Source organism: Cryptomeria japonica, chromosome 10 (genome assembly GCF_030272615.1).
Source record: "Cryptomeria japonica chromosome 10, Sugi_1.0, whole genome shotgun sequence".
NCBI classification, from domain to species: Eukaryota; Viridiplantae; Streptophyta; class Pinopsida; order Cupressales; family Cupressaceae; genus Cryptomeria; species Cryptomeria japonica.
Window position 1 is genome coordinate 347,531,463 of NC_081414.1, and position 288,358 is coordinate 347,819,820.

The following is a 288,358-nucleotide window of genomic DNA, read 5'->3' on the forward strand; positions in this document are numbered from 1 at the left end:
AAATTGAGCTTGTGATTTATATAATTTGGATTAATTATTTCAAATCCGAGAATTCATTCAATTTGCAAATTCAAATTTTCATCTACAAGTCAAATTTCATAATTATTTTTTAAAATTAAGTGGTTAATTTCAAAAAAACCCTAATTATTAATTTAAAAAAACTAAGCTTGTGGGTTGTTTAAGTTTTGAATTTCCCTCTTCAAATTTTGGTGCTAATTTAAAATTCAAATTCAAAATTGCAACCTTGGATCAAATTTCAATTTTAAAATTAAGTGGTTAATTAAACAAACCCTAATTTCTAAATTTAAATTAATCTTGTGCATTTTCCAATTTCAAATTCCAATCTTAGATCGATTTTCAAATTTAAATTTTAAATTAAGTGGTTCTTTTTAGAAGACCCTAATTTTACATTTAATTCTCTTGTGGACAATTTCAAATTTAAATTTTAAAAAATTAAGAGGTTAATTTAAAGAGCCCTAATTTTTAAAATTAAATTAATTCTTTCAATTCTCAAATTTCAACATTTCAAATTTTTCAAATTAAGAGGTTATCTTACAAAGCCCTAATTTTAAAATTAAATTTTCATTGGACAAATTCAAATCTTCTAGTGGGTAATTTTAATTTTAAATTAAGAGGTTATTTTCAAGGCCCTAATTATAAATTTAAATTTCCTAGGAGGTTGCATAATTTTTCAAAAATTTTGAATTATTCAAATTCCAATTTCCAAATTTTTCAAAATAAATAAATAAATAAATAAATTTGAATCTCATCAATTTAAATAAATTAAGTGGTTTTTAAAATCCTAATTTATTTTCAAATAATTTTCTTGAACTTATATTTCAATATTAATCATGACAATTAATGGACTTGATCTATTTTCTATTTCACATATGATTACATTACTTTTTACATACATTTATTATATCGTGTGTTATATAATGTGTAATGGCCCGCCACGAACCCTAAAGAAAAACCACACAAACTAACCAACTAAGGGTGAAACAATTTTTTTTTTAAAGTTTAATTCACATAAAGTGATTTAATTACTACATTGCATGTTTATTACACAAGCAAAAGTATAACACAAAGAATTCCTAAAGGGTTACCAATGAAGAATTATTCGAAAGATTAAATTTCATTATTAAGGTTAATCCAATTATCCATCCTAGGATACTCAAAAAACATACAATTACCATAATTACCTATTGAACACAATTAAACCATATTCATACAACAGATTTCATCATTGGAAGATGAAAGTATCACAATATATATATGTTTCTTTTCATGAAAGCATTTGCACATTGAATAAAGATAACTGATATAATAAACATCCAAATAAACCAAGATTACATTAATCAACTATGAAATTACATCTTTACCAAATACCAAGGTAACATAATCCACTGATATAAATGCCCACGTAGGTCTCAAAGGTGCAAAAATATCCAACATGAGATGATCCAAGAATCATGAACCACAAAAATATCTACGAAGACAATCCTCACATGAAGGCACAAACATAAACATTCGACGGGAAGTGACACTACCACCCAACCATGTGATTCCAAAATGGAACCACCCCACCGTGCTAGGAGATAGCAGGATACCCTTAAGCAAGAACAAGCAAAACATTGTCGACAATACAAGTTTGACTCCACAATACTCCAAGTGAACTCACAATACACTAGTGACCCCTAAAGAGAGAGTGTCATCACATATCTTGTGATGGTTACCCTAGGTAGACCTCCATAGGTCCCGACCCCCAACCTGGGTTATCCTGGTAACCTTTCTCGAACCCCTGGTTTTATCCAAGACTCATGCGGACCCTACCAACCCATCGTGAAGACAAGGTGGTCTATTTGCCATTCCAGGCCTTCCCACTACATCTTGAGTCTATACGAGAACTCAACCATGCGTGGGGTACAATATCTTACTTAATGTTTAGAACTACCCACCCCCTAATCAATTATTAGGTTATCACTTATTAACTCACTTTTGAGGGGTTATCCAACCATCCACTTTGGGCGTGACCCTCACTCGAAAGCCACTCTCCCATAGGACACTATACAATCATGGTCTCACTACGAGAACCCTATGACGATACTGATAACCATATAACCATGACAAAACCCAGGTGATGAAAACACAATCTTACTAACCCTTGGTTAACCGTATGGAACATAACACAACATGGTTTACATCAACAAGATTATAAGGAAAAGACCTGATCAAGAGGGTACAACAATAACTACCACATGACAACTAAACATTTACAAGAATTGTAATGAAATCAATCTCTTTGCTAAGAAATACCAAATTCAGTAAATATCATAATTCAAACAATCTTTTGAAAATAATTAAATAATTACATACTTGCAATTCAATATTAAAGATTTAAGAAAACACAAGCACTCTTTTTTAAAGAAATTTGAAGTAGTCATTAATCTAATAAGACTAGAATTTAAACTAACCTCAAATAACCAATTGCCCCCTTTTATTTTTGAACAAGCATAAATCATAATAACTTAACAAATAAAACATCCCATATTGAATAATACATCTTTCACAAAAGCATCATTTTATTTAAAACCCCAAACAATATAATTTCTAAAAATAATAAAAATCACATTAAATATATATAATAATATAAATATATGTATATAATTATATATTCATCGAATATATACTTATATACACATATCATATTATCTATATATACCATATCTATATATCATATTTTTTTATCACTGTGAAAAGGAAACATCGAAATAATTAACAAGCGGGATCATATAAAACCGTGGACTGTTGTTTATTTTTGGTAGCACTGCTACCACATGGTAGCGCTGCTACCATATGGTAGTAGCGACTACCAATGGTAGCACTACTACCATATGGTAGTAGTTCCTAACATATGGTAACACACTGCTACCATCCTACGTGGTGGGAGGAGATGGGTCCCCTGCCACGTGGGTTATATTTTTTTATTTTTTTTATAAAATTCTTTCTGCACAAAAATATAACTATGGTAAAACAAAGTATACACATAATTTATTTATTTATTCTTGAATGAAAATTCTTGATTAAATTTTTTGTATACTAACAGTTACATAAAAGGCCCAAATCAAATGATTTTGGGCAAAAACCATGAAAAATTTAAACAAAATAGAGGAGATTTAATTCAAATTTCCATTGTTCTTACATAAATGAAAAATCATGAACACACACAGGGAGATCAAATTGTAAAAATTTGGCCAGCATAACCCTTGTTTTTAAACAATCTGAAAATCTACATACAAACAAAAAATAAATCTTTTACTCCCAAACTAGAAATGAAAGATTTACAAGAAATTACTCAACTTGAAAAATACCCACAGAGAACTAAATTTCTTGTTCTAAAATTCAATTTCTTCAACTTTACCAAATCTAATTTGGGAAGAGATTAACTCAAATATAAATCACTCCATTCCCACAACTAAAACTAAATTTAAAGCTTCCAATAAAAAATTCATGAATTCCAAACACACCCAAGAAGTTTTCAAACCAATTAATTTTTTTTTTTTAACAAAAAGAAAGATAAAATCTATCCAACCTGTAAATGCACTCCTGGAAGAAAATTTGGGATGAGCCTCAACTTCCACACCAAAATCTTCAATCCAAAATCCAATCTCCAATTTTTGTTTCAAAACTTGGCTTAAAAAAATTCCTCTCTTCTCTTCCGGTGAACTCTTAGGTAAATATATGAAAAATTTAACCTAAAAACTTTTAGGTTAAAGTTTCATTCAACCAATAGAAAATTTTCCAAAAAGTAAAAATCTAATCTCCTCTAAAAAGTCAATGGAGATATTTTATTTTTCTTTTCCTTATATTGAAAATAACTCAACATAAAATATAAAAATTCCAATAGCATATAATTTAACTTTATTTTCTTTTTTCAATTAAATACAATTACTTTTAAATATAACATGCACTTTATTAATTTAAATTCAATAACTCAATTTATTTAATTAAATCAATAATCAGAAAGGCATATTAATTTAATTTAAATACACCAACATGAAATAACAAAGGCATATTAATTTAATTCAAATACACCAACATGAAATAATACTATTAATTCAAACTAACTTTTCTAACTAATTGGAAGCACACAAAATGAGAAATAACCACAAGATGACTCACAAAATGAAAATGCCAAAGAACCATGACTCGCATATAGGTCAAACGAGAAATGACGATTGACTAATGACACTCACATGAGTGTAACTGGGGATCAATTTTAGGATCTACCAACTATCTCCACCACTCCCATCAAACAAATAAGGTACGCTTAGACCTGTGAAACTAGGTGGAGTTGATAGCTCGTACCTACCTGATACTTGTACCTGCAATGCCCTACATCAAAGAACCACACATACATGTAGACATATATAAAAGACATGACACACACACTGATGAAGGAGAATCGTGACGTTCCCTGTCTTACTGGAGTGAGTGAAGGAAAATCATCCCCTCCACCTCATACACTTACAAACATGAAACATGAATATAATGCATTGCACGTATAAAGTAAATGTGTCAATCCATGTCAATAATCCAATAGAAATCTCATTTAACATCAATAAGGAAATACTGCATGAAAAACATATACTACAAATCAAATTAAACCATATCACCATACGACATAATGTTTAAGTAAAATATCACAATAATGAATCCACTGAAAAAGTCAACAGAAGTCAACCATGAGTCGAAAAGTCTAATCAAGAAAGGGGTACTACATTCTCCCCCCCAAAATGAGGCTTACTCGTGGAAACCTAAAACAAATAAGAATAAAGCTCTCTCATCTTTGTTGCATCCTCCCATGACGTCGAGGTCTCATCATTTACCCTTACCTGGTCGATGGTATGACCCCTGAGGGTCAAATCCCGATGCTGAAGAATGTGCACGGGCTCTATGGAAAATTGTCCATCCTCAACCTGCAAAGCATTCCAATCAAGAACATGGGTCACATCAGGATGATAAGGCCTAAGAACATAAACATGAAAAACATCATGGAAGCGGGATAGGCTCGACGGCAAGGCAAAACGGTAGGCAACAGGTCCTATCTTCTCAAGGATCTCAAAAGGGCCAAAAAAATGAGGCACCAACTTAGAACCCTTTCCATAACGGATCAGACTCTTCCATAGACACACTCTCAAGAACACACAGTTGCCAACATAAAACTGACGATCCACTCTATGAGCATCGACATACTTCTTCTGCCTATCCTGAGCAGCTACCAAATGCCCACGAATTTGCTCAACCTGTTGCTCCATCTCTTGAAGCATATTCAGTCCTAAATGCACCCTATCATCTAACCAATCCCAACTCAAAGGAGTATGGAAAGGATGCCCATAAAATGCCTAGAAGGGAGACATGCCTATGGAACTATGATATCCATTGTTATAAGCAAACTCCACAAGGCATAGATATTCCTCCCAATGCAACTACTAGTCCAAAAGATACATGTGAAGTATGTCCTCCAAGACCTGATTCACATGCTCGGTCTGATCGTCGGTCTCTGGGTGATAAGTTGAACTGAATTTCAACTTGTTGGCATATGCACACTCTAATGAGACATTGTATGTGATTGAAGGTTTTGTCATTGATGGCAACCTTGCAATCCTATGGCACCGACAAAGACATTATATCGGCATTAGCCGATCACACTCTACACTGGCACTCAAGACACCAGCACTGGCACAGAAGAAAGGAAGTATACCGGCACAGAGGCCAACAAGATTTTTGTTATATAATATTTTGTTTATTATTGTAAGCCGACTTGGCAAATTGTAAAATGACTCTTATATATAAAAGAGATCATTGTAGACATTTTGTAAGGAGAAGAATGTGAAGTAGAAGCATTAAGAAAAATATTAGGTAGACCTAATGTGCAAAATATAGGTCAAAGGGTATATGTAAAGAATAGAGCAGGAACCGGTACTGAATCAAGCATTGAAGATGCTATTGTAAAATAGTACAAGATATTGGATTTGTATAATCCTTATTGCAAGTCAGTGAGACTTCCCATTGAGCAATGAGCTCTAGGCAGTTGGCCTTCCTGCATGTGCAGGCCCCTATTGTAAGTAATATTCTCTTATTGGCCAGTGAGTGAATATTGTGGGTAACAAATCCCACCAAGGTTTTTCCCACACCGGGTTTCCTCATTAACATCTTGTGTTGTGGTGTACTTTTCATGTGGATGTACTTGATTCTATTTATTGCATTATTTTTTGCATACTGGTACACTGTTATATTATGTTCTGCATGTTTTAAGTTAAGAAATTCTAATCACCCGTCAGATATTGATTCACCCCCCCTCTCAGTATCTGTGGGACCCCTAACAATTGGTATCAAAGCCTGGTCCTCTATCTTCAAAAGCCTAACAACTTGAGGAAGATCTTGACACCGGTAAAGATGGAAAATTTGATGAAGCAACCTGAAGGAGCTCTTACAGACTATGATGTAGAGAAATTGAAAAATATCAAACTAGAAGATGATTTAAGGGCAGCTTAGGATATCATTCAGGCACTTCAAGAAAATTTTATTGTTGCAATAAATAAGAGAAGAGAACTTTGTGAAAAATTGCAAAATGAGAATGATGAAAAGGAATCACTTAATGATATGATAAGCAAGTTGAAAGAAGAAATCATGACAACAAAAAATGAAATGCAGGATATGACTATGAGATTTTGCAAAGAGATTGAGGATAGGAAGAAGAATGAAGAAGAATTGACCAGAAGACTAAGTGATGCAGCAAATGAGAATTCAAGACTTGGCTATGAAAATGACATGTTGAAGACAGATTTGATGCATAGTCAGAATTACTCAAATGAACTGGTGAGACAAAAAGAAATCTTGGAAAGAGAACTGGAAACTACAAATCAACACAAAGAAAAATTCAAGAAAAGCTCAAAGGAACTTGGCACCTTGCTAAAGAATCAAAAACCTAAAGGTGACACTTCTGGAATTTGCTTTGAAGTTGGTGAAAGCTTTGGTACTGCAAATACTCAGGATCACAGCAAACCGGTAAGACAACCTAATGCTTATAAATTCAATGGAAAATGCTTTAACTGCAATAAATATGGTCATAGAGCAAATGAATGTAGATCTAGAAATTATCAGAATATCAACATACCCACTAGTCAATGTTCTAAATGCAACAAAGTAGGTCACAACTCTAAAAACTGTAGAATGAATGTGAGATGTTATGTTTGTGGAAGATTTGGACATTTATCTAATCAATGCAGAACACAAACCAGCATAGGTTATGGGAAAGCTATTCAGAAGAATAATGTAACTTGTTATGCATGTAACAAGATTAGGCATATTGCTAAATTTTGTAGAAGTAAAGGAACACTAGTAGACAACAAAAGTTCTAGCTTGAAAGGTAAAGAAAAAGTTGAAGAGGTTAAGCAAGAATTCTCAAAACAATGGATTAGGAAAGCTGATCTAAATATTGCGAATACTCCTCCACCAGTAGAACCAACCAATGCTTCACTGGTAGGATAGAGTGATGCTTCACTGAAAGGACAGAGTAGTGCTCCACTGGTAGGAAGTTCTTCATCTAATTGAAGAAAATTTCCTTGAGGGTTTAGCAATCTAATGACACATGTGCTATTATTCCCTCAGTTAAGATAAGAAGTTGAAAAATTACTTATTACCGGAAAACAATGTTAAGAGAATACTTAACTGGCATGCAATTAATGTGGTAGATGGTGAAGAGACATTATAAAGTTAAGGGTTTGGCTCCATTTCATTTCACCGTGATTTCAAATTTTTGAAGAGTGTGAAGACTCTGAGCTAAGGCATTTCGAGCAAGAAGCAAGCACACTCCAAGCAATCATCCATCCAAGGCAATAAAAGGTATTTAATCATGGCATCCACCTCTGCAATTGAATACATAGCAAACCCTACTGTTGTTGAAGTAATAAAAAGACCGAGGCCCGTATTTCAGTTAGTTCCCGAGATAGCAAATAAGGATGATACCTTAGGTGCTTTTTCTCAAATTCCCAAGGGAGTTGTATATGTTGAAGACCCTAGAATGTACATCCACTGCAACATTGAAGAGTTAGGAAATGAGGAAATTAAAACCATGTATAAAACCATGATATGTGATAATACAGGCAATGTTAAAGATGAACACAAAATCATTGAGACCCTAGGATTTACCGAGATCCTTAGCATTCCTGAATTTCCAAAGGATGTGATTAGGATAGTTTTAAGTAGGGTACATGGAGAATTTTTTTGGTTAGATGCAATCCACAAGATGGAGAATTTTTCTACTTAGATGCAATCCACAAGATCACCAAGGAAGCTGTGAAAGTTGTCATAGAGTTACCAACCACCAGTAAAAGGCCAGATAAAACCAAGAAGGTTTCCAATGACCTAGTTATAGACCTAACTAGTGCAACATTTGACAAGAGGTCTCTAAGGGTTAATGATGTAAAAAATATCAATGTGAGATTCATCAGTATGATATTAGGGTATAAAGAAACTCATGCTAATAGACTAAATTCAGTTTCAAGCTTATGCATTACGAGTGCTTATGATATGGTAACAGATAACGCAAAAATTGACATATGTGAATGGTTAAAGGATGAATTAATTGACAATCTTGGAAAGATCAAGAAGGCCAAGAAAGGAACTTTCATATTTGGAAATTTGTTGGTATGCCTAATGCTACACATAACAAAATAGGTTCCTGGTATAGGTTACAAAGAACTTGGATATGACATACCGGTAGGCAAACAATTGACTGAACTATTCAATAACATGGGTGAGAACAAGGAAAACAATATTAATGACTTCTTTCAGGCATTAAAAGCCAAAATGAAGAAAAGAGTAAGGTTATCACAGAAGATTGTAGACAAATACAAATATGATATATGCTTTGTCATCAAGAAAGATGAAATCTGGATGGAAGCGGTCATCCCAAGGACAGTTTGGGTAACCAAGATGGGCTATGAAACAGATGATCACATAGTTGAAACATATGCTAAAGCACTTCTGGAAGCCCCTAGAGAACCAAAAGAAGAAATATTTGGTAGTGTTGAAACCATAGAAAGCCAAATTCAATCAAAGAAAAGGGTGAAAAAGGTTGAGGCAGTTTTAAGGAAAGGGTCCAAACAAGCAAAAGCCATCAAGGAAGATGTATTGAAGAAAACCGGCATAACAGAGGATGAGTTAGCAGCTCCATAGCCTGAAACTCACCTATCACCGGTAGGTACTTCTTTAGCAAGTGACATGCCTGCAACTTTTAAAAGAGTTGTAAGAAAAAGAGATCCCTCACCGGCAACCACACCTTCACCTAGGAGGACAAGGCAAAAGCAACAAGCAGTGAGATCTTCGGTTAGAAAGGCCACACCAAAGAAGAAACTGACACCCAAGAAGAAGAAAAGGACAAACAAAAACTTGGCCCCTCTTGATATACTATTGAATGAAATCACAAAGGAAGGTAAACTGAAAAATATAGAGAAAATTTATGACACTCTAACAGCTGATGAGAAAGAACAAGTTGAAAACAGTGTTATATTGCACATGGATGTGTACAAGAAATTTTTGATGGAAGTAGTCAATGAAATTCCTGATGAATTATTCAAAAGACTAGAGGCAAGAAGATAGGAAGTGATAGAATTGGATAAGAAAATAAAAAATGAGAAGTTACTTGTTGTATATCCGGTAAACTCTCCACAAGATATTGATGATCTGATTGCAAAGGCCAACCGGTCAGTATTCTCTACTGCACACCGACATATTTCACTAATGGTAGGAAGAGTTAATGAAGTGACAGAGGAAATAGAAGATGGATGGGATATATTCCTGGTTGAGAAATAAAAGCAAGAAGAGTACAGGAACCCCAAACCTATAAAGGTATATCAGAAAGATAGAGACAAGGGGAAAGGTAAAGTTGGTGGACACCAAGTATCAAGGTTAGAGACAACTTACCCCCACCTTCTTTAAATACTCCGCCGATAAAAATAACAACTACTGAAGATCAACCGGTAGCTGAGAGTATGGATATAGAGGATAATAATCCTAATCCTAAAGTCCTATATACTGTGAATGTTGATACTTAGAAGATCAACTTAGTAGTAGACAAAGATACAACTGTTAAGTCAGATATGGCTAGTGAGCCTCCGGTAGCAGGGGAAATAGATAAACTGACAGAAGATAAAGAGAAAAAGGTAGAAATTGAGACACAAACTGAGTCAATGAAACATACAAAGAAACAAACAGAGCTAAAGGCTTTGGAACAACAACAACCGGAATAGGTACATAAGGAAACAATGCCATCAACAACTAGTGAAGTAGGAAAACCAGTGCTTAAAGAAGTGCAGACACAAACAGACCTACCAGAGGTCAATACAAGCTTGGTTACTTCCACTAGTACTCAGATTGTTGGATCATCATCAGGATATAAATCAACAAATGTGACTAAGGTGTTATTAGATTATGTCAAGAAAATAACTGACTGCAGCTCACAAGCTTACAAAGCAATTGATGATTCCATACCAATTTTGAAGGTAATAGCTCCCAACTGTATTATAGATAACAAAGATTCTTTAGGACAATTGGATACATTATGTAAATATATCTCAGAAAACATTTAGAAAATAAAGGAAGATTCAGTAAAGGATAAAGTAGAAATTGAAAAACAGAAATTCTTTCATGAGCAAATAAAGAAGTGTAATAGAGATTTTGACACACTTCTACCGGAACTATGTAATTTGTTGAAAGAATACAAAAATCTGTATAAAGATACCTGTAAAACAAACTTTTTGACTGTAGATATTGACAAGAAAATGAGAAAGGTACAGGATGAGATAAATAAACTTGCAAACAGCTTTGTCAACTCACCTGATACACTATCTATTTTTGAGGAGAAGATAACAAATTTTGAGGAAGAACTACTCAAATTGGAAAGAGAGAAAGAAAGAATAATAAATAAGGCAAAACATTTGAGATCTAAACTAAGTCCAAGATTGGACTATCTAGCATCTCTGCGGAAGGAAATTTCTGAGGCATTAATACAGGGAAGCAAAACACCGACAGAGCATTTGCAGCATCTCACCGGTATAGTAAAGAGAATAGAGATAGCAATAAAAGATAGCAAGAAGTTTATGGATAGTATAAACTTGATTTTGGGAGATCTTTTTCACATTATAACGACCCAGCTACAAGGTTGAAACCACAAACTCTGCTAACATCTTGACAACCTTTGTCATTGATGCCAAAGGGGGAGTAGTGGGATGAGAAAATTCAAATCACAGGATTCATATGCTCAGGGGGAGCACACACATTTTTGGTAACATTTTTGGAATACACATTTTTGGATACTTCTTGAAATTTCTCATGAGTGTTGCCATCAATGCCAAAGAGGGAGATTGTTGGCATATGCACACTCCAATGAGACATTGTATGTGATTGAAGGTTTTGTCATTGATGGCAACGTTGTAATCCTATGGCATCGACAAAGACATTATACCGGCATCAGGAGATCACACTCTACACTGGCACTCAGGACACTGGCACTGACACAGAAGAAAGGAAGTATACCGATACAGAGGTTGGTAGGATTTTTTTTATATAATATTTTGTTTATTATTGTAAGTCGACTTGGCAAATTGTAAAATGACTCTTATATATAAAAGAGATCATTGTAGACATTTTGTAAGGAGAAGAATGTGAAGTAGAAGCATTAAGGAAAATATTGGGCAGACCTAATGTGCGAAATATAGGTCAAAGGGTATATGTAAAGAACAAAGAAGGAACCGGTATTGAATCAGGCATTGAAGATGCTATTGTAAAACAATACAAGATATTGGATTTGTATAATCCTTATTGTCAGTCAGTGAGACTTCCCATTGAGTAGTGAGCTCTTGGCAGTTGGCCTTCCTGCATGTGCAGGCCCCTATTGTAAGTAATATTCTCTTATTGGCCAGTGAGTGAATATTGTGGGTTACAAATCCCACCGAGGTTTTTCCCACACCAAGTTTCCTTGTTAACATCTTGTGTTATGGTGTAATTTTCATGTGGATGTACTTGATTTTGTTTATTGCATTATTTCTTGCATATTGATACACTGTTATATTATGTTCTGCATGTTTTAAGTTAAGAAATTCTAATCACCAGTTAGATACTGATTCACCCCCCCCTCTCAGTATCTATGGGACCCCTAACACAACTAGGTCCCCAAAGCATGCTGAAGTGAGGTCCACAATGCTGAAGTAAAGACAAGATGTATATCTAAAATGATCTGCCTAGGAATCCCATGCAACCTCACCACATCTTCCAGTAAAACTCGTGCCACCATTGTTGCTATATAGGAAGATTGAATAGGGAAAAAATGAGAAAATTTGGTCAATCTATCAACAACGACCATGATGGCATCATGATGATGGGAAGAAACAAGCAACCCCACTATGAAATCCATGGAAATGATATCCCATTTCCAATCCGATACCAAATTAGGTTGTAAAAGCCCTGTAGGGTGTTGATGCTCTGCCTTTACCCATTAACATTCTAAATACTTCGACACAAAATTAGAAATGTTATGTTTCATACCATCCCAATGATATATCTATCTAAGATCTATGTGCATATTCTTGACACCAGGGTGTGCCGAATAAGGTGCACGATGGGCCTCAGTCATGATCAAAATATGAAGTTCATCCAAAGGAGGTACATCGATCCATCCAAGATGTTGAAGAAGACCATCTGCCTCAAGGTTAAATCTAGAATATCTACCCTCTAATGGCCTTCCGGTCCCCATCACAGCTCTAGCATCTTGATACTAGATGTCTTGAGGGAGAATCCCAAGAATTCTCTCTCTCAAGTCCACCCCAAGGGACAATGTTGCAACCTCATATTGCCTATGAATCAAAGCATCTGCCACTACATTCTCTTTCCCCTGAATATATCAAACCTGAAAGTCATACTCATAGAGGAATTCCATCCATCTTTGTCGTCAAGCATTCAAGTTCAGTTGTGTGAAAATATACTGCAAACTACAGTGATCACTATGCAACTCAAATCGACACCCCAACAGAAAATGTTGCCACCTAACTAAATCATGAACTACAGCTACCAAATCCAAGTCATGAACTAGATATTTCAGCTCGTGGTCCTTGATTTTACAATACTCATAGGCTACCACATGACCATCTTGCATAAGCCATGCCCCTATACCTTCTAAAGAGGCATCTGTGCAAACCATAAAATATTTGGATGGATTAGAAACTGTCAAAATCAGAGCACTAACAAGGAGTTCCTTCAAGGTACAAAAAGATGACTCGCACTGCTTTGACCAAACAAACTTCTTCCCTTTCCTCTGAAGAGAAGTGATCGGGTGACCTATCTGGGAAAAACTCTAAACAAATCGATAGTAATATCCGACCAAACCCATAAAACTCCAAACCTTAGAAACATTGGTCAGTGCTGGCCAATCTACAATGGCTTGGATCTTAGAAGGATCCATGAATACAACTTCTATCAAAACTACATGACCAAGATAGTTCACCTTTGATTGGAAGAAATGACACTTCGCCAAGTTGGCATAAAGTTGATTCTCCCTCAAGCACTGCAATACTTGTCGCAAGTGGCTTTCATGCTCTTTCATAGATCTAGAATAAATCAAAATGTCATCCAAGAACACAAGGAAAAAATGATCAACGTAGGTGCAAAAAACCCCATTCATGAGGCTCATGAAAACTAAAGGTGTGTTTGTCAACCCAAATGGCACCACTGTGAACTCATAGTGACCATAACGGGTACGAAAATCCATTCTATGAATGTCTGCATCATGAATGCGCAATTTATGGTACCCAGATTTCAGATCAATCTTAGAGAACACCTTGGCTCCCTTTACTTGATCAAAGAGATCATCTATTCAAGGTGATGGATATCGATTCCTGATAGTTACCTTATTCAACTGTCGATAATCAATGCATAACCGAAGAGAATTGTCCTTCTTCTTAACGAAGATAATAGGCACACCCCAAGGAGAAACACTAGGATGACTGAATCCTTTGGCCATCAATTCCTCCACATACAGCTTCAACTTACTCAACTCTGACTAGTCATCCAATATGGTGCCCTCAAAATAGGTTTTGCACTAGGAACCAAGTCAATGCGAAAGTCTATGTCCTGCTTCGAGGCTATACCAAGAATGTCCATAGGAAACACATAAGCATACTCTCAAAGAATAGGGTGACCATCAAGAGAGATTTATCGACTCTCTTCCTCATCCACATCCTCAAGAGAAAATGCAAAAAGTTGACACCCTCGATGCATACACCGCTTAAGTTTCATAGAGAAAATCATACGTAAGGATATCGATCTCTGAACCCCAACGATCCCCACTTTCCTATCATGATCATCTAAACACTCCACCATTTTCTGACGATAGTCTACATGAGCATTGTGAGATGATAACCAATCCATCCCCAACACAACTCCATAAGACCCCAAAGGAATGACTTGAAGGTCAACTGAAGTAACAAAGGGTCCTAGGTCCAACTCATAATTGGGAATGAGGGAATCTACAAACACACACAAATCGGTAGCCAACTCTACTTGCCACCTATCCACTAGACATGAGCCCACATCATTCCATAATGGAGGAAGAAATGAAAGAATCAGAAGCACTAGAGTCAAAAAGTATAGAGATAGGAATACCACCCAACACACCTACAATCTCGATAACTATACCTTGGTGCTTATCTTGGCGGTCATCAACCACCGCAAACACTCTATGGGATCTACCTGCATCCCCACTATTGGCTCTGACGGTATTGGTCTCTAATTACTCATCTGATGAGAATTTTGAGGATACTGAGCGACTATGTGGCCAAACTAATCATAGGAGAAACAAGCTCCCCTACTAGGTCCTCTACCTCCAGATGACCCACTGGACTGCTATAAACTTCCCCTACTAGGGGCCTGAGATGCACCCTGAGAGAAATGCCCTGGGAAACTCTGCCTACTCCTTTGCCAATTCCTATTCTTCTTAGTCTAAGAATTGCCACCCTGCTAGCCCTAAAACTGCTTCAAGCTTGACTGAAAACTCTGCTACTATTGCCCACCCTTAGCGGGTGCTTGAAAAATTCCTAAAAGGTGCAGCAGTTTCGGACTGATTCCCTCTAACTCTAGAACCATTGTAAGGCACACTCCCAATCTGTACTCCAGACTAATAGCCATGAGCACAACCAAGATTTTGCTCTACCAGCCTGGCTTTCACCACGACTATCTCTCCTAAAACATGCTCAAACACTCTCACTCCTCCACTGATGCGATCATTTAGACCTATCAAGAAGTGGTGGACTAACATCACCTCATCATTACCAATACCAGCATACTGCTTGAGCTCATAAAGCCTATGCTCAAACTGATCCACAAACATCATAATGCTTAAAACTCATCTTCTTTAGACTCTCTCCACTGAGGTGAGAGAAAGAGTGCCCTAAATCTCTCCTGGAAAATCTCCCAAGACATGATGTTAACATTTAAACCGATCCTCTCTTCCTCCAACCTCCACCAAATAGAAGAAAACCTCTCAAGATGCATGATGGTGCATCTCAACTTAGTGTTATTGCCATACAAATGCATGCCAAAACACCCATCCAAACTAATCAACCAAGTCTCTTCCTCAAGAGTGGTTCCCAAACCGTCAAAGGAAGGAGGATGAGATCTCATCAAATCTCTCATGTGCCTGAAAGTAACTAAATCCTGGTCCACTAGAACCTGTCTCTTCCTAGGAGACCTCTCTCTCTCCCTCTCCTCAAGATTCTACTGGTGCGACTCTTCCACCTGAGCATGGATAGTTTTTTCGGCCTCAGGTCTAGGGCCTAGCCTAGCTAACACCTCCCGGAACATCTTCCTCATCTCTTCCCTTTCGGGAACCTGCTCTGCTGCATGATTCTCATTCTAATGCACAGACTGATCCTACTCTACACTAACATGAGTGGGTTGTGGTGAAGGACTATGATAGCTTGAACCTCGGCCACGTCCCCCACCTCTACCTCGATTGTGGCCACCAATACAAGCTCCACCTTTGGCTTTCCTAGCAATGATCCTATCACTGCACAAGAGAAAAAGGTTTAGATCTACATCAAGGATACTAACAAGGTAAACACAAACACTAAGACTTAATCAAAAGGTCAAGTTGAATGGGCTCAATTTAAAACCAGAGTACCAAGTGTTGAAACATGGGATCTAATACCAAATGTAATGCCCTGCTAGGAACCCTAAAGAAAAACCACACAAACTAACCAACTAAGGGTGAAACAATTTTAAAAAAAAAATTTTAATTCACATAAAGTGCTTTAATTAGTACATTGCACGTTTATTACACAAGCGAAATTCTAACACAAAGAATTCCTAAAGGGTTACCAATGAAGAATTATTTGAAAGATTAAATTTTGTTATTAAGGTTAATCCCATTATCCATCCTAGGATACTCAAAAACCATACAATTACCATCATTACCTATTGAAAACAATTAAACCATATTCAGACAATAGATTTCATCATTGGAAAATTGAAAGTATTACAATATATAATTCTTTTCATGAAAGCATTTGCACATTAAATAAAGATAACTAATATAATAAACATCCAAATAAACCAAGAATACATTAATCAACTATTACATGGCTTTCAATAATACATATGAAATTACATCTTTACCAAATACCAAGGTAACATAATCCATTGATACAAATGACCACGTAGGTCTCAAAGGTACAAAAATATCCAACATGAGATGATCCAAGAATCACGAACCACGGAAATATCAGTGAAGCCAATCCTCTCATGAAGGCATGGACATAAACATTCGATGGGAAATGGCCCTACCACCCAACCATGTGATCCCAAAATGAAACCACCCCACCATGATAGGAGATAGAAGAAGACCCTCAAGCAAGAACAAGCAAAACATGGTCAACAATACAAGTGTGACTCCACAATACTCCAGGTGAACTCAACATCACAATACACTAGTGACCCTAAAGAGAGATTGTCATTGCATAGCTTGTGATGGTTACCCTAGGTAGGCCTCCATAGGTCCTGACCCCCAACCTGGGTTATCCTAGTAACCTTTCCCGAACCCCCAGTTCCATCTAAGACTCATGCGGACCCTACCAACCCTTCGTGAAGACAAGGTGGTCGGTTTGCCATTCCAGGCCTTCCTACTACATCTTGAGTCTATATGAGCACTCAACCATGCACAGGGTACAATATCTTACTTAATGTTTAGAACTACCCACCCCCTAATCAATTATTAGGTTATCACTTATTAACTCACTTTCGAGGGGTTATCTAGCCATCCACTTCAGGCATGACCCCCACTGGAAAGCCGCTCTCCCATTAGACACTATACAATCATGGTCTCACTACAAGAACTCTACGGCGATACTAACAGCCATATAACCACGACAAAACATAGGTGATGAAAACACAATCTTACTAACCCTTGATTAACCATATGGAACATAACACAACATGGTTTACATCAACAAGGATATAAGGACAACACCTGATCAAGAGGGTACAACAATAACCACCACATGACAACTAAACATTTACAAAATTTTTAACAAAATCAAGCTCTTTGCTAAGAAATACCAAATTCAGTAAAGATCATAATTCAAACATTCTTTTGAAAATAATTAAATCATTACACACTTGCAATTCAATATTAAAGATTTAAGAAAACACAAGCACTCATTTTTAAGGAAATTCGAAGCCGTCATTAATCTAATAAGACTAGAATTTAAACTAACCTCAAATTACCAATTGCCCCCTTTTATTTTTGAACAAGCAAAAATCATAATGACTTAACGAATAAAACATCCTATATTAAATAATACATCTTTCACAAAAGCATCATTTTATTTAATACCCCAAAGAATACAATTTCTAAATTAAAAATTAAAAAAATCATAATGACTTAACGAATAAAACATCCCATATTAAATAATATATCTTTCACAAAAGCATCATTTTAAAAAATACCCCAAAGAATATAATTTTTGAAAAAATAAATTACATTGAATATATATTATTTTATATATTTAATGTAATTTTTATTATTTTTCAGAAATTGTATCCTTTGGGGTATTAAAGAAAATGATGCTTTTGTGAAAGATGTATTATTTAATATGGGATGTTTTATTCGTTAAGTCATTATGATTTTTGCTTGTTCAAAAATAAAAGCGGGCAATTGGTTATTTGAGGTTAGTTTAAATTCTAGTCTTTTTAGATTAATGATGGCTTCGAGTTTCCTTAAAAATGAGTGCTTGTGTTTTCTTAAATCTTTAATATTGAATTGCAAGTGTGTAATGATTTAATTATTTTCAAAAGAATGTTTGAATTATGATCTTTACTGAATTTGGTATTTCTTAGCAAAGAGCTTGATTTCATTAAAAATTTTGTAAATGTTTGGTCATCATGTGGTAGTTATTGTTGTACCCTCTTGATCAGGTGTTGTCCTTATAACCTTGTTGATGTAAACCATGTTGTGTTATGTTCCATATGGTTAATGAAGGGTTAGTAAGATTGTGTTTTCATCACCTGTGTTTTGTCGTGGTTATATGGTTGTTAGTATCGTTGTAGAGTTCTTGTAGTGAGACCATGATTGTATAGTGTCCTATGGGAGAGTGGCTTTTGAGTGGGGGTCGCACCCGAAGTGGATGGCTGCATAACCCCTAGAAAGTGAGTTAATAAGTGATAACCTAATAATTGATTAGGGGGTGGGTAGTTCTAAACAATAAGTAAGATATTGTACCCCACGCATGGTTGAGTGCTCATATAGACTCAAGATGTAGTAGGAAGGCCTGGAATGGCAAACCGACCACCTTGTCTTCACAAAGGTTTGGTAGGGTCCGCATGAGTCTTAGATGGAACCGGGGGTTCGGGAAAGGTTACCAAGATAACCCAAGTTGGGGCTCAGGACCTATGGAGGCCTACCTAGGGTACCCATCACAAGCTATGCAATGACACTCTCTCTTTAGGGTCACTAGTGTATTGTGATGTTGAGTTCACCTGGAGTATTGTGGAGTCACACTTGTATTTGAAAAGCGAAGAAAATGGAGCGCAAAGAGGAGAAAGTTCGCCGCGAGGAGCAAGACCACAAGGAAAGGCTGGTTCACGAAAAGCAGGAACATGAAGATAAGTTGGTTCGCGAGGTTCAGGCCCGGAAGAAAAATCAGGTGCGTGGAAATGGCACTATGGAAGTTGATAAATCGGTGCATGAGTCTAGTCGGGTGAACATGTACATGCCGGCTTTCAATGATAAAGAATTTCTGCAGAAAGCCTTTAGCAAACAGAATGTCAAAAAATGGAAAGTGTGCGATGTGAATTGGGAGGATAATGTTATCTCTGAACATGAGGAGACCGTGGAAGACATCTCCCACAGAGACCAAAACTTAGGTCAGGCAACCAATTTTAGTCTCTGCAACCCTAAGTTGTGCGAAGTAGATTTATCAAAGGAAGTATTTGAGGATTGTGCCATTTTTGAAAACCACGCTATCATTGGGAGAGTTGTTGGCCCTAAACTTCCCCGAAGTTTAATCAAGATGTGGGTGGATGAGAATTGGGGCAAAAATGTTGTCATTAAGTTTCTTCTGAAAAGCTTCTTCATTGCAGTCTTCGCAGAGGCTGAGGAGAGGGATAGGATACTTTTCTCTCAAAACTGGTTCTTGGAAAACCATCCTTTTTGCCTACAGCCCTGGTATCCCAATTTTGACCCTACTAAGTTGGCGATATATGATAAACCTCTGTGGGTTCATCTTTACAATCTTCCATCCGAATATTGGAGTAACCCTTGCTTAGAATGAATTGGTCAAACATTGGGCACTCTGTTGGAAATTGATGAAGCAATCATTGATGCGGACGTATATATCTATGCTAGAATGAAAATTGCGACGGTCAAAGAAATCCCATCTTCCATTTCCATTATAACAAAAGAAGGGTGTTGGGTTCAACAAGTGGAGATCAAAACAGATGTTGTGTCTTTCTCTAGATGTGGTGGTAGGTGACACCCTGTCGAGAGATGCAGTGTGTTCACCAGGAGAGCATTCAAAAAGCCTTTTAATAAATCTGATAAAGTTGGGAACCATTTGCCTCCTGTGATATCAGATTTACCCCCTCTGAATGGACCGCTGGATGGCAATATTAATCTGCTTCCAAAGGACTCATCCCATGATATCAGTGCACCTGATGAGGCTCCCACCATTAACATCACCCCAATTTTAGACTCGATATCCCTCCCTCCTCTGCATAGCCAAAATGACAATAAGGATGACAAGCTCTCTGAAGAAGAATCTGAATCTTCCTGGCTGGATGATGAACCAAAAAATTTGGATGATTTGGATATTGTGGATCCTAGATGCATTAGTCAATCCGTGAACGCTCTCCTTCGCAGAGTCAAGGGTTCAAAGGGGCGCAAGAGTCACAAAGTTATCAGAGAACAAAGAGCTCATGAAAAAGGAATTGTCAGTGTTATGGATTTTCTTAAAGTATCCAAGGGAGGGAAACCCTCCCTTGGAGAACGATGAAGATTTCATCCTGGAATGTCAGGGGTCTAGCAGCCCCTGACAAGAGACGCTTGGTCAAAAGAACCATGACCAAGCTGGCATCTGACATTTTTGTGTTACAAGAAACCAAGTTAAATCCAGAGAAAGCGCTAGAATTTAAAAAAATTTGCTACTTTTGGGATGGTATTTTTTAGGAGGCTCGTGGCTCAGCTGGGGGGCTTGGGATCTTATGGAACCCCTCTCACATCAAGATAAGTTGCTTCGCTTCCTCTGATTTTTGGATGGCATGTTCTGTCAAATGTAAAAAGTCAAATATATGTTTTTCATTGTTTAATATCTATGGTCCAGTTAAAACTCAAGATAAGCGTAAGGTGTGGTCATAGGTGTCAGAATTGGCCCTTAGTCTAGATCTTGGAAAAGTTGTCATGGCTGGGGATTTCAATGCAATCTTGTGTGCAAAAGATAAACAGGGTGGCTTAAAGCTACCTACGAAGGTGGTGGAAGACTTCAAAGATTTTGTTACTATTTGTAAAGTGGTTGATATCATCCCTAAGAATGGTACTTTTACTTGGAATAACAAAAGACGTGACTTTGCAAATATTGCTAAAAGATTGGATAGGTTCTTCATTGGGGAATGGTGGATGTTAAGTCACCATTCAATTGATTCTGTTATTGAACCCCAAAGTGGTTCAGATCATTACCCTATATCTCTTAACATTGGGTAAGATTTGGAGAGGCATAAAAGTTACTTTAAGTTTCTTAGTATGTGGTGTTTGGACCCAACACTTCTTAGTCACATCAAAAATTGGTGGTGCGAAAGTAATGTTTTCTCAAGTTCCCCTAGCTTCAAATTTACCAAAAGACTACAATTCATCAAAAGAAGATTAAAGGAGTGGAATAGCTCCTCCTTCAAAAATGTTTTCACTAAAAAAGCTCCGATAGAAGGTGAATTAGAAGCAGTTAACTCAATCATAATGGCCCATGGCATGACAAATGTGGAGTTTGAGGCTGAAAAGTTCCTCAAGGCTCAGTATTCTGATATTCTACAGAGAGAAGAACAGTATTGGAGAGACAAGGCCAGGGAGAATTGGGTTGTTGAGGGCGATATGAACACCAAATTCTTTCACGCCTCTACAAAGGCTAGAAAATGTGCTAACAGAATCAGTTCGATCCAAGATAGGAATGATTCCTGGGTCCATACTCCTAAAGAAATAGAACAAGTGGCTCTTGACTACTTCAGGTGGCTATTGGGTGATAGTAAGAAGGAATATCCATCCTCCTTCCCTGCATTAGACAACATTATTCACCTGATGTTGTCAGACGTGGATGGTAAGTTTTTAATGGCTCCTTTCACCTTAGAAGAAGAAAAGGCAGCCACCTTCGCGCTACACCCAAATAAATCGCCTGGCCCAGATGGCTTAAGTGCTGAGTTTTTCCAAAAATGTTGGTATTTCATGGGGGTTGACTTATGGAGAGTAATTGAAAATTTTAGGAAGAGTGGCAAATTTGTTAAAGAAATCAACCATACTCTGATATGTCTTATTCCTAAAAAAGCAGAGTGCACTACCATGAAGGATTTTTGACCGATTTCTCTCTGTAACACCCTGTACAAGATTATCTCCAAAGCAATGGCAGAAAGGCTCAAAGTTTTATTACCAAAGTTGATCTCAGAACACCAAAATGGCTTCACCCTGGGCAGGGAGATAGCCGACAACATCATCCTAGTCTCTGAAGTCATTCATACCTTGCATAAAGATAAGATAGGAGGAATGGTAGTTAAATTAGACGTGGAAAAAGCTTATGATAAAGTGGTATGGGAGTTCTTGGTCTATGTACTGGAGAAATTTGGCTTCCCTCCCCATTGGATAGCTTGTATCAAGTTCTGTTTATCTTTGGTCAATTTTTCCCTACTAATAAATTGGGGGATTTGTGGCTTTTTTCCTGCCACGAATGGTCTTAGGCAAGGTGATCCCCTTTCCCCATCGATTTTCATCATTATGGCAGAAGTTTTAGGAAATTTAATCCAGAAAAAACATTTACAAGGGTCATGGAAGGGCGTTTGCATCCATGATCAGCTTCCTTCCATCACACATTCACAATTTGCAGATGATACGGTGGTCTTTGGGCAGGCCTCGGTGGCTGAAGCTAGATGCATATTAGAAACATTGAATCAATATTCAGAAATCTTGGGCCAAGAAATGAATAGGGATAAGTCACAACTCTTTTTCTTTAACTCTAGTAGACAAATGCAGACTCCTATTTCGGGTATTCTGGGGATCAAGATAGAGGCACTTCCCCTGAAGTATTTGGGTATTAAAATTGATATGGGTTGTCATCAAACACATATATGGGAGGATGTGAAACAATCTTGTGTGGCTAAAACAACACAATGTAAGAACAGATGGTTATCTCAGGCTGGGAGACTCACTATGATCCAATCAGTTCTACTAGCTATCCCAATCTACAACATGTCTTGCTTTAGATTGCCACAGGCGGTTGGAAAGAATTTAGATAATATGTTGAGAAAATTTATATGGGATGGGGCTAAAGATACTAATAGAATTCCCCTTATCAATTGGGATACTATGTGTTATAATAAATAATCTGGGGGGGCTGGCTTAAGGAAGATGGATCTACAAAACATTGCCCTTGGAGCAAAACTCTCTGGGAAGATGTATCGAGAACCCCAAAAAATATGGTGTAAAATCTTTCAAAAGAAGTATCTTGACTCGGTCCAGCCAGACAGAATCCTTACCGTGGCTAACTTTGTCAGAGGCTCTACAACTTGGAACTTTCTATGGGAGTGTAGATCAGTAATTACAGACCATATATCTTGGCATATTGGCTGTGGAAACAGAGAAAAATTCTGGGAGGATTCTTGGGAGGGTGAACCATCGCTAACTAAATTGATTTTGGAACAAGATTGGATTTACTTAATAAAAGATAGATACGGTTCCTTCATTCAGGACTATTTTGATCCAACTCAAGCAAATAGTAACATTCGAAAGTGGAAACGGGTGGAATCCGGTTGCCCTGCTCTGTGTGAACAGCTAAGACTCATTCTTAGCAGAAGAAATATTCTTGTATCCAATGCAGAGGATAGCATTTTCTAGTGCAATTCGAAGACTAGGGAGTATTGTGTGAAGCTGGGATATAAGGTCCAAAGGGCAATTAACCCCTTCACTGATTGGCCATCAAAACACTGTTGGCACGATAGGCTCCTCCCCAAAGTCGGTGCCTTTTTATGGATTTCTCTTCATAACCGAATTCTTACTGGGGATAGGCTTAAATTGATTGGCATCTCGGGTCCAAGAATATGTGTCTTATGTTTGAATGCAGAAGAATCAGTTGATCACCTACTCTACACTTGCCCATTGGTTGCATCTTGTTGGAACTGGTTTTTAGATAAAATTAGCTTCTCCATAGTTGGGAATTTGAAATTGAAGGATTTCCTAATTTCGTGGCCTGTGGATAGATCCTCTATGTGGAGTGATATTTGGATCATAGGCCCTTCATTGATAGCATGGCATTTATGGAAGGAAAGGAATAGGAGGATTTTTAAAGATAAATGCCTCCCAGTGGACAGTCTCATTGATCTTATCAAAGTGTCCATAGAGGAACTGATCAATGGGAAGCAAAGAAAGCAGTCTCAACATCTTACTGATTGGGATAGGAAAATGATGGAAAACTAGTCCCTGGTTACTCCCGCCCTACTGCCAATGCTCTCAAAAAAGAAAGGTATCAAAAAACATATCAGGTGGAAGGATCCCCGCAAGGGGTGGCTGAAACTAAATTTTGAGAGTTCATGTAGGGGGAATCTTGGGGTTTCTGGCTTTGTGGTTGTTATTCATAACGGTGCTGGTGAGTTAGTATTGGGAAGTTATGGGTCATTGGGCATGGCCACTAATAACGAAGTAGAAATTCGGGCCCTCTTGGAAGGCCTTAACTTATGTGTCTCCAATTATTTGTCAAAGATCATCATTGAAGGGGACTCTTTAGTTATTATCCATGAGATTATCAAAAAGGGATTTAGGAGTAGGAACTTAAACAAATGGGTCCCATGTATATCTTGGCTCCTTAATGATATCAGCCATTATGAAATTATTCATACTTATAGAGAAGCCAATCGAGTGGCAGATTGTGTTGCCAATTTGGGGGCAGACATCCCTCAAGGTACTATCACTTTTGACTTACATTCGGTCCCCAGACCTATCTGAGATCTAATTCAATCTAACTTCGGTCATTAAAACCTTCCAAAGGTTTCACGGTTTGGCAGTGTGCCAGGACACTTTTGATAAGTGGGTTCTATTTTTTGATCAGTGCACCCTTATGGCTGCGGTTGCTACAGACAAGAGGACCAATAATGCAGTGGATTTGAAATCTTCACTGACAGTTTCCGATCCTTTGGATCACGCTAGATTCTACAAATCTCTCTGTGGTTCATGCCGGAAGCTCCTAGAACAGGATGCCCACATCTATTTATGTGTCTGCTCTTTGAAAACTTCTATACCTAAAGCTTATCCTAAGCTGCGACTGTGGTTAATGGCCTTCTTTGGTGATGTCTTGTGTGTTAATTGTGCAGAGGATCTGAGAGGGCAATTGCAGGACCTATTTTTTACAGTGGACGTGACCAATGATGCCATGGAAGGTTTGGTTGGTGTGGCCCTCAACCACCATAGGCACTGGTGTGACTCTAAGGTCCTGGAAGCTACACTTATCCCAGTGGTGGATGTCTTGGAGTCACGGGAAAAGATGGTTGAGCTTCTCAGTGGGTTTGTCAAACCTCTCCTAGTGGATGCAGTGGCTAACTTTGCCTTAAGTCTGCCATCTGACCAGAGACTGAGCATATTAAAAGTTTATTTCCAGATGGAGAATTACTTGTCGTCTGATAGCTTAGATGATGGGTCATCTACGGAAGAGGAGGACTCGGACAATGAAAGGCACAATCGTGCGATGGAGAAATATCTGGCAAAGATGGAAGAACGGGATAAGATGCGAGTCTTCTGTGAGAATGCTTGGGAAGTATTTCGTTGTGCTGTTCTGAATGGCAATATGGATCCCTTCAGACGCGTTACTCAAGCTAAGGATTGGTGGCTGTCAGAACAATCAACTAGCAATGTCATCCATGTTGGTGAATGCACATATGCTATTCTGCAAGCCCTGCGTGGCAGTTAATAGTGGTTTAGTTAATTTGGAATGGTCTATGGTTTTTAAGTCAAAACTTTTGTAATCTTTTGAAATATCAATATAGGGCGCTATCCCCATACTTGATAGCACTTACCCAAAAAAAAAAAAAAAAGTCAACAGAAGTCAAACATGAGTCTAAAAGTATGATCCAGAAAGGGGTACTACACAATGGCTTCTTTCACTTCATGTTACTTCTATTCATTCATAGCAGTTGGACATATTGCATTTTTCAAATTTCCAAGTTGATTCCTTTTCGTAGATTAGATCTCAAAGCTTCATTTTTCATATATGTTGTGTTATGGTAATATTTTTTAGCAAATTCATTTCATACATAGATCACCTAAAAGCTTTTGTAGATCCTAATCCTAGAGATGACAATGAGAAACCTAATACTTGTACCTCTCCTCGGGTATCTAATGTGAACGAAGAAAGAACTAATACTCCTATTAATGATCTCTCTAATGGAGAGAAATCATTTAAGAGCAACATGGCCCAGTGTTCTTCTCATACACATACCCTTGTGCAAGGGGGGAAAGGTCAGAATATTGATGTTCCCATCTCTCTAGATCCTCCTTATTCTCCTAGAGCCTATCTTAAATATCAAAACATTTTTAGAGAAGATGATGTCATGCATTTCATTCATGATCTCTCTCCCTAAATAACATTAAGCATAGATCAGGTAGATGAAAATGATCTTCCTTCCCAATCTACCAAAGAGGATATACATGATGAAAGAAAGGAAAATACTCCTCTATGAGATATTCCTTCTTCATCTACTAATCCTTTTATTCCTTCTAAACATCCTTACACTACAAACTTCAAAGAAATTTATTATAATATTCCCCTGCCTTCTCAATTAAAATATTTTTATAGGAGTGGCTTTAATATAATATCAAAACAAGGTTTTAGAGGACAAGGACTTGGAAAATTTGAACAAGGAATTCGAGTCCCTATAAACCCTCCTACACAAATAACCACAAAAGGCCTAGGAAATGATAATCTATCTCCTATGGATGAACTCCTTAGGATTCAAGACTTCAAAAATCATCTTGCAAGACAACAAGCAATTAGTGCTCGAAAAAGAGCTTCTTCTTCAAAAATTCCTTTTTTTCATTTCATCAAACCTATGATCACCATGCCGATGATTGTCCCGATTTTCAAAATTCAAAAAATAACTTATCGATAGTGGTAAAGTTAAATCATGGATGACAATCCTTCCTCTTCTAATAACAACTCTTGTCCTCCATCTCCAAATAATAAACCTACATCTATTAATGATCAAGAAATATTGGCAACTAGAATCTTTTGGAAATTGACGTATGATAAGAATGTTGTCTTTCTTTTTGTGAAGTTTAGCAATAAACATAAGGAAGGAAACAAATATTGTCTTTTTCATCATGGTGGTTCTCATTCTCTTGGAAAGTGTAAATAATTTAAGGAATTTGTTCAAGAACAATATGATCATGCTCATATATGTCTTTCAACAAATATTTCTCTCTTTCTAGGTGAAAAGATGGTGCCTTAGCACTCCTTTCACCCTCATTTTCATCCTCACCCTATGAAACAAGTAGTTAACCTAATTGGGGGCTCTTTGTCATTAGAGGTGGTGTTTCTTCAAAATTAAATATCTTGGGGTAGCAACATGATTTCCCCTCTCTCTGTTCTCTTCCGGCTAAGGTTTCACTATGTTCTTTGAGATTGCATTATTCATAACTTGATACACTTTTCTTGCATGGAATTATCCTTCATGCGAGTACATGTTTGTTCCTTTATTGGAACCTATTTCTTGCTTGAGATGGTGCATCTTCTATGAATAATCTCTCCCTATATAAATTTTCTAAACCTTCCCTCTTCCTCAAGAACCTCTCTACTTCTAAATCATACTTGCAATGGAGTCTCCTTTGCATCTATCAAATGCTGATAAAAACCAATTTTACATTAGCTTTTGGGGGGTCAAATTAATTCATTTAAAAGTTTTCTTTTTAAGTATTTAGTCCTTATTATAAGCTTTCCAGATACTATAACTTTTAATATATTTAATTTCATTAATATATTTTTATTTTATTTCTTATGAATGTAGGTTTTTCACCGAACATGAACTTCTTTGTTCGATGCATTGGGGAAAATAGTAAACTAATTCAAAAAAATTCTGAAAAATATCTATGCACTAGGTATTGGAGTTTTTTTTCTAACAAAAAAAAGAAAATTGAATTTTGATATATATAGAACAAGTTATGTGTTCAAACGTACACCTATATCCAAATTATAATTAGTCGAACTTCAAAACTTAATAAAATAAAAAATAATTCAACATATCACTATCAAACCAAGTGCATGCCCTGGGTATTGATGTTACAAACCAAAATTCAAAAGAATTAAGTTTTTATCATTTATAGAAAAAAAAATTATGCATTTCGGGATACACATCACTTTTAAAAAATGTTGTTTGCTGTAAACAACTACTTTTTGAGGGAGATGGAAAAACCAATAAAATTTTATTCAAACAAATTTGCAAAAAATATATTTAGAATCTACAAACAAGATTTTAAAAATCACTAGTTTATATCATCTTCAAATTCTTAATGGTTTAAAAGTTATAGGTGTTAGAAAGTGAAGGTTTTTTTCAAAATATTCATCTAAGTGTCAAAGTTGGTCAAAAAGTGGGAACCAGTATTGTGAGTTCACCCAGAAAGGATGGCTTTTTCACCCTCTCTCTTTCTATCTAATGTATCACTATTCCCTTTAGGGGTTGCATTTTTCATGTGTTGATATTCTTTCTTTAATTGGCATGTCTCTAATGATTAATCCCTCCTTAATGGAATATGTGATCTTTCTTTCTTTATCTCTCTCTTTAAAGGTTACCACTTCTTTTGAGATGCATTTTACATAAACTAATGTCTTTTCTTATATTGGACATTCGATCATGTGATTTTATTGTGCATTTCCTTATGCTTAATATCTCCTTCAAAGATTGCGTATTTTTTCTCATTGTCCTTACACTTGGGGGACATTGATTGATTTTTCCTCTTCTCTCTTTCCTCTCTAAGGATATGATTTCCCTTTGCGGAGTGGTGTTTGTTCATGATTGGGTGTTATTCCTTGTGTGAATTTATTGTTTTCTCAAGGATTATCTCTTATAGAAGAGGTGTAAGTCCTTGGCCACAACCTCTTCTTCACTTGGAAATGTATATCTATCATAAACTTACCCTTCACATCAGCTCAAAAGTGTGTCATCCTTCATCAAGAATCCATTTCACTTAGCAATAGGAGGAACGTATGAATTATTGTTCTCCTTCCTTTATTTTGGTATAAGATGTTATGTTTGTTCAAGATAGGTTCTCTTGGAGGTAGATGTCTTTTGAGAAAAGATCTCTTCTCCTCCAAGGAACCCCTTTACACTTGTTGCAAGATATCTCTTTTTCAACTATCTTATCCTTGCTTGAAGAGTATTCCCTCTCTAGCTTGGATTTATGACATTGTTTCCTAAAGGATATCTCCTTGGTGCTGAAGGTAAGGTATCCTTGCCTCTAGCTTCCTTAAGATATCAACATAAAACTATGTTGACATCTTAAGGGGGGGCACCCACATCGCTCCCTTTGTACCATATTGTACTATGCTCTTGCATATAATTTTTACATGTCTTAAACATGGTGTTCATTCTCAAAACCAGAGTAAAAACTCTTAGAGAGAGATTCTTCACACTCGAAACTAGACACAACATCTGATATATGTCTTAGACGTGGTTAAGACACCACCAAAAACAAAAAAGTCTTAAAAAGGATGGCCTCGAAACCAAGCATGTATCTGCCACTTGGCATTTACACATTTGCACACACACAATCACCCCTTGGAATTTTCATTTACATTACATGTCTTAAATAGGTTGAAGCATACTCAAAAATAGAGCAAAGACTCTTACACAGGGTGTTGTACACTTGAAACCAGACATCACTTGCACACACGCACAAGGATGGGCGGAACTATCTAAAAACAACTAGACTATTCTTACTCTCCTCCCCACATGGATCACCTAGATAAAAAAATCTAGGGGCGAGTAGTCCATGTCCTTTTCTCACCATGGATCACCTAGATAAAAAAATCTAGGGGTGAGTAGTCCATGCTCTCTCTCATCATTCTTCTCATGGATCACCTAGATAAACACATCTAGTGTGCATTCCTGCTCTCTCTTCTTCCTCTCATGAACTCATAGTTTGTCTCTTGATAGTTCATGGATGATGCTTGCTTTTCTCTTTTATGTAATCATTTGTGTTTGTGAGATGACATTTTCAATAATAATATTAGTTGTTGAGATATTTTGATGTCAAGGTCTCTTTGGCTAGTTGACTTGAGGTCTTGTGTGCCTTTGTGTCTTTTCCTTTGTTTGTCTTTTTGTCTTGTTTTGTGTGCCCTTACATATTTTTGAGTGAGTTAAGATCCTAAGATTGGGGGCTTAGTTCCTTGAAATTAGTGATATCTTATACTCTTTGTGATTTTGCTCCACATTTCTCATCTTCATCTCCCTTTCTTCTACTTTACCATGAGTATTTGTGTAAGCTCATACTACCGCTAAAGTGGGGGCTAAGTGTAGCATCCTAAAATTGCACCATTTGCAATGTTGATCATATTTTGGGCCCTCACCTTATCGTTCTCATCCTTATGCTTGATTGGGACCTGATTTTGTCTCTGCTATGCAACAAAGCTTCTCTTTTCCACTTTCCACCTTGCATGGCCACCTTGATCCTACCCCAAAATAGGGTAGGACCAGGGTGTGGCACCCTAAGATCCCCTAAAAGGGACCTATCTTGGCCCCTCTCCCTTAGATTTATCTCAAATGTGAGTGGGAAATACACCCCTATGTCGACCTTTTTCAAAAAATTAAACAATTAACGATGGGCAAGTATATAACAAGGTCTTCCCCTCTCATTTGGCATAACACAAGATGATCATAAATTCATGAAGGTGGAATTGGATCTCAAGCTTCAAGCATTCATCATCAAGCATTCTTCAAGATCTGTAATTAATCTTTCTTCCCAATAAGTTTCATTCACAGGAACAACAAACACATATCTGTAATCAGAGATAGCATGCACGCAATGAAGCAGACATACAACCAGGCCTTAGAGGTTGTGGGCTACCAGGCCAACACCTCGAGAAGTCACCATCCATGTTGGTAATCTTTGTCTCCAAAATTAAGTGGTTAATTAAAATAACCCTAATTTTTAAATTTAAATTAACCTTGTGCATTTCCCAATTCTAGATTCATCATTTCAATTTCAACCTTAGATCTATTTTTAAATTTAAAATTAAGAGGTTATTTTTACAAGGCCCTAATTTTAAATTTAAATTTCTTGTGGACAAATTCAAATTTTAAATTTTAAAATTAAGTGGTTAATTAAAATAGCCCTAATTTGTAAATTTAAATTAACCTTGTGCATTTTCCAATTTTTGATTCATCATTTCAATTTTAGGCCCTAATTTTAAATTTAAATTTCTTGTGGACAATTTCAAATTTCAAATTTTAAAATTAAGTGGTTAATTAAAATAACCCTAATTTGTAAATTTAAATTAATCTTGTGCATTTTCCAATTTTTGATTCATCATTTCAATTTTAACCTTAGATCTATTTTTAAATTTAAAATTAAGAGGTTATTTTTACAAGGCCCTAATTTTAAATTTAAATTTCTTGTGGACAATTTCAAATTTAATTTTTAAAATTAAGTGGTTAATTAAAAGAGCCCTAGCTTTTAGATTTAAATTGATTATTTCAATTCTCAAATTTCAACATCACATTTTAAATTTAAATTTTAAGAGTTTCTTTTTACAAGGCCCCAATTTTAAATTTAAATTTCCTTTAAAACATTTTAAATTTTAAATTTTTAAAAATTAAGAGGTTATTTTTAGCCCTAATTTTAATTTTAACTTTCTATCTCCTTGTGGGTAATTTTAAATTTAAATTAAGAGGCTATTTTAGCAAAGCCCTAATTTTAAATTTCAATTTTCTAGGAGATTGCATAATTTTTCACAATTATCTTTTATCTTTTCAATCAATTTTCTTATTTAATTGAGTAATCATTTTTGTAAAATTTTGCATTATTCAATTACTTTGCAAATTTCAAATTTCAAATTTCCCTCCCTTAGTGCATGAGTTTTACTACTATTAGTCCAACCTATAATATTCTCGTGAGAAGAAGTTGTAGAATTAAGGCTTCCCATAGTTCAATTACCGAGCCTGATTTGGATAACGTATTTCAAGAGGATGTTGGTACTTCTTCCAATCCTACAAATGTCCTAATTTATCCTCATTCTTTTTCATAATTTTCATGATGTGGAGGAATCGCTAACTAGGGTTTTCATTGACCAATTGGAGAAGATTCATAATCAATTTGAAAATCTTCAACAATGGATGAGTCAACAATACCTGAAAAGTGAAGCTCTCCCATTGATTCAAGGATTGAAAAGAATGGTTCAAAATGATTAACTTGGTGTTGATGTCTTGCATGGTGTAGTGTCATAAAATTGTGACCCTAGCAATTTTTGACCATATTAGGGTCCTCACACATGCGAGATCGAATCCCATAGCCTGATCGGAGACCGGAGGCTACTCAACCCTCATAATGTGCTTCTTCTTGGCCTCTGCACCACCCTGTCTACACTCTTCCTTAGAGAAAGGGGTAGGAGAGGGGTGTGGCGCCCCTGCCCCTACCCTATTTTGGGGCATGATCTTTCCTTAGAATGCATTGTAGGTTATGTAGTGAGCGGGAAAATTCCTCGATGTTGGCCTATGACGAAAATCAATTTCATTTACCCTAATTGACATGTTTTTAAGTTGCATTTTCCCTCTCATTTTGGTAAGTTGGATAAATCAGATGGGTGGGAAGTTTACATGAGATCAAGCATTCAAGAGAATTCAAGCATTCCTTTCGAGCATTGAGCATTCTCAAGTCTCCCTTCAAGGCTAGGTGTTGCATTCAAGTCAAGGATTCAACCATTGAAGAGGAGATTGATTCCAACATTCAATTATACACAAGCATTTCTATCAAAATTTCTATCACAAAATCCCTTGAGGTGATTTACATTTCAATTTTTCATTTACATCTACTTGCAAGTACTTTCTTTCATTACTTGGTTAATTCTAAAACTGGGGTTTGACTTGAAGGCAAACCCCCAATCCCAACCCATTTTCCTCTCTTTTATGTGTGTAGGTTGCAGGTGTGTAGCTGTACTTTTGGATTCGAGCTCCATTTGCAGAGGTGAAAAAACCCTTTTCATTTCATGGATTTTTCAAAGGACCGTGTACATTACCGCCATGGTTCGGGTAACTTTTCCTCAAATTCGTAGGGCAGCTTCATCTCGACATATTACTGCTAGATCCAAGTGCACAACTTCATCCCATACTCCAATCTCAAGTTATAATCAATTCTTTGTCACTTTTGCACTACATAATTCAATCAATTCCTTTCCATTTCAAATAGGAAGAGGGGATTAGCTTATCATTCCCATTTCACTTAGAATTCTATCTTCTTCTTTGGAGATTGAATCTAGTGAATTCTCCTCTCCTCTTCCAATGTAATTAGGTGAAAAGTGTTTGAAGGGAAATCCGTAGAGAAACTCTCGTCTCTCATTGGAGCCAAAGGGTAGTTTCTCTTTTGATCTCTCATTCACACATTTTTCACCCACCAATACACTTTGGTCACATTACATTTTGGTGAACCTGATGTCTTGCATGCTTTCCTTTGAACAAAATTGCATATTTTTCATTTTCAAGTTTCAGATTTCTACAAACTTAGTGGTTAAATCATTAAAAACTCTAGTTTTTAAAATTAGAATTGAACTAGTGATTTGTAAAAATTGCTTGTGGTTATCTTAGATATGAAAATTGTTTTGTTTGTCAAATTCAATTTCCTCATTGTCTTGTTCAAACTGTAATTCAAATTTACAAAATTAAGAGGTTACTTGTTAAAACCCTGATTTTAAAAAATCATCTTGAACTTATGCAAAAATTGGATTTCCATTTAATATTCAGATTTTTGATCGTTCTCAGAGTTGTTTTCATTCCCACGATTCAAATTTTTAATTTCCCTCCTTTTTCCCAAAATTTAAATTTCAAAATTAAGTGGTTAGGTCATAAAATCCTAATTTTCAAATTTAATTGGATTTTGTGTGAATTTCAATCAATTTCATTCAAATTCAGATTTCTAAACATTTTCCAAGGTGTCCCTATCCATTAGGTTTGACCTTTTTCAAATTTGCTACTCAATTCCTCTTTTTCTTCAAAACCCTAATAGAGTCCTATTTTTACATTTGAACCTTCATTTCGACCATCTAGAAATCGTAAAATTCGTCAATTTTTTGGGGTTAGCTTTAAAATCATCGTAATATTCATCCCTGAAATTTTCAAAAAATGTTGGTTGGACCATTCTCGTTCCGATTTTTTTCCCAAAATTTCAAGAGGCCTTTATGACCATATTAAATAGCCTAAATCCAGAAGAATGGTTGATTTTGTCGATTTTTGATCCGTCTAGAATCAGAAATACCTCCAAAATTCAACATTTCAAATTTCAAGAATTTTTTTTAAAATTAAGAGGTTAATTATAATCTGCCCCAATTTTAAAAATTTTGATTTTAAAATTAAGTGGTATTCCCTTGGCCATAATTTTAAAATTCCAATTTCCTTTGATTTTTGGAAATTGTGTCATCTTCTTCTTCCAACAAAGTTCAAATTTTTTAATCAGTATTTTTTTAAATTTTGCATTAATCAATTTTGTAAGCTTTGTTCCACAATTCAAAATTCAAATATTCCCTCTAGTGCATGAGTTTCACCACTATTAGTCCTACCTATACTATCCCTATTAGACAAAGCCTTAGAATTAAGGCCTCCAAAGGTTTAATTACTGAGGAGATGGAGCTTGATTTGGGTGACTTCTTTAATAAGGATCATGCTCATTCTTCTCATCTTAATCATGTGTCTATTCACCCCATTGATGAATCCCATGATGAAGAAGAAAGCTTTAACTAGAGTCTCTAAAGATCAACTTTCTACATTGGACAATCAATTTGATAACTTTTATTAATGGATGTCCCAAGAATACCCTAATAGTGAAGCTCTTCCATTAATTGAAGGCCTTAAGCACATGATTCAAAGCGATAAGAATGGAATTGATATATTGTGTGGCATTGCACATATTATTGATTCTAATGTCATGCCTATCAAGAATTGTTCTGAAACCCTAGGTTATTCACAACCTTCAACACAAGTCAATCCTTCAATTCCTTTGAATACTCTTATGACTAGTATTCCTACTTTTATCTCCAACATCATGGCTACTTCAACTCAAAATGTCATTCCTACAAACTTTGGTCATGGGGGAAATCCCTCTTCTTCATTTAATCCTCCATCTTTACCTATGTCTTCCATAAGTATTCCTATTATCCCTCAACCAATCAACGTGACACAAGGGGGAAATTCCTTCAACAACTTCGTTCCTCCTTTAAGTGTCCCTTTTCCTACCCAATCATCACCTATGCCTACTTATCATAATGTCCCACCACCTTATTCTCACTCCATGCCTTCTTTCAATAACATCACACCACCTTCTCAATCAACTATGTCTAATATCAATTCTTCTACCAAAGTGACAATTAAGAATCTTGCTCAAACCGTGTCTCCCTTACAACAACAAATTGCTTCTATGAGTCAATCCAAGTTTAGTGTACCCATGTTTGATGTTGTGAACCCACTTTCACTCGATATCGTTAAATTCATGCCACCTAAACATGTTGAGATTCCTCAATTATAACTCTATAGTGGAAAAGGTGATCCTCTTACCCATTTCAAAACATTTCAAACCTTGTGTACCGATTTTGCTTATGGTCAAAGATTGCTTGCAAAATTGTTTACAAGAACACTAAGAGATAAGGATTTACAATGGTATTGTTCTTTGCCTTCTTATTCTATCACTTCCTTTCAACAAGTGGCAAATGCTTTCATCCAGCAATTCAAAACAACATTGGTCCTAAAATCACTTTGACTAATTTAATGCATTGTAAACAAGGTGTTAAAGAAAAAGTGATTGATTTCATTGGTGGATATAAGCATTTGTGTGCTCAAATTTATTTTCATGTACCTAATAATGATATTCAAAGAATTTTCATTTCTAATTTACAAAAAGATATTAGGGAAAAGCTTCTTTTGTTTGAGTTTACTTCCTTTCCGCAATTATGTGCAACACTCCACAATTATCAACTAGTTGTGAATCAAATGGAGAAATCCACTCATATGGCTTCGAGTGATAGGGAGGGAGTGTTCAACAACCATTTTCAATGTTCAAACCAACAAAAAGTTTCATCAAGTTAAATGATACAATCAACAACCACAATATGAATTCTACAATAGGCGTGCCTTCTATTTCTAAATATTTCCAAAGAGAAAAACAATTTACTTCTTTGAATGAATCTTTACATAGTATTATGTCTCAGTTGTTGCACATAAATCTTATCAAACTTCCTCCTATAAAACTAGTTGATTCTTCTAAACTTGCATCCCCTTATTTTGATAACAATTCATTTTGCCAATTTCATCGTCAGCCTGGTCATGATACAAAGAAATGTTTTGCATTAAAAAATAAGATTCAAGATTTGATTGATAATAATACTATATCTATGGCAGGTGTGAATGATAAAGGGAATAAATCAGTAGCTCTGCCTAATCAAAATCTTAAGATTTTCACTGATCCCTTGCCTTCTCATACCTCTAACATTATTGATATTGTACCTAATTCTTTCTCTTCTGAGGAATTCACCTCTATGGCTACGAACTTGGTAAATATGGTAGAAAAACAAGATATGCCTAAGGATCCATGTATTATATTTGACCCTAGGGAGACCATTAGAGCACCCGATGGCCCTTTATACATAGATGCAAAGGATAAGGATATACCTTGTCGTGATGCCCTTATTGATCCCTCTTGCATGGTTAATATCATCACTGAGGAGTATCTTTTCACTTTAGGATTGCATAAACCAATATATGATGCTTCTAATGGGGTTGTAAACTTATTTGATGGATTCTCTTGTCCTACCATTGGCTCTATCACCCTTCCTATTGAAGTTCAAACTAAATCCATGCATGTTGACTTTGTTATCATTCCCTCTTTTGAGCAATTTCATGTGAAGTTGGGTTATCCTTGGCTATCTTCCATGAAGGCTATTGCTTCTCCAATTCACAAGTGTCTAAAATTTCATCACAATGGAGAAATCATAACTATGAACCATAGCTTATTTCGTCCATCCGACAAAAGCCCCGATGTTCCTATTGATTTCATTTGGCCTAAACAATTTCAATCTCTTCCATCAAGGAGCGATGCTCTTTTTCAATCTTATAAAAAATGGAAGAGATATATGATCTTATCCTTAAGTCAACCTAGATCCCCAACACTTGACATTCCTAATATTTTTCAAAATGAGGTTCTTCCCCTCACGGATAGAACTAATCTCCCTCCTAAGGAAGATCATCAACCTATTCCTATGGATGTGACTATACCTTCTCCTAAGATGAACAACAATATTATTCCTAAGGTTAGACCTATACCTCTCCTCATGATGAACCCGGTCTCCTTCCTACACCTAATATTCCTCCTTTGTATAGTGCAATTCCACATCCTTCTTCTTAACGACAGAAGAGGCTCGCTTCTCCTCTTGTTCAACCAAAAAGACCTCAACCTAAACATTCAACTATCAAGGAGAGAAACATTCCTTAGTTTTCAAGTGTTCCCCCTCCTTCTCAACCTTCCACTAAGACTCGACAGAATCATTGTGTAAGAGAACGTCGACGATGACGTCGTGTTCGAGCTCGTGAAGCTATCCCTCAAAATACTCAATCTCCTTACCCTCCGACATTTGACATGATTCCATTTTCTCGCAAACAAGATGTTCAACCTACATCTCCAAATCATAAGTTGCACAAAAGATGTGATGGTTTTACTCCTATTCATTTTCTTGCTCCTCTTTCTCTAAACTTTGATGAAGAAATGGGTGAAAATGCTATTCATGATGGCAATACAACTCTTAATGCTTCTAATAGTGAGTATGAATATGTTGATGTGGATAAGCATTTATCAACTAAATTTTCACAAACCCTAATCCTAGCTCCTAGAATCAAACAAAGTGACTTACAACATGAGCATAGTCCTTGTTTGGATCTTGTGATAGCTCTATTTGTTGTGCTTGATGTCACTCCTCTGACATGTTGCTTGCCTTCTTGAAATAGTGATCAACAAGATCGGGAGGCGGATGTCATGCTAGATTAGCAATATTAGCACTGTAGATCTTCTCTCTCTCTCTCTCTCTCCTTTCTTTCTCTTTCGTGACCATTCTTCTATGTGTGTCCCTGTTCTTCTATTGTTCGCTTAATGTATACTTGGGGATGATGCAAAGCATTGAGATCTTTTCTTGGTCTCTTTCATGTTGACTCAAAAGACATCCTCTCTTCCCTTTCTTCTAAGGTAGTGTCCTTCTTGGGGGAATGACATTTATTATATGCATATGCATACATGATATACATGAGTTATCATACATCATACTGACCCCCAAGAAAATAAAACTACCTCATACCTCATGTTTTGTGTTCATTATCCTTGTGTTTATTCCTCGATTGGGGGATAAGTCCTTGTGATAACGTGTTTCCTCTCTTCTCTCTCTCTTTGGGTGTATCCTACATTAAATCAATTGCTCCCAATAAGGTGTGTGCGATCACTTTAACATGGGGGCATACACTATGCTTATATTTTCCTTCTTGATACTTAAAATTACTTAGTGAACTTTTTTTTGCTTTGTAATATTTAGTATCCTTTCTTTCATGACTCATAGTGAGGGGAACTTTGCCACTTGCAATCATGGTTCTCCCCTTCTTGATCTTCCTTTTTACTTTGTCCATCAAAGTCATAAGATCCTAAGTCGACTGTGGGCTTGGCGCATCTTTTCTCCTTGATGTGGTAAAATTCTTTCAATCTTGTTTCCTTTTACTTTACCGACAATATTGGCATACACTCATACTCCCGCTAAAGTGGGGGCTAAATGTAGTGTCATAAAATTGTGACCCTAGAAATTTCAACTGCATTAGGGTCCTCATGCACGCAAGCTCGAATCCCCTAGCCTGATCATAGACCAGAGATTGCTCAACCCTTTGAATCTGCTTCTTCCTTGACCTTTGCACCACCCTGTCTACACTCTACCCTAGAGAAAGGTGTAGGACAGGGGTGTGGCACCCCTATCCTTGCCCTATTTTGGGGTGGGACCTAATCTAATCATGTATTGTAGGTTGTGCAGTGAGTGGGAAACTTCCTCGATGTCGTCCTATTACTAAAATCAGTTTCATTAACCCTAATTGACATGTATTTAAGTTACATTTTCCCTCTCATTTTGGTAAGTTGGATAAATTGGATGGGTGGGAAGTTTACATGAGATCAAGCATTCAAGAGCATTCAAACATTCCTTTCTAGCATTGAGCATTCTCAAGTCTCTCTTCAAGGCAAGGTTGTGCATTCAAGTCAAGGATTCAACCATTGAAGAGGAGATTGACTCCAACATTCAATTACACACAAGCATTTTTATCAACATTGCTATCACAACCTCCCTTGAGGTGATTTACATTTCAGTCTTTCATTTACATCTACTCGCAAGTACTTTCTTTCATTACTTGGTTAATTCCAAAACTGGGTTTGACCTGAAGGAAAACCCCTAATCCCAACCCATTTTCCTCTATTTTTTGTGTGTAGGTTGCAAGTGCACAGCTATACTTTTGGATTTGGGTTCCATTTGCAAAGATAAAAAAACCCTTTTCATTTCGTAGATATTTCAGAGGATAGTGTACATTCTCACCACGGTCCTAGTAAATTTTCCTCAAATGCACAAGGTGACTTCATCTCGACATATTACTTCTAGATCCAGCTGCACAACTTCATCCCATACTCTAATCTCAAGTTATAATCAGTTCTTTGTTAGTTTTGCACTACTTAATTCAAAGAGGGGATTAGCTTATCATTCCCATTTCACTCAGAATTCTATCTTCTTCTTTGGAGATTGAATCTAGTGAATTCTCCTCTCCTCTTCCAATGTAATTAGGTGAAAATTGTTTGAAGGGAAATCCGTAGTGAAACTCTCATCTCTCCTTGGAGGGAAAGGGTATTTTTCCTCTTGACCTCTCATTCACACATTTTTCACCCACCAATACACTTTGGTCACATTATAGATGGTATTGCTCATATTGTTGATACTAATATCATTTTTATCAAGGGTTGTGCTGAAATATTTGGTTATACACAACCTCCTAGCTAGGTTAATCATTCCATTCCTTTGACTACCCCTATGGCTAGTATTCCCACCTTTACATCAAACATCATGGCTACCTCTACACAAAATGTCATACCTACAAGTTTTAGTCAATGGGGAAACTCCTCTAATGATAATTATTTCATACCTCCTCAAGTGAGTGTTCCATTTGTTACCCAATCATCTCCCATACCTACCTATCATAGTGTGCCACCTCCTTATCACAATATCCCTCCTCATTTTCAATCTCCTTCATCCTTCAGCAATGTTACTCATCCTTCATTCAACAATGTTACTCATCCTTCTCAATCCAACATGTCTAATTTCAATCCTTCTATCGAAGCTACCATCAATAGTCTAGCTCAAACAGTGTCTTCTTCCAACTAAAAATCACTTCCATGAACCAATCTAAGTATAATGTGCCCACATTTGATGTGGTGAGCCCATTATCCAATGACATTGTCTGAGCTATCCCTCCTAAACATGTGGAAGTCCCTCAATTGGAACTTTGTAATGGAAAAGGTGATCCCTTAACGCATGTGAAATCATTTGAAACTTTGTATAGTGACTTTACTCATGACCAAAGATTGTTGGCTAAATTTTTTACTAGAACATTAAGGGATAAATCTTTGCAGTGGTATTGTTATTTGCCTCCTTATTCTATTACTTCATTTCAACAATTGGCTAATTCTTTTATTCAATAATTTCACAATAATATTGGTCCTAAGATTACTTTGACTGATTTGTTGCATTGTAAACAAGGCGTTAAAGAAAAAAGGACTGATTTTATTGGTATATATAAGCATTTGTATTCTCAAATTTCTTTTCCTATACATGATCAAGATATTCAAATAATTTTTATTTCTAATTTGTAAAAATATATTAGGGATAGACTTCTCTAAACTAATTTTACTTCCTTTATGTAGTTGTGTGCAGTACTTCACAATTATCAGCTTACTATGAGTCAATTGGAAAAATCCTCTTCAATGGCTCTGAGTGATAAAAGTGAAAGTGATCAACAACCTTTTACGAAGCTCAGACCGAATAAGGGACTCATCAAATTCAATGACAACAACAACACTCAAGTAGTAGCCACAACAATAGGTGTTCCTCCTTAGTCTAAATACTTTAGAAAGGAATCCACTCCTCTTAATGAATCTTTGCATAGTATTATGTCATAATTGTTACAAAGGAATGTGTTGAAACTTCCTCCTATTAAACCAATTGATACAATTAAGCATTTTCCACCTTCTTATGATGACAAAGCCTTTTGCTAATACCATCATTAACCTAGTTATGACACTGAAAAATGTTATTCCTTGAGAAGTAAGATTCAGGACTTGATTGATAACAATACCATATCTATAGCTGGTGTGAATGATAAAGGAAATAAATCCATAGCTCCTCCTAATCAAAACCTTCAAATTTTCACTAATCCTTTACCTTCCCATTCCACTTATGTGATTGAGACTGATCGTCTTGCCTTCTCTCCTAATAATGTTGGCCTCAATTCTAATAATGTGGTGAACCTTATTGATAAAAATAAACCTCTTAAGTATTTATGCATGTTGCATTTGATCCTAGTGATGCTATTGAAGCACCTGATGGCCCACTTTATATAACTATGAAAATCAAAGGTATACCCTCACAAGGGGTGCTCATTGATCCATCTTGCATGGTTAATGTGATAACTGAAGAATTTCTTTATACTTTGCAATTGCATCAAGTGACATGATGAAACTGATGTGATAGTTATAATTTTTTATCTCTTCTCTTGTCCTGATATTGGTTCTATCACACTTCCTATTGATGTTGGCACTAAATTCTTAGATGTTGTCTTTGCTATCATTCCTACATCTGATCAATTTCATGTGAAGTTGGGACATCCTTGGCTCTCTTCCATGAAAGTGATTGCTTCTAATGTTCATGCATGTATTTTAATTTCCTCATGGTGATAAAATTGTAACTGTTAATCATGACATATATCAACCTATGGTGAGGCATGAAGATTTTTGTCTTCATTTTTTTTGGTCCGAAAAATTCCAACCTCTTTAACCGAGAAGTGATACTCTCTTTAAATCATATCAAAAATGGAAAAATGAGATGATTTTATACTTGAGTAAGCCTAGAAAGCCAACACTCAATCTTCCTCCTGATGATCGTGTGCCTCTTCTTAAAGATAAGTCTATCCTTCCTCCCAAGGAAATCGATATTATTTCTCCTAAGGATGAGTCTATTCCTTCTCCTAAGGATGAGTCTATTCTTCCTTCCAAGGATAGAAAAGCTCCTCCTCCTAAGCATCAATTTATTCCTCCTAGGTGAACTCACATTACTAGTTCCCACTTTTTGGTACATCCTATTTTTTGTTGAAATCATACATTTTTTAGAAAATATAATGATTTAAGCTTTAAGAGGTCCCATTTGAAGTAATTAATTGAAGAGAGTTAGGTCAAAGGCTCTTAGATCAAAATTTCTTGGATAAAACCTCACTACTTCTAAATTATACTTGCAATGGAGTCTTCTTTGCATCTATCAAATGTTGATAAAAAACCAATTTTAACTTAGCTTCTGGGGGGTCAAATGAATTCATTTAGAAGTTTTATTTTTTTAAGTATTTAGTCTTATTATAAGCTTTCCAAATAGTATAATTTTTAATATATTTAATTTTATTTTTTTTTAATTTTTTTTTAGGCATAAGTGGCAAGCCACTAAAATATATATATTAATAAAATAACTGATTCAGGAGCTCAATAGGGAAAGAACTAGGAAGAAAACCCTATATCCTTGCTCAGATACAATGAACAAAGAGAAATCAGAGTTATAAGAAGAAACCCCCCAAAGATCCAAAGATAGAGATGAATTATGCCCATAGTACATTCCTCATAGAGGCCAAAATTGAGTCTAGAGGATCTAGATAAAATCCTTATGCACTCATAAAAAACTGCCACCACTACCAATTATCACTAAACTTAAGTACCAGAATGCCAATCGGTATGTCGGTTCACTATAGAGATGCCACAACCAATTACCAGTGATTAGATGTGTATATCAATCCACTAAAGAAAAATCCATTGTTACCAGTTGTGTTATACCAGAACTTGAATACTGATATGTTGTCCTATTAACCAGTTCACAAGAAATCCTCTATTACTGGTACTACAATGCTGGTTTACAAAATGTCTCCACTATCGGTTCTGTTATACCATCATTACTGGTTATGTTATACTGTAACTTGAATACCAGTATGTTGTCCTATTAACCTATTCATAAGAAATCCTCTATTACCGGTACTATAATACTGGTTTACAAAATGTCTCCACTACTAGTTTTTCTATACCAGTTGGATTAAAACTGAAGAATCTAAAACCTGTTAGATAGAACCGGTTGGCCCCAAAACCTGTATGAACATCAAAAGTTACTCCTCCATAGGCTGCGAGCCCGACAAAAATCTATCTCCAACATTGAGTGCAACAAAGGAAGATATCAAAAAATCAAAGTGTCTAAAACTTGTTAGGCTAAATCGGTTTGCCCCAAAACCTATATGAACATCAAAAGTTACTCCTCCATAAGCTACGAGCCTAACAAAAATCCATCTCCAACATTGAGTGCAAAAATGCAAGATTCAGGTTTTCAATCGGCGAACAATGGATTTCATTAACTTGGTCAAACGAGAGCAAATGAGGAGGAGAAATTTTATTAACCTGCATAGAAGCTTCATGACCCACTAGCACTGGCGGAGAGATAGAAGATGGCTCTATTTTCCCATGATCGTGGCCTAAAATTGCTAGGATGACATGCAATTTAGAGAAGATTCAACTTTTTATGTCTGAATTTAAACCTCTCTCAGCATTGCGAGTAGCTATTTGGAAGGGTCTTACATTCTGCAAGGAGAGTGACCGCTTTATGCTATCAAAGATTTGGGGAAATTTTTCATGGGTGAGCAAAAGGTGCTTAGGAAATAGACCACCAACTTTTTCTTGACCATTCCACAAATTGTTAGGGTTTCTAGCAGATCCGAAGCAAATATGAACTAACAATTATATGAAGATTTAAATACAAAAGATAAAGAAATAAAACAAGACACAGATAACATAGAGATTTAAGATGGTTCACCCAGAATGGGTTACGTCCACCATACACAGTCGTCCAATCTTTCTTATTATCCAATAAAAACAATACATCAACCTTACAATGCCTTAAGCATCCCAGCTGCTTATAACATGCATTTTTAGGGCAACAAACAAAGTCAGCCTTTTTAGGGTTTTATTACAATGTCAGTTTTCATCAACAAAAAATGGCAAAAAAATTTTTCAAGGGCTGCCACCCCCGAACCCCCACAACAGGCTTCGCCCACTTTCCCAAGGCCCAGCACGGCCCCGAACCCCAGTGAGGATATGTGCTAAGTGTACAATACTTTATTGATCAGTCGCCACATATCAACACAAATCATACTGTCGGATGACTTCCAAAAGTTGGTTGTCATTCAAAAAATCTACCCAAATCATTTTATGAATGATGTTCTTTAAGGGAACCCAAGACTGTAGCATGTCTACTACATTGGAAAGAAAAATAGAAACCAATTGCGAAGGAAAAAGAAACCTTTTCTACTCTGGATAGAGTATTTATTCACCGATAATCCTTTGGATACTTCATTTGCAATGTTGACAGGAGGTGTTGAAGATGAGACCCAACTGGTCTTCGATGATGTGGTCCTCAAACAACATCTCCCAAGTAGCAACTATCATGGGCACTCTATATTTTCACTGAGAGTAATCCATAATGCATTAAAACAGGGCAGGCTACAGAGGTAAGAACAAGCAAGTTATGAATCGACACCTGATAAAAACAATGGCTATCTTGATAATCACATTCCCTACCAAAATCCTTTTGAATCTGCATCTATTGTGAAATTATTAGCAAGTCTAAGCAACATGCTTGATACTGGTTTTTAATTATTTTTCAGAGTAGCAAAGGATGTCGCATGTGTGAGATCAAACAAAGAGATATATTTGATCTCACGAGACTCATAGGGTAGGTCGCCATCGTACTGCCAACATGGAAGGTGAATGAGAAATTGACAGACACCATTTGGACCGCCATCAAATTGCAGCAAAGATGAGGATGGACAATCAATCATCTCAAAATAATGAAGTCAAACATGCCAAGCTTTAAATCAACTTGATGTGAGTGTAGAAATATCATTAACTGCTCACTTTACCAAAACCAGAGTTAATACATTCTGAAAAAATATTGAATAATAGGGTGAATATGTCAATCATTTAAATATTTTTCCTTTCATCATTGATAATGCTTGCTAGATGAGGAAAATTTTCCACCTTGAAATTTGGAGATGCAAAGTCCACTTCCAGCTTATCACAGCCCAAATTTTCTAATACATCTGCTACTCTATTACTTTCCTTGAATATGTGAGAAATGCAACATTCCTCAAACGAATCTAGTAACAACCATGTTCGCTTTAAAATGTAAGAAATTTTCCAGTTAAATGAACATCTGGAAATGCAAGCTTTCACTATAAGAGAAGAATCTCCTTCAACATGTAACCTAGGGAACCTTAGTTTTTTTGCCAATGTTAGTCCATATAATAAGGCAAGAGCTTCCACTAAATTATTTGTGCTAGGAGGAATAGAAGAAGATTTAGCTTCCAAGAGAGAACCTAAATGATCTCTAATACAAACTCGAATTCCTAAATCACCGGGATTTACTCTAGATGAACCATCAAAATTTAATTTGATAAATCCAATCGGAGGAGGTTGCCATTTAATTAGGTTTATGTTCATTGATTAAATTTCTCAGCCAAATGTAGCACAAAAAGAAGGGATAGCAAGACCTTTCCAAATCTTGATAATGCAGCCATCCCAAGTTGAAAAATTAAAATTGCTACTTATGTTCTTGATATAAGAATTAACCTATTCTGAAGCATATTTATCAATTCCTTCTAGTACCCAATGAGTTGGAGATTCAATCTATCTAAAAAATCTTTTATTTCTTTCCTACCAGATTGAACAAATGATAGTTGTCAGAATACATTTCCAAATGCTATCAAATAAAGAGTTTGTGAAAAGAGTAGGCCAGGATTGGAAAAGTTCCCATAAAGTATAGGGAAATGAAATAGTTAAATTCAATTTCTCCATAACATGGAACCAACATTGCTGAGCAAAGGGACACCTAAGGAGTAAATGGTCTACAGTTTCAGTTTCAACTTTCCATAATACACAAGCAAAAGAGTTAGCAATGTGTAATCTTTCCAATTTATCACTTGTTAATATCCTTTTTTCTCAAAGCTAACTAGGCAAAGCAACTTGCTTTAGGAATCACAACGCTATTCCAACAAAATGAAAAAGCTCAATTTTTGGCTTGCTGATTTTCCATATGTAGGGCAACCACATAACCATCTATGACTAAATATTTTCCATCATGAGCTGGAGCCCATAACAATTTGTCTTCTTGATTTGAAATATACACTCTTATACTAGACAAAATTTCCTGAAAACAAGACCTTTGACCATCTCTAATCGGTAGATCAAGAGGATCTTTCCAAATGGCTTTCCCTGAAAAAAATTTCACACCACTAACATAGTCTCAAAAGTGAACCCCAATAGTTTTTAATAGTTGGAATGGAATCCAAAAGAAGTTCTAAAAACTTTAAAGAAGGAAGGCCATTCCATGAGTCCTCCCAAAAATAAATGCTCTCACCATTTTGGACCTCCCATACATATCTTATAATAATCTTCCTACAAGACATCATGAAGTTCCAAATAGCTGACCCTTTTGGAGGATCAAGGGTTGTTATGACTCCGGAAGGGTTTAAAGAGTCCAAGTATTTTTCCTGCATGATTCTGCACCTCTTGGTGTCTGGTTTGGAGACCATTTACCACACAAGTTTACCCCCAAAGGCAATTTTTCTTTTAGATAAGTCATGTAGACCGACACCCCCTCCCCCCTTATCATGTGCCATTTCCTGAATTGAAATAAGTGGGGTCTTCTTTTCTTCTGACAGATTGTCCCTCCATAAGAAACCTCTAATAAGTTTTTCAATCTGATGAATGACTCCAGCAGGGGCTTTGAGGACTGCCATGGAATAATTGGGAATGGTAGACAAAACAATTTTTATTAGAAGTAACCTCCCTAATAAGGACAACCAATGAGCCTTCCATGTGGAAATGACAATCTTAATTTTGTCTATAATAGCTTTCCAATAAGCTGACTTATTGACACCTACAAAAAAAGGAATGCCAAGATATGTGGTGGGAAGATGCTCTTGAGAGAAACCCAAATTATCAACAATTTTCCTAGTGACGACATCATTTGTATTAAAAACATATATCTTTGATTTCTGAGCATTAATTTTTTGACCCGAGACTTCCATGTAAAGATCCAAAGTTTGTTTGATCTGCTTTTCCTCCTAAACATTTGATTTACCAAACAACAGTGTATCATCAGTAAATAAAGAGTGTGTAACTAACACAAATGTACCTTCAATATGAGCACCCATCTAAAGCCCTTGACCATGTTTAGACTTAATGATTCTACTAAAAGCTTCTACCATAATTCTAAACACAGGCAGGGATAGGGGGTCTCCTTGTCTCACACCTTGCGAATATACCAATAGGAACACCACTAGGAACACCACTTCTCAACAAATCCATATTTGCTCAAGACTTTAAACATAAAAGACTAGTTAAGTTTGTCATATGCTTTCATCATATCCATTTTGACTACAAAAGAAGATGCATTGTTGGAGTGGATGGAGTGCAACACTTCATGGGCAACTAAGGCACCTTCCATGGTTTCTCTTCCTGGAACGAAACTGCCTTGTTCTAGGGATATGATTTTCATAATAAGTTTCTACAATCTCAAATAAATGGCTTTGGTAATAATCTTGTATATTGTATTTCATAACGAAATGGGCCTAAAATCTGCAAAATTTGTTGGCTCTTTGATTTTTGGAATAATAGCAATATTTGTAGTATTGAAACTTTGAAGAATGGATGAGATCTTTCTTGACTCCTCCATTATTGCCAACAATTCAGAGCCCAAAACATCCCAACATTTTTGGAAGAAAAGAGTTGTAAAACCATCCAAACCCGAAGCCTTTTCCGGTGGGAGAGAAAAGACTACTTTACAGATCTCTTCAATTTTAAAAGGGGCCACTAATTGTTGATTGTCTAAGGGACACACAATATGAGGAATAGCATCCTTAATCTCTTGTTCTTGCACATCAGGTGGAGGGTCTAAAGAGGTGGGAGAAATTAAGTTCTTAAAGTAATTAACTCCTTCATCTAGAATTTCTTGAGCATCTCGAAGGGTTTTACTTGAGGAGGCATCCTTAATGGAAAATATAGTAGTGGCTGCCCTCTTCTTCTTAGCTAACATCTAAAAGAATTTGGTATTTTTATGCCCTTCCCTTAACCATAGCTCGCGATATTTCTATCTCCAGTATTCCTCCTCTCTCTTACAGATTTCTTCCCATTCCACCTGAGCCTTTTTCTATGTAGCAAACAATTCTGAATCAAGCCCATTAGAGATGATCTATTCATTAATCAGATGAAACTGGTTTTCCACAAGTTCTTTTTGGACAAATATATTTTTGAAGACTTCCTTATTCCATGTTTTAATTTGGGTTTTAACATACTAAATTTTTTTATGGAACTTAAACATTGGTGCCTACCACCGGGGGGGAACTTACCCACCACTATCGAATCAAGGCATGAAAGTGAGGATGTCGGAACCACATCCTTTCAAATTTGAAAGAAGTTCTATAGTTATGTTTTGGTAGGGCTACCATTTTTTCAATAATCAAAAGGATAGGGAAATGATTTGAGCCTGCTAAGGGTAAAATTTGAACCTGTAAAGAATAGTTTTGAGCCCTCCATTCTTGAGAGAAAAGAAATTTGTCTAATCTCTCCACAATTCATAAGAAACCAACTCTTCTATTGGTCCAAGTGAAAAAGCCATTTTGCGGAAGACTGTCAAACAAGTCATATATCATTTATAAATTCTTTGAAGTCTTCAATAGTCTTGATAGGGGGACAAATACCACCTTTTTTCTCTTCTAGTGAAGTAATTGCATTAAAATCCCCCCCCCCCCCCCCCCCCACAAAAAAAAAAAAAACATTTTGCCCTACAACTTGTTCAACAATCCGAGTGAGAGAGGACCATAAATTCTTCTTATCCTGGGTAGAGGTTGGACCATAAACATTTATCAAGTTGAAAAACATATCAAAATGCTTTATACTAATATGTTGCCAATTGGTTCATTGCTTTACAAACTAAACAATTATTGACTTTGGATTCCAAAGAACCACGAGATCTCCTAAAGCACCTATACTTTGGCTATGTGCTGATTTCCAATTTGGCCATTTGACTATTGTTTTTTGAAAAACCTCATCTGACATTTTAGTTTCTTGAAGTAAAACTACATCTGCATGAGAAGAGTCAAGTTGTAACTTGATTCTCTTCCTTTTCTCAGAGGCATTTATACCCCTGACATTCCAAGACAAGACTTTCATACCTATTGAGGACAACTATATTTAGTTCTCCTCGTAACTCTCTTAGTAGCTAAGAATTTTTTATCAATGGTGGTTTGAGCACCAGCATCAATTTCTTCTTTTGCTTTAACCTCTTTTGACTTTCTCCCTTTTTTTAGAGGAGTTCTCAAATTTGATTTACTTAAAGTAGGTATTTGGGAGATGGAAAGGATTTGAGAAAAATCAAAGCTTCCCTTAAATAGATCTACTTCCAAGGACGAGTTACAAGGGAAAAAAGTTGATTGCTCTTCCTCTACTAAAACCCCTTCCTGGTCTATTTTTGAAAAATTCCTTGGAAACACATCCGGTGATAATTGGTGATAGATATCAACATCATCTAGACCAGAATTAAATGGACCAAAATACTGCATTTTTTCCATATTGGCATGATCAATTGTCAAATTATGATTAGATGCAATATCTTGATTTTGAACAACTACTTTTTGATTCCCAATCCAATCTTCAAAGTGAGACTGTGAAAGTAACTCAAGGCCCTCAAATTTAGTTAAATGAGACATACATATTGTCAACTTTTCCACTCATACTAGAACCAAGTTTATTATCATGCCCTAGTAGTTGCACACAATTAGCATAATTTCCCAGCATCTCCTCCTGAGCAATTTTATCAACATATTGTGAAGCCACACTTAAAATCAACTCATCTAGCATTCTTTGAAGCTCTTCTTCTGATTTTTTATTATATTTAGCAAAATTCAAGGAAGGAGAACATGACTCTATATGAACTAGACCCATTAAATCCCTTAGGAAGATCAAATTTTGAACAATACTTTCCAATTTGAAATAAGATCAGAGCCCTTCATGTGAAATACTAAAAGAATTATGTGTATGACCCTGAAGATTATGAAGCCAAAGTGTTCCATTCAAAAAGAAAGTAGAATTGATAGTCTTATCAAAAAACCAGCTCCTATCAAAACCTAAGAACTTGTGCTTTCTCAAAATAGATGGGAAAAATGCCTTAAAAAATGCATCTAAAAGTGCTTTACAAACAAGCTTAAGATTTATTTCATTAAGGATTTTCTAATTAGGAGAACCAAGTGAATCGTCTAGATGGGCATTCTTAAATACTAACTCAAAAGAGACATTGAAGGTCATCATGTCCTATATCTTAAGCGATTGTATTGAAAGCTCATCACCCAATCCTTCCTCCTGAAAATGACCTATTTTTACTATCAAATGTAAATAGCATTGAAGAGGATACGAAGTGTGATCTTTACACATGAAAATCCTTTGTTGAGCAGTACCCTGGCACTGTGTGTTATCAGAAATTTTGATGATGATCTACATAGGTAGCATTTTGGATTTCTATTTTTTGATCCCAAGTTCCCCATTTGCTCTAAATAGAGATTGAGTAGGGAAAAGAATTTGAAATATTAAGTAGAAGACACACTCTGACTTGAAAGTGGATAAACTCAAATGGGATCAAGTCATGCTTTATAAAAATTTCAAACTTGTTAGCTAGAGTTTCAATAATATCAAGGTCTCGGTATTCAAGGGGTAGGTCTAGAAATGATATCCAGAAAGGAATGAATTAACATAAATTTGGATCAGGCTTAAAATTTGGCACCCAAGGAAAATGAAAAAGGCTTGAACCCGTGCAAAACCATCCCTTGTGTTTATGGACTTCATCTCTATTGACTTTCAAATCAAATAAAACAATCAGGTATTTTGATTGTGAATCTAAAAATGAAATAGTCTTAACCCCTATCTGATAGTTCTGATACTTAATATAAGTACAGATCCAATAGCCAACAAGATGAGAGTGGGGGGGGGGGGGGTGGTTGAATCATACAAACTTAATCTTCCATAAAAACATCAGATTCAACCTCGGTAACATATACTTCAGTAATATAACCAAAACTGCTAAACATACAAACTCAAAAGCATATAAACATCATAAACCTCATAACACCAGATTTAACATGGAAACCCAAATAGGGAAAAAGCACTGTGGGATTTCGGACCCACTAAGAAATATACTCTTCTAGAGTATTCTTGGTTAAAAGCAAATCCTGTTAAAGATTACAAACACATTGTTAGATGTGACCCAGTTAAGGGATTTCCCTCAGATCTGTTAGGATCTTCACCTTGTTAGAAGTGACCTTGTTAAAGGATTTCAAACACTCAATCAAAATGTCACCTTGCTAGAGGGTTTTACAAATAAGACTGTTAAGTCCACTTGGTTAAGAGATTTTCTATCACTTTCACAAAATAACAGTAATAAAAATCTATCTACAACTTCACATCTAAAATGCTAAAGCAAATTCTTATTTGTTCAATACAATCTAGACATAGAACTAATATTATCCATCTGGTGGGCTCCTATAATCTGTTATTCAAACAAGTCTTCAAGCTTATGTGCTTGGTAATCACTATGTAGCATCCCTGTGCATACACTTGCCCGTATGCATTGTTTATCAATAGTTCCCTATTTATAAACAATTAGCTAACCGCTTAATCTCCTTGATCACATTTCCCATGATCAATCATAGCCATCAGATCTTCATGCTTGACCAGGTTCAATGTATCTTTCGATCTAAAAAACATTTTACCCTGCCTTGGAACTTGCATATATTTCTTGGAACTTGTGCTAGGGTATTGCGGTTCAATCTGAACTATAGATCTTCCTATTGATCTTCCATTGCCATAGATTCTTAACAAACTTTATTTACGACATACCAATCATTTAATTAGTTCCAGCTCGTCAGCTTCCTTCATTAAATAACGCATGTAAACATTTAATGTATTATGTTATAGCTCAGTTACAACTCAGTAAATACTAAACTTCATTCAGTAGACATTCAGCCTTAATTAACCGATAGCGATAACCTTAGGGTTTACCAACTAGGTTCCTTAGGGTTTACCGACTAGGTTCTTTGGGTTTACCAACTAGGTTCTTTGCTTGGTAACATAGTATAGTATTAACCTTACAATTTACAACATATGTATGATGTTAAAAATAATCTAAACATCATGATCTCATCATTGCCTGACTCGGTTATAGTTGCCCTTTGAATACCTTATTCGTCCTCTTATTCATCATAATCTTTCTGTGTCTTTTACCAACATCTCTATACTCTTCAAATCATACTTCTCAAGATATGGCAACATCATACTAAATTAGAAAATTAATTTCTTGACATCAATGACAAAATAATAATATTAAGATAGTAAACATCCTTAATTAGTTATATCCATAATCATCAACAAACTTCTCAATATCCTTATTGAAATGCCAACAATCTTCCATTGTTTGTTATAATGCCAAATGCTAACACTATCCACATTTTATTTGCCCATTCCATAATTTCAGAAAGTTGTCGATTTTGGTCCTTGAATTTACCTATGAGTGTCGAATCCTTTAAAATTTTGATATGAGATGAAATTAACTCATCTGGTAATGTAATGCTATAACTGTTGCTAACAAAACCCCCATCGACATCTTTCTCTACGAGATGATCCTTGGGCCTGTCTTTCCCAGATTGCAGCACCTTCTCCTCAGTCCTATTTTTCACATTTTGCGGCTTCTTTCTCCAAACTCTATTATATTTATTTGGTATGAAGGGAGCACTGCTTGTTCATACTGCCTTGAAAGCTTCCCCTTCTGTAAATCTATTATGAATCAAGATGTTATTTGGACTTGACAGAAATTTAGGGCTTTTAATAAAGACATTGTTTGGCCATGAAATGAAGGATGGGAGATAGAGATAAGTATCTGGACTCCTATCAATTAAACTCAATTTTGAGCATGAACATTGAGCCTCTTCTTTTTCCGTATTCTTTCATCAAAGGTCTTCAAATGATCCCTATTTGGGTGTTGAGGAGAACCATCACAGATGTCAAAGACAACCCTAGGGCCATATTTTTTCCGTCTAGTAATGCTCGATCAAATAGGAGCTTATTGATGACCATATTTGTGACTGTGACCTAGCTAATCTCTACCTGCGAAACCCCGCTGCAACCCTGTCCTTTTTGCATCTCGAGGCTTTACCCGCCCGTTGCCAAATTCAAATTTTGGGAAGTGGCCACTCCCACTCCTCCTCCTCTGCTCCATCATATTGATGTCATTTGTTTAAATGAGTTTATTGTTATTCCTTTAATATATTTAATTTTATTAATATATTGTTGTTTTATTTCTTATGAATGTAGGTTTTTCACCGAACATGAACTTCTTTGTTCAACACATTGGAAAAAATAGTAAACTAATTCTAAAAAATTCTAAAAAATATCTATGCTCTAGGTATTGATGTCTTCTTTGTAACAAAAAAAATAAAATTCAATTTTGATATACATAGAACAAGTTATGTGTTCAAACGTACAGATATATCTATATTATAATTAGTAGGACTTCAAAACTTAATAAAATGAAAAATATTCAACATATCACTATCAAACCAACTGCATGCCTTGGGTATTGGCGTTACAAACTAAAATTCAAAAGAATCAAGTTTTTATGATTTATAGAAAAAAAAAGTTATGCATTTCAGGATGCACAACACTTTTAAAAAATGTTGTTTGCTGTAAAAATTTACTTTTCGAGGGAGATGGAAAAATCAATAAAATTTTATTCAAATTTTTTTATAAAAAAATATATTTACAATCTACAGACAAGATGTTAGAAATCACTAGTTTACATCATCTTCAAATTCCTAATGGTTTAAAAGTTATAGGTCTTGGAAAGTGAAGATTTTTTTCAAAATGTTCATCTAAGTGTCAAAGTTGGTCAAAAAGTGGGAACCGGTATTGTGAGTTCACCCTCCTCATAAGGCTAAACATGATAGACATATTCCTCCTCCTCATGATGTTCCTGGTCTGCTTCCTACACCTCCTATTCCTCCTTTATATTGTGTGGTTCTTCCTCCTACATCTTACAAAGGGAAGTGACCGACCTCTCCTATTGTTCAATCTAAAAGACCTTCTCCTATGAATCCTTCCTTCAAAGAAGAAAAGAAGCCTATAACCAATGAACCTAAACCTTCACAACCTTCAGTTCAAACTAAAAGAAACCATTGTGCAAGAGAACGTTGATATACACGTCGTGCTATAGCTCATGAACTTGCTTCCCAAACCATTTCTCAACCTTCTCTTAAACAAGAGGCTCAACCAAATTCTCCAAGACACAAAATGATTAAGAGAAATGATGGTTCAAGTTCTATTCCTATTAGAGCTCCTATTTTTCTTAATCTCGATGAAGAAATATGTGAGAATATTGTTAATGATGAAAATGTTGATCCTAATATTTATGATGATTAATATGAATACGTTGATGTTCAAAATGGTTTATCTAAATAATTTTCAAAAGAATTAATCCTAGCTCCTAGTGACAGACAAAGTGACTCATTATTAGAGAATGGTCCTTGTTTGGAACTTGTGATAGCTCTTTCTATTGTTCTCGATGTCACTCCTCTTGCGTGTTGTCCACCTTCCCACAATAATGATCAAGAAGATCAGGGGGTGGGTGACGTGATTGATTAGCTTCATTAGCACCATAGATTCTCTTGTTATTCCTTCCATACTCGCCCCCTCCATTCCTTCCTAAGAAATGTTGGGTCCCCCTTTGTTTCTTTCATGTTTCCTATTACTTTCTTGTCTTTTCCCTCTTTCGGTTCTACCCCTCTGAATTTTTAGGTCCCCAAAACCACGGAGTCCTTTGCTCCTTGTGCACACTCCATAACCTTGGGTTTATGGGATTCCAAAGTGTCTCCTTGTCTTTGGTTGCTTTTGTTTTGATTTGGGATGCAAGTTTCTAAAACCCCAAAGTATTCTTTTTGGAAAATCTAGGACCTCGGATCCCCAAAATTCTAAAGTCTCTCCTTGGTTGGCTGGTTTGATTTCAGAACTCCAGAATTTTAGAATCCTAAAATCCTTCTATTTGGTTTGTCTTTTGTCCTGGGATCCTGACTTTTCAAAATCCCATTTCTTTTTCTTGACTTTGTTCTTCTTCGGAGTTCTGAAAATTTGGAGTTATGAAACTCTGGAGTTCCGAAGTCACCTATTTGGTGACCTTGGGATTCTAGAATCCAGAAACCTTGAAGTATGTTTCAATTTTCATGTGGGGGTATAAATAGCCTTGCAATGGGAAATTGAGGTCATTTTCTTGCTTTGTTCTTTCGAGTTCTCATTGTTTCTTGGCGTATTTGGTCTCCTTCTAACACATTGTGCCTCCTTCTTCCTCTTGTCCAGGTTGGTCCCTTTCCTTTCCTTATTTGTTTTCTTGTTCTCTTTTTTCATTTTTGCATGTTAGTGTGTGCGTTTTTTGTAGGATAGGGTTTTGTTTTTTGCAAATGAGTTTATTTCTAAATTAACAATTAAGGTTTTAGTAATTTTCCTTCATTTTAGAACTACGGGTTTTCAAAGTTTTGGAGCCCCATTTTTGACTTGCTTCAAACTCGGGAACCTTGGGTTTCTGGGATCCCAGAGTTTTCCTTTTTCCTTGCCCCCTGACTCTGGAACTCTGGGTTCCCAAAATTTTAAAATCCCTTGCCTTGTTTTACCATTACAAGCTTTGAAACTCCTAGTTCTTGGGGTCCCAGAGTTTGTCTCTATTACCCCTTATGTGCTTTGGGACTCTGAAATCTCAGAATCCCAAAGAACCCCAAAATTCCAGAGTACCCCTTATCTACTGCCTTGTCTATTTTGGGATTCTGGAGTATCGGAATCCTAAAGCTAGTCCTTCTTGCCAAATTCATATTGGAGCTTCGGAACCCCAAAACCCCGAGATGGGTCTCTTTTTGAGTTTTCAAGCTCTAGGACCCCGAGATCCCAAAATCATGTATAATGGGTTTCTTTTGGCCTCAGAACCCCGAAATTCCTGAGTCCCTTGCTTTTAATCAAACTCTTAAAAGTGTTGATCATGTGTATTATTTTGTATAGATTAAGCTAATATTATGAAAACATTAGCCACCCCTAGGAAGAAAAACATAAGCAAAATCAAGCTTGAGAAGAACTCGCCCACAATGAAGTACCAGTATTAGGGTCAGACCATTGTCTCAAACCTTTAGAATGAAGTACAGTGGGTCACTGATACCAAAATTGGTCATATCAAAATAGAAGATATCAGGAAAGAGGCGAGTCAATCAAACCTCAATGCACCATACAAAAGAATCAAAAGGTTCAGGCTTGTGGAAGCTACGATCTTCCATCAGGCAATGCAATCTCCAGAATTGATCCTTGCTATATTAGCTCAACATTATGATAAAGATAATTGAAAGTGCAAGGACACTAAAATAAATGTGGTAGTTGACCTTTCGCTAGATATTCTCGCCATGACCTTTGGCATTCCTCAATACAATAAGGTCCTCCAAACCACTAAAGAGGAGGCAATCATAATATTCAATTAAAAGGTCATAGATAACAAACACCACATAAATGAAGCATGGATGGATGAGCCAAGGATATCAAGGTTAAAGGATTTTGATAATATTTTGAGGGCAGATTTTAGGGACACACCAAAGGATTTGATCATCATGCTCAGTTGTGCCTTTGGGAAGCTGAATTGTAGACACTACCATTTATGGATGTTTCATTACATCCATACAATCTTAATAGGCAAGGAGTACTTTGATTGGGCATAGATCATCTCAAACAACATCCATGAACAACTATGTACAGTATTAGAAACAAGGAAGTTCTTCATAACTTCTTATGTGATCTGAATGGTGGCGAGAAGTGGTAGGTACCCAGGATTAAATACAAGTGGCAAGCTAGGAGAGGAATCTAGATAGAAGAAAGCGTGGGAGCATTACACTCAATTGACCATTCAACAAGAGAAGTTACATTTAAAGAGAATTAATCATGTCTTCATTTATGTAGTGATTTGTAGGTTTACAAGTGTTATAGGGTAGTGCATTTCTCCGGAGGCTATGAAAGTGGTACAAGAATGGGGTACATGGTTCCTCCAAAACCAACGCTCCACTTACATCTGAGTGAGCAGATTTACAGGAAATCCCTTCCTCCTCCCCTGATATTGAAGTAATCAAATCATAATCCTTAAATATGTGAGGTAGATCATAGGACTTCAATCCCTCTTGACCCTCAAACATAAAACCGGGGTCACTTTCCCAACTGTTCTTGAGCATTATACATGCCAAAATATACAAGTAGCCAAATCAATTATGCATGAACTATAGGACCTTAGTTTGAAAGAATTTGATTATGCTAGGGACGGGTATGATTCATTTGGAAAATTAAAGAAAATGATGTCAGTTTCATACCTAGGTCATCTGCCAACCTTGGAAGATTTTTGGGCAGGTATTCAAGACAGTTTTGAAGCTAGAGAAAGGGGGTACTACGGATTGATAGTCCCACAAATTAGGAACTTTAAGGTTGAAACAAACATTCCTAATGATCTCAGTGATGATGGTGAATTACTTGATCCAATTTATAAGAAAATCAAGGTCAACAAGAAGCCTATTTCTCCAATTGGATGGTCAGAGCAGGAGAAAGTTGACATTGATACTATAATTGAGAAAGTGGTCGAAAGGACAATGAAATGGTTGAACCTTAGGATTCACCCCAGTGCCTCCAAGGAGAAGAAGAAAGGAAAAGCTATAGGCAATCCTTAGTCCAAGACTACTAAAGAATATGTAAGAAGGACCAGGTCTGAGTCAAGGAAGAATAGAAGATCCAGATATTGTTGCCCCTACTATTGATAAGGGTGAGTTGATGAAGCAGCTTGACATGGAAATGAAGGAGTCTCAACTCCTTACAACAACAGTCAAACACGAGATAGAAAATGGGCTGCAAGAAGTGCCCCAAGCTTCAATCACCCCCATTATGTCGGCTATCAGAATTATTCTAGCAAAGGGGACATCACAAGTATAAGATGTTGAGCAATAGGCCCCTCATCCCACCCAAACACTAAAACTAGCCTCTACTCCATCTCACAAGCAAGTTACCATTCATAATATTGAGCCTGAATTTGACTAGTCTCCACTCCATCTCACGAGCAAGTTACTATTCATAATATTGAGTCCAACTCTGAGGAAGACAACAAGCTCATTTTGGTGGTTGCATGTAAGAAGAAGGGTGAAACATTGTGAAATAAGTACACTACTAAATAGGATCAAGGAGAAAAAATATCACAAAAGGTGCCCACCATCCCTTAGAGCAAAGAATAGATTGGTGAGCCCAAGGATCAAATAGTAGAACTACCCCAAACACAAATATTTTAAGTTCAAACAGAAACCCTAAAGATTGATGAACAAGATGAGTGGATGGTGCTCACTCCTTAGGACCAAGAGATGCTCCTTAAGAAGTTGGAAGTAGATAAGAAAAAACAACAGGAGGAAACTAAAAAAGAAGTTTTTGAGCAAGAGGTAGGTGAGAAGTTAGAAGAATTCATCAAAAAACAATAATTGACTCATGAACAAGTACTTTTAGGAAACCTCACTCAACAGGTCTCCCAACTTCATCCACGACATGAAGATCCCACATAGTAGCAACCACATGAATAGTTGATGGATGAAGAACAACAAGAAGATGTAGGGTAGGAACAAAAAATGGAATCACACATGCTACTAAAGTGACAACCGAAGGCAAACTTGAAGATGATAGCATGCCACAGTGGTTGACCTTCAACTTCCAAAAGAAGAAGAAAGTTGTCCTCCCAAGCATCACCTTGCAAGATGCTATAACCGAATCACCAAGGAGAGTCAAGAAGAACAAAAATCTCCATAATCTTTTGAGGAGTGATTCAAGTGATGTTAAAGCCAGTGTTGTGACCCCAGTGCAAGAAGAACAAGAGGGTGGTCAAACCTCCCCAAAATACTAGATCTCTCAAGTCAACCTTGGTAAGTAGATCAAATGGAGAGAAAACTTCTCTAGATGCAGCCATCGCTTCCATTAAAACATGGATAGAAAAGGAGCACAAGTCTAAGAAGGAAATCAAGGCACAATTACAACAATCAAACATCTTCTCATTGAAATATCAAAAAAATTGGACTCAAGGTCCAGTAATGCTCTGCCTTCCACTTCCTTGCTCTCACAAGAGGAAGTGAAAGCGCTATATGAAATGAAGAGGATTGTATAAACTATTAAGACTTGGACCAGAGATCAGCTAAGTAAGGTGAGGATGTTCCTCCAAGACACTATGTAAATATATGAATATGCCCACCTCTTTGAGAATGGTCTCATCCTTCGTTTTAAATAGTGGAAGACCCAATCTGATGGATTCTCAAAGGTGATCAAATTGCTGAAAAGGATCAAGAGATTGGGTGAGGATGTGATAAAAGGAGAGGACCTACTAGAAGGCAAGGACTCCTACAACTTCCATAAATATATTTATATCTTGGAGTTGAAGGTGGATATGATAGACTAATGTAGGGAAAAGGAACTTAAAGAGCACCTACCTTTCTTAGATCTCTTGGAGCACTACGAACAATACGTAGTGGAACTACTAGGTAAATATGACACAAACATAATGTAGTCCAAAGAGCTCAGCTATGAGATGGTCCTCAAGAAATGGGAGGCATATACTGCTGAATTCTTCTCTTCAGCCATTGAGTTTGGTGTCACCATCATGGATAGGTACATGCATTATATCCTTTAGTCCTACCAAGCAACACAGATAATTGAAAGTTTGGTTGACAAGGTAGATGAACTAAAAGAAGTACTAAGAGTTGCCAAATTCTGGATTGAGTACATATCAAACCCACCATGTGCTTCCATAGACTGCTTCATAGGAAACTAACACAACTATAGAAAGAACAAGGACCAAAATGGTACTTAGTATGAAGATGCACACTTAAGAAGGTGTCACCTTGATGATCACTGCAATTTGTCAACAACACTTCAATCACACCTATCACGCACCAGTACTATCATCAAGGGACACTACACATGTGGAGGTTACAAAGTCACAACACCTAGAAGATAATCCACCGATGACACTTGTGTAGTAATAGTTAAGTGGTGTTCCAAAGGTAGTTTTAGGGATGTTTTGTTCATAGGAAATAAGAGGCATAGTGCTATAAATATGATGAATCAGGCCATTTGAGGGGTCCGCAAATTGAAGATTGGAGGCCCTAGTTTAGGATTTTACTTGCAATTCTTTCATTTTCAACATTTTAGTTTCAAATTTTGTTAAAATCTTTCAGTGTCAATTCTTGCCGGTACCACTATTTTCATAAATAATCAATCCAAGCTACTATTGTGGATCACATGTTCCATGATTTATGTTAAATTGAGTTATTCTTTTTGTCATCTGATAGCTTCTCTCATTTTGGATAGCATGAATATTCTGAATATCATGTTTCATTGTATACACATCAAGTTGTTTAACTAGCTCCACCTGCATGTGAGATTGTAGACTTCATATGTGGATGGAAATCCCATATATTGCTATTTGACTTGTGATTGATAATATTTGATTATTGGAAGTATTGCCTTTGATTTAATAGGTTTGTATGGTATATTTTTATTCCCTCTTACCCTTGAATTTTATTTTTTTTAAGAAACCCATGTGAGTATCTTTTGTAATTAACAATACCACCTTGATGAATAATTCACATGAACCCTAAGTTACCCAAGCATCGTTGTGACTCAAAAATTAGGACCTTGGGGAGCACAAATTTTGTAATCCTAGCTCTTTTCTAGGAGAGGCTTTGTGAATCATGCAGGTTAGTATAAAAGGCCCATCAACAAAAACTGGCGCTAGAAGGAGGGCCCTCAACAAAAGACTATAAGTATTTGCAAACTGCCACAACATGATATAATATGGTACTTTCAAGAGACGGTCTCATCCCATTCACATAGCCAAACTTGGGATACGAGCAAGAAGAAGTCATCTCATAATTGTACCCCCTTGCTTGGAATAGTAAGAGAAGTTATGTTGATTGGTTGTATATGCATAAGGTGTTAGACAAATAACAACAAAAATGTAGATGCATAGAGACCGGCGCTTAAAGATGACTTATCACATAGAGGAACTAGGCATAGCGACATTAGGCACCTGAGGCACCACTCCGTCAACCCCATCAGAATTGAAAAGACCAAGTTGGAGTGGATTTCTTCCTTCTCATTCGAGAAGTTTCAGAGAGTTTTGAGGAGTTCTACAAGCCCTAAGAATTTTGTTGAGTTAGGACCATCTACTAGGAATCAAAGAGACAAAGGGAAGGAAAATCCCCCAAACACACCTCCTTCGCAGCCTCACACAAACGACGCCCCTAACCAACTTATTCCATGTCCTCAACCAGTTGCAACCCCTTTCGTAAACCAAGATCCACCACCAAAATAATTCCTTAATAAAGCTTGGTCTCCTTTAGGAGTCTTTCCCAATGGAATTCATGAACTTCCTAGGAATCCTGATAAATTTTGTACAAAGTTTGAGTTTGGGGGAGTTAGGATAGCTGAGGAACACATTGAAGCCTTTAAGGACACCTTAGTGTGAAACAATGTCTAGCATGAAGACGTGGCATGTGGTCTCTTCCCTTATTCATTGGGAGATAATGAATATGATTGGTACCTCACCATGGCAAAGAATTCCATAACCGGTTGGAATGCCCTTGAGGAAGCTTTCCTTTTGAAGTGTAGGGTCTACGTAGATCCTGCAACCCTCTATCACCAATTTGTTTCCTTAAGAAAGTTACCCAATGAACCTCTAACTATATTCAATACTAAATTTTAGAGAGCCTATAAGAGACTTTGGGTTCCATATCAAATTACCCAAGATGTGGCCATTGAGGCATACTTTCACACTATTGATCCCTGGATTGTAATGTTCATCAAACAAACCGTAGGACCACAAAATCGTGACACCTTGGCCAAAGTATATGCCCTCTCTCTAAAGATGAATCATAAGATGAACCAAACTCCTGGTGGAATTGGTCATAACCTTCCTTTAAGCCTCACTTATGGGGCATACAATCAACTTCCTGCATCTAACCCATCCACAGCCATTGGAGCCTCGACCATGAATCCAAATCCACTGTATGCACCTCAGCAGTTTGCAACATAGTCACATGTTACTCTCACTTTTCCATGGGTGAACACTGCACATACTCACGTGAATGAACAACCTTATCAGATGTCCTATTGGCAAGGAATCAATAACACTGCTATTTCCAACCAGATATCGGGAACATCCTCCGTTGATCAAACTAATCATCTCTCCGCAAAATTTGAGGCACTCAGGAAGATGATATCCCAGGTCACCATTGAGTTTGGACACATCAAAATTAATCCTCCAATAGTACAAAATCAGTCCCAACTTTATAATAATCAACAAAATTATTAGAACTAAGGTCAGAACGAGAGATATAACCATAACACTTACAACCAACCCTGGAATACTGGCCTGAACAATGGCGGGATACCTCATGATCATCGAGATGCACGTGATAACTCTAATCAAGTGCAAAGCATCAACTTGGTTGACATGAACCTAATGACTAACTAGTGCAGACTCCATGACACTACATCACATTCTAAGGTGAAATATGCTTAGATGGAGAAAGTCATTTGCATAGCCCAAGCTAATGCACAACTCAAAGGCCAAAATGAAGTTATGGAACTAGATAAGATTAACACCTCCATGCTAGTAGATACCTTCCTCTTTTGAGAAGAATCTCCAACTGACCTTGAACCACCAGTGTATGATGCACAAGCATTTCAAACTACGAGGAATCTCTATAACTTGAGGAGTCATGTTAAAGAACTTCTGACTGAACCAACCCTGCCTAAAGATGGGCAGGTCTTGCCAGATCTGGATGCAAGCAATAATCCTCCACCACCTAAGGGTCCTCAAGCTACATATAACAAGATGGAAACAAATAGAGAATCCACTGGTAGACGTCTTTACGACGTAACCAAGGAGATGGAGAAGACTACCACCACTATGTCCCTCATGGATGTGTTGTTGTACTGCCCCAAACAAAAACAAGCCCTCTTAAGAAAGTTGGTAGAATTATAGTCCCATTCCAACAAAGCAGAGATAGCCAAGACAAGATATGTTAAAGCAACTTATCATCCGCATACCGCCGAGAATCCTCCTTTCCTCCTCAGTCTCAAGATCTATGGAAAAAACCTATATAACTATTTGGTGGACTCTGGCACTTCAGGGAATGTCATTACATATTCCATATGTCAAAAGTTGGGACTCAATCCTTCTAATACTAATAGTAAGATAATTCATTTAAAAAAGACAAAGGTTAACATGATTGGAGAATCAAAAGATGTCTACATGCAGTTGTTTGTTGATCCCAGGAATTCTTGATACATAGACATCTAGGTGGTTGATATTGTTGAAGTTTATGGCATGTTGTTGAGAAAATATTGATCAAAGACTCTAGGTGGTTACTTTTACATGTGGTTCAACTACTTGTGGATCCCATGGAAAGGCGTTAGTAATAAGATTAGAATTGACAATGAGCCTAGACTCAAGAAGATGATTACAGATTATGGGGCTACTAATGAAGTAGCTTACCTTGAAGTGAGTCCAAGTGTGTACAAATTGAATAAAATCATGACCCTGACCACCATGCTAATTGTTGATCCACCTAAATAGGAAGAGTCTGAGTAGCATATGAGAATAAGGAAATTCATTGCTAGGAAGTAACAAGGTATGCATATCTTGGGAGATGATCTTCGTCTTGAAGACCTTTTGTTGCCAAAATGGTATAAAATCCACCATGAAGATCAGTCAAGAGTATCTTGCATCCACTGCAGGAATGAAATTATGAAGTTGATGGGATTTGAAACCTCCAGCAACATAGATTATGATATCATCCTAGAGGATTGGGAAACCACAACTGCACCAGATCCAGTAATTCATCCAATGGAATCTCACCCATCCTTAGGTGAGGAAGATAGTTCAAAAGATGAGGTACCCACATCTAGTGATAGAGTGGCTCCCCATGAAGCACCCTAGATGTTGCATTCATCAGACACACTTCCTTTGGCCCAACCACAACAAGAGACTACAACTCATCTTCCTATGTCAGTCAAGCCTAAAGCGAAGAAGAGCAATCCTAAAAATGACCTTTGGTTGTTTAAATTTGATGGCTCTAGGTCAAAGAAAGGTAGCGACATAGGTTTTGAGATTACTAATCCTAAAGGTAGTTCTTTTCTCACCTCATAGCACCTTTAGTTCACCTGCACCAATAACATTGTTGAATACAAAGCCCTGATAAGAGGATTACTACTAGCTCTCAAGAAGGGAGCTAGGGCCATAAGAGTGCAAGGTGACTCCGAGCTCATCATCAAACAGGTGAGGAATCAATATGCATGTCATGATAGGAGACTGGCAACCTACCAAAACTGAGTATGGAGCAATCAAGCATTCAAGAACAATTGAGCATTTTCAGTCTTCCTTCAAGCCTTGGAGCAACAAAAAAAGTTAAGATTCAAGCATTGAGGAGGACAACATTCATCCTACTTTGTTGAAGACTTCATAAACCCTAATTCCATGCAGATGCAAGTATAAATTCACAAGGAGGTATCATCATTCAATTTTCAGTCATAATTCAACATCTCCCTCAAAAGGAGAATCTTTCATTATAATCATTTCAATTATCTTTTCATGGTTAATTCCAAAAGCAGGGTTTGACCTAAGGCAAGCCCCTATTGCCAACCTTTTTCCCCTCTTTTTGTGTGCTAGAAATAGGTACAGAGCTGTGATCTTTAGAATAAGAATTATTAGTAGAGATGAATCAACCCTTTTTGATATGCAAAAAAGTAGGAGGATTAGGGTTCCCACCACCACGATCCTCACATTTTTGGAGCTTTTTTGAGGATCAGATGCATATACTACTCAGATCTAGGTGCACACAAAAATCTCGCGTTTGTAGCTCACTTCTTTTTCAGTTTTACCTTCATTTTTTAGCATTTTACCTTAATTCAACATTTCAACTTACAAAAGAGGAAATCAAAATTAGCCCAAATCCATTCAATATCTAGTCCTTGTTTGATTTGTGATTGAATCTAGTAGATTCCCTTTCCACTTTTGAATGTAATGTTTCTCAAGTGAAAAATTAGGGGTTTTCTCTCTCTTGGGTGGAAACACTAAAAAGATTTCCACACTACAAGCTTGAACAGATAACAAACGTAAGTTATGATCAAAGAAAAAAATTGTTTTATCCATATGACTTGTAGATGCCAAAATCAATTGTATTGTTCATAAATTGATGAACAAAATCTAAAAAATTTTATTTTATGACTTTTTGTATTTTTCAATCATTCAATTGGATTAACAATATCAAAATCTTTATTTTTTAGTTTGATTTAATATGTTGAGTAAGTATATATTTTCCATTAAGCTCTTACAATTGGGGTGATCTATTATGTTAAAATTATTGAAAGATGAAATTTAACCTTTGTTATATCTTTTAAAAAATTGAATCATAATAAACTATTTATTTTTTATATCGACATCTTCATTAATTGAATTAATAATTATTTATATTCTTACAAATAATTCAATATAAACCTTAATTTTTTTAATATATTGATCTCTACAATGTATCAACCTCAAAATATTCATTTATTGAAGGTGGATTATAGAAGTTATACATAATTTTTAATCTTTAGTATTTATTTCTTTATCATAGATAGTTTGGCCCATAAGAAGGCTTTATGCAATGGTCCTCTTAGTGGAGAACTTGTTCTCTTAAAAGAGAGGCCACAAGTTCAAATCCCACAAGGGGTAAGGTATGTATGCCTCATTTGTAGTATAGTTAGGTACCTCCCGCAAGGAGTACGAGGTAGTCCCATATTACTCTAACCCATCTATAGACCCATATACAAATTGTTGGTATCGTGGACTACAAAAGACCCTTTCCTTTCCTTCTTTATCATTCAATTTTACTTGAGTTTGATCAAAGACAAATTGGGATTTGGTTTACTCTATGATTCCATGGAATGACTCTCTCTTCCCATTATTTGTGGTGGTGTCTCCTCCCCTACCAAAAACACTTTCATAGCCTCTCTTCATTACATTCAAAAATCAAGATATGTTGCTCCTACTATGAATTTCATTGGGGAAAACACTTGCCTCTCTCATCTCTACTTCTAGTAATAAAAATGAATGTCTATCAGATGCTACAATACAAAGTAGATATAAATTCTCCTTTCACATTTATTTTTCTCATACATAGAATATGAATCAATAAGCCAAGCATTATTAAACAACAAAAACTTCTAACGAAATGATTCTCATGCACAATATGAAATCAGTTGGAATTACCTTCAATCATGTTAGTTTCAAAGATCAAACATCTAATCATGATTTGTACACCAATTCAACCTCAATGAATATTTAAAAATAAATCTTAGAGAGTTTTCATCATCATCAAAATTCCAAACAAATTCTTCACAAATTGCAAAGATAACACAAATCAACAACCTTAAGAGGAACAAGGCAGATTACTTACAAGGTCTGATTACAATCGAAGAAGCAAAAATACAAGCACTTTAAAAGAGGTTTTTGCAAGAGACATGTATGAAATAGTACATTAATGCATAGGAAGATCAATGTATGATAATTTATACAGGGAATATGTTGGTCAAAGCGAAGACACGAGGATTCTTTATCACATTCCAAAGATTTCTTCATTTCAAGTTCAACCACAAGAAGGAAGCATTTCAAGTATAATGTCTATACAACTTCCATATCAATTATAATTGCCAGCTTTATTTTTAATGTACATGAATCCTTGAGTCTTGTGTTGTGACTATAGAAGATGCCTCTCGGTGTAACAATAATTATTTAAATTATAATTTAAATCTTCCAAATGACTTCATTAATCAAATCATGAAATTACAAACACTTTGAATACATATAAGGTACATTTAAATACTAAATATTAAATTGCCATTAAATTAACATGAAAATTCACTTTCACATTAATACTTGACAATAAATTTCAAATAAGTAAATATGCTTAGACAATCTTTACTGGTCGTTCCCCAAGGGGTGATAAGGTATTTCAGATATTACCAAAGCAGTAATCGAGGGTCTAAAATCATGACACGAGAAGTCATCCCAAATTATGAACAATGGTTAAGTCTAGGCCAATATGCTATCTCCTATTAACCACTATTGGGAAGGGTATGCTTAGACCTATGGATCTAGGTGGAGTTGATACCCAATACTTGCATCATTCAATAAATGTTACAGGTACTTGTGCATGTGATAATAGTCGAAGCACATATAAATATTCCTCAATCAGGTTCAACATAATAAACATAATTAGTACATAATAACATGATGAAATCACCATAAATATAATCAATATATCATCATAAGTCATTGAGTCTACATGTATTAACCACTGCAATGATAAGCACACAATATCCATATAATCAAAAGAATATAACTGTACCAAGGATGCACCACGTGGATGTTGTTGACCATTTTTTGTCAACCTTAGTCATGTACAATCGATCTAAGATATCATCGATGGCTAAAACCCTATATTTCTCCCTAAGGCTTAAGCCTTAAATGCTTAAGCCATTTTTTGGCTTAGTCATTTTTTTTAGCCTTGTTCTTTCTCAGTGTTGACCAATTCAGGCAATCATTTCACTTAAAGGTTACCAGTTGGAGGGTCCCTTCTTCATGGTGGGACTGACCCCTTTTACCCTCTATCAACTGGCAGGAGTTCCTTTTATTGCAGTGTCGCATTGGTTGGGAAATTCCACTTTTGTTCCCTATTTCGATCTTCCTCTTTCGTGTGACATCACGATGAGCGATATGGTTGAGAAGAAATAATTATGCTCGTAGTAGTTCTTTTTTTTTTGTTGTGTCATGCAGTCAGGACATTTCCACTTTTGTTTCTTGTCGCAATTGTTTAATTTTTGAGCAACACCATGATGAGCGATATTGGTGGGATTTTTAACTTTTAAGTTGTTATTGCTTGGAGTTTGCCTATTGCTCTTTCCCTGCAAATAGGAACAATGCTACATATTGTGACTATTTAACTTTCACGTGGCAAGGCAATAGGCGATGTGGCCAACAATATGAAGGGTGAGTTATATCGCTATTTTGTAGTGATCATGAACTGGGTCCCACCCTTGGCTACGATACTAAGATGGGTTGTTTAGCTGGTGGGACCTGTAATGTGTTGAAAAGTGATGAGAGGAGATCAAGTGGAAAGCTTTACTCCCCTCAAAAAAGGAGTGAAAGTTTCACAAAGGGTTCCCTTCAACTTCTCACACACATTACATTTAAAAGAGGGAGTTTAATTCACTAGATCCAATCTCAATGAAAGGAGCTTGAATGCTAAGTGAAATGTAGGGAATTTGTAATAAATTTGGAAAGTACAGTAACCCTCTTTTAAAATAGACAAGTTGAATGAAGTGAATTGAGACTAAGCATGAAGATGACAAAGAAATGACTATAACCTGAGATAGAGATGCAAGATGAAGTTGTGCACCTGGAATCAGCAGTAAAATGTCAAGATGAAGCTCCCTTGCAAATTTGAGCGAAAGTTGCCAAGACCAGGTTGAAAGTGTACTTGGTCCTCCAAAAAATTCGCGCACTGAAAAGGGTTTTTTCGTCTTTGAAAATGAAGCCTAAACCTACAATTACAGTTGTGTACCTGCAACCTACACACAAAAAAGAGAGGAAATATTGTTGGGATTGGGGGTTTACCTTCAGGTCAAACCCCATTTTGGAATTAACCAAATGATGAAAGATACTTGCAAGTAAATGAAAGGAAATGTCTGAAGTAGAATTAACCTCAAGAGAGGATGCAATTGAAATATAGATAGAATTGTTTGGAAGGATATGTGGAATTGAGTGTCTTGAATGTTGGTAGGGATTTCCTCTTCAATGGTTGAATCCTTGACTTGAATGCAACACCTAGCCTTGAAAGGATACTTGAAATGCTCAATGCTTGAATGAATGCTTGAATGCTTGAATTCTTGAATTATTTCACTTGATTTCTCTTGTGATCAACTTTGCTTATCATTGACTCACTTGTTGAACTTATTTTGCTTGATCATAGTTGATTGAAATTATCAAACTTATGCAAATAGGAGGGGAAATGCTCCTTATATACTTGCCAATTAGGGTTTTTAATTGAGTTTGTATCTTAGGCCGACATAGGAAAACTTTTTACTGCTCGCAATTGACAACCCCAATGCAGGAATAGGTCAAGGGAGCCCCAAAATACGGGAGGGACAGGGGCACCACACCCCTATCCTGCCCCAATTCAGGACAGGAAGTGAGAGCAGGCAATGTAGGGTGCAAGAAAATGCAATTTTCTAATGGTATGATCATGTCTCAGGTCTCCAATTAGGCTTAGGGATTCGTCTGCCAATGTGAAGACCCAAATATGGTCAAAAATTGTAGGGTCACAATTTTATGACACTACATTTAGTCCGCACTTTAGCGGGAGTATATGCGTATGCCAATACTGCCGATAAAGTACAAGGAAACAAGATTGAAAGACTTTCACCATGTGAAGGAGGTAAGATACACGAAGCCCCTAGTGGACTAAGGATCTTACAACTTTGATTGACAAAGTAAAAGGGACGATCAAGAGGGAGAGAACCATGTCTACAAGTATTAAGGTTCCCCTCACTATGAGTCATGAAAAGAAAGGATACCAAAAATTACAAAATAAAGCCAAGTTCACTAAGTAACTTTAAGTATCAAGAAGGAAAATATAAGTAGAGTGTATGCCCCCATGTTAAAGAGATTGTGCATGCCTTATTGAGAATGATTTCTTTAAGGTATGATAAACCCAAGGGAGAGAAAGAGAGGGAGCACGTTATCATAAGAATTTAGCTCCCAATAGAGGAATAAACCCAAGGATAATGAACACAAAACACAAAGCACAAGGTGGCTTTGCTTTCCTCAGGGTCAGTATGTTGTATGATAACTCATGTATATCATGTATATATGCATAGAATAGTCCTCATTCCCCAAAGAAAGGAAACCATCTTGGAAGAAAGGGAGCGCATGTGTCTTTTGAGTCAATGTGAAAGAGACCAAAAGAGATCTCAATTCTTTGTATCATCCTCAAGTAGACATCACTAGGGACAAAAAATAGAAGAACGGGGATACACATAGAAGAATGGGCACAAAAGAGCGAGAAAAGAGAGAGGTAGAGGATCTACAGTGCTAATGCAGCTAGTCTAGCTAGAAATCCATCTCCCAATCTTGCTGATCATTATTTTGGGAAGGCGGGAAACATGCTAGAGGAGTGACATTGAGCATAGTAGATGGATCTATCATAAGATCCAAACAAGGACTATGCTCATGTACTTTAAGTCACTTTGTTTGTTTCGAGGAGCTAGGATCAAGGCTTTTGAAAATTCTGTAGATAAATGTTTGTCAACATCAACATATTCATATTCACTATCAGAAGCATTAGGAGTTGTATTTCCATTGTGAATAACATTTTCACCTATTTCTTCATCAAGATTTATAGAAAGAGGAGCTCTAACATGAATAGAAGTAAAATCATCACAAGTTTTTGGCAACATTGTTTGGAGATTTAGGTTCAAGATCTTGCTTAGGAGAAAAGGGAATCATGTCAACTGTGGGTGTTTTAGGAGATTGAATAGTGTGAGAAACAAATTCACGAGCTCTAGCACAACGTTTTCATCAGCAATCTCTTGCACAATGATTTCATTGAGTCTTAGCAGAAAGATGAGAAGAAAGAGGAACATTTGTTGAGGGAGGAATGTTTGTTGAAAGAGGAATGTTTGTTGCAAGAGGAATGTTCTCATCTTTGGTAATTGTAGGTTTAGGTTGACGTCTTTTAGGTTGGACAAGAGGAGAGGCAGGTCTATTCTCTCTATAAGAGCAAGGAGGCGGAACTGCACCATATAAAGGAGTAATGTTTGGTGTAGGAAGGAGATCAGGTCCATCATGAGGAGGAGGTATAGGTCTAGCCTTAGGAGGGATATTATTGTTCTCCTTAGGAGAAGACATAGGTCCATCATGAGGAGGAGGTATATGTCTAACCTTAGGTTGGGAATCTTCCATTAGTTCTATCTATTAGGGGAAGAACTTCATCTTCAAGGGTAATAGGAATATCAAGTGTTGGAGTCTGGGTTGGCTTAAGGATAAGACCATATCTTCCATTTTTGATAAGATTGAAAAAGAGCCTCACTTCTTGTTGGAAGAGATTGAAATTGTTGAGGCCAAAAGTAGTCAATAGGAACACTTGGGCTTCTTTCAGTTGGTCGAAATAAGCTATGGTTAACAGTTATGATTTCTCCATTGTGGGGAAATTTCAAACACTTATGGATTGGAGAGGAAATTGCCTTCATGGAAGATAGCCAAGGGTAATCTAACTTCACACGGAATTGTTCAGATGAAGGAACGATAACAAAGTTGACATCTATAGATTTAGTGTGAACCTCAATAGGGAGTGTGATAGAACCAATGGTAGGACAAGAAAATCCATCAAATAACTTAATGACCACATTAGTTTCATCATAGATTTCTTTATGCAAATGTAAAGTATAAAGATATTCTTCAATGATGACATTAACCATGCAAGAGGGATCAATAAGCACACCACAACAAGGTTTGTCTTGGATTTTTGCCACTATGTATATAGGGCCATTAGGTGCTCTAATGGTCTCACTACGGTCAAATGTGATGCATTGATCCTGAGGTGTTTCTTGTTTCTCTACCATATTCACTAAATTTGGATCCATGGTAGTGAGATCAGAAGGAGAGAAAGAGATATGTTCAGTCTCAATTGTGAGATTTTGTGAGAAGTGAGAATCGAGCCAAGATCTGATGTCGATTGTAGATCGCATGTAACTCCTCACACAACGGATGATCAAAGATCAAAATAGATGAATGAAGATAATTGCAAAATGAGAGAGAAATAGAGACAAAGAGGAGAATTTGGAGAAGACTCTCACTGAGCTATCACTCCACTAACTTAACTAGTGAAGGTGAGAGTATAGTGCTTATTATATAGAAAAATATAAGCATATACATCCAAGGGGTGCATTAACTCCTATTCCCCATAAAAAGTGGGAGGTTTTACCTTCTTGGTAAATGCCAAAACATGTGGCATAACCTCCTTACATGAAGACAAAAAAGGAATTGAGAAAGTTGGCACATAAGGCCAAAAGAGGGTGTGAAACCCAACTACCCCATAACCCACTTAGGAAATGACAAAATAGTGGTTATGAGAGGTGGCACAACAAGCCAAAAGAGGGTGTGTAACTCAACTACCCATGTGAGGTGGAGAGTTACACATGTAGCTGAAGTATTTCACCACGTGTCCTCATATAAACCACTCCTATTAACCTAAGCAAGCTTAAATAATATATGTGTAGGAAAAATAAATACCTCCTAACATAAGAAAAATAAAAAACCTACACTAACACCCCCCCTTAAGCATAGCTTAGGTGGGTGAAAATATGGGTCCCAGCAAATGCAACCATGTTAGGTACCCATGTACATAGATAGACCCCCAAAAGAAGAAGCCCCCCATAAGAGGAATAGCACCCCCCTAAATAAGGAGAGAAAGAAAGGAGGACTAAGAAGTCCCTCCTAAAGTAGACACCTGTCGTATCCCAAGTAGAGATTGCAAATGAAGGAACTTGCTTTCGGTGAAGGGTTTGGTGAAGATGTCTGCAGTTTGCTCCATTGTAGAACAATACTTAAGATCAATGATACCTTCCTGAATGAGCTCCCGAATATAGTGCATATGTATCTCAATGTGTTTCATCCTTTGGTGATGAACTGGATTTCTTGAGATCTGTATAGCACTTTGATTATCACAAAAGATGATAGTAGGCTTCCTAACTAGAATACCAAACTCAGTGAGAATATTCTGAAGCCAAATAGCCTCAGTGGTGGCATTAACTGCCCCTCGATACTCAACCTCTATTGATGAAAGAGCAATTGCAGACTGCTTCTTACTCAACCAACAAACTAGACCAGAACTAAGTGAGAAGCAATACCCTGAAGTGGACTTGCGATCCTGAGAATCACCCACCCAATCTAAATCCGTATATCCCACCAAGTCAATATCCATGCCTGCTGCATACTGAATTCCATAATTGTGAGTACCCTGAATGTACTGGAGAATCTGCTTAGCTGCTTTCCAATGCAACTCATGTGGCTCCTACATGAATCTAGAGACCATGCCCACTGCATATGAAATGTCAGGTCTCGCATGAGTCAAGTAGATGAGGCTCCCAACAATTTGTCGATATAAAGTTCTATCAACCAAGGGTGAAGAGCACTTAGCCTCAAGTTTGACCCCAAACAAAAAAGGACTAGGTGCAGGCTTACAGTCAGCCATGCAAAATCTACAGAGCATATCGAGTGCATACTTGGGTTGTCCAAGAAAGATGCCTAAAGAAGATTGAGTAATCTCAATTCCCAAGAAGTAATGTAGAAGACCCAAGTCTGACATCAGAAATCTATCATGTAGAGTAGTTTTAACTACCTTGATGGTGGATGAGTGACTCCCTGTGATCAACAAGACATCAACATAGAGAACTAGAAATGTGAGAGTATCATCCTAGTGCAAAATGTAGACATTCGGATCAGAATGGCATTGAGTAAAACCAACTATCAGAAGGAAGGAGTCCATCTTGGCATACCAAGCTCGAGGAGCTTGTTTGAGGCCATAGAGAGACTTTCGAAGTCGACACACAAGTGAAGGATCTTGAAAAAACCCTTGAGGCTACTCCATGTAGATTTCCTCCTGAAGGTCACCATGAAGAAATGCACTCTTGACCTCCATCTGATGTACTTCCGAATGATGGGTTGCAGCAATAGCAAGGACAAGCTAGATGGAATTCATCTTAGCAACTGGAGCAAAAGTCTTAGAGTAATAAACCCCTGGAACTTGGGAAAAGCCTTTTGCTACCAAGCGAGCCTTATACTTATCAACCAACCCATTTGCTGCAAATTTTTTTTGATAGATCCACTTGCATCGAACAAGTTTCCTTCCCTTAGGAAGAGGAACTAAATCCCATGTGTGATTCCTTTCCAAGGAATTAAACTCTTCTTGCATTGCAGCATCCCATTCGGGAACACCTGTAGCTTCTTGAAAAGACTGTGGATCAGAAGCTGAAGCAATGAAGAGATGTGGAGCTTGCTGAAATTGTGACCTAGTTCTTCTAGAATCTGATGGATCACCAAGCCAATCTCTTGCTGACTCAAAAGTTTGTCGAGCCCAAAGAGGCACTAAAGCTGGAGAGTCTGGGGGAGAATCATCAACCTCTGAAGGATGACTATGAGAAGAATGTGAATCCTCACCATCATTGTCACCATCTGAAGTGGAGGAAGAAGACTCCTCAATGGGATTAGGAGGATTAAGATCCTCAGAAGAACTGTCATCATCATGCAATGTCTCCAATGTGATAGTGGATGGAGAAGTGGTATGAGAAGAAATAGAAGAACTCTCCTCAAAAGGAAGACTCCTCTCAATGAACAACTCATGTGTAGAGGGATGGAGAAGTCTATACCCTTTGACATCATCTAGATACCCAACAAATATGCAAGGCTTGCTCTGCGGATCCATAGCCTTGCATTTCTCTACTCGAATGTGGGCCCATGCAAGAGAACCAAACACTCTGAAATGCTTAACTATAGGTTTCTGACCGGTCCAAGCTTGAAAAGGAGTTACCTCCTTCAAAGCTTTATGAGGAACTCGGTTCTGGATGTAACATGCACAATTGATGGTCTCTGCCCAATATTGAGGTGCCAAAGACTTGGAGTGAATCATACAATTTGCCATCTCCTTCAAGGACCTATTCTTTCATTCTGCGACACCATTCTACTAAGGATTGTATGGAATTGTGTGCCGCATGTTGATACCTTCTGAAGCACAAAATTGTTCAAAGTGATTATTAACATATTCACCCCCATTATCTGTACGCAGAATCTTTATGAACTTCCCAGATTGTTTCTTTGCAAAAACTTTGAAATTTAGAAAATTCTCAAATACCTCAGACTTTTGTTTGAGAAAGTAAACCCATGTAAATCTGGAAAAGTCATCGATAAATGTTAAGACATATCTAGCCCTGCTGAAAGATGGTTGTGGAAATGGTCCTGCCAAGTCACTATGTACCAACTCCAATAGTTGTGGAGCTCTCCATGCTTTGCCTTTATCATACTTCTCCTCAGGATGCTTACCATGAATACATCCCTCGCAAACTCCATCAAAAAATTGAATAGAAGGCAACCCTGAAACCATGTCCTGTTGACTGAGTTGTTGCAAGTAACGATAGTTCAAGTGGCCAAATCGTTGATTCCACAAACAACTAATCTCATCTGCATGAGTGAGTAAAACTGTCGAAGGAGAGTCAGGAACAAAGTGAGAAAACTGATATAATCTGGATTGATGATCTTCTTTTCTCACAGCAATAGTAGACCCATTATGCATTTCATTGATTACCACTGTATTTGGTATGAACTCAACTCACTTGCTAGAGCCAGTGTGAGTGATCTGATAAATAGATAGGAGATTAGTTGATAAAGATGGAACACAAAGGACATCCTTAAATGTTCCTTCGCCCACATCAACAGACCCTCTCCCATGCACTTCAACATGAGTGTCATCACCCATTAGTATGGAAGGCATAGAACATGGCTCTAAAGAGGTGAAATCATCTTTTGAAGAAGCCATGTGGTGCGAAGCACCTGAGTCAATTATCCAAGAATTAGGTTGTGAAGCAATAGCAACTAGGGCCTTACCCTTTCCTTTCCCTTTACTCTTATCTGTATCTGTAGAAGATCCTTCTGTTGAACTCTGTTTGACTAAATCAGGCACCTTGATATTATTCTTTTCAAGAAGGTTTGAAAGGTGATCAATTTATTTCTTTAAACACTTATGTTCATCATGACCAGGCCTCTTACAATAAGAACACTTGACCTTCTCCTTCTTAGGTTGTTCACCTCTTGATGAAGAGGTCTGATTATCTGCTTTTGAAGTAGCAGATTTCTGATCTTTTTTCTTCTCTCCTTGGTTCTTTTGTTTCTTATCTTGCTTACTAGACCCTTTTTGTTCTTTTGTGCCTTGATTTACAACTAAGGCATGTGACTTGGAGGGTTTTATTGTACCCATTTGAACCAATTTGTCTTGCTCCCTAGTGAGTTCTATAGCAAATTCATCGAGAGAAGGCATTTTGAATGTGGTACCTAGGGCACATTTTGTATCATAGAATGTAGAAACAAACACTGAATAGTTAGGACCAAGCTTAGAAAGAATACTCAAGATCAGTTGCTTATCATCTTTCTTAGTTCCACATCATTCCAGCTGCAATCTTACAGACTTAAGTTTAGTGAAGAAGTCTTGTATAGTATCAAAATTGGTTGGATTCAACCCTATGAGTTCATTCTCTAACTGATGACCTCTTAGCTCATCCTGCTTACCAAAGAGGTTTTCCAAAGTGGTCCACACTGCATTTGGTGTAGTGGCAAATTCAATGTGAAAAAGAAGGTCTGGAGAAACTGACATACATAGAGTACCAAAAGATTCATCACATTTATTAAACCATTTAATCTTTTCTGCAGCATCTTGAGGTTTAGTTTCAAGTCCCATAGTAACACGATGATATCCATGTCTTTTTAGATATATTATTATCTTATAGTTCCATTCAAAATAATTATATGGTGTTAAAAGTGGAACTATAGATGCGTCCATGATAGTAGAAAAGAAGATTGCAAAGAATCAGGAAAAGTGCAAGAAAGAAGGCACAAGAGACACCCCCCCTTTCACTAGTCTCAGAAATCACCCCCCCCCCCCTCCCCCTCCCCCTCCCCCCAAATATTACAAGGTTGGCACTTTATAATTAGTGCATTTACAAGGCTTTTTATCAGATTGCAATTCTTTTAAGAAACCAATAGAGATTTTAAATACAAATAATTTGAGACAAGATCTGAAACAAATTAGCCTGATAACTGCTTAATTTATCTCAATACCTTTCCAACAACTATTAGTTTTGAAAAACAGAGTTGTGAGGAGAAAGATATGACCAGTTGAAGAGAAAAATAAGCAGCTGATACAACCTTTAATATCTAATATAAAAAGAAAAAAAAATTCAATTAGACCTTCAATAATGGAGAGTGCTCATTTCCAGCTTTCTGTCAAGTATTTGTTTGCAAAAATCTGACACTTGAGGCAAAAGTTGTGCAACTTTTAAGAAATGTTGCTGAATTTCCTTGATAAAAAAACGGCTTAGGCCCTATTCAAGCTCAATTTCTGCAAAATTTATTTATTTTCTGGAAATACCATCCAAAACCTAGAAGTTTTTCGATGCTAAAAAGAAAACCCAGAAATTGTTTTTTGTGAAAGTGAATAGAATTTAGAACAATAAAGCCAAAATGAAAATAGCTCCAGTAAAAAAAAATTTACTATGATTTTTTTTACTGTGTCCTCCAAACTCTGATTTTGGTGAAGTAAAAGTCACTTTTGACTTTGTCAAGCCTTATGGACACTCTGGAAATTCTTATTAAGCTTCCAATATTACCACAAAGCTGCAATCACCCAGATCTTACAAGAACACATACATGTAAACCAGATTTAACTAGAAGCTATTTTCCTCTAAACTATTCTGATTCTCTAGATCACACGAGAATGCAGGAGAAGATCATACTTAGTTTTTAAGGAAAATATTAACTATATAAAAGTTTCAAATCCCTCAAATAAAAAAAAACATAACAATGAGCTATACCAGGCAATAAGCTCTGATACCATGTGAGATTCTGCGAGAAGTGAGAATCGAGCCAAGATCTGATGTCGGTCGTAGATCACATGCAACTCCTCACACAACAGATGATCAAAGATCAAAATAGTTGAATGAAGATAATTTCAATATGAGAGAGAAATAGAGATAAAGAGGAGAATTTGGAGAAGACTCTCACCGAGCTATCACTCCACTAACTTAACTAGTGAAGGTGAGAGTATAGTGCTTATTATATAGAAAAATATAAGTATATACATCCAAGGGGTGCATTAACTCCTATTCCCCATAAAAAGTGGGAGGTTTTACCTTCTTGGTAAATGCCAAAACATGTGGCATAACCTCCTTACATGAAGACAAAAAAGGAGTTGAGAAAGTTGGCACATAAGGCCAAAAGAGGGTGTGAAACCCAACTACCCCATAACCCACTTAGGAAATGACAAAATAGTGGTTATAAGAGGTGGCACAACAAGCCAAAAAAGGGTGTGTAACTCAACTACCCATGTGAGGTGGAGAGTTACACATGTAGCTGAAGTATTTCACCACGTGTCCTCATATAAACCACTCCTATTAACCTAAGCAAGCTTAAATAATATATGTGTAGAAAAAATAAATACCTCCTAACATAAGGAAAATAAAAAACCTACACTAACCTCAATCACGTTAGAGGTATGAGAGGGTAAAGGATCAATAAAAATCTTAAGATTTTGATTATAAGGAGCTACTGATTAGTTTCCCTTATCATTCACACCTGCCACATATATAATATTATTATCAACCATGTCTTAAATCTTACTTTTTAATACAAAACATTTCTCAGTATCATGACCAGGTTGACGATGAAACTGACAAAAAGAATTATTATCAAAGTACAGTGAGGCTGCCTTAGAAGGGTCGACTGGATTTATTGGAGGAAGTTTGATAACATTTCTTTGTAACAACTTAGACATGATTCTATGCAAAGATTCATTCAAAGGAGTAAATTTTCTTTCTATTTTGAAAAATTTAGAAATAGGAGGCACACTTGTTGTAGCATTCACATTGTTGTTGTTGATGGTGTCATTGAATTTGATGAAGCCTTTATTTGGTTTAAACTTCACAAATAGTTGTTGATCACTTTCACCCTTATCACTCGAAGCCATAGGAGTAGATTTCTCTAGTTGAATCATAGTCAGTTGATAATTGTGAAGTGTTGCGAACAATTGTAGAAAAGGAGTAAACTCAGAAAGGAGAAGTTTTTCCCTAATGTCTTTTTGCAAATTAGAAATGAAAATTCTTTGAATATTATTATCAGGCACTGGAAAAGAAATTTGAGAACACGAATGCTTATATCTACCAATGAAATCAATCACTTTTTCTTTAACACCTTGTTTACAATGCATTAAATCAGTCAAAGTGATTTTAGGACCTATGTTGTTTTGAAATTGTTGAATAAAAGCATTTGCTAATTGTTGAAAAGAATTAATATAATAGGAAGACAAATAGAAATACCATTGTAAAGCCTTATCTCTTAGTGTTCTAGTAAACAATTTGGCAAGCAATCTTTGATTATAAGTAAAGTCAATACACAAGGTTTGGAATGTTTTTACATGTGTTAAAGGATCACCTTTTCCATTATAGCGTTTCAATTGAGGGACTTCAATGTGTTTAGGAGGGAAAGATCTAACAATATCAAGAGAAAGTGGGCTTGCAACATCAAATGTGGGACACTAAACTTGGATTGACTCATAGAAGCAATTTGTTGTTGCAGTGATGACAGTTTGAGCAAGATTATTAATAGTTGCTTCGGTTGAGGAATTTATGTTAGACATGTTTGATTGAGAATAGGGTGGTGGAACACTATGGTAAGTAGGCATAGCGGATGATTGAGTAGGAAATGAGACACTAAAAGGAAGGATAGAATGATTGGATGAATGGCCCCCTTGTGTCACATTGATTGGTTGAGAGACAATATGAATACTCATTGAAGGCATAGATAAAGATGGAGGATTGAATGGAGAAGAGGGGTTTCCCCTATGAATAATGGTTGTAGGTATGACATTTTGAGTTGATGTAGCCATGATGTTTGAAGTGAAAGTAGGAATGCTAGTCATTGGAGTGGTCAAAGCAATATAATGATTGATTTGTGTAGAAGGTTGTGAATAACCTAAGTTCTTAGCACAACTCTTCATAGGCATAACATTAGAATCCACAATATGAGAAATACCACGCAATATATCAATTCCATTCTTATCACTTTGAATCATGCATTTTAGACCTTCAATTAATAGAAGAGCTTCACTATTAGGATATTCTTGGGACATCCATTATTGGAAATTGTCAAATTGACTGTCCAATTGGAAAGTTCATCTATAGAAACTCTAGTCAAAGCTTCTTCTTCGTCATTGGAATCATCAATTGGGTAGATCAGGTTTCTACTAGGATGGGAAGAATTAGCATTATCCTCATTGAAGAAGTCACCCAAATTAAGCTACATCTCTCCAGGAATTAAACCTTGGGAAGCCTTAAGTCTAATGCTTCGTCTAATGGGGATAGTATAGGTAGGACTAATAGTTGTAAAACTCGTGCACTAGAGGGAAAATTTGAATTTTTAATGTTGGGAACAAAGTTTGCAAAATTGAATAATGCAATATGATGATTAGACAATTGAACTTCGTGGAAAGAAGAAATGACACGCTTTTTAAGAAAAATTATGATAAAAAGAGATTGAAATTTAAAATTAGGGCCAATGGGATAACCACTTAATTTCAAAATTAAAATTGACAAAATTAAGATTTTTAAAATTAGGGCAGATTATGATTAACCACTTAATTTTAAATGTTTTCTTGAAAGTTGGAATATTGAAATTAAGAAGTATTTTTCATTTTAGAGGGATCAAAATTCGACAAAATCAGCCAATTTTCCGGATTTAAGCCATTAAATACAATCATAATAGTCCCCCAAAATTTCGGGAAAAAAGCCGAGGACCAAGTTGAAAGTGTACTTGGTCTGCCCAACTTTTTTGGAAATTTTCAGGGATGAAAGCTACGATGATTTTAGAGCTAACCCCAAAAAATTAGTTCATTTTACAAACTTTAGATAGACAAAAATAAGGTTTGAATGTCAAAATAGGACCCTATTAGAGTTTTGAAAAAGATGAGAAATTAAATTGTAAATTTGAAAAAGGTCAAACCTAATGGATAGGGCCACCTTGAATAATATTTAGAAAATTGAAATTGATTGAATTTTGCACAAAATCCAAGTAAATTTGAAAATCAAGGTTTTAGGGCCTAACCATTGAATTTTGAAATTTTGAATTTTGGAAAGGGAGGGAAATTGAAAATTTAAATTTTTAGGCAAGAGGACAAGTTTGAAATAGTCTTAAATCTGAAAATTAAATGTGAATCTAATTTTTGCACAAATTCAAGTTGATTTTTGAAAATTAGGGTTTTGACAATTAAACACTTAATTTTTTAAATTTGATTTGCAAATTGAACAAGACAATGAAAGAATTGAATTTGACAAGTAAAGTAATTTTCAGATCTAAGAAAATAGATAGATTTTTTTTGCAAAACACAAGTTCAATTTTGACAACTAGGGTTTTGAAATGAATTAACCATTAAGTTTTGTAAGGAAATTAAACTTGTAAAGGAAAAATATGCAATAATTTTTAATGTAAAGCATGTAAGACGTCAGGTTCACCAAAATGTTGTTGGCAAATGCACACTCCAATGAGACATTGTAGGTGATTGAAGGTTTTGTCATTGATGGCAACCTTACAATCCTATGACACGGACACCAGCAAAGTTAGATTCTACACCAGCACACAGACTACCAGCACCGACAGTGAAAGGAAGCATACCGGCACATAAGCCGACAAGAATTTTGTTGTTACTATATTTTGTTTATTATTGTAAAATCATTGTAAGCCAACTTGGCAAGTTGTAAGATGACTCATATATATAAGAGATCATTGTAGAACAAATATGTAATAGATGGAAGAAAATATATAGGTGAAATAAGGTAGACCTATTATGCGAATTATAGGTTAAGGGTTTATGTAAGAAGCAGAGCTATAAACCGGTACTGGATCTGGCATAGTAGATGCTATTTTGAAGCAGTACAAGACATTGGATTTATAGAATCCATTTTGTAAGTCAGTGAGACTTCCCATTTTGTAATTGAGCAGTGAGCTCTAGGCACTTGGCCTTCTTGCATGGGCAGACCCCTCTTGTAGCAGTAATATTCTCTTATTGGCTAGTAAGTGAATATTGTGGGTCACAAATCCCACCGAGGTTTTTCCCACACCGGGTTTCCTCGTTAAAATATTGTGTTATGGTGTGTTTTTCATGTGGTTGCTGTTATCTTTGTTCATTGCATTATTTCTTGTTTATCGGTACATAGTTCTAATTTGTTGTACATGTTTTAAGTTAAGAAAATCTTATTACCACCCCCCCCCCCTCTCAGTATCTGTGGGAATCCTAACAATTGGTATCAGAGCTTGGTCCTCTATTTTCAAAAGCCTAACAACTTGAGGAAGATCTTGACACCGGTAGAGATGAAAAACTTGATGAAGCAACTAGAAGGAGCTCTCTCAGACTATGATGCAGAAAAATTGAAAAATATCAAACTTGAAGATGATCTAAAGGCTGCTCAGGATATTATTCAAGCACTTCAAGAAAATCTTACTATTTCAAGAAACAAGAGAAGAGAACTTTGTGAAAAGATGCAAAATGAGAATGATGAAAAGGAAACTCTTAGTGATCTGATGAATAAGTTGAAACAAGAAAACATGACAACAAAGAATGAGATGCAGGATATGACTATGAGATTTTGTAAAGAAATTGAAGACAGAAAGAAGAATGAAGAAGACTTGACTAGAAGACTGAATGATGCTACAAATGAAAACACAAGACTTAGTTATGAAAATGATATGTTGAAGACAGATCTAATGCATGCACAAAATGACTCAAATGAACTCATGAGATAAAAAGGTATCCTGGAAGGAGAACTGGCTGTTGTAGATCAACATAAAGAAAAATTCAAGAAAAGCTCAGAAGAACTTGGTGACTTATTAAAGAATCAGAAACCTAATGGTGACACTAATGGTCTTGGCTTGAAACTGGTGAAAGCTCTGGTACTACAAACACACAAGATCATGGCAAACCGGTAAGACAACCTACTACTTATAAATTTAATGGCAAATACTTTAACTGTAACAAGTATGGTCATAGAGAAAATCAATATAGATCTAGAAATTATCAGAATACCAGTACACCCACCAGTCAATGTTCAAAATGCAACAAAGTTGGTCATAATTCTGAAAATTGCAGAATGAATGTGAGATGTTATATTTGTGGAAGATTTGGACATTTATCTAATCAATGCAGAACACAAACCGGCATAGGTTATGGGAAAGCTATTCAGAAAAATAATGTGACTTGTTATGCATGTAACAAAATTGGGCATATTGCTAAATTTTGTAGAAGCAAGTCCTCACTGGTAAATAGCAAAGGTCCTAGTTTGAAAGGTAAAGAAAATGTTGAAGAAGTAAAGCAGGAATTCTTAAAACAATGGATCAAGAAATCAGAACTAAATGTTGATAGGAATACTCCTCCATCGGCAGATCAGAATAACACTCCACCGGCAGAAGGAAGTAACACTCCACCGGCAGGAGACTCTTCATGCAACTGAAGAAAATTTCTTTGAGGGTTTGGCAAACAAATGTGAAACATGCTATTATTCCCTCGGTTGATTGTAAAAAGTTAAAATTACTTCTATACCGACAGATATGTTAAGTGATTACTTAACCAGCAAGCATTAAATATGGTGGTTGGCAAAATTAACATTATAAATCAGTGTTTTTGGCTCCATTTTACTTCACCGAGCATTCAAACATTCAAAGAGCATGAAAATTCCGAGCTAAGGCATTTCAAGCAAAGAAGCAAAGCAATTCAGCAATCAATCTTTCCAAAGGCAGAAAAAGGTATTTATAATCATGGCATCCTCTTCTGTACCTGAATTCATAGCAAACCCTACTGTAGTGGAAGTAATCAAGCACCCTAGGCCCATTTTTCAATTAGTTCCCGAAATCGCAAAGAAGGATGATAATATTGGTGCTTTTTCTCAAATCCCCAAAGGAGTAGTTTTTGCAGAAGACCCTAGGATGTATATTCATTGCCATATAGAAGAACTAGGAAATGAAGAAATTAAGAACATGTACAAGACTGTTATTTGTGATGATTCCAGTAATGTGAAACCTGAACACAAAATAATTGAAACCCTAGGATTCACATAAATTCTCCGCATTCCAGAATTCCCTAAGAAAGTGATAAGGATTGTGTTGAGCAGGGTTCATGGTGAAATTTTCTGGCTGGATTCAATTCACAAAATAACTAAAGAGGTAGTAAAAGCTGTAACAGGGTTACCCTCCACTGGTAATAGACCTGACAAGACAAAGAAGGTCTCAAATGACCTAGTAATGAACCTAACAGGTGCAACATCTGACAAAAGGTCTTTAAGGGTGAATGATGTAATTGACATAAATGTGAGATTCATTAGCATGATTCTAGGCTACAAAACAACACATGCAAACAGACTAAATTCAGTTTCCAACTTATGCATAAAGAGTGCTCACGACATGATTAAGGATAATGTGAAAATTGATGTGTGTGAATGGTTGAAAGCTGAATTGATTGACAATTTGGGAAATATCAAGAAGGATAAGAAAGGGACATTTAGATTTGGCAACTTACTTGTTTGCTTAATGATACATATAACCAAATAGGTACCCGGTATAGGTAATAAGAACCTTGGATTTGACATACCGATAGGCAAACAATTATCTGACTTATTGAACAACATGGGTGAAAACAAAGAGAAGAATATTAATGAGTACTTTCAAGCATTGAAAGCCCGGATGAACACTAGAGTAAGATTATCACAAATAATTATAGATAAGTATAAGGATGACATATGTTTTGTGATTAAGAAGGATGAGATATGGATGGTGGCAGTTATCCCAAGAACAATTTGGGTTACTAAAATGGGTTATGAAACAGATGATCACATCATTGAAACATATGCAAAAGCCCTTCTGGAAGCACCCAAGGAACCTAAGGAAGAGGTATTTAGCAATGCTGAAACCATTGAAAATCAAATTCAATTCAAGAAGAGAGTGAAGAAAGTAGAAGCAACAGTGAGGAAAGGTTCAAGGTAGGCTAAGGCTATCAAAGAAGATGTACTTAAACAAACCGGTATCATTGAAGATGAGTTACAAGCACAACAACCAGAAACTCACCTTTCAGCAGTAGAAACTTCTTCAGAAAGTGACATGCCAGCTGCATTTAAAAGAGTTGTAAGGAAAAGGGAACCTTCACCGGTATCCACACCTTTGCCTAGAAGAACCAGACAAAAACAATAGGCAGTAAGGCCCCTGGCTAAGAAGATAACTCCAAAGAAGAAAAAGTTAACACCAAAGAAAAGGACTCAACAAAATATTGCTCCAATTGACAAACTACTAGATGAAATAACAGAGGATGGACAACTGCAAAACATCAACAAACTATATGATACATTATCAGTTGATGACAAGGAGAAAGTTGAAAACAATATAATTCTACACTTGGATATCTATAAGAAATTTTTGATGCAAATTGTAGATGAAGTACCAATAGAACTATTTAAGAGACTTGAAGCTAGAAGGCAAGTGTTATAGAGCTTGACAAGAAAATGAAAATTGAGAAACTACTTGTTGTTTATCTTGTTAACTCACCAAAGGAGATAGATGATATGATCTCAGAGGCTAACCAGACAGTATTCTCAACTGCACACCGACATGTAGCACTTATGGTTGGTAGAGTAAATGAGGTTGCAGGTGAAACTGCTAACGCATGAGATATATTCCTTGTTGAGAAGGAAAAATAGGAAGAATATAGAAACCCCAAACCAATCAAGGTATATCAGAAAGACAAGGATAAGGGAAAAGGAAAGGTTGGTGGACCTCCAAGCATCAAAATAATAGATAATCTACCCCACTGTCTCAAGATACTCCACCGGTAACAATAACTGAAGATCAACCAGCTGATGAGAGTATGGATTTATCACAAGAGGATACAAATCCTAATTCTGAGGTATTATATATAGTAGATGTTGATACTCAGAAGGTCAAAATTGTGGTAGATAAGGACACAACCGGTAAGACAGATATGGTTAGTGAGTCATTGGTAACAGATAACACAGAAGGTAAACCAACAGATGGTAACTCAGAACAACAAACAGAGCAACAAGCAGAGCAATAGGCTCCATCATAGGAACCGGTTAATACAGAATTAGTGCCACCAACAACTGCTGAGCAAAACAAACCATTGCTTAAGGAAATGGAAAAACAGATTGACCTACCAGCGGTCACTGCAAGCAAGGATATTGCTCCCATCGGTGGAATTCAGAGTGTTGGCTCTTCAACTACAGGATTCAAGACAACAAATGTAACTGAAGTTCTTTTAGAATCTATAAAGAAAATAACAGATTGTAGTTCACAGGCATATAAGGCTATAGATGACACAATTCCAATTTTGAAGATGATAGCTCCAAAATGTAATGTAGATAATAAGGATTCTTTGAGTCAACTTGACACTTTGTCTAAGTATATTATTGACAACACAGTGACAGTTGAACAAATAAAGGAGGACGCATTCAAAGAGAGGTTAGAAAAGGAAAAATAAAAATTATTTGAGGAACAAATAAAGAAGTGTACAAGGCAGTTTGACACACTTCTACCAGAATTATGTAGCACATTAAAGGAATTCAAAACTTTGTACAGAGATACTTGTAAGACTAACTTTTTGACAGTTGATATAGATAAGAAGATCAACAAGATATAGGAGGAAATAAATCAACTAGCTGACAATTTTATTATTTCATCTCATTCATTATCAGTTTTTGAGCAAAAGATAACAGGTTTTGAGGAAGAATTACTAAAGCTAGAAAGAGAAAGGGAGAGAATAAAAAGTAAATCTAAGGATCTGAAATTAAGACTAAGTCCAAAACTGGACTACCTAGCATCCTTAAGGAAAGAAATATCTGATGCATTGGTACAAGGACAGAAAATACCAGCAGAGCAAATGCAACACCTCACTGGTACAGTTTAGAGGACAGAGGGCACAATAAAAGATAGTAAAAAGTTCATTGACAACTTGAATCTGGTTTTGGCAGAGCTTTTTCAGATTGTAACCAATCGGTTACAAGGTTGAGAAAGGGAACTACACTCTATTGACACTTTGACAACCTTTGTCATTGATGCCAAAGGGGGAGTAGTGGTATGAGAAAAATCCAATAACTTAGGGATCATCTGCTCAGGGGGAGCACACATTTTTGGTAACAATTTTTGGACTTCAATTTTTGGATACACTTCTGAATTTTTCTCATGAGTGTTGCCATCAATGCCAAAGGGGGAGATTGTTGGAAAATGTACACTCCAATGAGACATTGTAGGTGACTGAAGGTTTTGTCATTGATGACAACCTTACAATCCTATGACACCGGCAAGGCAATCCACCGGCACCAGCAAAGTTAGATTCTATACTGACACACAGACTACCGGCACTGGCAGTGAAAGGAAGCATATCGACACATAAGCTGACAAATTTTTTTTTGTTAATATATTTTGTTTATTATTGTAAAATCATTATAAGCCTGACTTGGCAAGTTGTAAGATGACTCATATATATAAGAGATCAATGTAGAACAAATATGTAATACATGGAAGAAAATATATAGGCGAAATAAGGCAGACCTATTATGCGAATTATAGGTTAAGGGTTTATGTAAGAAGCATAGTTATAAACCTGTATTGGATCTGGCATAGTAGATGCTATTTTGAAGTAGTACAAGACATTGGATTTATAGAACTTATTTTGTAAGTCAGTGAGACTTCCCATTTTGTAATTGAGCAGTGAGCTCTAGGCACCTGGCCTTCCTGCATGTGCAGGGCCCTCTTGTAGCAGTAATATTCTCTTATTGGCCAATAAGTGAATATTGTGGGTCACAAATCCCATCGAGGTTTTTCCCACACTGGGTTTCCTCGTTAAAATATTGTAATATTATGTGTTTTTCATGTGGTTGCTGTTATCTTTGTTCATTGCATTATTTCTTGTTTACTAGTACACAGTTCTAATATGCTGTACATGTTTTAAGTTAAGAAAATCTTATTACTGGTTAGATACTGATTCACCCCCCCCCTGTCTCAGTATCTGTGGGAATCCTAACAAATATAATGTGGTGAAAAGTGATGATGGGAGATCAAGTGGAAAGATTTACTCCCCTCAAGTGAGGGATGAAAGTTTCACAAAGGATTCCCTTCAACTTCTCACATACATTACATTTAAAAGAGGGGGTTGAATTTACTAGATCCAATCTCAATGAAAGGAGCTTGAATGCTAAGTGAATTGTAGGGAATTTGCAATAAATTTGAAAAGTAAAGTAACCCTCTTTTAAAATAGACAAGTTGAATGAAGTGAATTGAGACTAAGCATGAGGATGCCAAAGAAATGACTATAACTTGAGATAGAGATACGAGATGAAGCTATGCACCTGGAATTAGTAGTAAAATGTTGAGACGAAGCTCCTCTGCAAATTTGAATGAAAGTTGCTAGGACTGGGTTGAAAGTGTACTTGGTCCTCCGAAAAATCCGTGCATTGAAAAGGGTTTTTCCATCTCTGAAAATGAAGCATAAACCTGCAATTACATCTGCACACCTGCAACCTACACTGAGAAAAGAGAAGAAATATTGTTGGGATTGGGGGTTTGCCTCCAGGTCAAACCCCATTTTGGAATTAACCAAATGATGAAAGATACTTGCAAGTAAATGAAAGGAAATGTCTAAAGTAAAATTAACCTCAAGAGAGGATGCAATTAAAATGTAGATAGAGTTGTTTGGAAGGATATGTGGAATTGAATGTCTTGAATGTTGGTAGGGATCTCCTGTTTAATGGTTAAATCCTTGACTTGAATGCAACACCTATCCTTGAAAGGAGACTTGAAATGCTCAATGCTTGAATGCTTGCACTTGATTTCGCTTGTGATCAACTTCGCTTATCATTGACTCACTTGTTAAACTTATTTCGCTTGATCATACTTGATTGAACTTATTGAACTTATGCAAATAGGAGGGGAAATGCTCCTTATATACTTGCCAATTAGGATTTTTAACTGATTTTTTGTCTTAGGCCGACATAGGAAAACTTTTTCCCGCTCACAATTGACAAGCCCAATGCAAGAATAGGTCAAGGGAGCCCCAAAATAGGGCAGGAACAGAGGACAAGGGGCATGACGCCCTTGTCCTACCTTAATCTAGGACAGGAAGTGAGAGAAGGCAGTGCGAGGTGCAAGAAAATGCAATTTTTTGATGGTATGAGCATGTCTTGGGTCTCCAGTTAGGCTTAGGGATTCTTCTGCCAATGCGAAGACCCAATTGCAGTAAAAAATTGCAGGGTCGCAATTTTATGATGCTACAGGACCAACTCATTTTCAAGGCGCAATCTCAACCCTTCATCTGCGTGCGATAATGAGGATCTAGTGGCCTAAATTTCAACTGGAGGTGATCATTGAAATTCAAATAGGTGCTCGAGAGTGGTTATCGACTTAATGGGTCAAAAACTCATTTTTGACCCCATCAGTGGTCTAAATCAAACCCGATCCATCTCAATCGCTTTCAGGTGGCTAGGGGTGAGTACCATTACTACGCCATGACTCTGCAAAGGATTTTAATATGTCAAACTTGCCCATTTATTGTAGAATGAAGACTTTTGGGCTGGTAGAGGACAATCAAATGCCTTTCTTGTAGGGATTTTCTTGATTTTCAGGGACTGTTGCTCTTTCCTAGTTCTGGGAGGGATCTTCAGGCACGCATCCATTAGATCAATCGTCTGATCTGATCCTCTCCTTTTTGTAACCTAAACCTAGCTGGTTAGGGTTTCTAAACCTAATGTTCCATCTGAGTTATGCTTGATCTATAAAGACAAAATTTTGTAGCTCTTTCAAGGGGATCTTCTCCCTTTTCTCTTGCCAAATTTCTATGTTTTTTTGCAACTGTAAATCACCTTATCTTTATGTTAATAAAGCATTTGTTCTTACCTTATCTTTGTTGTTGAATGTTTTTCACCTCTTATTTTGTAATCTTTCTTTCTTTTTGTCCCCTGATTTCAATCTACGTTAACTTGCCTGTATGTGTTGTCTATGGGTATTTCTTAATCTCTCTCAACATCTAGCCAGGTTCTAACCTCCTTGCTTTCTTTGGAGATATTTGTTAAGATAGAGATTTGTGTATATCTTTGGGTGGTTTATTGATGTCTTGTGCATTCACAAGCAGGGGAAGAAACATATTTCAACCTAGGTGCATCACCTCTTATCCCTTTCAGCATTCCTTCTCCCCTTTTCCCCTTAGATCATTAGACTAGGTTTTATAAGTGTTGAGTTGGATCAACACTGCACCTTGATTGGAAAGGAAGCCAACCTTCTCCAGAGATTGAACCTCACTTGTGCAAGGTCGCACACTTGGAGGTTGTTTCCATGTTTTACAAGGTTGTTGAGCACTAGTGTTCAAGAAAGGTGCAAACTTTTGTGACAACAGATGCTAATACAAAAGAATGATCATAAGCACAATCCAACAATAACATATATAGTACCCATATCAGATAAAAAATATAATGACATAATGCAAACATAGGAGGCACTATACACACACACACATACAACATTTATTTATAGCTATTATTGATTTATATTTAAATATCCATTTTTAATGATTCTACTATCATTATTCTTCAATGCCTACAATTTGATTAAATTAAATTCTTATCGATGCCTTGTAGACATAATAAAAAATCGAGTGACAACATGACGATTGAATAAATGTCTAGGGTCCTAGGGTTTGACAGTAACTCAATATAAGTCTTGCTAGACTTGCTTATCCACTTGAAGGATTATTAATTATCACAAATTCAATCTGATTTGATTGTAAGAATCAAAGTTTGGACAAAGGTTAACAAAAAAATCTAGACACAAAGGTTGACATAATGACCTACTTGTCTCTCACTAATGGAACCATAAAATTCACTTCGTCTTGCACCCCAAGTACCTTCAACCAATGACAAACCTCACACAAGTCCACCAACCATATTATTAGTTTGGGTTAGTCTAAACAAAATCAATATATTAAATTTACAAACACATGATAAGAATAGTAATTTCATTCAATAGTATTAGCATTAAGGTTCACAATCGACACACACATAGGTCCACATAACAAAATACAAAACTCCACCCCTAGTCTAAATTACATTAGGGTTATGATCTCACAAAAGAATTGATGAATTTTGTAGGAGATATGACATGCATTTCCTAAGAGCATACAATATTTCTTAACATTTATGAACACTTCTTTATATCAACGAAATACCAAATACATCCACCATTTATGAATGCAATTAAAGGCTAAACTAAAATACAATTAGTGGCAGTGGTGAGATAAAAGAGTAAATGTATGTAATTAACCCTCTCAAAATCATTTTACAATAATTTATTTTCTTATATTTTTTGAAAAACAAGTACCGTACACCACTAGCATTTATAGTTTACAAGTCCAGCCATTCATTAATGTGCAATATGGCGCGTGCAATAAATTATTAGATTCTTCATAAAAGTCTTTGTTCTTGTAGCGATGTGGATTTTAATATCTTAAAAAACATTAATTTTTTAATTCTTTCCTCTGATTCCTCGGGTGGTGTCGAACAGACAAACAATTCACTGTCAAATTCCAAAGTACCTAGTGTGACCTGATAAAGCAAAGAGTAAAGGAATTTCCGCCTTTTAGCTCTCCCGTACCAAATTCCGACCCTGCTACGAAGCAATCGAAGAGAAAATGCTTTCTTTTCCCCATTCAATTCACAGATGCAGGAGCCCAACAAAATCTCCACCATTAAATTGGAAGATTTGCCAGTACATCAAATTGATTTCTACATCTAAAGGGATCTGTCCGGAAGAGACGAGCCAAAGCGAGAGGATTTCCTTTTACAAAGTAAATCCAGATATCCATGCCCTTAAGTTGTGCTCTGCCATTGGAGCAGCTTATGAAGGTTGAAGGATCCGTATCGGCCGTAGCAGTGGACGGAGAACGAGCGACGCCGGGAAATCTGCTTTCAGTGAAGTTAAGGGATTTTATTTTCTGCAAATCTGCGTTTCAGTGAAGTTTAGGATTTTATTTTCTATTTTACTGGGGTTTCTAACGTTTTAGCTTTTAGCTTTTATAATAATTTAACTGGCAATTTGCCCCATCATCATGCAATTGCCTATACAAACCCTCCTTTTTCTGGGATCAATGCTGTTTATTTCCTCTGTAAAACACATATCCTCCATTTTCCTTTTATTTTTGCCGTGGGTCGAACCAGCGGGAGAATTTTTACCCTTAAGAAGTAGAGCTGTTTTCGGATGTACTTTGTTCTTCCAGTGAAAGATGACTGTTTGTAGTATATTGCTATCCACATTCATTGGGAATTATAGAAAAAGGTGAAAGAAATCAACACTTATATCTATAAACAGGGTAGCTGGCATTGTTTCAAGACCAAAAAAATCAAGGCATATATCTATCTTTACAGTGGGGAAACACTTATAGTAGGGAAAGTTAGTGTTTTATTATAAGTGAGATTGATTATTATCATTTGATTTTTACCATTTTCAACATAAAGAAATATTATACCATTTTCAAAATCACTAAACAGAGTAGCTTGCATTGTTTCAATACCAGAAAAATAAAGGCAGACAATTATCTTTACAGTGGGGGAAAGTTTTACAGGAGGGGAAAGTTTTACAGGATTCATTATAAATCGATTTGATTATTACTTGATTTTTAAATGAAAATAAATTTGTTGAATTTTATAAAAGATTATTTATTTTTTTAGTTTAAAATTTTATTTTAATAATTAAAAAAGATGGAAAATGAAAATGTCATTTTTTGTGGGTTGGGTTAAGTACAATGATTTATTTTGGAGGATATAAAATTTCTACAGTTCATGATAATAAACATTAATAGTTTCTGGATTTAACTATGTAAGATTTCTGGATTTTTTTTTATTAAATTCATAAAACATGATTATTTAGGTTGTCGCAGTATTTGTAAAGATTATAAAGATTCCGCCTTTAGCATATTTCTTTTATTCAAATTAATAGTTAAAATCACAACTTAATATTTCATTTGAAGTTTCACCACATTTTGAAGTTAAATCTGTATAATAAAAATTTAATATTATTATCAATTGTACTAATCTCTTTGATATAATAATTTATATTTAAAAAAAAAATTATTTTTTTAAAAATTTTAATTAAATAATCTTACATTTAAATACACTCTAGATATTCTCTTTTCATTTCTGTAAAATGTATGCACTTATAATTGTTAGTAATATACAATCTTAAAACAATTAAATATTTTAATAATTAATTTTATTGTAAATTTTTGGGAAATAGGCGGAAGGCAATGACCAAGCAATTATAGAGTTTAATATTTTTTTTGTAATTTGACTCACTTAAAATCTTTTTGTTCATGGACAGGCTTTCAAAGTTTCGTATTTGATAAACTCAGCAGGAATGTATATAGGTGCAAGGAAATCAGGTGAGCAATTGCTTATCATTTTTGTTTCGTTTAGTTGCATTTAAATAAACTTTACTTTTTATGGTTATATAATTTGATATTATGTTAAAAGAAGTTTTTTTATTTAGTTTTGTATTGGAATTAAATCAAATTTATTGTTAATTTTTTTAAAAATTTAATAGGGATAATATTGTTAGTATTATTTTTATGAATGTGTTTTTTAATTTATAGTTAATATTTTATTATGTTTCGAAGTATAATTACAATTATAACAAGTGCCACATAGTGGGGAGTACATGCCTTAATAATTTTTAGTTTAATAATAATATTTGTTATAATTATTAGAAATATTATTTATTGTAACTAATATTAGTCAATCATTTACAAGAAAAATAATTTTTGTAAATTATAAAGTTAAAAAACATGCATCTATATTATAGAAAAAAGTTGAAAAATATAAAACAAAAGAAAATATTTTGTTTTCATTGGTCTAAATAATTTTATTTAATAACCATTTAAACATGACAAATTAATTTTCATTACAATAGTATTGCCTAATGCAAGTTCTAAAAAAGGGAAAAAAGAAATAACATATTAAAAAAACCTCCCTTATTTAAAATGAAAGGTATGACTTTTTCCTTTTGTGAATATATAAGATTTTGATTATTATTAATAATTTATATTATTTTTTTTTTTATCAGTAATTTTTGATATATTAATTTTCAGAAAATTTCAACAATCTACTAGGGCCAAACAGATATCAACATCAGCCCAAAAAACAGTTCAAACCTACTATGTAGAGTTCCAGCTAAACAGAAAATAGAAGTATCACAGTACTGTGCATTTATGCACGACATATTACAGTAATCCACAAAAGTTTTTTTTTTAAAAAAAAAAAAAACCAAACGAAGCAGAAAGCAAAAAACCCCAGAGATTTGCACCATGACCGCTCAATCTGAGTCGCTCTAGTTTGGCTTCTTCATCTCCACGTCATCGATATCCGCCAAAGCTTTCCCTTTGGCCGCTTCCGACTTCATCTTCGGGATGCAGTCCAGGTTCCCAAAGTCTGGGTCACCTTCCACGCTGGCTAGGAACTGAACCGCTCTCCCCTCCTCGAAGCGGTCTCGGAGCTCTCTTCCCACCTCCATGCGCGCCACCGCCTTCAGTGCCTTTAAAACCTCATCTGTTCGTATCAACTTCACACATAGCTTCAAGGCTTCCCAGCCAATTCGAGCACGTTCCCTGCATTGCTCCTTTAAACAACTTTCAGGTCCCCTGACAAACGGTAAAATCTCCTCCTCTGCTTCTCCTTCCCGGATACGGATTCTGGTCTGGGGGATCACCCATTTCAGAATGGAGTCCATATTAATTAAGTAATCCCCATCAATAAGCTTTTTCATTGTTAGTTTGACTTTCTCCACTTCAGGGTCGAATTTGCACAGCCATGCCATTATCAAGGAGTAGACTTCCATATTTGTTCTGTACTGGAAATGGATATGCACCAATTCCTCCCCCAGCATTAATCTAGCCATGCTCCACAGCTTATCTTCCTTGTATTTGAAGAGACCTTGCAGACGTTTGTCCGAAACCGTTCCCAAGAACAAGACCAATTTCTTCTCTGTTCGGAGCGTGAAATTTACCTCCATTGAAAACTACTCGAAACCTATTAAAACCAGAGAACTAAACTACAAAGACACAAACAAGCTTCATTAATCCGATTTTTGGCAAATACAAAGCACAATATTCAAATTGGTTATAAATCCGTCGTCGTTTGCGACGGGATATAAATGCATAATCTGTGAAATAAATGGAAAGATATTCCACAGCAGATTTCCTGCCCTCCGCCATTGTCTTGAACCAATATTTTATGCTTTTGAACTGCCACATTAATTACAAAGCCAGTGATATCAAGTACTCGTCCTTGTGAGCCGTCTAGCGTGCTTGCTGGTTTGGCACTTAACGAACTGCATTAATACCACTTCCAAACACTACCATTACGCTTCCACCATTTGGCCACTTGGTTTGACATATCACATCCAGCATTTGAGAGGAGATCCGCCACTTCGTTAGCACCTCTCCTGACATGGGAGACCCGAAAAGCTTCAAATGAGGTAAGTTTTTCGTGTATTATCTCCACCCAATGAGATAGTTTCTAGGAGGGGGTGTTACCTTTCGCTATTGCATTGATAACTACTTGGGAATCCCCTTCCAAATGTAGTTTTGACACTTTCATGTTAATAGTCAATTCCGTAGCCATTAGTGCCGTCTGTGCTTCCGCTTCGTTGTTTGTCCCATTCTGAAGTCGTTGAGCCCCCTTGAATAGGATAGTCCCCTTATCATCTCTTGCAACTACTCCCACTCCGGAGATACCCGGGTTTCCCCTAGATGCCCCGTCAAAGTTTATTTTAATCCAGTCCTTAGATGGTGGTTCCCATTTAGCCTCGTCTTTTGTTGGTTCGGATAGGAGACTAACCCTCTAGGACCCATTAACGGGTTATTAATAATTTATATTATTAAAATAATATATTGTTTTTATTTTATTTTTTAAGTTGTAAAAATAAACTTTTGAATAATTGATTTGTTTGGAAAATAAAATAAAAATAAACTCATTTAATTTTTTTTTTAATAAATTAATAAATCAAAAAATGTCATTAAATTTTTTATAACTTATATCACATGTGAATAAACTCATAATTTATATTATTATATTATAATGCACTGAATATTTTAGATCAATTTTTTTTATGTTTAGAATTTTTTCACAATGATTTAGTTTCATTATCCTCGTTTTTATGAGATTTAATGTTTTTTTGGTTTTATGATTAAATTAATATGGATATTTATATTTTTTGCCAAAAAAATATTATTGAAATTTATTTTATTTTGATTATAAATTAAAGAATATTTTAAATATAATACATATTTTTAAAATATATATATTTTTTTATCTTGTTCATAGGTTAACTTAAAAGAACTACCTATTATAACAAATAATTGTCGTTTATAAGTTTTTAGAAACTCAAATTAAAGAAGGTAAATAATTTTAAAATGCGTGGTGATTTCGAAAAACCTGAGATTATGCGTTATTCCGAGAAACCCGCCTATAAGAGGCAAAACAATATTAGCCAATCGTTTGCAACAAAAATAATTTTTTTAAATTATAATGTTAACAAATGTGCATCTATACTATAAAATAAATTAAAAAAATTTAAAGAAAGAAAAATAATTGTTTTTCATTGGTCTAAATAATTTTTTTTAATAACCATATAAGCGCAACAAATGAATTTTCATTACAATAGTATTGCCTAATGACAAGTACTATTAAGAGAAATGTAATGAAAAGAATTTAAAAAAAATCTTTTTCTAATATTTTATAACATTCATATAAAAAATTTGAATAGAATTTTGTGATAATAAATTCAAAGTTATATTTTAAAAATATATATGATATGAAATTATCATTCACATTATATTGTATTTGAAATTTAAAATAATAAATATAGAGAGAGGGGGGAGATGGAGTATGACTTTGAGAATCTTAGATTTTGCTTTCATGTACTTGGTCTTATCATACCACTTTCCTTCTTTTGAACAAGATTTTTATAGCCTCCCACATTTATTGCAACTCCTTTTCTAAGTTTTCTCATTCTTGAGTGGTGTAAGCCTATTTAATGGTTTCAAGTCTTGATGACTCAATTATAGATGTTTAGAGCACTAGCTTTGGGGTTTTTGAAAATGACACCACAAAGAAAGAAACCTAGAAAGTTTGTGCCCATGGTAGGGCACGCAAGAGCTCTGTTAATACTATTGATGTGATTTACTCATTCTCAAGTTTGATAGGGCATGCTTGAATGGATTAAGCATTTCACATTAGTAGATTATTTTGTGGGATGGGTTCCATAAAAAAGAATGCTTCATAGTTGGGTTAGCATTTCTTGGGTTCCTTACAATGTTTGTTTACACATTATTCAAAATCTCTTCAAGTTTCTTTTTCTTTGTTTATTTTGCTAAGGCCAACCATGTGGATGCTACCCTTAAGCTTGGGGCTTTATATGTCCATAGTTCTTAGCTCTTTACTTTTCTTTTCCTTGTTGACTTAGAATTTTCATTGATTTGGAGCAACAAAAGATTTAACAGCTAGTGTGGATTGAGTTTTAGGGCTTTTCTTTCGTTGTTGAACTTTCTTCGATCATATCACTTACTCTTTATGAAGAGTTGTTTACATTGAGCCCAACAAATTTTATTGTAGCTGTCCTAAAATATGTTTGTGTTGAGGTATAAATCAATCCAAATACCTTAAGGAGTTATCAATATTCAAAAAGTAATATGAATTATAATCAGAGATGTTTGTATATCAATTTTTCCAACACTTATTTTAGGTGTCCATCCTTTGAACATAAGATAAGGCATTGTCTATGTTGGGACTCAATTTTGTAGTGTCAAATTTTGCTAGAGTTTGTTCCCTTTTGTGTGTCTTGACCTTTTTTGGCTCACCAATCATAATTGATTTGAGAAACCTTTGTGTGGATCCTTAGTTGTTAAAATTGCATAAGTGTTGCCATGTGCTAATAGTTACAAAATTTTTAAAATCTTAAGTGTTGGTCATTTTTTGGTAAATTCTCAAAGTGTGGGTGGTTATTAGAGTTTTGAACTTTCTCACGCAAGTATGGCATTTTGCCTAAGTTTGATTTTTCTTTGTTTCTATCGACTTGTTGGAGTTTCTCTTCCTAGCGTACCTTTTTTACTCATTTTGACCTCTTGGGCCTTTGATACTAAAAAAATGTCCGTCTTTCAAATTGGAGTTTCAGACCATCCCATACCTAAGTACCTTTCCATCTCATCCCCAACTTCCTAATTTGTGGTCCTCTAAACATTTTTTTATGTATAGTTGTTCAACTTTTTGACTTTCCCTTACCTATCATGCCTTCTTCGACTCTCTGACTCTGAAATCTTCTTCTAAGTACTTTTTTGGAGTCAAACTTTCAGTTTTCCCTCTCCTTGGGTACTTGTCATAAGGTATGCTCCACTCATGATCCTTGACATTTCGATACTACTTCGTTTTTCATATCATAATGATAGGAGTTCCTTGTCACCCTAATTCTCAACGACCCAACCAAAGGCATAAAGTATGATGTGTTCTTGTGGGTTTTTAAGGTATATATGTTCATGATTTAGTAGTTTCAATCAAGGAATTATTTTAAGTTTTCCTAAATTTCAAATATTTAGAGAAACATGTTTAGTATATTTGTACCTTATCATTTTGTATGGAACATTAAAATAAATTGGTGTAATGGATTATAAGCCTATTGTCATCTTCATCTACAAATGTAGGAGCAAGGTGTATTATTAGCTATATAGAAGTCATATGGAACTAGCTGGTCTTGGTCTATTGACAACTATAGGGGTCAAGTGTACATTTGGGTATAGTTGCTATTTTTATAGTCATGTTATAATATAATTAATTCAACTACCTATTAAGGTATAACTTTGGAATTACTCTACTAGGTTTAAATTAAGCTTGAAGTCTAGAAGAAATTATCCACTCTTGTTCATAGTCCTTAAACCATCCACAATTTATTGATGAACATTGTTTTACCTTTTGATTAGTATGGAAATGAGATCCTAGCCTATGGATGCAAACTAAGATCTTAGATCTCCATAGGATATCATTAAGAATAATCATAAGGTTTAGTTACAATCCTAATAGGAGAGCTTAATACTTGGGTTTATGTTCCTTTTCGAGATGTAATAGATTTGAGATTGTGAAGTGTGTGTTTAAGATCTAGGTTTAATGATAAGAAAATAATAACTTCCAACAATAGTAGTAAATTACAAAACAAAAAAACCAACACAGTAAGGCAGATCTCAAAAGAGGACATAGAATGGAACCTTTAATTGCTAGTTGATCTTGAAAGTGCCTGATTGGTGTCCTAGGTGCCTTAGCCAGAGGCTGTCCGTGCAAACAAAAAGGTGAAGATTTTCTATCAGGCGGTCTTGCAGGTTTCTCTCTTTGAAATTCAATTGAAAACAATTGGACATGTGTGTTGGGTGTCCTAGTCTAGGGGTTTTTGCCTATTCAAAATTTGGGAATATTTGTTGATGTCTACTCTGCGCTATTGTAACACTCAATTATCAAATATGAACCTGCATACATAGAAAATGAGAAACAAGGATTGTGTTGTATAGGGGCTTGCCTAAGTGAAGCCTCATGTTGGTGTTCCTACCTCTACAACAACAATGATTGATGAAAAAGAGAACTTGTCCTTAGAAGGATAGAGGCTAAAATAATAATGGAAATTCTTGAATTCACAAATATTACCTCATATATGAAACTCTTGGCTTGATGTTGTTAGAGGATGTTAGTGCATGTCTTCATCATGAAGGAACATGTATTATGATTGATAATTCTTTTTGACAAATAGACTTCAATGCTTCTTGCTTCTTGATTATAGATCTATGCTCAATTGACTCAAACATGTTTGATTGAATGCTCATAAGATGATCTCAAGAAGAGAGAGAGAGAGAGAGAGAGAGAGAGAGAGAGAGAGAGAGAGAGAGAGAGAGAGAGAGAGAGAGAGAGAGAGAGAGAGAGTGTTGTATTTATATGCTTATATGCAACTCACACTTTTTCTAATTTAATTTTTGGGGAGGGGCGACATCGGAGGGTACATTCTTGCTACTTGCAAAGCCAACAATGATATTTTGATTTTTAGGGCTAAAATGCTTGGAGAGAGAGAGAGAGTATTTATATGAAACTTACACTTTTTCAAATTTAATTTTTGGGGAGGGCTAATATCGGAGGGCACTTTCTTGCTACTTGCAAAGCCAACATTGATATTTTAAATTTTAGGGCTAAAATGCTTGGATAGTGGTGTGGGGTACCTTGGTCCTAGCATTTTGACCCAGGATTTTGGTCGTGAATATGAACCAAGTTAATGGAAATGGTCTCGAAATTGAGCACAATCAAGCCTAAATTAAGTATACATTAGGCACAACTGCCAAAGTGGGTCCAAACTAAGTGTGAAATTGTAAAGGGATACAATTTACTACACTACATTTAATCCTCACTTTAGTGGGAGTATGAACTTACACTCACACTCTTGGTAAATTATGAAGAAGCGAAAGATACTTTCATCAAGACATCAAAGATACAAGACAACACCGAGCTTGACAAGGAAGTAGGCCCCTAGACTTAGGGTCTTATAAATCTATAATATCAAGATAAAATGCAAGCACAAAGTGAGCAATATGATAAATCATTGGTAACACACATGGAGCATGCAAAAAATAAATGTATGGCATCTAGAACTAGTAAGATCCTTGGATAAGTGGAGCCATATTGAAAACACAAGGCATGACATCTAGGACTAGTAAGATCCTTAGAAACTTACTAGGGTCATGCTACAAACACATATCATGGCCTCTAGGACTAGTAAGATCCTCATATACTTACTAAGAGCCATGTCCACAAAGCTACATAGCTAGCAAGTTGTGTTATGCTAGGTGAGCTTCACACCAACAAAGATTGCAATGCCTAGCTAATTGTATTCTCTGTATGCGAGAAAATTAAACTAGAACTTTTAGCTATAATCTCCTAGGTTTCTAAGATAGGGACAATAAGGGATTTTGGGATCAATATTTATATGGTAACATTAATTAGGCATTCACCATAGACATTATAGAGCCTTTGTGAGCATGAGTTAATGAAGACGTGTTTAAATACTAGCATATATATTTAGGTGAGGGATATATTATTGAAATTTTCTTGAAGCCTTCAAGATTGCATGTTGTTGTCAAACTCATTAACAAAGAGGAATGGTTAAGCTAAAAGATATCTGGTTATGTTTTAGTTTGATCTCAACTAGGATGCTATAGCTGGGATTGTTCCATGAGTTATTCGTGCAAGGCATGATTGATACATTTTTGCATTATGAAAGTGGCATTTCTTGCCAACTATGACTTAACTTGTATTCAGCAGTAAAATGGCTACAAGAAGCCAACTTTATCTCTGGCAATCCTTGTGTATCGAACAAGTTGTCCAATGTATGAAACAATATAATCATTGACTATGACTTCAATTGTGAAGATGCACAAATTCACAACAAGGGATATGTAGTTTGTAGATTCATAATCATGATTAATCATTGATAAATTTTAAGTGTGGTTAGACTAATAGTTTGGTAGGGGTTTGAAGCCAATGCCCCCAGTAAGTTTGAGGGGCAATGCCCTCAGCAAGGTCAGGGTGCAACGCCCTAGGCAAGTTCCTTGGCACTATATAGGATGAGGTCCCCTAAAAAATATTTGTGCATATTAGAAACGTTTCTAAAATTTTTGTAAAATCTAAGAGATGGGGTGTGAATGTTTCCTACCTGTCCTTGCATCCCTCAAATATCCCCTATGAAGATGAGATCATATTTGACAAGAGACATATCCTTGGAGAACAAAGACTATTAACCATTTTGTATGAACATAACAAAGCCAAACAAATTTATAAATTTGCAACACTACAACTGTTTTAACCCTTATATTGTGTATAAGCTATATCTCTCCTATTGGAATAGTTCTTTCTTTCCTATAGCCTTTACCTTGGAGAAAAATGTCACTACCTTAAAAAACAACAATGGTAACTTGGAGACAAAAATGTTGTTTTATTTACTTGTAGCTTGCGGGTCTCCTGGGTCTGTTTCAGGTTCCCTATGGATCCTTCATTCGAGGTGTCTGAGGCTGGTCCTGAGTGAACCTAGAATTGTCCTGCCCCTGCCCCTGCCCCTGCCCTGAATTGGACCTATACAAATAAAGGGATAAATCCAGCAAAATATATATTTTTTAATTTGTTTTTAAAGATAATCCATGAATACACACTGAGATTGCCTCAGCTGATGACATACAAAAGTACTACCTAATTTACGCTTTGAATGGCCAAACAAAGAGTCAGTATATGACTTTCAAATCAAGAAAATCAATCAACTAGAGAGACAAAGAGATGATGCTCTTTATCAAAAGGAAGCAGCCTGCAGGGAAAAGGAAAAGATTGCCAGACAACTAAATGAGGTCTCGAGATTAAAAGAAGAAGCAATTTATGAAATTGTTTATTGGGCTATTGTTGCGGTCTTTGCAAAATTGTTTCTTCAATGTACAGTCGGAAGAAGTAAGCATAAAAGAATAAGTTGTTCTAATAACGAAGACTTCACAAACAATGCAGTTTCTGTTTATTGATCTTATAACTATTAACTTCAGCAACTCGGGTTATTTGCCAATGACATATTCTTAGTTAAAGATCACTGGATTTTTAAGTTTCAGCTTAACTGTAATAGCTTATGTGAAATATATGAGAAATTTACCTAGTAAATTCAGAATTCGGCACCTTTTTATTTGATTCTTGCCCTATAGATTACTCCTTGTATCAGAAAAGTCCTCCTGCCTAATGTGTGTTTGTGTTGAATTTCTTACCTTTCATGCTAATCGATGAGTTGAGCTTGAAGGGGACTGAAAAACAGTTAGGAACAATGAAGCGAGGAGAGGGATAGTTGAAGCGAGGAGAGGGAAAAATATTCTTAGAGCATATGCTCAGCTTATCAGATGCCAGCTGGTCATGGTGGCTAAAAGATCACACCCAATTGTAAGAGAAATTTCAGATCCACAAAGGCTCATAGAGTTACCTGGGACTATCCTGCTACAGGATGGGCATGCCCGCTGCCCAGTAATGAGCCATTAGAGATTATCACTTATTTTCAGATTATAACAAGATCATCTAGACTTAGCAATGTGAATCTATATTTGATACCATTCTTCTTTATTGCTCTAGAGTCTATATAGATCCTCCATTTTGCCCCTTTCTTCATTGCTAAAACTATTAGTATTGCTTATGGACTAAAGTTTCTCATTATTATAGTTTTTTTGAATAATTCTTCTATTTGTCAATTTAAATAGGTACTTTCAATTGAAATCAATCTACGAGCTACCTAGTGATATGTATCAACTAGTATTATTTTCTTAAGACTACCCACTCTCATCTCCTTCTTTCAAGGGTAACAATGCATGTCTTAATCCACTTTTCATTAACCTTTTAGCATTTTCTCTACCATCATGTATAATTTTTCTATCAAATTGTCTTGCTTTATCCAATAAAATCTGACAAATATCTAAAGGCGAGATGTCATAGAGAGCTTCATTTTCATATCCTCCAATCATAAAATTTAAGACATTATTCACTAACTAGAATTTTATTGTCTTTTTGTAACTAAGATACTCTATATGCATTAGGATGCTCTAACCTTTTCAATGATTACCTTACAACATTTACCTCTTGATTTACATATGGTTCTAAACAATATTTTTTTATTCATAGGTCCATATTGCTCTCTTAATAAGTTTCTTGAAATCAATAATGTTTCACTCTGCCACATTCATCTTTTCATGCAGTGATATCTCTTCATCAACTTTTAGTTCTCTTGTAGTTTTCTCAAGTCTTCTTTCTTAACTTGTGTGTTGAAAAGAAGAACGAGATCAATGAGTGGCTATGACAAATGAAAAGAAACCCAAGAAATTTAGTCATGAAGATTAGAAAGAGGTGGATAAAAAGGCATGAGCTACTATCATATTGTGTCTTTAAGATTTTGTTTTCTTAAATGTGTCAAAACAAAAGACTGCATACACTTATTGGAACTAGATTGGTGAGATCCATCAAGCCAAAATTTTGGTAAATGAACTTTACTTGAAATAAAAAGTATTTTCATATATTCTAGAACAAGAAAAGTGAAGAAAATATGGCAAATTCCCAAGATGAAGATACAAAGGTAAAGATAGAGAAGTATATATAATGGTGAACTTGAAGGAAAGGATTATAGGGGAAGTCACTCCAAAAAGGTAATAATAAGGCCTCTTAAAATCACACCTCAAGCCTTGGAGTCTTCAATAGCCTTCATCATCTCCTTACCAATGAAGTTTTAACTTTTTTGAAAGAATGCAATAGGAAACCCATCTAGGATAGAGGCTTTATCAAGATGCAATTGGAAGAATGCTGCCCTAATTTTCTCCTTTGAGAAGTTTGCCTTAACATCATTTTGTTTTGTTCCTCTGTAATTAACTTGGGAATGTTCCCTAGGATGCTCCTTTGAGGAAACAAGTTCGATCCATTCCAATTATTGTGAAATTACTATAGTAGTTTAATTTTATTCTAATAACATCCATATCCTCTAATGTTAACTCATCCTCCATCCTAATTTTGGAAATTCTATTAATAGAGCTATGGGCTTTAGTGCTATTGTGAAAGAATTTTGAGTTTTTATCCTTGTCCTTGAACCAAGCTTCTCTTGATTTATGTTTCCAAAAGGTTTCTTCCAATGCTAAGATTTCCTCATACTCCTCAGTCAAACTTTTTTCTTGTACGAACCGCTCTTGGTCCATAACTTGTACCAAAACTTCCTTACCGAGCTCCTCCAAATTAGCTTCAATGGACTTTTTGGTTTAAAAAATGTTCTTGAAATGAAGCCGATTCTAATCCTTCAAATATTGTTTAATTACTTTCAACTTGGTTACTATCTTGAACATTGTTGATCCATTCACTTGCACACCACTCCAACTTTCAACCATAGCGCAAAAGTCTTGATGATTGAACCACATGTTTTCAAATATAAAGGGGCATTTGATTGGTCATTTATTCCCTGCAATGAATAGCTAAATTGGATAATGATTTTGTCTTGACCAAGGAAGGATCTCGCTTTCCAACCTAAAAGTGAAAGATTCCAAATCTCCCCTCTAGAAAAACCTATCTAATTTTTCTGCAATAGTACCAAAACCACTTCAACCATTCATCCATGCATATATACCACTCTTGAAGCTAATCTCCATCAGTTGATTTCTTTCGAGTAAATATTCAAAGTCTATTTGAGACTATATTTTTTTACTAAGTTAAGTGGAGAAGGGCCCCAACCCATTACACATCAAAACAAAAAACCAACCATCATAAAAAACGAATTAGGGATTGGAGAGAAAGCCCACCAAAAAATGTAGATTTTAATGTTTAGAAAAATCAAACTAAAAATAGCTAAGGTGAAAGACAACAAAAAGAAAATAGTCAGAGGCATTAAGGTATAGCCCCAACTATCCAAGATATCATTCAACTTCTCCTCCCAAGGGAGTAAGTGTTGGCAATATGGATGAATTGATTATGTGTTGCATTGATGTCAACACTAGCTGTTATGGTTGGTTACCGATAGACAGGTTTTGGTTACCAACATAAGATCTTGTGTTATCGGTAAGGGTTTAAGGTTTAATCGACAGAGCTTTTACTAATAAAATTTGACAAGATGCATAAGTGGTGTTGGTGCAGCTTCTAGATGGAATTCAGGATGCAAAAGGTGATCCTTGATCATGGCTCGACTGATTGGAGACATCGCTTTGGTGTGGTGGACCCAGATTAGGTCCGATACCTATCTAGGTTATGGACCAATATCATGTTAACGTGTTCTCTACACGTTACTGGGATGATTTATGGATTGGTTAATGTTGTTTTGGTCTTAAGACGACATGGCATATCATTGTAATATGGATGTATGTAATGATCTTATTATAATATCTTTAGATGGCCGACCTAATTGGTTTAGGCCTTAGGGTTTGTATAAAATGATGTAAGATCTCATTGTAGATCATGTGTCGTGGTCAAGGAATGTAATATCATATGCGAAGGAGATTTGGTCAATCATAGGTGATCGAATTGGGTTTAAGTAAGAGGTCAAAGGCCTCCGGTATTGAGCTTAATCAGGATTGTAATCAGGCGTGGTAGATGCTATCTTTGACAGTTCATTCTTTTGGATTGTTGTCCAATTATCTTGAGGTGGTTATAACCTCTTTGTAGTTAGTGAGACTCTTTTGTAATGAGCAGTATGCTCTAGGCAATGTGCCTTCCTGCATGTGCAGGCCCCTCATTGTATCACATACTTTCTGCAGAAGTATCATCTGACTGTGGGTAGGCTTCCCGCTGTGGTTTTTCCCTTTACTGGTTTTCCACGTACAAATCATGGTGCTATGTGGTATGGTTGCATTGTGTTAATTCTCTGTTTCATTCTTAAGTTTTATTGCTTACTGATATTTGTTTCTTCTATTCCGGTATTCAATGTTTATGTGCTCCGGTTAAAGGTTTTAAAGTGGTTTGATTAATATAATCTGTTGACAACTGATTCACCCCCCCCTCTCAGTTGTCCATCGGTTATCCTAACAGTAAGTTGCTACTCATCTTTACCTTAGTCCATCTGTCATCCATCATAGTAGGGTTTTTTCCTTTCTTCTTCTTCTTCTTCTTCTTCTTCTTGATCTTCTTTGTCATGGTCATGACCTCCATCACACTTTTGTGCATCAAGCCTCTATTGATTTTGATCAGGTTCTCAATGCCACACTCTAGCCATTTGATCCAATCCTTGTTTCTTTTACAACCTAAGCAATTATATGATGTTTCCAAGTTTTGAACCTTGACATTAAGATCCTCAATCTCCTCAGTCATTGTCTGCTAGTTGTGGTGCTCACTCAAGCCTCCTCCAACCTCTTAACCTTCCTTTTCAACATAATCTTTTAGGCTATTTATCCCTTTGAGACCCTCATTAAGTTGGGTTTCCATTATGAGGTAATGAGAAAGTGAATCTTGTTGGGATTATATTCAGAGTTTCATCCTAGGTCCCTTCACTTCTCTCAAAACTAGTGCCATTAAAGGTAGAGTCTTTCAATTAATCTTTAATTTTCTTCTCAAGGGGGGTTTCCCATTGGCCTCCACAATCTTATTAACTATAGTCAATTTGGAAAGCCTAGTAGACCTACACTCCCTAGAGGAATTAGTAACACTATCCTTGGCAAGCTCATTGTCTTATATGTCGATAGAAGGGGAGGAAATAACAAGTAGGATTTTCTTTAAGGACTTGTAGACTACTTTACCTTTGTTGCTAACAGATTTAGGATGACAAATTTTAGGGTTTGTGAAAGGTTGCTTGCCTTTGTCTGGGGTAACTTTTGGCCCAATGTCAATAATTAGGGCGAGTATCACAATCAAGATTAGGTTTTTGCTTCAGGAGAGCAGAGAAGGGTTTTGTGCAAGGAAATAACATGTGAGGAGAATGACATTTCATCCCTAAAGGCAATTCTTGTTTTGGAGTTGCATGGTGATGGAGGGTTTTGATCCAAGACATTTGGGGAATTACAAAGTGGGTAGGGTTAACAACATGCATATTCTCCAAGCACTAGTAAATAGAATAAATTAAGCCCCAATGCAATGGAGGATAAACCCCCTCATCAACACATTTACCCATAGAAGAGAAAAGAAAGAATGGGTAACTTATTTGTTTTTTATGCCTTAAATGATTTAGAGAGGGGAGTGGTAGCCATGAATTGTAGCAAATCTCCCTTACAAAGTGAAATATTTGATAAGATGGTAGCTCACAACTTTCCATAGTGGCAGAAATCTTTTCTGCTAAACCCATTTTGGTGCCTCTTTAGATTTTCTCCTTCCCCCCCAAAAAGTAAAAAATTATATTTATTTAAGATTGTTTTTGGATTGAACAAGGAACCTTCTCACCTTTGCACTTAATCCTAGTAACTTGAATCATAATTTCCTTTGACACCTCCATCCTAACACCCCCAACCACATGTCTGTAATTCTTCCAATTGTTCATAAATCATGAAGAAAAATCTATTGGATGGTTGAATGGACTAGAATACTGAGAGGGGGGGATGGGTAAATCAGTATTCCTACACTAATAAACTTTCCATTGATTTAAACCTTAACAAATAATCTCATCAACATGAACCAACAAATGCAGAATAAATAAATAACATAACCACAAAATGAACACCCGATTTTTATACGTGGTAAACGGAAATGGGAAAAACCACAGAGAGGGTTAACTCTCAAGATAATATAGCTAGTTATATGGTGTTTACAAAAAGGGTGGCTTACTACTGGATGGCTCATTACCTGATTACAAAAATGGCTCACTATCGGAATGCTCACTAGAATAGAAATAAGTGAATTGAAGATAATTGCATCTCCAAATGCACGAGGTCAATTCCAAGATAAGCTCAAATATCAAAACACTAACACAGTAGATCTGGTAAGGGATCTCTTCAACTTGTACTTAACTACTTGTAGTAGAATCGATAAGAGATTATTGCAACATTGTAACTGTGCTTGCACCTTTCACATACACCTTCACTCATACTTCACTATTCACACCACACACTGCTCACATACACTTTGTTCCACTGTATTCTCACTTTACTTGAATACTACTTCTCTATCGCGTGCACACTTCATACTCTGTCATACATACATACTCATCTGTCCTTCTATATATATACATATCAGTAAGCACATACACCAAAATAATATGTCGGCCAAACACAAATGATTTACACAATAATACATTGCTTGGATCAACACGTTACCAAAATATGCCTCAACCAAAAAGGGTAACCAAGTCGGCCTTTAATGAACTTATGCACGCTTCCTTCACATGCTTCAATTACTAGAACAAAATAAGGGTCTATTGGACACATAGATACAAACCTATAAGCACCAATTCCAATCATAACGACTTCCAACTCCAAGATATGAATACCATAGATGTAAAAGTTGTAGAATACAACCTCACAGAACCCAGTGAACACCTGTATGCAAATAACCTGTCACAACAATGGAAGATTCACAAACCATAAAGATTTCTTTGAAAACCTAGAGCAAAAGGATGCAATAATGATAATTAGATTGGTTAAGGATTACAAAGGGATCAATCCTTATAAAAGGAGATCAAAACCTAAAAACCTAAACCCTAAAAGAAATTAATAATTAATAATCAATTAATTATTAATATTCCTAATTTTAGCCTAAGTGAAATAGAGAAAAGGTGACTTAATTATTAAATCAATATGATTTAATTAATTAAGTAAACTAATACCTTTTACTCTAACACCCCCCCTTAAGATGAAGTTAGGGAGAAGCTAAAAAAAACTAAGGACAAGATGCTAAAAAGCTAAAAAATGGGTCCTAGCAACAAGGTCTGATGAGGTACCCAAGTACAATGAAATCTCTGTAAGATGGAGAAAAAGGAGAAAACCTTGTGGGAACAAAACTCCTCTCCAAGAAGAGATGAAATCTCAAGTGAAGGACTAAGAAGCCTCCAAACAAGAATGTTCCAAAAGATAGGAACAAAAGATGAGCATGGAGAATGACTAAAGCATGAAGAACCTGCAAACTTTGTCATAGGATGACTGCGAAGATACTAAAAAAGAACCTCCTCTGAAACAAAAGATGATAAGGATCAAGAAGACATGAATTTGCATGAGTGCCCTTAATGACACTACTAAAATCCAAATTAGATGGCAAACACAGAAAAAAATCTGGAACTCGAAGATACAGATGGCACAAGTACCAATAGTTTGAAGAATTGATCAAATGAAAAAATGGAAGGTTGCCTGCAAAAATAGGAATCCAGGAGTGTCCATATGGTAAGTATTCAATCTCACCGAAATGCATGGGTAACCAGCCATTGCATCCGCCTAGTACATAGGAACAAATACTGAACACATAGCTCACTCCAACACGAAACCAAGGAAACATTAGCACCAATAGTAGAAACCCCCCCATAATGATGACAAGGGAGAGGTATGACAGGTAAACTGAATTGGAAAGCCATAATGTAGCGCATGAAGAAGAACCAAGAACATCTGATCGTGCAGACATGAAAGTACAAGCAAATCCAATGGGTGTGCAAACCAATGCACACTCGCATGAGAAATGTATGAAGACAAACAAAGGAAAACATCAAATCCCCATGGCACTTTATATCATAGTGCGGGTACAATAAGGCAAAAAACTGATGTGCAAGATCCCATAATACATGTGCAATATAGAGGCACTTTATGTCAGTGCGATTACAAAACCATAAGTGCTAAGAATGAAAACTTAGAATGTTAAAAAAAGACATAAGATTGGAAATACATGAAGAACAACAAAAAATGAGTCATCCCACACAAATGAGAAGTTCCCACGAGCTCATATGTCCAAGTAATTCACCAATGTGAAAACACAAAAACCTAAATAAAATGTACCTGGAGTGAAATCTGGAAAAAGTGCATGGATGGTTGTGGAGAGCTTTGAAACACCGTCCCAACGCTGCTAGAATCTCAAAAAATGAAGAAATTGGCAAAAAGTTATGAGCTTGAGACTGAAAACAACACCTCTGAATTCAAATGGTTGTAGAATGCACCAACAACAAAAACATGTGATGAAACCTACAAATATGGAAAGTAGAGGAAACTAGCTTTCTGACGATATCTCGTTTGCCAAAAAATGATATCGTATGCCCAAGTTATGGCCAAAAGAAAAAAAACCCTCTTGTAGGGCACAAAGAGAATCAAATGGGGCCATTGTGCAGTCCGTACTGTTGACGTCAGCAAAATATTCTTAGAATATTGCCTTCGTATTGAACCCCCCCCCTTGTTGGAAAAATCATTGGAAACAAATCCGGTGACTGGAAATATGGTGGAGAGCCGAATTTTTTTGTGGTAGCTGAAAACAGGCTGTGGCAGTGTGGGAAACCGTGGGCGTCAAAGGTGTTTGTGCTAGTGGCTGTCAAGGGAAGGACCACCGATGGTACTTTCCGATACCCCATGGCCTGCGCAGGTACTGATAGCCCTACGTTGTGCGGGTACTATCAGTACCTTGCGTAGGGCCTTAATGACTTTCTTTTTTTTTTTCAAAAGCTTTTTACATTGTTTTTTTTTAAACAATTTTTTTCAGAAAAGAATGAACCAAAAAATAAAAAATACCCAATTTTTTCGAAGTGCGTGCACAGTCTGTACAACTGTACATATATATTTTTTTGCCTCAAAGGTCAACGATGCCCAAAGTAGTTTAATTATATATCAAAATTCGTGGAATCGACCTCTTGAAGCCAATCATGAGGTCCTTTTGGACCCAAATTGCTCCGAAAAATAGGTGCCCCCTTGGATCAGAAAAAAAGTTGAATCTTCAAACCGTCACAGATCTGGCCTGGTGAAGAAAAAATTGTCAAACAAAAGGTCAATCTTGACTATTTCACACGTGTGAGATACAATGGTGAGGTCGAAATCAACCCAAATTGCACAAAAAACCTGCTATAGGTAGAATCTCCAAATTAGAAGAATAGGAAAGCCTCAGGTTTGAAGCTATGATACCATGTTAAAGTTGTAGAATACAACCTCACAAAACCCAGTGAACACCTGTATGCAAATAACCTGTCACAACAATGGAAGATTCACAAAACATAAAGATTGCTTTAAAAACCTAGAGCAAAAGGATGCAATAATGATAATCATATTGGTTAAGGATTACAAAGGGATCAATCCTTATAAAAGGAGATCAAAACCTAAAAACATAATCCCTAAAAAGACTTAATAATTAAGAATTAATATTCCTAAGTTAGCTTCCTAAATTTAGCTTAAGTGAAATAGAGAAAAGGTGACTTAATTATTAAATCAATTTGATTTAATTAATTAAGTAAACTAATACCTTTTACTCTAACAACATATTCTAGAGCATAGAACTCATAAATTATAACACAATACAACATACACAACTAATACCTGAACTTGATACAAACCAAGATAAGCAAAACACAAGATTCTGAGGCAAAAGATTTTCCAAAAAACAACAAATAAATTTAGTAGATCATACAAACTTAGCTGCTCAATATCTATCATTGCTCTATTTAGTACATACATTATCTATTCATTATCATTGCTTTGCTCAATATGCTACATTTGGTCCAACCAGATCACTGAGTTTGATATCAATGACAAGATTCACACAAATCTAATAATCTCCCCCTTTGTCATTGATGACAAAACCTCTCAAAAAGAATAATCTGAAAAACATGTCCTCATGTATATTCGCATATAACTCCCTCTTGCTCATATCACTCATATTTCTCTATTTCTCTATTTTTCTATTTCTCTATTTACTTTTCTCCTTTTCCTTTCTCCCCCTTTGACATCAAGAACAAAGGGTGCCTTCAATAAACAAAAAAGAAAAACGGAATATCAAAATTGTATGTCAACCAAAAAGATTCGTTAAATGCTCTTCTTCTAAAAAATCTGCTTATATTTCTCCTTGAGCTTTGGAAGGAGAACCTTCTAGGAATGCACAACCAATTTGATGCTCACTGATAAAATTTTGTTTTCAATTAATAAATCTATGGCATGAGTTAAATTGTCTAGAATGGACGAATTCTACTCATACTCAACTGCATCATTAATCAATGCTAAGAAGTGTTCCAGTTTAGCCTCAACAATTTCCTTAACTCTCCAAAAACTGCTCACATAATCTTCCTTCTGTGTTTTCAAAGATAATAACTTAGACTGCATGAAATTTACCTTCTTCTTTTGATCACCATCTTTATTGCTAAAAAAATTAAATATCTTACCAATAGAACTGAACTCCTCTTCAACAGATTCAACTTTTGCTTTGAAATTCGTCATAGCTGCCAACCATTGGAGACAATACCTGTACACTTCGTTGGAACTATTGATACAATCCTTGATTTCACTAATGCATTCTGTATACACATAAAATTGGCTATGACCAATTAAATAAATATTTTATATTTATTTAATAATTATTCTTCTATTAAATAGTTAATTTGAAAAGATTAATTTATTTAATTCATTTTCATGTCTTTCTATTAATTAATATTTTATTAATTAATTCATTTATCCTATTCCTCTAATTAATTAAATATCTAATATTTAATTATTCTTCTAACCAAGTTAATTAAATATGTAATATTTAATTATCTTCTCCAAACAATTAAATATCTAATATTTAATAGTTATTCTCCTATCCTATAGTCTCAACTATTAAATAATTTATTAAATAATTTAATCTTTCTTATCCATCTAACCCTTCATCTCCACTTCATCTTTCTTTTGCCAACTCATCCATCATGTGGCTAAGGAAATTAATATTTCTTAAATATTAATTAATCATTTATCTCCAACTTCCAAAATTCAATGAATATTGTGTACGTACACATATTTCATAACTATTTCCTATATTATCTCCAACACCCTCTACATCTTAGGAAGGACTTGAGTCCACTTCTCCTCTCATGCCTAAATCTTCTCCAACCATCCCTAGATTCCCTCAGTCAGCAACCCCATCAAGGTGAGATGAGTGACACTTGTCTTCTCCTTCCCCCTTTCTCTCAACCTTCACTTTTGCTCACAACCATCCAAATCTGTAGATCTGATTAGGACCGTTGATGTGAGCCACATCATCTCATCCTCTCAAAGTCTATAAAATCAAGAGCTTCAGTTGAGAGAGAGTTAGACTTCAAGAAACTTCAAGTGCATTTTGCAAGCTAATCATATGCATTCGTGAGTTTTAGTTTTGAAGCAAATATCAATAACAATTACCATATATCATTTTAGCATAATCATGTAACATTGCATATCATAGTATCAGTTAACTACAAGTTATCAGTCCATTCTTCATATGCCATCTTGGGAGCCATCAGTGCATTGTCTGAGAGCACACCATCTGCAACTAAGAACAGTGGAGTTAGGACACAATGAGACATAAGCCATGAAGGTAATATTAATATTTTATTTCTAATATATTTCATGTAGTTTCATTGGTTGAGTTTGGATTTCTTGTATGCATTTCCATTTGTATTTTGTGAAACTAACTTATTATAGGTAACATTCTGAGGATGAAATTCAAGTCAACACATTTTGGGGCCCACTGTGGGGCCCATAAACCTCACATATACTTTTAAAAATCTCGCAAATAGTTAAATTAACGCATTTGTAATGCAGATTCATGCATGTGTGAATTTTGACAACGCTTTTGTTCTACAGGTTAGCACATTTGCCTTCTAGGTTAGCGCATTTGCACTATAGGTTAGCGCATGAGCATTCTAGGTTAGCACTTTTGTCTTAAAATCTACGCGTTTGCATTACAGGTTCGCACATTTGTGCCCTAGGTTAGCACATATGTCAAAGAAATCGCACTTTTGTATCCATAGAGCAACGCTTTTGTAGTCTAGGTTAGCACTTTTGATCTACAGGTTAGCGCTTTTGAGAAAAAAGATAGCGCATATATTAGATTAGCACTTCTGTTTATAAAACAGACAAATTTTTTTTGCAAGTCCGAATGTCCTAGAAATTAGATTTTTCAGATTACTAACATGCATATGCAGTATGTAATTTAAGGCAAATTTTATGCATTTCATCATCTAGTTAATTAAAAGTCTTCATTTGGGAAGTAATATATCATATCTTGTTCATCTAGTTTAACTAAGAGGATAAATTTATAACATGCAACTTGCATTTTAGTATGTTCTCCAAAATAGTTGCACATAGACTTTTAAAAGGGCTAAAATGAACACCATGCTTGTTGGAGTAACATCTCCAAATAGGACTTAGCCAACAATTGCTTTGAAAAGGTTAGAAAGAACACTTGTATTCCGCCTCTCGAAAGTGGTAGGTATATGCTCTCCCCTTAATTGGGTGACCAAAAAGCCAAACCCACTTTTTTACGCTTTCTTTACTTTCAAGCAATTAAATCTTTTAGAGGGCCTGCATTCCCGAGCTGCCTTGAGGGGGCCAGTGAGAGGAGAACGACCTAAAGTGGAAATGGGCTAATATCGAGTCCTTCCAATCCACTCTAAATAAATTGTTTTTGTGACGAAAGTCCCAAACAACATGTGTTGATAAGTTCATACCGAAACTATGTTTATCCATAAACGCTATGAAGCGTAACCTCTATAGGTTGGGAACCTTTTGTATTTACAAAGTTGAAAGTGTCGCATGTATGGCCACATGACCGGAAGCCTTTACTAAAAACCACTTGTACTAGTTGCCAAAATCCTTCTAGTTGTTGGCACAGGAGGCCGGACCTCTGAAGCGGCTCACATACATACGGTTCTTAGTAGAGATATAAAGTTTGGCATTGGGAGTTTTCATGGAAATTGTTGCTTGGCTTCCTTGAAGAAGTGAGTGCCAAGGGTGGAGCCAGTGGGGTCAAGCATCTAAATATCCGCTTTGAATAGCGTAGCCTCGGGGGAAACCCCATGTGAGATTAAAAAATCATTGTCTCAGCCTTCCATAGGGATTGTACTTGCTTGTGAATTTTATTTATTAGATACTGTGTCTTCCATGTCTGTAACATGTTCCAAATGGTCAAAAATTGAAGAAAATTATCATCTACAAGTGAGAAAAAATCCAACAAATTATTGAAAAAGTTTGATTGAAAAGGGGAATACAAAAACTTTCCAACACTTGAAACGCCAAATCAAAATATCAAAACATCAAATATCAAAATAATTCTTGAAGTAGGTTTTGCCTCTAAACTATCATGTATTTTCAAACTAGCTCAAACAACTAGGTCATTAATCCAACAGGTTATACCCAAAAGGTTCTATAAATATCAACATTCAACAAGCTATTGATTCAAACATCTTAAGTGCAAAAATCAACATCCTTGTCAAGTTTCTCATCAAGATAATCAAATCCTCTATCACGAAGCTTGATCAAACTATACTAGGTTTTTAATCTTGGATATATCTTTCCTATTTTGAACGTAGGTTATATCAAAACCAGAATCGCACCAACATTGGAATCAAATAAACTTGTGAATTTCCAAATGCTTATATGACTTTTCAGTATCACCTTAAGAAAAGAAAACCCAGTTATAAAGCTACTCAGAAAAGGATAAGATTCTTGTATATCAATCGCAAGATCTTATTGAAACATAGGACGTTCCTACACCGTTTTCGTCACTACCTACGTGGCTGTGGTACAAAATTTGACGGTGAAACTCTACAAAGACGTGCCTTTCAACAAATAGATGCTTTATCCCAACAAACAAACAAGAGTGGTAAGATCAACAAAGCATATCTTCCTAAGACAATTGTCACCTATTGACTTTGTCCTTCAAAACTTTCAACAACTTTTGAAATAATCACATGTCAGTTTGGACTAGAGCCCAACATGAGCAACTTCGAAAACAACAACAAATGGAGGAAGAAGATACTCCTGTATTCCACACTTTTGGATTTACCACTATTGATGAAGAAGCAGTCAATAGCACCATTAGAGACCTTGAGCAAGATTTCAAATTTGATAGGCTAATGGAAAAATTGTTAGCAAAACAAAAAGAAAAATATCTCTTGATGTTGGCAAAATCTGGAGCTAAACTACCACAAGTCTTTAACATAGAAAGTTTGAAACAAGATGTCTAGGAAAGTAACACCCAAAACACAGATGATCTAGATAACCAGGACGTAAACAAGGAAAGTCATGAAGAAACAAAGAAAGAAAAATATGACACAAGAAAAGAGCGTAGTGATAAGAGAACTCACGAAGAAACAAGGAGAAACTATGTGGATAATCCATTGTCAAACCTTACTCAACAAATACAAACTCTACAACAACAGATACAAGACATGCAAAATGGGACAAGCTCCAAGAAATATTCATTAGAAGATATATGCCCATATCCTTTTGATAAAAATCTAAATATGATACCATTTCCGCAACATTGCGAGATTCCTAAATATGACAAATACGATGGAAAATCTGATCCTCAAGATCACATTAGGGAGTTTTGTACTGTGTGTATGGAATTTACTCATGATGAAACTTCCCTTATGCATCTTTTTCCTAGGAGTTTAAATGGACAATCAATGGAGTGGTTTTCAAGATTACCATCTAGAATCAAATCCTTTGAAGAACTTATGAATAGGTTTATTTCACAATACTCCTACAATATAAGGAATGAAATAACAATGTTGGATCTTTGCAATGTTAAACAAAAGAATGGTGAATCCTTTATGATTTTCTTACAATGATGGAAATGCATGTTTAATAGGTATCCTCAAGATTTACCTGATCAAGAAAAATGGACATATTCATTGATAATCTTATTAGTGAAATGAGTTATCGACTAAGGATGCAATGTCCTCCCTCTTTTGCCAAAATGATCGAGAATGGTTTGAAAATAGAGAACGCAATGGTAAAGAAAGGAGAACTAAAATTTTACAATAATTCATACAACAACAACAACAACAACAACAACAATGACAATGACAAACCCAAGTTCTAGTCAAAGAATATGAATGTCAGCAATGAAGGGAATGACGATATTAGTACTATAAAACAACAACAACCAATTTTCAATCTATCAAGTCAAATCCCAAGCAATAACAATCCAGAAAATAATAAAGCCAAGTCCTTTTTCTCCAATCCGCGGAGGAAATTCACAAACATTGGAGAATATTTGGAATCAGCTCTAAAAACTTTGCTTGATAACAAATTGATTGTTTTGCCAGAAGCAAGAAGTTATGAACCACCAGTCAAGCCTAATTGGTGGAATGACAATCATTTTTGCAATTACCATCGGAATAAAGGACACCTAACAAATGATTGTCAGAGATTGAAGCACCTTATCCAAGATCTAATTGATAATGGAACCATTACAGTGGATAGCCATAAGACAAATGAATCACACTTGGCTTTCAAAACTCCACTTCCGAATTATGACAAAGGTGAATCATTCCAATTAAAAGATGACAAAGGAAAAACCAAGATGAATTACACTTACACATACGATGATGTGGTAAATGTGATCATTGTTAACAAAAATTCATCTTCAAAACCAATAAATGTTATCACGAGAAGCAAAGCAAAGGTTACCTTTCTAGGTATGGCAAAAGACCCAACACCTAATCCACAACAATATAACATAGTAGAGTAATTACAACGAATACCCGCTCAAATATCAATTTTGAAACTTCTCAAGGTTTCACCTATGCATAGGGAAAATTTGGAGAAAGCTTTAGTGGAAACAACAGTTTCAAAATATTTGGATGTAGATCAGTTCCAAAACATGGTAGGACACCTCATAGCTCCTCATTACTTATCATTTTCTGAAAATGATGACGCGTCCTTACAACATCCTCACAATGCTCCTTTACATGTTGTAGTCTCCATAAATAAAACTCATGTCAAACGTGTGCTCAGATGGAGGAGTTGGCTTAAACATTTGTGCATTCAATTTGATAAAAGCTTTGGGATATTCAGAGAATGCAGTAGACCTGAAAAAGAAAATAACCATCAAGGCTTATGATGAAGTAGAACGTTTTTCTACAGGAACTATTGTGCTACCAATAAGGATATGACTTGTAGAAAAGGATACATTGTGTCAAGTTTTAGATTTGAACCTCTCTTACAACATTCTTCTAGGAAGGCCATGGATTCACAAGATGCAAGCAGTTCCTTCTACATATCATCAATGTGTGAAATTTCCTCATGAAGGAAAATAAATCACTATAATTGCAGATTCCAGTCAATATTGCAATAATTTAAAGCCAACACAAGATACAAGAGTTCCACATAACAGAGAATCAATATATCCTACCAAAGAAATTCATGCAAAGTTATGGGAAACTTTTGAAGAAAAGCTCAAGTTAAATGATGAAGGAATGGGAAAATATTCTTTGCATAATTTTCCACTTTCCCCTAAGTCATATGGAAAGCCTACAGATATTCAATCAAAGCCATCAGAAAGATCAAAACATATGTTTAAAGGAACATTTGTTAGTGCTAGAACTCTTACAAAGGAAAGTGAAGACAAAGACATTCTTGGTTGGTTATACAAGGATGAAGACAAAACTATAGCAACGACAACAGAAGTCAATATTCCCATAAAACAATATGGCAAAGGATATGAAATCATGCAAAAGATGAGATATGAAGGAAACAGACCAATTGGTAAGCAACATCAAGGTATTTCAGAACCTATTTGCCTGCACTCACAATCCACAGAAGATAAATCTGGGCTGGGATATCTAAAGTCTAATCAAAAGCAACATAATCATCAATAACAAAAATGGAGAAAGAAATCAGTTTCTAAAAGAATAAAATTGGCAAGAAAAGCTACATCAAGCGACTAAAACAGTAACCAATAAACAAAAGAAGCAAGAAGAACATGAAAAGAAAGAGGAGGAGATTATCATCCAAGGTGACGAAAAATCTTGTCAACAAGTTCTGAAAATACAAAGGCAAAATCTGAACAAGATATTCTAGAAGTAGTAAAAATAGAGATGACCGAAATCAGAGAACTTTTTGCACCATACAACATTCCAGTATGATATAGTGGAGTAATCTTAGATCAAGATTCAAAGATAGATTCCAATGAATATGAATGGGGTCTAGATGTCTTATCTACTACATCAAGTAAGGAAAACAATGAAGATCAAGCAGCTATCACGAAAGAAGACTTGTCTATTGTAGAACAAAAGATGAAGTTAGAAAGAAGACAAGAGAGTCAGAATTCAAAAAAAAGAGGCGTATGCAAAAAGAAAAGGGAAAGACAAAGACAGAGAAGCAATGCCACAAGAAGCACAAACAAAGATTAGATGTGCAAGAACCATAGAAGAATTAAGAGATAGTCAAATTGGATTGACTATTAGTCCAGAAGAAGTTGAATTTGAAAGAAGACAAAATCTAGCAAAAGAATCCTCTTTATCACATACACAAGTATGTCAACTCCAAAATATAGATGAGTTCAATCAAGAAGGAATTTGCAATGTTAAAGATGTGCGTGTGGACATAATCCATTCATTTAAGGGATAAATGTCAGCTGAAGAACCACTTGAGTGTGAACTACACAATGCTAATATTAATTTTGTTAAGACTAATTCGGAAATGCTTGGGAAAGACAATTCTCAAAAACATTTAAAAAATACCTATTCTATGCCAAACTATGATCACTATGTCATGAATGTTGAAACACCTAATGATGACAGTGATTACGATTTACCCCTTCTTCATCCTGAATTAATTGATTGGGATAATTTAGACAACCTCAAACTGAATGTCTTTTCCAATGATCATGACTTAGTCGTGTACCTTAACACTGTTGAACCCATCCCAACTAAGATATCTTCCATTGCAGAATCAAGTGACGTTTCTCATAGTCAGGAGAATGCCAAATTTTCCAGTCGCAAAAGTGAAATAAAATAAGGAAAGAGACCTATTGTTGAAAACCATTTCATGGCAACATTAGATCAATCAAAAGAGAAAACAAAGGACATATCTGATGGTGAAAACCTCCTTGAGGCGCCAGAAGATGGAAAGTTTGACATTCTTCCTACATATTTTCAAGAGAGATCTGCTATCCTGATAGAACCTGTAATGCCCTGCCAGGAATCCTAAAGGAAAACAACACAACTAGGCAACTAAAGGGTGAAATAATTTTTTTTTTTTAAAGATTAAGTGCACTAACTATAACCATTGCACGTTTATCAACACAACGAAAGTCTATCATAATTTTTCCTAAGGGTAACCAACGAAGATTAATTTCATAGATTATATTAACACCACAGTTAATCCATTTAATTAGATAAATTGAATACTTAAGTTTAAAATTACACACACATCCAAATTTCACAGTAAAGAAATTAAAGTATTCCAATGTATCCAATTTCCATAAACCATTTAAACATAAGATCAAAACAATAACAGTCATTTCGCTGACATAATAATATTACAATATCCATAAATACATGGCTTCCAATAATACCACTGGTTGCAAAGATATAATATCAAAGTTACATAAAAGTCTGATACAATGACCACAAGGTCTCAACTGAACAATGATCTCGAACAAGAGCTGGTACATAAACCACGATCCAAGAAACACCAGCGAAGCCTTTCCTCGCTTGAAGATACAATCCAGAACACCTGATGGGAAGTGGCACTACCACCCGACCATGTGATCCCGAAATGGAACCACCCCACCGTGCTAGGAGATAGTAGAAAACCCTCAAGCAAGCAAAGTAAGACAAGTACAAAAGGACTACAAGACTCTGCAACCATCCATGTAACACAACTCACAAAATACTAGTGACTCTAAGAAGAGAGTGTCATCACATAGCTTGATGGTTACCATGGTACAACCTCCATAGGTCCCGTCCCCCATACTCGGGTTTCTCTTGGTAACCTCTCCCGAGCCTCCAATTCCAACTAAGTCTCATGCGGACCCTACTAATCCTTTCGTGAAGACAAGGTGGTAAGTTTGCCATTCCAGGCCTTCTCGTGACATTATGAACCTTATACAAGCACTCACCTATGCACGAGGTACATTTATCTTAATTAATATTTAATCTACCCACCCCCTAATCAATCATTAGGTTATCACTTTTTAACTAACTCTCGATGGGTTATCCTGTCATCCACTTCAGGGACGACCCCCACTCAAAAGCCACTCTCTCTCCTAGGACACTAAAAGGAAATGTTTCTCTCTACGAGAACTCTATGGCGAAACAGGCAACCATAAACAATCCTGACAAGCACAGGTGAAGTATTCACAAATACCAACCCAAGATTGACCATTTGGACAAAGACACACAATGACCCATATGAAATAGGTTATACAACAACACCTGGTCTAGGAGAAATAATAACATAGGACAAAATGACAATTTAACCAAAATACCAATGAAATTAAGCTTGACTGCAAACACCATTTACACAAGATCCTAATACAGACAATCTTTTCTTAAAACAACTAAAAGCAAAAATAACTTGCAAATAAAGAATTTTTCAGAAAATAAGAAAATACAACTATATTAATACAAGAAATCAATGTTGTCATTTGTCCAATAAAGTTAAATAAAATCACATAAAAATTAACCCCCTAATTATATGTTTATGATTAATTTACAAATAAACCCGATTAGATTTTATAAATAATCTAAATTAAATTCCAAATTCCAAATTATATATAATAATATAATATAATTACATAAATATATATATTCTATGAATATAATATTATATAATTATATCACATTAAAAATATATAATAAAATGAAGATTTAATTTTACAATAACTTTTTATTTCCAAAATAACATAATAAAACCACAATACTATATATATATATATATATATATATATATATATATATATATATATATATATATATATATATATATATATAATTTTATTTTATTTTATTTTTTAATTAATTAATTAAATTTTATTTTTTAATTAATTTTTTTAATAATTATTATTATTTTTTTAATTAATTAATTTTTTTAATTTAATTTTAAAAAAAAATTCCAATAACCTAAAAAACACATTAAATTATTTCCAAAGAATCTAATTAATACGGATTTTCTCCAAAATACTAAAATAAAACAATTTTTCCATAACTTTTAATAACCTAATAAATTTAATTAAAATTAAATTCATTACCATAGTAATTAAATAATTACACAGAGATGTACAAATATTGACAGAACAACCATAGCAAAATATCAAAGCAATATCAAACAAGAGGGAATGATTTATCTGGTAAACCCCATTCTTCTCAAATCTTGTAATTTTCCATGCGCAACAAAAATCTGGACGAAATTTGCCATAATAATTTTTTCTAATTTTCTTAAAATTTAATCTACAAACACTCAGGAAATCACTTCTTTCCATAAACTAGAAATTAACTTCAAGAATTGACTTTAGCCAAGAACAAGAAACAATCAGACAATATTTTAAATTTGACAAACATTATAACTCACACATCATTTAGAAAGATAAAAGAAATAAAATATTTTCTTTAAAACAAACAATCAAATGAAGCCACCTAACCTGGTATAGCTTTCCTGGAAGAAATTTGTAGAAGAGAACCAATCCTTCAACAAGCTTTCAAATAAATTTCTCTTCACCTAAATCCTTGACCTGTTTCCTGTGTGCCCTAAAATAATGACCTATTCTTCTTTTTAAACTAAAATTCTAGGTTCAATAGCTTTTTCTCAAAAACCTAAATTTAGAATAAAAGTAATTTTATTTTATTTTCTAATTTTATAACAAAAGATAAACTAACATGCAATAATTAAAAATCCTTATTCTTTCTTTTCTTTTCTCATGCAAATTAATTAATTTTCTAAATAAAGAATTAAAGCAATACATTAATTCTAATTAATTCTTTTATTTATTTATTTATTTATTCTTTTATTCTTTTATTTATTTAAAATTTTAGGAAATAATAAATACAATTAATTTAATTTATTTTTCAGAAAAATTTAAATAAAAATATATTTCTAATATCATGTAGCTTGCAACTTAATTTAATAATTTCTTTTAATTAACTAAATTTATAATCTCAATACATAAACAATTTAAGTATGAGATAATTCTATAAACTTAATTAATTAATTAATTGAATCCACTAAAACACACACAACAGGACAAACCTCAAGCAAATACTCATAAAAAGATCAAATGACAAAATACGAAGGCCGAACTAACTGACTGGACGACCAACTGACGACACTCACACGAGTGTAACTGAGTAAAAATAGGGTCAACTACTATTTTCTCCATTTTCATCGGAAAATATAAGGCACGCTGAGACTTGTGAAGCCAAGTGGAGACGATACCCCGTACCTACCCGATACTTGTACCTGCAATATCCTGCATCACTGAACCACACATGCATATATATACAATATAGAAAACACGACATATACAACGATGAAGGAGAATCGCGGCGTTCCCTGTCTCACCGAAATGAGTGAAGGAAAATTGTCCCCTTGCATCCAATACACTCGCAGACACGGAACATATAATTCCATATTGCATAAATAAAGTAAAATGTCAGTACATAGCAATAATATATAAAATGTCATAAATCACAAGTACTGAAATACTGCAAATAAATTATGCATCTCATATCCAGATAAAGCATGAAATAATGTCATAAAAATCTAAATAACAAATCATAGTAATGTATCTACTGAAAACAAACAATAATAAAGTATGAGTCTAATGAGTCCAAACGAGTAGGGGTACTACAGAACCAATAGAAGCAGTAAAAATTGATACATCAAAGGATCCTAAAATACTTCATTTTGCTACCTCATAATCAAAAAAAGAGAGGAATAAATACATGGAATTCTTTAATCAAAGGCAAATAAATTTTGCTTGGTCCTATGCCGATATGCCAAGACTTAATCCTAATCTTATCATGCATCATCTTAATGTAGATTTAAAAGCAAAACCTGTTAAGCAAAAGCTAATTAAGATGCATCTGCACATTGCTCTTCTTGTAAAGACCGAGCTGAAGAAATTATTAGAAGTGGGTTTCATAATACCAGTTGCTTATCCAGAATGGGTTTCAAATATTGTACCAGTATCAAAACCAGACAAGAGCATAAGAGTCTATACAGATTTCAGAGACCTGAATAAAGCATGTCCAAAAGATGATTTCCCACTACTAAACATTGATATCATAGTCAACTTGTCAACAAGACACGAGATGTTTTCATTAATGGATGTCTTTTCAAGATATAATCAAATAAGAATAACACCTGAAGATCAAGAGAAAACAACTTTCACCTGTGCATGGGGAACATATTGCTGGAATGTTATGCCATTTGGGCTTAAGAATGCAGGAGCGACTTATCAAAGGGCTATGATGACAATTTTCCATGATATGATGCACACATTTATGGAAGATTATGTTGATGACATACTTGCAAAATCTCACATAAGAAAAGAACATTTGAACATTTTAAGGAAGATTTTTGACAGGATGGAAAGATATCAATTGAGATTAAATCCAAAGAAATGTGCATTTGGGGTAACCTCTGGAAAGCTCCTTGGGTACATTATATCAGCTCGTGGCATTGAAGTAGATCCTAGAAAAGTTAAAGCTATCATGGAGATGTTGTCACCTAAGAACATAAGTCAATTGCGATCTTTATAAGGAAGGTTGCAATCAATCAGGAGATTTGTTTCTTAGTTGGCCGATAGGTGTCTTCCATTTACCCATCTTCTACATAAAAATATTCCATTCAAATGGGATCTAAAATGTGAAGAAGCTTTCTTGCAAATAAAAGAATATCTTATGAGTCCTCCAGTACTGATATCACCAACCAAAGGGAAACCATTGTTACTCTATGTCTCAACAACAAGTGTATCATTAGGCGCTCTCCTAGCCCAGCATGATGATGAAGGAAAAGAAAGAGCAGTTTACTATATCAGTAGAACACTTGTTGGCTATGAATTAAATTATTTTTCAATTGAAAAGATATGTCTAGCAGTTGTATTTGCCACTCAGAAGCTACGACATTATATGTTGATTCATTCTGTGAAACTAATAGCAAAGATAGATCCTCTCAAATATTTGTTGAGCAAGTCAACATTGGTTGGGAGACTAGCCAAATGGGTTATGATACTGAGTGAATTTGACATAGAATATGTTGACCGGAAAGCTATCAAGGGACAAGTCATCACTGATCAATTGGTTGATGCACCTTTACAAAATAACATGCCTTTGCATATCGAATTTCCTGATGCAGATATCTTGACAGTAAGTACAAACTTTTTGGAATTGTACTTTGATGGCTGTTATACTCAATATGGATCAGGTGCAGGAATCTTTTTCATCACACCTCAAGGACACACAATTCTGAAATCATATAGACTGCGATTTCCATGCACCAATAATACTGCAGAGTGTGAAGCATTGGCTATAGGGCTCAAAATGGCCATTGAATGAAATATCAAAGAACTACATGTCTGGTGATTCACAACTTGTCATTAATAAAATAAATGAGGAATATCAAACAAAGGATGATAAGCTTATGCCATAAAAACAACTTTTGGAGGAATTTAAAGGACACTTTAAAGAAATCACATTCACCCAGATTCCCAGAAATGAGAATAAAGCAACAGATGCAATGACTACAATAGCATCTCTCTTGCAAAATAAAGAGAATCAATAGCATTATGAATTTCTCGTGGAAGATATCTTAACGCCTACCATCCAATCCCAACATACCTATCAAATTTGCCATATATTAAGAACCAGTCAATCATTATACGGTCAAACCTACCAATATTTGAAAGATCATATCCTTCCTCTTGAATTATCTCGTAATCAATGAAGAAACTTTATCCATTTGTCCTCTCGCTACACTATTATTGCTGATATCCTATATAGGCATGGTCTAGATGGTACATTGTTGAGATGTCTTGAAAAAGATGAATCCGAGAGATTTCTTAATGACATTCATGTGGGTATTTGTGGTACACACTCAAGTGGTTTAACATTGGCTAAGAAACTTATTCGTACGGGTTACTTTTGGCCTACTATGGAAAGAGATTCATTCACCTATGCTTGAAAATGTAAACAATGTTAGATCCATGGAAATCTCATTCATGCGCCAACACAAGAGTTATATCCTATGATGGGATCATGGCCATTTTCACAGTGGGGCCTTGATTTGGTAGGAAAGATCAATCCTTCATCTTCTAATGGACATAAGTTCATTCTGATTGCTACTGAATATTTTACTAAGTGGATTGAAGCAATGCCTTTAACAATAGTGACATGAAAACAAATATCATCATTCATTTTGAATTACATAATTTGTCACTGTGGAGTTCCTATGACCATTATCACTGATAGTGGAAGACCATTCAAAAATCAAGATGTAAAAGAGCCATGTGAACAATTTCATATCCAACATAGGTTCTTTACTCCACATTATCCACAAGGTAATGGTCAAGCTCAAGCATCAAACAAAACTATCTTGAAAATCTTGAAGGAAACAGTCAATGAAGTTGGAAAAGACTGGCACATTCAGCTAAATCCTTCTTTTTGGGCATACCAAACTAGCGTCCGCACTCCAACAGGGGAAACTCCATATCGTTTGGTCTATGGATCAGAAACTATATTACCTATAGAAGTAGAGATACCTTCTCTATGAGTATCCTTGCACGGTCTTATACCAGAAGAAGAACAACGAGTCTCTCGACTCTAGGAACTAGAACTGATTCAGGAACGTCGCCAAAATGCAACAAAACATTTGAAAGTATACCAACAAAGAATGGAAAGAAGCTATAACCATAGAGTCAAGCCACATATTTTCCAAATTGGAGATATAGTTCTAAGGGAAAATCCAAGAAATCAGCAAGACCGGGAAAAGAAGGGAAAATTTGAACCAAATTGGTTAGGACCTTTTGTCATAGTAGCAACATATGGATCAGGAGCATACAAGTTATCTACTCCTAAAGGTGATTGGTTTGATGAACCTATCAATTCTATATATCTCAAGAAATTTTATGCTTGAGATATACAGTCCTGAAAAAATCAATAAAAAACATATATAGTCTTGAAAAAATCAATAGAAAGCATATAAAATCCAAAAAATGCAATAAATTTAGATGGTGAAAACTTGGTAAACAGGCACTATCTAAAATGTAGGTTCTTCCATTAATGAGATTGCTTTGTGCACCTATCCACTCCATCGTATCGCATATATCACTTCCATATATCTTAGCTTATCCATTCCATCTTTCGCATCCATTGCTCTGAACCATTTAGCAAAAAAATATGCAGCCTACCAACATTTATCAATCTTTGACATACTTGTCACAGTCACTGTCTTGGACCTTATCAGAATCAATCAATCTGCATTTGTATTTCTCCATGGTTTGGATCTTGATCAATTCATACATCCATAACAAATTTTTGTTTCTGCTGGGGGCAAAATCCTAATTCCTTTTGCTAAGGTGATCTTTTGAATCTTTGAAAATCCAAAACATTCAAAAAACATAAAAAAACCAAAAACACCTAGGGTTTTGAAACAGATAACGAGCAACAAAGCAACAAAAATCAAGGAATTACATCAACAACTGAATCATGCAACTCAGAAATCAAAGAATCAATTAACAAGTAATAAAGGATTATCAAAGATCATTCATCAAGATGATTATATTAGTTAATGACCATAAGAACATGTGAATGACATACAAGATTCAGTGTTTATATCTTGATTTTATTGCTAATCATGTACTCTATGCAGCTCAAGGATGTCCATGACTAGAGAAGATATGATGCGGCATGATTATTTTCTTTGATTGCTATCTGTGGTTTATCTCTTACTACAATTTGAACTTGTCTTAGGATATTATCGGAAAAAGATTAAGGAAGACATTCCAAGTCATGCATGAAAGGAGATAATCCTTGTCTATTCTGCAAGCAATACTTAGGTCATCTTGATCCATTATATCAAGTTGTATTAACTTGCTATATCAAAATCCATGTAAGGAATACTCAGGTCATCTTGAATCATTATGTCAAGTTGCTTGTATTTTCTTACAACATTTAAAGCCCAATGATGAAATCAAGCACTGTTACAAGATCGCATATGAAGAATGGCAGTACAATTTTTAGTTAGATGATTTTGGATTAGCTCATTATTCAATTGCATTCTAAGCATTCATGGTGAGTTGCATTATAAACATATCATTTCATTAACAGATCAACGATCATAAATAAAGATTGAGTATACTTGGACAAAAAAAATAATTTGCATTTAATCATTATAGCTGCATTCATTTCTTAGAATCATTTTAATCATCATTCATTTCATTTAGTTGCATTTTATCATTGCGTTAATTGGCATTCAATTAAGTGCATTTCATTCATCATGTAGTGTATCATTATTATTTGCATGATCATTCCATTAATGGTCATTTAGTTGCATCTTTTCATTTAGATTCATAAACATTACATATCAAAATAAAAAACATTTCATATAGATTCATAATCATCATAAGCATTACATATAAAAACATACAATTTTTTTTTTCATGTAGATCATTTGTATCATCATAAAATAAACCACATCAATCATTCACTTGCATTCCATATAGATCATTACATTTGCATCATTTAAGATAGAAATCATTTTCATTCTGCATCCAAGATCATCAAAATCGAAAATCAACAAAAGCATTTATCATGGAATCATCATATAAAGCATCATCATCAAATAAAGTAACATCCATAAATATCAACATCCATCTAATCATTGTATCCATCTAATTATTGCATCCATATAATCATTGCACTAGCTCGCCAGTCACTGGGATGTGCAAAATCCTGTAGACATCCTCAAGAGTCACACTAATCTCACCCATCGGCAGGTGGAAAGTGTTATGCTCGCTATGTCATCTCTCAGCCAACGCCGTCAATAATCCTCTATTATGCGTAATCTCAAGCATATACAATAAATGGCATAAACCATAGACATCTATATGTCTAATCTCAGCCTGGGTCAACTCCATAACTAAATGACGCACTGCAGGTAATTTCTCCCGACACTGGAGAACATCAAGTTTCTCCTATTTTTCAAGAGAAATCAACTCAATCATCAAATCAATCTATCTATCAAATCAAAACTCAATCATCAAATCAATCTATTTATCAAATCAAAACTGAATCATCAAATCAATCTATCTATCAAATCAAAACCGAATCATCATCTATCTATCTATCAAATCAAATTGAAGCAATTTACGCTATCAAAATATTTTAAAACCTATCAATCATAGTTTTCTATCAAACACTGAGTTCACTCAAAACTCTACTAAGATTTTACATCAGAAACTAAATTAGTTTTTTAAAGATACTCTATCAATTAAGCTAATCAAAGCTACTCTATCAATCAAGGTAATCAAAGCTAATCTATCAATCAAGCTAATCAAATCTACTCTATCAATCAGGCTAATCAAACCAATCCTATCAATCAATCCAACAATCAACGCTATCTATTGATCTATCAATCATGCAATCACTCATTCAAGACCCTATTTCATCATCAATGCATATTAAACATGTTAAATCTAATCATCAAAGTGACTTTTAACCTTTGCACTTATCAAAAACATCAAATTTGAGCAAAAACGCTATCTTTTTGAACAAATGTGCTAAATCTAAAGGCATTTGTGCTAACCTAGTGCATATGTGCTATCTTTTCGGACAAATACGCTAAATCTACAAGCATATGCGCTAACCCATACAAAAGCGAAACCTTTTTGAGCAAAAGCGCTAACAAATGATGCATTTGCACTATCCTATGCATAAGCTCTAACAACTTTAACATATGCACTAACAAAATAGACATTTGCGCTAAAACATGCATTTGTGCTAATCCTAATTGCATATGTGCTAAATCAAATTGCATTTGCACTAACCTAACGCTGAAAAAATTCAAATTTTTTTAAAAAAATTCAAAAACATGCCTAAAACATGAAAATTTGAACGAAAACTTGCAAACAAGGCTCGGGATAAGATACCTACCGGATATACATGCTTGAAAAGTCGCTGATAACGCCGAACATGCTCAAATCGATGATTCTCCATGGGAATCACCATTTCGCCACCTCAGCAAGAATATTTTCTCCACAAGATGACAAGGATAACAATGAAATTAAAATTAGCCTTGGTTAATTTTATATTTACTATTTGAAGAGTAATTAATTTCAAATGGGGCAATTTAATTTGTTTTTTACAAATGAAATTAATTGACTAAATTTTTATCAATTATCATGAGATCAATCGTTCAAAACAAAATTTTTGACAATTTCACGATCAATCCCCTGAGGGGGCACACAATCAGGATTTTTTTATCTCTATCAGGGGCATTACTGAGACTTGATTTAATCTTTGAAACAATATTGTCTTAACATTAGCTCAAAGAGGGGCAAAATGTATACACATAAAATTGGCTATGACCAATTAAATAAAAATATTATATTTATTTAATAATTATTCTTCTATTAAATAGTTAATTTGAAAAGTTTAATTTATTTAATTCATTTTCATGTCTTTCTATTAATTAATATTTTATCAATTAATTCATTTATCCTATTCCTCTAATTAATTAAATATCTAATATTTAATTATTCTTCTAACCAAGTTAATTAAATATGTAATATTTAATTATCTTCTCCAAACAATTAAATATCTAATATTTAATAGTTATTCTCCTATCCTATAGTCTCAAATATTAAATAATTTCTTAAATTATTTAATCTTTCTTATCCAACTCATCCTTCATCTCCACTTCATCTTTCTTTTGCCAGCTCATCCATCATGTGGCTAAGGAAATTAACATTTCTTAAATATTAATTCATCATTTATCTCCAACTTCCAAAATTCAATGAATATTGTGTACATACATACATTTCATAACCATTTCCTATATTCTCTCCAACACCCTCTACATCTTAGGAAGGACTTGAGTCCACTTGTCCTCTCATGCCTAAATATTCTCCAACCATCCCTAGATTTCCTCAGTCAACAACCCAGTCAAGGTGAGATGAGTGACACTTATCTTCTCCTTTCCCCTTTCTCTCAACCTTCACCTTTGCTCAGAGCCATCAAAATCTGTAGATCTAATCAAGACCGTTGACGTGAACCACATCATCTCATCCTCTCAAAGTCTATAAAATCAAGAGCTTTAGTTGAGAGAGAGTTAGACTTCAAGAGACTTCAAGTGCATTTTGCAAGCTAATCATATGCATCTGTGAGTTTTAGTTTTGAAGCAAATAGCAATAGCAATTACCATATATCATTTTAGCATAATCATGTAGCATTGCATATCATAGTATCAGTTAACTATAAGTTATCAGTCCATTCTTCATATGCCATCTTGGAAGCCATCAGTGCATTGTCTGAGAGCACACCATCTGCAACCAAGAATAGTGGAGTTAGGACACAATGAGACATAAGCCATGAAGGTAATATTAATATTTTATTTCATATGTATTTCATGCAGTTTCATTGGTTGAGTTTGGATTTCCTGTATGCATTTCTATTTGTATTTTGTGAAACTAACTTATTACAGGTAACATTCTGAGGATGAAATTCAAGTCGACACACATTTTGATAAAGTCCTCTTAGCATCATTGCATTTCTTCACCATATTCTGCACATCATCTTCTTTTGCCTCTGAAACATCTTTTTCTTACTTTGCAACCTCCAACTCTTCTCCAGCCAATGGAGACCCTAGATCATCTAGCTCAATTACATCTTCATGTTTTAGTTCTTTCTTCTTCTTCTCAGGTTCTAGAGAACTAGAAAACACAGTATCCTTTAGCTTCCTCTTTCTGAAAACCAAACTCTCCTTAGTAGAATCGGTAGCAGGAGATACCAAATTGATACACCAAACCTCTTGAAATGTATAAAAATCATCATCATATGCTTCAACTCTCTTTTCCAAACCATTTAGATATCAAAAAAATTTGTCTTGCAACTGGGACTTGAGACTCCCATAATATATGTATCTTCATCGACAAAGATTCTAGAAAATACATTGCTAAACACATAAGAAATGATCCAAACCGAAAGGAGTAGCCTTGATCTTTTGTCATTTTGATATTTTCTAACAAGTGATTTTTCAACAATTCACACATTGAAAACTGCATTTTCCATAGTAAGCTTATGCACAACATACACAACAATGGCTAAGTAGAACCTTCCTTATTTCTGAAATTAATTTTATAAGAGATACTGTATGCAACATACCTCACCACGGGATTGATAATTTTGTCAATCAATAGTGTTCTTTGATCTCTCGTTACTCTGATTAGGGTTTCAATTTGCTTATTCTTTACAGTCTTCTTAACTGATACATTCCCTTTGTCACCCAGACCAGTAACAATTGAAATGATGTCCTTTGTAATTGGATAGGGTTTATCCAGTACAATACAATCATTCTGCACTCTACTTGAGATTAATTTGATCACATTTTTATTACCAAACCATGGGAATTCGCTCCATAAATATAATCCTTTTTGTCATAATTCCTTAACCTTTTGTAAATTTGTTTCACTTAAATTGCTCTCAATTTTCTTGATCTTTTCATCCTTGAATTCATCTAACTGTTGCTTTTCCAAAGTTTGAAAGTCTTCATTGCTTGATTCTCTGACAATCATATTCGATTCCATGATGTGAACTCTTGATCTTCTTCTCTACTTGTCAACTATTGCTCCGCTCTTTAGGCTCTTTTCTTCACATAATGTAGAAAATGATCTCAAATTCCCATATTTATCTTGCTAATTACTTCTCGAGTTTTCCTGCCAAAAAGAGTGCCTTGTCAATAACGTCAACATGCTCACCAAATTACCAGATTACATATCAAACATATTCATGCCAAACCCACAACATGAACTACTTTTGAGAGGGGGAATGGAATATTTTCCTTGATATCCCCCCCCGAGCCAAAGCAATAAGCTCAATTATCAAAGGAAGAGGTGCCTGCACTGGGTTCTAGTACACTAGGCTTGCTTTCATTATTTACCTCTTTTTTTCTCCATACCATAACTTCCTTTTTCTTTGATTCACCAAACTTAACCACATTCTTCTCCATAGACTTCCCCTTGCCAACCTCATTTATGCATTTATTAGCATAATGTGTGGATTGATTGCACTTATAGCATTTGATGTTCCTTTGCACTAAATTTGTTGAATGTATTCTAGATTTGCATTGATTAGGTTTATGGCCATAACTGTTTCATGTTCATCCTATTCATTCCAACTTGATAATGATTCTGACTCACAATATGATTCCTATAGTAATTTTCTTTGTGACCAAACTTCATGCATTTGTAACATTGAGTATCTCTACATTTTGTAGCCTTATGACCAAATTTATTGTATTGAAAATAATAACCATTAAATGATGGGTACCTTTGCATTCAGTTGAGGAACCAGTGATGTTCTTGCAGTAGATCTATGATTCTGGATTTTGCTTGCATCTTCACGTTTATTTTTTGTTTCTTCCTTAACATCCTTGCCTTTGTCTTTATCATTTGATTTGAACATTCATTGGTCTGAAATCCTAATCTAGTCTTGTTTACATGAGCTTTCTGCATGTTAATCAGGTCTTCCAAAATTTTGCTTCTTTCATGAACTTTATTTTCTGCCTTCACCTTCTTCACTTCCTGTTCTAGCTTTTCACATTGTTCAGTCTTTAGCTTAATTGAATCTTTCAGAGTTTCTTCCACTTTGTTCTACTCAATTTTCAGCATCATATTTTAACGATTTCATTTACTTGCTCCAACTGATTATTAACTTCCTTATGCCTCAATTTGAACTTTCAGATTAGTTCTCTCAACTTCTACACACATTCATTTCTACCTCCACATTTTCTTTCAATTCCTCATTATCTAATTCCACACTTTCTAGATCTTCAAGAGCAGTCTTGAAATTTTCATCTAGATGATATTCTTCAGTCATACTCATCAGTGTCATGATTTAACCAATAAGGATTTCCCTCAAGTAGTTAAGATAGAAAACAAGGGACCATGCTCTAATACCAATTGTTGGATGGTTGAAAGGATCAAAATACTGAGAGGGGGGTGAATCAGTATTCCCACACTAATAAAACTTTCCACCAATTTAAACCATAACAAATAATCTCATCAACATGAAACAACAAATGTAAAATAAATAAACAAAATAACCACAAAACAAACACTATATTTTTATACGTGAAAAATCCAAATGGGAAAAACTAAGGAGAGGTTTAACTCTCAAGATAATATAACTAGTTATATGGTGTTTACAAAAAGGGTGGCCTACTGCCTGATTACAAAAATGACTCATTGTTGAAATTCTCACTAAAATAGAAATAAGTGAATTGGAGATAATTACATCTCCAAATGCATGAGTTCAGTTCCAAGATAAGCTCAAATATCAAAAAAGCAACTCACAACAGATTTGGTAAGGGATCTCTTCAACCTGTCCTTAACTGCTTGTAGTAGATCCAGTAAGGGATTACTATAACACTATAAATATACTCACACTTTTCACATACACCTTCGCTCATACTTCACTATTCATACCACACACTACTTGCATACACTTTGTTCCATTGTCTTCTCACTTTACTTGAATATCACTATTCTGTCGCTTGCACACTTCATACTCTGCCATAAATACATACTCATATGTCCTTCTATATATATACATATCATTAAGCACATTCACCAGGATAATATGTTGGCCACACACAAATGATTTACACAATAATACATTGTTGGGATCAACACGTTATCAAAATATACCTCGACAAAAAAGGGTAACCAAGTCAACCCTTATTGAACTTCTACATGCTTCCTTCACACGCTTCAATTACCATAACAAAACAAGGGTCTACTAGACCAATAAGCACCAATTCCAATCATAACGACTTCCAACTCAAAGATACGAAAACCACAGATTCCAGAGCATAAAACTTATAAATCATAATGCAATACAACAAACACAACTAATACTCAAACTCGATACAAACCAAAATAAGCAAAACACAAGGTTCCCAGGCAAAATATCTTTCATAAATAACAAATAACTTCAGTAGATCATAAAAATTTAGTTGCTCAGTATTTTTTCAATATCACTACTCTGCTTACTACATACATTATTTGTTCATTATCAGTGCTCTGCTCAATATGCTACATCTGGTCCAACTAGATCACCAAGTTTGACATCGATGACAAAATTCACACAAATCTAACAAAATCTTCATCACTCTTGTAATAGGCGAAAAATTAGGGTTTCACCCATTAATGTAGTAAAGCTACTAATTTTTGCCTAGGGACCAATTACATAAAAGACCAATGAATCCAATAGATCTAGCCTCAATCCAACAAGGATAGGGCTGATAATTCTAATTGGATTCATTAGTTGCAATTTGATTCCCTCTTTTAAAGTTGAATTGTGAAACTGCTGAAATTAGGGTAAATGTGTTGAAATTGAAGTAATTATGCATAAATAGTGAGCTATAGTCGTCAAACGGAGCCACGAACATGGATCTAAGCAATATGTGAATGTTTGGATTTGTTCCCAAAAGGTTGACCTAAATTGTCAAGATCGGAGTGCCAGTCTCTCTAGTCCTCCAAAATTTTCACCGTCTAAAGGGGAACTTGTTCGTCTACATGAATTAACCTTTCATAGATTAGGAATTAATCTTGAATGAATAAATGCAAATACTAAAATAAATAATGGAAATATATATCTTAGATTTTCAATTGTTGATGATGATGCTTTGCTTCTTGAATGTAATCATATATGTTGTATGGAATGACATGAACATGAAAAAAACCTAATAACACACACATGCTTGCATATGAATGATGTAATTTTTCTCCACACTATTTGAATGAATAATCTGTAGCCTTGAAGATCTTTGAAAAATTATTGTTAATGCTTCACAGATGCAAGGATGTTGATTTCTTGTTGATATAATGGATGGATAGATGAAATTAGTTTAATCAAATATCTTTATATAGGGGTATCTAGGTCATTTATTATTTAGGCTGACCTCCAATGGTCATGCAGAGGCATAAAGTTGAATTCCTGCTAGAGAGATAGGGCCCTTGCCTCATTTCAAAATTGTTAAATTCTGTGAGAAGCAAGAATTGAGCCAGGATCTGATGTCGGTCATAGATCACATGCAACTCCAAGCAACGGATGATCGAAGATCAAAATAGCTGAATAAAGATAAATCTGATATGAGAGAAAAATAGAGATAAAGAAGAGAATTTAGAGAAGACTCTCACCGAGCTATCACTTCACTTGTGAAGGTGAGAGTATATTGCTTATTATATAGAAAAATAATAGTATATGCAACCAAGAGGTGCATTAACTCCCACCTCCATAAAAAGTGGGAGGTTTTACCTACTACCCCATAAAAGGTGGGAGGTTTTTACCTACTTGGTAAATGCCAAAACATGTGGCATAACCTCCTTACATGAAAATAAAAAAGGAGTTATAAGAGGTGGCAAATAAGGCCAAAAGAGGGTGAGAAACTCAACTACCCCATAACCCACTTAGGAAATGACAAAATAGTGGTTATGAGAGGTGGCACAACAAGCCAAAAGAGGGTGTGTAACTCAACTACCCATGTGAGGTGGAGAGTTACACATGTAGCTAATGTATTCCGCCACGTGTCCTCATATTAACCACACCTAATAACCTAAGAAAGCTTAATAATATATGTGTAGGAAAAATAAATACCCCCTAACATAAGGAAAATAAAAAAACCTACACTAACAAAAATAGGGCCCAACTAAGAAGGACTAGGGTGAGGGCGCTTTGGTACTAGGACTAGGGCATGGGTGCCTTGGTCCTTCTCAGTTAGGGACCATCATTAAGCCCCATGGAGAAGGACACCCCTCTAGGAAATCAATTAGTGGGTTTATATGGCATCAAAATTGGAGATAAGGCACTAAATGAACCTAGATAGGAGATGAGGATAAGAGGCGTGAAACTAGGGTCACAAACATGAGGTGTAAATTAGCTCGGTTATAATTTATGATGCTGCATTTAGCCCCCACTTTAACAGGAGTATGACCTATGCAAATACTCATTGTAAAGTAGTTGAAAGATGAAAGAGAGGAGCAATTAGGAGCATAATCACAAGGAGTATAAGATATCACTAATTTTGGGAAACCAAGCCCCCAATCTTAGGATCTTAACTCATTCAATCACATGCAAGAGCACACAAAACAAGACAAGAACAAAAAAGGAAAAAAAGACAAACAAAGACAAAAAGGCAAAAGAAACACAACAAAAAGCTAAAAACCAAAAACAAGACCTGAAGTCAACTAGCCGAAGAGAACTCGATATCAAAATGTCTCAGCCACTAATGTCATTCTTGAAACATGCCATCTCAAGAACACAAGTGATCACATAAAAAAAGAAAGAGCACGCATCAACCATGAAATACAAATACAAAAGCTATGAGCTTATGACAAGAAAGAGAGAAAGCATGGATATACATTCTAGATGTGTTTTTCTAGGTGATCTATGAGAAGAAGAATGAGAGAGGATATGGATACACATTCTAGTTGTGTTTTTCTAGGTGATCCATGTTGGGGAGGAAAGTAGGAAATGTCTAGCTATGTTTTTCTAGTTCCACTCACCCTTGTGCGTGTGTGCAAGTCATGTCTGGTTTTAGATGTGAAGAATCCTGTATAAGAGTTTGTTTTCTCTGATTTCGAACATGTAATAGGTGAAAAATTAGGGTTTCACCCATTAATATAGTAATATCACTAATTTTTGCATAGGGATCAATTACATTAAAGAGGGGTGAATCCAATAACTCTAGCCTCAATCCAACAAGGATAGGACTGAGAATTTTGATTGGATTCATTGGTTGGAATTTGATTCCCTCATTTTAAGTTGAATTGTGAAAATATTGAAATTAGGGTAAATGTGTTGAAATTGAAGTAATTATGCATAAACAGTGAGCTATATAGTCATCAAATAGAGTCACAAACTAGATTTGAGTAATATGTGAATGTTTGGATTTGTTCCTAAAAGGTCAACCTAAATTATCAAGATTGGTGTGTCGATCACTCTGGTCCTCCAAACTTTTTGCCGTCCAAAGGGGAGCCTATTCATCTCTTTGAATAATGCTAATCTTGAAAATTACAGCTCTATACATGTTCCTGCACATAATAGAGAAGGGAAAAAGTTGAGAATAGGGGGTTGCCTAAGTCAAACCCTTGTTTAGGAATTAAACTTAAATGAATAAATGTAAACACTGAAATAAATAATGGAAAGATATACCTTAGATCTGCAATTGTTGATGATGATACTTTGATTCTTGAATGTAATCACTTATGCTGTATGAAATGGCATGAACATGAAAAAATGCTAATCCGACGTACATGCTTTCATATGAATGATGTGATTTTGCTCCACAATGGTTGAATGAAGAATATGTATCCTTGAAGATCTCTGAAAATGCTTGTTAATGCTTCATGGATGCAAGGATGATTGATTGCTTGTTGATAGTGCTGGTTAATAGATTTTGTTCTCTTCAAAATATGGCAGTATTGACTCATAGACCCAAACAAGAGAAGAAACTATTAACAATAGTTGGAGAATTTTCTATTACTTTTCAACTTTCCTATGAATTTTAGAGGTACAACTCCCCCTTATGATACAAATTTAGGTTTTTTCGGGTATGATTTTAACCAAAAAGTAAAAGGCAAACTTTACAAAAATAAAAAGGAAAAGAAGAGATTAATCACACATGACCTTCACAACAAAGTATAAATATCAATCTCCCTATGTCTTAAACACAAACCATTCACCAACATTCATACACAGATTTTTACTAATGAATGACAATAGCATGAAAGAAATAAGTAACAACAACACACATAATATCCAATATAAATGATTGATGAGAGATCAACATTCCTTAATGGAGCGAAGGAAGGGGAGCTAGACTTGGGTGGGAAAAAAATTTCAAACCTCGTCCCAGGCAAGGACTCAGTACAGTGGCAAAGAATGGAGCGGTTCTCGATAAGGAGCAGGTGGAGGTTTTAGAGGCCATCATGGAAATCACTTTTATGGCCTCCACCAACATCTGTCACCAAAAGTTTATGGACAAGGAGAAGGTGGAGCCATAGGTCTACACCATTTGTCATCAAATAACTTCCACCCTTACAAGAAGTTGTCTAAGGAAAAACAACCAGTTTTTGACATATGCGAGGAGGATTGGCCCCCTATTTCAAAACAACCAGATAGAAACTCAGGATTCTTAGATAAAATGGGATCTAGGGTAGACTCAGATTTAAAATACAGAAACCTTAATGGTTTTCCTCTGAAAGGTCCTCCTTGGCCTCCCCTTTCATGGCCCAACTGTATTCCTCTACAAAACCCGATTCCCTCCTGGCCTAACTCTATTCCTCTACATAAACCTAGCTTTTTGACTTTCCCAAATAATATCCCTCTGCATGATAATAATAAACTTCAGGCATCTTCTTCTAGCCCTAGACCACCCTTCAAACCAAATCATGCAAAGACTACGCGGAAGCCATATTTTGAGGGATTCAAGAGGGTGCCTCAAGATTCATCTAAAGTTTGGAGGAAGAAGCTACATGGTAATAAGATGCCTCACAAGAAAGATGCTTTCATGGCAGAAAATGTCAGGCAAAAGGCTGCTTGTTTGATCATGCTCTCTGAACATCTTTTGCGGCATGTCTCCCATCTTAAAGAATAGGCTCTTATTGGTAAGTTTTGGAAGTCCTCTCCATCACCCTTTGAATTAAATGATTGGGGTAAAAAATATTGGATAGGAGTTAAAGAGATTTTTAATATCGATAATGGTTTTAATTTATTCATTGTAATTTTCGAGTCAAAAGAAAATAGAGATAAGATTCACCAATTTAAAGGTTGGTTTTGCAAGGGATTTGGTTTATTTACTATCCCATGGATTCCTAATTTCAAAACAGATTCAAACATATGAAAGTTTGCCCCTTTCTGGGTTCCTTTTCCTGCCCTCCCTTTAGAATACAAAGATATGGAATTAATTGAACTTTTTTCAAATTAGATGGGTGATTTTGTAAAGCATGATCTTATACCTTTTTAGATGACCCATCTCCCTACTTGAGTGTGCTTATTACTGGATCTCTCCAAGGCGTTTCCAATTTCAATCTCTATTGCTTCAAAATATGGTTGTTGGGAGCAAATAGTGTTTATACAAGATCCGATCGTTGTTCACTGTCAATTAGATTTTTTGGGTCATTTTAAATTTTAATGCCAAGGTCCATCTTATTTAGAGATTAAGGTATGTGAGGATCATTCTTTTGACCCTTCAACATGTGCTCTTAAAAATTCTTGGAAATATTGTGAATTTAATTCACATATGGTTGACTATCAAGGGTTTTCCAATTATAAATCAGAACACTCTTTCCTTCTCTTTCTCAAGTCATTGGTGGAATTCTTTGTTTCTTTTGTAAATTCATCTGAGATGAATCAATCCATCTTGTATTTAGCTCTCCCTGAGATATTTGATTGAAAATGTCCCAAGTTTAGTATTTCTAAGGAAGTTTTCCAAATGTTAAAAGAGGGGTTTTTTCTAATGCCAACTTTCTTGAGCCCTAAAAAAGAGAGAATGGCTTTCTTTGAAAACCTAGTTTATGAGAGTGGTCATAACAAGGTACCAATCCATATTCTGAACAATATTCATTCAGAATGCCACAAGAAATGTTCCTACCTTCAATGGTACTAGCACCCAGCTCCCCCAAATCCTTCAGATGATCTGGAGTTAATGGCTGATGATTTTCTTGGATCTATAGGATCCCAACTTTTTGATGAAATTACTGATGATATTTTGCATGAAGAAGATGTACCTGAATTCCACCATCTTAATTAAATTCTAGGAAATTATTGTGACACACAAATTGAAATGGAGTTTCATCAGAATAATGATCTGCCCCTAATTTTGATATTGTTAATGGTTTTCCATTTGTTAATAAGGGACCACAAACTTCTGATTTATCTAATTATGATGAAGATTATAATATTCATCATTCCTGTTGTCAATCACCATTTGATCTAAAATTCAAGAGGATGAGAATTCCAATAATCAGGATCTCGGTGCTCTGAAACATCTTTAATCATCCTTTGATTTCTCACAGTCCCTATCCATCTCTCAGTCTCCAACTCCTCAGGATCATGTAAAGTATTCTCCAAAGCCTAGAGGGAGAAAAACAAATGCAGCTAAACTTAAAGAAGAGATCAAGGCTGGAATACAATCCACCTTAGATGGGAAATTTTCAGTTACAAAAAGATAGAGGAGAGCATGTCGCTCCCCTCGACAACAATGAAGATCATCTCTTGGAATGTCAGAGGCATTAATGCCTCTGACAAAAGAAACTGAGTCAAGCCCCAGCTTGACTCTTCAGGTAGAGATATTATACTTTTACAGGAGAGAAAATTATCATTAGATACTTTTCAATCAACAATTTCTAAATGTTCTAATTGGAAAGCTTCTCATGTTGCAGCTATAGTGGCATCTGGAGGTCTATTAGTTTTATGGAATCCAAACAAGTTAACTGTAGAGATTGTCGGTGAAAATAATAATTGGCAAACGATCAATGTTTAGTGTTTTGATCTCTCTTTTAAAATCATTAATGTCTATGGTCCGATATAGACCTATGAGAAAAATAAGCTTTGGGACTCTTTATCAAAGATTATTCAACAATCCCCTGATCAAAATTTTATTCTGGGTGGGGATTTCAATGCCATTGTCTATTTCCAAGAGAAATTAGGAGGTATTATCCCTCCACAAAAAACCATTGATGACTTTATAAGTTTCATTTTTGATAATGATTTACAAGATATAGTCCCTCAGAAAGGCATGTTTACTTGGACAAATAAGAGAAGAGATTTTGCACAAATTGCTGAGAGATTAGGTAGATTTCTTATTTCTCAGAATCTGTTGCTTAAAAATTTTAAAATTGAAATGGACATTTTACCTCTTATTTTCTTAGATCACTTTTCTGTTTCATTCTCCACTTCTTCAACCTCTCAAATGCCCTCTCATCACCCAACTTTCAGGTTTGAGAGAATGTGGTTCAGGCATCCATATTTCCTCCCTCTATTGTGACAATGGTGGGTGAGTGTTGTTGGCATATGATGAACTGGTATGATGATAATGTATGTTGTCATTGATGTCAGTAAGTGCAGGTCAATCGGTATGGAGATTGGAAGAAGTTTTTATTGATGTTCAAGTAGGAGAACCGGTATGAAGAGATGAAGTGGACCAGTGTCAGGGTTTCACTAAGTGTGACTACCGGTTGGTAGTCTCAGCTCTAGGGTTTCCAGTTTGGCAATCTAGCTTGTGCGATGCGACCGGTGACATTCTGTGATGAGTTAGCTAAGAAATAAGGATGAGATCGAGATGCCATGTTAGTTTTGTGCATGTGAAAGATTTCCTTGAGGATCTTGCATGTGAAGATCGATTGCATTAAATGTCTACCTCAAGAATGAACATTCTTCTTAGTGGTATGTGAAGAGAGCGTGATGGGTTATTGATTTCCATATGCGGTGAAGAATGGATAATGCAAAATGACTTGTGATCTATTTGAGATTGTTTTCTTCTATGCAAAATGTTTGAATGGTCAGGATTGGACCACTTGTAATTGTAAACCTAAAATATTTAAGGTTTATGCTACCGACCTAATTATTGTCTATAAGGTCGATGATGTTTGTTATTGTTTGTGTTGGAAAATATTGTGTTTGTATCTGAGTGATGAATACTTGCCAGAACAGTGAGTGGAAAACTGCAGAGTGTGATTATAGAGTAGAGGAGCTGTAAAGGATCTGCCTTAGCATGTAGTGCTATTATTAGATCAGAGCTTTACCTGTTGTCTTCTAACCATTTCAACAGTAGGAAAATCCCTTTACCGAGTAGCTTTAACAGGCTTATTGCAAACCCTCTAACCAGGTGACTCAAGATCATTGAGTTCTTCAAATCCTCTAGCAAGGTAACCTTTAACAGGGTATATAGCCATCCCTTAACCAGGTGATCTTTAATAGGATTGGTTCCTAACATAACCTTATTGTAAAGTGTTTAACTGGACTAGGCTCCTAACAAAGCGAGCTTCAAAAGAGTTAAAAAACAAGCTTGTGGGTATTCATCCCCACCGTGGTTTTTCCCTTTTGGTTTTCCACGTGAAAAATCTATGTCATGAATTTTGCATTTTTCATGTGATGACTGAGCAGTCTTTGTTTAGGTGAATATGCATGAAAAGATAATGGTTATGGTATTACTGATACAACACATGCATGCATATATTGGTGAAGTAGTTATCAAGTGTTGAATGTTATTTGAAGTATTCAGTTTTACTGGTTTAGTTGTCTGAAGTCTTACTGTGTTTAACCGGTATTGCCATGGTTAAGTTCAGTGATGAAGACAACCGGTTAGCATTGTTTCAACTTGATAAGTTATTGAGAAGTTTTTACATGTACTGATTCACCCCCCCTCTCAATACCGATTAGGGTATTTGTTATTCATCATTATTCATCAAGTGCTCCATGTTTCATTGGATCTAGGATGTACCAATTTTTCAAGAAAATGCAGTTTGTTAAATCACAAATTAAATTTTGAATGTGCTCTCATTCAAAAATATTTTCTTGGAAAAATAATCAGTTTCAAAAGAACTTAATGATATTCATCAGCATATCATTTTGAAGGGTATGGATGCTTCCACTTATGATAAGAAAATAGATTGACAATCCAAATGGGAAGAACTTAGCTAAAGAGAATAAATCTATTGGAGACAAGAATCTAGGGAATTATGGTTGAAAGAAGGGGATAGGAACACAAAAAAATTTCATGCATCTGGGAAAGCAAAAAGAGCGACAACCACTATTTTTTAAATTAATGATGTTAAGACAGGTAAAATCCTCACTAATGTTAAGGAGATTCAGGATGAAGGAGTTACTTTTTTCAAGTCTTTATTAGCTCCTATTCCTTCTTTAGTATCACAACAAGATAATGATATTCTTATGAAACCCTTCACTTTAGAAGAAGTACATAAGGTAGTTTTTTCACTATCTCCAGACAAAGCACTGGGGCCTGATGGATTCACAACCCTTTTTTTTCCAAAAAATGGGATGTAATTTGTGTTGATTTGGTGGCTATTCTAGAAGAATCAAGAAGAACCTCTTCAATTTTAAAAATGTTCAATAACACAAATATTGCAATAATCCCCAAAGTAAAGGACCCAAAGACTTTTACAGAATTTAGGCCTATTTCACTATGCACCACTATCTATAAAATCATCACTAAGGCCATCTATCTCAAATTGCTCTATCTAATTCCAAAAATTATATCTCTTGAACAAGGAGGTTTTGTTCCTGGAAGGGAAACTTCTGAAGGTGCCCTAGCTTCTCATCAAGTCCTGCACTCAATTCATTTGTCTCAATTACCTTCCTTTATTGTTAACATTGACATGATGAAAGCATATGATAAGGTGGATTAGAATTTCCTCTTAAAAGTTCTTCACAAATTCGGTTTCTCAGAGAAATGGTGTAAATGGATCAAGGCATGTGTTTCAGGAGCAAGTTTTTCAGTCATCATCAATGGGTCCCAATTGGGGTTTTTTCTGAGACTAAAGGCCTTAGATAAGGGGATCCTTTATCCCCTTTTCTATTCATAATCATGGCTGAAGCCCTTAGCAGATTGATCAACTTTAAGAATGATAGTGGAAATTGGCAGGGGATTCTAATTCCAAGAACTAATATTGTTGTCACCCATACTTTATTTGCAGATGACACCCTTCTCTATGGTAAATCATCTATCTCTAAAGCTAAGCATATGAAACATTCCTTGGAAGCTTATTTGTTAGTTTCAAATCAAAGGATTAATGCACACAAATTCAAAATATTCATATTCAATACAAGGTTGGCTGTTAGAAAATAGATTATTAAAATCTTTGGTTTTAAGACCGAGGAACTTTCTTGCACCTATTTAGGCATGCCTTTCTTTATGGGAGCTAATAGGTCTTCTTACTGGAAAAATGTCATAGATAGAATTCAAGACATAATTGCAGTCTAGAAAGTTAGATGGTCCTCTCTCTCAGGAAAAGTACTCCCCATTAAAACTGTCCTAACTGCAATCCCTAATTATTACATCTCTGTGCTCAAGGCTCCTAAATTTGTTATAACTCAGATAGAGAAAATTATTAGAGAATTTCTCTAGAAAGGAAACTTATCTCAAGGAAACAAGATTCCTCTTGCTTCTCTATCCAACATGTCAAATGATAAGGTCTCCGGAGGGGTAGGTCTACATGATGTTTTGAAACAAAATTTTTCTTTTGGAGGCAAGTTGGTCTGGAAAATGTATGCTAAACCTAACACAAAATGGTGTCAAATTATGCCAGCGAAATACCTTGACTCTTCTCATCCCAATAGAATCTTTACAATTTCTAATCCCCCCAAAGGTTCTGCTATGTGGGACTTCATGATGCTATCTAGAGAAGTGATCACATCTTATATCTCCTGGAAAGTGAATAATGGTGAATCAATCCTTTCCTAGAATGGGTATACTCTATTATCCCAACTGCAAATTTTACAAGGTGTAATTTCATTTGCTATCCAAAAGTGGGGAGATAAGCTTATTGATTATGTAGATGCAGTTGAATTATACCTAGGGAAGGTAATTTGGAAAGATTTCTCTAAAATAATTGATGATAATAATGTTTTGGGATTAGTCCTTGAATCTTTAGCTCATCGAGTAATTTTTTAATCTAATAAGGAAGATAAAGTGATTTGGGCTCCCTCTAAAGATGGTTCTTATTCAATTAAGCTCGGTTATAAAGATCTACAACAAAAGGTGACTCAACAAATTAAACAAAGGCCTTTCTTCTTTTGCTGGAATAATATAAGTTTACCAAAAGCAGGATGCGTCTCATGGTTGGCCCTTCAAATTAAAAAATTCTTACTAGTGACAAATTGCATAAACTACAGATTGCTCAGCCTTTTTTATGTGGCCAAGCCAATGAGGATGTTGATCATTTATTTCTCCAATGCTATTTTTCTTGCCAATGTTGGTGTTTCATCTTGAAAAAATTGAGTCTCTCAATGCCTCTCCCAAACTCCCTCTGGGACTTATTTCAATCATGGCCAATTTTGGTTAGATCCTCCATTTTTTCTTGCATTTGGTGGGTAATCTAAGCAACAGTTATATGGTCAGTATGGTGGGAAAGAAACAAAAGAATCTGCAAGAAGTAGTCATCTTCTATTGAATCCTTTTTTAAAAATTTAGAATTAGGAATTTTTGAATTGGTTAACTCTTATGTGTAGAAGCATGCTTGTTCATTATTCACTTCATGAGATGCAAAAATTCTTAAGGAATGAAAACAGGTTGTTTTTCCTACTTCTACTTTTCCATCATCAGACAATAAAATCAAAATTGATAGGGCCTCTATCATCTGGCAACTTTCTCTGACTAACTTTGTTAAAATTAATGATGGCTCTTCACGAGGGAATCCAGGTATTTTAGGTGTTGGATCTTGCATTAGGGATGATAAATGGAGATTAAGAGCCTACAAATCATCTACATTGCCTCTAGGTACTAACAATTTGGCTGAATCTCAGGCTTTACTTCAAGGGTTGATTCTAGCCAAACAAATGGGATACACTAAAATTCATGTTGAGGGGGATTCCTCTATTATTATTAATGCTTGTAAGTGTAGGAATTATTTTAATTGGCACATTCATTATGTTCTAACTCAAGTGTGGAATCTATTGGACTCTTTTGAGGAAGTTCATCTGTCACACAGGTATAGGGAAGGAAGTAGGCTCGCGGATAGGCTAGCCAACCTGGTTTGCGATGGTGTAGTTGCTGACTCAGCAAAAGATGGGTTTAATTTAAACTTTATCCTTTCTTACCTGGATGATACATTAAAGTCAGATTTTGTCCTTGTAGGAAAAGATTAGTCGCTTAAAAAATACTCTAATCATTATTTCAAGTCTGTTTGGTTTGCATTGATATGATTTTTTGCAAGAAATATACTACGCGTACTGGGATATTATTCATAATCCATACGTTTGCATGTGCAAATAGTTATTAATTGGCCTATTGGCAGCAACTCCCATGGCAAAAATCTTGATTTTTTATCTTTGAGTATGCAAAAACATTGCTCCATGTGCCATTATTTACAACCCTCAAAATCCAAGGCTTGAGAAGATAGATTGCTATTATTATCTCCTCCACCAATTTTCTGGCAGTTTTATCCCAGTTTCAATCGGTGAGCTTTTTCGCTTGGCAAGCTAATGTTTTTTTAATGCAGATAGATAGGGACATTAAAGGGATGAGTGACATGAAAAATTCTCCAGTATGTCATACATTTCGAAGAGAGAACCTTGAATACATGCCTCACAATTACAGGGTTAACATTTCAGTGCAAGAATGGGAGCAACCTTTTTTCGAACACGTAACAAATGAACATCTTGGCTCGGTTTTTCTTTCCCATAGTTATTAGGTGTGAAAGAGTATCGAAAGGATAATTGGGGAGCATATTATGTTTCCCAAATCAAGGAGAGTCATTTTCCCCTCTTAGTTGGTGTCAATTTTCCTTTCTTATGCTCTCGACCTTCTTCAATCCATGCCTCTTCTGGAGATTATAGCTACTAAAGTGGTCATAGATGTTTTCCTTCCAGACAATAAGTTGTTGCTTGCAATGCAGAGGTATGACTCATGGAATGGAGCAGCTCACATAGGTGATACCTTCCTCGAGCAATTCCTCCTTAATAGGCATATTTTCCTTTCAATTTATGATAACATCAAATACTCTCTAGAAATGCAGAATTATGCTCTTATTCAGAGGGTTTTAGACAAAAATTATAGGGACATTGGGCATGAAATGATGGTTCAAATTAAATAGAAAGTCAACGCCCATCTTATTATCCTTCACACTCCTTCTGTTGCTACAAGATACTCGAATGCTCAACCAACTGCTCTGTATAATCCTGTGCCAGACCTTAATGCTCCTCCTCAGCATGGCCTTCTTTTGGATGGTGGCAAAATTAGTTCTACTTCACTACAATAGGTCACTAGGGGTATGATCTTACCTGTTGATCTTCTTGATGACTTGGAAGGGTATCCAGTTGTTATGGAAGAATAGATATATGAAGGGCTTTGTTTTAAAATTTTATGCTATGGTAGAAATTCTACGGTGCCTTCAGTGGATTTTGGCATTTTTTGATTGGCCGACTTCTAAAAGTTTTTGCAACTAATATCTGTCAACATCACTTGGGCTTACTTGGCATTCTATGATAATGACTGATTATCATCTTTGTAAAAGGGTCATTGGCCTTGTTTTGGGAATGACCCTTCATTTTATCTAGCCTCAATTTTTAGATATTAGGATTTAAGCTTTAGTCTTTAGTTTTTTTAGGTCTATGTTTTTTTGAGTCGAGCTATAATTGGAGGTTTTCTCCCCTGGCTCTTTCCTGCTGGTATGCTTGTTGAGCCAATTTTTTTGTAACATCTTTATCATTCTATTAATATATATAAGTGGTCTTCCACTTTTGCCAAAAAAAATAAAAAAAATCCAATATAAGTTCACAATAATGCAGGAAGCCACTTTTCACTATAGCATAAAGTCTAAATCAAGGGCAGATATGATTAGATAGATTTGATACCAACTGATGAAATAGGGCAAACAACTAAGAGGGGGGTGGAGTGATCAGTTGTCTCAAAAACTTACACAACTTAAACTTATTTTCAGATATGATAATTAAACATGAAAGCATAAATTAATAACACATCAAGAACACACATAACACCAATATTTTTGACGTGGAAAACTCGATCAAGGAAAAAACTACGGTGGGGATGAACCCACAAAATAGGTATACTATATTAGAAGTATTACAATGGGAATGTACATGCATTCAGAAACACTTCCTAGAGATCACCGCTCAAATAAAAAAGGCTTACTACCTAAGCAAGGCTCACTGCCTATACAAAAAATATCATATCACATCTGAAAATCATAAACTGAAAAATAACATCTCCTTAATGCTTGGTTTAGTTCTAGTGAAGTACAAAACAATTTTCTTCTTCACACTTCTTCTCTGCCTCCAAAAGATGTATACATTCAACACACATACTCATCCACTCACTCACAACCACACTCACTTACAAAGATATTACAATTATTTATACATGACATCAACCTTGGAAAAATCAACAAAGTCGACTCAACACTCGTCACCTAATTACAAAAATACAACCATAATCAACACAATATAATATACAGACCAAGAAATTTCTATCAAGACATAACACAAACCCAAATCTTTCACCTCGAACATGTTACACCTCCAAGAATTATGCTTTCATCATTCGCAACATGCTACAAGCATCTGGTCAGCCAAGAATATGAAGAACACTAACGCATTAGAGAAAAACATCAATTATGAGCTCAACAATTAATGCAGACCATCAACACAAAAGGCACATGGTCCAGAAACATCCACAAGCATCATGAATTACCATAGCAACATCCACACCAAGACAAATTATTAGAATCATCAACATCATCATACCGAACCTTAGGAATACTAATTGCAATGACTGTAAACCTTGAGAAATCACTTGTGGACCTCCAAACCATGTACCACTTGAATTGAGGATACACACCAACATCCCAAACATATCTCCAAATCCACAGATCAAGATATTACAATGCGAAGCAATGCAAATCAGAATACCGACACCTTGTCACTACTAAACAATTGAAAAACCAACCACAAAATAAATTCCCATAACTCAATCAAATATTTATGCGGACATCTGAAACTTGCACTGAAGCAACTATAGACAACTCTCTACAAACCCTTTAATCTGGAAACTCTAATCTTCATCATGCCGAACAAACTAACTCACTGAACTTCACTTCATCACTATAAAAAATAGAGAAATATGTTGTCATCAATGACAACACATCTCTCAAATATCTCTCAAGCACATATTTGCAGCATTCTTCCAACAATCTCTCCCTTTGGCATTTATGTAATCATATGATGTGAAAAACTATCAATGACAAAGTAGATCAACAACTCCCCCTTAGACCTTGCACACTACTCTTTCCCTTTTTCATCTCATCACAATTTTTCACACGAATTTCCTCCCCTTTGACATCAATGCAAAAGGAACATATTTGCAATCAAACCACAAATCTGACTTACTGACTACTCTTGAGTAGCAACCACTAATAATCAATTCGTATCACAAGATATGATTGTGAAATGCACCAGATTGATGCATACCAATGCATCTTAGTTCTTATCAGGAGGGGACATCATGCCTAGCTTCCCTCTGAGACACTCAAAAGTATCCTTAGGCAAAGGCTTCATGAAAATGTCTGAAATCTATTCCTTTGTAGGAACATACTCCAATCCGACTTCTTTCTCATTTACCTTATCTCCCAAAAAGTGAAACTTGATTGATATATGTTTAGTCTTTGAATGCAACATCAGATTCTTAAAAATGTTAATTACACTTGAATTGTCATAATAGATATCAATAGGTTCATCATACACTACTCCGATATCCTTCAACATCTGTTTCATCCATACCACCTGAGTACAATTGTTATCAGCAACAATATATTCTGCCTCTGTAGTAGATAGAGAAATAGAGTTCTATTTTTTGCTCAACCATGAAACCAATCTTTTTCCCAAGAAAAATGCACCACCACTAGTAATCTTTTTGTCATCCACATCTCTTGCCCAATCAACATTAGTAAAAACACTCAAAGTAAAATCATCATCTTTAGGATACCATAGACCAAAATCAACTGTTCCTTTCAAATATCTAAAAATTCTTTTGACAACTACAACATGAGATTTCTTAGGATCAACTTAAAATATAGCATCAAGACAAATGCCATTCATGATATCAGGTTTGGTCTAAGTCAAATAGAGAAATCCACCAATTATAGATCTGTATCTAGTCTGATTTGCCTTAGGGGAATCATCATCTTTAGTCAGCTTACATCTTGTCACCATATGAGTTCCAATTGGCTTTGAATCTTCCAAACCAAACTTCTTCAATAACTCTTTAACATAATTGGACTGAGATATAAAGATTCCTTTTTTTGATTGTGTAATTTGCAATCCCAAAAAGAATTTCATCTCTCTAATCATAGACATTTCAAATTCATTCTACATTTCATTAGAAAACTCTTTGCACAAGCTATCATTCCCTCCAAAGATAATATTATCAAAAAAAACTTCAATAATCAAATGTTATCATGACCAATCTTGAAGTACAGATTATCAGCAATACCTTTGTTAAATCCCAGCTTCAACATATACTTATCCAATCTGGCATACCATGCTCTTGGGGCTTGCTTCACTCCATACAAAGCTTTCTTCAACCGACAAACCATATCTCCTTGATCAATCAAATAAAATCCATCTTATTTCTCTATGTACACCTCTTCTTCCAATTCACCATTCAAGAATGATGACTTGACATCCCTCTGATAAACTTTGAAATCCTTATAAGTAGCAAAAGCAAGAAACAATCTTATAGCTTCAACTCTTGCCACAAGGGCAAAAGTTTCTTTAACATTATTTCATTCCATTTGAGAATATCCTTTACAAACAAGTCTTGCTTTATTTGTAACAACTTCACCTTTCTCATTCAATTTGTTTCGGAAGACCCATTTGGTTCGAATTACATTTTTGTTCTTAGGTGTGGGAATAAGAACCCATGCATTATTCTTTTCAATCTGTATCAACTCTTTTTCCATTGCTTTTACCCAATGTTCATCTTTACATGATTCATTCACATCTTTAGGTTCAATCTTTGAAATAAAAAAATAATCAACTTGATCTTCAACAATTATTCTTCTTGTTTGAACACCTTTATTTCTATCTCCTATGATTTGATTTTCAGAATGATTCAATTTTACATACCTAGGAGTCTTAGGATTTTCTTGAATTTTAGACTTTTGTGTTGTTTCTTTAGCACTTGCACTAGTTCCTTCTCCTTGAGTCACTGGATTCACCAGAATGATCTGAACTTGATTAGGGGTTTGAGGTTGCTTCCCTTTATTTGTACTGTCATTCTGATCATTTGAATCATATCTACAAGATCTGTATTGTCCTTTCATTACTTTCATCAACCCTGACATTTTCACTCTCAACTATCTTCCTCGGTCTCTTATTATAACACCAATAGGCCTTGCTTCTGGTTGAATAACCAGGAAATATTCCTTCATGACATCTAGCATCAAACTTTCCTAGATCTTCATCCTTCTTGATATATAATTTACTTCCAAAAATTCTGAAATATTCAACAGTAGGAGCATGACCAAACCATAATTCATAAGGAGTCTTATCGGTATCTATTGGCATTATGTGAACGAGTATGAGGACATAATGACATTATGTGTTGTCATTGATGTCAATATGATGAAGAGAAGAGAACATGTATAACACTGTGAACCGACATTTGTGCCAAAGTGAAGCGGTGTGTTTGTTCAAGGTGAACCGACATATGGTTATGGGAACCAACACATGGAAGCATTGTATGACTACGGGTTGGTAGTCTCAACTTCAGGGTTTCTGGTTGAAGTGCTTCAAGCCTGTGTGGCTCAACCGGTGACTTTGTGTGATGAGTTAACATGGTAATGAAGAACAGATCATGTTGCCACGTAAGCCTTGTGCATGTGAAGGATCTTGCATGAAGGAGATTGTTCCTATCTACCTTGGGAATGTGCGTAGTCTGTAAACGGTGATAACGTGTGATGGGTTATCAGGCACCATGAAATTGGTGGAAAATGAACGATGGAGAATGTCTTGAGATTGGATCAAGACTGTTGCATTTAATGCAATGTGCTCAACGGTCAGGATTGAACCATTTGAATTCCTTAACCTAATAGGTTTAGGGTTTAGGGTTTATGCTACTGCCCTATCTGTTTTCCTATAAGTTTGATGTTATGTTTCTTTTTGAGGTTGTTGGCAAAAGTTGTGTGTGTGTATCCAAGAGAAGAGATACGTGATTCTTGCCAAACCAAAGGAGAGAAGTGATACCTGCAGAGTGTAAGTGCAAAAGGTGAAGATGAGCTTAAGTGGATCTGCATTGGCATTGAGTGCTGTTACCAGATCATTATAGTACCTGTTGATCTCTAACTACCTCAACAGTTGGAAAATCCTTTAACATGGTAGCTTTAACTGGCTTGCTGTAAATCCTTTAATAGGGTGACTCAAAACCATTGAGTTCTTGAAATCCTCTAACAAGGTAACCTTTAATAAGGTTTAACCCTTAACCGAATATTCTACCCATCCCTTAACTGGGTGATCCCTAACAGGATCGATTCCTAACAAAACCTATTATATCAGTCTTTATCCAGACAAGGCTCCTAACAGAGTAGACTTCTAAAGAGTTTAAAAACAAGCTTGTGGGTATTCATCCCCACCGTGGGTTTTCCCAGTTGGGTTTCCACATGAAAAATATGTGTGTCATGTGTGATGTCTTCTTCATGTGATGCTATGTTGTTTTTTGTCAAGGGGTGAATCATGTTGATCTAGTTGCTTATATGTATATCTTTGATGGTAGATTACATTTTCATGCATTAGGGTGAAATGGAAATGAAGTGTTAGATTGTATGAGAAGATAAGTGTTAATTAGTTTATGCTTGTCTCAATTATTCTGGGTTTTGCCGGTTGTACTTTGATTAAGGACCGGTGTTACTGTTTGTCTTTCAATGCACAGTGTCTGCTGAGAAACTGGTTTAAGATTGTGTTTTTGTCTGTATTGATTCATCGCCCCCTCTCAGTACTAGTTTGGTACTATCCATTCATCATTGTGTTATCAATTGGTATCAGAGCATCCTCCAGGTCCTCTGTGTTATAAGCTTAACCGCCTGAGGTAAAGATCCCAGTCTAATGATGAAGAGGGAAGGTCCAAAGTTTAATAGAGAAAATTTTAGTATATGGAAAGACAGAATGAAGATATACATCAGAAGCATGGGTGCTCAACACTGGAGCTATGTTGAGAGTGCCTATGTTTCCCCTACCGATACTCTGACCGATGACCAAAAGAGAGAGATGCAGGAGAATGGGCAAGTCATGGAAGCCCTAATTAGTAGTTTATCTGACATTGAGTTTATTGATGTCCAAGATAAGGTAAATCCCAAAGAGGTATGGGATACTCTTGAAAATTTTTATGGTGGTGATGAGCATGTCAAACAAGCTAAGGAAGAAAACCTTAGAGGGAAGTTTGAAGACATGCAGATGGTTGAAGGTGAGACCATTCAACATTATGGAGTAAGAATCAAAACCGTTGTTGGAGATATCAAGAGTGCAGGTGGTAAAATGGAAGATTCCACTGTGGTAAGCAAAGTCCTAAGATCCTTATTACCGGTCTATGCAATAAGGGTTGCTTCTATTTAGGAGCTGAGATCAATAGACAAGACTAAGGTATCCCTAGACTCCATCATTGCAAAGTTGACAGCCTATGAGTTGAATAGTTTTGATGGCAGTGTTCAAAAGACTGAATCAGCTTTTAAAGCTTCTACTATACCATCACGAAAAGGAAAAGAAGCTAGCACCAATGGTGAACCAAGACAGAGCAGAGAAATGGATGATGAGGAGATTCTGATGGCATTTGAAGCTCTCCTTGCTAGGAAACTTCCTAAAGGAATCGACAAATACAAAGGTAAGCTTCCTTTGAAATGCTTTTCTTGTAACTGGATAGGACATATTGTTGTAAACTTTCCTAATGGCGACAACAAGGACAAACCAGAAAGATTCAAGAAATTCAAAGGAGGAAACTAGAGAAACTATTTTGTGGCAGTTGATGAACGTGTCACAGATGAAGAATCAGAAGATGAAGAAAATGAAGACATTGTGTTTGTTACTGTCAAGGAAGATGTGTTAGATAAGAAGGTTCTTATCTCCCGGTTTGATAATTCCAATGAGTGGATTATTGACAGTGGCTGTTCTCACCATATGACTGGTGACCAGAGCAAGTTTCTATCCTTGGAAGAGTATGATGGTGGTGTGGTTTGCTTTGGTAATGATGCACCATGCATGGTCAAAGGTAGAGGGTCCATCTCTCTGAATAGAAAGAGTAGTGCTGATAATGTGTACTGGGTTGATGGTCTCAGACACAACCTTCTGAGTGTTGCCCAGCTGAGCGATAGTGGTCTCACTTTGGAATTCAAGAATGGTGAATTGGTTCCCACCAGCATGCAGACCAAAGGTAACCTATTTTAGCTAAATGCAAATATAAGTACATATCTTATGGCTAAATTTGATGATAGCTGGATATGGCATAGGAGACTCTGCCATGTAAACTTTGATAACATTGTGAAGGCTAGTAAGATCAAGGAAGTTAGAGGGTTGGCAGTGCTAAGCAAACCGGATAATACCTTGTGTATAGAGTGTCAATTGGGGAAAATGTCTTCGTCAACCTTTAAAGGTAAATCTTTCACTGCTGACAATCTGCTTGATCTTGTGCATACTGATTTGTGTGGTCCTATGAAAACTAGGAGTGTGCAGGGTGATAGGCACTTCATGATTCTCACCGATGACTGCTTAAGAATGATGTGGGTCACATTCTTGAAAGATAAGTCTGAAGCTTTTGTAAAGTTCAAAGCTTTCAGAGCATTAGTGGAGAAGGAAAGTAGTAAAAGGATCAAGTGCTTGAGAACTGATCAAGGAGGGGAATTCACTTTCGGTGAATTCAACAATTACTGTGAGGAACTTCTCCCTCAAGAAAGTAAACGACACCATCTTAGAATAATCATCAATCAGGAACATGAAATATCTGTCTCCTTGCAAACTTCTAACTCTAGAAGGACCACACAAATTAGTATGCACAAGATCCAATAATCCACTTGAACAATGCTTCTTACTCTTGAAAGTAAGTTTGGTTTGTTTTCCTAACTGACATTCCTTGCACATTGGGTTAGCAGATCTCATCAACCTAGGAAGATCTCTCACAGCTTTGAGTAGAACTTAACAATGTTATGAAAATTCACATGACACATTCTTCTATGCCACAATAAACTTTCATCAACCTAATCAATCAAACATCTTTTACCAACACTATTTAAGTAAAATATATTACCTTTAGTCTTTGTACCTGATGCAAACTCAATTCCGGAGCTACCCAAGATTCTACCCTTTCTATTCTTGAATTGAATATCATATCCCTTGTCAACCATATGTCCAACACCTAAAAGATTATGCTATTGATCTTCTACATATAAGACATTATCGATATTGTTCTTACCATCAAGAGAAATGGATCCTCTACCATAGATTATACCAGCTTTGTCATCACCAAACTTCACAACTCTACCTTCATGCTTTTCTAAACTTAGAAACTTACTCTTATCACCTTTCATATGGCGAGATCATCCACTGCCAATCACCCATTCATCTTTCTCTTCAACTTGTGCAACGAAATCTCTTTTCACATTCATGTAGCTAGCAAAATCAATAAGCATTGGATCATCTTCCTTGATAGCAATAAACACCCATTCATTATCACTTGTACCTCCTTTATCAAATTCATCATCTGACACACCTTCATCAATAGTATAATAACATCTCTTCTGAAATTTAGGCTTGTAAGGTTTTCTAGGAACTCTTTTCGCACACCTTGAGGAAAAATGACCTATCTTATTGCAAGAAAAACATTTAAGAGGCAGTTTTCCTTCATACTTACCGGATCCTTTGGATAATATCTTGGAAATAAGTGCTTCAAGCTCCTCATGCTCTCGCTCTTCTTCTTCAATTTCTTTCCTCTCCTTCGCATATCTAGACATCCCCCTTGAAGAACTTTCTCCCGGATCATATCTTTTCTTATCCTTTCCAAAAACAATAGCTTTGAATGAAGATTCTACCTTAGGAAGAGAATCACCAAACTTACTCAACTCAAAGGCTGAAAGCTTACCAATCAACATGTCCTTGGTTACACTGTGACAGGTCTGATCTCCTCAATAGTAGCAACTTTATGGTTGTAGGATGCAAGTAAAGATTTGAGCACTTTAGCAACAATCTCTGATTCTTCCAATTTTCCATTGACACATCTGATATTTCACACAAGTTCATTCTCCTTTTGCATGAAAGAAGTGATGTTCTCATCTTCCCCATCCTCAACATCTCATATTTTCCTTTTAGGCTTTGCAAATTATCAATCATCACATAATTGTCTCCTTCATACAATTTTTCCAACTTCTTCCAGATCTCATGAGCAATCTGCAATTCCATAATAATTGCCATATCAGAATCAGTCAAAGCACTCAGTAATGCTTCCTTAGCCCTAATATTGTTGTAGCGTCCTAAAATTGCGACACTTACAATTTTGACTGCATTTCGGTCTTCACGATGGCGACGCAATACGCAACCTGAATGGAGACCCCGAAACCTGATTATGACACTGAAAACTGCATTTTCTTGCACCCGGGCCTGAACCTCCTTTGCACCTTGCTGTCCCGGGAGGTGGGACCAGAGCGCCAAATGCCCTGGTCCTTTAGGACCAGGGTGCCCAGTGCCCTGGTCCCCCAGGACCATGGCGCCCAGCGCCCTGGTCCCTGGGTCCTATTTTGGGCCCGGTCTCTTTTGGACTTCGGGTCTTTATGTTTGCAAATTGGAAAATAACATTTCCTGGTCGAGCGCCCTGGTCCCCCAGGACCATGGCGCCCAGCGCCCTGGTCCCTGGGTCCTATTTTGGGCCCGGTCTCTTTTGGACTTCGGGTCTTTATGTTTGCAAATTGGAAAATAACATTTCTTGGTCGACCTAAGGTCGGGAAAATCAGTCTATCAGCCCTAAATGACAAGTATATAAACTACATTTTCCTCTTTCATTCAACATGAGGATGATGATGGAAAAAGCGTGGAAATTATACTCAAGCATTCAAGCATTCAAGCATTCCTTCAAGCAATTGATCATTTCAAGTCTCCATTCAAGGCTAAGTGTTGCATTTAAGACAAGGATTCAACCATTGAAGAGAAGATCACTTACTACATACTACTACAACATACAACATACAACATCTATACCTTCGCACATAAGGATACAAACATCCTTACAACAAGGTATTAGTACTTGTTTTACATTACAGACATTTACATTTACAGCATTGCTCATTTCTTGGTTAATTCCAAAACCGGGGTTTGACCTAAAGGCAAACCCCTAATCCCTAACCCCCCAATTGTCTTCGCTTTTCTGTGTGTAGGTTGCAGGTACGCGGCTGAAATTGAAGATCTGGAATGCTTGTGCAGAGACGAACAGATCCCCCTTCATTTCGCAGATTTTTCGGAGGACCGTGGCGCTCGGGCACCATCGTCTCGACAACTTTTGCTCAAATTTGCAGGACAGCGCCGTATCGACATTTTACTACTAATTCCAGGTCCGCAGCTTCATACTGTATCCCTATCTCAGTTTATAAGCGAATCTTTGTCACTTCCTATGCATTCCTAGCTTAATTCTTCTATCAACATTCTTTACAAAAGAGGGTAGCCTTGCTTTCTTAACCCTTGAAACACATTTAGCATCCAATCTTGCATTGTGTGGGATTGGATCTTGTGGGTTTCAACCCCTCTTTTGAATGTAAAGTCTCTCCCCTAAGTGAAAACCATCAACCCTAGTGAATCTCCCTTCTCTCTCCTTGGAGTTGGAAGAGGGGAGAGCAACTAGGGTTCGATCGCGATTTCCCGCTTTATATTTTGGTGAACCCGACGTGAATCATCCTTTCTGATTATTCATGGTTAGATCTGAAAATTGGATTCCTTGATTACATTTCCATGTTTGATCTTTTGCAAAATTTTAGAGGTTAATTGCATAAAAACCCTAAATTTCCTTTTTAAGTAATTAAACTTGTGAAATGTTTAATTATTAATGCTTGTTTCAGATCTGCCCTTCTATTACAAATTATCAATTCATATTTGTGCTTTAATTTTGAAAATTAAGTGGTTAAGTGTCAAAACCCTAATTTTTGAAACCCTCTTGATTCAACCTTTGTCCGACAATTTCACTGATCAAAACATCTCCAAATCAGCTGTAACTTTGGATTCCGCAATAAAATCACAATATCTTTCATCCCTGAAAATTTGGAAAAAATTTGCGAGGATCGTGTGCACTCCGAGCGCCATCGTCCCCGACATTTTTTCCAAAATTTCGGGAGCTAGATCTTACTGTATTTTCTTGCTAAAATCCAGAATTTTGGCTGATTTTATCAATTATAACTCTTTCAAAATTAAAGTCAAAGTTGGTCTAGGGATTGCTTGGATTAACGGTTCTAATCATTCAAAAATCATTGAAATTGAAATTTTGTGTCAAAATTGTGTTCTTACTGTCCTAAACCTGAAAAGTGTGTTTGCATTCATTAAAAATTTCAGTGCTTTATTTAAATTCTTGCAATTTGTGACTTTTGAAATTAAGTGCTTAATTACAACAACTTTAATTTCCGCTTTCAAAATTGAATTTTGCGTGAAATTGAGTCAACTTTTGAATTTCAAAACTTGCATTGCTTTCGGTATTCCCTCTAAAATCATAAAATTCAAAATTTCAGTTTCCCTCTCTTTTTCAAAATTCAAATTTTTGCATTTTTCGACAATCTTGGTAGGGTTCAATTTCGAGATTGCAACTTTAATTTGGCTTATCTACAGATCGTAAAACCACTCAATTTTTTCAGATTAGCTCCAAAATCATCATAACTTTCATCCCTGCAAATTTCGAAAAAAGTTGTCGGGACTGTGTGCACTCCGAAGCACCACGGTCCCTGACATTTTTTCTGAAATTTCGGGAGATTGTCCTGATTGTATTTAACAGCTTAAATCCAGAAGATTGGCTGATTTTACTGAAAATTGCTACCTCTAAATTCAAAACTTTCTCTCTCTCTCTAGTGCATGAGTTTTACAACAATAAGCCCTACTTACACTATTCCCGTTAGACGAAGCTGTAGAATTAAGTCTTTCCGAGGTTTAACTACTGAGGAGATGGAACCTAATTTGAATAGCGTTTTTAACGAGGACATGGGTAATTCCTCTAATCCTCCTAATGATGAAGAAGCTCTCCATGAGGTTTCTGAAGAACAACTTTCGAAATTGGATAACCAATTTGATGATTTTTGACAATGGATGTCTCAAGAATACCCCGATAGTCAAGCTCTTCCTTTAATTGAGGGTCTAAAACATATGCTTCAAAGTGATAAGAATGGAATTGATATTTTGCGTGGTATTGCACACATTGTGGATTCGAATGTGATGCCTATGAAGAGTTGTGCTGAAAATTTGGGTTATACACAACCTCCTACTCAAGTCAATCATTCTATTCCTTTGATGACTTATATTGCTAGCATACCTACCTTTACATCAAACATAATGGCTACTTCTACACAAGACATTCCTCCTGTGATCACCAGTCATGGGGGCAATCCTTCCTCTTCAATTAACCCTCTTCCTTCATTCAATCCGATTTCTTCATTCACTCCTTCAATGAGTGTCCCTATTATATCTCCACAAATGAACATGACGCAAGGGGGCAATTCATTCAATCATTCCATTCCTCCTTGTAGTGTTCCTCCTGTCCAATCATCTCCTATGACTAATTATCATAGAGTCCCACCACCTTACTCTTTACCTTCTTTCAATAACATAACACCTCCATCTCAATCTAACACATCTAATATGAACTCTTCGACTGAAGCGACCATTAACAATCTTGCACAAACTGTCTCTTCTTTACAGCAACAAATTGCCTCTATGAATCAATCTAAGTTTAGTGTGCCCACATTTGATGTTGCGAGCCCACTTTCTCTTGACATTGTTCGAGCTATCCCTCCTAAACATGTTGAAATCCCGCATTTGGAGCTTTATAATGGTAAAGGTGATCCTCTAACACATGTTAATACCTTTCAAACAATATGTACTGATTTTGCTTATGACCATAGGTTGCTTGCAAAACTGTTCACTAGAACATTAAGAGACAAAGCCCTACAATGGTATTGCTCGTTGCCTTCCTACTCTATTACTTCTTTCGAACAACTTGCAAATGCTTTCATTCAACAATTTCAAAACAATATAAGTCCTAAAGTTACTTTGATTGATTTAATGCATTGTAAACAAGGTGTTAAAGAAAAAGTGACTGATTTCATTGGTAGATATAAGCATTTGTATGCTCAAATTTCTTTTCCAGTGCCTGACAATGATATTCAAAGAATCTTTATTTCTAATTTACAAAAAGATATTCGAGACAAACTTCTATTTTCTGAGTTTACTTCTTTCCAACAGTTGTGTGCAACTCTTCACAATTATCAACTGACTGTGAGTCAAATGGACAATCACATCCTATGGCCCCGAGTGATAAGGGTGATAGCAGTCAACAACCATTTGGGAAGTTTAAACCGAACAGAGATTCCATCAAATTCAATGAAAACATCATCAACAACAATGTGAATGCAGCATCAGGTGTGCCTCCTATTTCTAAATTTTTCAAGAAAGAAAGAAAGTATACTCCTTTGAATGAATCATTGCATAGTATTATGAATAAGTTATTGGAACAAAATGCGCTTACTCTTCCTCCTATAAGGCAAATTGATCCTGCAAAGATTACTTCACCTTATTTTGATAACAAAGCTTTTTGTCAATTTCGTCGTCAGCCTGGGCATGATACTGAAAAATGTTTTTCTTTAAAGGGTAAAATTCAAGATTTGATTGATAATAATACTATTTCTGTTTCTGGAGTGAATGATAAAGGCAATACATCTGTAGCTCCTCCTAATCAAAATCTTCAGATTTTCACTGATCCATTACCTTCTCATACCTCTAATGCAATTGAGGCTAATGATTCCTCTCTTTCATCTGATGGTCTTGTGTCTATGACTCCGAATGTGATTAACTTTGTAGAGCAGCAAGATACCCTAAAGAACCTTCCATCACATTTGATTCCAGTGAAACCATTAGGGCACCTGATGGTCCTTTATACATAGTTGCAAAAGTCAAGAATACACCTTGCCGTGGAGTGCTTGTTGATCCTTCGTGCATGGTTAATGTTATTACTGAAGAATTTCTTTTTACTTTGCAATTGAATCAAGTGATATATGACAAAATAGATGTGATTGTGAAACTATTTGATGCATTTTCTTCTCCTGCAATTGGTTCTATTACATTGCCTATTGAGGTCCATAACAAATCCCTTGATGTGAACTTTGCTATTATTCCTTCATCCGAACAATTTCATGTGAAGCTTGGCCATCCTTGGCTATCTTCCATGAAAGCTATTGCTTCTCCTATTCATAAGTGTTTGAAATTTCCCCATAATGGTGAAATTGTTACTGTCAATCATAGTCTCTTTAAACCAGCTGAAATAACCTCTAGTGTTCCTATTGATTACTTTTGGCCTAAACAATTCCAATCTCTTCCTCCGCGAAGTGATCATCTTTTCAAATCTTATCAAAAGTGGAAAACATATATGATCCTATCTCTAAGTGAACCTAGAACACCTAAACTTAATATTCCTATCATTCTTGAGAAGGAAGTTCTTCCTTTGAAAGATAAAACTAATGTCTTTCCTCAAGAAGATTCCCAACCCGTTCCCATGGATGTGATTATGTCTATGCCTAATAAACTTCCTAAGAGTAGACCTATACCTCCTCGTCATGATGGGCTTGGTCTCCTTCATAAACCAAATATTCCTCCCTTATATGGAGCAGTTCCTCCTCCTTCCTCTTATGGAGAGAAGAGACCTTCCTCTTCTCCTATTGTTCAACCTAAGAAACCACAACCTAAACACCCAAGTGATAAGGATGAGAACATTCCTCCTCCTCAATCTTCTTCACTTCCTACTAAGACTAGACGAAATCGTTCTGCACGTGAACGTCGACGAAAGCATCGTCTTAGAGCTCAAGCAGCTGCTTCTCAAATTTTGCAATCTCCAAAAACACCTTCAACAAGCATTATTCCATTTTCTCCAAAATCTCCTAAACATAAGATGCATGATGGTCTTGATCCTATGCGAATTAAAGACCCTATTTTTATAAATCTTGAGGATGATATAGATGAAAATGTTATTCATGATGAAAATGTTACTTCTCTTGCTTCTGATAGTGAATATGAACTTGTTGATATTGATAACCATTTATCTAACGAATTTTCTAAAGCACTTATCCTAGCTCCTAGATAAGAACACCGCGGCTTGGGATATGAACATAGCCCTTGTTTGGATCTTGTGATAGCTCCATCTGCTGTGTTGGATGTTTCTCCTCTAGCGTGTTCCCTGCCTTCCCGAAACATTGATCAGCAAGATCGGGGGGTAGATGACGTGCTAGACTAGCTACATTAGCACATCAGATTCTCTCCTCCTCTCTTGTGTTACTTCATCTATATGTTATTCTCATTCTTCTATTTGTTGTCCTTAGTGTTGTCTACTTGAGGACGATGCAAAGCATTGAGATCTTTTTTGGTCTCTCTCATGTTGACTCAAAAGACACATGTGTTCCCTTCTTCTAGGTGACCTTCCTTGATTGGGGAATGAAGAACAATTATGCATACATACATATGATATATATATACATGACTTATCATACAACATACTGACCCCAAGGAAAGCGAAGTCACCTCGTGCTTTGTGTTTTGTGTCTATTATCCTTGGGCTTATCTCACACTTGGGGGCTAAATCCTTGTGATAACGTGCTCCTTTCTCATTTCTTATATGTATCACTACCTTAAAGCAATCACCCCCGGTGAGGCGTGTGCGATCGCTTTAACATAGGGGGGCATACATCCCGTCCATATCTTTTCAAGATACTTGAAAATTTCTTGACAAATTTAGCTTTGCCTTGAAAATTTTTGATATCTTTCTTGCATGACTCATAGTGAGGGAACCTTACTATTGACAGTCATGGTTGTCCCTCATGGGGGCTTGGTGTATCTTGCCTCCTTGACGTGGTGAAAGTTTTTCAATATTGTTTCCTTGTACTTTACCGGAAGTATGAGCATACATACTCCCGCTAAAGTGGGGGCTAAATGTAGCGTCCTAAAATTGCGAAACTTGCAATTTTGACTGCATTTCGGTCTTCACGATGGCGACGCAATACGCAACCTGAATGGAGACCCCGAAACCTGATTATGACACTGAAAACTGCATTTTCTTGCACCCGGGCCTGAACCTCCTTTGCACCCTGCTGTCTCGGGAGGTGGGACCAGAGCGCCCAGCGCCCTGGTCCTTCAGGACCAGGGCGCCCAGTGCCCTGGTCCCCCAGGACCATGGCGCCCAGCGCCCTGGTCCCTGGGTCCTATTTTGGGCCCGGTCTCTTTTGGACTTCGGGTCTTTATGTTTGCAAATTGGAAAATAACATTTCCTGGTCGGCCTAAGGTCGGGAAAATCAGTCTATCAGCCCTAAATGACAAGTATATAAACTACATTTTCCTCTTTCATTCGACATGAGGATGATGATGGAAAAAGCGTGGAAATTATACTCAAGCATTCAAGCATTCAAGCATTCAAGCATTCCTTCAAGCAATTGATCATTTCAAGTCTCCATTCAAGGCTAAGTGTTGCATTCAAGACAAGGATTCAACCATTGAAGAGGAGATCACTTACTACATACTACTACAACATACAACATACAACATCTATACCTTCGCACATAAGGATACAAACATCCTTACAACAAGGTATTAGTACTTGTTTTACATTACAGACATTTACATTTACAACATTGCTCATTTCTTGGTTAATTCCAAAACCGGGGTTTGACCTAAAGGCAAACCCCTAATCCCTAACCCCCCAATCGTCTTCGCTTTTCTGTGTGTAGGTTGCAGGTACGCGACTGAAATTGAAGATCTGGAATCCTTGTGCAGAGACGAACAGATCCCCCTTCGTTTCACGGATTTTTCGGAGGACCGTGGCGCTCGGGCGCCATCGTCCTGACAACTTTTGCTCAGATTTGCAGGACAGCGCCATATCGACATTTTACTGCTAATTCCAGGTCCACAGCTTCATACTGTATCCCTATCTCAGTTTATAAGCGAATCTTTGTCACTTCCTATGCATTCCTAGCTTAATTCTTCTATCAACATTCTTTACAAAAGAGGGTAGCCTTGCTTTCTTAACCCTTGAAACACATTTAGCATCCAATCTTGCATTGTGTGGGATTGGATCTTGTGGGTTTCAACCCCTCTTTTGAATGTAAAGTCTCTCCCCTAAGTGAAAACCATCAACCCTAGTGAATCTCCCTTCTCTCTCCTTGGAGTTGGAAGAGGGGAGAACAACTAGGGTTCGATCGCGATTTTCCGCTTTACAATTGTATTCAACACTTTTTATCTCTTTTGGAGTTGAAGTTCCATTTGCAAGAATGGTATACTTGCTTTTAGTAATATCCCTGTAAGGCTCACCAATGCATCTTAGATGACACTCCATGTGATTATTCCAAAGAGAGTAGTTGGTACCATCAAATCTTTAACTATCCTTCTTGCAAGTTGCCATCTTGGATCACCTCAAGAGGTTAAGCTTCTTTCAAGGAACCTTCTCTTATACCAATTGATTAAATAGGGCAGACAATGGAGAGGGGGGTGGAGGGTGTATCGGTTGTCTCAAAAACTTACACAACTTAAACCTATTCTTAGATCTGATAATTAAACATGAAAGCATAAATCAACAACACATTAAGAACACCCATAACACCAATATTTTTGACATGGAAAACCTGCTCAAGGGAAAAAGCACGATGGGGATGAACCCAAATAATAGTTATACTTTGTTAGAAGTATTACAATGGGAATGCACATGCATTTAGGCACACTTGTTAGAGCTCACTGTTGAAAACAAAAAGGCTTACTTCCCAGAGAAGGCTCAATGCCTATACAAACAATCTTGAATCACATCCAAAAATCATGAACTGAGAAATAACATCTCCTTTTAATGCCTATTTCAGTCCCATTGCAGCACAAAACAAATTTCTTCTTCACACTTCTTCTTTGCCTCTGAAAGATGTATACATTCAACACAAATACATACTCATCCACTTACTCACAACCATGCTCAATTATAAAGATATTACAATTATTTATACATGACATCAATGTTGTAGAAGTCAACAAGGTCGACTCAAATTTTCATCACCTAATTACAAAACTACAATCATACTCAACACAATGTAATATGTAGACCAAGCAATGTTGGTCAAGACATAGTACATACCCAATTTTTTTGCCTCGAACATATTAAACCTCCAATAATTATGCTCTGATTATCCACACATGCTACAAACATCCAATCAACCAAGAATATCAAGAACACTAACGCACCAGAGAAAAAAATCAATTACAAGCTCAATGATCAATGCAGACCACCAACACAAAAGGCACATGATCCCGAAACATCCACAAGCATCATGAATTACCATAGCAACTACCCCACCAAGACAAATTACTAGAATCAACAAAATCATCATACTGAACCTGAGGAACACAAACTACAATAATTGTCAACCTTGAAAAATCACTTGCTGACCTCCAAACCACGAACCACTTAAATTGAGGATACATACCAATGTCCCAAATATATAGACCAAATCTACAAATCAAGATATTACAATGTAGAGAAATGCAGATCAAAATACTGACACTTTGTCACTACTAAACAACTAAAAAACCAACCATAGCATAGATACCCATAACTCAATCAAATCTTTATGCAAACCTCTAAAAATTGCATTGAATCAACTATAGACAAATCTCTACAAACCCTTTAATTTTCAAACTCTGCTCTTCATCATGTTGAATAAACTAACACACTGAACTTCACTGCATCACTGTCACAAACAAAGAAATATGTTGATATCAATGACAACACATCTCTCAAATATCTCTCAAGCACATATTTGCAACATTCTTCCAACAAGATATTCCCACATTCAATAAATCATTTAGTATGAACATTGATGATAGTATTAGAAATAGATCATAATTCTAATTGAATTAGCACAAAGTCTTCTTCAAACAAAATTCCATTAAACTTTCATGAACTTGCAACATTATTGTTGATTGAAAGTTAGATCCTTTTGAGCTCAAATCAGAACCCTTAACAATAGTTCCTACCATCCTTAAATAGCTTAACCATAAACTAATCAAAATAACAGCTTCTTAGAGATAGCCGGTTAAAGAAAGTTTAAACATAAATTCTAAATAAATGGTCCACCGGGACCAATAGTTTGAGCTAAGAATTTGAAAAATAAACAACTAACTAAGAAACAAGAAAATCAAACAATCACATCCTCATTTGCTTCTTAGTCTTCTAGTTGCACCGCATCACCTATTGCTTCTTGATCTATCACTATTGCATCTGCTACATTACTCTGTAATTGTTGTGCCACCTATGGGTTTAGTCTTTTTCTGCATGCCCTAAAATTAGAGAGAATAGGTGATATCCTTTCCGTTGTCCGTTTAGCCATGGCCTCAACTCTTATCCTCCATTTGGTGATATTTTGGTTGGCTTCAACAATTTTTCTAGGAATATCCTTAACTTCCTCACTAGTAGGATTTAACACCATCATTACATCCTTTGAACGTTCTAGGGATTTAGATCCTACATTGGATGATCAGAGACTATCCTCTACTTTTTTTTGAAAGTCCCTTCTCACTATTTTCCCATTCAACAACTCTTTCCTATCATCCCCAAGTTATTTATACCAATTGTATCAAAAGAGCTCTTCAAATCTCATTGAAGATTTGTATTTCAAACCACTAAAGATGTAAGATTGGATTGGAGTTCATTTGTGATGTGGTGTTTCCATTCTAACATTTCCATCCAAATGACAATGTCCTCTGCATCAGGGTTTCCAAGGATATGCTCTGAAATCAGGACATTTTGGGGTAACTTAATGACTTCCTCATTTCTAGAAGGACAACGAATAATCTACCCGTTTCTCTCCTTATCTTCTGCAACTCAACTTGATGCACAAATATCATCTCTTTAAGAGTATCATAGTTTCTTAGGCCATTCTCGATGAATGATGGTCCTTTTAAAATTACTTGATTGCCCCAACCATCAACTGCTTTAGCTATGACTTGTGATCTTTTAACAAGCTCTAACTTATTTGAATCGATAAGTTCTATGATGGATACTCCCGAAGATGAACTAGTTGCAAAATTTTGATAGACTAAGCAAACTGAATAAAGGAAGTAAGAGTGTCTACATATTGTGCAAGCTCTTGGTTCTTCCTTTCTGTAGCTTTAGTTCTCCCAAACAAAACAATAACATAGTGTTTAGCATGATAGATATATCCTTCAGTCATCAGGGGACCCATGTCAATTTTACTTATGCTGAATTCCCCTTCAGTGATCTCTTGTTCAGTCTTGTCTACACTAGGATTAGTGATCTCCAACACATGATACTCTATTTATGGGTCCATCCTAGCCATTCATCTTGCTTTCTTAGGTTTTGGTGTTTCTCCCAATAGGTGCATCAGTGTATCAACTCTAATCTCAGTGACTGGTGAATATTGTTTCCTTTGTTTCTCAATTGCCTTCTTGAGCCAAGGAGTGGACAATGTACTTGTTGGACTCTTGACATACAAGGTATTGATGGTAGTATCAGGTGTCAACATGGGAGCATTGGAAGTTGGCACTTGAGGTTCTATGTCATTAGTTAAGGAAACTAGGGGGTTTTGTTCTCCCAACTGATGGAGAAATTGAGTATCATCTTCACTGGAATTGATTTGTAGTGTTGTTATTTTCTTTTTGGGTGGTGTTGTAGCACCTGCTTCACAAACAAATTTTACTTTCTGATTTTTCTCAGGAGGATCATTATCCCCACCAGATTGTGAGTCTCCCTGAAATGTACCAATATTTGATATTGATTTTCCTGCCACCCTTTAGGAAGTCTGAACAACTGTGTTAGTCTCCTTGTGTGTCCCCTTCTATGATGACGAGCCAAAATGAGTTTTAACCACATGATTCAAGTAGGTGTGTGATCTATCTAGAACTTGAGAAGTCTTGCGTGTGATATATGTTTCTTCTTCATCTTCAGACCATTGAAAAGGAGGCAACATGACATTCTGATACGAGTTGTCTATCACATTCGAGCCATCATCTATAAAATTTTTAGGAATAAAAGAGATAACATTGAAATTCAACATTTGTCTTACAGTTAGCTGCATGAAACTTCTTCTAAAAAATTCATTCTCATCAACATAATCTTCTTAGAAATCTTCTAGCTTGGGTACGTGAACATAGTGAGAAACTCCATAGAAATTTTGTTTAACATATCCCTTACTATCAAAATGGTTCCTCATGGGTAGGGAACAAAGACCAAGATCAACTAGAAGTTTATTAGAAAACTTTGCAGATTCATTATTTTTGCAAGAAAAGTGAGACAAGCTCATAGGAAAAGAGTACCCTTTCTTTCTCATTTGTACATATTTTATATTCACAAAGGTCATCTGACAACACGGTTCCAAGAAGATGAGATAATCAGAGGCATACTTGGGAAGTCTTAATGGGGCCTTTTCATAACTTCCATTTCTAAAATATGAGAAACTTCTGAACTCAATATAGAAACTAGCATAATTTTAAATTAGGGTTATAGCATACTTTGATATTCTCTTTTCATGGTTTTCTTCAATATCTTTTATGACTATCATGAATAAAGCGTCATGGACGCGAGAAAAAATCCTCATGCATTCTCTTTTCTGTAATTGAGGGAAACAATTATAAATAGGGGCACCATTTGTGAGATTACCAACTTGTCTCAAACCTAGCCAAGATATTTTCCTAATAGTTCATACATAGGAAATCATAGAGCACAAATGAAATTCTCTCCTATCATTAAAGTTTACAAGTTGTTCATGAAGGGAATCACATATTGACTTTTCCCATTCAATCTGATTTCTATCATCAGAAACAATGAGGATAAACTAACACATCCATTCTTCAAAGAATTATGTCCCAAGTCAACCAACTACACGACACAACAACAAAATAATATCGATGATATCATCTCTAAACAACTCTGTTTTTATCCGAGAAGGTAACCTAGATTTACCAGGTCAAGGGGCCTTTAACCAACCTTGAGCAATAGTGTCCAGACACTAATCTATTTGGTTTTGAAAGAACTCCCATCCTAACTGATAAGACAAAATCACCTCACCCTCTATTTTAGGGATAAGCAGTGCAAGGGAAATATTATCCATGTATATTTTGGCTATCAAAGCTTGATTCACACTTTGGATTTTGTGGGAGTCAGCATGGTAATGTTGCACATAGGAGAGGACCAATTTTGGGTATGCAATGGCAGAAGGATAACCTCCAACCTGAGATAGAGTAGATTCAATGACCTTTTGCGTAATGGGGCACTTCTCCGAACTATGTAGCCTCTTCTTAATGTCATGCATTGTAAATGGTTCAATTTTTTTGTCTTTAATATTTCCTAATTTTCTTTCAATGGGTTGAGAGGGTTTAGGAACCATAAAAGCTGGATAGAGAAAGGCTAGGGTTTCTAATATAGGATGGAATATCAAATTGGGATAGAACATAAAGGAGTTATGAGAACAATAAATGTTCATGAATGCCGAATTAACAAACTTCTTCTATCTTATCAACAAGAAAACTGGAAATTTCAACATTTTTAAGCAAAGAGATCTTGTATCCTCAAACTTGGTTCTGTGCTTTTGCCTGAACTCCCCTTCAAGTTTCCTATAATTCTCAAATGTAAATGGCATGAGCAAATGTGAAAGATATATGAAAAGCTGGAGCAATCAATTCTTTTGTTTAGTCGGTTGTCATACTCCTTCAAGATTTGAAATGAAACAATTGATTGATGCTTCATTTATTGCCCATTATGAAAAGGTACTTTATTGACGTCACTACATGAGTTGCCGATCTTGAGGCTGCTACTATCAGAATGTTGAGAAATTGCACTATTTAAGAACTACAAAACAAGAAAAGTGTGTGTTCTGAAAAATTCCTAATGTACGATTGGCTGATATGTGACTTGCGAGGCACCCACCGACATGATACTATCAGAGATCAGGGTATCGGGTGAAATAAGACTCAAAAATGATAAAGGATAGTGAATTAAACTTTCATTAGATGAAGTGAGGTGGGGCCCCTTTAGACATAACCAACACCTGACACTTAAAGGAAAGAGGATGATCGACCGATGGGGGGTTTTGAAAACTAAAGCATGTGGATTATGCTTATGATGTGGTGAAGTCTACAACATTGCGGTACTGACTATGACCCGATGGATAGGATGGATAACAAATAGAATGGATGGATAGATGAAATTATGTTGATCAAATATCTTTATATAGTGGTATCTAGGTCATTTACCGATTATGTTGACCTCTAATGGTCATGCAGAGACACAAAGTTGAATTCCCACTGGAGATATAGTTCCCTTGCCCCATTTCAAAATAGGGCCCAACTAAGAGGGACTAGGGTAAGGGTGCTCTAGTCCTAGGACCAAAGCATGGGTGCCCTAGCCCTTCTCAATTAGGGATCATCATTAAACCCCATGGAAGACAACCCTAGACAAGAAATAAATTAGTGGGTGTACATAACATCAGAACTAGAGATAAGACACCAAATAAACCTAGATAGGAGATGAGGATAAGAGGTGTTAAAGTAGGGACACAGAAATGAGGTGTAAATTGGCCTTGTGACAATTTACGATGCGACAACTCTCTTTCATAATCTTGAAAAATTGGGTTATTCCATCCCTGTAAAATATAACATATACTTGTGTGTTCTTCTTAGGAGATCCAAATGAAGTAGGCTCTAATTGTAGTCTTTGGTCTCCCATGGCTACAATTCTTCTTCTCTAGAAAACTGAGAAAGAACTATCGGGACCCAACTCCACAAAAGTAAATCTTGTGATAGATCCTTCCAGAGAATAATCAATAAGAAGGCTAAAGGTTGCCTAAAAACCCATTTTCCTACTACCATGTGAGAGAATTAATATTTTATTAATTCCCATTTCATAGTCTATAACTTTGTTGTTGCTCCATAAATGGTAATTATTGCAATAAGGCCTCTAGGTGTACTCATACACTTTCCTTGTGAGAGTAAAAAAATCATCTGATGCTAATTCCTAGAGAAAAAATAAATGTCACATCTGTAATAATTTTTCAAACTTACAATATAGATTTTAGAATTATTATTGCTTGGTTGGGTCACATCATATGTCCTTCAACACCTCAGCTTATAAGGGCCAATGAAAATCCATACAAGAATCACAATATTCATCAACTTGAACATTTTCTTATTCTACATGATTAACAAGTCCTTCATATCTATCATTAATTCCTATATTTTTTATGTGAAAAGGGACATCCACCTCATTGGTCCAATATTTCCACTTATTGAATTTAAGTCCCTCATTGGTGAAGGCATTGACAACTTTATTTCCTTCCCAAAATGTATGTATAGCCTCCCAATTCAAAAGTTGCCCAATCCTGTGTTTACTATCCTCCATGTAACTTTTAATTTTTCATGCTTGATTGGATTGCAAATTAATTATATTTGTAACAAATATAGAGTCTCCTTCAATTAAAATAATATTAAAGCCATGATTCAAATCCTTTTGAAACCCAACCAAAGGGTCATGGCTTCAACTTCATTGCTAATCTTGGCCCCAACACATCTAGCATATCCTTCTATTAATTTGCCCTTTGAAACTCTTATGATCTAGCAACCACTGCCATCTTAGATTCGAGACTAGAGTTTCCTTGAAACCCATCCCAACTTATTATTCCCACAAATAATGGCATTAAATTCTCTACCTAGGATATGGAAATTGTGAGTCAAAGAATTTAAAATTTGATCAATTTCTACTTGTGTTTCTCTTTTTTTATTCAATAAGTCAAATTATTTACATTACTGAAGATAAATTAGAGATTAGATGAAAGACTTTTGACCTTGCAACTGTACCAATGTCTTCTCAAAAATCAATGTTTATGGCTTCCATAATGTAGCAAGACCACTAGAGGCTCCTTTTGATTGCACCCACTCTCCTTGCCATATTTTTAGTCTCTTAGAGAAGAGGTCACCTTCAATGTTCATTATTTTGGTCTCTTGAATGATAAAAATATACTTTTTAATCCTTTCCATTTCTATTTGACCAACCACTGCTTGTCAAGGGATTTTAGATCCTTGACATTTCATGAAATGAACCTCATGGATCCATGGGAAGGGGAGTTCCCTTCCGTGATATTAGTATTCTTGTGATTTTAAAACTTGTCCCTCTAGATCTCTATCCATGATTCAATTTTCCTAGAGTTTTTCTCCATTTCTTCCTCTTTTTCACACCATTCAAAGATAACTTTGATGATTAATTTTGGTTTATAGGTCCAATTTCCCTACTTACTTTTGAGCATTACTTTTTGCACCTTCCTTCTCCATAGTAGGATAATTACTTATCACTGCTTCAACCTTGTTCTCCTTTAAGATTTATTGAGCTTCCTCCTCTCCCTCAGACTCCAAAGCTATCTGATTTTATCCAAATCCTAAGTGCTAGCATTTAGTAGTCCCAAATAGGTCTTCAATCAAATTCCCAACTTCTACTTCTATCTCTCCAAATAGATTGATAAAAGAAGCTACATCTAGAGGGTTTTTAATACCGTCCATGCTTATAATAATTTTTCCCTCCAAATTTGATGATGTTGTTGTGATGCCTGAAAATTATTCATTATCACTCTTCTTGCCATTTGTATGTTATAACTTCCCTAGTGGTTTAAAAATTAAGGGAACTATAATGTTGTCACCATCCACAACTTCTTTGAATGGAGGTTTATCCTCTCAGAGATAACATTTAATTTTCCCACCTATTGTTAGCTTGCCTTGGATGTTGCTCAAGGTGTGACCTTCCTAATCTACCTACTAGTTTTTTAAGATCCCTTCATCATTTGAGGGTAAGAGTTGTATCTTCCGTGGAAGATCTTCTCTAGGGGAATTATAATCTTTTAATCCTTCCTTTGTGTTGTTCTGATGAAGAGTCTTGCTTTTCTATTTTAAAGGACCCTCCTTTGAGAGCTTAATTTCTTCTTCAAATCCTAAAAGGTTTCCATTTCAATGTCCAACTTCCAATGTTTTGATTTGGCGATGACCTCTAGCTCTTTCCAACAATCGACTTCCAGATCTATTATTACATTTTTTTTCGCAAAGTATCCATTATTCCTCGTCATTAAATCCTCATCAACGATAACATAAGAACCCAATTCCTCTCTAATCACTCTAGTATTATATTGGAAGATTTTGTAATCTAATCCAAACTAGTTTCCCTCCCATCTTCTATGTTCCCAATATATGATGAAGAAACCCAATCCATCCATAAGATGAGGCTTGCTCTACATAATCTCCCTTTTCTATTCTAGTGAGAAACATTCAATAACTAAAAAAATCATAAGAAGAGCGCTCACCTATAGCTTGTCCCACCACTTTCCTTTCCATCATTCCATTATTTTGGATTTTTCCAATTGACACCCTGAGCATTTAACAAAGAAAGCCTCGCTCTTTAGCCGTTCCTTGGAAGAATTTAGGGTTTTTTCTAGTATGATCATTGATTTTCTTTTTGGCCTTCTAAGATATCTAAAGTCTAATTTGAACCCACCCTTCTTTTTTTGATCTAGCTTTCTAATCCTTCAATACCCTTGCTTATTTTTGTGATTCTACCATGAGCTTTTTGGCCTGCATCTTTTACACTACATATAAGAAAGCCTATGTGATATCTCTCTAAGTGGGACTTGTTGGCTCCTATGGCAAAGGGAGGAATGCCCTTGAGCACGAGGCCTTCCTTATTTTTTTTCTCTAAGCCTCACACTATTTGTAAATCTCTGTCCTATAGTCATCCTTTACTACATTCACCTTTCTTCTCCCTTTGCACTACTATGTTTACCATCAGATGTCTATAAATAATATAATTATAAATATATGCATTATTGTGTCACATATTTTTTAGATGTTAGAATTTATATACATTTATAGTCTAGATATGGAGTTGTGTCCATTTAGATTTATTAGAAAATAATTTTGAATAAAAAAAAGCATTATCCTTTCAAATTTGAAGTTGCATCTAGTTCAAATTAAGGGGTTGACACTTGAATGGGGTACGATAGCTAGAAATGTTTCAATAGTTGTGGTTATATGTTAATTTAATGCTTGAAAGTTGAGCAACTAGTTATATATGTTGGAATTATGCTGGATTTGGTTAAGTGTTATCATTGATGTCAAAACTGTATCTCAGTTGGAGACTATCCCGGTTGGATCTATCCCGATTAGTATTGGTGATCACTTTGGTTCTAGTTGTGATTCTGATCCGATATGATTAGATCTCTGGAATTAGGTTTGGATGCTTATTCAGATGTTTACATGCTTGATATATTCTAGTGGTTTCATGATTTGGTTATCGATTTTGATATTTTCGGTTACCAATTGGTTTATGAGTTTATTGGCTTAGGGCATTTCCGGTTCACTTTATCGGTATGTTGCTTTGGTGATTTGGTTAGTGGATTTTGGGTTCGGCTTATGGAATTGGTTTCTTTCATGCTTTTGGTGCTTCTTGATCATATCCCAAGCATTTTGTAACTTCACATTGGATGGTGTGCTATTATGGTGGTCCTATTTGGATAAGGTTAAACTTTCACTAAGGATTTATACCAAGTGAAGTGTGTTGGATTTTGGTCTTAGCGGAATCCCCAATGGATATAATTGTTTGGTTACTTGATTTAGGTCCATGCTATGTAATGTAAATCATAATATTGGTTTAGTGACATCATTTGGTGTAATTTTTATAATTATTGGTTGATGGGTTTAGGGTTTAGCCAACCTTGTCATAAAGGTTGATGATCTGTATTTATAGGTGACTTATTCGTGTAATTTGGATATCGATGGGATGGTTGGTTAAGTCTTCATTATCAGAGAAAAAATTATTTGTGAATAAATTCATATTATTCAAGTGAAGGTTGGAAAGGTTTTGTATTGCAAAGAAAACATTAGTGCTTAACCAGAACTATATTAGGCATTAATATATGCTACTTTCACAGTTCATTGCTTTCCAAATTGTAGTCTAATGTTCATGTAAGTCAATGAGACTTCCCTTTCTGATGAGAAGTACGCTCTAGGTTGTTGGCCTTTCTACAAGTGTAGACCCCATTGTAATTATTCATAATACTACTGCATAGTATTCATCTAATTGTGGGTAGGGTTTCCCACAGTGGTTTTTTCCCTTTCTGTGTTTTCCACGTCAAATATTGGTGTTATGTGTGTTTTGCTTTCATGTTATATTCTTCATTGAGTTCTACTCTGGTTTAAGGTTTATAATTGAATTAATTTCTATTATTGTTAGTAAACTGATTCACTCCCCCTCTTAGTTTAGTGTTGGTATTAGATCATTCTAACAATTGGTATCAGAGCAAGGTCCTCTCTATAGAAGCTTAACCGCTTGAGGAGATCTGATGGCAACTGCATCTAGTTCTACATTCAATCCTTATCGAAAGGAGAGTCCCATATTTGATTATATAATTACAAGATATGGAAGGAGAAAATGAAGATTCATCTTAGATGTCTTGGAGCTGATGTTTGGGAGATAGTGGAGAAAGGGTATATACTTCATGATCAAAATTCTGGAATATCGACACTTGTTGATGAACAAAAGAGAGATGCAAATGAAGCATTGCTGAGCACCCTATCTAATGAAAATATATTGAATGTCATAGAGCTGGAGAATGCTAAGCTGATCTAGACAAAGCTTGAAATTCTTTATGAAGGTGACCAGCTTGTGAAGATTGTAAAAATTGAAGGTTTCAGGGTAATATATGAAACTTTAAAGATGGAAGAAGATAAAAGGACAAGTTATTTTATGGATAGAGTCAATGAGATTGTCATGGGCATCAAATGTTGTGGTGGATTTGTTAGTGAAGATGAGATAGTGTCAAAAGTTCTAAGAGTTCTACCTCTAGCTTACAAAATAAAATCTACTGCTATCAATGAACTTCGGACAATTTCAAGTACCCCTGTGACCAGAGATAAACTACTTGAGAAATTGACTACTTTTGAACTTGAAGAACTTGGAGATTAGAGTGCTGCTAAAATTGAGACTGAATTTAATGCATCTGCCTGTGGTAAACAAAAGATAGATTGGAAAGAGATGAATGCTAAGGATATGGAGGAAATTGAGAAAGAAGAAAGAGAGATTGAAGAGATGGAAGCTCCGATTGCTAGAAGAATTCCTAAAGGACCGGCTCGAAGTAAGTATGAAGGAAAAATAGTTTTTAATTTTTTTTCATGCAATAAGCTTGGTCATTTTGCATCTAGATGTCCTGAAAGAGCTTCTAGGAATCATGAAAGATTTGTGAGGAATTATAAGCCTAATCTTGAATATCAGAGTAGAACTAGATTCAGAAGGAATAAGGATAAATCATGTTATTATGCTGGTGATGATGATGGTATTACTAATGATTATGATGATGAGCCTGTGAGTTGATTTGGTAATGGTGATTCATCGAACAAAGATTGGGTCTTTATTGCTATTAAGGATGATTCTCCAAAATCTGTCATTGAACCAACACATACTGAGGAAAAGGCCTTGGCTGCTAAAATTGAAGAAGATGATGAATGGGTTATAGACAGTGGATGCTCACATCACATGACTAGTGACAGAAGAAAGTTCTTATCATTGAAAGAATTTTAATGGTGGATTGGTCAAATTTGGAGACAACAAGGCATATAGGATTAAAGGCAAAGGAACAATATCATTGGATGGTAAGACTAATACTGATAATGTTTATTATGTTGAAGGATTAAAGAATAAACTTTCAAGTGTAGCTTAGATGGTGGATAGGGTATTTCATTTGCAATTCAAGGATGGAAAATGCAAGATCATTAATAAATCTGGATTGGAGATTGCTTCTGGAACTCAGACCAATGGTAATATCTTTCATTTGAACTCCAGTGAGAAGTCTTGCCTGATTGCTCAGATTGATGAAAGTTGGTTATGGCATAAGAGAATGTGTCATGTAAATTTTAATTTCATAGTAAAGATCAGTTCAATACCGACTGTCAGAGATTTTTCCAAGATTGTTAAACCTCATAATCTAGTATGTAGAGAATGTCAAATGCGTAAGCAAGTTAGAACTTATTTCAAAAGTATACATGATAAATCTAATGAAATTCTTGATCTTATTCATACTAATTTGTGTGGACCAGAAAGGACTAAAAGCTTTCAAGGTGATAGATATTTTATGTTACTTATTGATGACTATCCTAGAATGATGTGGGTAGCATTTTTGAAAGACAAATTTGAATCTTTTGAGAAATTCAAAATCTTTAAGGCTATGGTTGAGACTGAGACATGACTGAAGATAAAGTGCTTAAGATCAGATAATGGCAGTGAGTTTACATCCGGTGAGTTCAACAAATTTGTTGAAAGTATTGGTATTAGGAGACAACTTTTTGCACCTAGAACCCCACAACAGAACGAATTGGTGGAAAGAAATAACATAACAATTTTGGATGCAACAAGAACAATGATGACTGAAGCTAAATTCCCTGATATCTATTGGAGAGAGGCTGTCAATACCGCTGTATACACTTTCAATAGAGTTCACATTAAAGGTGATACTGGTATGACTCCTTATGAATTATGGTTTGGTCATACTCCTAGTGTCAGATATTTCAAAATTTTTGGAAGCAAATGTTAAATTAGAAGAGATGATGCATTAGGAAAGTTTGATCATAGAAGTGATGAAAGAATATTTTTGGGTTATTCTACTAAGAGAAAAGCATATAGATGTTATAACAAAATATTGAATAGGATAATGGAAAGCATAAATGTCAAGGTGGGTGAGCATGGCAGTAATCAAATCAGATCATATGATTATGGATTGGAAGATGAATTTATCAGACTTTAACCGATAATGCAAGAATCAATTCAGAATAGTGAACCAATGACACTGGTAACATCAGAAAATTCAATAGTGATAGAGGAACAATAGAATGAGTCAACAAATCAAGAAAAATTAAAGACTCCCAGGTATCTAAGCTAAATCATTCTGAAGATCAGATTATTAGAGATAAAAGGAAAGGTATGATGACTAGGAGAAGTTTAGTTGCGAAAGAGGTATGTTTAATTTCTCAAATTCAACCAGAGTCTTTCATTGAAGCAAGTAAGGATGAAAATTGGTTAAATGAAATGGAAGAGGAATTAGATCATATTGAAAAGAATAAGACATGGGAATTAGTTCCTAGACCTAAAGACAAAAACATTATTGGAACTAAATGGGTTTTCAAGAAGAAATTGAATGAGGAAGGAAAAGTTGTAAGGAACAAGGCTAGATTGGTTTGCAAAATTTATTCACAGGAAGAAGGAATTGATTATGGCGAAACTTATGCCCCAGTTGGTAGAATTGAAGCGGTAAGACCTTTTCTTGCTTATGCTGCACACAAGAACTACAAAACCTATCAGATGGATGTTAAATGTGCATTTCTCAATGGAGATCTTGAAGAGGAAGTTTACATTGAACAACCTAATGGATTTTGTTTATCAGAAGACAAGGACATGGTTTGCAGATTGAAGAAAGCTTTATATGGACTAAAACAGGCCCCTAGAGCATGGTATGCTAGATTAGATAAGTATCTTTCAAAGCTTAGTTTAAGTAAAGTTAATGTTGATAGTAACTTATATTGAAAAATTGAGCATGATGACATACTGATTATTGAAGTCTTTGTGGATGATATAAAAGGGGGAGAAGCTATTCATGTGAAAATTGCTAGATCTCTCGATTGTTTTGGAGATTGTTGGCATTCCTTGGCACTTGGATGTTTTTCACATTCAGTGTTGTAATCAATGCTAATGGGAGAGATCATTGGCATTATGTTGGATTTAGTTAAGTGTTGTCATTGATGTCAACACTGTATTAGGATTGGAGACTATTCTAGTTGGATCTATCCCAGTTAGTTTTGGTGATCACTTTAGTTCTGGTTGTGATTATGATCTGGTGTGATTAGATATCTGGAATCGGTTTTGGATGCTTATTTTGTTTGTTACATGCTTGCTATGTTCTGGTGGTTTCATGATTTGGTTATCGCTTTTGGTATTTCTAGTTATCGTTTGGTTTATGCCTTTACCAGCTAGCTTTTGGATTTACCAGCTTCTTGCATTCCCGGTTACCTTTATTGGTATGCTGCTTTGGTGACTTGGTCAGTGGATTTTGGGCCCAGCTTATGGAATCAGTTCTTTCATGCTATTGGTGCTTCTTGATCACATCTCGATTATTTGGTGATTTTTCAATGGATGGTGTGCTATTATGGTGGTCCTATTTGGATCTGGTTAAAATTTCACTAAGGGTTTCTACTGGATTTTTGTCTTAGCGGAATCCCCGATGGATATAATTGTTTGGTTACTTGATTTAGGTCCATTCTATGTAATGTAAATCATAATATTGGTTCAGAGACATCGTGTCATGTATTTTTTTTAATTATGGGTTTATGGCTTTAGTGTTTAGCCGACCTTGTCAATAAGGTTGATGATCTATACTTAAAGGTGACCTATTCATGTAATTTGGATATCGATGGGATGGTTGGTTAAGTCTACATTATCAAAAAAAGAATTAAGTGCGAATAAATTCATATCATTCAGGTGAAGGTTGGAAAGGTTTTGTATTCCAGAGTAAACATCAGTGCTTAACCGAAACTGTATCAGGCATTAGTAGATGCTACTTTCACTGTTCATTGCTTTTTGGATTGTAGTTTGATGTTCATGTAAGTCAGCGAGACTTCCCTTTTTGATAATAAGTGCACTCTAGGTTGTTGGCCTTTCTACAAGTGCAGACCCCATTGTAATTATTCAAAATACTACTGCAGAGTATTCATCTGATTGTGAATAGGGTTTCCCACCATGGTTTTTCCCTTTCTGGGTTTTCCACATCAAATATTGGTGTTATTTGTCTTGTTATTTCATGTTATATTCTTCATTGAGTTGTGCTCAGGTTTAAGGTTTATAATTGAATTAATTGTTGTTATTGTTAGTAAAATGATTCACCCCCCTCTTAGTTTACTGCCAGTATCAGATCATTCTAACAATTGGTATCAGAGCAAGGTCCTCTCTATAGAAGCTTAACTGCTTGAGGATTCCCGATGTCAACTACATCTTGTTCTACATTCAATCTTTACCAGAAAGAGAGTCTCATATTTGATGGTACAAATTACAAGATATGGAAAGAGCGAATGAAGATTCATCTTAGATGTCTTGGAGCTGAAGTTTGGGAGATTGTGGAGAAAGGGTATATACCTCATGATCCTAATTTTGTAACATGGACATCTACTGATAAACAAAGGAGAGCTGAAAATGATGTGAGAGCAAAAGAAACATTGTTGAGCGCCCTATATGATGAAAATATTGAATGTCATAGAGATGGAGAGTGCTAAGATGATCTAGAAAAATCTTTAAACTCTTTATGAAAGTGACCAGGTTGTGAAGATTGCAAAACTTGAAGGTTTGGGTAAGATATGAAACTTTAATGATGGAAGAAGATGGAAAGATAAGTTCTTTCATGGATAGAGTCAATGAGATTGTCATGAGCATCAAATGTTGTGGTGGATCTGCTAGTGAAGATGAGATAGTGTCAAAAATTCTAAGATTTCTACCTGCGGCTTACAAAATGAAGTCATCTGCTATCAATGAACTCCAGACAATGTCAAGTACCCCTGTGACCAGAGATACACTACTTGGGAAATTGACTGCTTTTGAACTTGAAGAACTTGGATATCAGAGTGCTGCTAAAAATGAGACTGCATTTAATGCATTTGCCTCTGGTAAACATAAGATAGATTGGAAGGAAATGTATGCTAAGGATATAGAGGAAATTGAGAAAGAAGAAAGAGAGCTTCAAGAGTTGGAAGCCTTGATTGCTAGAAGAATTCCTAAAGGACCATCTGGAAGTAAGTATGAAGGAAAATTCCCTTTTAACTATTTTTCATGCAATAAGATTGGTTATTTTGCATCTAGATGTCTTGAAAGAGCTGCTAGGAATCATGAAAGATTTCTGAGGAACTATAAGCCTAATCCTGAATATTAGAGTAGACCTAGATTCAAAAGTAATAAGGATAAATCATGTTCTTATGTTGGTGACAATGATGGTATTTCTGATGAGGATGTTGATGAACCTATGAGTGGATCCGGTAATGGTGCTTAATTCAGAAAAGATTGGGTCTTTATTGCTATCAAGGATGATTCTCCAAAATCTGTTATTGAACCAAAACATACTAAGGAAAAGGCCTTGGTTGCTAAAATTGAAGAAAAGGATGAATGGGTTATAGATAGTGGATGCTCACATCACATGATTGGTGACAGAAGAAAGTTCTTATCATTGCAAGAATTTTAATGGTGGATTGGTCAAATTTGGAGACAACAAGGCACGTAGGATCAAAGGCAAAGGAACAATATCATTGGATGGTAAGACTAATATTGATAGTATTTTTTATGTTGAAGGCTTGAAGAATAATCTTTTAAGTATAGGTTAGATGGTGGATAGGGGATTTCATTTGCAATTCAAGGATGGAAAATGCAAGATCATTAATAAATCTAGATTGGAGATTGCTTCCGAAATTCGGATTAATGGTAATATCTTTCATTTGAACTCTGGTGAGAAGGCTTTATTGATTGCTCAGATTGATGAAAGTTGTTTATGGCATAAGAGGATGTGTCATGTAAATTTTGATTGCATAGTAAAGGTTAGTTCAAAACTAACTATCAAAGATTTGCCCAAGATTATTAAACCTCATAATCCAGTATGTAGAGAATGCCAAATGGGTAAGCAAGTTAGCATGTCTTTAAGAAGTATACAAGAAAAATCTAATGAAATTATTGATCTTATTCATAATGATTTTGTGTGGACCGGAAAGGACTAAAAGCTTTCAAGGTGATAGATATTTTATGTTACTTATTGATGACTATTCTAGAATGATGTGGGTACCATTTTTGAAAGAGAAATTTGAAGCTTTTGATAAATTCAAAATATTTAAGGCTATGGTTGAGATCGAGACATGACTGAAGATAAAGTGCTTAAGATTAGATCATGGCTGAGAGCTTACAACCGGTGATTTCAACAAATTTTGTGAAAGGAATGGTATTAGGAGATAACTTTCTGCACCTAGAACCCCACAACAGAACGGATTGGTGGAAAGAAAGAACATAACTATTTTGGATGCAACAAGGACAATGATGACTGAAGCTAAATTACCTGATATCTATTGCAAAGAGGCTATCAATACTGATGTATACACTTTCAACAAAGTACACATTAAAGGTGATACCTGTATGAATCCTTATGAATTATGGTTTGGTCATACTCCTACTATCGGATATTTCAGTATTTTTGGAAGAAAATGTTACATTAGAAGAGATGATGCATTAGGAAAATTTGATCATAGAAGTGATGAAGGAATATTTTTGGGTTATTGTACTAAGAGCAAATCATATAGATGCTATAACAAAAGATTTAATAGGGTAATGGAAAGAATAAATGTCAAGGTGGATGAGCATGACAGTAATCAAATCAGATCATATGATTATGGGAGAGAAGATGAATTTATTAGACTTGAATCGGTAATTCAAGAATCAATTCAGAACTGTGAACTAGTGACACCGGTAACATCAAAAAATTCAACAACGACAAAGGAACAACATAATGAGTTAGCAAATCAAGAAAATTTAAAGACTCCCAGGTATGTAAAGCTAAATCATTTTGAAGATCAGATTATTAGAGATAAAAGGAAATGTATGATGACTAGGAGAAGGTTAGCTGCTAAAGAGGTATGTTTAATTTCTCAAATTCAACCGGAGTCTTCCATTGAAGCAAGTAAGGATGAAAATTGGCGAAAAGAAATGGAAGAGGAATTAGATCAGATTGAAAAGAATAAGACATGGGAATTAGTTCCTAGACCTAAAGACAAGAACATTATTGGAACTAAATGGATTTTCAGGAACAAATTGAATGAGTAAGGCAAAATTGTAAGGAACAAGGCTAGATTGGTTTGCAAAGGTTATTCATAATAAGAAGGAATTGATTATGGGTAAACTTATGCCCTAGTTGCTAGAATTAAAGCGGTAAGACATTTTCTTGCTTATGTTGCACACAAGAACTACAAAGTATATCAGATGGATGTTAAATGTGCATTTTTGAATGGAGATCTTGAAGAGGAAGTTTACATTGAACAACCTGATGGATTTTGTTTATCAAAAGACAAGGAAATGTTTTGTAGATTGAAGAAAGCTTTATATGGACTAAAACAGGCCCCTAGAGCATGGTATGCTAGATTGGATCTGTATCTTTCAAAGCTTGGTTTCAGTAAAGGTAATGTTGATAGTAACTTATATTACAAAATTGAGCATGATGACATACTAATTATTGAAGTATTTGTGGATGATATCATTTTTGGAGGAGAAGAAGGTTTATGCATGAAATTTGTTGATGGTATGTGTTGGCATTTTGCATAACTAATGCAAATCAAGTCATGTAGTTGAAGTTGGATGACTGCACCGATAAAGGATAGAAGTTTATTTGTGATGAAGAGATTGAGATTCTATGAATAGATGACATGATCAATATTTGTGTTGTCATTACTGGAAACTGATGTTCCTGATGTTTCTGATGTTTTGTTTTATCATCTAAGTGATTTGGTTTACCGGAAGACCGGGTTTACCACCAATGATCTAAAGTCCGTGAATTAGGACTTTAAGCAGTAAAGCATAATTGTTTTGATTGGATCGGTTGATTAGCAATGATTGGTAATTTGTGGTTTGGATGGTGAACTTGTATGATGAAAAGATGTGTGTGACTAGAACTAGAGCTTGTGATGATTACCGGAAGGCATGTTTAAATTTCTAATGAAGTTTTGCTAAGGTTTTAGTAGGGTTTGAGGGCCGGTGAAGAAATCTTCAAACTGGTAATGATTTATCTTATGACAGTGATCAACAAAGAGTCTACTTAAAGTTGGTAACACAACACAACCCACGTGAAAGATTTAATAGCTATTTTAGTGTGATTCAAGGAAGATTTTCTTGGAAACCAACAAAATACTTTGGAGAGTGTTTTGAGGATACAGATCGGATTTTCGTGATGTTATGATCAATCAATGATTGATATTGCATTGTAATTTGTTGTTATGATCTGGATAGCGATCTACGATGACCTTTTGTGATCTTATTGTAAATTCTTGATGTAATTAGGTTTTGTCGCCGACCGAGTTGGGATGGCTATTTATGTAGACACAATTGATGTTTACTGAGTGGGTGGTCTTAGAGAATGTGTTAAGATCCAAGTGAAGTGTGTAATCTGCATGAAAGTTGCAGAGTGATGTGTATAACTGGATCTGATCAAGCAAGCAAAAAAGTGCAAGAAAAAAAATCATTTTCTTAGTGTTGTTCCCTAATAGTTACAGCAGTCTTAATCCATTGACCAAGTAGGTTCTAATAGGCCTTAATCATTTAAATCCCCTAACAGGGAAACTCTCAAAAGAGTGTTAAATACTCTCATAAGGTTGATGCTAATAGATCATCAAGCTCCTAATCAAGTTGCAAGGCAAATCCCCTAACCGAGTGGTTCCTGATAGGGTCTGCTCTTAACCGGGCATATTGTAAGCTCCTAAAAAGGTTAAGCTCCTAACGGGGCATACTTCGAAATAGTAAAAATATTTGTGGGTACCAACTCCCACCATGGTTTTTTCCCTATTTGGGTTTCCACATCAAAAACTTATGGTGTTCATGTGTGGAATGTTTTTCATGTGATGTTTTTGTTTATATTTGATTTTATGCATTATTTCTGAGAAACTGGTTATGATGTTTTATTAGAAGTTTATCAGAGGTTACCAGTACTGATAATAAATTTTTTGATCTTATTGATAAGGTTAATGAATTGGTAATTGATCAAGTTTATATGATTACTTTGGTGGTGAAAGTATTGGTAAATGATTTGATTAATGCATTAAGAAAATTTGGTAAAGAGGTTACTATATTTGATTATAGAAGTAGAGATATTTTCAGATACGAGATAAGCTGAAATAAGTTTGATTTTGAGTTTAAGTTGAATTGGTCTTAATACCGATTCACCTCCCCCCCTTCTGACTATTAACCAGATCCTCATAGGATTAACAATTGGTATTAGAGATTTAATCCTTAGTGTGCATAAATCCTAACCACTTGAGGAAAATATTATGAGGAATTCAAGATGATGAAGAAAGAGGGTCCCAAGTTCAACAAGGATAACTACAAGATCTAGAAGGACAAGATGAAGATCTATATTAAAGGTCTTGGTGCACAATATTGGAAGCAAGTTGAAACAACATATGTTGCTCCTACCACTACTCCCTTGACACCGGATGAACTCAGAGAACAACAAGATAATATACAAGCCCTAGAAGCTATTGTAAGTACTTTATCTGATTTAGAATATATCGATGATCAAGGATTGGAAATTGCAGGTGAGGTTTGGGAAAAGTTAGAGACAATCTATGGAGGAAATGAGCATGTTCAAAGAGCTAAAGAGGAAATCTTGAGAGGAAAGTTCGATGACATGAGAATTCTTGAAGGAGAGAGTATTGGATAGTATGGTCAGAGAATCGAAGAAGTTGTTGGTGGCATTAAGAGTGCTAGAGGCAAAATAGAAGATGATACAATAGTAAGTAAAATGCTCAAGACTCTTCAATCTCAATATGCTATTAGAGTATCGACGATCCAAGAGCTTAGATCTATTGCAAAGGATAAAGTAACTGTTGATTCATTGATTGGTAAGATTACAACTTTTGAATTAAATATTTTTGACAATAGTGTGACAAAATCTACTGAATCTACTTTTAAAGATTCTATTACCAGTTTATTTGCTAGAAAAGGAAAAGATATATATCAAAATCATGAGTGTATGACAAGTCATGGAAGTAGTCGAGGAGATGAAGACAATGAAGATCAGGTGATGGAACTTGAAGCATTATTAGGAAAGAGATTTCCAAGAGGCACTGGTAAGTATAGACGAAAGATACCTTTGAAGTGTTTCTCTTGTAATAAAATTGGTCATATTGCTGCTAACTGCCCTAACACCGATAAGAAAGAAAAGTTTAAAAGTTTCAAAGGAAAGGGCAAGAAACACTGTTGATGCAAGGTAAAAGGGGCACAAGGAACAAACACACGCTCAAATGTTAGTAGATTAGTTCCAACCAAAACTAAACACAAATGAACTCAAAAACGTTAAGATGCATACCAAGAGAGATATATAGCAAACAATAAAAAATATACATAAATAAAAGAGAGAAAGAAAACTCCAGAGATGCTCCCAAAGATGCTCATAGATGTTCCTCCCTTGTTCCTCTTCTCTCCAAGTCCCAATGAGTGTAGCTCTCACCTTTTAGCAGTATCCATGGATGTCATATGAAGATTCAAGATGGTTGTAAAAATAAAAACAAATGCTTATGCAATTGTAAATGATTTTCTATGAGAAAGCTCCTAATTAATGTCTATGTGAATCTTAGTATACTAACAATGCAAAATGCTTCCTCATTTCTTTGAGAAATGAGGTCCTTTTATAGGGAAAAATGTTGATTGAATAGCCCAGATTGAGTGAGCTTGTGAAGGGCTAGGATTGATGGGTTTGTGATCCATGTGATGGCTTTCAACCCAATCCCATGATGGAAAGTGTCAAAATGAGATGGCTTGAGAGGAGAGGGAAGAAGAATTAAATGCTTGAGATGACATGAGGGTTTGGTTAGGCTTGAGTTAGTGGATAAAGCTTTTATCCAAGGGTAATGGTTTTATCCAATGGATAAACTCTTGTGCAAGAGTTAATGGAGATAACCATGGTCAAAGTAATGAATGCTTGAAGAGACCCATGAATTAAATGAGGGTTGAGTTAGAGGGAAAGTCTCTAACCATATGGGTAAGTTGAGTTAACCATTAATGGTTATGTAAGAGCCATAAATGGTTTGGAAGACTTTGAGGGTTAACATGTTGAGGACATAAGACCTTTAATGCATTTCAAAGACTTTGGAGGCTTTGAGAAGTGACTTCTCTTTGCTTAGGAATGTGACAATAATTAAGAGATGAATCAGGATAAATTGGAAGTGATTAGAAGAATATAGAAGGGTTTTAGGAGGCAAGTGGGTGAGAGAAAATATGATTTAATTAAAATAAAAATGATTTATTTTAATTGTTGGTTGCAACTTGCATTTGTAGGTTTTTGCAAGTGGGGGGATTTTTAAATAAATTTATATTTATTTAAAAGGGGAATTTGATTTGTACTTTTAAATAAATATTGATTTATTTAAATGAGAGGAATTAGGGAAATTAAATAAATTAGATTTATTTAATAACTGGGTTATAGATAGGGATTTTAATTTAAATAAATTTATGTAATTTATTTAATTAAAATAACAGAATGGGGGTTGAATGAGTTAATTAAATGTGAATTTAATTAACAGAGGAATATTAGTGTATCAAATAAATATTAAATATTTTTTTAATGGACAGATTTATGTGTCTACATTTGCCCCTCTTTGAGACAGTGCGGTTTATCACGTCGTTTCAAATATAGAAAGATAGGTAAGAGAAATATGCCCTAGAAATGTTAATTTAGTGGGTGGTATGCCCCCTCTTGAGATGGGCCAATTTTTTTTGAAAAATTGGGCGATCTCTCAAAAAAGTGAAAGAAGTTGGGGGGAGGTATTATAGAAGAAATTAGAAATAATGGCGAAAGAATGGGAGAAGATGGAGAAGTGAGAAGCTTCCAAAGTTCACAGGGACCATGACAGTGAGTGGGGTGAAGTAGGGTTAGGCCTGGGGGGTGTATAATTGGAGGGGAAGGGGCAAAACTGTTTCATTTGCACCTATCTCCGTGGCAATTTGGAGCTTTGATAGTGACCTTGGGCAAAAGAGTGAGCAACAGTCATCATGGTCGTGCCTATAGCAGATCACTAGCTAGAGCAGATACGTCGATACCAGCGGCCAGAGGACTATGGACCACCAGGACACAAATGTTTAATTTTTCTTTTGATGTATTTTTAATATGTTTTTTCAAGTGTCAAAGTCCAAAGAAGGCAATAGCGCTAGATTGGTGTTTTAGCACTTTTGTCACCTAAAGTAGCACTATAGTGTCGTAATTACGCATTGGTATAGTCAGTTTAGAATTGTTGTTAGTGTAGCGCATTTGTATCATAGTTATAGCATTTTTTTAGTTCTAGTGTTGTTGTGGCGCTTTTTCTATAAAATAGCACAATTGTATAGTTTTGGTAGTGCTATTGTTATTTTAGCATTGTTGTGCTTTAGTTGTAGTGCTATTGTCAACAGAGTGGAACGATTGTGATAGATGCCCCAGTGCTAGATAACATATCACTTGATGTCGGTGTTGATTGATTGATTTGTTGTTTTGGTGAATCATAGTAGCCCCGTTGAGACTAGGTCATTGTGATAAATTCCTATTGTAGTCTAGGATTGTCATAATTGATTACCTGTTGAGACCCAAAGATACTTGATTAAAAAGTATCTATTGATATTTTAGGTTGAAAATTAAGAAAGTTTGTAGCAAAATAGTTGATATTTGTTGATATGTGTAGGAGGATCTACCCGTCTTGCAGATGTGAGAGCAACATCCTGCGACACAGGAGCTATGTGATCAGTTGACCGTTCTGGAGATAGATTGTATATGTGCAGCTGGGTTATATGATATGATGCACCTACCCATGATTCAGATGAATCACAGATTATTGACAGTGTTAGCCAAGCGATGGCACAACGAGAGATGCTCCTTTCATTTGGCGATGGGAGAGAAGACTGTGACACTAGAGGATGTTTGGAGGATACTGCATATCCCGATTAGAGGGGAGCTCGTGACGTATGATCACCACCTAGGGACAACAAACCTACAAAGGATATTTGCAAAGGATATATATATATATATATATATATATATATATATATATATATATAGGATGTCTCTGTGGCATAGGAGGACATAGAAGCACTTTATGAGCCACTATCGTCAGTGCAAGTAGCTATTGTCGGAGGTTTGCTTTTCCCCGATCGACGTTCGCATGGATTGGCCGTGGGGTGGGGCCAGGTACTAGAGAATATGGTTACAGAGGGGACCCACTATGCATGGGGGCAATGTGTGTTGGCGCACCTCTACAGGGATTTGCACAAGGCAGTGTATTGGGAAAGTAGATCACTAGGTGTAGGGATCACTTTGTTACACATATGGGCTTGGGAGCACTTTGTAGTCGCATGGCCAGTCTGTATGAGGTTTAGGGTGGTAGATCAGCCCTATGTATTTATGTATGGAGGTTTGATGACCCAGCCCCATTTAGGGAAGTTGGGGTTTTGGCGTCGTGCATTAGATGACTTAGATAGGGTCATAGGGAGGCCCTACACTGATTATAAGCCCTGGGAGGATGATGGAGAGACCTTACCATATGTATATGTGACTCAATTTTTGATTGGTCGCCCATCCCATATTATGGAGAGATAGTTGCCAGGGAGAGTGATGAGATAGTTTGGACAGAGGCAAAGTATGCCTAGGGGTTCGGGGGAGTATGCATGGGTAGTGTGGGAGAGATTTTAGTGGGGGCCAGTTTTGCCCTATGATCAAGCCCTTGTGGATTTCCTGACATTATAGGCGAGACCATGGTAGATGACGCTAGAGATTGCAGATGCAGGGGTGACAAAGGAGTATACACAGTATCATGTTACTCATCCAATTCCATGGATCTCAAATCCTGCAAATCCCATACCACCATTTGAGGATGACAGAGCACCATGACAGGGGAGGTTTTGGAGGAGGGGGAGGAGGTTTTTGAGGAGGAGGAGGAGGTGGAGGTGCTAGGGGAGGTGAATTTCGGGGTGCTGGGGGAGGTGGATCTGGGTGTGGAGCAGGTGGATGAGGATGTTTACAGAGGAGAGGTAGAGGTGGGCAGCCTTTACGACTGTCATAGGGTCCGCTAATACAGGGAGCAGTGAGAGTAGGAGGGTGAGATGTAGGTGGTGCAGAGGGTGGTGATGAGGCAATGGAGATGGGACGAGGATCTGTAGGTGGTGGAGAGGAGCTGATGTAGATGGGATAGGGAGCCATAGGCAGGGGAGAGGGAGACCTGTGAGATTTTATGATATTAGGGTTGCAGACTCGCTTGACAACAACCGAGGCTTAGCTGGAGGATAGAGAAGGAGAGATTGTAGCTAGGGATGTCCAACTTTTTGCATGGGAGGCTGTGTTGAATGCAATTGTGTGAGAGAAAGATGATGCAGTGGAGAGAGTGAGGGACCTGCAGGATAGAGTGCGAGTTGTGGCAGGAGCACAAGGACAAGGTCTGACTAGGGAGGTGCTGAGGGAGATGTGGTGGGCTCAAGAGGAGATAAATTACTGGCGAGGATTATATGAGTCATTGGTACTAAGTATTTAGCAAGTGATGAGATTTTTACGTATGTGGCGGGCGAGATCAGAGTGGTCACAAAGGGGTTAGAGTAGCAGTGGTGTGATGGGTCCTCCTCGATGAGATGGTGAGGGTGGTGGAGGAGTGACATCTGGCCAGAGTGTCATTTGAGGTGTTTCTGTGCATTGTTACATTGTTATTAGACTGATACTTGGATGGCTTTTGGTAGCCGATATTTTTGTACATCATTGTATTATGATTCACGTGTTCTTTTTGATGCGATATATGATGAGATCTTAGTTTTGGTGATGATATGATATGTATCCATGTGATGATATGTTTTCTTTATGCAGGATGATGATATGATTTATGTCTAGATACATGATATGGAGATGTTTGCTTTCTAGATGTACATGTTGATGATATGATTTCTATATGTATGATATGGATGATTTGTTAACATGTGGATGCAGGTTAACAGATGGATGAGTTTTTTGTAATGATATTAATGTGATGAAATGATGATGATTTATGCTAAATGATGAGATTGGATAATGAATAATTATATTTGATAGATAATATTGTATATGTTGAAATTATGAGATAATGATATGAGTAAACTATGCATTTTGAAGATGAATCTAAATGAATGAAATATTTATAAAAATGTCATGTATATTTTTAAATGAATGCACTAAATGGATAAATGAATGCATTTTATGATGTAGAAACAAATTCACTTTAATGATAATGAATTCTCTTAATGAATAAAATTAATGCACTTAGTTGAGTAAATAAATGCACTTATTGATTTGAATGCTCTTAAAAAATGAAATGCAACTAAATGGTAATGAATGCACTTAAATGATTAAATGAATGCAACTTAATGATTGAAATGAAACTAAATGAATGATTGAATGAATGCACTTAATGCAACTAAATGTTAATGAATGCACTTAAATGATTAAATGAAAGCAACTAAATGATAATGCCATTCCTACATGATATATGAATGTCAAGTTGGTGGGAAAATGTAGATATGGAATGGAGATGTGAGATGATGTATCAGAGAACTCCATTGTGATTGTACCCAAGACAAAGTTTATAGGCTTATCTTTCTCATAGAATCCTGAATTAATTGCATGCGAATGAGAGATATGAACAATTAATGAGAAAATGGATGGGTGATATGCAACATAATGCAATATAAACAAATGAGATGAAATGGTGATCCATGACTTATTCATAGTGCTTAATTTTCATCATCGAGCATGGTAGTATCGATCTTGGTCGAGGTAGAAGAAACCAAGGTTGAGCGTTTCACCTATTATCAAACATCATAAACAAGGAAAGTTCCTCTCCATTCTGGTTCATGTACAAATAGTCAAGGTATACGCTGTAGTCAATAAGCCATAGTGATCCATGACTGTATCTTTGCATAGGATCACATAGCTTAGTGAACTTCCCACGTAGACACCATTAGTATATGCTCCAGAACTTCATTGGAACAATCCATAGACAACAAACAAAGAAAAAGATATCAAGAACCATCCTGACTACTCTAATCACTTGTGGATATCTTGGAGTAGCGTAGGAACCTGATATAAAAAAATAAGAAAAAAATTGACCAAGTTCTTATCAGCCACACAAAATTTTCTTGACAAATAAAATGTTACCATGTCTTGTTTGTGAGGAAGGATGCATCCTTGTGAATATGGTCGTGTGCAAATGTTTTTGATTGGTTGGTTGATTTGATAGGTGGTCATCGTTTGAGTAGCTCAAAATGTTGTTTTGTGTCTTTTGCGATGTGTATGTACAAGGAATAATATACTTTGAAATGTTTTTGATTTATTTTTATGGTTTTGTCATGTCTTTGGATTTTTTGAATGTTGTGAATGTTTTTGGTATTATTTTTAGGACATTTTGCAAATGTTTTTTTGTTTTTTTTGAGATTTTATGAATGTTTTTGGTATTATTTCAAGACAGTTTGAATGAGCAACTCAATGAATCACAAGCATGGAGAATCCACTCTCATCAGTAGGTTTAAGAACATTTGCCCTAGTTAGATGTTAGTATGAAAACGTGACGTGAGACAGATGAAGTAATAACCTTGATTGCAGATCAATAACAAACCATGGTATAAATGATGGATGAATGGATGCAATGGATGTGATTGCAACAAGTCTGAAAGACAATGGAGCCATAACGTTTATGAATGACTCCTGTTTAATAGGTTTTCACCACCATACTTACCTAAGGCACCATCGAAGTGGTTTTCACCATTTGGATGAATGATTTTTCTTTACTATTTTCTTGATTTTTGTATTTTGTTCAGGATTATTTTTTGAATGTTTTTGGTATTTTATGATATTGGAGGAGTCTGATTCTCTACATAGCTTATGTATGAAACCTTTAAGATGCATATTGTTGACCGGATCTACTAGTGGTTCTCCTTCTAATTGTGAGCATTCTCCTTGAGAACAAGATCTCCTACTTCAAATGTGTGAGGTTTGACCCTATGATTGTAGCTTCTACTCATGCGCTGCTGATAGGATTTTAGGTGGTTGTAGGAAGCTTGTCACTTTTCACCAAGCAGTTCCAAGTCCTGACGATGTGAGACTCGATATTATTCATCATTGATTAAAATATGCAAGGAGACCCATAGAGATGGTAATTCAACCTCAATAGGCAAGATGGCTTCTGCTCCATAAACCAGTGAGTAGGGGATTGCACTTGTAGGGGTTCAAATGCTAGTTCTATATGCCCATAGTGCTAGATTCAAACGAATGTGCCAATCATGACCAACATCATTGACTATCATTTTGAGGATCCTCAATATATTCTTATTGGATGCTTCTACTTGACCATTGCCTTGTGGGTAATATGGGGTGGAAAAACGGTGTTGGATATGAAACTTCTCATAGAGTTCATAGACATCTTGATTTTTGAAAGGGATCTTGTTATATGTGATGATGGACATGGGTACACCATATGGGTAGATGATGTAATTGAGAATGAATGAGGCGATTTGCTTGCTAGTGATTGATGAATAATGATGAACAGTAAACACCCAACAAATACTAAGAGGGGGGGTGAATCAGTATGGACAAAAACTTCTTAAACAACTTAAACTGCAAAGACTGCAGTAACTAGTAAACAATATCACTGATCTAAATCAAGGCACTACCGGTAAAACATAGTATGATTGTAAAAGACATAAATTGGTAACATCTAGATCTTTTCAAAACCTAATATCTCATCTCAAGTTCACCCATATGCTTAAGCAAGTAATACATCAGAAATACAATGACCATTGGATCAACTTGCATTACTGCTTAACAGAAAACACTAAAACATCACATGAAAAAGCATCACACATAACACACTGATTTTTCACATGGAAACCCAACTGGGAAAAACCACAGTGGGGTTGAATACCCACAAGTTGTTCTTGAACTCTTCTAAAGTTCGCTTTATTAGGAACCTAGTACATACCGGTTCACTTTTTGCATATACTGGTACATACCATCATACCGGTTCACTTGCTAGTTTGCTTACTTCAATATACCAGTTCATATTTCAGCATATTGACATCAATGACAACATACAATCCCAGCATGTCATCAATCTCTACACATATGCCAACAATCTCCCCCTTTGGCATTGATGGAAATACATAAAGATATCTCAACTTGTTCTTTCATACTATATGTCTTCAATACTGCAGATATCTTCTCTGCTTCACATCTTCTCCCCCTTTGACAACAATGCCAAAGTGGAGGCACAAACATCCATGATATACTATGTTGCTCCCCTGAGGACTAGCATCATTCAACACATCAATCCTAAAAAGATTTGACAATGCAATACCTGACTGATGTGGAGCACATACTTTTAATTCACCTCTTGAAGGGGCAACACCCCTAATTCACCTCTTAAATAGGTAAATGTAGCCTTCGGTAGAGGCTTGGTCAATATACCTGCTAACTGCTCTTTACTAGAAACACATTCCAATACAACCTCTTTGTTTTGAACTTTCTCCCTCAAGAAATGATATTTGAGCTCAAAGTGCTTGGTTCTAGCATGCAATACTAGATTCTTGGAAATATTAATTGCACTTGTGTTATCATAAAATATACTCATCGGTTCAGATACAGGGACTTTGAAACCACTTAATACATGCTTCATCCAAATTGTCTGAGTGCAATTCATAAATGCTGCTACATATCCTGCTTCTGCTATGGATTGAGAGATACAACTCTTCTTTTTGCTCATCCATGAGACTAATCTACCACTAAGAAAGAATGCACCACTGGTTGTGCTCTTCTGGTCATCCACATTACCAGCCCAATTGGCATAAGTAAACACTTTGAGATTTAAATCATTACTGTATCAATACCGCAATCCATAATCTATAGTTCCCTTCAGATATCTAAGAATCCGCTTGAGTGCTACCAAGTGGGATTCTTTTGGAATTTTTTGGCAACGTGCAGTAATGCCCACTGCATGTGTAATATCTGGTCTACTATGTACTACATAGTGCAACTTTCCAATCATTGACCAGTATTCCTTCTCATTCACCAATGCCGAGTCATCTTCTTTTGACAATTTATAACCAGTCATCATCGGTTTACCAACTGGTTTGCTATCTTCCATGCCAAAGGTTTTCAACATCTCTTTGACATACTTGGACTGAGTGATAAAGATACCATCTTTCATTTCTTGAATCTGTAGTCCAATGAAGAACTTAATCTTTCCGATTAGTGACATCTCAAAATCCTTCTTCATTTCATCTGAAAATGCATGGCTTATCTTATCATCTCCACCAAAAATTATGTCATCAACAAACACTTCACATATCAGAATCTGATCTCCTTATGACTTTAGATAGATATTGCTATCTTCACTTATTCTTTGAAATCCAATCTTCACAAGATGAGAGTGTAAACATTCATACCATGCTCTAGGTGCTTGCCTCAATCAATACAAGGCTTTATGTAGCCTACACACCATATCACTGTCTTCTGATAGGGTAAACCCATCTGGTTGCTCTATATACACTTCTTCTTCAAGTATTCCATTCAGGAATGCAGATTACGCATCCATTTGATACACTTTGAATCCCTTGAAAGTTGCATATGCAAGTAGCATTTGAACTCCTTCCAATATAGCTACTCGAGCAAAGGTTTCTTCATAGTCTTCTCCTTCTTCTTGAGCATATCCCTTGCATACCAATCTTGCTTTGTTTCTTACCACTGTGCCATCTTCATTCAGCTTGTTTCTAAAAACCCATTTGGTGCCAATAATATTTTTATGCTCAGGTCTGGGTACCAAAGACCATGTACCATTTGTTTCTATCTGGTCAAGTTCTTCTTCCATAGCCTTAATCTAGTCTTCATCTTTGTGTGCCTCTTTAAATGTTTTGGGCTCAAATTTAGAAATCATGCAATAATTCTCTTTGACCTTTCTTCTTGTCAGTATTCCTACATCCTTATCCCCTATGATCTGCTTTGGATCATGATGCAACTTTACATACCTATGAATGATCTTAACTGATTACTCTTTCTTTTTCTCTTCATCCTCATCTTCATTAGCATCCACTAGTGTAGGAGCATTGTTCTTGTACTTGGTTGTTTTGCAACTGGTTCCGAGAAGGTTACATCTGGTTCATCTACCACTCTCGCTCGCTGCTGGTTTCCTTAGGTTTCTCAGAGGTTTCATCAACTCTAACATTGATACTTTGAACAATTCTCTGAGTCCTATTGTTAAAACACTCGAGAGCTTTTTTCTTGGTGGAATACCCTAGGAATATTCCCTCATCACTCACCACTTCTCTCCGGTCCAATACTCATAAGGATTTTTATCCTTACCTTTCTTGATGAGTACCCAGTTCATAGTGTAGACTGCAGTGCTCATCACTTCTCTCCAAAAAGTGTGAGCAACCTTCCCTTGAATCAACATCGTTCTGGCAGCTTCAACTATAGTTCGGTTGTTCCTTTCTGCTAGGCCATTCTGTTGTGGAGTATGGGGGGCAGACAGTTGCCTCTTGATGTCGTTCTCTTCATAGTACTTATTGAATTATCCAGAAGTGAACTCTCCTCCTTGGTCAGTTCTAAGGCATTTAATCCTCTTACCGCTTTCCTTTTCAACTAGTGCTCTGAAGGCTTTAAAATTTCCAAAAGCTTCAAACTTGTCTTTCAAGAATGTGACCCACATCATTCTTGAGCAATCATCAGTAAGAATCATAAAGTACCTATGTCGTTGAACACTCCTAGTTTTCATAGGACTACACAAATCAGTATGCACAAGATCAAGTAAACTATCTATAGTGAAAGATTTACCTTTGAAGGTTGAGGAAGACATTTTCCCTAGTTGACATTCTCTGCACAAAGGATTCTCCGGTTTGTTCAGCATAGGCAATCCTCTAGCTGCCTTGATCTTACTAGCCTTCACAATATTATCAAATTTTACATGGCAGAGTCTCCTATTCCATATCCAACTATCATCAAACTTAGCAATTAGACATTGACTGATATTTGTATTTAACTGAAATAAGTTACATTTGGTCTGCATACCGGTGGCCATCAACTCACCACTCTTTCCTTTTATTTTGCACACTCCATCTTTGAATTCTAGGGTGAGTCCTTTATCATTCAACTGGGCAACATTCAAAAGGTTATGCCTGAGACCTTTTACCCAATACACATTATCAGTACTGCTTTTTCCATTTAGAGAGATGGACCCTTTTCCTTTTACCATACATGGTGCATCATTACCAAATCGGACTACACCTCCATCATACTCTTCTAGAAACAGAAACTTTCTCTGGTCACCAGTCATGTGGTGAGAAAATCCACTATCAATAATCCACTCATTAGAATTATCAAAGTGCGAGACAAGAGCCTTCTTGTCTAACACATCTTCCTTAATGGTTACAAACACTATTTCTTCACATTCTTCATCTTCTAATTCATCATCAGTGACACCTTCATCGACTGCAACAAGACAGTTTCTCCTATTTCCTCCTTTGAAATTTTTAAACTTCTCTGGTTTGTCCTTATTATCACTATTGGGATAGTTGACAGCAATGTGTCCTATCCTATTGCAAGAAAAACATTTTGAAGGGAGCTTACCTTTGTATTTTACAGTTCCCTTAGGAAGTCTTTTGGCAAGAAGAGCTTCAAACTCCATCAGGATCTCCTCATTATCTATATCCCTTCTTTGTCTGGGTTCAGAATTGGTACCAACCTCTTTTTCCTTTCTGGATAATGCAGCAGATGCTCTAAAGGCCGCTTTAGTCTTCTGAACACTACCATCATAAATGTTTATCTCATATGAGGTCAACTTAGCAATGATGCAGTCAAGGGATACCTTTGTCTTGTCAATAGATCTCAACTCCTGAATAGCGGCAACCCTTATTGCATAGACCGGTAATAAGGATCTCAAAACTTTGCTAAAGTGGTGGAATCATCCATTGTACCTCCTGCACTCTTGATGTCTCCAACAATAGTTTTAATTCTTATCCCATATTATTGAATGGTATCTCCTTCAACCATCCACATGTCTTCAAATTTTCCCCTAAGGCTCTCTTCCTTAGCTTGCTTCACATGCTCATCACCACCATATATAGACTCGAGAGTATCCCATACATATTTGGGATTGTCTTTATCCTGAACATCTATAATCTCGATATCAGATAGACTATTTATAAGAGCTTCCATGACTGGCCCATTCTCCTAAATTTCTCTTCTTTGATCATTGGTGAAAGTACTGGTAGGGACAACATAAGTATTCTCAATATATTTCCAGTGTTGAGCACCCATGATTTTAATGTAGATCTTCATTCTATCCTTCCATATCTTAAAGTTATCTATGTTGAACTTAGGACCTTCCCTCTTCATCATTAGAATAGGATCTTTTCCTCGAGCGGTTAAGCTTATAACACAGAGGACCTGGAGGACACTCTGATACCATTTGATGAATAATGATGAACAATAAATATCCAACAGATATTGAGAGGGGGGGTGAATCGGTATGGACAAAAAATTCTTAAACAACTTAAACTGCAAAGACTACACTAATTGGTAAACAATAACACCAATCTAAATAAAGGCACTATCGGTAAAACACAGTATGACTATAAAAGACATAAACCGGTAACATCTAAATCTTCTCAAAAGCTAATATCTCATCTCAAGTTCACCCATATGCTTAAGCAAGTAATACATAAAAAATACAATGACCATTGGATCAGCTTGCATTACCGCTTAACAGAAAACACTAAAACATCACATGAAAAAGCATCACACATAACACACTGATTTTTTATGTGGAAACCCAACTGGGAAAAACCATGGTGGGGATGAATACCCACAAGTTGTTCTTGAACTCTTCTGAAGTTCGCTTTGTTAGGAGCCTAGTCTAGTTAAAAACTTTATAACTAGTTCTGCTAGGAACCAATCCTTCTAGGGATCACCCGGTTAAGGGATGGCTAAATACCCGGTTAGAGGTTAAACCCTGTTAAAGGTTACCTTGTAAGAGGATTTCAAGAACTCAATGATTTTGAGTCACCCTGTTTAAGGATTTACAAAAACCCTGTTAAAGCTACCCGGTAAAGGGATTTTCCATCTGCTGAAATGGTTAGAAGTCAACAGGTAATACACTGATCTGATAACAACACTTAATGCCAAGGCATATCCACTTCAGTTTGTTTACATCTGCAGTCACACTCTATAGATCTCTTCTTACTCCTTTGGTCTGGAAAGAATCACTTCACATACATTCATTTGCCAACAATTTCAAATAAAAGTCATCATCGACCTTATAGACAACAATTCGGTTGGTAGTAAAAACCTAAAACCCTAACCATCTAGGTTAACAATATAGTCGGTGCAATCTTGGCCATTTAAACACATTACATAGGGTAGAACAATCTTGAACAAATATCAAGACATTCTCCATTGTCCATTCTTCACCGCTTCTGGAAGTTGATAACCCATCACGCGTTCTCCACCGTTTACTAAGCTTTTGCACATTCCCGAGGTAGATAGAATCAATCTCTTTCATGCAATATCCTCAAGGAGATTCTTCACGCGCACAAGGCTGACGTGGTAACACAATCTAATCTTCATTTCAATGCTAACTCATTACAAGATGTCGTCGGTCGAATCACACAAACTTGGAATGCATCAACCAGAGCTGAGACTACCAATTGGTAGTCATATCAAATGAAACACCGATACAAAATTTGCATATCCCAGTTCACACTCCAACATACCGGTTCAATTTTTGCATATACCGGTTCACTTGCCAATTTGCTTACTTCAATATACCGGTTCATATATCCTCTGAATCGAAGCTTAGGAACATATTCTTTTTGAAAACCTAGTCCAATTTTATCTCTTGGTTTCAACTTAGGTTGTAAGGGCTCTTGTCATCCTTGCTTGCAAGGTCCCAAAGCACTATGGCAATCATAGCCCATTCTTTGCATTATAGTTAAGCCTTTGCCATATTTTTTAGTGGGGAGCTTAGCCTTCAGGCTTTCCTTGTTGAGAGGGTCTGTGTAGATCCATTTTGCTAGGTCTTCATCCATGGTTTCCTCCTCTGTACTTTTAACAAGGGTGAATTGTGCCAAAGTGCAAGTTCTTTTGGCCAGTGGTGATTGAAGTAAACCTTGGGGTTTTCCATGAGTCTTACGGGATGTGGGTAACTATCCAACACAAAAGAGTTGGCTAAGATTATATTCATTGGGACCTTCCTCAGCCATTTTCATTTTTAATTTCTCCTATTTTGGTGTAGGGGTTGTTAAGCTAGAAAGAGAGGTTTGATTAACATATGATGAGGAAGCGATAGCTTCCCTATTGCTAGGTACAATGATTTCTAGTTGATGGTGAATATTATTACAATATGCAAATGAATTATCATCACCGAGGATTGTAATTTCTACCCCATTGTGTGGAAACTTGATACATTGGTGATAGGTAGATGAGACTGCTTGCATGGCATGTATCCAAGGTCTCCCTAATAAGAGATTGAATTGAAAAGGAAGGTCTAGAACTTGGCAAACTATATGCTTCACCATTGGCCCAACCCTGATGGGTAATGTAACAGCTCCTCTGGAAGAATGTTTTGCATCATCATATGCTTTGATGGTTATCTTTTTGCTGACATCCACTGATTCTGCTACATAACCCAATGTTGTGACTAACTACAAGGTGCATATGTTTAAGCCAGCTCCATTGTCAATCAAGACTCTCTTGACTCTATGTTGGTTTACGAACCCTTCAATATGGAGGGAGGCATTATGGGGATTTTGGAAGGATGTGTTGTCACTTTCGATTAAAGTGAGACATGGTGATGACTTTAGACTACCAACCATGGCTTAAAACTGATCTGTGTTGAGGTTGGCAGGGATAAACACTTCTTGGAGAGCTTGGTCCAATATTGTTTTATGTGAGGGAGATAAGCATAAAATCTCTAATATGGAGATGAGGGCTGGCATCTTATCCAATTTCTCTACAATATTATATTGTTTGGGGAGGGGTGTCATTCTTGGTGGCTCCCCTTGAATAGTAATCTTGCTACGACGCGTAACAACGTTCCATGTAGGATTTTGATCTTTTATGGTAAGAGTTGCAACTTGTTCATCCACATCATAAAGGTGATTCATAGTATAATTGTATGTGACTTGTGTGTAATTGGCTGTGGTATCATGTGTTTCTCCCTGAGGTGGAAGGACCCCTTTGATCATGTGATGGAAGTGGATTTTTGAACATTAAGTGATCATCATTGGATGTTTTTGGGTCATGTCCTTCAATTTCGATTTCTTCTCTATCAATAAGATCCTGAACAAGATCTTTTAGTCGATGGCAATTGCTTGTTTTCTACCCTCTTCCTTGGTGAAATTCACAATGTTTGTGATCTCGCCACCATGGAGGCTTGACTTGAGGCTCATAATTGGATGTTTTTGGTAAGGTCACAAGATTGGAGGATATTAATTGGTGTAAGATCATTTCAATAGGTTCCCCTAAGGGCATATATGTGTGATTTGGCTTGTAGTTTTGATGCTTTTGTTTTGGTTCCTCTTGTTGTGTATGGCGACCTTGATTTTATAGATTATTGATGGTGTTGTTGTTAGGAGGGGGATTTTGTCTTGCAAAACTAACCATAGGTTGTGAAATTTTCATTTTTCTTGCATCCACTATCCCACCATTGACAACATTCTTGTTTTTGTCCCAAAATTTTGGTTTGTCGCTATTATAGTGTGGACGATGACCATCTTTGTGTTCATTATAAATTTTGATAAGTCCCTTTTTAATGAGGGCTCTTTCACATTTGAGCCCTTGAGTTATCATTTCTTCAAAGGATTTTGTGCCCTTCATGTCCAAATGAAATTAGATTTCATCATTTAAGTTGGAAATGAAAATTTCCACTAATTCTTGTTTAGGTAGATGAAGAGAGCATCTGCTAGACATTTGTCTCCACCGTTGTAGGAAAGTTGACAACAACTCCCCTGGTTTTTATTTTGTGTTGCACAAATCTGTCATGGTGACATCACGTTCTATGTTGTGTGTGTAATGAGCAATAAATTTTTGGACCAGTTCTTAAAATGTTCTAATACCACCCAACAGTCGTGAAAACCATTGTGTGGTTGTACCTCCCAAACTTTGAGTAAAGAGGCACGTTAGATATGTGTCCTCATAGGCCACGTCTAAGAAAGCGGAGTGAAATCCTCGCACATGGTCCCTAGGATCTCCTTTTCCTCTATATTTTTCAAATTTGGGTGTTTCAAACCCTCATGGAAAAGTTGGCATAAGCATGTTCCTATCAAATGGATATGGGCAAATTTTGTTAAGTGAGAATTGATTGGTCTTCATACCACTGTTCAGTTGTTGGGCAATATTTTCTACTTGTCATCGCAACATGTCTATTTCTAAAGGAGGAGGTGGTGGAGGATTCCCTTGATGATTAGGGTCATAGCAGAATTAGTCTCTACCTCCTCCACCATCGTCATGGCTATGTTTCTGAAATGTTTGTCGTAATTGTGTTGTATCAAAATTGGAGGGAAGTTTGGCACCCTCTGAGCGAGTCTCAAGAAATGAACATTGGCATTGTTTCTAAGAATTTCATTAAAGAATCTGTTCAATATTTTATTATGTTGTTCTCTTTCTAATTCTTTTGGAGTTGGAGTGCTGGGGTCTTCATCATTAGTGCCTCATCTAAAGGCCTCATGAAAATCGTTGAGGTTTTCGTCCTCCTCTTCAATTTTTGCTTGTCAATTTTTCATTTCTCTTGTTTGAGCCATGTTTTAAAAGTTTGGTATTGTGAAAAATGACTATGAGGTGGTCTTTCCAAGATTCTAAAATGGTGAGGGCATGATGAAATGATTGATGAAATATTTTTTTTTTTGAAATGTTTTGTGGAAGATAGATATCTAATACTAAAGGTTGGATGTCAACAGAGTTCTTTGTGAATTGCTTTTGTGTTTTTCAACAATTTTGATGTGATGAGGTATAGCAAGGTTCGAGATGTGTTATAATCCAAGCTACCTAGTAATGAGAGGATGCACTCATATACTAGTTTTAACCTATCTAGATATGTAGAAATGCCTCTTAGGATGATTGATCCTAGATGTAGAGACACCCTAAAAGTGATTTATTGGTTTGTTTAAGCAATATCTGAAAGGACTAAGGACAAGACCTCTTTGTGTTGAGAGTTGAGTGAATTTGTGATGTTTGGATGTGAAAGTGGATAGGATATGTGTGCTCAATAAAACTCTTCCGTTATGAAGGGGGTTTCTACTTATTCCTCTCTTACAGGGGTTGGTTCCTCTTGAACTTCGTTGTATGTGATACAAATTTTAGGAAAGAAAGTGGGATTGATCTTGCCCCCTTTGTTCTTTTGATAATCAAAATCTCTATATTGAGTGAAATCTCTATTGCTCAAAGTCTCTTTGTCAAATTCATTGGATTTGTCTTGAAGGTACAAGCACATATGATGCAAGAATATTCTATGTGAGAGAAAGAGTTTTCTATCAATATAGAGGAATTTCCTTTTCTCGATAAGAGCCCTTGAACCAAGTTGTCTCTTCTTTAACTTAGCCTTTTGATGAAGACTTCTTTTTCTCAAGATATGAGTGATGGTCATACAACATGATCAATGTTGATGTAGATTTGTTGAATGGATACTTTGTTTCAATTGTTTTGAATATTTTGACAAGAAAATACATCAAGCACACAAGCACATAGTCTTGCCCTTTTTCAATAAAGGCACAATGAGTGTGGGTCTAAATCAACCCAATCATGAACTTTTTGACCCTTATAAATGTATGTATGTTCCTAGGCCTAAAGTCGACGCAAATTTTTACTGGTCTAAAACAAGATGAAGACAACTCAAACACTTTTTATCCCTAACGTAATGGCCAGTTGCGATATTTTCAGCCCATAACTTGATATTTCTTCAAATTTGGTACTATATACCTTATGTATCTCACTATGGGAGGTAAGGATGTGATATACTAAGTATTGCGCAAGCATAACAAATAGGTGATCCCTATAATGGGGGAGTCACCACTTTCATAAAGCTACAAGTAGCCTTTCAAAAAGACCCGTTTCTACTCAAGGAAATATGTATGGTGAGTATCCTGGGAGCAAAACCATCTATGCTCTTGCACTGAAATTTTCACAAATATCCTTTCAACAAGTTACACTATAGGAACAAATACACCCAAAGCTACAGTTTCACTCTCACCTGATTTCTAATGCAGCTAGAAGGATTTACTGTGCAAGGTCATCCCAAGAGTGATGTGTCTTTTGGCAGGCCTCTCTTAAAAATAGAAAATTTAGAGTGTTACTAACACTTTTCTCTTGCACCTAGGACCACGAGAGCCAAGGGAGAGGATACTATGTGTTAGAACTCGGACCACTCTACAAATTTGCACAAGCGTGCCAAACACAAAAGTCACTTGTTCTTTTTAACCTTTTTATTGCAATGTGATCTATTTGCTATTTGGAGATGTTGCTCCAATAGATATGGTGTTCTTTTTATCCCACAAAGCAATTTTGAAGTGTGAATCTAACTTACAAAAAGAAATGTTAAAGTTGTAAATTTTAGCTTTGAAGGTGATGTTCTTTTTAAGCCCAAAAGACAAGTTTTAATTTGTTTTAAAGCACCAAAACTAAATTGTGAAGTTGTTTTTACCAAAAAAGAGGAAATATGAATTCTTTTTGACCAATTTTTGAAAAAAAGCTAAAAAGAAATCGAAATCCTAAATTTATGTCCTCCAACCTGCAAAAAATTGTTAAAAACCTGCAAAGAAAAAAGTTAGTAAAATCCAAAATCTTATGTGGGCTTCCACAAGCCTAAATTCAGTTTTTTGGTTACAATTTTGAGCTCTATAGAACAAAAGCACTACTCTATGAGAAAAATCAAGTGCTAATTCAGACAACAATGTCGATATATTAACAAAAGTGCTATATTATTAACAAAAGTGCTATAATATTAACAAAAGCGCTATATCAGTGCAAAAGTGGTAATTAATGTGAAAAAATGCTAAAACCCTACGAAAGTGCTAAAACTATCATACAAAGGTGCCAGACCGTGGAACAAAAGCGCTAAAGCGCAACTTGTGCATGAAAATTTTGGAAAATCACAAAAAAATTCAATCAAAAGGTTGCGTGTTTGATTCACATCGGGTTCACCAAATGATGCAAGGCAAAAGGGGCACATGCCACAAACACAAGTTCAAACATTAGTAGATTAGTTCTGACCAAAACTAAACACAATTGAACTCAAAAACCTTGAGATGTATACCAAGAGAGATATAAAGAAAACAATAAAAAGCATACATAAACAAAAGAGAGAAAGAAAACTCCCCAAGGTGCTCCCAAAGATGCTCATCGATGTTCCTCCCTTGTTCCTCTCCTCTCCAAGTCCCAATGAGTGTAGCTCTCAGCTTTTAGCACTATCCATGGATGTCATATGAAGATTCAAGATGGTTGTAAAAATGAAAACAAATGCTTATGCAATCATAAATGATTTGTTATGAGAAAGCTCCTAATTAATGTCTATGTGAATCTTAGTATAATAACAATGCAAAATGCTTCCTCCTTTCTTTGAGAAATGAGGTCCTTTTATAGGGAAATCTTTTGTTTGAATGGCCCAGATTGAGTGAGCTTATGAAGGGCTAGGATTGATGGGTTTGTGATCCATGTGATGGTTTTCAACTCAATCCCATGATGGCGAGTGTCAACATGAGATGGCCTAAGAGGAGAGAGAAGAAGCATTAAAAGCTTGAGATGACATTAAGGTTACCTTAGGAGGGTTTGGTTAGGCTTGAGTTAGTGGATAAAGATTTTATCCAAGGGTAATGGTTTTATCCAATGGATAAACTCTTGTGCAAGAGTTAATGGAGATAACCATGGTCAAAGTAATGAATGCTTGAAGAGAGCCATAAGTTAAATGAGGGTTGAGTTAGAGGGAAATTATCTAACCTTATGGGTAGGTCGAGTTAACCATTAATGGTTATGTAAGAGTCATAAATGGTTTGGAAGACTTTGAGAGTTAACTTGTTGACGACATAAGGCCTTTAATGCATTTCAAAGACTTTAGAGGCTTTGAGAAGTGACTTTCGTTTGCTTAGGAATGTGACAATAATTAGGAGATGAATTAGGCTAAATTGGAAGTGATTAGAAGAATCTAGAAGGTGTTTAGGAGGCAAGTGGGATATGTAGGATTTTTCAAGTGGGTTAGAGAAAATAAGATTTAATTAAAATAAAATTGATTTATTTTAATTGTTGGTTGCAACTTGCATTTGTAGGATTTTGCAAGTGGGGGGGATTTTTAAATAAATTTAGATTTATTTACAAGGGGAATTTGATTTGTGCTTTTAAATAAATATTGATTTATTTAAATGAGAGGAATGAGGAAAATTAAATAAAGTAGATTTATTTAATAACTGGGTTATAGATAGGGATTTTAATTTAAATAAATTTATGTAATTTATTTAATTAAAATAGCAAAATGGGGGTTGAATGAGTTAATTAAATGTGAATTTAATTAATAGAGGAATATTAGTGTATCAAATAAATATTAAATATTTATTTAATGCATAGATTTATGTGTCTACAACTATTATGTTGCAGTAGATGAAGGTGTGACCAATGAGGAGTCGATAGAAGAAGATGATAATGAAGAAATTGTGTTTGTAGCTGTGAAGGAGGAACTGTTTGATAAAAAGGCACTATTATCTCATATGGAGAATAGTGGTGAGTGGATTATAGACAACGGCTGCTGACATCACATGACCAGAGACAAAGGTAAGTTCATAACCCTCAATGAATTTGATGGAGGTGTTGTTAGATTTGGAAACAACTCTCCTTGCATGGTGAAAGATAAAGGTTCTATATCTTTAAATGGAAAGAGTAATGTTGATGATCTATTTTGGGTTGATGGTCTTAAGCATAATCTTTAAGTGTTGGTCAGCTCAATGATAAAGGTTATTTGCTTGAATTTAAGAGTGGAGTCTGCAGAATTCTTGGAAGTAATGGTGATTTGATTTCTACCAGGAAGCAAACTAGAGGTAACTTATTCCATTTGAACAGTAATGTTAATAATTTTCTGGTTGCAAGAATGGATGATAGTTGGTTATGGCATAAAAGATGTTGTCATGTTAATTTTGATAATTTGATTAAGATAAGCAAGTCAAGTGTTGTAAGAGGATTACCACAACTTGTCAAACTGGATAGTGTGATATGAAAAGATTGTCAAATCGGTAAGATGACTTTTATTTCTTTCAAGAGAAAGAATGGTATTTCAGAGAATGTTTTAGATTTGGTACATACTGATATCTGTGGCCCTATGAGAACAAAGAGTTATTATGGTGATAGGTATTTCATGATCTTCACCGATGACTATTCTAAAATGATGTGGGTAACATTTCTAAGAGAGAAATCAGAAGCATTTAATAAATTTAAATCATTTAAAGCTTCGGTTGAGAAGGAAACATGTAAGAATTTGAAGTGTTTAAGATCAAACCGAGGTTGTGAATTCACATCTGATGAATTTGTTAAGTATTTTGATGAAGAAGGTATGAAGAGACAGATGTCAACTCTGAGGACACCACAACATAATGGCATTGCAGAAAGAATGAACAAAACAATAGTTGAAGCTGCAAGAACTATGTTATTACAAAGTAATGTATCCAAAATGTTTTGGAGAGAAGCAGTCAGTACTGTTGTATACACTCTTAACCAGGTACTGGTAAAAAGAGGTGACAATAAGACACCCTATGAGCTATGGTATGGAAAAACTAGTTATTTTAAAATCTTTGGAAGTCAATGTTTTATCAAGAGAGATAACTACACTAAGAAGTTTGATGCAAAATCTGATGAGGGAATTTTTCTTGGTTACTCTTTTAAGAGTAAAACATATAAATGTTACGATAAGAGGACAATTTTTTTATTGAAAGTGCTAATGTAAAAGTTGATGATTTATTTGATAATTTTGAAGGTACAAGCAGATCTGAACCTGAAAATGATGATAATGAGGAAAAGTTTGTGATCGTTGAGCCAGAAGCAAAGAATATATGAACAACCGACAAATGCAGAACTAGGTGTTCAACCGGTGAGCGATGATAGTGAAAATGAAGAATCTGATGAAGAAGATGCAGAACTGACATAAGCAATACCTAGACATGTCAGACTGAATCATTCACAAGAACATATAATTGGTGATAAGAATGTAGATTTGCAAACCAGAAGAAAGATCATAGAGAATTCATGTTTGATATCTATAATTGAACCCAAGATAGTTAAAGAAGCACTAAAGGATGATGATTGGGTGAAGGCAATGAATGAAGAATTAGATCAAATTGAGAAGAATCAGACATGGTCACTTGTTCCTAGACTAGAGGATAAAAATGTAATTGGAACAAAATGGGTCTTTAGGAATAAATTGGATAAAGAAGGAAGGATTGTAAGAAACAAGGCAAGGTTAGTCTACAAAGGGTATTCTCAAGAGGAAGAAGAGGACTATGGTGAAACATTTGCACCTGTTTCTAGGTTGGAAGGTGTAAGAATGCTACTGGCATTTGCTGCATTTAAGGGATTCAAAGTCTGCCAAATGGATGTCAAGTCAACCTTTCTAATTGGGATTCTAGAAGAAGAAGTATACATTGAACAACCTAATGGATTTTCCTTGACCAATGATAAAGACATGGTGTCTAAATTGCACAAAGTTTTGTATGGTCTTAAGTAGGCACTGAGAGTATGGTATGAAAGATTACGTGCACATTTGATCAAGATTGGATTCCAACGTACCAGTGAGGACAACAATATTTATTTGAAGACTAATGGAGACAAGATGTTGATAACAAAAGTGTTTGTTGATGATATAATTTTTGGTGGCAATGATGATATGTGTATGGACTTTGCTGATATAATAAAAAAGGAATTTGAAATGTCTCTAATCGGTGAAATTAAGTTCTTTATTGGCTTACAAGTCCAACAACTGGATGGTGGCATATTTATTTGTCAGACCAAGTATATCAAAGAAGTGTTGAAGACTTTTGGCATGGAAGACTGATGGTGACTGGTTGCAAGTTGTCAAAAGAAGATGATCCCCCTGCTGTTAGTGAAAAAGAGTACAAATCTATGATTATCAAGCTACATTATGTTGTCCATAGAAGCCCGGATATTTCTCATGTTGTTGGATTAGTTGTAAGATTTCAAAAACGGCCTAAAGAAAGTCACATGGTAGCTATGAAGAGAATTTTTTGGTATCTCAAAGGCACAATAGACTATGGTTTATGGTATCCCTACAAAGGTGATTTTACTTTGAATGTCTTTACTGATGTTGATTGGGTAGGTAAGGTTGATGATTGAAAAAACACAACTAGTGGAGCCTTTCTATTTGAAGGAAGATTAGTGGCATGGATGAGAAAGAAACAAACTTTTGTTTCTCAATCTACAACTGAATCTAAGTATGTTGTTGCATCCATGAATTGCATGCAGACAATATGGTTGAGACATGTGCCAAAAGGATTCAAGATAGATATGTTAGAATCGATGACTATCTATTGTCATAATACAAGTGCAATCAATATTTCTAAAAATCCTATCTTACATGCTAGAACCCAGCACATTGAATTGAAGTATCATTTCATAAGGGAAAGAGGTCAAGATAAGGAAGTGAAGATGTAATATGTGAAGAATAAAGATTAGTTGGCTGATATCTTTACTAAACCCTTATTGAAGGTTGCTTTTGAGTTTCTTAGAAGTAAACTAGGGGTTAGACCTATACACCGAAAGAACTAGAATGATGGAGATCCATCAATCCTATGGATTTCATGTTTATTTTACACTAAGGATTGATGAAGGGATTGATGAAGGAACATGCTACTCCTTTGGGGAGCAAGTCTGATGTAAAATTCTAATTTAATGCTCTGTTATATTTTTTTGATTTATGTAACAGAGATGGTGAAAGAGTCAACAACAAAATTAATGACAAGTGATGCATTTACGTCTTTGGCATTGTTGTGAAAGGGGGAGAAGAAATGGATAGAAATAATATTTGGCAGACATGTGAGAAGTTGAAGATCAGATTGAGTGAAGCATTGGTTTAGGGGGAGATGTATAGGAGAGATCATAAGCAAGTTGTTGATGATGATGATAGTATTCTAATTGTGTATCTGATTAGTGTTGCCATCAATACCAAAGGGGGAGATTGTTGGCATTTGGCATAACTGATATAGATTAGGTCATGCAGTTGAAGTTGGATGACTGCACCGGTAAAGGATAAAAGTCTATTTGTGATGAAGAGATTGAGATTCTATGAATAGATGACATGATCAGTTATTTGTGTTTCATTATTGGAAATTGATGTTCCTAATGTTTTGTTTTATCATCTAAGTGATTTGGTTTAGCGGAAGACAGGGTTTACCGATAGTGATCTAAAGTCTATGAATTAGGACTTTAACCGGTAAAGAAGAATTGTTTTGATCGGATCGGTCGATTGGCAATGATTGGTGATTTGCGGTTTGGATGGTGAAATTGTATGATGGAAAGATGTATGTGACTAGAACTAGAACTTGTGATGATTATCGGAAGGCGGTTTTCAATTTCTGATGATGTTTTGCTAAGGTTTTAGTAGGGTTTAAGGACCGGTGAAGAAATCTTCAAACCGGTAATGATTTATGTTATGACAGTGATCAACATCAAGTCTAATTAAAGTTGGTACCACGACACAACCCACGTGAAAGATTTTATAGCTGTTTTAGCATGATTAAAGGAAGATTTTCTTGGAAACCAATGAAATGCTTTGGAGAGTGTTTTGAGGATACAGATCGGATTTCCATGATGAGTTATGATCAATCAATGATTGATATTGCATTGTAATTTGTTGTTATAATCTAGATAGCGATCTACGATGATATTTTGTGATCTTATTGTAAATTATTGATGTAATTAGGTTTTGTGGCCGACCTAGTTGAGATGGCTATTTATGTAGACACAATTGATGTTTACTGAGTCGGTAGTCTTGGAGAATGTGTTAAGCCATCCAAGTGAAGTGTTTAATCTTCCTGAGAGTTGTAGAGTGATGTGTATAACTAGATCTTATCAAGAATGAAGAGAAGTGCAAGAAAACAAATCATTTTCTTACTGTTGTTCCCTAACAGTTGCAACAGGCTAAATCCCTTGATCGGGTAGGTTCTAACAGGCCTTAATCATTTAAGTCCCCTAACAAGGCAGCTCTAAAAAGAGTGTTAAATCCTTTCACGAGGTTGATCCTAACATATCATCAAGATCCTAATCGAGTTGCAAGGCAAATCCCATAACCAGGTGACTCGTTACAGGGTCTGCTCTTAACCGGGCATATTGTAAGCTTCTAACAAGGCTAAGCTCCTAACATGGCATACTCAGAAAGAGTACAAATATTTGTGGGTGCCAACTCCCACCGTGGTTTTTTCCCTATTTGGGTTTCCATGTAAAAAACTTATGGTGTTCATGTGTGGAATGTTTTTCATATGATGTTTTTGTTTATATTTCATTTCATGCATTATTTCTGAGAAACCAATTATGATGTTTTATCAGAAGTTTATCAGAGGTTACCGATACTGATAAGAAATTGTTTGAGAAATTTTTTGATCTTATTGATAAGGTTAATGAATTGGTAATTGATCAAGTTTATATGATTACTTTAGTGGTGAAAGCATTGGTAAATGATTTGATTAATATGTTAAGAAAATCTGGTAAAGAGGTTATTAGATCTGATTATAGAAGTAGAGATATTTTCAGATCTGAGATAAGCTGAAATAAGTTTGATTTTGAGTTTAAGTTGAATTGGTCTTAATACTAATTCACCCCACCTCTCAGTATTAACCAGATCTTCATAGGATTAACTAAATTTGAAATGTCTATGATTGGTGAGATGAAATTTTTCTTAGGTTTGCAGATTACTCAGACTGATAAATGTATTTTCATTTGTAAAACTAAGTATGTGAAGGAGTTACTTAAGAAATTTAGACTTGAGAATTCTAAACTTTTCGGTACTCCTATGATAACCGATTGCGAATTGTCAAAGGATGATGAATCACCTAAAGTGAATGTTGTTTGTATTGCTTCTATATTTCAAGAATATCCTAGAGAAACTCATGATATTATCATCAAGAGAATATTGAGATATTTGGTAGGTACAATAGACTTTGGGTTATGGTATCCAAAGAATGATGACTTCACATTCTGTGCATATACAAATTTTAATTGGGCAGGAAATGTGGATGATCGGAAGAGCACTACTGGCAATGCATTATTTCTTGGGAAGAAGTTGGTTTCATGGCTTAGTAAGAAACAATCATGCACTTCATTGTCTACAACTAAAGTTGAATATTTTGCAACTGCTACCAATTGTACTTAGATTTTATGGATGAAACAGATGTTAAAGGACAAAAGGGTAAGTTATGATGAGCCTATTTTTATTCACTTTGATAATACTGCTACTATTGATATGTCAAATAATCTGATATTTCATTCCAAATCAAAACACATTTCTATAAGGTACAATTTCTTGAAGGAAAAGGTTGAAGCAAAGGAAGTCAAATTGGTTTATGTGCCTACTAAGGAATAGATTGTAGATATTCCAACAAAACCATTTCTTGAAGACACTTTTGAATATCTGAGAGATCAGTTGGGAGTTACCAACCCTCTAGAAGAGACTTAGAGATGCAGAGATGCATCAATCCGGTGATCTTATCAGACATACTTTTTTGATACGGGATGATGAACACGGTGTTATTACTTAGGGGGAGTAGTCAGATGTTTGGTTTAGTATTCTTGGTCTAGTATCCGTATTTTGTCATTGATGTCAAAGGGGGAGAATGTATTCATGTGAAAAATTCTAGATCTTTTGATGGTTTTGGAGATTGTTGGCATTCCTTGGCACTTGGATGTTTTTCACATTTAGTGTTGCCATCAATGCCAAAGGGGGATATTGTTGGCATTATGTTGGATTTGGTTAATTTCATTGATGTCAACACTATATCCTGGTTGGATCTATCTCAGTTAGTCTTGGTGATCACTTTTGTTTTGGCTATGATTTTGATTCTATATGATCAGATCTCTGGAATCAATTTTGGATGCTTATTCTGATGGTTACATGCTCTCTATATTCTAGTGGTTTCATGATTTGGTTATCACTTTTGGTATTTATGGTTACCAGTTGATTTATGTATTTACTAGCTAGCTTCTGGCTTTACCGGTTTCTGGCGTTCCCTATTAGCTTTACCAATATGCTTCTTTGGTGACTTGGTCAGTGGATTTTGGGTCCGACTTATGGAGTCAATTTGTTCCATGTTGTTGGTTCTTCTTGCTCATATCCTGATAATTTGATGACTTTGCATTGGATGGTGTGCTATTATGGTGATCCTATTTGAATCCAGTTAAACTTTCACTAAGGGTTTCTACCGACAAGTGAAGCATGTTGGATTTTGGTCTTAGTGGAATCCCTGATGGATATTATTGTTTGGTTACTTGATTTAGGTCCATGCTATGTAATGTAAATCATAATATTGGTTCGGTGACATCGTGTGATGTAATATTTGTAATTATGGGTTTATGGGTTTAGGGTTTAGCCGACCTTGTCAATAAGGTTGATGATCTATATTTATAGGTGACTTATTCATGTAATTTAGATATCGATGGGATGGTTGGTTAAGTTTGCATTATCAAAGAAATAATTAAGTGCGAATAAATTCATATCATTTAGGGGAAGGTTGGAAAGGTTTTGTATTGCAGAGCAAACATAATTGCTTAACCAGAATTGTATCAGGCATTACTAGATGCTACTTTCACAGTTCATTGCTTTACGGATTGTAGTCTGATGTTCATGTAAGTTAGCGAGACTTTCCTTTGTGATGAATAGTGCGCTCTAGGTTGTTGGCCTTTCCGCAAGTACAAACCCCATTGTAATTATTCATAATACTACTGCAGAGTATTCATCTAATTGTGGGTAGGGTTTGCCACTATGGTTTTTTCTTTCATATTATATTCTTCATTGAGTTGTGATCCAGTTTAAGGTTTATAATTGAATTAATTATTATTATTGTTAGTAAACTGATTCACCCCCCCTCTTAGTTTACTCTCGGTATTAGATCATTCTAACAATATATATTTGGTTAAGATTAGGGTTACATTTTAACTAGACATCTCTCAGCATATTTTATATAGATTTTTGAAAATATAGGCATGATAGTAGTAGATAAACTTCTATTTATCAATAAATGAAATTTATTAAATAGCTTAAATTTATTAATATTTTATATTACAAATCGTATTTATAGACTTATTAATTAATTAATTTATTTTTAATCAATGATCTTTAGGATTTTTAGCTTGACTCGAGTTTAAGTGTGAACACAAATAAGGGACCTCATCCCTAGCATGAATGCACAAAATCAATACAAATAGTCTTGACCCAAGAGTACAATAGTCTAGTAGAGGCATAAATATTGTGAGCACATTAACCCAATGAGATCTAGGATAATAGTCTAGAGCAGGGGCATAAATGTTGTGAGCACATTAACCCAATGAGATCTTGGAGAATAGTCTAGAGAAAAACATACTTGGCATGAACACCAACAACATCAATATGGAAGTTCAAACCTATAAGCACATTGGATCAACAAGGATACAATCTTATAATCACAGTAGCATAGTGAAGATTTGAACCTTGGTTAAAATAACAATAGTGCCACAAGTAAACCATCACACTATTTTATGAATCTTAATTTATTTTATTAAGTATTAATGAAATAATAATATGTACTTAAATATATAAGATAAATTTAATTTAAAATTTAAAATATTTAATTTTTAAATTAATTAATAATAATTTTTTTATTTAATAAATATTACTAATTTTAATATTAAATATTAAATAATACTATAATTTTTCTCACAATAATTAATAAAATAATATTATTTTTAAATAATTGTATATAACAATCTTAAATAAAATTAAAATTAAAATTTAATTTAAAATTTAAACATTTATTATAGTTACTTCCTCAATTTAAGGGTTCATGTCCCCATAAAGGTTGGTGGCCCCATAAATGTTGGTAGCCTTATATGGAAAGTTGAGCCTAGGCCGCCACTCTATTATAAGCTTTTCATGAGGCTAATCCTAACTCACCATCCAAGCATGAATACCTTCATCCAAAAGAATATTTTTGGTATAAAAAGTCTCAATTCATCATCTTTCATTGCACAAATCTCCCTAGAAATAAAATCATAAGCAAACAAGTTTAGAGATAGACCTACTACTCTAATGGAACTCATCCATAAACTAGTCATCAGTCCAAATAACATGAAGGAATATAACCAAGGTTTATTGGAAAATTAAACCCCAAAAAATTGGGATCAGAAACAATTTGTAGTGACCATAGAATAAGTCTCTCTAGTTTGAGTTGGGTTAAAAACACAAAATGTATTTGTACCATCACCATCAACAAATAAATTATTTTTCATGGTAGCAATACAAATAGTAGGAACCAATACTCAGACAAGTCCCATCATATAAAATGTGCTGGTATGTGACAACTGATCATGCTAGTGGGCTTAAATTTTGGTGGAAGGAGTCGACTATTATTTTGGCATGTAAACTGAATTTTGTAAACCACAAAAATATCTTGATAAAGAAGTGGCCATGTAATGCGAATAATCACTGGATTGTAATTTAGTATTCATTGGATAATAAAATAAAGTGGACAACTATTTCTCTATGGATGTGGCCCATATTGGGTGAACCATGTTAAAATTTGTGTAATTGTGAATTGTTATTCTTACCTGTTTTATTTGGCATTGTATTAAAATTGTTTATTACTTTCGCCTGCCTAAAACCTAATAAAATATATCTAAGATCTAATTATGAAAACCATGAAAAAAAGTGGATAAATAAGAAAATAGCTGCTATACAAAAATTAGGTACAAAAAACCAACTGGCATGGCCTAATGGATAGATCAAGAATACAAAAATAAAAATAATAATTGAAGTATAGAACACAATTGAATAATAAGGTTGTAATTGTATAGATCAAGCAAGTTCAAGTTGGCATAACATGAATCCTATTAGACCAAAAGCATTGTGAACAACAATGAAAGTCCATAGACCACCTAATTTATAGTAATGAGTAAAATCTCCTTGTGCTTTAGGACCCCAAAATAGTAGCAAAGAATGTGCTAAACAATAAGAAGGCATAGAAAATACAATAGTTAAAAAACTACAACCTTCCAAATAGGAATTGGCCAATCCATGAGTATACCACAAAGTTAGAAATGTTGTACTTGTGAGCCATCCACCTAGCACAAAATAAGAACAAGAAAAAAGAAATAGACCAAACCAAGCCACACAAAAAAAAAATCTTTACGTAGCTAGTCATCCATAATATCAAATTAAGTTTTTTCCTCTTCAAAAGACTTTCCAAGTTCTATAGTCATAGTAATCCTCTTATTTAACTATTCCAACCTTTTTTGAGCACCCTATCTAATACAATCAAAGGGTACATATTTTTTTGTATATTTAGGGATAATTTGTCATCCCTCATCCCTTTCAATAAATTAGGCTTTGAATATTCCTTATTAGCATAGATTTTATTCAATGAAACCAAAATGGTACAATATAAGTAAATGATCATAACCGATAGTTGTTTCTATTCTATTTTTATTATCCCAAAATTATCTTATGAATGTAAGAAATATCAACAAAATATAAGATTTAAACAATTTAGCTTTTTTTCCTCCATTCTCTTTACTAGATACTCTTCACGACATCTATTGTATTGAATATTATTATATATTGATCTATTCTTTGCGATCATTTATCATGTTTTTGCTTGCTTGAAAATAAAATATTTTAAATGTGCTAGTTTCCATTTTTTTTAAAACAAAAATAATGGTTTCTAATGATTTTTAAAATTATCGTTAATAAAGAATCAATTATAGTTGGCTTACTATCCAAAGAATTATACCCATTCTAGGGTCTTGGTCAATTCTTAAGATATGATAATTTGGAACTATTCATTTTTAGCTCTTAGTAAAAACTACAGTACAAGATGAATTAAGGTAAATAATGGCCATTTCTGATTAATATCAATAATCATTTATTGGTTCTCCCAAATATGTGTAGGTACAAATATAGGTAGTGACAAGATTCTATCGAATATAATAAATTTTTCTTACTAGACGTTTTTTGGTTCTTTTTCATGAAAATACTATTTTTAGGATTATCAAAACCATATCTATCTACATAGATAGGTCATGTTGGTCTCTTGTATGATGTAAATAATATAATGGAAAAAAAGTAGGACTATAGGGAAATTTACCTTCATATTTGCCCATTTTTTTCATAAAACAGAAAAATTAATAAATTTGGGGCAAAATAAATAAGTACCCTTTTCAAAACCCATCAACTTAGATTGATCAAACTTATCAATATATAAGAAAAATATGTTTTCCCTTTTTCCTAATATATCGATAATTTTGGAAATCAAGATGAAATACCTATTTAGAACTAGCAAGATTTTTTTTTTCATTTCAAAATTTGAATGAATATAAAATAGAGGATGTCTCCTAATTAAAAAGGAAGGAACCATATTATGATCAATTATTTAAAAATACTTGTAGAACATAGATTCATTGTGTATTTATTGAGTAAATAGACAATTCACATCAACATCACTAGGACTTTGCCACCCCATTCTTTAGCTCCAGTTATCCCTATTGATTTGTTTTATAAAATCAAATGAAAGGTTCGACACATTTCCCACCTAAACAAAATAATAATTTCTTGTTTTTTATTTTATCCTCATATTGCAAGGGGAATTTTTTCTAATGAAGGTAAGTTTTTAACTATTAGTTAGTCTTTTCGAAATAAGAAATCAATTAGTATAATCCATTAGAGAAATCCTTATGATACTTGTGAGGCCCACCTTATGATAAATTGGTTATTCAGAATAATTTTATTTTTATTATAAATCCACACAATGATAGTAATTATGTTATGATTCCTTAGACGTAGATGCTACATATATGTTTATTTGACAAATAGTTGATGCTATTGAATCTATTTTGAAGTTGAAACGCCATTAGTGAGAAAATTGATGCTATTGAAATTGTAATGAAATTGGGTTTGGAAATGTTTGTGTATGGAACTCAAATTAGATGCTTTGACTAAATATATTTGTAATAGATGATTAATGTGTAAATTAATTATGCAAGTTTAAATTCCACTAGCCATGGAAATTAAAGGTCTCCTAGGAACCCAATGTGATTAAATTATGAAATACTATAGTCCATATGGAGGGACTATATTCTCATCTTTGATGTATTTTTTTTGTAATGTGAATGAAAATGTGTTGGCATTCTAATGTAGTTTTCCATGACCGTCGAATAATATGGTTGTCATTGTTGGCAACACCATCTCTTAAGTCTTCAGTCCATCAGTAGTAAGTAGACTAGGATACTGAGGTCAACCAGCTAAGCAATAAGTAAATAGGATAAATAGTGAGTAGACCGGCAAGCAATAAGTAGACCATGTAGCAGTGAGTAGGTCAGTACAGAAGAGGTCCACCGACTAAGCAAAGAGAAGGTCAGTATATAGGAGGAAACCGACTAGATAGATTTTGATCGATACACTGGAAGAGTCTTTAACTAACAGACTGGTAACATTCAGTTAAATCGGGAGTCTTCTCCAGTCAACCAACGGACTTATCGACATGTTAGACTATCTTGATAGAGATTCCTGCAATGATTTATGAGACATGATTTAAGGCATGATCATGAAATTTTGAAAGGGATGTTTTGGAGGGAAATTTGGTGACAGACTAAAGGGTCAATAGATTCACATCTCATTCTTGAGATGGTTGTTGTTGAGGTGAGTAGAGATAATGTGAAAGTGCACACAGGGGGAGTTTAAGAGATTGCAGAGCTGAGTGACAAAGGATCGATAAAGTGGAGTTCCATAGAGTTCTAACCCAAGTGATAGAGGACTAGTAGTATGGAATCCAAGGATCAACAAATCAGTAGAGGACAGAGTTGAAGGTGTATTCAGGAAATCAGTGTTGTGCAGAACAGACACAACTGATGCAGACATAGTGTGATTCTTCAACGTGATCTGATCAAGCTAAAGAGTATCCACTCTAGAAGATCATCATTTTGTTTCTCTCTAACCATTGCAACTAAAATCCCTAGAGGATAGAGTTGAAGGTGTATTCAAGAAATCAACAAATCAACAGAGGATAGAGTTGAAGGTGTATTCAGGAAATTAGTGTTGTGCAAAATAGACACAACTGATGCCGACATAGTGTGATTCTTCAATGTGATCTGATCAAGCTAAAGAGTAGCCACTCTAGAAGATCATCATTTTGTTTCTCTCTAACCATTGCAACTAAAATCCCTAAATAGGGTGGACTTTAACATGTCCCATTGTAAAAATCCCTTAACTGGGTGTCATCTTAGTTGATGATCTTAAGACCTTTTTGTTGAAATGTGGCGACTGATTAGTAAAGTACTATACACTCAACACGTAACCTTGCCAGGGTCCAAGGCCGGGCCGGGCCTTGGGCAGGGGTTCGAGGGCGGGAGCCCCCGAGAAATTTTTTTTGGGGGTTTTTATTTTTTTGATGAAAACCGACATTGTAGTAAAACCCTAAAAAGGTTGACTTTGTTTTTGCCCTAAAACACATGTTATAAGCGGCTGGGATGTTTAAGGCATTGTAAGGTTGATGTACCTTTTTTGCTAGATAATAAGAAAGATTGGATGGCTGTGTATGGTGGACATAACCCATTCTGGGTGAACCACATTAAATCTCTATGTTATCTGTGTCCTGTTTTATTCCTTTATCTTTTGTATTTAAATCTGCATATAATTGTTAGTTCATATTTGCTTCGGATCTGCATGAAACCCTAACTATTGGTATCAGAGTGAGGTTTTATGTAAATTGGCAGGACTCTCAGATTTGAGTGGGAGCAATGGAGGATTCCAAATTCAAGGTCGAAAAGTTTAACATCTAGAACTATCAGTTATGGAAAATGCAGATGGAGGATTACCTGTATCAAAAGGATTTGTGGTGGCCATTGGAAGGAAAGGCAAAGAAAGCGACCACAATGTCAAATGAAGAGTGGGACATTTTAGATAGAAAGGCATTGGGATCCATTCAATTGTGCCTTGCACTATCTGTAGCATTTAATATAACAGAAGCAAAAATGACTGTAGATTTGATGGCAACCTTGGCAAAGTTGTATGAGAAACCCTCGACTTCGAATAAGGTATTTCTTATGAAGAGTTTGTTTAATTTGAAAATGAGTGAGGGAGGATCTGTAGCAGAGCACTTAAATGAATTTAATACAATTACCAGTCAACTATCTTCGGTAAAAATTACCTTTGTAGAATAGGTTAGGGCTCTCTTGATTTTATGTTTTTGAAACTTTTAAGAAATGGAAAGCTTTGGTTGAGAATGAGACAAGAAAAAAGTTGAAGTGTCTCAGATCGGATAATGGAGGTGAGTATTGTAGCAAAGCATTTGAAGATTACTGCTCCTTAAATGGGATTCAAAAGCAGAAGATAGTTCCAGGAACTCCATAGGAAAATGGTGTGTCAGAGAGAATGAATAGGAATATCATGGAATGCGTGAGGAGCATGAGATTGCATGCCGGATCGCCCTTACATTTTTGGGCAGATGTTGTACATACTATTGTCTATTTGATAAATAGAGGACCTTCAACCCCTTTGGATGGTGGTATTCTAGAGGAGGCATGGACTGGTAAAAAGATAAATTATTCTTTTCTGAAAACCTTTGGTTGTGAAGCTTTTGTCCATATTGATAAAGAAAACATAACCAAGCTTGATGCTAAATCTCAGAAATGTACCTGCATTGGATATGGGATAGATGAATATGGTTATCGGTTATGGGATTTTAAAAATAAGAAAATAATTAGAAGTAGAGATGTTATATTCAATGAGAAGGTTATTTATAAAGAACAGATGTAGGAAAAGAAGCATGAAGAGGACAAACAAGAATATGTGGTGTTGGATGAGATTCCTGAAAATGAAATACCACAGGTACCTGATGCTCAGCAACAACAGAATGTCCCACAAACTCCTGCAAGTGTTAGACGTTCTATGAGGTCAAGTAGACCCCTTGAAAGATTTTCTCCTTCTTTGTATTCTATATTATTAACTAATTCTAGTGAACCAAAAGAATATGAAGAAGCAATGCAGGTGGATGCCAAACAACAGTGGGAGCTAGGCATGAAAGAGGAGATGGACTCCTTGATGAAAAATAAGACTTGGGACTTAGTCCCTTTACCTGCAGAAAAAAGAGCTTTGCCTAACAAATGGGTGTATAGGCTGAAGGAGGAGGAAGGAGGTCAAAAAAGATATAAGGCCAGACTTGTGGTAAAAGGTTTTGCACAGAAAAAGGGTATAGATTATGATGAAATATTTTCTCTAGTTGTAAAAATGACTTCAATTAGGACTGTACTTAGTCTTGTGGCTGCAGATGATTTACATCTTGAACAATTAGATGTCAAAATAGCTTTTCTCCATGGAGATTTGGAGGAGGAAATTTACATGTTGCAACCACAGGGATATGAGGTCAAAGGTAAGGAGAACTTGGTGTGCAGGTTGAAGAAAAGTTTGTATGACCTAAAGCAAGCACCTTGACAATGGTATTTAAAATTTGATAGTTTCATGGTTGAACACGGTTATCATAGATGTCATTCTGATCATTGTGTATATTTTAAGAGATTGGATAATGGAAGTTATATTATCCTCTTGCTTTATGTTGATGACATGCTTGTTGCTGGGTCTAACATGCAACATATAAATGATCTTAAACAAAAATTAGCCAAGTCATTTGCTATGAAGGATTTGGGTGCAGCTAAGCAAATTCTCAGTATGAGGATTACACGGGACATGAAAAATAGAACCTTGAATTTGTCCCAAAGTGAGTATATAAAGAAGGTATTGAAAAGATTTAACATGCAGGATGCAAAAGCAGTTAGTACACCTTTGGCTAGTCATTTCAAGTTGACTAAGGAGATGTGCCCAAAGGCACAGGAAGAGGTTAATAAAATGTCTAACATCCCATATTCATCAGTTGTTGGTAGTCTGATGTATGCAATGGTATCCACAAGGCTAGATATTGCACATGTAGTGGGAGTTGTGAGTAGGTTTATGAGTAATCCGGGTATGGAACATTGGAATGTTGTGAAATGGATCCTTTGGTATTTGAAAGGAACCACTACGAAGGCATTATGTTTCAAAGGATCTAATGCTGCTCTTAGTGTATTTGTTGACTCTGATTTGGCAGGTGATATTAATTCACAGAGGAGTACTACAGGGTATGTTTTTACTATAGGGGGAATTGCAGTCAGTTGGATTTCTAGGCTGCAAAAGGTTATTGCACTTTCAACCACTGAAGCTGAGTATGTTGCTTCTACAGAAGCCAGCAAGGAGATGATTTGGTTACAATGTTTTCTAGAGGAATTGGGTCATACACAGGAGGATCGCCCATTGTATACTAATAGCTAGAGTTCCATTCATCTTGCGAAGAACTTTGTTTTTCATTCAAGGACAAAGCACATTCAACTCAGGTACCACTTCATCTGGACTGTTTTGGAGGAGGGTCAATTACGGTTTGAGAAGATTCACACAAGTGAGAATCCTGCCGATATGTTCACGAAGGCAGTTCCACAGGAGAAGCTGATTTCTTCTTCAGTTTCTGTTGGTCTTCTTGATTGATAATTGTGGAATTTATACCAGTCGAGTCCTAGTGTTTTATCCAGTGGATGTTGCATGTATAGTGGTGTTGTGTAGTATCAGTCTCCAAGTCGGAGATTGTTCGGTGTGGAGCCGGATCAGTCTCCAAGTGGGAGATTGTTGAAATGTGGTGACTCATCAGCAAAGTACTGTACACTCAGCACGTATCCTTACCGACATTATAATAAAACCCTAAAAAGGTTGACTTTGTTTTTGCCCTAAAAACACATGTTATAAGCGACTGGGATGTTTAAGGCATTGTAAGGTTGATGTACCTTTTTTGCTGGATAATAAGAAAGATTGGACGGCTGTGTATGGTGGATGTAACCCATTTTGGGTGAACCACATTAAATCTCTGTGTTATCTGTGTCCTATTTTATTCCTTTATCTTTTGTATTTAAATCTGCATATAATTGTTAGTTCATATTTGCTTCGGATCTGCTTGAAACCCTAACACTTTTGACAAGGCTACCTCTAATGGGGTAAAGGCACTAACAAGCCTGACACAAAATCCCTTAACCAGGTGGCACCTAACAGTGTCTTTGTAGTCTCCTAATAGGGATGGCTCTTCACCAGGCGTACTCTAGAATAGTACAATTTTTGTGAGTTACTACTCACACCGTGGTTTTCTCCCATTTGGGTTTCCACAAGATAATTCTTGGTGTCACTGTGTTTCCTTTCATGCATGGTTATTCTTCTACAATAGTTATTTATATAAATGAATGTTAATATAGTGGTAACTGAAGTTAAAAGTTATAATTGTTGAAAACCGGTACAGTGTTGATTCACCCCACCGCTCTCAGCACCGGTTAGGACTAACAGAGTGATTTTTCAAATAATTTCTGAGTCAATAAAGTCCTAAAAAATATTAATAAAACCAAGAGCAGCCCGAACCTTACATAACCGCAACCAAGGTGATAAAACTTGGGACTCACGAGAAGTGAGAACCCATAACCAAAAACTTGTTGCTAACTAGACCCAACAAAAGCTAAAAAACTACAAAACCCAAAAATTAAACAAGAAACCATACACAACCATAAATACAAACAACAAAAAGAAACACTCTTCCACCAAAAGCACAAATCGATGGCTTACCGGGTGGGAGAGAAATCCAACTTCCTTTCCTCCCAAATATATTTACCCTTATCCAACACATAAAGCATTTTTGAGGAATCTTTCCCAGAAGACACAACCATGGAGTCTAGAGAAGCCTTCACCCTTGAAATCAACACTTCCAGCCTTATAGTTGAAGGAGACTCAAAATGTCTTCTTTTCTTTTCCCTCTTGGCTATCTCATCCTAAATGTCTTGGAGAGAAGAAGTGTTCTTATTTATTATTTCTCTATGTTGGTCAAACATGTTCTCCATAGTCCACCTCATATTTGTCTGATTAGCTTGGAGAACCTCCACCATCTTGAGCAGGTTATTCACATTCTTAGATTTCCCAATTTTCTCCTTCAGTTCTTTGAGTCAATAAAGTCACTAAGTTGGATTTGGGGTTGTATTGAGTTTTTTTTTTCAATTTCAATTCTCAGATTTACTTATTTTTAAATTTTTGCGGGGTTGATAAGTGATGTATTTTATGTTTTTTTACAATTTTAAGTGTCTTTGGGTGAGTACCTATGGGTTAGGTAACTTTTCAACCCAACATCACACCTCAAAAGTTTCCCTAAAAAGGTTTGACAACTTTGAGGTTTGGGGATTGGGGTTTTGACATATTGCATTCCCTTAGTGAGGCCCCACCTTGTTTGTGACTAATGAAACACTAATATTTTGTGTATTCCATTAATTATACTAGTTAGATGGATCAAAAATAATAAATGAAGTAATTGTGTGTTGACATGTCTAAGATATAATTAATTTCATTGGTCAACCTTATAGAAAATTCTCTCTGCATGGCTGTAAACACCATGATGTGAATGTGTTCAAATAAAGAAATGAATTTGGTTATTTTGTTATGAATTGTCCTAATTAAGGGATAACTAACTCTTACATATTATTACATCTTTTGCAGTCCAATATTGTTATCTAGTTTAAATGACTATGTTATAATTCTCTAACTTCTTAGGTGTACCTTATAAATCCAATGGGATCTATTTTACATTATTGAAGTTAGAAAATTGACTAGATAGTCTAGCTAGAGTTGATGAGTCATGAAGAAGTTTATTTCAATTCGTGAAATAAAATATACAACAAACCAAGTTTATTTCACAAGATGTGAGAAAGGATATTATGTATACATTTAATTTGATAAATTAATGATGTGTTCTATGTTTCCTATGGTGAGTACTAGGAATAAATATGGTTAGAATTTATATTATAGCCCCTAAGTGATAGTACAAGATGAGTGGGCTATCACAATCAAGTGCACATGGATGTAACACTTGCCATGATAAAGGTGAAATTAAAAATAAGTAATAGAGGCAAGTCATATATGTTTAAACAATCATGAGAATTATCAATAATTATAATTATGAAATTTAGACTAACAAATATTGAGCTTATTTATGCTGGCCTAACCATGTTCGGATATATATCTATATATTATTATGATGTCTAATGTGTAGGGAAAAAATGCCAAGGGGGAGAAGGGAGAATCAAATAGACCCGAAGTAGATACTTTATTTGTGAAATTCTTTATTATGATCTAATGTTGTGTATAACTATGTTTTATAGTTTATTAATTATGGGGACATGTGTTTAGGTGGTCTAAATATTATTAGGGGATGAAAGTTCCCTTTATTACATTTTAAATTTTGAATGGATTTTAAGGGAGATCTTAAAAGAGTTTAATTGGTCTATTTTATTGGTTATTGGGGAAAAAGAGACCCCTAACCTAAGTACCTAGGGGATGGATGCTTATTGGTCACATAATATAATCCTTTGGTCATGATTTGACCCTTCAAAAAGTCACTTGAAAAAGAGTGAAGAGTTTTGGAGTGTGGAAGATGGTATGGGGACTTGTCACCATCCTATTTCCCTTACCAATTCTTGGTTGAGGGGTTGTGTCAAGTATGTTGGAGCAAGGTTCCAAAATAGTAAAGATCATGAACATGAGCTTCTCCCACACCCACACACACACACACACACACACACACACACACACACACACACACACACACACACACACACACTTTTACACACACACACACATAGAGAGAGAGAGATAGATTAACCAGGAAATAATGATGTATTAATGAGATATTTACAAATGTACAAAACTTATTCTTAAATAAGTAAGAGGCTAGATAAATAAGGGAACATGAAATGCCATGTGGCCCAACTAGATGTAAGGTTAGGTAGAGTAGGTAATGTACAACTACCTATATTAACCTAATAAATATTCAATGCAAATATTAAGATAAAGATGCCTAAGTTGGACTTATGTACTTGTCTTGGGGTGAAAAATTAGGGTTTCACCCAATGATGTAGTAAAACCACTAATTTTTGCTTAGGAACCAATTAAAATAAAGAGGGGGTGAATCCAATAGATCTAGCCTCAATCAAAAAAAGATAGGGTTGAGAATTCTAATTAGATTCATTGGTTAGAACTTAATTCCCTCTTTTTAAGTTGAATTGTGAAAATGTTGAAATTAAGATAAATATATGCAAGTTGAAGTAAATATGCATAAACAATGAGCTACAATCAACGAGTAAGTGCACCAAGATGGTGTGCCAAAAATTCGACACACCCCCCAAAAAATTCAAAAAACTAATAATGCGAATGAGTTATTTAAAATTTTAAATAACCTGTTCGTGTTTAGGCTCATTATACCAAGCCTAATTGAACATAAAACGCATATGGGTTTTAGTTTTTAAAAACCTATTCATGTTTCACTAAGAATAATTTTTTTTACTACAGCCAATTGGGTAATTTTCACTCACGGCCGCACAATTTATTTCTTTTGGAGGCTTTTCTACCATCAAATATGTGCACAGGGTTTTGAAGACATAAGCCATCCATAATGCCAAGGCAACCAACATCTATGAAACTCAATTTTTTTCATCCATTTTATATATTTGATAAATTCTATTTGAAATTTGAATGTGAATTCATTGTTTTTTATTCTTTTTTTATTTTTAGTTATAAATTTATGTCAGATTCTAAAAATACTACCCCCCCATCAAGACACACCTCTTGAGAACTCAAGGAAAAAACCACAAGACAACCCACATGAGAACCCATAACCATACCCTCAAGATACAAACCCTCCATCTCCTCCAATAGACCATTCATAAGCTACACAGGAGGATTTGATAAATCAATTAACACAAAACATTGCCAAAATAAGTAGATTGGTAAATAGATTGAAGGCATCCGAGCATAAGCATCATGTATCCCTTGCCACAACCCTAGAATCAATGGCTAGTAGTGCTAATGAAGTTTCCAAATAAGTTACAAAATGGGGAAGCTATAGGGATCGATGTCATGCGTTTTATGCTAGTGGGTTGTCCTATAATGAAGTGAAAAAAAATTATAAGTAAAGCACAAATACGTGCTCTTTTTTATGACCCCAAAACCATTGAGATATTACCTCTTAATTCAAAGAGGTTTCCTATACACTGGTGTAACCATCTGGTGATGAAAAATGCTTTTTGGAATAGGTGGTGGATGGTCTTTGACCAATCAACTTGTAATAATTTTGAGGTTCCATTATATTTTTTGACAAAACTATATTGCGAGTTTATCCTCAGACAGAGGCCGAACTATTTTGATATGAGAGAGTTCTAGGGTAGAGATGGAGGCTTTGGCCAAGATAGACCTGGAGCCCGAAGGGTATGAAACCCCCAACATCACATCCCTCTAGTAGAAAAACATGTCATCCATGTCACGGTTCTAGTAGACCTACAAGATTCTATGGAGGTACAAACTCTTCAGGCGGCCACTACATTGAATGATATCATTATTCAACATGGCACACAATTATCTCACCCTCTTGGCCTAGGCGATGATGCATTAGTTGAACCATTTGGCCCTGGTGAGCCCATTAAGCATGTGTGTCTCAGTTGTTTAGGTATATGCTCTGAAATAGATATCGAGGCTAGTGCAAATGGTTCCACATCCCATCTATGTACATGTTGTGAGGGTAGATGTCAGGCTAGCACTGCAAAGGATGTGGTGCTAACTGATGACACATGTGTGTTGATTTGAATTGATAACATTTTATTTATCAATCACTTAAAACTTATAAATGTAAATAAATTTTCATTTATATATTCATTTAAATTCATACAAACAACGTGCATTTTAGGATACAACAGCTGGTGTTAATACACCTGTAGCATCCTAAAATTGTACCCTTTTCAATTTTGACTATATTTTGGGCCCTCACCTTATTGGTCTCATCCTCACGCTTGATCAAGATTTATTTTTGTCTCCCCTATGCAACCAAGCTTCATTTTTTCACTTTGCACCTTGCATGGCCATCTTGATCCTACCCCAAAATAGGGCAAGACCAGGGTGTGGTGCCTTGGTCCCGACTAGGACCAAGGAATGGTGCCTTGGGATCCCCTAAAGAGGACCTATCTTGGCCCCTCTCCCTTGGTCTTATCTAAAATGTGAGTGGGAAATACACCCCTATGTCGGCCTCTATCAGAAAATTAAATAATTAACGATGGGCAAGTATATAAGGATGTCTTCTCCTGTCATTTGAAATAACACAAGATGATCATATATTCATGAAGGAGGAATTGGGTCTCAAGCGTTTAATAATTCATCATCAAGCATTCTTCAAGGTCGTATATAATTCATCTATCCATTGGATCAACATTACTTCATTCATTTGCAAGCATGTGTGTGTGAACTAGGGTTTTGTCATGTTCATGCCATTTTATACAACATATCTAATTACATCCAAGAAGGAAATCATCATTATCATCTATTGCAGATCTAAAGGTATACCTTTTCATCATTTATTTCAAGTATTTGTTGTATTTCATTCAAGGTTGATTCCAAACTAGCGTTTGACTGAGGAAAACCCCTATTCCAGTCCCTTTCTCTTTCTTTCTCTATGCAGGAAATAGGTGCGCAATTGTACTTCTAGAATTAAGCTTTATATTCAGAGATGGAAAAACCCTTTTCGATGTGTGGAAAGTTCAAAGGACCGATAGGAGGGAGCCCCTGTCTAGACACACAGTCCCTGTACCTTTTGTCAAATTTCATAGAGAAGCTCCGAATCATCTCAAACTTCTCAGATCCAAGTGCATGACTCAATCCTGAATTTGTAGCTTGTTGTTTTCACATACTTTGTCTTCATTTCCAACACTTTACTTATTCAACTTGCAAAAGAGGGTCAACTACATTTCAATTTCAACCAATCTACTTAGTATTCAATCCTTGTATCCTTTGGGATTGGATTCATCCACCTCTTTTGAATGTAAAGTTTCCTCAAGTGAAAATTGAGCTTAGTGAATCTCCCCTTCCAAGTGGCAAATTTGCTAAGCTCCCAATTTTCCACTTTACCTTTTGGTGAACCCGACTTCCTACACCTTTAATTCTGCTTTTCTTTTCTTTTTAGATCTGAGTGTAGGCAATTTAAAATTCAAATTTCCATTTACAAGTTTGATTTCTTTGCAAATTTTAAAAATTTAGAGGATGAATTCATTAAAACCCTAATTTTTATTTTTAAAATTGAGCTTGTGATTTATATAATTTGGATTAATTATTTCAGATCTGAGAATTCATTCAATTTGCAAATTCAAATTTTCATCTACAAGTCAAATTTCACAACTATTTTTTAAAATTAAGTGGTTAATTTCAAAAAAACCCTAATTTTTAATTTTAAAAAACTAAGCTTGTGGGTTGTTTAAGTTTTGAATTTCCCTCTTCAAATTTGGGTGCTAATTTAAAATTCAAATTCAAAATTGCAACCTTGGATCAAATTTCAATTTCAAATTTAAATTTTAAAATTAAGTGGTTAATTAAACAAACCCTAATTTCTAAATTTAAATTAATCTTGTGCATTTTCCAATTTCAAATTCCAATCTTAGATCGATTTTCAAATTTAAATTTTAAATTAAGTGGTTCTTTTTACAAGACCATAATTTTACATTTAATTCTCTTGTGGACAATTTCAAATTTAAATTTTAAAAAATTAAGAGGTTAATTAAAAGAGCCCTAATTTTTAAAATTAAATTAATTCTTTCAATTCTCAAATTTCAACATTTCAAATTTTTCAAATTAAGAGGTTATCTAACAAAGCCCTAATTTTAAAATTAAATTTTCATTGGACAAATTCAAATCTTCTAGTGCGTAATTTTAATTTTAAATTATGAAGTTATTTTCAAGGCCCTAATTATAAATTTAAATTTCCTAGGAGGTTGCATAATTTTTCAAAAATTGAATAATCATTTTTCAAAATTTTTGAATTATTCAAATTCCAATTTCCAAATCTCAACATTCAAATTCTCATTTTTAATTTTTTATTTCACATTTTTCAAAATAAATAAATAAATAAATAAATTTGAATCTCATCAATTTAAATAAATTAAGTGGTTTTTAAAATCCTAATTTATTTTCAAATAATTTTCTTGAACTTATATTTCAATATTAATCATGACAATTAATGGACTTGATCTATTTTCTATTTCACATATGATTACATTACTTTTTACATACATTTATTATATCGTGTGTTATATAATGTGTAATGGCCCGCCACAAACCCTAAAGAAAAACCACACAAACTAACCAACTAAGGGTGAAACAATTTTTTTTTTAAAGTTTAATTCACATAAAGTGATTTAATTACTACATTGCATGTTTATTACACAAGCAAAAGTCTAACACAAAGAATTCCTAAAGGGTTACCAATGAAGAATTATTCGAAAGATTAAATTTCGTTATTAAGGTTAATCCAATTATCCATCCTAGGATACTCAAAAAACATACAATTACCATAATTACCTATTGAACACAATTAAACCATATTCATACAACAGATTTCATCATTGGAAGATTGAAAGTATTACAATATATATATGTTTCTTTTCATGAAAGCATTTGCACATTGAATAAAGATAACTGATATAATAAACATCCAAATAAACCAAGATTACATTAATCAACTATTACATGGCTTTCAGTAATACATATGAAATTACATCTTTACCAAATACCAAGGTAACATAATCCACTGATATAAATGCCCACGTAGGTCTCAAAGGTGCAAAAATATCCAACATGAGATGATCCAAGAATCATGAACCACAAAAATATCTACAAAGACAATCCTCGCATGAAGGCACAAACATAAACATTCGACGGGAAGTGACACTACCACCCAACCATGTGATTCCAAAATGGAACCACCCCACCGTGCTAGGAGATAGTAGGATACCCTTAAGCAAGAACAAGCAAAACATTGTCGACAATACAAGTTTGACTCCACAATACTCCAAGTGAACTCACAATACACTAGTGACCCCTAAAGAGAGAGTGTCATCACATATCTCGTGATGGTTACCCTAGGTAGACCTCCATAGGTCCCGACCCCCAACCTGGGTTATCCTGGTAACCTTTCCCGAACCCTTGGTTCCATCCAAGACTCATGTGGACCCTACCAACCCATCGTGAAGACAAGGTGGTCTGTTTGCCATTCCAGGCCTTCCCACTACATCTTGAGTCTATACGAGAACTCAACCATGCGTGGGGTACAATATCTTACTTAATGTTTAGAACTACCCACCCCCTAATCAATTATTAGGTTATCACTTATTAACTCACTTTTGAGGGATTATCCAACCATCCACTTTGGGCGTGACCCTCACTCGAAAGCCACTCTCCCATAGGACACTATACAATCATGGTCTCACTATGAGAACCCTATGACGATACTGATAACCATATAACCATGACAAAACCCAGGTGACGAAAACACAATCTTACTAACCCTTGATTAACCATATGGAACATAACACAACATGGTTTACATCAACAAGGTTATAAGGAAAACACCTGATCAAGAGGGTACAACAATAACTACCACATGACAACTAAACATTTACAAGAATTGTAATGGAATCAATCTCTTTGCTAAGAAATACCAAATTCAGTAAAGATCATAATTCAAACAATCTTTTGAAAATAATTAAATAATTACATACTTGCAATTCAATATTAAAGATTTAAGAAAACACAAGCACTCTTTTTTAAGGAAATTTGAAGTAGTCATTAATTTAATAAGACTAGAATTTAAACTAACCTCAAATAACCAATTGCCCCCTTTTATTTTTGAACAAGCATAAATCATAATAACTTAACAAATAAAACATCCCATATTGAATAATACATCTTTCACAAAAGCATCATTTTATTTAAAACCCTAAACAATATAATTTCTGAAAATAATAAAAATCACATTAAATATATATAATAATATAAATATATGTATATAATTATATATTCATCGAATATATACTTATATACACATATCATATTTTTTTAGCGCTGTGAAAAGGAAACATCGAAATAATTAACAAGCGGGATCATATAAAACCGTGGACTGTTGTTTATTTTTGGTAGCACTGCTACCACATGGTAGCGCTGCTACCATATGGTAGTAGCGACTACCAATGGTAGCACTACTACCATATGGTAGTAGTTCCTAACATATGGTAGCGCACTGCTACCATCCTACGTGGTGGGAGGAGATGGGTCCCCTGCCACGTGGGTTATATTTTTTTATTTTTTTTATAAAATTCTTTCTGCACAAAAATATAACTCTGGTAAAACATAGTATACACATAATTTATTTATTTATTCTTGAATGACAATTCTTGATTAAATTTTTTGTATACTAATAGTTACATAAAAGGCCCAAATAAAATGATTTTGGGCAAAAACCATGAAAAATTTAAACAAAATAGAGGAGATTTAATTCAAATTTCCATTGTTCTTACATAAATGAAAAATCATGAACACACACAGGGAGGTCAAATTGTAAAAATTTGGCCAGCATAACCCTTGTTTTTAAACAATCTGAAAATCTACATACAAACAAACAATAAATCTTTTACTCCCAAACTAGAAATGAAAGATTTACAAGAAATTACTCAACTTGAAAAATACCCACAGAGAACTAAATTTCTTGTTCTAAAATTCAATTTCTTCAACATTAACAAATCTAATTTGGGAAGAGATTAACTCAAATATAAATCACTCCATTCCCACAACTAAAATTAAATTTAAAGCTTCCAATAAAAAATTCATGAATTCCAAACACACCCAAGAAGTTTTCAAACCAATTAATTTTTGTTTTTTAACAAAAAGAAAGATAAAATCTATCCAACCTGTAAATGCATTCCTGGAAGAAAATTTGGGATGAGCCTCAACTTCCACACCAAAATCTTCAATCCAAAATCCAATCTCCAATTTTTGTTTCAAACCTTGGCTTAAAAAAATTCCTCTCTTCCGATGAACTCTTAGGTAAATATATGAAAAATTTAACCTAAAAACTTTTAGGTTAAAGTTTCATTCAACCAATAGAAAATTTTCCAAAAAGTAAAAATCTAATCTCCTCTAAAAAGTCAATGGAGATATTTTATTTTTCTTTTCCTTATATTGAAAATAACTCAACATAAAATATAAAAATTCCAATAGCATATAATTTAACTTTATTTTCTTTTTTCAATTAAATACAATTACTTTTAAATATAACATGCACTTTATTAATTTAAATTCAATAACTCAATTTATTTAATTAAATCAATAATAAGAAAGGCATATTAATTTAATTTAAATACACCAACATGAAATAACAAAGGCATATTAATTTAATTCAAATACACCAACATGAAATAATACTATTAATTCAAACTAACTTTTCTAACTAATTGGAAGCACACAAAATGAGAAATAACCACAAGATGACTCACAAAATGAAAATGCCAAAGAACCATGACTCGCATATAGGTCAAACGAGAAATGACAATTGACTAATGACACTCACATGAGTGTAACTGGGGGTCAATTTTAGGATCTACCAACTATCTCCACCACTCTCATCAAACAAATAAGGTACGCTTAGACCTGTGAAACCAGGTGGAGTTGATAGCTCGTACCTACCTGATACTTGTACCTGCAATGCCCTACATCAAAGAACCACACATACATGTAGACATATATAAAAGACATGACACACACACTAATGAAGGAGAATCGTGACGTTCCCTATCTTACTGGAGTGAGTGAAGGAAAATCATCCACTCCACCTCATACACTTACAAACATGAAACATGAATATAATGCATTGCACGTATAAAGTAAATGTGTCAATCCATGTCAGTAATCCAATAGAAATCTCATTTAACATCAATAAGGAAATACTGCATGAAAAACATATACTACAAATCAAATTAAAGCATATCACCATACGACATAATGTTTAAGTAAAATATCACAATAATGAATCCACTGAAAAAGTCAACAGAAGTCAAACATGAGTCGAAAAGTCTAATCAAGAAAGGGGTACTACATTCTCCCCCCCAAAATGAGGCTTACTCGTGGAAACCTAAAATAAATAAGAATAAATCTCTCTCATCTTCGTTGCATCCTCCCATGACGCCGAGGTCTCATTATTTACCCTTACCTAGTCGATGGTACGACCCCTAAGGGTCAAATCCCGATGCTCAAGAATGTGCACGGGCTCCATGGAAAATTGTCCATCCTCAACCTGCAAAGCATTCCAATCAGGAACATGGGTCACATCAGGATGATAAGGCCTAAGAACATAAACATGAAAAACATCATGGAAGCGGGATAGGCTCGACGACAAGGCAAAACGGTAGGCAACAGGTCCTATCCTCTCAAGGATCTCAAAAGGGCCAAAAAAATGAGGCACTAACTTAGAACTCTTTCCATAACAGATCAGACTCTTCCACAGACACACTCTCAAGAACACACGGCTGCCAACATAAAATTGATGATCCACTCTATGAGCATCGACATACTTCTTCTGCCTATCCTGAGCAGCTGCCAAATGCCCACAAATTTACTCAACCTGCTGCTCCATCTCTTGAAGCATATTTAGTCCTAAATGCACCCTATCATCTAACCAATCCCAACTCAAAGGAGTATGGAAAGGATGCCCATAAAATGCCTAGAAGGGAGACATGCCTATGGAACTATGATATCCATTGTTATAAGCAAACTCCACAAGGCATAGATATTCCTCCCAATGTAACTACTAGTCCAAAAGATACATGTGAAGTATGTCCTCCAAGACCTGATTCACATGCTCGGTCTGATCGTCGGTCTCTAGGTGATAAGTTGAACTGAATTTCAACTTGTTGGCATATGCACACTCTAATGAGACATTGTATGTGATTGAAGGTTTTGTCATTGATCGCAACCTTGCAATCATATGGCACCGACAAAGACATTATATCAGCATTAGCGGATCACACTCTACAATGGCACTCAAGACACCAACACCGGCACAAAAGAAAGGAAGTATACCGGTACAGAGGCCAACAGGATTTTTGTTATATAATATTTTGTTTATTATTGTAAGCTGACTTGGCAAATTGTAAAATGACTCTTATATATAAAAGAGATCATTGTAGACATTTTGTAAGAAGAAGAATGTGAAGTAGAAGCATTAAGGAAAATATTAGGTAGACCTAATGTCCAAAATATAGGTCAAAGGGTATATGTAAAGAATAGAGCAGGAACCGGTACTGAATCAAGCATTGAAGATGCTATTGTAAAACAGTACAAGATATTGGATTTGTATAATCCTTATTGCAAGTCAGTGAGACTTCCCATTGAGCAATGAGCTCTAGGCAGTTGGCCTTCCTGCATGTGCAGGCCCCTATTGTAAGTAATATTCTCTTATTGGCCAGTGAGTGAATATTGTGGGTTACAAATCCCACCGAGGTTTTTCCCACACCGGGTTTCCTCATTAACATCTTGTGTTGTGGTGTACTTTTCATGTGGATGTACTTGATTCTGTTTATTGCATTATTTCTTGCATACCGGTACACTGTTATATTATGTTCTGCATGTTTTAAGTTAAGAAATTCTAATCATCGGTCAGATATTGATTCACCCCCCCTCTCAGTATCTGTGGGACCCCTAACAATTGGTATCAAAGCCTGGTCCTCTATCTTCAAAAGCCTAACAACTTGAGGAAGATCTTGACACCGATAAAGATGGAAAATTTGATGAAGCAACTTTAAGGAGCTCTTATAGACTATGATGTAGAGAAATTGAAAAATATAAAACTAGAAGATGATTTAAGGGCAGCTCAGGATATCATTCAGGCACTTCAAGAAAATTTTACTGTTGCAAGAAATAAGAGAAGAGAACTTTCTGAAAAATTGCAAAATGAGAATGATGAAAAGGAATCACTTAATGATATGATAAGCAAGTTGAAACAAGAAATCATGACAACAAAAAATGAAATGCAGGATATGACTATGAGATTTTGCAAAGAGATTGAGGATAGGAAGAAGAATGAAGAAGAATTGACCAGAAGACTAAGCGATGCAGCAAATGAGAATACAAGACTTAGCTATGAAAATGACATGTTGAAGATAGATTTGATGCATACTTAGAATGACTCAAATGAACTGGTGAGACAAAAAGAAATCTTGGAAAGAGAACTGGAAACTACAAATCAACAGAAAGAAAAATTCAAGAAAAGCTCAGAGGAACTTGGCACCTTGCTAAAGAATAAAAAACCTAAAGGTGACACTTCTGGAATTTTCTTTGAAGTTGGTGAAAGCTTTGGTACTGCAAATACCCAGGATCACAACAAACCGGTAAGACAACCTAATGCTTATAAATTCAATGGAAAATGCTTTAACTGCAATAAATATGGTCATAGAGCAAATGAATGTAGATCTAGAAATTATCATAATATCAACATACCCACCAGTCAATGTTCTAAATGCAATAAAGTAGGTCACAACTCTGAAAACTGTAGAATGAATGTGAGATGTTATGTTTGTGGAAGATTTGGACATTTATCTAATCGATGCAGAACACAAACCAGCATAGGTTATGGGAAAGCTATTCAGAAGAATAATGTAACTTGTTATGCATGTAACAAGATTAGGCATATTGCTAAATTCTATAGAAGTAAAGGAACACCAGTAGACAACAAAAGTTCTAGCTTGAAAGGTAAAGAAAAAGTTCAAGAGGTTAAGCAAGAATTCTCAAAACAGTGGATTAGGAAAGCTGATCTAAATATTGGGAATACTCCTCCACCGGTAGAACCAACCAATGCTTCACTGGTAGGATAGAGTGATGCTTCACTGAAAGGACAGAGCAGTGCTCCACCGGTAGGAAGTTCTTTATCTAAATGAAGAAAATTTCCTTGAGGGTTTAGCAATCTAATGACACATGTGCTATTATTCCCTCAGTTAAGATAAGAAGTTGAAAAATTACTTATTACTGGCAAACAATGTTAAGAGAATACTTAACTGGCATGCAATTAATGTGGTAGATGGTGAAGAGACATTATAAAGTTAAGGGTTTGACTCCATTTCATTTCACCGTGATTTCAAATTTTTGAAGAGTGTGAAGACTCTGCGCTAAGGCATTTCGAGCAAGAAGCAAGTACACTTCAAACAATCATCCATACAAGGCAATAAAAGGTATTTAATCATGGCATCCACCTCTGCAATTGAATATATAGCAAACCCTACTGTTATTGAAGTAATAAAAAGACCGAGGCCCGTATTTCAGTTAGTTCCCAAGATAGCAAATAAGGATGATATCTTAGGTGCTTTTTCTCAAATTCCCAAGGGAGTTGTATATGCTGAAGACCCTAGAATGTACATCCACTGCAACATTGAAGAGTTAGGAAATGAGGAAATTAAAACCATGTATAAAACCATGATATGTGATAATACCGGAAATGTTAAAGATGAACACAAAATCATTGAGACCCTAGGATTTACCAAGATCCTTAGCATTCCTGAATTTCCAAAGGATGTGATTAGGATAGTTTTAAGCAGGCTACATGGAGAATTTTTCTAGTTAGATGCAATCCACAAGATGGAGAATTTTTCTAGTTAGATGCAATCCACAAGATCACCAAGGAAGCTGTGAAAGTTGTCACAGAGTTACCAACCACCAGTAAAAGGCCAGATAAAACCAAGAAGGTTTCCAATGACCTAGTTATAGACCTAACTATTGCAACATTTGACAAGAGGTCTCTAAGGGTTAATGATGTAAAAGATATCAATGTGAGATTCATCAGTATGATATTAGGGTATAAAGAAACTCATGCTAATAGACTAAATTTAGTTTCAAGCTTATGCATTACGAGTGCTTATGATATGGTAACAGATAACGCAAAAATTGACATATGTGAATGGTTAAAGGATGAATTAATTGACAATCTTGGAAAGATCAAGAAGGCCAAGAAAGGAACTTTTAGATTTGGAAATTTGTTGGTATGCCTAATGCTACACATAACAAAATAGGTTCCCGGTATAGGTTACAAAGAACTTGGATATGACATACCGGTAGGCAAACAATTGACTGAACTATTCAATAACATGGGTGAGAACAAGGAAAACAATATTAATGACTTCTTTCAAGCATTAAAAGCCAAAATGAAGAAAAGAGTAAGGTTATCACAGAAGATTGTAGACAAATACAAATATGATATATGCTTTGTCATCAAGAAAGATGAAATCTGGATGGAAGCAGTCATCCCAAGGACAGTTTGGGTAACCAAGATGGGCTTTGAAACAGATGATCACATAGTTGAAACATATGCTAAAGCACTTTTGGAAGCCCCTAGAGAACCAAAAGAAGAAAAATTTGGTAGTGCTGAAACCATAGAAAGCCAAATTCAATCAAAGAAAAGGGTGAAAAAGGTTGAGGCAGTTGTAAGGAAAGGGTCCAAACAAGCAAAAGCCATCAAGGAAGATGTATTGAAGAAAACCGGCATAACAGAGGATGAGTTAGCAGCTCCATAGTCTGAAACTCACCTATCACCGGTAGGTACTTCTTTAGCAAGTGACATGCCTGCAACTTTTAAAAGAGTTGTAAGAAAAAGAGATCCCTCACCGGCAACCACACCTTCACCTAGGAGGACAAGGCAAAAGCAACAAGCAGTGAGATCTTCGGTTAGAAAGGCCACACCAAAGAAGAAACTGACACCCAAGAAGAAGAAAAGGACAAGCAAAAACTTGGCCCCTCTTGATATACTACTGAATGAAATCACAAAGGAAGGTAAACTGAAAAATATAGAGAAAATTTATGACACTCTAACAGCTAATGAGAAAGAACAAGTTGAAAACAGTGTTATATTGCACATGGATATGTACAAGAAATTTTTGATGGAAGTAGTCAATGAAATTCCTGATGAATTATTCAAAAGACTAGAGGCAAGAAGTTAGGCAGTGATAGAATTGGATAAGAAAATAAAAAATGAGAAGTTACTTGTTGTATATCCGGTAAACTCTCCACAAGATATTGATGATCTGATTGCAAAGGCCAACCGGTCAGTATTCTCTACTGCACATCGACATATTTCACTAATGGTAGGAAGAGTTAATGAAGTGATAGAGGAAATAGAAGATGGATGTGATATATTCTTGGTTGAGAAATAAAAACAAGAAGAGTACAGGAACCCCAAACCTATAAAGGTATATCAGAAAGATAGAGACAAGGGGAAAGGTAAAGTTGGTGGACACCAAGTATCAAGGTTAGAGACAACTTACCCCCACCTTCTTTAAATACCCCACCGATAAAAATAACAACTACTGAAGATCAACCGGTAGCTGAGAGTATGGATATAGAGGATAATAATCCTAATCCTAAAGTCCTATATACTGTGAATGTTGATACTTAGAAGATCAACATAGTAGTAGACAAAGATACAACTGTTAAGTCAGATATGGCTAGTGAGCCTCCGGTAGCAAGGGAAATAGATAAACTGACAGAAGATAAAGAGAAAAATTCAAACAATCTTTTGAAAATAATTAAATAATTACATACTTGCAATTCAATATTAAAGATTTAAGAATACACAAGCAATCTTTATTAAGGAAATTCGAAGTAGTCATTAATCTAATAAGACTAGAATTTAAACTAACCTCAAATAACCAATTGCCCCCTTTTATTTTTGAACAAGCATAAATCATAATAACTTAACAAATAAAACATCCCATATTGAATAATACATCGTTCACAAAAGCATCATTTTATTTAAAACCCCAAACAATATAATTTCTAAAAATAATAAAAATCACATTAAATATATATAATAATATAAATATATGTATATAATTATATATTCATCGAATATATACTTATATACACATATCATATTATCTATATATACCATATCTATATATCATATTTTTTTAGCGCCGTGAAAAGGAAACATCGAAATAATTAACAAGCAAGATCATATAAAACTGTGGACTGTTGTTTATTTTTGGTAGCACTTCTACCACATGGTAGCGTTGCTACCATATGGTAGTAGCGACTACCAGTGGTAGCACTACTACCATATGGTATTAGTTCCTAACATATGGTAGCGCACTGCTACCATCCTACGTGGTGGGAGGAGATGGGTCCCCTGCCACGTGGGTTATATTTTTTTATTTTTTTTATAAAATTCTTTCTGCACAAAAATATAACTCTGGTAAAACAGAGTATACACATAATTTATTTATTTATTCTTGAATGAAAATTCTTGATTAAATTTTTTGTATACTAACAGTTACATAAAAGGCCCAAATCAAATGATTTTGGGTGAAAACCATGAAAAATTTAAACAAAATAGAGGAGATTTAATTCAAATTTCCATTGTTCTTACATAAATGAAAAATCATGAACACACACAGGGACGTCAAATTGTAAAAATTTGGCCAGCATAACCCTTGTTTTTAAACAATCTGAAAATCTACATACAAGCAGAAAATAAATCTTTTACTCCCAAACTAGAAATGAAAGATTTACAAGAAATTACTCAACTTGAAAAATACCCACAGAGAACTAAATTTCTGGTTCTAAAATTCAATTTCTTCAACATTAACAAATCTAATTTGGGAAGAGATTAACTCAAATATAAATCACTCCATTCCCACAACTAAAACTAAATTTAAAGCTTCCAATAAAAAATTCATGAATTCCAAACACACCCAAGAAGTTTTTAAACCAATTAATTTTTGTTTTTTAACAAAAAGAAAGATAAAATCTATCCAACCTGTAAATGCATTCCTGGAAGAAAATTTGGGATGAGCCTCAACTTCCACACCAAAATCTTCAATCCAAAATCCAATCTCCAATTTTTGTTTCAAAACATGGCTTAAAAAAATTCCTCTCTTCTCTTCCGGTGAACTCTTAGGTAAATATATGAAAAATTTAACCTAAAAACTTTTAGGTTAAAGTTTCATTCAACCAATAGAAAATTTTCCAAAAAGTAAAAATCTAATCTCCTCTAAAAAGTCAATGGAGATATTTTATTTTTCTTTTCCTTATATTGAAAATAACTCAACATAAAATATAAAAATTCCAATAGCATATAATTTAACTTTATTTTCTTTTTTCAATTAAATAAAATTACTTTTAAATATAACATGCACTTTATTAATTTAAATTCAATAACTCAATTTATTTAATTAAATCAATAATCAGAAAGGCATATTAATTTAATTTAAATACACCAACATGAAATAACAAAGGCATATTAATTTAATTCAAATACACCAACATGAAATAATACTATTAATTCAAACTAACTTTTCTAACTAATTGGAAGCACACAAAATGAGAAATAACCACAAGATGACTCACAAAATGAAAATGCCAAAGAACCATGACTCGCATACAGGCCAAACGAGAAATGACGATTGACTAACGACACTCACATGAGTGTAATTGGGGGTCAATTTTAGGATCTACCAACTATCTCCACCACTCCCATCAGACAAATAAGGTACGCTTAGACCTGTGAAACCAGGTGGAGTTGATAGCTCGTACCTACCTGATACTTGTACCTGCAATGCCCTGCATCAAAGAACCACACATACATGTAGACATATATAAAAGACATGACACACACACTAATGAAGGAGAATCGTGACGTTCCCTGTCTTATCGGAGTGAGTGAAGGAAAATCATCCCCTCCACCTCATACACTTACAAACATGAAACATGAATATAATGCATTGCACGTATAAAGTAAATGTGTCAGTCCATGTCAGTAATCCAATAGAAATCTCATTTAACATCAATAAGGAAATACTCCATGAAAAACATATACTACAAATCAAATTAAAGCATATCACCATACTACATAATGTTTAAGTAAAATATCACAATAATGAATCCACTAAAAAAGTCAACAGAAGTCAAACATGAGTCGAAAAGTCTGATCAAGAAAGGGGTACTACATTCTCCCCCCCCCAAATGAGGCTTACTCATGGAAACCTAAAACAAATAAGAATAAAGCTCTCTCATCTTCGTTGCATCCTCCCATGACGCCGAGGTCTCATCATTTACCCTTACCTAGTCAATGGTACGACCCCTAAGGGTCAAATCCCAATGCTGAAGAATGTGCACGGGCTCCATGGAAAATTGTCCATCCTCAACCTGCAAAGCATTCCAATTAGGAACATGGGTCACATCAGGATGATAAGGCCTAAGAACATAAACATGAAAAACATCATGGAATCGAGATAGGCTCGACGACAAGGCAAAACGGTAGGCAACAGGTCCTATCCTCTCAAGGATCTCAAAAGGGCCAAAAAAATGAGGCACCAACTTAGAACCCTTTCCATAACGGATCAGACTCTTCCACAGACACACTCTCAAGAACACATGGTTGCCAACATCAAATTGACGATCCACTCTATGAGCATTGACATACTTCTTCTGCCTATACTGAGCAGCTACCAAATGTTCACGAACTTGCTCATCCTGCTGCTCCATCTCTTGAAGCATATTCAGTCCTAAAGGAACCCTATCATCTAACCGATCTCAACTCAAAGGAGTATGGAAAGGATGCAAATAAAATGCCTAGAAGGGAGACATGCCTATGGAACTATGATATCCATTGTTATAAGCAAACTCCACAAGGCATAGATATTCCTCCCAACGCAACAACTAGTCCAAAAGATACATGTGAAGCATGTCCTCCAAGACCTGATTCACATGCTCGGTCTGATCATCGGTCTCTAGGTGATAAGTTGAACTGAATTTCAACTTGTTGGCATATGCACACTCTAATGAGACATTGTATGTGATTGAAGGTTTTGTCATTGATGGCAACCTTGCAATCATATGGCACCGGCAAAGACATTATATCGGCATTAGCGGATCACACTGTACACTGTCACTCAGGACACCAGCACCGGCAATGAAGAAAGGAAGTATACCGGCACAAAGGCCGACAGGATTTTTGTTATATAATATTTTGTTTATTATTGTAAGCCGACTTGGCAAATTGTAAAATGACTCATATATAAAAGAGATCATTGTAGACATTTTGTAAGGAGAAAAATGTGAAGTAGAAGCATTAAGGAAAATATTAGGTAGACCTAATGTGCAAAATATAGGTCAAAGGCTATATGTAAAGAATAGAGCAGGAACCAGTACTGAATCAGGCATTGAAGATGCTATTGTAAAATAGTACAAGATATTGGATTTGTATAATCCTTATTGCAAGTCAGTGAGACTTCCCATTGAGCAATGAGCTCTAGGCAATTGGCCTTCCTGCATGTGCAGGCCCCTATTGTAAGTAATATTCTCTTATTGGCCAGTGAGTGAATATTGTGGGTTACAAATCCCACCGAGGTTTTTCCCACACCGGGTTTCCTCATTAACATCTTGTGTTGTGGTGTACTTTTCATGTGGATGTACTTGATTCTATTTATTGCATTATTTCTTGCATACCGGTACACTGTTATATTATGTTATGGATGTTTTAAGTTAAGAAATTCTAATCACCGGTCAGATACTGATTCACCCCCCGTCTCAGTATCTGTGGGACCCCTAACAATTGGTATCAAAGCCTAGTCCTCTATCTTCAAAAGCCTAACAACTGGAGGAAGATCTTAACACCGGTAAAGATGGAAAATTTGATGAAGCAACTTATAAGAGCTCTTACAAACTATGATGTAGAGAAATTGAAAAATATAAAACTAGAAGATGATTTAAGGGCAGCTCAGGATATCATTCAGGCACTTCAAGAAAATTTTACTGTTGCAAGAAATAAGAGAAGAGAACTTTCTGAAAAATTACAAAATGAGAATGATGAAAAGGAATCACTTAATGATATGATAAGCAAGTTTAAACAAGAAATCATGACAACAAAAAATGAAATGCAGGATATGACTATGAGATTTTGCAAAGAGATTGAGGATAGGAAGAAGAATGAAGAAGAATTGACCAGAAGACTAAGTGATGCAGCAAATGAGAATACAAGACTTAGCTATGAAAATGACATGTTGAAGACAGATTTGATGCATACTCAAAATGACTCAAATGAACTGGTGAGACAAAAAGAAATCTTGGAAAGAGAACTGGAAACTACAAATCAACAGAAAGAAAAATTCAAGAAAAGCTCAGAGGAACTTGGCACCTTGCTGAAGAATCAAAAACCTAAAGGTGACACTTCTGGAATTTGCTTTGAAGTTGGTGAAAGCTTTGGTACTGCAAATACCCAGGATCACAACAAACCGGTAAGACAACCTAATGCTTATAAATTCAATGGAAAATGCTTTAACTGCAATAAATATGGTCATAGAGCAAATGAATGTAGATCTAGAAATTATCATAATATCAACATACCCACCAGTCAATGTTCTAAATGCAACAAAGTAGGTCACAACTCTGAAAACTGTAGAATGAATGTGAGATGTTATGTTTGTGGAAGATTTGGACATTTATCTAATCGATGCAGAACACAAACCAGCATAGGTTATGGGAAAGCTATTCAGAAGAATAATGTAACTTGTTATGCATGTAACAAGATTAGGCATATTGCTAAATTCTATAGAAGTAAAGGAACACCAGTAGACAACAAAAGTTCTAGCTTGAAAGGTAAAGAAAAATTTCAAGAGGTTAAGCAAGAATTCTCAAAACAGTGGATTAGGAAAGCTGATCTAAATATTGGGAATACTCCTCCACTGGTAGAACCAACCAATGCTTCACTGGTAGGATAGAGTGATGCTTCACTGAAAGGACAGAGCAGTGCTCCATCGGTAGGAAGTTCTTCATCTAATTGAAGAAAATTTCCTTGAGGGTTTAGCAATCTAATGACACATGTGCTATTATTCCCTCAGTTAAGATAAGAAGTTGAAAAATTACTTATTACCAGCAAACAATGTTAAGAGAATACTTAACTGGCATGCAATTAATATGGTAGATGGCGAAGAGACATTATAAAGTTAAGGGTTTGGTTGCATTTTATTTCACCATGATTTCAAATTTTTGAAGAGCATGAAGACTCTGAGCTAAGGCATTTCGAGCAAGAAGCAAGCACACTCCAAGCAATCACCCATCCAAGGCAATAAAAGGTATTTAATCATGGCATCCACCTCTGCAATTGAATACATAGCAAACCCTACTGTTGTTGAAGTAATAAAAAGACCGAGGCCCGTATTTCAGTTAATTCCCAAGATAGCAAATAAGGATGATACCTTAGGTGCTTTTTCTCAAATTTCCAAGGGAGTTGTATATGCTGAAGACCCTGGAATGTACATCCACTGCAACATTGAAGATTTAGGAAATGAGGAAATTAAAACCATGTATAAAACAATGATATGTGATAATACCGGCAATGTTAAAGATGAACACAAAATCATTGAGACCCTAGGATTTATCGAGATCCTTAGCATTCCCGAATTTCCAAAAGATGTGATTAGGATAGTTTTAAGCAGGGTACATGGAGAATTTTTCTAGTTAGATGCAATCCACAAGATCACCAAGGAAGCTGTGAAAGCTGTCACAAAGTTACCAACCACCAGTAAAAGGCCAGATAAAACCAAGAAGGTTTCCAATGACCTAGTTATAGACCTAACTAGTGCAACATTTGACAAGAGGTCTCTAAGGGTTAATGATGTAAAAGATATCAATGTGAGATTCATCAGTATGATATTAGGGTATAAAACAACTCATGCTAACAGACTAAATTCAGTTTCAAGCTTATGCATTAAGAGTGCTTATGATATGGTAACAGATAATGCAAAAATTGACATATGTGAATGGTTAAAGGATGAATTAATTGACAATCTTGGAAAGATCAAGAAGGCCAAGAAAGGAACTTTCAGATTTGGAAATTTGTTGGTATGCCTAATGCTACACATAACAAAATAGGTTCCCAGTATAGGTTACAAAGAACCTGGATATGACATACCGGTAGGCAAACAATTGACTGAACTATTCAATAACATGGGTGAGAACAAGGAAAACAATATTAATGACTTCTTTCAAGCATTAAAAGCCAAAATGAAGAAAAGAGTAAGGTTATCACAGAAGATTGTAGACAAATACAAATATGATATATGCTTTGTCATCAAGAAAGATGAAATCTGGATGGAAGCGGTCATCCCAAGGACAGTTTGGGTAACCAAGATGGGCTATGAAACAGATGATCACATAGTTGAAACATATGCTAAAGCACTTCTGGAAGCCCCTATAGAACCAAAAGAAGAAATATTTGGTAGTGTTGAAACCATAGAAAGCCAAATTCAATCAAAGAAAAGGGTGAAAAAGGTTGAGGCAGTTGTAAGGAAAGGGTCCAAACAAGCAAAAGCCATCAAGGAAGATGTATTGAAGAAAACTAGCATAACAGAGGATGGGTTAGCAGCTCCATAGCCTGAAACTCACCTATCACTGGTAGGTACTTTTTTAGGAAGTGACATGCCTGCAACTTTTAAAAGAGTTGTAAGAAAAAGAGATCCCTCACCGGCAACCACACCTTCACCTAGGAGGACAAGGCAAAAGCAACAAGCAGTGAGATCTTCAGTTAGAAAGGCCACACCAAAAAAGAAACTGACACCCAAGAAGAAGAAAAGGACAAGCAAAAACTTGGCCCCTCTTGATATACTACTGAATGAAATCACAAAGGAAGGTAAACTAAAAAATATAGAGAAAATTTATGACACTGTAACAGCTGATGTGAAAGAACAAGTTGAAAACAGTGTTATATTGCACATGGATATGTACAAGAAATTTTTGATGGAAGTAGTCAATGAAATTCCTGATGAATTATTCAAAAGACTAGAGGCAAGAAGACAGGCAGTGATAGAATTGGATAAGAAAATAAAAAATGAGAAGTTACTTGTTGTATATCCGATAAACTCTCCACAAGATATTGATGATCTGATTGCAAAGGCCAACTGGTCAGTATTCTCTACTGCACACCGACATATTTCACTAATGGTAGGAATAGTTAATGAACTGACAGAGGAAATAGAAGATGGATGGGGGGTGAAGTCACAAAGTTGGTTCCCACTTTTTGGTACATCCTGATTTTTGCTGAAATCATACATTTTTTGGAAAATATAATTATTTAAGCTTTAAGAGGTCCCATTTGAAGTAATTAATTGAAGAGAGTTAGATCAAAGGCTCTTAGATCAAAATTTCTTGGATAGAACCTCTCTACTTCTAAATCATACTTGCAATGGAGTCTCCTTTGCATCTATCAAATGCTGATAAAAAACCAATTGTACATTAGCTTTTGAGGGGTCAAACGAATTCATTTAGAAGTTTTGTTTTCTTGAGGATTTAGTCCTTATTATAAGCTTTCCAAATAGTATAATTTTTAATATATTTAAGTTTATTAATATATTTTTATTTTATTTTTTATGAATGTAGGTTTTTCACCGAACATGAACTTCTTTGTTCAATGCATTGGGAAAAATAGCAAACTAATTCAAAAAAATTCTGAAAAATATCTATGCCCTAGGTATTGATGTCTTCTTTCTAACAAAAAAAATAAAACTTAATTTTGATATATATAGAGCAAGTTATGTGTTCAAACATACACCTATATCTAAATTATAATTAGTCGGACTTCAAAACTTAATAAAATAAAAAATATTCAACATATCACTATCAAACCAACTGCATGCCTTGGGTATTGATGTTACAAACCAAAATTTAAAAGAGATAAGTTTTTATCATTTATAGAAAAAAAATTATACGTTTCGGGATGCACATCACTCTTAAATAATGTTGTTTCCTGTAAAAAACTACTTTTGAAGGAGATGGAAAAATCAATAAAATTTTATTTAAAAACATTTGAAAAAAATATATTTAGAATCTACAAAAAGGATGTTACAAATCACTAGTTTACATCATCTCCAAATTCTTAACGATTTAAAAGTTATAGGTGTTGGAAAGTGAAGGTTTTTTGCAAAATGTTCATCTAAGTGTCAAAGTTGGTCAAAAAGTGGGAACCAGTATTGTGAGTTCACCCTGGGATATATTCCTAGTTGAGAAAGAAAAACAAGAAGAGTACAGGAACCCCAAACCTATAAAGGTATATCAGAAAGATAGAGACAAGGGGAAAGGTAAAGTTGGTTGACCACCAAGTATTAAGGTTAGAGACAACTTACCCCCACCTTCTTTAAATACTCCACCGATAAAAATAACAACTACTGAAGATCAACTGATAGCTGAGAGTATGGATATAGAGGATAATAATCCTAATCCTAAAGTCCTATATGCTGTGAATGTTGATACTTAGAAGATCAACATAGTAGTAGACAAAGATACAACTGTTAAGTCAGATATGGCTAGTGAGCCTTCGGTAGCAGGGGAAACAGATAAACCGACAGAAGATAAAGAGAAAAAGGTAGAAACTGAGACACAAACTGAGTCAATGAAACATACAGAGAAACAAACAGAGCTAAAGGCTTCGGAACAACAACAACCGGAATAGGTACATAAGGAAACAATGCCACTAGCAACTAGTGAAGTAGGAAATCCAGTGCTTAAAGAAGTGTAGACACAAATAGACCTACCAGAGGTCAATACAAGCTTGGTTACTTCCACTGGTACTCAGATTGTTGGATCATCATCAGGATATAAATCAACAAATGTGACTGAGGTGTTATTATATTCTATCAAGAAAATAACCGACTGTGGCTCACAAGCTTACAAAGCAGTTGATGATTCCATACCAGTTTTGAAGGTAATAGCTCCCAATTGTATTATAGATAACAAAGATTCTTTAGGACAATTGGATACATTGTGTAAATATATCTCAGAAAACATTGAGAAAATAAAGGAAGATTTAGTAAAGGATAAAGTAGAAATTGAAAAACAAAAATTCTTTGATGAGCAAATAAAGAAGTGTAATAGAGATTTTGACACACTTCTACCGAAACTATGTAATTTGTTGAAAGAATACAAAAATCTGTATAAAGATACCTGTAAAACAAACTTTTTGACTGTAGATATTGACAAGAAAATGAGAAAGGTACAGGATGAGATAAATAAACTTGCAGATAGCTTTGTCAACTCACCTGATACACTATCTATTTTTGAGGAGAAGATAACAAATTTTGAGGAAGAACTACTCAAATTCGAAAGAGAGAAAGAAAGAATAATAAATAAGGAAAAACATTTGAGATCTAAACTAAGTCCAAGATTGGACTATCTAGCATCTCTGCGGAAGGAAATTTCTGAGGCATTAATATAGGGAAGCAAAACACCAACAGAGCATTTGCAGCATCTCACCGGTATAGTAAAGAGAATAGAGAAAACAATAAAAGATAGCAAGAAGTTTATGGATAGTATAAACTTGATTTTGGGAGATCTTTTTCACATTATAACTACCCAGCTACAAGGTTGAAACCACAAACTCTACTGACATCTTGACAACCTTTGTCATTGATGCCAAAGGGGGAGTAGTGGGATGAAAAAATTCAAATCACAAGAATCATATGCTCAGGGGGAGCACACACATTTTTGGTAACATTTTTGGACTACACATTTTTGGATACTTCTTGAAATTTCTCATGAGTGTTGCCATCAATGCACACTCCAATGAGACATTGTATGTGATTGAAGGTTTTTTCATTGATGGCAACCTTGTAATCCTATGGCAGCGACAAAGACATTATACCCGCATCAACATATCACAGTCTACATTGGCACTCAGGACACCAGCACTGACACAGAAGAAAGGAAGTATACCAGCACAGAGGTCGGTAGGATTTTTTTAATATAATATTTTGTTTATTATTGTAAGCCGACTTGGCAAATTGTAAAATGACTCTTACATATAAAAGAGATCATTGTAGACATTTTGTAAGGAGAAGAATGTGAAGTAGAAGCATTAAGTAAAATATTAGGCAGACCTAATGTGCGAAATATAGGTCAAAGGGTATATTTAAAGAACAAAGAAGGAACCAATATTGAATCAGGCATTGAAGATGCTATTGTAAAACAATACAAGATATTGGATTTGTATAATCCTTATTGTGAGTCAGTGAGACTTCCCATTGAGTAGTGAGCTCTTGGCAGTTGGCCTTCCTGCATGTGCAGACCCCTATTGTAAGTAATATTCTCTTATTGGCTAGTGAGTGATTATGTGGGTTACAAATCCCACCGAGGTTTTTCCCACACCAGGTTTCCTTGTTAACATCTTGTGTTATGGTGTACTTTTCATGTGGATGTACTTGATTTTGTTTATTGCATTATTTCTTGCATATCGATACACTGTTATATTATGTTCTGCATGTTTTAAGTTAATAAATTCTAATCACCAGTCAGATACTGATTCACCCCCCCTCTCAGTATTTGTGGGACCCCTAACACAACTGGGTCCCCAAAGCATGCTGAAGTGAGGTCCACAATGCTGAAGTAAAGACAAGATGTCTATCTAAAATGATCTGCCTAGGAATCCCATGCAACCTCACCACATCTTCCAGTAAAACTCGTGCCACCATTGCTGCTATATAGGAAGATAGAATAGGGAAAAAATGAGAAAATTTGGTCAATCTATCAACAATGACCATGATGGCATCATGATGATGCGAAGAAACAAGCAACCGCACTATGAAATCCATGGAAATGATATCCCATTTCCAATCCGATACCAAATTAGGTTGTAAAAGCCCTGCAGGGTGTTGATGCTCTGCCTTTACCCATTGACATTCTAAACACTTCGACACAAAATCAGAAATGTTATGTTTCATACCATCCCAATGATATATCTGTCTAAGATCTATGTGCATATTCTTGACACCAGGGTGTGCCGAATAAGGTGCACGATGGGCCTCAGTCATGATCAAAATACTAAGTTCATCCAAAGGAGGTACATCGATCCATCCAAGATGTTGAAGAAGACCATCTGCCTCAAGGTTAAATCCAGAATATCTACCCTCTAATGGCCTTCCGGTCCCCGTCATAGCTCTAGCATCTTGATACCAGATGTCTTGAGGGAGAATCCCAAGAATTCTCTCTCTCAAGTCCACCCCAAGGGACAATGCTGCAACCTCATATTGCCTACAAATCAAAGCATCTACCACTACATTCTCTTTCCCCTGAATATATCAAACCTGAAAGTCATACTCATAGAGGAATTCCATCCATCTTTGTTGTCAAGCATTCAAGTTCAGCTGCATGAAAATATACTACAAACTACAGTGATCACTATGCAACTCAAATCGACACCCCAACAGAAAATGTTGTCACCTAACTAAATCATGAACTACAGCTACCAAATCCAAGTCATGAACTGGATATTTCAGCTCGTGGTCCTTGAGTTTACAATACTCATAGGCTACCACATGACCATCTTGCATAAGCCATGCCCCTATACCTTCTAAAGAGGCATCTGTGCAAACCATAAAATATTTGGATGGATCAAAAACTGTCAAAATCAGAGCACTAACAAGGAGTTCCTTCAAGGTACAAAAAGATGACTCGCACTGCTTTGACCAAACAAACTTCTTCCCTTTCCTTTGAAGAGAAGTGATCGGGTGACCTATCCAGGAAAAACTCTGAACAAATCGATAGTAATATCCGACCAAACCCATAAAACTCTGAACCTCAGAAACATTGGTCAGTGCTGGCCAATCTACAATGGCTTGGATCTTAGAAGGATCCATGAATACACCTTCTATCAAAACTACATGACCAAGATATTTCACCTTTGATTGGAAGAAATGACACTTCGCCAAGTTGGCATAAAGTTGATTCTCCCTCAAGCACTGCAATACTTGTCACAAGTGGCTTTCATGCTCTTTCATAGATCTAGAATAAATCAAAATGTCATCTAAGAACACAAGGAAAAAATGATCAAGGTAGGTGCAAAAAACCCCATTCATGAGGCTCATGAAAACTGAAGGTGCGTTCGTCAACCCAAATGGCACCACTGTGAACTCGTAGTGACCATAACGAGTACGAAAATCCATTCTATGAATGTCTGCATCATGAATGCGCAACTGATGATACCCAGATTTCAGATCAATCTTAGAGAACACCTTGGCTCCCTTTACTTGATCAAAGAGATCATCTATTCAAGGCGATGGATATCGATTCCTGATAGTTACCTTATTCAACTGTCAGTAATCAATGCATAACTGAAGAGAACCGTCCTTCTTCTTAACAAAGATAATTGGCACACCCCAAGGAGAAACACTAGGATGACTGAATCCTTTGGCCATCAATTCCTCCACATGCAGCTTCAACTCACTCAACTCTGAGTAGTCATCCAATATGGTGCCCTCAAAATAGGTTTTACACTAGGAACCAAGTCAATGCGAAAGTCTATGTCCCGCTTCGGGGGTATACCAAGAATGTCCATAGGAAACACATAAGCATACTCTCAAAGAATAGGGTGACCATCAAGAGAGATTTATCGACTCTCTTCCTCATCCACATCCTCAAGAGAAAATGCAAAAATTTGACACCCTCGACGCATACACCGCTTAAGTTTCATAGAGAAAATCATACGTAAGGATATCGATCTCTGAACCCCAACGATCCCCACTTTCCTATCATGATCATCTAAACACTCCACTATCTTCTGACGATAGTCTACATGAGCATTGTGAGATGATAACCAATCCATCCCCAACACAACTCCATAAGACCCCAAAGGAATGACTTGAAGGTCAACTGAAGTAACAAAGGGTCCTAGGTCCAACTCATAACTGGGAATGAGGGAATCTACAGACACACACAAATCGGTAGCCAACTCTGCTTGCCACCTATCCACTAGACATAAGCCCACACTGTTCCATAATGGAGGAAGAAATGAAAGAATCAGAAGCACTAGAGTCAAAAAGTACAGAGATAGGAATACCACCCAACACACCTACAATCTCGATAACTATACCTTGGTGCTCATCTTGGCGGTCATCAACCACGACAAACACTCTATGAGATCTACCTACATCCCCACTATTGGCTCTAATGGTACTGGTCTCTGATTACCCATCTGATGAGAATTTTGAGGATACTGAGTGACTATGTGGCCAAACTAACCATAGGAGAAACAAGCTCCCCTACTAGGTCCTCTACCTCCAGATGACCCGCTGGACTGCTGTAAACTTCCCCTACTAGGGGCCTGAGATGCACCCTGAGAGAAATGCCCTGGGAAACTCTACCTACTCCTCTACCAATTTCTATTCTTCTTAGTCTGAGAATTGCCACCCTGCTACCCCTAAAATTGCTTTGAGCTTGACTGAAAACTCTGCTACTATTGCCCACCCTTAGCGAGTGCTTGAAAAATTCCTAAAAGGTGCAGCAGTTTAGGGTTGATTCCCTCTAACTCTAGAACCATTGTAAGGCACACTCCCAATCTATACTCTAGACTAATAGCCATGAGCACGACCAAGATTCTGCTCTACCAGCCTGGCTTTCACCATGACTATCTCTCTTGAAACAGGCTCAAACACTCTCACTCCTCCACTGATGCGATCATTTAGACCTCTCAAGAAGTGGTGGACTAACATTACCTCATCATTACCAATACCAGCATACTACTTGAGCTCATAAAACCTATGCTCAAACTGATCCACAGACATCGTAATGCTTAAAACTCATCTTCTTGAGACTCTCTCCACTGAGGTGAGAGAAAGAGTGCCCTAAATCTCTCCTGGAAAATCTCCCAAGACATGATGTTAACATTTAAACCGATCCTCTCTTCTTCCAACCTCCACCAAATAGAAGAAAACCTCTCAAGATGCATGATGGTGCATCTCAACTTGGTGTTACTACCATACAAATGCATGCCAAAACACCCATCCAAACTAATCAACCAAGTCTCTTCCTCAAGAGTGGTTCCCAAACCGTCAAAGGAAGGAGGATGAGATCTCATCAAATCTCTCATGTGCCTGAAAGTAACTAAATCCTGGTCCACTAGAACCTGTCTCTTCCTAGGAGACCTCTCTCTCTCCCTCTCCTCAAGATTCTACTGGTGTGACTCTTCCACCTGAGCATGGATAGTTTTTTCAGCCTCAGGTCTAGGGCCTAGTCTGGCTAACACCTCCCGGAACATCTTCCTCATCTCTTCCCTTTCGGGAACCTGCTCTGCTGCATGATTCTCATTCTGATGCACAGACGGATCCTACTCTACACTAACATGAGTGGGTTGTGGTGAAGGAATATGATAGCTTGAACCTTAGCCACGTCCCCCACCTCTACCTCGATTGTGGCCACCAATACAAGCTCCACCTTTGGCTTTCCTAGCAATGATCCTATCATCGCACAAGAGAAAAAGGTTTAGATCTACATCAAGGATACTAACAAGGTAAACACAAACACTAAGACTTAATCAAAAGGTCAAGTTGAATGGGCTCAATTTAAAACCAGAGTACCAAGTGTTGAAACATGGGATCTAATACCAAATGTAATGCCCTGCCAGGAACCCTAAAGAAAAACCACACAAACTAACCAACTAAAGGTGAAACAATTTTTTAAAAAAAAGTTTAATTCACATAAAGTGCTTTAATTACTACATTGCACATTTATTACACAAGCGAAATTCTAACACAAAGAATTCCTAAAGGGTTACCAACGAAGAATTATTTGAAAGATTAAATTTTGTTATTAAGGTTAATCCCATTATCCATCCTAGGATACTCAAAAACCATACAATTACCATCATTACCTATTGAAAATAATTAAACCATATTCAGACAACAGATTTCATCATTGGAAGATTGAAAGTATTACAATATATAATTCTTTTCAATAAAGCATTTGCACATTAAATAAAGATAACTAATATAGTAAACATCCAAATAAACCAACAATACATTAATCAACTATTACATGGCTTTCAATAATACATATGAAATTACATCTTTACCAAATACCAAGGTAACATAATCCACTGATACAAATGACCACGTAGGTCTCAAAGGTACAAAAATATCCAACATGAGATGATCGAAGAATCATGAACCACGGAAATATTTGTGAAGCCAATCCTCTCATGAAGGCACGGACATAAACATTCGATGGGAAGTGGCCCTACCACCCAACCATGTGATCCTAAAATGAAACCACCCCACCATGATAGGAGATAGAAGAAGACCCTCAAGCAAGAACAAGCAAAACATGGTCGACAATACAAGTGTGACTCCACAATACTCCAGGTGAACTCAACATCACAATACACTAGTGACCCTAAAGAGAGAGTGTCATTGCATAGCTTGTGATGGTTACCCTAGGTAGGCCTCCATAGGTCTTGACCCCCAACCTGGGTTATCCTGGTAACCTTTCTCGAACCCCCGATTCCATCTAAGACTCATGCGGACCCTCCCAACCCTTCGTGAAGACAAGGTGGTCGATTTGCCATTCCAGGCCTTCCTACTACATCTTGAGTCTATATGAGCACTCAACCATGCACAGGGTACAATATCTTACTTAATGTTTAGAACTACCCACCCCCTAATCAATTATTAGGTTATCACTTATTAACTCACTTTCGAGGGGTTATCCAGCCATCCACTTCAGGCACGACCCCCACTCGAAAGCCGCTCTCCCATAGGACACTATACAATCATGGTCTCACTACAAGAACTCTACGGTGATACTAACAGCCATATAACCACGACAAAACATAGGTGATGAAAACACAATCTTACTAACCCTTGATTAACCATATGGAACATAACACAACATGGTTTACATCAACAAGGTTATAAGGACAACACCTGATCAAGAGGGTACAACAATAACCACCACATGACGACTAAACATTTACAAAAAAATTAACAAAATCAAGCTCTTTGCTAAGAAATACCAAATTCAGTAAAGATCATAATTCAAACATTCTTTTGAAAATAATTAAATCATTACACACTTGCAATTCAATATTAAAGATTTAAGAAAACACAAGCACTCATTTTTAAGGAAATTCGAAGCCGTCATTAATCTAATAAGACTAGAATTTAAACTAACCTCAAATAACCAATTGCCCCCTTTTATTTTTGAACAAGCAAAAATCATAATGACTTAACGAATAAAACATCCCATATTAAATAATACATCTTTCACAAAAGCATCATTTTATTTAATACCCCAAAGAATACAATTTCTAAATTAAAAATTAAAAAAATCATAATGACTTAATGAATAAAACATCCCATATTAAATAATAAATCTTTCACAAAAGCATCATTTTATTTAATACCCCAAAGAATATAATTTTTGAAAAAAAAAAATTACATTGAATATATATTATTTTATATATTTAATGTAATTTTTATTTTTTTTAAGAAATTGTATTCTTTGGGGTATTAAAGAAAATGATGCTTTTGTGAAAGATGTATTATTTAATATGGGATGTTTTATTCGTTAAGTCATTATGATTTTTGCTTGTTCAAAAATAAAAGGGGGCAATTGGTTATTTGAGGTTAGTTTAAATTCTAGTCTTATTAGATTAATGACGGCTTCAAATTTCCTTAAAAATGAGTGCTTGTGTTTTCTTAAATCTTTAATATTGAATTGCAAGTGTGTAATGATTTAATTATTTTCAAAAGAATGTTTGAATTATGATCTTTACTGAATTTGGTATTTATTAGCAAAGAGCTTGATTTCGTTAAAAAATTTGTAAATGTTTAGTCGTCATGTGGTAGTTATTGTTGTACCCTCTTGATCAGGTGTTGTCCTTATAACCTTGTTGATGTAAACCATGTTGTGTTATGTTCCATATGGTTAATCAAGGGTTAGTAAGATTGTGTTTTCATCACCTATGTTTTGTCGTGGTTATATGGTTGTTAGTATCGTTGTAGAGTTCTTGTAGTGAGACCATGATTGTATAGTGTCCTATGGGAGAGTGGTTTTTGAGTGGGGGTCGCACCCGAAGTGGATGGCTGGATAACCCCTCGAAAGTGAGTTAATAAGTGATAACCTAATAATTGATTAGGGGGTGGGTAGTTCTAAACATTAAGTAAGATATTGTACCCTGCACATGGTTGAGTGCTCATATAGACTCAAGATGTAGTAGGAAGGCCTGAAATGGCAAACCGACCACCTTGTCTTCACAAAGGGTTGGTAGGGTCCACATGAGACTTAGATGGAACTGGGGGTTTGGGAAAGGTTACCAGGATAACCCAAGTTGGGGGTCAGGACCTATGGAGGCCTACCTAGGGTACCCATCACAAGCTATGCAATGACACTCTCTCTTTAGGGTCACTAGTGTATTGTGATGTTGAGTTCACCTGGAGTATTGTGGAGTCACACTTGTATTTGAAAAGCGAAGAAAATGGAGCGCAAAGAGGAGAAAGTTTGCCGCGAGGAGCAAGACGACAAGGAAAGGCTAGTTCGTGAAAAGTAGGAACGTGAAGATAAGTTGGTTCGCGAGGTTCAAGCCCGAAAGAAAAATCAGGCGCGTGGAAATGGCACTATGGAAGTTGATAAATCGGTGCATGAGTCTAGTCAGGTGAACATGTACATGTCGACTTTCAATGATAAAGAATTTCTGCAGAAAGCCTTTAGCAAATAGAATGTCAAAAAATGGAAAGTGTGCGATGTGAATTGGGAGGATAATGTTATCTCTGAGCACGAGGAGACCTGGGAAGACATCTCCCACAGAGACCAAAACTTAGGTCAGGCAACCAATTTTAGTCTCTGCAACCCTAAGTTGTGCGAAGTGGATTTATCAAAGGAAGTATCTAAGGATTGTGCCATTTTTGAAAACCATGCTATCATTGGGAGAGTTGTTGGGCCTAAACTTCCCTAAAGTTTAATCAAGATGTGGGTGGATGAGAATTGGGGCAAAATGTTGTCATTAAGTTTCTTCTGAAAAGCTTCTTCATTGCAGTCTTCGCAGAGCCTGAGGAGAGGGACAGGATACTTTGCTCTCAAAACTGGTTCTTGGAAAACCATCCTTTTTGCCTACAGCCCTAGTATCCCAATTTTGACCCTACTAAGTTGGCGATATATGATAAACCTCTGTGGGTTCGTCTTTACAATCTTCCATCTGAATATTGGAGTAACCCTTGCTTAGAATGAATTGGTCAAACATTGGGCACTCTATTGGAAATTGATGAAGAAATCATTGATGCGAACCTATATATCTATGCTAGAATGAAAATTGCGACAGTCAAAGAAATCCCATCTTCCATTTCCATTATAACAAAAGAAGGGTGTTGGGTTCAACAAGTGGAGATAGAAATAGATGTTGTCTCTTTCTCTAGATGTGGTGGTAGGTGACACCCTATCGGGAGATGCGGTATGTTCACCAGGAGAGCATTCAAAAAGCCTTTTAATAAATCTGATAAATTTGGGAACCATTTGCCTCCTATGATATCAGATTTACCCCCTCTGAATGGACCAATGGATGACAATATTAATCTGCTTCCAAAGGACTCATCCCATGATATCAGTGCGCCTGATGAGGCTCCCACCATTAACATCGCCCCAATTTTAGACTCGATATCCCTCCCTCCTCTGCATAGCCAAGATGACAATAAGGATGACAAGCTCTCTGAAGAAGAATTTGAATCTTCCTAGCTGGATGATGAACCAAAAAATTTGGATGATTTGGATATTGTGGATCCTAGATGCATTAGTCAATCCGTGAATGCTCTCCTTGGCAGAGTCAAGGGTTCAAAGGGGCACAGGAGTCACAAAGTTATCAGAGAACAAAGAGCTCATGAAAAAGGAATTGTCAGTGTTATAGATTTTCTTAAAGTATCCAAGGGAGGGAAACCCTCCCTTGGAGAACGATGAAGATTTCATCCTGGAATGTCAGGGGTCTAGCAGCCCCTGACAAGAGACGCTTGGTCAAAAGAACCATGACCAAGCTGGCATTTGATATTTTTTTGTTACAGGAAACCAAGTTAAATCTAGAGAAAGTGCTGGAATTTAAAAAAATTTGCTACTTTTGGGATGGTATTTTTCAGGAGGCTCGTGGCTCGGCTGGGGGGCTTGGGATCTTATGGAACCCGTCTCACATCAAGATAAGTTGCTTCGCTTCCTCTGATTTTTGGATGGTGTGTTGTGTCAAATGTAAAAAGTCAAATATATGTTTTTCGTTGTTTAATATCTATGGTCCAGTTAAAATTGAAGATAAGCGTAAGGTGTGGTCAGAGGTGTTAGAATTGGCCCTTAGTCTAGATCTTGGAAAAGTTGTCATGGGTGGGGATTTCAATGCAATCTTGTGTGCAGAAGATAAAAAGGGTGGCTTAAAGCTACCTACGAAGGTGGTGGAAGACTTCAGAGATTTTGTTACTATTTGTAAAGTGGTTGATATCATCCCTAAGAACAGTACTTTTACTTGGAATAATAGAAGACGTGACTTTGCGAATATTGTTGAAAGATTGGATAGGTTCTTCATTGGGGAATGGTGGATGTTAAGTCACCATTCAATTGATTCTGTTATTGAACCCCAGAGTGGTTTGGATCATTACCCTATATCTCTTAACATTGGGCAAGATTTGGAGAGGCATAAAAGTTACTTTAAGTTTCTTAATATGTGGTCGTTGCACCCAGCACTTCTTAGTCACATCAAAAATTGGTGGTGCGAAAGTAATGTTTTCTCAAGTTCCCCTAGCTTCAAATTTACCAAAAGACTACAATTCATCAAAAGAAGATTAAAGGAGTGGAATAGCTCCTCCTTAGAAAATGTTTTCACTAAAAAAGCTCCGATAGAAGGTGAATTAGAAGCAGTTAACTCAGTCGTAATGGCCCATGGCATGACAAATGTGGAGTTTGAGGCTGAAAAGTCCCTCAAGGCTCAGTATTCTGATATTCTACAGAGAGAAGAACAGTTTTGGAGAGACAAGGCCAGGAAGAATTGGGTTGCTGAGGGTGATATGAACACCAAATTCTTTCACGCCTCTACAAAGGCTAGAAAATGTGCTAACAGAATCAGTTCGATCCAAGATAGGAATGATTCCTGGGTTCATACTCCTAAAGAAATAGAACAAGTGGCTCTTGACTACTTCAGGTGGCTATTGGGTGATAGTAAGAAGGAAGAGCCATCCTCCTTCCCTGCATTAGACAACATTATTCACCCGATCTTGTCAGATGCGAATGGTAAGTTTTTAATGGCTCCTTTCACCTTAGAAGAAGTAAAGGCAGCCACCTTTGCACTACACCCAAATAAATCGCCTAGCCCGGATGGCTTAAGTGCTGAGTTTTTTCAAAAATGTTGGTATTTCATGGGGGTTGACTTATGGAGAGTAATTGAAAATTTCAGGAAGAGTGGCAAATTTGTTAAAGAAATCAACCATACTCTGATATGTCTTATTCCTAAAAAAGCAGAGTGCACTACCATGAAGGATTTTTGACCGATTTCTCTCTGCAACACCCTGTACAAGATTATCTCCAAAGCAATGGCAGAAAGGCTCAAAGTTTTATTACCAAAGTTGATCTCGGAACACTAGAATGGCTTCACCCTGGGCAGGGAGATAGCCGACAACATCATCCTAGTCTCTGAAGTCATTCATACCTTGCATAAAGATAAGATAGGAGGAATGGTAGTTAAATTAGACGTGGAAAAAGCTTATGATAAAGTGGTATGGGAGTTCCTGGTCTGTGTACTGGAGAAATTTGGCTTCCCTCCCCGTTGGATAGCTTGTATCAAATTCTGTTTATCTTTGGTCAATTTTTCCCTACTGATAAATGGGGGGATTTGTGGCTTTTTTCTTGCCACGAATGGTCTTAGGCAAGGTGATCCCCTTTCCCCATCGATTTTCATCATTATGGCAGAAGTTTTAGGAAAGTTAATCCAGAAAAAACATTTACAAGGGTCATGGAAGGGCGTTTGCATCCATGATCAGCTTCCTTCCATCACACATTCGTAATTTGCAGATGATACGGTGGTCTTCGGGGAGGCCTCGGTGGCTGAAGCTAGATGCATATTAGAAACATTGAATCAATATTCAAAAATCTCGGGCCAAGTAATGAATAGGGATAAGTCACAACTCTTTTTCTTTAACTCTAGTAGACAAATGCAGACTCGTATTTCGGGTATTTTGGGGATCAAGATAGAGGCACTTCCCATGAAGTATTTGGGTATTAAAATTGATATGGGTTGTCATCAAACACATATATGGGAGGATGTGAAACAATCCTGTGTGGCTAAAACAACACAATGGAAGAACAGATGGTTATCTCAGGCCGGGAGACTCACTATGATCCAATCAGTTCTACTAGCTATCCCAATCTACAACATGTCTTGCTTTAGATTGCCACAGGCGGTTGGAAAGAATTTAGATAATATGTTGAGAAAATTTGTATGAGATGGGGCTAAAGATACTAACAAAATTCCCCTTATCAATTGGGATACTATGTGTTATAATAAATAATCTGGGGGGACTGGCTTAAGGAAGATGGATCTACAAAACATTGCCCTTGGAGCAAAACTCTCTGGGAAGATGTATCGAGAACCCCAAAAACTATGGTGTAAAATCTTTCAAAATAAGTATCTTGACTCGGTCCAGCCGGACAGAATCCTTACCATGGCTAACTTTGTCAGAGGCTCTGCAACTTGGAACTTTCTATGGGAGTGTAGATCAGTAATTACAGACCATATATCTTGGCATATTGGCTGTGGAAACAGAGCAAAATTCTAGGAGGATTCTTGGGAGGGTGAACCAGCGCTAACTGAATTGATTTTGGAACAAGATTGGATTTACTTAATAAAAGATAGATACGGTTCCTTCATTGAGGACTATTTTGATCCAACTCAAGCAAATAGTAACATTCGAAAGTGGAAACAGGTGGAATCCAGTAGCCCTGCTCTATGTGAACAGCTAAGACTCATTCTTAGTAGAAGAAATATTCCTGTATCCAATGCAGAGGATAGCATTTTCTAGTGCAGTTCGAAGACTGGGGAGTATTGTGTGAAGCTGGGATATAAGGTCCAAAGGGCAATTAGCCTGTTCACTGATTGGCCATCCAAACTCTGTTGGCACGATAGGCTCCTCCCCAAAGCCGGTGCCTTTTTATGGATTGCTCTTCATAACCGAATTCTTACTTGGGATACGCTTAAATTGATTGGCATCTCGGGTCCAAGTATATGTGTCTTATGTTTGAATGCAGAAGAATCAGTTGATCACCTACTCTACACTTGCCCATTGGTTGCATCTTGTTGGAACTGGTTTTTAGATAAAATTAGCTTCTCCACAGTTGGGAATTTGAAATTGAAGGATTTCCTAGTTTCGTGGCCTGTGGATAGATCCTCTATGTGGAGTGATATTTGGATCACAGGCCCTTCATTGATAGCATGGCATTTATGGAAGGAAAGGAATAGGAGGATTTTTAAAGATAAATGCCTCCCAGTGGACAGTCTCATTGATCTTATCAAAGTGTCCATAGAGGAACTAATCAATAGGAAGCAAAGAAAGCAGTCTCAACACCTTACTAATTGGGATAGGAAAATGATGGAAAATTGGTCCCTGGTTACTCCCGCCCTACTGCCAATGCTCTCAAAAAAGAAAGGTATCAGAAAACATATCAGGTGGAAGGATCCCCATGAGGGGTGGCTGAAACTAAATTTTGAGAGTTCATGTAGGGGGAATCCTGGGGTTTCTGGCTTTGTGGTTGTTATTCGTAACGGTGCTGGCGAGTTAGTATTGGGAAGTTATGGGTCATTGGGCATGGCCACTAATAACGAAGCAGAAATTCAGGCCCTCTTGGAAGGCCTTAACTTATGTGTCTCCAATTATTTGTCAAAGATCATCATTGAAGGGGACTCTTTAGTTATTATCCATGGGATTATCAAAAAGGGATTTAGGAGTAGGAACTTAAACAAATGGGTCCCATTCATATCTCGGCTCCTTAATGATATCAGCCATTATGAAATTATTCATACTTATAGAGAAGCCAATCAAGTGGCAGATTGTGTTACCAATTTGGGGGCAGACATCCCTCAAGGTACTGTCACTTTTGACTTACATTCAGTCCCTGGACCTGTCTGAGATTTAATTCAATTTGACTTCGGTCATTAAAACCTTCCAAAGGTTTCACGGTTTGGCGGTGTGCCAGGACACTTTTGATAAGTGGGTTCTGTTTTTTGATCAGTGCACCCTTATGGCTGCGGTTGCTACAGACAGGAGGACCAATAATGCAGTGGATTTGAAATCTTCACTGATATTTTCCGATCCTTTGGATCACGCTAGATTCTACAAATCTCTCTGTGGTTCATGCCGGAAGCTCCTAGAACAGGATGCCCACATCTATTTATGTGTCCGCTCTTTGAAAACTTCTATACCTAAAGCTTATCCTAAGCTAGGACTGTGGTTAATGGCCTTCTTTGGTGATGTCTTGTGTGTTAATTGTGCAGAGGATCTGAGAGGGCAGTTGCAGGACCTATTTTTTACAGTGGATATGACCTATGACGCCATGGAAGGTTTGGTTGGTGTGGCCCTCAACCACCATAGGCACTCGTGTGACTCTAAGGTCCTGGAAGCTACACTTATCCTGGTGGTGGATGTCTTGGAGTCATGGGAAAAGATGGTTGAGCTTCTCAGTGGGTTTGTCAAACCTCTCCTACTGGATGCAGTGGCTAACTGTGCCTTAAGTCTTCCATCTGACCATAGACTGAGCATATTAAAAGTTTATTTCCAGATGGAGAATTACTTGTCGTTTGATAGCTTGGATGATGGGTCATCTACGGAAGAGGAGGACTCGGACAATGAAAGGCACAATCGTGCGATGGAGAAATATTTGGCAAAGATGGAAGAACGGGATAAGATGCGAGTCTTCTATGAGAATGCTTGGGAAGTATTTCATTGTGCTGTTCTGAATGGCAATATGGATCCCTTCAGACGTGTTACTCAAGCTAAGGATTGGTGGCTGTCAGAATAGTCGACTAGCAATGTCATCCATGTTGGTGAATGCACATCTGCTTTTCTGCAAGCCCTGCATGGTAGTTAATAGTGGTTTAGTTAATTTGGACTGGTCTATGGTTTTTAAGTCAAAACTTTTGTAATCTTTTGAAATATCAATATAGGGCACTATCCCCATACTTGATAGCACTTACCCCCCCCCCCCCCCCAAAAAAAAACGTCAACAGAAGTCAAACATGAGTCTAAAAGTATGATCCAGAAAGGGGTACTACATAATGGCTTCTTTCACTTCATGTTACTTCTATTCATTCATAGTAGTTGGACATATTGCATTTTTCAAATTTCCAAGTTGATTCCTTTTCGTAGATTAGATCTCAAAGCTTCATTTTTCATATATGTTGTGTTATGCTAATATTTTTTAGCAAATGCATTTCATACATAGATCACCTAAAAGCTTTTGTAGATCCTAATCCTAGAGATGACAATGAGAAACCTAATACTTGTACTTCTCCTAGGGTATCTAATGTGAATGAAGAAAGAACTAATACTCCTATTAATGATCTCTCTAATGGAGAGAAATCATTTAAGAGCAACATGGCCCAATGTTCTTCTCATACACATACCCTTGTGCAAGGGGGGAAAGGTCAGAATATTGATGTTCCCATCTCTCTAGATCCTCCTTATTCTCCTAGAGCCTATCTTAAACATCAAAACATTTTTAGAGAAGATGATGTCATGCATTTCATTCATGATCTCTCTCCCTATATAACATTAAGCAAAGATCAGGTAGATGAAAATAATCTTCCTTCCCAATCTACCAAAGAGGATATACATGATGAAAGAAAGGAAAATACTCCTCTATGAGATATTCCTTCTTCATCTACTAATCCTTTTATTCCTTCTAAACATCCTTACACTACAAACTTCAAAGAAATTTATTATAATATTCCCCTGCCTTCTCAATTAAAATATTTTTATAGGAGTGGCTTTAATATAATATCAAAACAAGGTTTTAGAGGACAAGGACTTGGAAAATTTGAACAAGGAATTCGAGTCCCTATAAACCCTCCTACACAAATAACCACAAAAGGCCTAGGAAATGATAATCTATCTCCTATGGATGAACTCCTCAGGATTCAAGACTTCAAAAATCATTTTGCAAGACAACAAGCCATTAGTGCTCGAAAAAGAGCTTCTTCTTCAAAAATTCCTTTTTTTCATTTCGTCAAACCTATGATCACCATGCCGATGATTGTCCTGATTTTCAAAATTCAAAAAATAACTTATCGATAGTGGTAAAGTTAAATCATGGATGAAAATCCTTCCTCTTATAATAACAACTCTTGTCCTCCATCTCCAAATAATAAACCTACTGTAGACACTCAAAATTGTCATGTCTAATTAAATAAATATTTTATTTATTTAATTATCTAAGCCTAATTCTTCTATTAATTAAATAAATTTTTATTTATTTAATTAATTCATTTATCCTCTTCTAGCCTCATTTCTCATTTAAATAAATACATTTATTTATTTAAATTATCCCTTTCCTAAATTAAATAAATATTTTATTTATTTAATTGTCCTACTTCTTCTATTAATTAAATAAATCTTTATTTATTTAATTAATTCATTATCTTTTTCTACACATGACACATGTCATTCATCTCTTAATTCATACACTACCTATCTCTTTCATTATTTTGCTATTTCTTTTACCTACCCTCTAATCCTAGCCAACCTCTCTTTTTACACCTCTCAATCTTAACCCTCCATTTCATATTGTGTCTTCTATTTAAGGAGATGCTTTCTTCATTGTCTAACCCTAATGACACATGCTAATGATCTTTCATGCAACTTGGCTACACTAAGATCCTACTTGCAACCACATTCCATTCTTTGTTGAGCTCTTGTGCATATAAAAATCTGAGAGCAAATATATCAAGCAAGATCAATGGAGATACGAAGAATGGAGATCAAAACCCTATTGGACATGTGATGGTATAATCTTTGTGATTTTGAGTTATTTGCATTGTCTTAGGTAATCTTCATATGTTATGCTGGATCTTTGTTCATTGTTAGGCTAGGGTTTAGTGGTTGGATTCATTTAGCCTTTCAATATTGTTATTATTGTTATCCATTTTCACCATAAACATTTTGGCACGCCCGATGGGACTCTTGTCCCTTTGCATTTAACATTTTTGTTGCAGATTTTGCATTTTTGAAGTTGCAGATCGGACAATTTTTCGACGACATTTCGGTTTTTCCGCCTCTGCGAGTGTTCGGATCTCGTTTTTGTGTTTCAAAAGCGTCTGCGATAGAGGGAATCGTGTCTGTGTTTCTGTCAGTTTTTATTTTGCAGGTTTCCGAAAGGTGCGTCTGTGATTCCTAACCGCGTCTGCGCTGCATCAGACCGCGTCTGCGTCATTTAACAGCGTCTGTGATCTCTGAGCGCGTCTGTGCATAACAGAACCGTGTCTGTGTCATACAGACGCGTCTGTGTCTGGTATAGAAGCGTCTGTGCTTTCTGTTTTGCAATTTAAATTTTTCTGGGATTCGGGTTTTCGGATTTTGTACTTAGGGTTTCAGATCTGGTTTATTTTCGGCTAACCCTTGCAGATCTAGCTAACCTGGTTTGTGCAGCTTGCTTTGGAGGCAAAAACGTTTTTGTTGAAGGCCCCTTTTCACAAAGTCTTTTTGGGTTTTCTAAAATTTACCTAACTTGTGTGCTTGCAGGAAGGGGTTATCATTTGAAACAACCCAAACTACTAACAATTTTATTGCAGGGCCTTAGCTAGGGTTTTGTAATTTTGATTGTGTGTCTTGTTTTTCATAGCTTAGCAAACACTTCAATTGGTGCACTAAAATTGAATCATGTCTTTTGTGTCTTGAGCAATAGGCTCTTTTTGTTTAATCTTTAGAGGGCCTGTCTTCCCGTGTGGTCATTAGGACTACTAGTGAGAAGAGAACGACCCAAGTGGTAGCGAGGAAAACCCACCTCATCCAAACCACTATAATCAAATGTATTCATGGTGAAAACTATGAATAACGTGTGCTGATTAGTTCATACCGACACTATGTCTCCCCATAAACCCATTTGATCAAATTTATTTGATCATTTGTAGGGCGTAACCCCTACCGGCTGGGAGCCTTCTGTATTTACAGAGCTGAAAGTGCCGCATGTATGGCCACACGAGCGGATGCCCTTACTAGCACCTCTTTGTTTTAGATGCCCAAATCCTTCTAGTTGTTGAGGCAGGAGGTCGGACCTCTGGTAGCGGCCCACACACATACGGTTCTTAGTAGAGATACAAAGTTCGCCATGGGGAGTTTTCATGGGGACTGATGCTTGGCTGACCTGAGAAGTGAGTGCCGAGGGTGGAGCCAGTGAGGTCAAGCATCTAAGTATCCGCTCTGAATAGCATAGCCTCGGGGGTAAAACCCTATGTGGGATCAACAACTATTGTCTTGGCCAACCCTAAGATTTGTGCTTGTCTTATGCTAAACACTCAAACATTCAAGACTAAACAACAGAACATTGTGTCTTTTGTGTCTTCAAGTGTATGCAAAACTTTTTTACATCAAACAACACACTTTTGGAGTCTAGACAGTTTGCAAACATTAAGTCATCAACATTGTGTCCTCTTGTCATGAAAAACAGTCAAACAGTCGGATTTGGTCACAGCAAAAAACAACTTCACAGATTGGAAAAATTGCACAAAGTTTACATAAACGCGTCTGTGTCTGTTTTTACCGCGTCTGCGTCATCTAAGCGCGTCTGTGACAAACAGAATAGCGTCTGTGTCTGTAACAGCATCTGTGCCAAACAGAGACACGTCTGTGTCTGGGAATCGCGTCTGTGAAGGGCAGAATAGCGTCTGTGTCTGTAACAGCGTCTGTGTCCAACAGAGACACGTCTGTGTCTGGGATTCGCGTCTGTGAAGTATACAGAAGCGTCTGTGTCCAGGATTGAAAATTGCATAGTCCAGCAAATAAAGGAAATCAGTTTCGGCATACTTGAGCTTCCTAGGTTGTCTCTTCAGGTTTCATCTAGCATTCAGCCTGTCCTTGGGTCTCATACAGTCCATCATTGCTTCATATCTCATTTTACATTCATACTTGTCTAAACTTGAGTCAAAAAGGTCACTTGCTTGTCCTCATCATACTTTGTCAACACACTACATACTACTACACTTTGCTAAGTGGTCCCTCATCAAGGTTTCTTACCTTTGGGTCTCATTTGGTCTTACTTAGAGTCAAGGTCAGCTTACCTCATCAAGAGAAACTATCCTCTCTTTGGAAGTCACACCTACTCTACTACATACATACTTGGACTTACACTTTGGACATTGCAAGTACACCTCAAGATTCACTTACACTCCATACAACTCTTGGTCTTCCGTACTCTTTTCATTTTTCATCTAGTATCTCACATATTGGTCAAACACCTAGTTCATGGTTGAAACCCGCCTTCAAAAATCTAGGAGAATAGCTAAAGAAGCTCAAGAATCCGTAAACATGAGTTCTTATGAGTATGACAATGATCTATTCTACAATCCTGAGCACACTACATTACCAAACATGAATGTTTATAGACACAATCCAAATGTGGAAAGTGCAAATACTATAAACAACAATGCTACGCACAATGACAATGTTGACAACTCTTCAATACTATCAGCAGACATAGAAGAATCCATAATGAATCCTCAATTCAATAGATTGGTTGAAGAGATAATGAGGAGAGATCGACAGTACTTTCTAAACATGATGGCACATAGTGGAGCTAAAATACCGCATGATTTTGACTTATCTCAACTTATGGAAAGTCGACCCTCACAACAAACTCAACCCAACATGGATCAAAGGAGACCAAATAGTGGAGGAAATAGAGGACCGAATAATATGATGCCGGAGTCACCATCAGCTTTGCTTCAAAAGCCAGCAATCCCACATACACAAGCTCAAACATATGATACTTACACTCAAGGACCGTCATGGAGGCCTTATGCTCAATCACATGCTCAAGGTATGAATCAATCAAAACAAGTGGATACTCAAGGACATCCTCAAAATTTTGACACAAGGAGACCTCATGTCAAAATTGGGGGCAACATAATGGAAAATGAAAGGCCTATTGAATATGGTTTATACACACAAAACAGATATGGGGTCCCTCAACATGAAGTTATGCCAAGTGCTCCATACATGTCGCAACAATATAGACCTCCATATGGACATGTCTACGATAAGTATCATCCATACATGCAACAAGCTCCTCCTCAAATGGGCATTTCAAACATGGGGTATGCTACAAGAAATCAATCTCCTCCCAAGAATAATTTGGAGCAACAAATTAGGGATCTACAAAAGAAAATGGAGGACATGAGTACATCAAAACCTACATACACTATGAGAGATATATGCCCTTATCCCTTCGATAAGAGCATTCCAATGCCTCCATTTCCTCCACACTTTGTGACACCAAAATTTGACAAATATAGAGGGAGAGGAGACCCCAAGGCACATATAAGACAATTCTTCACAGCTTGCATTGAGGTAGCGGCAGAAGAAACATACTTAATGAGGTTGTTCCCACAGAGCTTAGGAGATCAAACTATGGAATGGTTTTCTCAATTACCTCCTGGTATTAAGTCATGGGGCGACTTAGCAGAGGCATTCATTCAGCATTTCTCTTACAACATTGAAACAGATGTCTCAGTTACTACCTTGTGCAATACTAAACAAAAGGAAGGAGAATCTTTCGCAACATTTTTACAAAGATGGAGAAACTTAGCTAGCAGATGCTCTTGCGAAATCCCGCAAAAACAAATGGTAGAAATGTTCACACAAAATGTTAATAAGGCTATTGGCTATGATCTCAGAAAAGCTTGTTTGTCTACATTCAAAGATGTTATTGAAAAGGGCCTAGCAACAGAAAAGGTCTTAATTGAACAAGGAGTTATCAAACTATTCAAAGAAAACAAAGAGGACTTTAAAGGAAAGGACAAACCAAAATTTTGGAACAAGAACAAGAACACAGTTAATGATGGTGTTGTTGATGCCAACACAGTGAGACCCAAGTTTGTCTTTTCTGGATCAAGATCTACCAGCAATCAGGTGAACACTCAAACAACTTCTAAACCGCGAAGGAAGTACACCCCATTGGGAGAACCACTTGAATCAGTATTCAAAAAGCTTGTGGCAAACAAAGTAATTACAGTTCCAGATTTTCCTCCTTATGAACCAAAGGTAAAACCAAATTGGTGGAATGATGATGAGTATTGCAAGTTTCATAAGAGCAAGGGTCACAAGACAGGTAATTGCCATCGATTGAAAAACATTGTGCAAGATCTCATTGATAGAGGAGACATTGAGATTGAGGGACATTCATCTAATCAAGAGCATGAGATGTTTAAGGAACCATTCCCAAAACATGACAAAGGAAAAGGCAAAGTCATAGATGATCAAGCCAATTACACTAGAGCACCTTACAATTATGATTCTACTATTAATCACATCTCAATGGACAATCATATCTCTACCATTACTATCAAAAACAAAAATCCTGAGAATCCTTCTCAGAGACCCAAAATTGTCCTAAAAGGTGTGGGATCTTCGTCCGAATCTACCTCTGAATGTCATGTTACAACCCGTCAAGGTAAGATTACATTGCCAGGTGCCTCCACTAAGAATACCAATCCTTTATCAATTAAGCCTGAGTACGACCTTGTAGAACAACTAGGGAAGACACCTGCGCTCATCTCTATTCTTGAGCTCTTACGTATATCTCCCGCACATAAAGCTATCCTTGACAAAATCTTGAGAGATACTGCCGTCTCTACTGATCTGAACGTGGACCAGTTTCAAGCCATGGTGGGATACCTATCCATTCCACACTCCCTCACATTCACAGAAGCCGATGACGCCTCCGTAAGTCAGCCACATAATGCACCTTTACATGTTGAAGCCTTCATACATAAACATCGAATAAAGCGAGTCCTGATAGATGGAGGAGCAGGTCTTAATATTTGTACATTGAGCACCATAAGACAATTGGGATATTCTGACAAGGTTGTGAATGCTACAAACCAAATCACCATTAAGGCTTATGATGATGAAGAGCGTTCATCCAAGGGCACGGTCACCTTACCACTAAGAATAGGGCCAGTCACAAAGGATGTGGTTTGTCAAGTCCTAGATCTAGATCTCACGTATAACATATTGCTAGGACGTCCGTGGATTCATGAAATGAGGGCAGTCCCATCAACATGCCATCAATGCATAAAGTTCCCTCACAATGGAGTCGAGGTAACGGTCAATGGTGATCCAAATCCATTCATATATTGCAATAACTTGAGACCACATACTGAGACTATCATTCCCAGCAATCATGAGGCTACTCCTTCGTCAGCATATATTGATCCTGAGTCATTAAAGCCCTCGACATCCAAACAAGGTGAACTTAGAGCCAAGTTTCAAGAAAAAGGCATGGGAGAATACACTCTGAATCAGACAATGTTTTTACGACAAGTCATGAGCTCTCCCAAGGAATATGGGAGGCCACATCCTAACAAGCAAATCTCCATCATGATACTCAAATGGGATCCTACCATCTTTCAAAGATGGGGCGAACTAGAAGAGGAAAATTTATACAAAATGCTTTATAAAGATAGTGAAGAGGACACACATGATCAGACTATTATACCCTATGAGAACTATGGCAAAGGCTTCAAAATTTTGCAAAGATTTGGGTATGATGGAAAAAGCCCTCTCGGACTACGCAAAGAAGGTGTCATGGAGCCCTTACAACCTGAGCTAACTACAAGAAAGGAACGCTCTAAGGGGCTTGGTTTTCTGAATCCCAGACTACATAATAAAAGAACAAAAGAGGTATGGCGAATCAAAGCTGCTGAAGTTCAACAAGAGGATTACTATTCCACAGACTCCAATGAGTGGGAATGGGGTTCAGACAAATCCTCCAGTGACTATGAGCTCACCGAGACATTCAGAGAGCCAGATGAACCTACAGAGGAGGAGGAATTTTACAAAAAGTTCAGAGTTGGTCAAGAACCAACCCATAAGGATCCCGCACAAGCTTCGTTTCAAGGTCCTAGGTCAAAATCACATAGGATGAGGACACCTGTCCCAGAAGGTGCTACTAGTGATGACAATTTGGATTCGCTCACGATCGAAACTGATGAGGAGAGTGCCATCGATGACCTTGACGATTACCTTGACATACCTGAATATAACCACATCTTCACTCTTCGTCCAGCAAATTCAGAAAACACTAATGACCTTCCCCTTGTTCATCCTCAACTCATTAACTGGGATCATGAAGGACCAGCACAATTTGATACATTTCAAAATGACGAAGCTATTATCGACTACCTTGGCATTCAAGATGATCTTCCCCCTGGAGACCACAAAGCAGGATACGCCATAGAGCTCAACAACATAGCATATTTTGGTGAGGGTGTCGGGCCTTCTAGTCGCAAAAATGTGAAAATAAAAACAAAACAAGGGTCTTATGGCGAAAACCACACTGTGGCGCTATCTGACTCCAAAAAAGTAAAAAGAAAGGACGTATCTGAGGGTGAAAACCTCTCTAAGGCGCCCGAAGATGGAAGGCTCGACATTCTCCCAGCATCATACGAGGAAAAATCATCCATGTTGGTAGAGGAGACTATAAAGACAAATATTGGTATAGCAGAGGTTCCACACAACATATTTTTGGCGCAATCTTTGACAGAGGCTGAAAGGACAAAATTCATAAGCTTTTTCAAGGAACGACAAGTCAACTTCGCATGGTCTTACGCGGATATGCCTGGGCTAGACCCGGATTTAGTGATGCATCATTTAACAGTCAAACCGGGGGCAAAACCAGTAAAGCAGAAATTAAGGAAAATGCATCCACAAGTGGCATTGCTAGTCAAGGCAGAGCTGGAGAAATTACTGGATGTCGGATTCATACACCCAATTGATTATCCCGAATGGATTTCCAATTTAGTACCTGTCAGCAAACCGGATCGCAGCATCCGAATATGTACAGATTTCAGAGATATCAACAAGGCTTGTCCAAAGGACGATTTCCCATTACCAAACATTGACTTGATCGTTGATCTCACAGCAGGCCATGAAATGTTATCTTTAATGGACGGATTTTCTGGATATAATCAGATCAGGATTGCACCTGAAGATCAACATAAAACATCATTCACTTGTCCATGGGGAACCTTCTGTTGGAATGTCATGCCCTTTGGGCTGAAAAATGCAGGGGCCACTTATCAACGAGCGATGACTACTATCTTTCATGATCTCATGCACATAACAGTGGAAGATTATGTTGACGATCTTTTAGGAAAGTCAATAGACAGAGACACCCACTTGGACATACTTTCAGTTGTCTTTGATCGGCTAGAAAAATATAAGGTAAGATTAAATCCTAAGAAATGTGTCTTTGGAGTAACCTCCGGGAAGCTCCTAGGATTCATTGTGTCTAAAAGAGGAATAGAAGCTGATCCAGCGAAGGTCAAGGCTATCTTGGACATGCCGCCACCCAAGAATATCAGTCAACTTCGATCTTTACAAGGGAGACTCCAGTCCATACGAAGATTCATAGCACAACTTGCAGATAAGTGTAACCCTTTCCAGCACCTGCTACACAAAAACATCAAGTTCAAATGGGATGAGAACTATCAACAGGCTTTTCAGGCGCTCAAAGACTATCTTTTGAACCCGCCAGTTTTGATGTCACCAATTCCAGATCAACCATTGCTACTTTACATATCGGCTACTCTGACAGCACTGGGGGCACTCCTAGCACAACAAATACCTGACGGCAAGGAAAAGGCAGTCTATTATATCAGTCGCACATTGGTGGGATATGAGCTAAACTACACACCAATCGAGCATGCATGTCTCGCTGTGGTCTTTGCTTCACAGAAGTTACGACATTATATGCTCACTCACAAGACTAAGTTGATTGCCAGAATCGATCCACTAAAATATCTTCTCAACAAAGCTACACTTACTGGGCGGCTGGCCAAGTGGGTAATGATTTTGAGTGAATTCGACATTGAATACGTGGACAGAAAAGCTATAAAAGGACAAGCCATTGCAAACCAATTGGCAGATGCTCCCATGATAGATGATGCTCCTCTACAGTCAGAATTTCCAGATGAGTCCATTCTAACAATATCACCTGCAAAGCCATGGCAATTATATTTTGACAGCTCATATACATAGCATGGGGCAGGAGCGGGTATACTCTTTATAACTCCCCAAGGCGATTCTATACCAAAGTCATACCGCTTATCATTTTCGTGCACTAACAATATAGCGGAGTACGAGGCATTAACAACTGGGTTAAGAATTGCAGTTCAATGGAAGATCCAAGAACTTCATGTTTTTGGGGATTCTCAACTTGTCATCCGTCAAGCAACTGATGATTATCAAACAAAAGATGAAAAGCTAATGCCTTACAAACAACTGGTAGATGAGCTGAAACATCACTTTGCAAAGATAGAGTTTGAGCAGATACCAAGAGAACAGAATCGCACTGCTGATGCCATGGCTACAATTGCTTCACTCATTGATCTACCGCAAAATGAGACCTGCTATGAGTTCCTGGTAGACAACCTGTTGGTTCCCTCATATGAGATCACTCCTACAGAAATGATATGTGTCATTGGTCCTGAATCCCAATTATATGGTTCCATATTTACATACCTTCGCAACAATGTCTTACCTCCCGATCTATCGAACAATCAACGTCGCACTTTCATTCGCCAATCCTCTCGATACGTCATTTTAGCTGATATCCTATACCGACAAGGTCTAGATGGCACCCTTCTTAGATGTTTAGAGAGTGACGAAGCTCAGATTGCGTTACAAGAAGTGCATGAAGGGATATGTGGTCCGCATACTAGTGGTCCTACCTTGGCCAAGAAACTCATCAGGACTGGATACTACTGGCCTACTATGGAAAAAGATGCATATCAGTTTGTCAAGAAGTGTAAGAAGTGTCAAATTCATGGAGACCTCATACATGCACCAGCACAGGAACTACAACCACTTGCATCTCCTTGGCCCTTTTGTCAGTGGGGACTCGATCTCATAGGCAAGATTCACCCTCCTTCTTCCAATGGACATAAATTCATTATCACAGCCACAGAGTATTTTACAAAGTGGATTGAAGTCGTGCCTCTCACACAAGTTACTGGGAAACAAATCGCTACCTTCATCCTGAACTACATCGTTTGCCGATATGGGATTCCTACTTCCATTATTACTGATAATGGGCGTCCTTTCAAAAATCAGGATGTTCGTGAACTCTGTGAGCACTTCCATATTGCCCATCGTTTCTCCACACCATATTACCCCCAAGGTAATGGCCAAGCTGAGGCGTCTAATAAAACAATTCTCAAAATCCTTAAAAAGACAGTCGACAACGCTGGCCGTAACTGGCATATCCAACTCAATCCTGCACTCTGGGCCTATCGCACAAGTGTCCGTACACCTACAGGAGCTACACCCTACTCACTTGTCTACGGCACTGAAGCCATCTTGCCTATTGAGGTCGAGGTACCTTCTTTACGGGTCTCCTTGAGAAACATAATCAACGATGAAGACTACAGAGTCTCTCGCTTACAAGAACTAGAACTGCTGGAGGAACGAAGGCACACTGCTTTTAATCATCTCAAGGCTTACCAACAACGAATGAGTTGCAGTTACAATCACAAAGTTAAGCCTCGCACATTTGAGGTAGGTGACTTAGTCCTCAGAGAGAACCCCAAGAATCAGCAAGACAGAGATAAGAAGGGCAAGTTTGAACCAAACTGGCTTGGTCCTTACATCATCACAGCGGTATATGGATCTGGGGCATATCAACTGTCGACTACAGAAGGTGAACCCTTGGAGGATCCTATCAACAGCATGCACCTTCGCAGGTTCTACACATAGCTTTTCAGAGTATCTTAATTCAAAATACAAAAAAATCAAAAAAATTTCAAAAATAAAAATAAAAAATTATAAAACAAAAAAAATCGTTACTTGGTGAAAACCTGGCAAACAGGCGCCTTGTGACAACAAAAAAAAATTGAAAAATCGAAAAAAGTAAAGAGAAATAATTTCATCCAACGGTGAAAACCACTTCGGTGGCGCCCTAGGCAAGTACCATGGTGAAAACTGGGTCACCAGCGCCATGCGTAGAGACTTTGCTCCTCTCTCCTTCAGGATTCTCTTTCATCCTTTCACTTTGCACACACTCACATCCTATTCATTCATAATAAACTTACCTAGTCCCATCATGGCTTGTTATTGATCTACCTAAGATTGGTTAGCCATTCATAATAAATCTCCCTTTTCACATCCTTTTCCATCCATAATAAATCCGATCCTATCTGTGGCTAAGGCAAAATCCTACGTCTAGTGATGGGTGTGGAACTGAGAACATCACATGTTCAAGGAGTACAGTTTCTTCCAGCTTCCTTCAGTCTATTCGTGCACAATCCGCAATAAAGCAACATTTGCATCACAGATCCGCAATAAAGTTCCATCTTCTCCACAATAAAGTATCAGTTTCATGGATTCAGTTAGTTTCAAATGAGACACAGTAGTAGCAATGGGCTTCAACAAAATCAAATCTTTCAACAGACTCAGACAACATATGGTTCAGTGCTATCTATCCCTTTTGTGAAAGTAAACATTGTGACCATAATCAAACATGACTTATACAAGTGACAAGAGACACTAAACTTGAGGACTACAGTGGATGTTGGTGTCGAGTCTTGGTTTTCTTTTGATTTTATCTTTTTGGTGACATGTCTTTTAGCTTTTCCAGGATGTCTTTGACCAGAGATTCTATCTCCAGGATGTCTTTGACTAGAAAGGCGAGGATGGGGTATCGTCACCTATTTGCATTTGCTATCTGTGGATTGTCTCTTAGTAATGCTATGACTTGTCCAAGGATATGAGGACACTGTGAGTCTAGTATGAATTGGGGCATTCCTTGTTTGTGACTGTCTTATCTTCATGCAAACAGGTACAATGACTTTCTGGGTCGAACATATGCCTCGATTGTCATAACCTATTCTGCCATAATAAAGCTCAATGATGATAACGCACAAGAAGCTCTTTCACGTTCATATCTTCTGTCTTTCATCCCCCTTTCTTGATTGACTTCCATTGTCCTTCTCGAGTCCGCGTAGCCTGCTACCACATGACTGAGTATGATGACACACCAAAAACATTTGCATTTCATATAGTTACACCTACATCACCACATATAAGCATTTCATACATACATATAGATATCACAATTGCATCACATCCTGCATACAACACATGTTAGCACATCTCACATTTTCATCATGTAAATAATCATTTGCATTATCATATTCATTTGCATTACATACATTCACATTTGCATCATGCATCACATATACAACATAAAAGAACAAAAATATATTGCATTGCATCATATAAGCATCCATATCATAAAACATGTATCTCATAAGAACATTTCATCACATAAGGTACACATGCATATAACTGCCGCAAAGATGGATCATCTGTCATATATAATCAAAAGTGTCATGATACAATGATGTCAAAAGAATCATATGGCTACAAAATCACCCGCAGGTGTCTACAATACAAAAATGATACATATACTGATACAAAGGGGAGCCCTCTATGGCTATGATGAACTCCCTCCCTCGGAGCTGCCTGGCCTCAACGGAGTCTAAGCTCTAGATGGTCCCGCTCCAGGATCCCCCTGCCTGTCTGGTGGTGGTGGAGGACCCATGACCCCACCGCTGGATGCCTGCCTCCTATGACTCCCTCCCATAGCCGTCGCTGTGCGCGACGATCTATGGAAGCTCCTCACCCGCTGATCCGCTGGTACGACACCATAGTACAGATCCCTCCAGTAGGCGATCTCCTCTCCGGCTCGCAGCACATATGCGTAGCCTGCCCCTGCATCCTCTGCTGCCCGCCTCCCTGCCCTCAGAGTTGTCTCGGCCTCAGTATATCGCTGGATGGCCTGGTCTCTCTCTCGCTCTGTGTCCCTGAGCCTGATCCTGAGGCGATCCCTCTCCCGCTCCAAATCCACAATCTCGTCTGCCTGGCCCTGGCAGATCTCTCTCAGCTCTAGCAGCTCAACCTCCTCAGGATCTCCACCCTCAGCCTCTGCCTGTGGCTCCTCCTCTGCAGGTGCCTGTACCTGTGCCTCTCCCTGTACCTGTCTAGGTGCCTGAATAGGTACCTGTCTCTGCACCTGCTCCTGTCCCTGCACCTGTCTAGGTCCCTGTGCTCTAGGACCCTATGCTGCTAGTACCTGTAGGGGCAATCCACCTCGACCCCTCACCACCTGGGCTGCTCTCTCCAGTCCTCCCTCCCTCCGAGGTGCTACTCGCCTCTCCCCCACCACTCCCCTCTGCCTCCATCGGCCCCTGCCTCCATCTCCACCATCATCATCATCATCCCCTCCCACCTCTCCCTCCAGCAGCTCTCCCGGATCTGTCAACCTCAGAAATGGATGCTCTGCCCAATATGCAGAATACTCTGCATCCATCCCTGCATCCTCTACCTCCGGCCACATGTCCCACAGTAATGGCATCATCTCGGCCATCTGTGTCATGGCCTGATCATATGATAGAAGTGGCCCGAACTGTACCTGATCTCTGACTGTACGGGCATACATGCCCGAGCCTCGCGGCATCCTCTGGATACGGCCGAACTGTCTGCATACCCTGTCAACAAGCTGCCTCTCCAGAATATAGGGCATCCGCCCAATAAGATACCTGCTCCTGAATGCATAGGGTAGCTCCACTGCATCATCATCCCACTCCTCGCACCCCAGGTATGGCCTCCAAATAACCATATCAATGTCATCTATGACGCGTCTCCAATGCTCCAATCGACCAATCCGAGGCTGTGATGTAATCATATCGTATAAATGCACAAAACTCCATCCATGCCCTCTGCCTCTGAAGTGGATAGGTCATGTGATCGGCAGGTGCTCATATGCCCACACCTATAGGAGAGTCACTCCGCAGCCCAAGCCCACTGATCCGTGGTAAACAAACTGATGCAGCTCATAGTATAAATGTGCCAAGACACATGGCCCCCATGCATATCTGGTGTGCTCTGTCATCAGTGTCTCCAAGGCTCCTCCCCAGCCAACTGCCAATCCCCGTGTACCCCTGTCAGGACACAAGAAACCACTGATGGCTCCTCCAATAACAACCGGCAACGCTAGCCCTGTCGTGGTCATGGTATCCCATGCCATGTGACCTGCCCTCATCTCCAACCTGGGATCCTGAAATACCCATCTCAGTGACTCTCTGTCTCCGTCTTGATCGTATGGAATTAGCTCTCCATCGATCGGAATATGCAAAATCCTGTAGACATCCTCCAGCGTCACTGTCATCTCCCCCATAGGCAAGTGAAACGTGCAAGTCTCGGAGTACCATCTCTCCGCCAGTGCAGTCAGCAAACCCATGTTTGCCCGAAACTCAGGCACATATAGCACATGTGTGAGACCCATCTCCTCAATAGAAATCATGTCCTGAATCGACAACTCTGGTCGCAACCTCTGAGTCGATGGGAATCTCTCCCGTGAGTCCAACATAGGCAAATACTCCTGCAGTCAACCAATCAATCATGTCAGTTATCGTGGCATTCACTGTTTATCACAAAATGCTACTTGCTATCTAAATGCATATGGCTATCTATCCTAGTGACACTCACTGTTCATCACAAAGTGTTGCTATCTATCCTAGTAGTGCTCCTTGTTCATCACAAAGTACTATGTGTGTGACATTCCCTGTTCATCACAAAGTGTTACTCACATTCACACTCCCTGTTCATCACAAAGTGCTGCCTATCTTGGTGCTCCCTGTTCATCACAAAGTGCCTTGATCTATCCTAGTCTTCCTAGAGGACCTGCTTGAGTGTATCCTCTCAGCAGCTTATCCAATCGACAGCGTATGTTCATCACAGAACTGCCGATTTGACCTAAAAAGACTCAACCTATGCATTTTACAACACAAACGCGCTTTAAGCTTATAAACGCGCTTATAGACTGCACAAACGCGCTTCTGCAACACAGACGCGTTTTCCGAACACATACGTGCCTATACCATTCACAAACGCGGCCAAGGAACACAGACGTCCCTATATGACATAAACGCCCCTACAATTCGCAAACGCGTCCGCATTCAGCACAAACGCGGTCCCAGGCATAGACGCGCCTGGAACCGACACAGACGCGCCTGTTGGACACAGACACGCCTGGCACTGACACAGACGCGGTTGCGCGTTTTTGCACTTTTTAACTACCCTATTCCTAGCACATTTATTGCTACCTAACATGCATTAATGACAAAACTTGAAATGCGTGAAAGTACGAGGAGGTTTTCTGGTACTTACCGGCTCTCCTACATCTGCTGGTCTCTGGAATCGGCAAACACGATCGAATCTATGAACGAAGGCCATCGCTGCTGACTGCTGCTGCTCTATTTTCGCTCTGCACTTTGCTCTCGTGGATGTGTAGATGACAATGAGGATGTCTTTTGCCCGTGGTCTATCTTATAGCCTACCCTAGCCCTCGCTCTCATTTCCCGAGTCAGTCTTCCTTATCCTGTGACTTTGTCACTTTATCCGGTCAGTCCATTCTAGCCTCTCTTTCTTATCGAGAGATTGTCTGTAATCTTTTCAGACATTTTCATCCAATCTCTCGAGGGGGCATATAATTCCCATCTTGGGGCAACTCTGTATCAGTTCATCTTATCTTCTTTGAAACAACGCGACAAGCCGCATTGTCTCAAAGAGGGGCAAAATGTAGACACTCAAAACTGTCATGTCTAATTAAATAAATATTTTATTTATTTAATTATCTAAGCCTAATTCTTCTATTAATTAAATAAATTTTGATTTATTTAATTAATTCATTTATCCTCTTCTAGCCTTATTTCTCATTTAAATAAATACATTTATTTATTTAAATTATCCCTTTCCTAAATTAAATAAATATTTTATTTATTTAATTGTCCTACTTCTTCTATTAATTAAATAAATCTTTATTTATTTAATTAATTCATTATCTTTTTCTACACATGACACATGTCATTCATCTCTTAATTCATACACTACCTATCTCTTTCATTATTTTGCTATTTCTTTTACCTACCCTCTAATCCTAGCCGACCTCTCTTTTTACACCTCTCAATCTTAACCCTCCATTTCATATTGTGTCTTCTATTTAAGGAGATGCTTTCTTCATTGTCTAACCCTAATGACACATGCTAATGATCTTTCATGCAACTTGGCTACACTAAGATCCTACTTGCAACCACATTCCATTCTTTGTTGAGCTCTTGTGCATATAAAAATCTGAGAGCAAATATATCAAGCAAGATCAATGGAGATAGGAAGAATGGAGATCAAAACCCTATTGGACATGTGATGGTATAATCTTTGTGATTTTGAGTTATTTGCATTGTCTTAGGTAATCTTCATATGTTATGGTGGATCTTTGTTCATTGTTAGGCTAGGGTTTAGTGGTTGGATTCATTTAGCCTTTCAATATTGTTATTATTGTTATCCATTTTCACCATAAACACCTACATCTATTAATGAGCAAGAAATATTAGCAACTAGAATCTTTTGGAAATTGAAGTATGATAAGAATGTTGTCTTTCTTTTTGTGAAGTTTAGCAATAAACATAAGGAAGGAAACAAATATTGTCTTTTTCATCATGGTGGTTCTCGTTCTCTTGGAAAGTGTAAATAATTTAAGGAATTTCTTCAAGAACAATATGATCGTGCTCATATATGTCTTTCAACAAATATTTCTCTCTTTCTAGGTGAAAAGATGGTGCCTTAGCGCTCCTTTCACCCTCATTTTCATCCTCACCCTATGAAACAATTAGTTAACCTAATTGGGGGCTCTTTGTCATTAGAGGTGGTGTTTCTTCACACTCGAAACTAGACACAACATCTGATATATGTCTTAGACGTGGTTAAGACACCACCAAAAACAAAAAAGCCTAAAAAAGGATGGCCTCAAAACCAAGCATGTATCTGCCACTTGGCATTTACACATTTGCACACACACAATCACCCCTTGGAATTTTCATTTACATTACATGTCTTAAATAGGTTGAAGCATACTCAAAAATAGAGCAAAGACTCTTACACAGGGTGTTATACACTTGAAACCAGACATCACTTGCACACACGCACAAGGATGGGCGGAACTAGCTAAAAACAACTAGACTATTCTTACTCTCTTCCCCACATGGATCACCTAGATAAAAAAATCTAGGGGCGAGTAGTCCATGTCCTTTTCTCACCATGGATCACCTAGATAAAAAAATCTAGGGGTGAGTAGTCCATGCTCTCTCTCATCATTCTTCTCATGGATCACCTAGATAAACACATCTAGTGTGCATTCCTGCTCTCTCTTCTTCCTCTCATGAACTCATAGTTTGTCTCTTGATAGTTCATGGATGATGCTTGCTTTTCTCTTCTATGTAATCATTTGTGTTTGTGAGATGACATTTTCAAGAATAATATTAGTTGTTGAGATATTGTGATGTCGAGGTCTCTTTGGCTACTTGACTTGAGGTCTTGTTTTGGTCTTTAGCTTTTAGGTCTTGTGTGCCTTTGTGTCTTTTCCTTTGTTTGTCTTTTTGTCTTGTTTTGTGTGCCCTTACATATTTTTGAGTGAGTTAAGATCCTAAGATTGGGGGCTTAGTTCCTTGAAATTAGTGATATCTTATACTCTTTGTGATTTTGCTCCACATTTCTCATCTTCATCTCCCTTTCTTCTACTTTACCATGAGTATTTGTGTAAGCTCATACTACCGCTAAAGTGGGGGCTAAGTGTAGCATCCTAAAATTGCACCATTTTCAATGTTGACCATATTTTGGGCCCTCACCTTATCATTCTCATCCTCATGCTTGATTGGGACCTAATTTTGTCTCTGCTATGCAACAAAGCTTCTCTTTTCCACTTTCCACCTTGCATGGCCACCTTGATCCTACCCCAAAATAGGGCAGGACCAGCGTGTGGCACCCTAAGATCCCCTAAAAGGGACCTATCTTGGCCCCTCTCCCTTAGATTTATCTCAAATGTGAGTGGGAAATACACCCCTATGTCGGCCTTTTTCAAAAAATTAAACAATTAACGATGGGCAAGTATATAACGAGGTCTTCCCCTGTCATTTGGCATAACACAAGATGATCATAAATTCATGAAGGTGGAATTGGATCTCAAGCTTCAAGCATTCATCATCAAGCATTCTTCAAGATCTGTAATTAATCTTTCTTCCCAATAAGTTTCATTCACAGGAACAACAAACACATATCTATAATTAGAGATAGCATGCACGCAATGAAGCAGACATACAACCAGGCCTTAGAGGTTGTGGGCTACCAGGCCAACACCTCGAGAAGTCACCATCCATGTTGGTAATCTTTGTCTCAAAAATTAAGTGGTTAATTAAAATAACCCTAATTTTTAAATTTAAATTAACCTTGTGCATTTCCCAATTCTGGATTCATCATTTCAATTTCAACCTTAGATCTATTTTTAAATTTAAAATTAAGAGGTTATTTTTACAAGGCCCTAATTTTAAATTTAAATTTCTTGTGGACAAATTCAAATTTTAAATTTTAAAATTAAGTGGTTAATTAAAATAGCCCTATTTTGTAAATTTAAATTAACCTTGTGCATTTTCCAATTTTTGATTCATCATTTCAATTTTAGGCCCTAATTTTAAATTTAAATTTCTTGTGGACAATTTCAAATTTCAAATTTTAAAATTAAGTGGTTAATTAAAATAACCCTAATTTGTAAATTTAAATTAATCTTGTGCATTTTCCAATTTTTGATTCATCATTTCAATTTTAACCTTAGATCTATTTTTAAATTTAAAATTAAGAGGTTATTTTTACAAGGCCCTAATTTTAAATTTAAATTTCTTGTGGACAATTTCAAATTTAATTTTTAAAACTAAGTGGTTAATTAAAAGAGCCCTAGCTTTTAGATTTAAATTGATTATTTCAATTCTCAAATTTCAACATCACATTTTAAATTTAAATTTTAAGAGTTTCTTTTTACAAGGCCCCAATTTTAAATTTAAATTTCCTTTAGAACATTTTAAAGTTTAAATTTTTAAAAATTAAGAGGTTATTTTTAGCCCTAATTTTAATTTTAACTTTCTATCTCCTAGTGGGTAATTTTAAATTTAAATTAAGAGGTTATTTTAGCAAAGCCCTAATTTTAAATTTCAATTTTCTAGGAGATTGCATAACTTTTCACAATTATCTTTTATCTTTTCAATCAATTTTCTTATTTAATTGAGTAATCATTTTTGTAAAATTTTGCATTATTCAATTACTTTGCAAATTTCAAATTTCCCTCCCTTAGTGCATGAGTTTTACTACTATTAGTCCAACCTATAATATTCTCGTGAGAAGAAGTTGTAGAATTAAGGCTTCCCATAGTTCAATTACCGAGCCTGATTTGGATAACGTATTTCAAGAGGATGTTGGTACTTCTTCCAATCCTACAAATGTCCTAATTTATCCTCATTCTTTTTTATAATTTTCATGATGTGGAGGAATCGCTAACTAGGGTTTTCATTGACCAATTGGAGAAGATTTGTAATCAATTTGAAAATCTTCAACAATGGATGAGTCAACAATACCTGAAAAGTGAAGCTCTCCCATTGATTCAAGGATTGAAAAGAATGGTTCAAAATGATTAACTTGGTGTTGATGTCTTGCATGGTGTAGTGTCATAAAATTGTGACCCTAGCAATTTTTGACCATATTAGGGTCCTCACACATGCGAGATCGAATCCCATAGCCTGATCAGAGACCGGAGGCTACTCAACCCTCATAATGTGCTCTTCTTGGTCTCTGCACCACCCCGTCTACACTCTTCCTTGGAGAAAGGGGTAGGAGAGGGGTGTGGCACCCCTGCCCCTACCCTATTTTGGGGCATGATCTTTCCTAAGAATGCATTGTAGGTTATGTAGTGAGTGGGAAACTTCCTCGATGTCGGGCTATGACGAAAATCAATTTTGTTAACCCTAATTGACATGTTTTTAAGTTGCATTTTCCCTCTCATTTTGGTAAGTTGGATAAATCAGATGGGTGGGAAGTTTACATGAGATCAAGCATTCAAGAGAATTCAAGCATTCCTTTCTAGCATTGAGCATTCTCAAGTCTCCCTTCAAGGCTAGGTGTTGCATTCAAGTCAAGGATTCAACCATTGAAGAGGAGATTGATTCCAACATTCAATTATACACAAGCATTTCTATCAAAATTTCTATCACAAAATCCCTTGAGGTGATTTACATTTCAATTTTTCATTTACATCTACTTGCAAGTACTTTCTTTCATTACTTGGTTAATTCTAAAACTGGGGTTTGACCTGAAGGCAAACCCCCAATCCCAACCCATTTTCCTCTCTTTTATGTGTGTAGGTTGCAGGTGTGTAGCTGTACTTTTGGATTCAAGCTCCATTTGCAGAGGTGAAAAAACCCTTTTCATTTCATGGATTTTTCAAAAGACCGTGTACATTCCTGCCATGGTTCGAGTAACTTTTCCTCAAATTTATAGGGCGGCTTCATCTTGACATATTACTGCTAGATCCAAGTGCACAACTTCATCCCATACTCCAATCTCAAGTTATAATCAATTCTTTGTCACTTTTGCACTACATAATTCAATCAATTCCTTTCCATTTCAAATAGGAAGAGGGGATTAGCTTATCATTCCCATTTCACTCAAAATTCTATCTTCTTCTTTGGAGATTGAATCTAGTGAATTCTCCTCTCCTCTTCCAATGTAATTAGGTGAAAAGTGTTTGAAGGGAAATCCGTAGTGAAACTCTCGTCTCTCGTTGGAGGCAAAGGGTAGTTTCTCTTTTGATCTCTCATTCACACATTTTTCACCCACCAATACACTTTGGTCACATTACATTTTGGTGAACCTGATGTCTTGCATGCTTTCCTTTGAACAAAATTGCATATTTTTCATTTTCAAGTTTCAAATTTCTGCAAACTTAGTGGTTAAATCATTAAAAACTCTAGTTTTTAAAATTAGAATTGAACTAGTGATTTGTAAAAATTGCTTGTGGTTATCTTAGATATGAAAATTGTTTTATTTGTCAAATTCAATTTCCTCATTGTCTTGTTCAAATTGTAATTCAAATTTACAAAATTAAGAGGTTACTTGTTAAAACCCTAATTTTAAAAAATCATCTTGAACTTATGCAAAAATTGGATTTCCATTTAATATTCATATTTTTTATCGTTCTCAAAATTGTTTTCATTCCCACGATTCAAATTTTTAATTTCCCTCCTTTTT

At 36.0% G+C, this 288,358-nt stretch overlaps 1 pseudogene; it reads right to left on the reverse strand.

The window, feature by feature from the left end:
* Positions 1-217,142: 217,142 nt before the first annotated feature.
* Positions 217,143-218,455, reverse strand: LOC131859635 (photosystem II D2 protein-like; annotated as a pseudogene).
* Positions 218,456-288,358: the final 69,903 nt, after the last annotated feature.